We start from the raw sequence: 227,174 nt of genomic DNA, 5'->3' as shown, positions 1-227,174 counted from the left end.
CAGCCTGAAGTGCCAACACTAGGGCCTTGAATCGGATGCGTGTGGCAATAGGAAGCCAGTGGAGGCCAATGAGGGGTGGGGTGACATGAGCTGACCTGGGCTGACTGGTGATCAGCTGGGCTGCAGCATTCTGGACCAGCTGGAGGGGCCCGATGGCACAAGCTGGGAAACTGGCTAATTTTTATATAAGAATAAGTGTTTTGTGTTTTCTCAGGTTCCTTTGTCGAATATTATATTTTCTATAAAGATCTGACACCGTCCCGTCTGGAAAATGTACAATAATAGAGGAAATACTTTGTCACAGCACAATATATATATATATATATATATATATATATATATATATATATATATATATATACACATTGTATTGCACACTTGCATGCACACACTGTGAAAATGCCATGCTGAAATCAATGGGATCACAGTCAATTCTGGCAACAAATAAGATGTAGCCACTGCAATTTTGGTTGATATGCTGCAATAAATTTTTTCTTCCTATTTTTGTTTAGGTAGCATGGAAAGAGAAGTCCCAAGGGGGGTATTGCCAGCCTGCAATGATACAGGACTGTATCAGACCGGTTAGACTAATTTTGAAGTATTTTTATTTAAGTCTTAACAACTGAAATTCACCTTTGTTTTATATGCCACAACCATTAGATATCAAAACAAACCAGGACATCATTGTCTAAAATCCAGGAACAACATAGCTGCATGCATTTCCTAACAATGTTCTAATTAATAATGTAAATATCATCCTTGATTTAGGATTGATTAAACCATCTGCAGGAGCATCTTTGAGTACTCTGAATTTCCTTTCGGAACAATTTCTAGAAAACATAGGACCATTGACTCCAACTGACATTCATGACTGTGCAGTAGCCTAGTTCTGAATATTCACGATTCACGTGCCTAAGAAATAAATAGTTAATAAGTGTGTTCAAAAATGGGTCTCTGTTTTCACTTCCAGAGTCTTTTCTGCCCTCGAGGAGACTGTATCTGGCGAGCCTCATCTACACCTTGATGACACTGAAGAGCGTTGCGTACTTTGGTGTTGTGTCCCTCCTTATGTACAAGAGGTCCACCTAACAGCCCATCAGCAGAATATAATACTCCCTTTTCTTATCACCATCCATTCTTGTTGGTAAAATAATCACTCGTTTGTCGTCTCCTAGACATTCCAAAAATATATCTGCCTGTTTAACAGGCATACATAATGGTTGACTTCTTCGCATTGTTAATAGCTAATTAATCTTCTTGTTTAATATGAACCGTAAGAAAACCAGTCTGTATCTATTGCATATAGTATATTCAATGTTTTGGATGTATCCAGTTTTGTTTACATAGGTCATAGGCTATTCTACTGTGTCCAGATGCAGGGTAATTACTGCCTGTTGTCTTCATGTTTGTTTATATTGGCCTATATATGTTCATAAAAAATACATGTATCCTCAGAATTGTTCATGTTAATGATTTTAGTCACATTTTTCTTTTCACAACATTTCTTTACATTTTACATTTTTGATATTATATGAGAATAATGCCTGAGCATTTTGTGTATTTTACAAGAGGAGCTTCAATATGAAGGCAGTTGTTCTTTCTGTTAGAAATAGTTTGTTTCAATATGATTCAATTTCATTGTCTTTTCTAAAAATTAATAAAATTGCTTTGCTGCATCCATTTATGTCTGAGTGTTTTATTTTCATCGCGTTATAGATACATGCGATAGCACGGATGTTCTGACAAGATAAAGTTCAAAGTATTATAATATTTCAATACATGGTAGAAAAGAGAATTAGAAAATGAATGTATAAGAAAGGTCACTTTAGGTCAGGTGTCACAACTTCATTTCAAAACTATAGGTTTTGCATCGAGTTGCACATTAGATTAGATTAGATTAGGGTGATTATATTTTCATTAACAACCAGGTGTACAGGTGTACCACATAAAGTGGTCACTGAGTGTATAGGCATACATATAGTCTATATACATATAGTGGGCTCCAGAATGATTGAATCAACCAAACTCTTACATTTTTCAAATATATTTCCCCAGAAAGCAGGTTTATTGGCACCCCTGGTTGAAAATATTTGAAGGTTTTGAGGTGTTCTGTAACCCCTTCATAAAGGCTTCCACCAGGGTTAGGGGAAACATTTTGCTCCAACATATATAACTCATTGACTGTTTATGCTTGAGCTCTTAAATTTTCCCCATTATTTGTCGGCTACAAATGATTTGCTTAGACATAAAATTGGCTTAAATCAGACCCACACTATTGAATTTACACAAAACATTACATTACACTATTGGCATTTTGGCAGATGCTCTTATCCAGTCCGACTTACAGTTGATTAGACTAAGCAGGAGACAATCCTCCCCTTGCTCAAGGGCCCAACGGCTGTGCGGATCTTATTGTGGATACATGGGGATTCGAGCCACCAACCTTGCAGGTCCAAGTCATTTACCTTAACCACTACGCTACAGGACATCCCACTAAAGAACATGCTTTTCAATAAATCAAACGACTTTTATTGTTAAACAGGAAATAAGGGTAGGAGAGAGAGATATGAGTATATCAGCTAATACAGTGCTTTAATGTGTTTACTGGGACAAACCAACCTTTTTTTCTCTTCCATTGCCTATAGGCATGCTGATAAATAAATTTAAATAAATAAAAAGTGTCACACCCAAACCCTTATTTGTCAAATTGATTGTGGTACAACTAATCAAATGTTACTGTCCAACCATCCGCTGTCTCCCCTATCAACAATTGTTTCTTTTTTTGGAAATATGTTTTTTATTTGAAAAATGTAAGACTGTAAGTAATTACATTGAATCAATAATAAAGCACACTACTCTACTCAAGACAGAAAATAAAATGAATGCCAATAACTGTTATATTATTAAAAATTATAATTACATATTTATCTAGGGTGACAATAATTATGTAGCCTACGATTGTATTGATGTAATAATTATGTAAAATGTTCACTGTTGAATTAACTTTTACAGTGTAGCCAACATGTGGACCCTATCAGACTCATATACGCTTTGTTACAGTTGAATTAACACCGGACATTCTACTGCATGTTGGTGCAGCGCTTGCAAATGCAGAATCTGAATGCACAAGTTCTGTGGCCGGAAACATTGTGCATTTGTTCCAGTGGTTATTTGCGCTTGCTGATAAACGACGCGGAACACTTAACCGCAGTGTGACAGTGTTTTATTTTCAGGCGCTGAAATGTGCTTTTCATTCGTATTAGCGCTGTTATTTGCGGTGGAGTTGGTCTCAGCAAGTCATGAAGTGTTTCCAACTGCTTGCGCAATTCATTTCTCCTCCTTTTAAGCAAATGCAAATCCCCTCATTCTCATTTATTTATGTATTGTAAATATTTTGGAGGCTGTAAACGCAGGCTGTAGCAGCTTACTTGAAAATCTTTGAAGAAAAAGACATCCCTAAGTGTGTTCATTCGTATTTTTGCCTGTGTGTGCATGTGCGCCCTTTTGTGCATTTTATTTTACGAAATTCAAATGTAGCCCTGACATCCTCTTCATTTTGCACTAGCCATTTTTTGGAACACACACAAAACATTGAGGTGAGGAGATATTTTTATGAGTCAGAGTCATTTTTCATGTTGGTGTTGTTTTTCATATTAACTGCTTGTATGTTATTAGTCATTTGAAAATAAAACACTTTTTAAAAAGTCAAAGGTACGTAGCTTTTGATGAGTCATCTTTTAGCTAGCAAGCGAAAGCTATGTGGGAGCTAGCTTAACATGTTTGTTAAAAGGTCAGTTGGGGATGCTTGTCTCACAGCTCAAGTTGGAGAAATGATTTTTTCAGCTGAGGATATGCAGACAGTGATATTTTTTGTGTTTTTTGTTGGTAGAATGGTCAGGAACTTCAAGAGAAAGACAGACAGGGGAAGTACGCCAGCAGATGTTATGCTTTTGGCTGTGAGGCAGGTGAAGCTAGCAGACAAGAGCATACGTAGCACAGCTAAAGACTTCAATATTAACTACAGGACATTGACCCGTTACTGCCAGAAAATGTCCAGTGATGACATAGAGGGCAGGGCTACCACTCCATCAGTGCCAGTTGGCAACATAAAACATTGCCAGATTTTCAGCAATGACCAAGAGAAGCAGCTAAAAGATTATGTCTTAAGGGCCTCTGATATCTACTACGGTCTTGCACCCAAAGAAGTTTGTGGTCTGGCTTTCCAGTATGCGGTGTCACAGAACATCACTATTCCACAGTCCTGGAGTGACACTAGTCGAGCCAGTGCGGACTGGTTCCGTGGCTTTTTCAAGCGCCACCCTTCTCTCTCCATACACTCACCAGAGGCAACAAGCTTGGCACGCACAACAAGCTTGGCACTTGGAGAGAATGTTGGCTTGTTCTTTGACAACCAGTCATGCTTAAATATGGATTTCGGCCATATGGAATATGGATGAGACCAGTGTAACCACCGTTCATAAACCAAATAAAGTTGTTGCACGGAAGGGCCACAAACAAGTGGGTAGTCTCACCTCAGCTGAAAGGGGAACCCTCGCGACCATCGCCGCTGCTGTTTCTGCCACTGGAACCAGCATCCCCCCCCTACTTCATTTTCCCCAAGGTGAATTTCAGAGACTACTTCCTAAAGAATGGGCCTGTTGGAAGTAGAGGGGGAGCAAACAGCTCGGGCTGGATGAAGGAGGAACATTTTGTGTACTTCTTGAAGCATTTTGTCAACCACACAAAATGTTCCAAGGAGAAGCCCTCGCTGTTGCTTTTAGACAATCACGGGTCACATCTCTCTGTGGTGGTCCTTGACTACACCAAAGAAAATGGTGTGGTCATCCTTTCATTCCATCTACACTGCTCACACAAGCTTCAGCCCCTTGACAGGTCAGTGTATGGACCTTTCAAGAAACATGTCAGCTCTGCCTGTGACGCCTGGATGCTGCAAAATCTAGGGAAGACCATGTCAATTTATGACATCCCAGGTATTGTAGTCATTGCCTACCCACTGGCTGCAACCCCTACCAACATCCTGGCAGGCTTCAGGTTGTGTTATTGGTTATTACATTTCTTTACATTTTAAAATTCTTTTTCTTTTCTTTTTTTTTTTTAAAAGACACTGATTAACACAAAATAATCATTTTAACAGAGACTTAAACTAATCAGACAAGGACATTCAAAGAACAAAAACAAACTTAAAGAAAGAGTGATTACAAATTATTCCAAACAGACCTGACAAAACTTAACAAAATCCATTTCTACAATAAAGAAACTAAGGTGAATTAAAAGACAAAGAAATTGTAAAGAAGAAGGTCCATTTCGCTCAGGTTTAGTTGTCCCGAGAGGCTTCTGTGTCCCTTCTGTGTCCCTTGGGGGGGGGTGGACTATATGATAAGTTCTTTCCAGTGGTCCACCCCCCACTTCTCTCTCGCCAGGTTCTTGCTGCAGTGCATGTCCACCAGAATGCTGTCCTGGAGGAGGTTTTGGATCGTCCTCCAGAGAGTGACCAGGTCTACAGATGTTTTCTGGTAGACCTTGATGTTCCTCGTCTCCCACAGGACCGGCGGACCGTAGAGGATGCCCTCAGCCATCAGGGAGGACCTCGGCAGGAACCTGCTCAGGGAGACAGAGGAACAAACAAGGCCCCAGACCCGCCTGGCCACGGAGCACTCCCAGAACAGGTGGTGAATGTGTTCTGAGTCAGTGCATCTGTGGGGGCAGCGTTCAGTCAGGGCTAAGTGCCAGCGATACATAAAAGTTCTTGTGGGGAGACACCTATGGGCTGTCATCCAGGCAATGTCTTTTTGTTTGTTAGTTAGACACTTGTTAGACACCCAAGCCCATTGCTCTGAGGAAGGGGGTGGCATAGTACCTGGCAAAGGTACCAGAGGCCTTACCCACCTTCCCTACGTTCTGGACAAGGGTGGCCAGACCCTGCACCATAATAATGGTTACGATGTCTGGGACCCCCCGCCCCCCATTTCGCTCCTCCTTGAGGAGGGTGACACGTTTCAGTTTTTCCATAGTGCTCCCCCAGACAAAGCGGAAAGCCATCCGGGTGATTAACTTCCCAGTGGCTTTGTCTGGGGGAAACACCCTCCCCACATAGAGCAGAATGGGTAGGACAATTGCCTTCAGGACAAGGATCTTACCCGCCATGGTCAAGGGCCGTGCACTCCAGCTCCTGATTTTATTTTGGACGTGGCGGAGGGCTCCCTCCCAGCTGGTTCTCCCTCCTCCGTCAGCCTGGAGGGTCACCCCCAGGAGCTTGATGGTATTCCTACGCACAGGGAAGGAAACGGTCAGCTCCTCACTCCAATGTGGGGACAGAAACATTTCACTCTTGTCCCTGTTGACCAGGGCGCCAGTGGCCACACAGAAGTCATCCAACACCTTGATGGCACAAGCGATAGAACAACTATCTGTGGTGACGATGGCAATGTCGTCCATGTACGCCATCACCTTTAGCCGTTCCCCCCCAGCTCCAGGGAGTGTATAGCCCACCACCCCTGGATTGGCCCTGATGGCCTGGAGGAACGGTTCCAGGTAGATGACGTACAGGAGAGATGCTAGAGGGCACCCCTGCCTGACGCCAGACCTGACATCGAACGGGGCCTGCACAGTGGCTGTCGATTGACAACTACTCTGCCCGTCATGTCTGTCAGACAGATTTTTGTCCAGCGCAGGAGGGGGCCAGGAATGTTCATTTTCTCTAGCACTCTCTCCAAGCACACATGACTCACCCGGTCAAATGCCTTCTCTTGATCGAGACTGAGAAGGCACAAGGGGGACCTGCGCTCCCCGGAGTGGATGATTAGATCCCTCGCGAGGAGCAGGTTGTCATTTATGGACCTCCCCTGCACGCTGCAGGTCCGGTCCGGTCCGATCACCGATGTTATCAGGCCTTGGAACCTCCCCATCAGCGCCTTCGCCATGATCTTTTAATCGACTGAGAGGAGGTTGATCGGCCGCCAGTTGCGGAGGTCCTTCAGGTCCCCCTTCTTTGGGACAAGAGCTACTGAGCTCTGTCTCAGTGAGGCGCCTATCCACCCCTCCCTGTACGCAGCCCTGAACACTTCCGCCACGTCCTTCAGGAGATCCTAGTGAGCCTGGTAAAACTCAGCTGGGATTCCGTCGGGGCCCGGAGCTTTGTGTGTATTCAGGGAGTGCACGGCCCTGGTGAGCTCCTCAGTGCTCAACTCCGCTTCCATCTGCTCATCTCCCAGGCATCTGTCCAGGCAGCCCAGGAAGGTGTCCATGAGAGCCCCGTCTGAGGGCCTCTCGCTGTAAAGGCCCTCGTAGAACTCCCTGGCCACCTCCCGGACCTCCGCCTCTTCAGACACCACCACACCTCTGCTGTTAAAGAGAGACAAGATGTTATTCGTCTTGGTCCGTGCCCTGCGGAAGAAGAACCGTGTGCACTTCTCGTCCTCCTGGAGGCCCTGGAGTTTGGACCGGAAGGTCTGTTTCTTCCGCTCTTCCCGATAGAGGGTGGTGAGGCTCTGCCGAGCTTGCGCGATTTCACTGCTAACATCCAGGCCTCGGGACTGGAGGAGGCTTAGTCTTTGGAGGGCAGCATTGTGGCGTTCAAAAACTGCCCTCCCTTCCTTCGCCTTCCTCCGCCGACTGCCAGGAAGTAGCCCCGCACTCGCTCCTTCACCATCTCCCACCACTCCACCGGGGAGTCAAAGAGATGTTTCAGACTCACCCACTCCAGGTATCTTCTCGAGAAGCAGAGACGCACCTGGGGGTCTTGGAGATGGCTGATATTCATCCGCCAGAGCCCCTTACCCACGGTTATAGGTTTCTCCCAGACCAGGGACACGATTACCATGTGGTGGTCCGAGAAGTGCACCGCCTTGGTGGAATAGCTGTGCACCCTCAGGCCTGGGGAGAGCAGAAACATGTCAATTCTGGATGAGGAGGAGCCAGAGGAACTCACAAACGTGTGCTGGGGAGGAGAGGCACCCCCGGCGTCGCAGAGGGAGAAATCCTCGATGATGGACCGCAGCAGGGTGCCGGAGCGATTCGGTCTTGGTTTGCTATGGTCCTCATCTCTTAATGCACAGTTGAAATCTCCCCTTACGACGACAGGCATAGTGCAGTGTAACAGCGATGACAATTTAGTGAAAAGGGAGACTCTCTCGGCCACGCTGGTGGGGCCGTACACGTTGATGACCCTGAGTGGGGAACCCCTGACCTCGAGATCGGTGACGAGGATTCGCCCACTCTCCACAATGCTGTGTGCTGTTATTTTGGCATAGGGATTTTTCATCAACGTGCCGACCCCATCAGCTCTGGCGATGAGCCAGACCAGAGGGAGTCTCCCATTCTCCATTCCCCCCACGGAATTCCACATTCCTGGAGCAGGACGACGTCTGAGGGGATCTGTGATAGAATGGAAAAAACAGTGGTGCGTTTGTCGGAGTGTCTGATGCTGCGGGTGTTGAGTGTGGTAAGTGTGAAGTTGTAGACCATAATGTTTATTTTTTGTGTGTGTCTGGTGATCCGGTATGGGTGTTAGCCATATTCTGGCAGATTTGGTTTATTGTGTTGAAAATTGTGTCCGGGTTATTATGGCGCCTACTCACCCCCTGACCATGTTCGCCCATGGGTCTCCCCTCCTGACTGCCTGGGAGGTTTCGTCCTGGAGAGGTGGGGGTGGTTGTTCTTGCCCCAGGCCTCCCCCCAGTGCCTGGGAGGGCCTGGGAGGAGGGGGATGTTGTCGTCCCCTTTTGAGAGTCCGGACCGGGGGCTGGCTGGTCCCTGATGGAGTGGGGGTGAAGTGTGCTGATGTTCTGCAAGTTTTCCTTATGGTGTACAGATTTTGGTGGATGAGTAGCAGGTTTGGGAAGGGGATTGGGCCTGGCGAAAGATTTGGGACTTTGTACCGGTTTTTTTGTTTGATTGTACTGCTTGTCTTTTTGCGTTGATTGGTTGGCGTGCTATTGCTGGGTTTGGAGGCTGGCTGGGTGTATGTTGCGCTTTTGCTGTTGTGGGTGATCTAATTTTTTTTCCCTTCCATTTAGGTTTTTGCCACGGAGTAATGGAGTTTGTATCCGAGTCTGCTGATGAGGAGTCTGACCCCTCCACCACAATGGGGGTGTCGGAGTCAGGCTCCTCTTTAACTGTGGTGACAATGGGTTGGGTGACAGGGGGTGCTGTTGAGGTGGGGATTGCCGGTGTTGTGCTGCAGGGAAGGGTTAGTAGTGTTTGTGTTGTGGGGGTTAGGCTGTCAGGCTGGGACAAAGGGGGAGTGGGTGCTCTAATGCGTGGTGTGGGGATAGGGTGGGGTGGGGGAGTGGGGGCACTCATTGACGGTGGTGGGGGCGCGGTGCTCCGGGCCCTGTTTGCGTACTAGAGGGGGCAATCCCGGAAGAGATGCCCCCTCACCCCACAAAGATTACAGGGCCTCGGGTCACGGCACGCCCTGGTCTCGTGCTCGCCGCCACATGATTTGCACTTGACCACTGTGCAGGCTGCAGCCAAGTAGTGACCTAACTCGCCACAGTTCCTGCATAGCTTGGGCATGCCATAATAAAACACCACGCCCCGGTGTCTTCCCAGCGTGATGGTGCTGGGGATGTGACATACCCCCCCCCCCCTGCAGAGGGGTCAGGCTTGAGCTGGACCAGCTATTTCCTGGCCCCAGTCCAGACTCCTTCCTCATCTAGGACCCTCCTGGCTTCAGATTTTACCTGCCCGTACCTGCCCAACCACGTACTCACATCGTGGTCCTATACAGTTTCTTTACAAAACTGCACAGTGACCACTTTGCTTTCCGTGTCGGACAGGGGCTCAACTTGAAAGTTGTTGAGGGGAGACCTGTCCTTCCCCTCTCTATAGAGGTTCCAGAACCTCTCCAGGACATTAGCATTCTTAAAGCTAACTTCAAAAACTTCTAGCTGTAGGCAGAGAAAAAAACACGCCTGAGGTTGATGGCCTGTCCCAGGGGGACCGAACATGCAAGGGGAGCCGATGGTTCAGTTGCCCCTGCCGCTAGTGAACCTCCCTTCCGGTGGGGGGCGCCAAGCGTTGGTCCGGTACACAGCAGACAGGTCCGGATCCAAAGGGTGCCGTCGTCTTCTGGGGGGAGGTCCACGGATCCCCCTTTCAGCCTGCTCCGCACGCCTCGTCCTCCGGAGGGGTTCCGCTGGATCTGCTGCAGGGCCTGAAAAACCAGAGGCAGAGAGAACAACCGGCGAAGGCCCAGCAAAGCTGGTGCAGGCCCGGAGAGCAACCCTTCCGGGCGTTCTCTCCGGGCAGCTCTTGTACTCGCCTCTGGCTTTCGGCAGGAAAGTGTTCTGCAGCAGTGGAGCTCGTCCTCCGGATGGCGGGAGTCTTCTGGCAGGGTGGCCTCCAGGTGAGTCTCTGCCTCCGCTGGCTGGCTCTCGAGGATCCTCGTCGCCGCCTCAGTCCAGGAAAAGATGGTGGAAACCCGAGCTTCCTGGCTGGCTCTCTGGATCCTCGAGGCTCCTCCGGGTCCGGCTGCCTCTGGTGGCAGGCTCTGGCAACGGCAGCTCCCCTCCGCAGTTCCTGGATCAGCTCCCTCGCTCCTCTCTCTCCAGCCACCTGGTTGGTTCCTCCCAACAGGCCCTGGGGTACCTGGAGGTCAGAGAGGGCCGCGGTCAACCCACTGGTACTCTCTCCTCGCTCCAGGTACAGCTGTTCCGGGGGTGTTCCATGAACTGCAAGTCCGCACCAGCCGCGGACAAGCCACGTACTGGGAACGGAACTCGCAGTCCGTCAGGTTAGGAGGAAAAACCAGGTGGAAAAATAGGAGGTGCGAAGGAGCCAAGAAAGGGAGGGAAAAAGGAGAGAGAGAAGGGACACAAAGCTCTGAGAAGCCTCTCAAGCCAGTGGTAGGCAACAGGTTTATTCGTGCTGAAGAGAAACCCGAGCGAAATGAAATAAGCGAATAAAAAAAGACACATAAATGTAAACATTAAAATACATATTAATTTAAATGATTTGACAGCAATGTGACAAACCATCAAGTGTTGTCCCAGCCACCATATCTATTTACAGTTCATAGAAAGGCATACTTCTTCACAGAAACAGCTTTTACCTTATGTTTGAACAGAGAAATCGGATGGACAGAATAAGTTGCCTTTCTAAAAACATATGATTTATTAAAATAATAAGAAAACAGTTCGGACTGATTACAATGGGGGAAAGACCCTTGAAAACTATTGGTGACCAATGAATGTCATTATGTCACTATGTCATCCTAAATATATATATATATATAAAAAAACACACAATCCATTCAGAAGCCGTTGTGTATGTTTCACCTCTACTCAAGAGATCTTTAACTGGGAAAACAAACACATCACTGGCAAACAAACTCCCATGAATCTTCTTGCTTACAGGAATTAACTGATTTTTATTATATAGCAGGAGTACTGTAATCATACTGAATGGAATTGATTGACAGCCATTGATAACCCACAGTTTAGCACTACAGGGAAAATCCACCAGCAACTATTATAAGATACTGGATATAGTAACCATGATGTAAGTGTAAAATTAATTGTGTTTAATTAAACATTCTGCCCTAACATTAAATAATAAATGTTAGACATTTTTGCAAAAGTAAATTAATACATAATTTTACAGAAATTTTTTAGACATTTATTTTTATTTATTTTTTAGAACAAAATATTATGCAAGTATATACAATATATATACACAGTGAGCTCCATTGGGACAAATCTTTTTTCTTGATTTGGCTCTGTACCCCCCAATTTAGCTCTTTTAATTAAATAATTGTGGCCAAAGTGCAGATTGTCAGTGTTTATTAAATGGAATTTTTTTTTTGACAAAGTCCCCCCATTTCTTGGCACTGTAGTGTTTGGGACAAATGGATTCACATGTGTTTCTGAATAGTCAGGTGTGTTCAATCTCTTCCTAGAGAACTTTCCATCTACAGTAATCTTACAGTAATCTTTATTCTCATGGGAATATTTTCTCACAGTTTTTAGCACCTGGTCTCTGTACTGATAATAGACCCACCTCAAAAAGAAAATGTTGCACATGCTGGTGGTTTAACAGTTACTCCATGCAGTATGGTAACAAAAGAGCAATTTCAAGGAAAGTGAAAAACAGACCACAAACTGGTTTGGTCCCAATCCAAGTGAAGTAATATCAGTTGATAGGAACACATGTACTTCCTTTCCATATTGTCTTCAGTCAACAGCCATCTCTGAAATCCATGGGAACATGGACAGAAAGCACTAAACAATATACAATCCACAGCATAGAAAGAAATGACAGAGAAAATGAAATGTTTATTCACACTTTTATGATATAAACTTTAGGCTTATAGCCTCCCCTCTAAGATGCATGGGTTACTTCTGCAAGTTGACTGATGACTAATGAAATATACTGTATACAAAGCAGCTTAATCTACAATGCTCTCATTACCAGAACCACATTGAAAAGAACCTAGAGCTTGGATGCTTCACTTTGTATCAGCATGGTTTTAGTTTCATTTTTTTAAATCACTGCTTCTATTATGTATTTACAGTTTTCCTTTCCATTTCAGATTAATTTCAGTTTAGATTTGTGAGTTTCTGTCCATTTTTATTTTAGTTTTAGGACACCCATTTCCATTTAGTTTTAGTGGGCTATTATTATTAGTTTTAGTTTTGATTTAATTTAATTTAATTTGCTTGCCCTAACCCCTCCCTTGAAGCATGAGTACTAGTGATTTTCTGTGCCTGTTAAAAAAACTAATTTAGTCTCAACTCATTTAACATGAATGGATTTATTTGACACCAAATGATTTAAAATAGCTACATCCTGTTTAGCTGACAGCAGCTGCATTGACCATTCAGAGGTGCGTTGTGGCGAACAGCTGTAATGAAAATAGAAAAGAACATTTATGTTCACCTCACACTGAGAAGATCCTCTCATCAGCTTGATGTCACAAAGTTTGCTCACAGTAAAGACTACATCAGTGCTAGTGGTGTATTCGAAATGTTTCCGAATGCTACTTTCTCTTTTCGGCAGGCAGGCAGGCAGGCAAACAATTCCAATTCCAAACAATTTTGAGTAATTTATCTCTGCTTCAGTAAACTGTAAAATTAAATTATATTATGAGACGATATGTTCATGAATCCAAAGAAAACACAAAACACTTAAACCCTTTAGCTCTCTGTCAGCCCTTCATGTGTATTTTACTAGTTATGGATGCAATCTTTTAACTTGTGGAAGAACCTGTGCACTTGTAGGTCGCTTTGGATTAAAAGTGTCTGCTAAATGATTAAAATGTCAAATGTAAATAGTGTCTTAAACATTTTCAATGCATTTACTACAGAGGGAAATCACAACGCAACACATACAACATAGCTTTTTGAAAGTGTGTTGAAACAGACACATACATGAACACACAACACAAATTCTGTATGCACTATGTCTTTGTGTAGCTGTACAGCAGTAGGTTTATATGGTTTATCATTCTTTTGGGGGCTCCTTAGTAATACAAACTTCCGTGCCTTTCTTTTATATATTATTAATAGTGTATTTGGTTAGGACAGTACTTTTCAGGTCACAGGTAATGAATGATACATCTCGGGAGGGTACATGCTTGAATTATGAGGCACTGCGGCTGAATGAGAGACTAGAAAGGTTACTTCTGAATATTGATTTGAAGACCAAATCAGTTCTGTTCCAATAACGAAGCCTCGCCTCACTACGCTCATAGTTATCACTCCCTGGGTAAAAATACTGTGGATACAGTGATTCAGAAAATTCAGATCCTTTTTGCACACTTTATTGTGTTATAACTATAATTTTAAATGGATAAAATTGCCATTTTTGCCCATCATTATACACTCAAAAACCCATAATGACAAACTGAAAATTTGTGCAAATTTATTACAGATCAAAAACTGAAATCTCTCATTTACATAAGTATTCAGACCATTTGCTGTGGCAAAAAACTGTGGTAAGGTGAATCCTATTTGCTTACCTGAGATGTGTTTCTTGGAGTGAATCTCCAAGTGAATCCCTCGTCTCTGTAGAGTTCCACAGTTCCTAAAGACATTTCATAATATTTGCAATGACAAGCATCTTTCTATGTCTCCTTTATTTGAATTATTTGTATGTGTTTAAACGGCATGCTTTAACACAAAAATGTTCATCTTCATCTCCAATCAGTATGCAGTCTTTGTTATTAGAACTTTGGACTTGTCTGTTTATGTGGACTGGCATTGCCCTTTTCCCATTTACTCTCAGACATACAGTACATGCTATATAAGTTAAGCATTTAGTTTAACTTTATCTGCATTTCTATATTTTTTTATATATTTTTATTGTCAAAGCAATCTGGTCTGCTTTTATTGCATGAAAAGTGCTCTACATAAATAAAGTTTATTATTCAAAGCACTTGATATTTGAGAGTCTTATTCCCATCTACTCAGCGTTGGGAACAGTGACTGCAAGAGCAACAGCAGAGGGGTCTCAAGATAAAGGCAAGAGCAGAAATACAAGCAGGATGAAAACAACCAGGCCTAAGAAGAAAGCAGGAAAGGGTGGCCAACGCAGGAAGCTTTAAACTTCCTCTCCAGTGTGTCATATTCTCTCAGATACTACTGACTGATATAATTTAACGTCATATAATATATTACCTGCACAGCCTGTTTTCAGTCATCCAAAGTCCTTCATTTTTGCTAGCAGGTGCATGTGAACGATCAGCTCAGGCTGTAATTTATCACGTTTAGAATTTTTCTAAACAGTTTGGCAAGATATACAGTATACAGTATGTGGTAAAATGTATTGCTTGAATTAAAAATATCCTGCAATCATAACTGCATGCCAGCAAACTTTCAGCAAGGTTTATACTTATTTGAATACATATATGATATAATATCCTAAATGAACACAGAATAATTTGTTAAACATGACCAAGTTGTTTGTCATGGATTGAAGAAATACATCTCCAAGCAAGCTATTTTGAGTATAGAGAACAGTCTATAAAAAATGTCAGTGGATTATCAAGTTCCTCTTTCATTCACTGGTATTCCACTATACTGTACTTCGTTGGATTAAATAGTAATTTTAGCATCTATAGGATTTTAGGCAAAAGACAAATATTTAATTACTTGTAATGAACCTAAACTAAACTTTATAGCTTTCAAAATGTTTTACATGAGGAATACTGTACAATGGTTGTTTACGCAATATACACGCGCAACTATATTTCACAGAATAGAAAACAAGTGGAACAGACCATGTGGGGAGCCAGCTCTCAACCCATATACAAGCCCCTCAGTGCGTTTGTATTTACTGCCATGGCACTCACTGAAGCATGAGTCAGGCTCTTCCTGTAACCCCCTCTCTCGTCACCTCTGAGGCACAATGCTTTTGTAAGCCTTCAACCAGGCTTACTGATCAGTTTAAAGAAACTCAGTGTGTGTTTACATTTACATTTACATTTTAGTCATTTGGCAGACGCTTTTAATCCAAAGCGACTTACAGGTGCATAGGTTCTACCACAAGTCAAAGCATCACAGAACTAGAAAAATACACCTGGACTGCTGTTCTAAACATATAGTCGTCATCATAAGTGCAAATTTTTTTTTTTTTTTTTTTTTTTTTTTTTTTGGGGGGGGGGGGGGTTAGACAGGGATAGGGGTATCAGAAGGGGGGGGCGGGGTAAATCAGGAGGGGGGACTAAGGTAGAGTTTGAACAGGTGTGTTTTGAGTCTGCGTCGAAATAGGGGGAGGGATTCTACTGTCCTGACAGTGGTAGGCAAGTCATTCCACCACTGAGGAACCAGAACGGAAAACAGGCGTGACGGTGCAGCTCGACCGCCAGGTGCCCGTAGAGAGGGAATCGTAAGGCGACCAGAGCTGGCAGACCGGAGTGGTCTAGCTGGGGAGTAGGGAGTGATCAGGGATTGTATGTAATGTGGGGCAGTCCCCTTAGCAGCCTGAAATGCCAACACTAGGGCCTTGAATCGGATGCGTGCGGCAATAGGAAGCCAGTGGAGGCCAATGAGAAGCGGGGTGACATGAGCCGACCTGGGCTGACTGGTGATCAAGCGGGCTGCAGCATTCTGGACCAGCTGGAGGGGCTTGATGGCGCACGCTGGGAGACCGGCTAGGAGGGAGTTGCAGTAATCCAGGCGGGAAATGACGAGCGCCTGGACTAGGAGCTGGGTGGCTTTCTCCGTCAGGAGATGACGGATGCGGCGTATATTAAACAGAAAGAACCTGCAGGTTCTGGCAGTGGAGGATACTTGTGGAGCCAGGGAGAGGCAGTTATCAAGAGTCACCCCAAGATTCTTTGCCGTACGGGAGGAGGAAACTACAAAGTCCTCCACAGTCAGTGAGAGGTCGATTGACGGAGAGGACTTAGCAGGGATGTAGAGAAGCTCAGTTTTGGCAAGGTTGAGCTTCAGGTGATGGGAAGTCATCCATGCAGAGATATCAGCCAAGCAGGCAGAGATCTGTGTGGTGATTTGGGTGTCAGGGGGGAAGGAAATGAAGAGTTGGGTGTCATCAGCGTAGGAGTGATAAGAGAAGCCGTGGGAAGAGATAACAGAACCAAGAGACATGGTGTATAGCGAGAAGAGGAGAGGCCCAAGAACCGAGCCCTGCGGGACTCCAGTTCGTAGGGGTTGAGGGTCGGAGAGTGCGCCCCTCCAAGTCACCTGGTAGGAGCGACCAGAGAGGTAGGAGGAAAACCAAGCGAGAGCAGAACCTGTGACACCCATCCCAGCCAGCGATGAGAGCAGAATCTCATGGTTGACTGTATCGAAGGCGGCCGACAGGTCGAGGAAGATGAGGACAGAGGAGAGGGATTTTGCTTTAGCAGAGTGGAGTGCCTCAGTGACCGCGAGCAGGGCGGTTTCAGTGGAGTGGCCACTCTTGAAGCCAGACTGGTTGGGGTCATGGAGATTGTTGTGGAGAAGATAGGTGGACAGTTGGGAGCAGACCGCCCATTCCAGGGTTTTAGCGAGAAAGGGAAGAAGAGAGACAGGCCGGTAGTTGTTCAGGGCAGAGAGATCGAGAGTAGGTTTTTTGAGGAGGGGAGTGACTCTGGCCCTCTTCAGGGAAGAGGGCATGGTGCTGGAAGAGAGGGAGGTGTTGATTAGAGAGGAGAGAAAAGGGAGAATGTCCTCAGATATAGATTGTAGGAGGGGAGAGGGGATGGGGTCCAGAGGACAGGTGGTTGGGCGGTGGGAAGTAAGGAGTTTCAGCGTGTCGGCGTCAGAGAGGGGAGAAAAGGAGGTTAGGGAGTTGGGGAGGGTAGGAGGGTCAGCAGGGGTGGAGGGTTGGGAGAAGGAATTGCGAATAGCATCGACCTTCTTTTCAAAGAAGGAGACAAAGTCATCAGGTGTGAGTGATGAGGGGGGTGGGGGGGGAGGGGGGGCCAGAAGAGAGGAGAAAGTTGAAAACAGTTTGCGGGGATTAGAGGCGGCCGCGTTAATTTTCGAGTGAAAGAAGGAAGATTTAGCTAGAGAGACAGAGGAATGGAAAGATGATAAGATGGCATGGAAGGAAGCCATATCACTGGGGAGACAGGACCTTTTCCATTTTCTCTCCGCCGCCCGCAGTTCGGTTCGGACAGCTCGTAGAGCATCAGAAAGCCAGGGACTGGGGGGGGAGGCCCGAGCTAGTTTGGTGGTGAGGGGACACAGAGAGTCAAAGGAAGATGAGAGGGAGGACATGAGAGTTGTAGCCGCATCATCGGTAGACAGTCGAGAGAAAGACTCCGCAGATGGTAGGGAGGAGAGGATTGTAGATGAGAGGGTGGAGGAAGACAGGTGGCGTAGGTTCCGTCGACAGGTGACAGTGGATGGTGGGAGAGATGGATGGGTGTTAGAGGAGAGTGGAAGAGAGAAAGAGATGAAGGAGTGGTCAGATATATGGAGTGGTGTTACAGAGAGGTTGGTTGTTGTACAGCTCCTTGTGAAGATGAGGTCAAGAAGGTTGCCTGCTTTGTGGGTGGGAGGGGAAAGAGTGAGGGTAAGGTCAAAGACATGTGTTACAGAGGAAACACTTTTAGATGGTGTGAGGAATAACAGCCATTTGACAGACCCAGTAAAATAAACAGTGTGGCTGTTGACTCATTTGTTTTCATGAAATACGTTTTCTAGAGAATCTAGATAAATTATCTTTATGGACATCAGCAAGTTTCTGATGCAAGATAACAAGCAGATCATTTGATGGAGGAGAAAATGATCTTAAACGGCAAAAGATCTATGCGCATTGCAGTCAACTCATCAATCGAGACAGTTTCATGTCTGAACTATTTGCAGATAGAATTTCCAAACATTGTGAAGCTTGCTGAATGAATCAGGATTCAAAGCCTGCTGAATTCAAGTGGATAAATTGTGGTATAAATGACTGTCAACATTAGAAATGATTTATTTTATGGAATCACAGCAAGCAGATCTAAGTTGATGTGTATACTGGAAGCATCAAATTAAGATTTCCAGCTGTAGCTGTAGGGGTTATATCTACAATATATTTTTGTATATTTGTTATGAGTGTTGGTGTTATGACAACATTTACTTCAATCGTCAAATAAAATGAACATCCTTGCCATTAGAGGGAGCCATTCCTATTGTGGCCTTTGAAAACAACATCTGAGGTTAAAGTTCACGATGCCCTTCTCAGATTCAAAGATGGCGAAAATTCAGCGTGGGAATTCAGGCGCCCCAAATGGTAAACAAAAAAGTAAGAAAATGGCAGAAAATACACATTTAGGAATCGCTTCCAGTGAAGAGGATGACGATGAGGCTCCCGAAGAGGTGACATTCGAAGATTCTAAAGCGGCGGCATTACGGAGTATGAGAGAAGCCATTGATACAGCAAGAAGGTGGCTGCAGTAATAACTTGAGTTGGCTAGCATCTTATAAGTCACATTTGTTTTCCGATACGATAGTTGGCTAGGTGGCAACTATTATTAATCGATATTTTATTTGCAGAGAAAAAGAATTACTGAAGGAAAAGCGAAGAAAGAGGCAGGAACTGTTCCAGGAACAAAAGGTACGATTTATTAGCCGGTGTTAGTAGTTTCATTAATCTTGAATGATCAAAACATTTACCCATACACGTGCACGGACGAAATGCTGCAGTTGAGTATAACCTTTAGTCATTTTTATTTTATTTTTTAAATAAATGTTCGTAGTGCAAATGAGTGCTAATATAATTTGGAATGCGATTTCAGTCACAAGATCTTAGGACGTTGTAACCTGTAAGATTGCACTTTTGATCTATGATTGCCTCTGTCCTCCAGTATGAATGAAATCTAGAAGTATGCCAATAATATCCCATCTGACCAGCAAAAAAATATTGTCATTATTTTTGTCTAATTCTAACAGAAAAGAAAGCTTCTCCCTGATGACATCCTGGAGGAAATAGACTCTACTGTACCAAAGTACGTGTCCCGGAATGCTCATCTGGTAGAGGGACATACAAATGTAGTTTAATTAGTTTCACGATGATCTAAAATAATTGTTGATTTCTGTCCTGTTCTTTTCAGGAAGCCCAAGGTATCCAAACCTCAAGGTATGATATTTAACCACAACCCAGTTCACAAATACCCCACATGGACATACTACAACAAATATTTCCAAGTCTGTTGACAGCCCTTGTGATCAGTCTAAAAACCATCTGCTGAAACTGTGTCTCTGTTTTCTAGTTGAAAAAGCAGGTGATAGAGAGGAGGGGAGCTCCTCTGGAGTTGAGGAGAGCGAGGGATCAGATGCAGATGAGGTAGAACAAAAGGGGGAGGAGGAGAAGAAGGAGAAGAAGAAGAAGAAGAGGCGAAAGAGACGGAGGTAAGGTCATGGCTTGCTTTAGAGATTTGCCAGAACAGCAGGATTTGGTACAGGGCTCTCCTGTGTTTCAATCGTGTATCATCTGTGTCTGTCGAGCCTCTTTACAACAGTACTTAGGAATGCCTATCTTCCATGCTGTACTACAGGAGTGGGGGAGTAAAATGTATCAATTCTTTCTTGATGTATATTGTACTTGTATATGGAATTCTGTATCGAATTATATTCTATTATACTAGATGCACCCTTTCCAGTGGTGTCTCAGATACATAAACAGACTTTAGAACTCCCAGTTGTCTGTAATAGCTATGTGTTTTATAGCCCTCTAGTGTACATTAAAGAATACACCAGTATTTTGAGCATAAATATTGAACTTCTGTTTCCCACCCTTCAGTTTGAAGGGGAACTGTAGCGTTATGAGACTGAAGGACCAGTCTCTATCCAGCAAGCAGCAGCAGAGCGCCCTCGATTTCATCCAGTCCCGTCTGTACGGCCCGGGAGCCAACAGAACCACAGGTGAGAACCAGAGCCCTAGGAGAAACCCATACACCAATCACATACATTCCCTCCGATTGCTTAATTGCTGGGTGAACTGATGCAGGACCAAGGAGCCGGCTATCACCTCGCACCTCATGAAAGGCCTGGGAAGTTGTAGGTGTGCATTTAAGCTGCTAGTCCTTAGTGGCTGTAGTGACTGGGCAAGGTGCTCTAAGCAGGGGCAAGTTTGAAGATCTGTTCCTTTAGATGTTGCCTACTGTAAACATCTAGAAAAGTTAGTATGTAATTAATATTGTCTTCCCGTTGGATGAGAGCATCCTACATGATTCCAATTATGTTGTCTAGCCACATTTCATTCGTCTGGTTTATTGCATATTTATTTGTTGTCTTGCTCTCAGTAAATCAGCTCCTTTCACTGGAAAACAAGAGGGCCTTGAACAAAAGCGCAGCCGTGCAGTTTGTGGACAAGCAGTGGGGTGAGTGGATGAATCGTGGGTGAACGGGATGCCTGTAGAACATGGTCAGGTCCGCACGACAGCCATTTCTGATACTCTATGATGGTAATCATGCAAAACACATGTAGTGCCTAATAATAACAATTAAAGAGTCTGTTATAATTCAGGGGTTGCAGTTGGAACAAAAACTAGCAAACACAAGGACTGAGTTGCAGAACCCTTGATTAAATGAATGTCAGTACAGAGAATACTTTGCAGATCCACTTTTCAGATCCAGAGTTTTAAGGCATGTGGATCCACTGCTGTGGCACAGGCATCAATAAGAGAATGGAGTATCAAAGTCATTTAAAGATCACTGAGTACACATTGAAGTTTGAACAGCCCTAAAGCCCTGTTCCTCAAATCATGGGGGTTGAGAACTGCTAGTTTTCCACAGGGTTGGGAACCATTGCCCTAAAGCAGGGGTGTCAAACTGAATTCCCAGGGGGCCACAGTGTTTGGGGTGTCCTTTCAATCAGCTGTCAATTAAGGCCTCCAGAACAAGGAGTGTCGAGCCAATCAATGACTTAAATGCACCACAGGTTCTGAGAACAACCCGAAAACCAGCAGACACTGCGGCCCTCCAGGACTGGAGTTTGACACCTGTGCCCTAAAGAGATCCACGTTACCATTTCTCCAAGAGCACCTGGAAATATATTTGAGGGGTCTGTGTGGTTGATTAAATGAATGGAATAGAAACATCAATGTTTTACAAGGAAATGGCCATTAAATGAGATGTCGATAATAGAAAATTGATGTAGCGATGCAGATCATTGTGCACAGTTCTCCTGTGTTCTGATGCTGCTCTTGCCTGCTCCTCCAGGTGCAGAGAAGAAAGAGGAGGCAGAGAAGTTCAAAAAGAGGTGGAAGAACAAGCAGGGGGTGGGGCAGAGCTGAGGGCAGGGCCACGGCCACTGCAGGAATGACCAATCAGATCAAACTGCAGCTATGTTCCAAAATGGACCAATAAGACCATGCAGTTAAACTATTGGAGAGATTTTTCTGTTCCTTTTTTTGTTTTGTTTTGTTTTGTAAAGCATAAATTAAGTTTTCCTCAAACCATGTTTTGTACTATAACAGGGTTTTTGAAGAGGTGTCATTTAGTTTCGTACAGATTTCCTTTACATGCTGAATAAAATTTGTGCGCGCACTAATCATAATGACTAGAATCTGATCATTATCTGTTTACGTTGCTTTAGTCAAATGAACACTGGCTATTGCCCTCTGCCATAATGGTGACATTGGCCTATGATGTTTGGTGTTACTCTAGAATCTAAGCCCTTGATCCAGTGAGTGAAAAGATTTCCTTGAATAACTTGTTTGAGACCACCTCTGGTGTAATCTTGCTCAGCAGTTTTGCAGCAATGGAATATTTAACTGCACAGCCATAATTTGCAGCATCCAGTGAAACTCATGGTTCCGTTGATGCAATAGCTCAGAACTCCAGGCTGGCAACCAAGTTTCTGGCTGACTGAACTTGCATTATGTTTGTACTATGAACTTAAAGGGTAATGAAACTATATATTTTTTAAAACCTGTAAACATGTTTGTATGCCTTTATAGTGAAACGGTAATCAATGCCATTATTTCAACATTATGACACTACTACATGTAGATGTCAGTCATAATATCCAGTAAAACAAATCCATAATATCCAGTAAGCACACAGATTTTACATGAATTGCTCATTTTCAAAGTCAGACAGCTAGCTGTTACCGACCAATACAAGGAACACTGCCAGCTCCCGATTGGTTAGAGAATACTTCATGCAAATGAGACACACCTAGTACACCCACCCCAGAATGCATTTTTTCTAAATTGTGTAGAATCTATGAAATTGCACTCATAGAAACTATGAGTGCAATTACTCACAATATATATATTTTTTCATTAGAAGAGTACACTGCTCTGCTGGTCTGAGATTATAATCATAAATACAACTTAAAAAACGGTGTAGTAGTTTTGACCCATGGGAGTGGACCCCGAAGTAAGTATTACAGTAGATTAATGGTACAAAAGTGAATCAGTTTTCTTAAATTTGTCAGACAAGCTCAATCCATGAATCCCCAGGGCTGGTAGAGCTGAAGGAACAAGAGTTGTTCAAGAAAACTCATCGAAGGTAGATGAATCAAATTATTCAGGCTGGAACAGACAATGGAAGTAAACTTTAATTGGTGGTTAATGGGGATGATACACTTTTCCTCAGAGCAGGAGAGTAATCATTGCAGCATGTTGAGTGCACACGGTTCACAATGTCTTCCTAGGATTTTTTTTAATAGTAAATGTCATTACCACACAGTGTTGTTGGCAATACTTTTTTAAAATATTCCTTTGTTTTTCTCCTCTGATGGGGAGGTGCACAGAGGAATGTTCACAAGTTCCGAGCAGGCCCAAAAAAAACGAACAGAGCAAACACTGAAAGAGGGAGGAAAGTACTGGGTCTGTGTTGACTACTGACATTTACCGCAGAAATGAGGAAGGGCACTGTGCTCCTGAGTTGTTTGTGGTTTGAGGACAATCTTCGACGATGGGGCGAAGAACGACCAAAAAATAACGGTCAAATGAAAAGGTCAAAGCCACGTCACATCAAACCTGCTGCTCCAGTTTGTGCTGTCTGGGAGGCATGGCGAAATCAATTATTTGGGTGTTTGCTAAATCGAATTGAACGATTTGTCAGCGACCATGGCATAGGTTACACTAAGCGTTCGTACAAATATCCACCACAAAAAGATGCATCTCTATAATAAAAGTTTTTTCCTTTTTTTTTTTTTTGGTTTTCTTACTTTTGGTAGCTAAATATCTTTTGAACTTCTTGTGTTAATATAATTCCATTAAGTTTTAAATATATATTCATATATATATGTACACAGGGTGACACATATACTGCGTGTGACCGTATATGCGAGTGGTCCGATAAAACGTTCCGCCGAACGTCATGCAACTTCTACGGGTTTGTAGTATTGGAGCCTTGTTTTTCTTTTTCTAAATTGGGTGTTCACTCCGCTGGTTTCAAAACTAACAACAAATATAGTTATATATGCTCATTAGGCAAAACAAAAATAAAAACAGTCAGAATGATGATGGTTATTCGCACCATGCCTTGTAAACTAGGAAGGATGAACGACAAATCAGAGCCTGTCCCCTCTAAGTAACTAAAAAAAAAAAAAAAGTTTTTAAACGTAACGGTCATTTTTCTCCGTCTCCGCGTGCGTTGCTAGCGTCCGGCGGGCCGGCTTGCATAGCTAGTGCAGGTAATCCTCAAGGGCAGCGAACGCACAGGATCCGCTCCCTGAGCGAGCCATGATGGACAGGCACTGGGAGACCTGACCCACAGCCTGGGCCAGGGGGGGCTGCTTGGGCAGGTTGTGAGTCTCTGTTGGAGAGGGGAGAGGGGGGGACACACAGAACATTAAATAACTATTGTACATCAATACCTTTATACAGAGTCCCAGGCTACCGGCCTGAGCCCCAAGGCTGCTTGGAGATGCGATGCCATGATTCAGAACACAGTGGGTGCTGGAAGTCCACTTCCTTTCCTGGTTTTCATTTCTTCTGATTACCCTGACTCACTTAGCTCTACACACTAATGTCAGGTCACTTGTTGGCAACAGTGAAACATTTTATATAGAGATGCAAGGAGTATTCAGCTGTCCTTCATGAGCATAACAGTACAGATCATGTAAATGTACACGGCCAATTCAATGATTAAACGCCAAATGTGCTAAGAAACTTACACACAGCACCTTCGGGATGAGGCAGAATGGGAGGTTTGCAGCACGAATGTGTGGCCAAAGAATCTGCAGGAACTGTACGATACTATTGAGTCAACTTGGACCAAAATCTATGGAAGGTTTCCAGCACTTTGTTGAATCCATGCTGCAAAGAAGTCAGGCTGATCAGGTGGCAAAAAGGGGGGGCTACCCAGTCCTAGACCTAATAAAGTGGCCACTGAGTGCATGTTAACTACTTCATTTCTAAATTACTATGCATATTACAACAAATTGGCCTACAATGTACCTGTAGTATACGTCTGTACTTTTACAGCCATATAATCACTTATACTAATGCTGTTACCGTGAGACTGCCTAACAACAAATCAATAACAAGGGTTAACAAATACATGTATTACATATTGACAGCTGAACTTGCGCATCTGTGATGCATCTGGGGTACATCTTATTGATATTGATATTCCATCATTCAGTAAAAAATTAATAAACAAAAACAGGATCAATGATGGCTCCTATGCCAGTCTCTGACGTAGTACATGCTGTGGAATGGTTTTGGTTGGACATTGAAAATATTTACACATCTGCTTTGAAAAGACTGATTGTGCTTTGTGCATCCAACTAAATGCTTTCCCTGGGATTCGTTTTCAAATTCTAGTCTAGTCTAGAAACTTATGTCTGATTATGCCGATTCATGCTGAATGTTAAGGTCATATTTCTCTCCCAGGAAACAGGTGTCCTTTAAATGTAATCCTTCAAATTCCATCCAGCTGAAGCATTCAATTCCCTTTTGCCCTCAGGCAGTTACACGGAGCACATTTTCTTTGACAATGTTGAGACAATTTAATAACTATGAATGAAGAGCAAACATCAGCTTGGTCTTCTAAAAAATAAACCTTAGAGCTTGTTTTCCCACCAGTAACTCATAACCCCTCATTTGTACTATAGTAATTTCTGAAAAATTCCAGCAGTAGTTGCTGACAGTCAAGAGACATTTTTTGTCAAAAGATTTTGCCAACCGTCACATGATGGTTTGATTAAACATTTTTGTTTTTTCTCCCCTGTCTCTCCCCAATTTGGCATCAGTAACTACCGCTCTGCTGCTATGGAGTCAGAAACTGTGGAGCCAGTGTTCCGCTGATGCACTCACTGGTGAGCCAGTGACCGACGGTTCAGCATATACAAGCCAGCGCGCCCTAATCGGAGGAGAGGTGTAGGTCTCCCTAGTGACAACCGACAGTTCTGGAGCACCTATTGCATTGCTGGGAAGAGCCAAAACAACGGTAACCCAAGAATCTCACCCTATCACGGAACAAGGCCAATGGTGTTCCTCCACTGAAGACTCCTGGTCATTATCTTAGCGTCTGAGCTCAGATAATCAGTCACTGGGTCTACACTTGTGGCAGGCACCTTTATGGAGTAAGCACTATGGGAATTCTCCAGCAAGCAGCTTATCTGGACTGCAAATACACCTTTTCCTCTTTTTTTTTTTTTTTTTTTTTGCTGATTCCGATTCCAGGCTTTCCATCATTTTTTTACTCTTATACAGAAACTGCCTTACCTAATATTGCACTGTTGAGGGTGGAACAGACGGGCTCTCTCTGTATGGAGTCCAGCTGATAACCAACCGGGCTGCTCCAGGGGTCTGAATAGGCCAGTAAACTAAACGCATCCTGTGGAGTCAGGGGAGAAGGCACACTGAGGTGGCTGTGGCATTGGAAAACTAAATACACATTTCACAGGACTGGCATACCGGTAAAAAAAATATTACTGAATGTCAATTTATTTATCGGTGTAATACTGTACATTTTAAATATTGTGATGCAACTACCGTATTTAGGACATTTATATTTAATATAATTTATATGTCATATTTTTAGGCATTAATAGTTGAGTAACAAAAAACATTTAATTATGCAAGAATTGCCAAGAGCACATAAATAGCGAATACAAAGCTCATTAAAAAGATAATCTGGAATATATGTAAATCTGATCAAAGAACTGAGGCTGTGCTATGTAACTTGACCGTTTTCACTTAAGGTGATTTGTGGACATAATACAAAAGTATAACCTTTTTTTATACTCTTAGTGAATGCATTAGAAAAATCATATTTATGCAATCAATACTTAAACCTTGCATGTGAGGCCAAAATAACATGCAAAATTCACCACTTCCTCAAAACAATATTTAAAAAATGTATTCCCAGAGAATGAGGTGTTCATTAACAGGGCAACATCTGCTGGCCAATCACAGGTAATACCATTGGATCAAATAATGAAATGATGCTGGGTGGATGGCAGCAGCTTCATACAGCAGTCATGCTGGAAAGCATTTTTCTGCCATTTTAATGTTTTCTCAGCTCACATAATGCAACCATCTGTATATCCATCTGTACATCATTTAAATAAATCAACTTATCAGCAACAACTATTATTATACGAATAATACTACTACATTTGTATTACCCGATGCTAACCAGCAGGGGGCAATCCACTCAGAGGAGGCTTCATTCTACTGGGCTGCCTTCCGCTGGGCATGCATTAGGGTTCTGCGATCAGTCAGTTACAAAACCAAAAACCTGCTGGCTGCTAAGCTCAGAAAGGGTACAGTGTGCAGAACCGCAAAGCTGCCAACAGGGGGCGTGAGAGCTACTCGGCACCAGATCACACATGCTGTGTGAAGCGTATCGGCGGAAGTGTGGACTGTCTAGGGCAGAGGTGGGCAATGAGGGCCTTGTCTGTTTCTGGTTTTCATGCCAGAATTAATTACTTAAACGGGACATTTATGTCATCTGACAGTTTAGCTACATGTCTTGATGAATGAACGGCAGTCAAAGACTGTTCTTGTGTCCTGTATGATATGGTTTTACTGTGATCTAATCTGAGTGAAATTAGTGTTGGCGTATACGGCCAATTAGCTCACTTAGCCAGAGTAATTGGTGGAAACAAAAACCTGCATCCACACCGGCCCTCCAGGACTGGAATTGCCCACCGCTGGTCTCAGGTGACCTCCAGGCCTGACCCGGGGCGTGGCAGCGAGACGCTAGCCGCCAGGCAGTGGGGCTCACCTTCAGCATCTTCTTGTTGGCGGAGCTCTTGCCGCACTCCCGGCGCAGGTGCTCGCTCATGCCCTGCAGGTCGCGGCCGAAGTGGATCATGCGCTCCACGGCCGCCTGGCTCCCCCCGCACAGCTGCCGTCTCGGCTGGCTGGACTCCACCTCTGCGGGGTGTCAATCAACACTCAAGCCCTGCCCCCGCTCAAAGCCCAAAGGTGTAACAGAGGCTGGCTGTGGCCACGCTCAACGACGGAGGGGGGCGCCTGGAAAGGCAGGGGGGGTGCCCGTCATACGCGGCCGCCTGTCACACCTCTGGGGGAACCTCTGACTGCATAAGCTACAGCAGCAGAACACTTAAGTGCATCTGGGGTTTTTATTTTTAGCTAGGTATATAATTCAGGTGTCCATCACGGTCAATTGTAGTTTTTTAATAAAATGGTTTTGCTGAAAGGTGAGCTTCTTTACTTTCTCCTTATCAGTCACTTCATTAGCTACCAAACACGGTGACCAAATGAAGCAGGATTACAGACTCGCATAGCTACAAAAAATGTCAGCTGCAAAAATCTATTGTTTTACCTGGACTTTTGAAGCAGACATTTTTAGTGTAGCTATGCCAGTTTGCCAAAGAGTCATAGCTAGAAATGTTGATGCATGTTCACAACAAGGTCTGTGGGCAGGGCCAATGGGTGTTATCATTTTCAAGATGTTTTCACAACATTGTCACCGTTGAGCAAGCTACCTACTGCAGCTTCAACTAATAAGCCACCAGGACAAGAACCACCCCGGAGCTCCAAGCAAGCACTGGGCACGCCCAGACCTTACCCATTTCCACATCGCATTCCTCTAGTTCTGCGTCGTGCTTGGAGCCACCGTTCAGGAAGCCGTTTGATGAGCTTGACTCCGACACCCCGTTGCTATAGTGATCCACCTCCATGTCCATGTCATTACTAGCGAGTACACCACAAGAAAAAGGCGGTGTCACCTCCCTGACACACCAAGAAATAAAGGGATAAAAATAAAAAAATAAAAATAAAAAACATTGGTGCTCTCAGCCCCAATATTACTAATGGTAAGGACAGGACACCCATAATATGCTTAGTTGGTCAAATGACAAATGTACTAGTACTCCAGTCATGTTTGTTTTTGACATGTATTGATTGCATTCAGAAAACACAGTCAATTTATAATTCATGCCTTGTGTTAGAATTAGTACACAAGAAACAGTGAATGATAAGTGATGTTTGGCACCTTCAATGCACAGAGAAGTGTGCAGTAGCAGAAGTCTGCTGTGAGTTTAATACAGCATGCTAATGATCACGTCCCCAGCAGTTCTCTGTGTTTAATGGTCTGAGCAGGTTCACCTGGTGCAGTTGTTTGCTTGCTGGCTCCTGGCACTGTTGATGCTGTTGAGCTCTGCGTTGGAGAGGTTGGGGGGTGACTGCTTGTTACAGTGGGGCGAGGGGTGGGGCTTGCTGGGGGCCACACCATTACTGCAACTGCTATCAAAACCTACAGGCAGCAGGAAGCGGGGTGTCACTCGAGAGCTCCACAAGCAGACTGCTATAAGAGCCTCTGTGTACCTACTGCTGGAGTTCTTCACAAAGAACTCAATTTAGATCTAGAGGCATTAGAATACTAATACACATTTTGAGATACAAATGAAGGGGTCAGGTGAATCTAGAACCACACCTGATGTCAAAGCATGTAAGAACATAAGAGTTGTTTTTTTGTTCTTCACTGAAGACACACATTAACCGGCTCTGTATGGCGTATGTGCGACCTGACCCAGCCGTCTCCCAACAAGAACACTCGATGAACCAGACGTAAACAGTTCCCCAGTATGACCCCAGTATGACCTAGCCATGACGCAGCTACGACCTAAAGATGACCCAGTCGTGACCCAGTCGTGACCCAGTCGTGCAGTGTGGCGGGCCTACCTGGCAGGTAGGATTGAGAGCCGCTGGGCTTGGCGGGGGAGGCCAGGCTGTGTATGCTGGCGCCGTGGCTGGGGCTGAGGGTGGGGCTGCTGAAGAGCCGGGGGCTGCCGGGGTAACTGTCCTGAGACTTGGGGCTCCGTCCCCCCAGACACCGCACCTCACTGTCCGTGCCGTTCACCATCTCAATGAATTGCCGCACCCTGTGGGGGGAGCACACTCAACCTGTACTCACCCCTGCCTCTGTGATGGATTAGTACTGTCTGCCGACCCAAGATACCAGACTCTCTGCACCCAACACTGAGCTTTGGGGCAGCAATGTGGCACAGTGATTAATGAGGTGGCTTTAAACCAAACGGTTTCAGATTCACTTCTTCGGGGAGGGAGTGCTGTTGTGACCTAGCCCAAGGAGTCTACCCTGAAATACTTCTGCAGGTATCCAGCATTGTAAAAGGACAAATGTAGGCTATGCACGTTCGGATGATAAAGGTGAAATACATAATGTAATCGTGCCGCTTTCTTGACCTGACAGAACAGTTGAAACCACTAGCAGAACTCATTAAGCAGAGCAGGAACACAGAGAACAGTCTCTGCATACTGAGCAGAGACTCTGCCCATTAGGAAAATTTTTAGATCAAGATCATTTTCCTTATCAACAGAGAAATTAAGGGGGAGAATTGGCTGAATATATGAGCTATTGGGGAAACCATGTCATGAAACATTCCCTCCAGTGCACACGGCACATTAGAGAGCTGAGATCAATCCAAGCCAGACATGGGGCTAAGAGGGGTAGACTAGATGGTTAAATTATATAAATATATTGGTTAAATTAACAGATACTTGCCAACAGGCAGACTGCAATCATGCTGGCTTGGCTTCCTGAAAGTGTCTGATCAATGATCATCAAACTTACTTTAGCATGAATAAAAGATCACGGTTTCTTTCTAGTAGGCTTGGATAAAGTTGCTGCGTCGTCTCTATAGCCTCTCCCATTCTACCCGACAGCACCAGCTTCTGGATTTCTGAAGAGGGTAAACAAAGTGGTTTATATAATGTGCAAGCTATATCTTACACATCATGTTTTTGTATATCAGCATAACATAAAAATCCTGAAAGATTCACCATACTTCCATATTAGCACATGCAATGTTTTTCTACCAAGGCTGGGATGCCCAAATGTACTTACAGGCCGATTGGACCACTGCAGTCCCAACCCTCTGTAAATTTGGGAGTATGCAGACTAGTTCACTCTCACTTCAGTTCACTCTGCAGTCTACCCGCTGACCTCGTTGTGTCGAGGTCATAATCAGTTGTACAGGCAGCCTGCAGACGCCCAGTTGACTAGATCAAGGCTGTATCTGAGAAGGGCCGGCGTGGGTGCAAGTTTCTGTTTTCTCCCGGCACCAGATTCAACTACAACTAATCATGGGCTTCAATCAAGACCTTGATCAGTAGAACCAGGTGTCTTCGTGCCGGACGAAAACAAAAACCTGCAAACCCACACTGGCCCTTCTTGGATAGGACTGGGCACCCCTGGACTACAGGATCACAATAAATAAATGAAAAATAAACCCCAGCTTACTTTGTCTGTTTTTGATTGAGGCAAGCTCTTCATGCACAGCCTGGTCCGTGGATTTGGCGAAGGCTTCGGCTGTGGCACAGTACCCATGGTGCACCAGGTACGATGCCACCATTCTGCAGGTGGACAAGAAACACTGTAAAGGTGTACCGTAACGGCTACCATTTTAAGGGTTCCACTGTGCGGAGGGTGAGAATGGCAAGGTGCTTGACTGGGCTGTATGAGGCATCCATCAGTCATTGACGTAGCAATCTGCTGTACACAATGTACGTGTGGACACTTAAAGGACTTCAAATCTCTTTGAAGGTATCAATCTGACACTCATGACACGTTTTATTAAGCCATTTTGTAGGTGAGCCCAAACAATTAAATGTATTCAACAGTCGTAAAATGATGACTATGCGTGGTATTTGGAGAATGACTACATATACATCCTTGATATTGGTACAGTAAAACAGTGGCAAAAGTATTATTAGCCATTCAGTTAATGCAACAAAGAAAGCCAATCACATGTGAAAATACACCAGTGTCCCTGCTCCTCTTACATACCCGCCAGCCTCGTTAAGCGAGAAACCCAACACCGGGCGGAGGGACTGACCTCTGGATCATGGGCTGCCACTCGCCCTCGCGCTCTCCAGTGGGGAACCTGTCGATCTGGGCTTGGATCTTGGTCCTCCACTCCCGCATGTAGTCCTCGATGTCAAACACGAACGGGTGCTGGCCGAAGTTAGCGTCCACAACCTCCCCCGGCGTTTGGAGCCCCACCGTGGGGTAGAGGTTGGGCTAGGAAGAGGTTTGAACCACGGGGGGGATACAGATCACGAGGGGGCTCTTCCACAGGCACACTCTTTTACTCGCATGGCCGCCAAAGGACATTCTGCTTAACCACAGAGAACGGCTCCAGGGTGCAATGATGTCTCCTCTTTCATTATTTACTCAATTTGGAAAGGAAATTACAACTACATACAACATAGTAGGGCTGGGCGATAGACAAAATATCATATCACGACATTTTCATATTATTGATGGTATAACAGCATTTGATTTTCTGATTAGAAATGACACAAGAAGTAAACTACTAAAGAAATATACTAAATATGAGATCATTCGAACTGCAGTAATAAATCAATTTCTATACTGGAACATGAAAAGTGAATGGTTTGAAATGTTGACTAACATGGGATAGTAAACATTAAAAACCCAAAACGTAACCTGCAAATATGCAATAAGAGACTATACAAAATATTAAAAGAAAAAGAAAAATTGGAATTACATATGGTGACCTGACGTCCTAATGGTCCGGGACATTTTTTATTTTTGGGGCCAAAAATATCATTCAGGGATTTTTAAATTCCTAAAAATGTCAGTTTTGCTCATTCGACAGACACCCAGCCACCTCTGCCACCCTTTTGAAATCCAATATATGGGGAGTGCGTGGAATAAGAATTCGAAGAAAGTGAGACAGATTCTTTTCAAGATCGGCAAGAAAGGAGGAATTGTTTAAATTCTCAATCTAAATGGCTTAAAAGAGTAGATGATGATACAGATATCATCCTCAGACATGAACAGAATGGTGAACACATTAGGAGGCAGGAAGGCGATTATTATTATAATTATTAGTTAAAAATCAGCCAATGGAATCTCCATGCAAGACCTGGGAATTCAGTCCATTTAGTGTCTCTCACACATACTGCCTGAATGAGAAATAATGAGAACAGGACCAAACTGCTGTCACACTGGTCGCCAGGGCGGAGAATGCAGACAGTGAGGAACACTAACAGTGCAGCACTTGCCGCATCTCTGAAAGATTTCATAAGAATCACTTCAACCCAGAAATACAAATGAGACACTTACCGGTAAGTCTGTAAAAGCAATACCTAGAAGACAAAGAACAAGGGAAAAAATGTCATAAAAGAATTTAGCATTGACAGAGGACTCTTTGTGTCTGGTCGCTGTCTCTGCAGGCTAGTAGGCTGCAGAAGGAAACAGCCACCGCTTTGAAGAAAAGAAACTGTCCTTGGACACATCCCATTCAGTCTATTTAAAGATAATCCCACGCAAAAAAAACACACTCGCAAGCAACGGCACACTCTGGAAACATCATCAACGGGTGGAAAATATTTCCGAGACGACACTGAAAACAGAGACCGTCGAGTGACTACATCAGAATCAAAATGGAATGCACACATTTTACCACAATCTGCGCATCGCAATTTACAACCTGTGTGAAAAATGATTTTACACTATTTCAATGGAATTCCAGTTGAGCTCTTGTAAGTAGAAAACACAGCGAGGTGTCAGTCAATATTTTTCTTTGCACATAAAAGTATCCATTTTGCAGAAACAGTTTTTCAACATGCAGTTTCACAGAAGGTACTACATACAGTTATGTTAACTCTGTACAGCCTGTATAGCAGCATGTGCTGCTTTAGTTCTCGTAGTAGCGGGTATCGTGTGTTCGATTTGCACTTTATTGTACGTCGCTGTGGATAAGAGTGTCTGCTAAATGCCTGTAATGTAATGTGTATACAGTAAAGAAGCTGTCACCTAGACTATGGCCATTCTTTGTGTAGAAGCAGGTGTTGTTAATCAGGTTGACACAGCAGCCAATGACGTCGCCCGTGGTGAACGTTGGGCCGTACGGCTGCCCGGTCCCCGAGGAGCAGAACGAGTGCCCGTCGTCACCGTGGTAACCATACGAATGTTTGTCCCAACCTGAAGAAAAATGACAAAGGCAGGTAAGCCACATATAGAGTAGAAGGTCACACTACTCCAATATCACAGAAGAAATAGCATTGGCCTTACCTGTGTATGCTGTGCTAAAGCAAACCAGTGTGGCAGTTTGCAATTCAGCTTCTGAAATCTGAATTGAACCTTGACCACCGTTTACATGACTGACGCCTAAAATGCCAATCATCATTGGAAATGTCAACCATTTTCATTTTGGACTTATTTATAAGGCAGGATGTACAGGTAACTGCCAAAGTAAAGGAAACGCCCACAATAGTACACCTCCCGATAGGGCGTTTGTTTTTTTGTTTTTATTAAACTGCCTGCTCATACCCTAGATTGGCATTTGCAGTCAACCGGATGATAAGGTGATAGGGACTTCAAAGCCAGTATCACCTTAGCCACTGTTCCTGAAACATCACCAAAGTTCAACAACCAACCCAACAACTTCCCAAGTCACTGAGATCTCCTCTTCTAGCCATGGCAGCCAAAATAAAGGGCATTTTTATACACAACCGCAAAGAGCCACACCTGAGTGGAGGCACCTGCTTTGAATATTACATTACATTACTGCCATTTAGCAGATGCTCTTATACAGAGTTACATACAACACAAGTATACTTTGTATTGTTCAATTAGTATTGCCTTTTGTTTTGGAAGTTCTGTGTCCATGCATTTGGCAAAATAGATTGCAGTGAAATTTGTTGTACAACATTTGGTCAAGTCTATTAATTTGCAATTATTTGTCATCACTTCGTGTCTATTAGGTTATAGTATTCTATTATATATTTTTTATGTATGTTACATCTGTACTAACATATACTACACATTGTATCTTTTTTTCACTACATGTTGTTTAGTGTATGTACACATCCACCAGGTACACTCAGTGAGCACTTTATTAGACTCAAGTCTTCTGCTGCTGTAGCCTGTCCACTTAGAGGTTTGCCGTTGTATGCTCTTCTGCATACTACTTTTGCAACGGGGGTATATACATTAAGAGATGTCCCTTGAAGGGAGGGGGGACACACACAAATCCTTATGAAATCGTGAAACTTGATAAAAAGGTAGCTCCAAGATTGCACTACATCAAAATGAGAACTACGGCCATTCGAAAAGCATTTTGAAAACAATATCTGCTAACGAAATCTGATGAAACCTACGGAAAAGATGAAAGTACAAAATGAAGACAGAGACTTGTGTCTTTTTGATCAAGGCTGGCCAGGCATTACTAATCAAATGCAGAGCCAGCACATACCTCACGGCTTCATAAGTAGGTGGTCAGGTGCACGAAAGGTGAGATATGTGACACACGGGTCAGGGTACTAGAACCCGGGGTGGTGCATTCAAATCCTGTGGGAGGGAAATGCCACTGTCCAAGTAAATAGCTCCAACATATTTACAGAAGGTGTAATAAGTACAATTGTGAACATGACCCCTAGATGAGGCAGTTTGCCAAGTGTACATAGATGGGGCATCAGCTGAGAATGAGTCATGGCTGCACTGGTCATCGTCTCACACTGTGAAATGCACTGGAGTTTATCAATGAGAAGTGGAATTTCAGAGGCAGCTGCTCAAGAAAAGGTCTGCCCATAAACCGACCGGTGTGTCATAAAAAAGCTCTGCTCCTTCCTGCGTCCCCTGCGGGAAATGTCATAAACACATGACCTCAGACCCAATTTCACCCTTAAAGCATGACATCAGTCCTGAGGGAGAACATACATAACTATACACACAGACAATCCAAACAAGACAGCCATACATGGACAAATGCACAAGCAGGCCCATTCGTACGTACACGAGCACACGTGAACACATGTACATGCAAAAGAGTTCAGAATCCAATGCAAAGTTACCTGGGAGTCTGTTCATGTTAACACCTTGGGCAGAGAGACCGATTCCCATATATCTGGAAGAGAAAGAGCAAGTTGTTAATTTGAATGGCTTTTGAGAAATATGAGTATCATCGTTCTGCAACAGAGCCACTTACAGCGAATATCAAGAGGATTCTCTTTGTGAGATAGCTTTCCGTCAAAAAGCCATTCAATCATTAGGTAGGTCAGGCAAAAATAAAAAGGATAGCTAAGCTAACATGCATACAGAGCCGCAACTTTCTTCTGGCGAAGACAGGGACAATGACAGCTTTCAGTGAACAAAGCAATGCGGAACATCATCCACTGTCTTCATCAGTGTCATTTAGTGATAGTAAAGGCTGATACCTAGTTGTACATGCACTTACATGTTTACACACACACACACACACACACACACACACAAAGAGTTTGGTAGACAGTTAAAAGATTTATCAGATACTTCAGAAATACAAATACCATTGCAAAAGCCATACATGAGTGGTCTGCTGGGTGTATTAAACTACCATTCAACATTGTCCCTGGGAATCATCTCATTCTTTTCACAGAAATGTTCCAGGAATTAGCTTTACATATATGAACAGGGAACAACTGAGAACAAACCTCAGCAAACTCTTCGTGAAAAGAGTTCCACCCCCTTACTAAAGCCTGAAGAATCTAGAGGGTGGGGTTAGTTCCAGAAGATTCTCTGCAGTTTTATCTAAGCGACAGGGCATGTACAGTAGATGCTGAAGAGTTTACACTGGAAGATGTTGCCACTGTGTGTCACCCCGATGGGACATTTTTTTCTCTCGTAATACTGAAGCCCCTTAGCGGCTTCTCTTCCTGAGGTCCACTTTAGAGACAACACCCCCCATTTAACCGCCGCCCCCCCCGACCATAAGACCTTCATCATCCTGGACAAAGGGCTAGCATGCTTAGTGAGGCCTTCAAAAAACATGCAGCTGGGTCTCAGTTATAGTTTAGCTTCTCCACAGCAATGAAAGCACAGGGCGGACAAATCATACATTTGTGTGCCTGTCCTCCGAGCTACAAAATAGGCCTTGACATTTAGCTACGTTTTTGACTGGTACAGTATATACAGATCATCAGTCAGTAGTGGGATAATAGTTCACAAACCTTGTTTTCAAGGCCTAGATTAATTGAAAGGAAACCACAAAAACCTGTCACTGACACTACAACCCTCCAGGAGTAGAGTTAGAAGCCCTTGACCTAAACCTTTGATTCTGAAAATAACATTGCAAACTTTCAATCTTTTTGTTTTTAAGGAAGGAAATGTACAGCAGTTTCACAAACTCGCAACACAACCAGGCAATTCTTAAGCTTTCTACTTAAATTTTCGGAACATTGTATTAAAACCAAATAAAACATGTTATGAACTGAAATCCCCCAAACTGAATTAAATGGAAGTGGCTCAATGACGTAGATTGGACGGCACTTCACTGCCTGCTCTCCACAACTGTGGAACCTGCCAAATTAATTATGCTGCTTTATTTTTCAAAGTTTGAAAAGCCGTAAGCATGAGTTCACTGTGCTACTTTAGGGTACATGGACAGGCCCCCTACCCATCTCGTCCTTTGCTGATGATTTTGACTTCAAAGTAATAGACACCGCAGGCAGCAGGGATGGGGTGTGTCGCTCGAACAGAGGCTGCGTCTTTCGGAGTCTTTCCGTGACCTGCGAGAAAAGGAAGGCGATTAGACTTGGATTTGGGTACCAAAATTTGGTTGATAAAGTGTATGGACTAAATCTTAATGTAACCCAACTATCTAGAATTGCTAGCTACCAAAGCTAATGTTATATACTAGCTAGTCAAAACACTGAAGGGAGGCCTGCCACAACCTATTATTCACCTCCTTGAACCCAACAGAATATCAGGCAGGCAAAAGAAAAATAATAAGAATAAGAAGAATAAGAATAATTTTAAATAAATTAAAATAATAATAATAGCAAAAACCTTTAAAAATGTTTGGACCCAGTATTCAAATCATCAACCAGAAAGTGAGCCCTTGGTGTGTAACTCAAACTCACACTGTACACTGATGTTTTGACAACAAAGGTTCCGTTCATTATCTAGTTTTTCTTCAAAAACTTATCTATTATTTTTCATTTTATTTTTGCTGGGAACTACTGTCTAAAGTGCATTTCCCTGACATAAATGCACAAAGTTGTATGTCTGCTGAGCAGACTTTGAAAGGTGGGGCTACCTCCTTGTCCTTGTGCCTCACATGATAAGAGGAAAATCTACAGGGGCCCATCCTACAGAGGCAATAGACACCGCCAACAACATTATTCTTCCCTTTTGAAAGGTCAGCTATAAATACCCCTACTATAAAAGGAAAATCCCGTAATGCACATGGCAACATGAGCTAAGCAGACATACAGTCTACAGAGGAAATAAAATGAAGACAAAGACAATGGCAAGTAAAAAGTGAAGAACAACCAGAAATGCAGTTAACACTTGATCTCATTACAAATTCTGCAAATTAGCATATACATGCTAACACTTTGACAGAGTACTTTCAGTGGGTGACCCTACGTGACCTCTACAGAACGGTATGCACTATGGCAGACAAAAATATTATATTTACACCATCTATGACCATAAGCTGTTACTCTTGTAGATGCCTTATGTAAGCCGTGTCATTCCGATGATTGTTTCAAGTTGGACAAGTACAGACATGTCAATGCTTCAGACTCCTTGGACCGTACATTTCTGCCCCATACCACCATAGCTGTCCCTAATACACAAAAGCACTGAAAGTGTGTTATATAGACCAAAAGCACAGCCTGTCAGGTCTGTGAAGGATCCCCATAGCTGCTTTGACCTTGTTATTTGCCCAGGGAATTATAAATCACAGGTGAGGAGTTCGGAATACAGAGATAACAAAAAATATGTGTCCCTGTGAATCCAATCTGTGTTATGTCCATATGGTACCGAATAAAAAGTGTTGTTTGCACGTGTGACAGGTCAGTATGAGCCACTGAGGGGCAGGATGTTACAAAAAAATGAAAAGCAAATAGGAGAGGGGATTAGGAATTAAATCTGCATTCTTCTTGTTGTTTCGGGCTCAATTCAGCCAAGCGGCCAGTGCCTCTGGCTTTCTCACTACATGTTAAAACAAGGGACGATGATTACAAAAGAAAAGAGAATCAATTCTCAAGGATAAAACCTCTGCATAAAAAGCCAGTGACCTAGAAAGCAAGATGCAACTGCAATTACAAATACAATCAAAGAGAGGAGTGAAATCAAGCTGGTGAGCAGAACGGTCAAAATGCAAGCAATCAAGCTAAAGAAACATCCCTGATTGCCACCAGTCATTGTTAGGTGAGTTTGAGGAGTTTTCCATATTCAAAAAGCCTTGACTGAACACACACACACACACACACACACACACACACACACAAGGGAAATCACTGGAACTAAGCAAATCCTTGCAGAAGATGTACTCACCAACTAGACTTAGACATGTGTATATTCAAAAGGGACCATTCTGTACTACAAGTACAGATCATTCTGGGATATGTTGATTATGTACACCAAGAGGCCACGGCAGGACAGCACACATCATTCCACCCACTCCGCAACACACCAGCAGAACAACCGCCACTCCCTCTCCACCCGTAGTACTCCACACAAAAACCTGTCTTATATACTTGTGCATGGGGAAGGGGGGGAAACAAGCAACCAAGTAATTTTATTTTTGATGTGAATAACACACCACTCATCTGAAATTGTCTTATTTCCCCTCAATCCAAACAAACTAGTAGCTATACTGAATCTTATTTATTTCAATTATGATTTTTGATAAGCTTTCATTTTAAAGCCACTTGTCAATCATCAGAATTCAACAGACTTGAAAATAAGGTCATGTTTATACACTCACTGAGCACTTTATTTTTTTCACTTATTGGTCTTCTGATGTAGCCTATCCACTTAGAGGTGTAACGTGTTGTGAGATGCTCTTCTGCACACCAGTGTGGTAATGTGTGGTTATCTGCATTACTGTCCCCTTCCTGTCAGGTTTTACCAGTCTGGGCTTTCCCTTCACTGAATGTTTTTTTGTTTTTTTGCACCATTCTCTGCAAACTCTAGAGATCATCCCAGGAGCAGTTTCTGAGATACTCAAACCACCCTGTCTGGCACCAATAATCATTCCACAGTCAAAGTCACTTAATCACATTTCTTCTCCATTCTGATATTTGGTCTGAAAATCAGCTGAACCACTTGACCATTTTTGCAGGCTTTTATGCATTTAGTTCCTGCAACATGATTGGCTGATTAAATATTTGCAATAACAAGCTGGTGTATGGGTCTACCTAATAAAGAGTGTACGAACACCATACACATTTTTGTATCGGTCAAGAGCACCACTTGCAAAACCAGCCAGACTAGAATTGCTGAAGCATATCAAATGAAAAAAGTATGGACCAACTTTTAAATATTTTGTAAGGCTCAAAGGGTTGGACTGTGAAATAACCAGTACATGTAATTTCATGTTTAGTGTACTAATATAATGTGTTCCAATACGCATGGGACATCTCACCATTGTATCCTTTTCGCAGGCCTGTATTATGACTCAAATCACCCTGTTATTTTAAGGCCTAGCTCGCATGGCTGCACGAAACGAGACGACGGGTCTCACTGCAGATCCAGTGATAACAGTGGTGGTTCTATCAGACCATTTCATTCACGTTAGCACGATCAATTCCAAATCTGCTAGGTAACGTTATATTGTCCTTGTGTTATTCAAGGTATTTCCAGCTGATCTTCACGTAACATTAAACAAACCCTCTGTTTATTTTGTTATCCTGACATAGCAAGTGATGCGCTTTCAATAGAGCACCATTTATATCGCTCAATATTCACTTAGGTTATGTCTAACGTCAATTTGTGCTTCTCCAGTTAGAGAAACGAAAACGTATAAATCAACGTGTTGATGTAATGTGAATGATTTCGACAGTCGCAAAAGATTTATTCGTAGCTAGTTAATGCAACACATCAGTAGCTAAGTGTTAGCTAGTAAATAACGTTACTTTAGCCAAAAACAAATGACTTCACTAACTCTGTCGTTAGCTAACTATAAGCTGGAATCCAATAACAGATGTTTTCGTAGTTGTCATGTTGCCTGTTACACGTTTATGTAACCTGTAACTAAACCTGAAAAAATGGACTGAGCGAGCAGTGCCTCTTGCTAGCTGCTGCTAGCTAGCCAATTTAGTTAGCTGCAATATGTCGTCCACCTAGTCTAGATACCCAACTATAGCTAGGAACTCGAAGCATTTTCCTAGCTAGCTGGTTAGAATACTTGTATGTGGTTTCTTTGTTATTTTAACCAGTAACGTGGTTACCTTGCTATGGGAAGCTACGTTAAACGTTTCATTTTGCAGTGAGTTAGCTAGCTAGCTAATATAGCTAACAGTTACCAGTGTGCATACTAGCTAGCTATTTAACGCTGGCTACCTAACGTTATTTTGAACGGTCGCTAACGTTAATTTAGCTAGACTAGCCATAGTGTTAGCCAACAGCTAGCTAGCTAGAGCTAGAACATTTTGTACTACAAAGCGTAACAATCTTGCCAAGCAAAGGATGGGCCAGATGCCATATAACGTTAGCCAGTTAGTTCTCTACTGAAACACATGAGCTAATTCAGCCATACAAACCAATCAGAGAAATAACTAACTTAGATGGCAGGAGACGAGTTATTGCTCATGTTCGCAATTGTATCATGACGTTAGATTTCATTAGCTAGCTAGCTAACTAACTTAGCTAATGTTAGCCTACTTAACAGAGGCCACACTCCCTTTCCTGTTGCTTTTTAAACGCTTGTAACTTAAAAATAGCGAGGTAATGTCATTCTCGATGTTCCTGTTAGGCTTGTGTTTAGAAGTAACAGTGATGGGACAAATGTCATAGCCTATTCCCTAGCTAATCGTACCTTTATAATGCACCCGAAGATTGTTCTGGGAGAGCCCGATGTAACTGAACTTGTCCTTGGGGCTCCAAGATCGGGGAAGCGGGGTTTCTTGTTCATTTACAGCTGGATAAAGACGCCTGAGTCGTTGGTTGAGCTCTTTTTCCTGCTCGTTGAGAGCCGAATCCCCATGAACCACAACCGACATTAGAAACCCACAGCCCGAGGACTGCCCGGACATGGCGATCGAACTGTTTTTATCTATAAAAATATACAATGAAATAGCAACGTTATTAACAACAGCTAGGGCGGCAACAAATGGAATGTAGTTATCTAGCAAGCAGATTAATATTGTAAACAGACGGTATTTTAAAAAGGTAAATTATCAGTAAAATACGATTAAAAGCAGACATGGGCAGATTGCTAGCTAGCGCTAGCTAGATCTTTTGTTTGTTGTCAGTACATGATCCACAAATCTGATTGGAGAGGAGCGGCTCCAGTCAACTAAAAACACACTTCTCCTGGGCTGAATCCGTGCACAGACACAACCAATCAATGCCTGAACTGCACTGTGATCCCTCTCTTCTTCCTTCACACAGAGGGTTGATATGGGTTTGAGGGAATTGTACTATGCATTACAATAATGAAAAACCATACACAAGTTAGGTATGTCAATATCTCAGGGCTTTCACCCTGCCAACCCGCATCTGTTCTGTACCACTTGCCATTGGGTGACACATGTGCTTTGGCTACCTGGCTGTCACCATGCATGTTTCCCAGATGCTGAGGTCAACATTGCTGCTCTATAAGGAGGTAAAGAGGAAGTCCCGCTGAATGGCATTTCTGTACTGTGAAGTGCTATGCTAGCTGAATTCATCATAGACGGCAACAACAACAAGTTCATATAAGCAAATGAAGCATTAAATTGTTCTACAAGGCTCCAGATCACCCACAAAATATCGCTATGCAGCTTTTCATTGCTTTTTTGTACAATTCGTAGTTACTAGAGTACGGTCAGATTTGTGTACGATAGCTTCACTAGTTCGATAGCTAGATCGCTATTGAAATATCATATATCCATAAATTAAACCCGTACTTGATTACCAAGTTGCAAAACCAAAAAATTGTGAAATGGTGCTGTGTGCAGAAAATATGTTGTACCATTAGTGAGTGACTGTGCGATTACACCTGCTGAGTGGCTATAGGACTGTTAGCTAGTTACGTTTTATCTTATTTTGGTTGGGTCACCGCTTTTATGTTAGTAATGCATAAATCAAGAGTATTAGTAGGATTTAAAGTTATAACTAATGAGGCTACGTTTGAACTGAAGTACAGCTGGTGCAACCTAATTCTACAGAGGGCATTCAGAGGGTTGCAGCAGCAGTGAAGTTCCCCCCCACCCCTTAGATCTTAGTTATCTTCTCTTACAGGCCAACCTTTATATGAAAACTGATATTGACTAGGCACCATCATAATATTTTTGAATGGATGCCGTGTCATCTAGGCCTAGTTTAACCCCTGTGTTTTACCGCAAAATGAATGGGTTTGCCGTTTGTCCTCCAACACCTCATTGTCAAGGAAATTGTCACACGATTAAGAAGGATCCATATACCTGCTTTTGTCTCCTTCTGGTTAATTCTCCCACCAGAGGGAGACAAAAGCAAAACTTCATTTAGTTTTTTGGTGGCGCGGATTCTGTTCAAATAGCCTTTCTAAGTCAACTGAATTCTTAAATAATTTAAAATAATTACCATGAGTCCAGATATGAAATAGAATAGGATTCTATCTAAATGGTTTCATCTATAGTTGCTGTAAACAGGAACTCACAAAGCTGATTTAACTAATCAAGGGCATTTTTGGTGGATTGATTGGGTCAGTCATTGAATCAGGTATGTGAGCTCCTGGTTACAAAAAAAAACCCTTCTGGCAAATGGGTCTCAAGGACTGGAGTTGAGAAACACTGATTTAGATTATGTGATTTGTATGGGGAATAAATAAAAAGTTTGTCACAAAATATTGATACATACTTGACTTTTACTTCCGCCATAATCTTCTGTTTTTCTATGTGCTATATTGCTGGTCGCATCCAAATATACCATGCCTGTATTAATAGATGCAGTTGACGCCAAGTAGAGTGCTTTTATGTTAGTGCTTTTCATCTGGATGGATTCAGTTGACTTTGTATCTGGCCTATAGTAATGACAGCTTCCTAACATCAGAACCAAGAGACGATGGTCCCTCTCAAAGTTGGCCCAGAGCAACAATTGAGGTAAAACAGGTATAAAGAGCTGCAGGGTTCAATCAAAGGCTGGCTCTGTGGCCTGGGAAACAATGTTTAGAACAGAAGGCTCCACAAGGGGAGGGTTCTCACCTCATGTACAGTACTGTGAAAAAGTAAATAAAATAGAAATGTTAATAGGTTATTTTTTTATCAATTAACAAAATGCAAAGTGAGTGAAGAGAAGAGAAATCTAAATCAAATCAATATTTGGTGTGACCACGCTTTGCCTTCAAACCAGCATAAATTCTTCTAGGTACACTTGCAAGTCAGGGATTTTGTAGGCATATAGTCAGGTGTGCGATTAACCAATTATACCAAACAGGAGCTAATGATCATCAATTTATTATGTAGGTTGAAACACAATCATTAACTGAAACAGAAACAGCTGTGTAGGAGGGTTAAAACTGGGTGAAGAACAGCCAAACTCTGCTTCCAAGGTGAAGTTGCTGAAGAGAGTTTAATGTCAGAAGTCATACACCATGGCAAGACTGAGCACAGCAACAAGACGCAAGGCAGTTATACTGCATAAGCAAGGTCTCTCCCAGGCAGAAATTTCAAGGCAGACAGGGGTTTCCAGATGTGCTGTCGCGGCTAAAGAGCCATACCTCCGATGTGGAAACAAGGCCAAGCGACTCAACTATGCATGAAAATACAGGAACTGGGGTGCAGAAAAATGGTAGCAGGATCTCTGGACTGATGAGTCAAATATTTGGCTGTAGCAGAAGGCAGTTTGTTCACCGACGGGCTGAATGATGTGTGAGTGTCTGCTGTCAACAGTGAAGCATGACACGCTGCCAACACCTGGCTGCGGTTGCAGCAGCGGCCTGGGTCCTCTTCACTGACAGACAGCAGGCCCAGGGAGGCCCGGTCGCTGCTGAGTGGGTCAGTGTACTGTGGCCAGCTGGCCTTCACCGACCTTCTGCTCCATGTCCTTTATCATCTCGTCCACCTGGGCGATCTCCATTTCCTGGTGACACTGCTCCAGCCACTCCACAATTTTTTAATGGGTAATTAATTGTGGAGTCTACTATTTTCACAATGGTATTTGTCTGTTTTTATGTTTCAGGTCTTGAAGGAGGTCCTTGCCATCTGAAAGCTGAAGTTGTGAGAGGTCGACGTGTGTGTAGAGGTGTGTGAAAGTCCACAGCGCTTTCTGCACAGGCTAGGTAGTTCCTCTGGTCACTCCCTGCGCACTGATGAAACCCTCACAGTATAATCTGATTATCTGCTGCTCTTGCACACCTTCTCTTCCGTAACTTTACGAGTTTGCATACATATAATCTGTCTGTGTTTGTGTTCATATGTGTTTCTGAGAGCATCTATGCGTTTCTGTGTCTGTGACAGAGAGTGAAGTTAATTGAACTGAACTGACCTTTGGTCAAGGGGATGGCTGCAATCTCATCTGGCTTGGGTATTAGTGATTATATTTAAACTATTGTAACCACCATGAGAGTTTTATGCTACATGTGGATGTTTAGTGGTGCTCAGTTTTTTCATTTGTTTTCCTCCCTAGTAAAGCACAAATCAGTTCAGTTTGGTATGAATTCCTCAGTTATGGTTCCAAAATGATCTGTAAGTATAATAGAGCTTGACCAACAGAGGGCACTGTTAGGCACATAAATTAATCTTGTATCAGATAGCTTTTTAATACTTTTCATTGCACCTGTATAAAAGGTGAAGAGGTCAGCATTGCAGACCTCTTCTCATGCTCATTTAGTGAAATGTTATTCAGGCATCAGTGGGCCTGAATGCTGCCATTTTAGCTGGTGCAGTGCAATTTGGGTCTGTCCTAGTCACGCTCTGCTTCCCCATGCAGTAACATCCTGACCCAATGACCAGTACCTTCCCTGCTGCATATTCTACTGAACACAGAGCAGATTCTCAGGGAGAGAACATTAAACTGATTTACTCATGGATGCCTTGGCTGGTTGCTTCAGTACGTATGGATTGTGTAACCAGTGAAGAATCCGGTCTGACCCAAATATTTATACACAAAGCAGGCTGGGAGGGGCTTTCAAAGGTCGCTGTACAAAGATGGAGCTTTATTGTTTTATGAAAACCTTTGAAATGCCAGTAGCTCTGCATAACAACAGAGGGCTTGTTCACCCTAATTAATTTAAGTGAAACCTATAGGAAAATGAATCTTACATTGAATACCTGGTTGGATATGTCTCCACTGTTTATAAGCCAGCTTTAGAAGAAAAAAAAAAAAATGTATATATATTTTTTTAATCGAGTTCCAATTATACTTGAATGAAATTCAAGGGCAAAAACTTTAAGCAGCAAGTGCCCTGTAACTTGATGCCAAATATATGAAACTTAGTCCAAGGAGGGAGAAATAACTGCCACTTTCTCGTCTTAGGTACATGTACACTGGCAGGATTTTACAGCCTTTAAAAAAAAGGCTGTAAAAAAAGTGATGTGAACATTTATGTGTGTCAGTTTCAATGCAAACACCTGATACTGTATCTGACCAAAATGTTCAATTTGGTCTCATCTGAAGACAGCACCTTCATTCAATCATACTTTAAATGACAAAATGAGTCCAAATGAGACAAATATTGAATGTTTTGGTCAGATACAGCATCGGTATGTTTGGCATTGAAACAAAGATGCATAAAAGGATATGTGCACACAGTGAAATTTGGTGCTGGGTCAGTGATGTTTTGGGGCTGTTTTAATTCCAGTGGTCTTGGGGCACTGGTTAAAATAAATGGTATAATGGATTTCACAAAATATCAGGCAATTTTGGCTGACAATACGGTTGACCCTACCACAAGGCTGAGACTTGGCTGTAGGTGGACTTTCCAGCAAGACAGTGAGCCAAAACATACCTAAAAATCCACACAGAAATCGTTTTATGACAACCCAATCTATGTCCTGCAGTGTCTATCTCAGGTGCCAGACCTCAATCCAATCGAAAACCTGTTGGCTGAACTGAAGAGGCCAGAGGGCGCAAATCCACAAATGTGGAGTTGTAAGGACTTACATAGAGGAATGGTCCAAATTCCCTTACCCTTGTCAAGCATTACAGGAAAAGAGGTGGATGCACCAAGTAATAAACCAGGGGTGCCAATAAATATGGAACCTTGATTTTGGTTAAATACATTTTTTATTAAATGAATGTTCGATGTTGAAATTTTGAAATATTAATTAAGTACAGTATTTTTCACACGTTCAACATTTTGAATTTATCTCAGTACTCATATTGTTCATTTTCTGAAGTATTTTTAGTGCATTGCCAGTCAGGGGTGCCAATAATTTTGGAGTGCACTGTATATACAGTATAAGGTGTATATTGTCACATATATGCGTGTGATGTATATTGTGAATGTTTTAAAATCTGCTGCTGTATGCCAGCTTTGTTTTATAGCTTGCATGTTATGTTTTTCCTGCATAATCCATATTAAAGTCATGAAGAAATACACATTTTCTTTAGCTACAAAGATAAAAAGAAAGCTTAATGCATGTAGCAAAATCTACCATTTTTAAGATAGATAAGCAGTCATTTTCTTTACATTGTTCCAACTATGAGTAGAGCCTCACTTGTAAGTATCTGCTCATTTGAAGGTCACAAACAAAGTGACTTTAATCCACAAGGCAGAACAAGCTAGCTATCTGTCCTGGGTATTTTGTGCAGGAACACATTGTTGAGGCAACAACTTTCCCACAATCTCACCAGCCATGCACATAACATAAAAAAGTGCTTCCTTACTCAACTTTAATCTTCAGTTGAATTCTTAAACCAACCATTGCTGTTAGCCTCTGGACTCTTTTGTACACTAACATTTTCTGAATGGTTTCCTTTATATGAGGAATGTGCTGAATGTCGTTTAGAAAGTGAAAGCGATAGAGCATGAATTTGAACAGCTGTAAGAACACAACAGTTTAAAAACAGTTTTATCACTGAGAAAAGGAAAAGTATGCATGTTTTCTTTCAATATTCAGTTATTTCCTATCAATGAAACACAAAAAGAAAAACAAAATGACCCCCACATCAAGTTAACTGTAATCAATTTCCATTCTTCCTCTTTGACTAAGCTGAGATAGTTCAGAGAGGATTGGATGCCTTGGATTAAACCATATGTTGTGGTTTTGATCGATTTTTTAATTTAATCATCTCAACACTCTGTAAATTTCATCCTTTACATTTGCGTTACATAATCTTATTAACATTTCGGTGCAGAGTGACTGCTAGTTATGGAACATTGTCCTACTGCTCTGTCTGTTGCTGCTCGTTTCTGCAGTATTCCATGCTAATGCTCAATTCATGCATATCCTTGGGATTAGATAATGGCAGTTTGGTTCAAGCATTGTTTTCTTGTAACAATGCCCCTACTTCATGCTGTAGTCCTCCCTTCTGAGGAAATTGTCAACAAGATCTTATTCTGGAAATGAGAGAGACATTGTTCTTCACTTAGTTTCTGTGGATTTGTGTTCCAGGCAAATAACACCTCTCATCTTGTTTATAAAAATGGAGAATGCAATAAATTTGGTTCATACTTTGTTTTATCAGCTCCAGGTAAGTAACACTGACCAAAGGTCTGAGAGATGAGGTTAGAGATGAGGTCCTATTCCAGTGGACAAGGTTTTTAGAATGATATATAATTATATGCATTGCAAACTACATTAACAATAAGTATTGAATACAGAATATACAATATACAGAGTTGCTCTCAATCAGAATTTATTTTAAAAATGCTAACATTGTGTCTTTAATGGTTTTCTTGAGTCAATCACCTAGCATCCTTAATCAAGAAAAAGATTAAGATCCATTCTTTTCTGTTTATGAATTATGCATTTAAGTGATATTAGCCATCACTGTATTCCATGGTTTGTTTTTTAAATGCTACCTCCTGGAATCCATATGGGGAACCTCTCAGGATCCATTGAGGCGATCCCTGAAATCCTCCGGGACCTGTGAATGTCTGCATCCGGCTGTCCGTCAGGGCGCTACGTGGACATGCAGTCCAGGAGCTCACGGCAGAGGCACCGGCTGAGGCCGTACGCCATGACGAGCACCAGGCTGGACGGTACGAGGCTGACCAGGAGAACCCCCAGCGTGGTCTTCTGCACGATGAGCAGGTAGACCCCCAGAGGCAGGGAGCTGAAGTAGAGCAGGCCCAGCAGCCAGATCAGGGCCTGGGCGGAGGCCTGGCACAGCAGGGAGGTGCAGTTCCACACCGTCCAGCGCTGGGCCATGGACGTCATGGAGTCCAGGCTCGGGGAGCGGCGGGCCCGGCCGTGGGCGGGAGCGCGGGGGGATCCAGGGGGGGAATCCTGGGCCGACTCCACGATGGTGATGACCAGGCAGCTGGGGGCTCGGCGTGAGGAAGGGGACGAGGAGGAAGAGGAAGGGCCGACCAGAGCGCTGAGGCGGCGGGGGCTGAGCAGGAGCTCAGTGGAGCCCTCTAGCAGGTTCCTCCGGTTCTGCAGCCGGAGGGCCAGGGCCGCCACCAGGCCTCGGTCGTCAGGCAGGCCGCTTGCGTCTCCTGCCTCCTCCTCCTCCTCCTCCTCCTCGGGCAGGCTGGTGGCACAGCGGCAGAAGGGGCACACCACGGCGCGTGGCGGGGACTCGCCCAGGTCCAGGATCTTGTTCAGGCACTTAGCGCACAGGCGGTGGCCGCAGTCAAGCACCTTGGGCCGGCGGACGCTGAGGTTGTAGCGGTAGTAGCAGATCTTACACTCCAGCTCTTCGGCTCCCAGGACCTCCGGCGCATCCTGGGGGGCCTGCCCCATCATCTCGCTCTCCTCTCTCTCGGGCGTGCTGGGTTGGGAGGCGGGAGGGCTCGCGGGGTGCGAATGGGGGACGCGGGGGTGCCCGCCGGGACACTCCCGGGGGCAGGATGTTCTGGGATGCCGGTCGCTGTGGGAGTGACGCCCCGGGGGCACAGCACAGCTCTCTGGGCCTCTCTGTGGGAGGAGCCCACATGCCCTCTGAGGTGGGAGGGGAGCGGAGAGGCCACAGAAAAGATAACAGTGAACAACGTGGCCCAGAACAAACGGCACAACAAAGCGGCCCTGTCGCGCGGCGGCTGGAATTTTCTACCGCGTTCATTGTTGAACCGGTGAACCTCGGCCCAATTAGCAGCCGCCGTTTGTTTCTACCAGGGCCAGGCCTGGAGGTCTTTACCGTCCCTGGGTCTGCCCCCCAACAAAGAGCCATTCGCTCTGCTCAACCAGCCCATTTATTCACCAGACCACCATGAATGTATTTCTGAATAAAACAATGCCATTTTACATTCATGGTCTATACATATTAATGTTCTATAACAGAGGAAGTGTATGAACTAAAGATATCTGTGGTTGCAGCTGTCAGGGACCTGATTTGGCAAGGAAAGTATGCTTGATATCCAGCCAATTCAAATACTGGACAAATGACAATTACTGGAAAATGGGTCATAGTGCTGCTCGTCAGAAAAACCTTTTACCCTGGGAGACAGGGATTGTTCAAAATCTGCCATGTGTGATTGAGTTCAGGATGAGGGCGCATCTTGGCCTGTGAAATACCCCCTTAATTAACGTGCAAAATAAAATGTAAATTTAAAAAAATGTATAACTCAAAAACGTACTGTATTGGCTCATGGTGCCATCTCTTAGCAAGCTACACATCTTTCTCATGCTATAGTATTGCTACATTAGTCAAGAAAAAAGGCTTTATACTACCTAGCTTATGTTTCTGCAAAGACTGGAGAAGCTTCTATGTACTAGCATGGTTGACATAGAGCAGTGGTCCTCAACCTTAGTCCTGTGGGACCCCTCTGCATGTTGGGTTTGTTTCAACCACAGTTACAATCCCAGAATTAAAATAAACTATACATTTTCCAAATGAAGTGTTCTTCATTCTGAAGGGACCTATTTAGCCTTTTAAGCATCATTAGGTCATAAAAAGCTATGCCTACCATGAAGAATAAATCTCGTGTTATATTGCAAACAATTGCATAAAAAGAGATAATAATTATTTTAACAGATCAAATTAAACAGTGAAGTGTATCCTCAGGCTTGTTGAACATATGTGTTTAAGTTATTTCATATTTGTTCCTTAAACATGTAACACAATGCAGGTTTGGCTCTTATCACCTGCTTTTTAAATGATTTATTATCTACGAAATGTTTTGTTTCAGCGGCCATGTGTCCACACTTTGACCAGCTCTGTGTTTACTGATTCACCTTCATCTCTCATCTTTCATTTGATCAGTTCAAATATTTTTACCACTCTTTCTGTAAGTGTTTGCAATACAGCACAATGTGAATATTGGAGGTTTATTCTTTGTGTCTTGCATAGCTTTGGCACATAATGTGGTTTCAGAGGGTAAATAATCTATCTTAACATCCATCCATCCATCCATTATCTGAACCCGCTTATCCTGAACAGGGTCGCAGGGGGGCTGGAGCCTATCCCAGCATACATTGGGCGAAAGGCAGAGGAATACACCCTGGACAGGTCGCCAGTCCATCGCAGGGCACACACACCATTCACTCACACACTCATACCTATGGGCAATTTTAGACTCTCCAATCAGCCTAACCTGCATGTCTTTGGACTGTGGGAGGAAACCGGAGTACCCGGAGGAAACCCACGCAGACACGGGGAGAACATGCAAACTCCGCACAGAGAGGCCCCGGCCGACGGGGATTCGAACCCAGGACCTCCTTGCTGTGAGGCGGCAGTGCTACCCACTGCACCATCCGTGCCGCCCTTATCTTAACATGAAAAGAATAATTAAGAAAAAATTGCCGCTTGTTAAAATTCTGGTAACCAGCAAATCTGTCTCAGTCGAAATATATGTTATGGCTGCACAGTATGTCTATGAAATGCAGTCCTGTCAAAATGAAAAATGGCACAATAAAAAGTAGACCATTGGTTTCCTTTTCCAGTTTGCTCAGGTGTTACTCAATAATACATTATAATCCTCAAAATTGTGGCTCAATTTTATGTCTGCCTTCATTAGCCCTATCACATTCACCAAAGCTATCTTGTATGTCATAAAATGACAACCCCTTTGCACACAGCAAAGGCTGAAACAATCCATGATATAACCTATGATCATGGGTTATATCATGGATTGTTTCAGCCTTTGCGGTTATATCATGAAACCACAGCAAATATATATCACAGCAAAACCAATGCTGGCAAGCAACATTTTCAATATGTCAAGCGACATGTCAATGAGGCACCTATGTGCCACCTAGTGGTAGCTCTGGATGCTGTATGTCAGTGGTTCTCTACAGGGGGGCAGGGGCCACAAAGGGGACCAGGGGGCCTTGAGATTATTATTATTGAAAGCTTCAATCTAAAAACATTAAGATAATAAGTAAGCAGTTATTTGGCTGAATAAATAACACAAAGGTGGTAACAGTAGGCTATATGAAACATAATAACCGTTTCACTTTCTGTCTGACACTAACAGTTAAGGATGTTTGCTTTGTAAATATTTGAGGATTACTACAACTGCAAATGTTTTTAAATCACTTTTATGTTCTTTTTGGGCTCAGTGGAATAAGCTCAACAAACTGTGTTGGAGTGCATACAGATGGAGTCATGATGACAGGCAGACAGGTCATGTGGGGGAGCAAAAAGGTTGAGAACCATTGCTGTATGTTTTACTGGTTTAGCAAACAGTGGTATCATAGGTTACCATCCAGTTTGGCATGAAACCTATTTTATGAAGTTGCCGGTGGCATTAAAGTGGCAGTTACCGGTGACTGACTGACAGCCAGTCGATTTATTTATTATTATTTATTTATTTATTACTTTTGTTGCTGTTGCTATTATTTTTGTTTTTTGTTATTGTCTCAGGCTTAATGCCGGGTGAAAACGGACTTATAATTTATTTTAGTAGGCTACTACTTATAACTTGTAGCTCAGTGAAGAATGATTGTTTAGAGAATGGCTGGTGTATATTTTAATTCAGCCTAATCCATATAATTAAGAAATTGCATGTTTCGCGCTGTTCGGGCTCCTCCATTCGGGCCGCCTTCGAAGCACCTTGCTACTGGTCACATGCACTCCTTCAGGTCCCTCCCACCCAATGTCGTTTAAGCACGGCTCCAAGGCAACCGAAGCTGCCTCTTAATGACGTCAACTGGCCAACAACAACAACAACAAAATCAGTGCTGTCAAGGCCGTGAAGCGAGCTTCGTGCGTTTATTTCAAATGGCAAGTACGACAAGAATAGGAAGCGACCACACCGGGGAAGCGGAGCCGGACGGTGAACGCCCAACGGAGGCTTGCGCCCAAGCTGCGGGGACAACGGAGGCGATGATGAGGCAAAACGTCCAGCAGTCCGCTAGTGGCCGACAGTTCGGAGGCAGGGATCTGCTCAGCGGTATTGCAGAGGTGATTACCTGGAAGAGACCTCTGCGGAGCACAGCCGTCTTCTTAACTACCAATGTAATATTCTGGTAAGAATACATCATACTTTCGCAGCACATATTCAGCTGTTTTGTTTGCGTTGGCTTAAATACCCTACAATAAAGTGCACCATCACATGTTTTGCACATTTTATATAGCGAGGTTATAGCATACACTATTAGCCGTGGGTAGTATACTGGTAATAACAACGCCAGGTCTATGCATGCCTTTTGTGTCTTGTGTCATGTATCGAAGGTGGAATCACTTTCGATTTAATGTCATTTGTCTCATTGTATGATCACGTGACTCGCAATAATATGTTTATGTTGTTCTTCAAGTTCAGGAATAATCTAATACCGTTATGAAATGCTTGTAACATTATAGCTGCTGGGTGTGTCGAGCACAATGACGCATTAAATATTGACTAGTTCTGTGAAGACGCCCTTCTCTTGTAGTGAAGAGTAAGCAACATTATTGTTTGTGTTTCTTTACTGGCATCAGTATTATTGCCAGCCTTTCATAGTGTGATGGTCATGAGACAGATTATTGAATGAAAAGTTAAATGGTCTTTCAGGTATTTCCCTTAAATATTTTCTTACTTTGTAAGCAGTTATGTTAGCACTAATGTATTGTTTAGTGTTTTCTTCTGGAAGCATTTGTGGCCTGGATTTTAGAGGCAAGAGCTTATGCTTCATATCTGGCAGGAGCAGTGCAATTGTGTTCCATGGGAGAAAGTTTCTGTTGTGATTGCCAATTCTGAATTGAACTAAGCTTGAGATAATGTGGGGGGGGGGGGGGGGGGATGACGACAACAGATGTGGACTCTAACATACTCCTGCCAGAGCATTTTAAACAAAGAACCTGAGAGCTCTCATTTTGCCATTGTTCAAAGAGACGCAAGCAAATAATTGAAGATATATTCAGATATCCCAGACTATCTGTCATTGTATGATTCAAAGTACCTTGCAATAAGCACATTTTAGCATTTTGGAAATGCATGTTGGGGAAAATGTAATGAAATACAGCGCTAATTCTACTTCAAATTAACAAACCAGTGCTAGCAGTGCCCTCTAGAGGACAATGTAGTGACTGCTATTTGCAGTGTTCTCACGGGCCTTACTATGTTTGCACACACATAGGTTTTGCATATATTTTTGTTAGTCGACTACATTTTTAAACATGGAAAACAAGTTTGTTTGAAATGATGTGTGTATTTGAAGAATTAAACAGTTTAATGGGAATTTGCGATGTCAATGTGCAGTGTTGAACTTCACTGTGTGTCCATCCCTTAGTTCTTTGTCTTCTATTTGTTAGTGCTAATCTGTATGTTGTGAGCAATTAGCTGATTTGAATCCGTTAATCAGAATACCTAGCTTCCCCTGCAAAGGACTTTTTGTTTCAGCTTAAGCTCACTACACTGTGGAACACTGCATTAGCAGGATGTACCTCCCAACAGCCACAACCGTTCACATTCTTTAGTACACCTGTCAGGACCTTGTATTGCGGTGAGGATACTGATAGATGTGGACTGCCTGCAACATGCCGAATTGGTTAGGGAATTTGAGGCTATTGCTGCTTATTGAGTGGCTAAATTGCTTGACTGCGAACCAGAAGTTTGGCGGTTAAAGCTCCAGTGTAGGAAGGACCACAGAAATCAGATAGCGAGGCAATACATGCAAAATGCAAGCAGCTGACCTAAGAGGAAGTTCCCGAAGCACCTTTTCTTTTTACTGTGTTCAATTTGGGCCGGTCTCACCACTCCCTGCATGCCTGCACACGGTAAGGTGCATCCACACTGAGGAATGAGCCAGCCGCTCTCTGTACTGCAGGACTTTTTAACACTCAGTCTTAACACTCCCGTCTGTTCCTGCCTGTGAACTGGCAGCATGGGAGAATGGCCGATGGTGTCAGGCTGCTATGTTTGTTTGGTATTGGCATGGTACCCACCAGTCCAGTGTAGAATGCCGACCCTACTTTCCAATTAACTATTTGAGCCCAGGCTCTTCTGTGTTAATTGCAAAACAAGTAATTTGTCTCCGGTGGGAAATTGACTGCAGTGGTGCTTTGCTATTAACTCCACTCCAAATAACTAATACAGTAAACACTTTTAATTGTTATGTTAGGTGATAACAAAACTTAATGGTGTCAAAAAATGCTGGACAAAAATGCCAGGTCACTACTCAGCGAAGTGCAATGTGCAGTAGTGCTTATATTGGATTCCCCTTTCTTTGCTTGAACTGCTCCTTATCTGGTTTCTGTGTGTGTGTTCCTTGTGTGTGTGTGTGTGTGTGTTTGTATTCTTTATCCATTAGGTTTGTGGCCCTTGGATCCTGGAGACTGTACTACACACTGGCTTTGAGCTTGATAGCCTTAGTGATGGTTCACATGATGAGAGACATAATGCTGTCCAGACGAAGAGGTAAGTGCCCAAGCTCATTTATTAATTCACTCATTCATTCTGTGTTTGCTCCCACGGCAAATTAAATCACAACTTGACTTCATTCCTCTACTAAATGATTCCTGTACACTATATTGAAAATCATATTCTTGAACTCCTAAATCAGAGATTTTAATTAATTAATGTTAGTTAACTTTTTACTTATCTCTGGTTCCGGTGGCATGGACTCTTGCATGGTAAAATTGGAATTATTTCCAGTGAAAATACATACGAACAAAGAATAATTTGTGTTTCATAGTCCAGAATCCCACACTTTAAAATTAATTCCATGATTAGGGTCTAATGGCTATGGTCACTGAAAAGGCTCAGAAGTAATGCATATGCTTATACTTATACATGCTTATACATTAAAAGCAGTTTGATTTAATCTGGCTTATTCTTACAGTCCTGACTGGCTTTCACAGCATAAAGCCAGTGTTCCCAATATTATTGAAACTATGTTGAAATGTTGCTTTACATGGACTGCTCTCTCTTTATGTAACATTGAACTACTTTTAAAACATAAGCCCTTTATACAATACCTTTTCCTCTTGCTTTCTTGCTTACTGTTCAGGGAAGAACACAATTGCGGCCTCTGCTCACTCTCGTTGGAGAACAATAGGTTTCTAAACTGATTAATACTCATATTAATACTTTAATCTTCAGATATTGTTATTGACCTGCATGTGGACATAAAACTTGTGCATGGATGCTGAGATGCCATAAATAAAAATGGATGAAAAATGAACCAGTTTAATGTTTGGTGAATGAAAGATACTATGACATACATGTACTGTATGACTAATGCAAGTGCATTTCCTGTTCTTTACCATAGGAGCCTACATATGGAGAAGTATGAGTGAGAGGTAGGTAATTCATGCTTTTTGTCACTTCTGAGGCCATGGTAAGATATGAGTAATATCATTTCCTGGTAATGACTAGCTTGACTGGATTAAGGTGGGCCAGTTTATGTGACAGTATATGGGCCAGGCTGCGGTAAATGTGAAATATGAAGCATCCCCTCTTGTGGTAGAGATCTAGTGAGTTAGGTTTCAATGGTTCCCTTCCAAAAATACTGCACGCAGATGAATAGTCTGAATTGTCTGATTGTAATGTGGTTCTGGGGTTCAGTGCAGTGACCGTGCTGCCTCTGTTTCGCACAGTTTGTAGTTGACAGTGTTCTCCTTTTGGTTTGACATGGGAGATCCCTCTTCCCTCTTCCATACAAGCCTCCCTCTGTGGTCACAGACCTGCGTTTGACCATTGGACAGACGGTGTGGTTGGAATAGGTTACACAGGCATTTAATCCAGGCACCGCTGCATCTTGGTGCTCCAAGTTTCATTACAAAAACTGTACGCTGTTCAGAAATAAAGGTAACAAACCTCGTCATTTGTCTGTAGTTCATCAGTGAGGCGCTTTCAGTGAGAGGCAGTAAGATCATTTATGGCTTTGTGTGCTCCGGAGTGGGCCTGATATCAACCTTTCACCTGTCAGCCACTGAGTTGTGCTGGGGGCTTTTATAAGCACAGCTATCTCTGATCTCATGACTTTCCCCTTCAGATATCCTGGGGCTTATTCTGTCCACTCAGGCCAACCTTTTTAAAACATCCAGCAGCTTGTTATACAGCTAGCAATCCAAATATTTATTTAAGCAACCGTACACCTTCCATATTGTTCACTCTCATATCCTCCTGAGACCTGAAAGAAAAAAATGCTTTTTTATTTTATTGACATGATGTCTTGGATGACAAAAACTTGTTGCAGTGAATGCATTTAAAATAAATTAAATAATATATATATATATATATATATATATATATATATATATATATATATATACTATTCACAGTTTCAGCTTCATGATAGAATGTCAAGATTGAGATTAAGATCAGAGACTCTGATCTTAATCTCATGTCTCTGATCTACAGGGAACACAAATTAATTGGCAGGTCTTTGAAGGATACGCCTGGTGTTTTTAAACACTTGATCTCTTGCCTCAGAAAGTGATTATGTATTTTCCTCAGACCTACTTGACTATTATAATGAATCATAGATGGAAAAACTCTGACACTTGCAGGGGTTCCTGGTGTTTATTCGACCTCAAGTTAACTGCCCGATCGCTTAAAGTGATTATCTGGATTACGGATCTTGTCAGCTGTTCCTTTGTTGCCTGCAGGAGGTCAGACGATGTAATGAGGAAAGGAGTATGGCAGGGAAAGGCATCACGCATGCTGACAGGCCTTTCTGACACATGCTAAATGACACCTCAGTTTGTCCTTATTGTTTTGTGCTGACAACTGCATAGTCAGACACATAAGGCAATAGATATGAGAATCATTATCATTTACTGTTTTAGTAGACTACCTTCAAAAAGCGCTATATAAAATGTAATTATCTATCTACCTTGTCCCGGTGGTCTTATCCAGACATAGGGGCTTTGGTGGTCTTATCCGGATCATTTCCTGACATACTGAGTTTATATCTTCAGCAGTATTCATTTCATAGCTTACTGAAGGAGAAGACAGCAGCTCTCTGTTCTGTTCTATTCCCGTGGAGGACTAGACTATTGATCAGTCAGCTCTTAGACCTGCAGGTCCACTCTCCCAGCAGGAAGATAAGTGTGATGTCAACTTGGGGTGACCAGGGTTCATTATTGAATTAGTGTACACAATCATATATTTTATTCATTGATATATCTGTCAAAGAGTATAAATTGATATTAGCCTGGATTCAATTAATATCTGTCCTTAACTTTGACTTTCACATCAATGCATTTTCTAACTTGAGACCGTTTGGTGATTAGTGGACTCACCAAACACTATTCATCAAAAAAAAGGTAGAGCATAATTGTTAATGACACATATTGATTGAAACCAGCCAATTACCTGAAAAAGTAGTATAATAAAGTATTCGTTCCTCCCAGTCTGCCTGTTATTCATTTTTTCATGATGTTCCCTATAAAAGCCCCCTAAAGAGATATTTGGTGTATTATGTCTTGCTGTTCTGATCACAAACTTGCCATGAAATATCTTATATAGTCCAGGGCTGCATATCAAGAAACAAGGATGTTTGTTGTTGCTTCACTTCCAAATAACAAAAGTGTGATAACAGCAGGACTCTTGTACATCCGATTCTTTCTTCTTAAGTATGGTGTTTCCTTTGATTGTTAAGGGACTGCAGCATGGTCCAAAAATGTTTTCTTCATCACCCCCACCCTTTCAATAACTAATTAGACAATGACTTAAGTCTTATTGTATAATACTTAAATGGTATATAGATGCGATGGCATTGAATATGTTTATGGAACCTTCTTGACAAGAAAGATCTTTGGTCAAACACTACCAGTCTCGCTTCAAGTCTTTCATTACAAAAAATAGTTATTTTGTAGTCTCCTTTTATACATCAAGTTTATTTTTTAACTATATTTTAAGTAGATTTAAATGTTCTAGAACCTCTATTGGCCCATTTTACATAAAGTATTTCCTGGGATTACACTTTAAGCCTACCATTGGTGAACTACTTCTGAACTGTATTCTAAAGTGGAATACCTGACTGGCTCCAGGATTTTCATGGCAAGAATGTGTTGGGATCTCAGATCGAGGAATTGATCACCGCAGACACTTATATAACAATACTCTCCAATTAAAATGTCTCCCAGAAAAAACATGAATAAACCGTGGCCTTTGTTGGTGTATTTCAAACGTGTGATCCAAGTTTACTTCTGGAAAGTAAATGAAAGTGCACTTTAAGTACACTATCTGGGATTAAGTTCTGAAAAAGTGTACTTAAGAAATGCTTTTATACAGTTTTTGGGGTTGACAGTCATATTTTTTACACGTTTATGAGCTTCCTGGCAACCAGTAGCTTTCCCTTGGTTGTCGGACAATGCCGTGGAATACGCCAAGCTTCTGTGTCCAGACGCATCCATAAAGTGACGGCGCTCTATGCACTGTAAATACTAATTTAATTCCGTCTCCTGAGCCTCAAAACAGGTGTCAAGTGAAACTTTACGCAATGTGTGGTCTCCCAAAAGTCCTTAGTGCGACTAATGGGCCATTTTTTTATCAGGGATTGCGTGTTACAGATCTCAGCTTGCACGTCACAACTTTCATGAAACAAGCCCCAGTTTAGCAGTTAGGCCTAACATGACCTCTACCTTAAAAAAAGCACTGAATCATTGCTTTTCAGATGCACCCATTGTTCCCTGTGGAAATCTGGGCATTGAGTTGAACTGACATAGTTGGCAGCCACACAGTAAGTGCTTGTTGGGGTAAGCTACACGATTAAGGTTAACTGGGTTGTACTGGCCCGGTGAAATTCTCCCTACTCTGCCATCAGTTATGCCCTACCAGGGGTAGAAATGCTGCCTCTGTCTTGCCAGGAGATAAATGTTACAAGAAAAATTCTGAAGAGCAGAAATTTCTCTCCCACAAGATCAGCTTGCATATTGCGTCAGGTGTAAACCATAATATACTGTAGACAAAAGTATGGGCAAAGTGACAGTGAAGTCGCCCATTCACTTCCCATGTGCTTCTGAAACCATGGAAGTGTAGTTTTCATCTCACCATGTTGAAGTAATTGGAGCCAGAGACTGCGCAGTAGGCAGGGTCATGAAGTCTGGGTGGGGTTCAGATCTTCCATTAAAGGTAAGAGATGCAGTGACCTGGCAGTGTTGCAAACTGTCCCTTAATGGCACAATAACTTAGTTTTAACATAAGTTGGCATTTGGGGAGACATTTTACAAAGAAAACCTTTTTTTATTATGTTTAAAAAAAAAAAAAAAAAGATTGAGTTTTGAAAAATGTATTTTGGCTTTTTTTCAAATTTGTATTGCGCTTTTCACAGAAGAGTGTCACAAAGACGCTTTACAGAGTAACCAAAGGGAATTTAAAATATCAGCCCTAAGCCCCCAAATATCATGTGAGGTAAACAACTCCATTATGGGGAGAAAACCCCTCAAACAGTGGAAAGAAAAAACTCCCAGGTAGGAAGACAGTTGAGATGGTAACATTTGATGTATTAAACTAGTAGGTAAACTAGAAAGTCCATATGGAGGGATGTAGAGTCTGAGGTTCAGAGGGTAGGTGGATGAATCTGTAGCTCCAGGATGTGTCAAAGCGTGGGCTGGACCATTGGAGGAGCAGGGCTGCAACAGTCCATGACCTCAGAGGGGTCTGGTTGGAGTGGTCCATGAGCACAACAAGATCAGGAAGTGAGCCTCAAAAGAACAAAGCTGCTATTCGTTGGTGTAAACCAACTGCTAGATTGACAGTTAACTTAAGCCCACAGGGGAATCGGTTATCAGGCATGAAATTCCTGTATTCCTAAAATGCTTTTTAGACATTTCAGAAGCATCCCAGTCAAGCCTTGGTCTTAAGCGACTCAACCGTAAGAAATGAAATAGCAAAAACGGGCTCACCCCTCAGCAGGTCAGCTACTGTTGATAGTTTGGAAAGTTAGCAAGCAGATTCAAATCGAAGTGGAGGGTCGAAAGAATCCATGACCCAGAGGAGCGAGACACAGAAGCTCAGCCAATCTGACAAGCCTGCTCCGAAAACCATCTGATAAAATCCGCTCTGATATAGAAACCGTCACCGCCAGAATATTTCCCAGCATTTTTCACGGCTCCAAATCTCACATCCCTTTTGGCTCCAGCATTTCACTGCCTGAAATGTGCTATCATGTGTCCGCATCCGTCAAAGTGTCCCCAGGAGAACCGTGCAGAAGGTTCCCCGCCAAGCTGGCTTTGGAGATCAGCCAAAGCAGCGGTTTTGGTGACAGCTGTGCCCCAGTTAGTAAGAATGTGCTGTTGTTCTCTGTGCCGCCTCAAAATACCTCCATCCCACACAGCCACCTTAGCTGTGCCAGATTTTAATAGGATATTTTGGGACATTGATACAAGTTTTGGGGTAATTGAGTAAATCTTTCCATCGGTCTTTGTTACATTTTTCATCCATTTAATTTCTTAGTGAACAGTCTTTTTCATTGTGAATTGACAGAGCTTTCACAGATAATTTTTGAAATCATTGGCATTTACATTTATTGCCATGTTTAAATTTGTTGACTCTTATAATTAAAAGAAATATATTTGCAATATACTATTGTAAGTCCGTGTAGTACAGTGCCACATGTATATATGACTTTTATAGCCAGCGTGGTATTGTAAATACCTAGAATCTGCATAACACTGTCAGTCTTGTCCCAAGGTAGGTTCAAATCAGGACATTAAAGGAGAAAGCCTTTACTCAATTGTGCCAAGCCCTAGGCCTCTATTACAACACATTCAACAAGTTCTATTCAAGGAGGTCAAATTCAAGGGAAGTATCAGATTCATGAGATACCTATGAAATATTGATAGTCATATTATTGTAAACTGCTCCTGTTGTAGCAGCATTTTGTGTCTTGGTGTACAAGGTAACAGGTCTTCCTTTGGTTTGTTGGAGCGGTGATTTGGCATTTGTGCTGTCGATGTCAACAGGGAATTATTTCCCTGCTGGCCTCCCTCATGGCAGAAAGCAAACTGTGGCTAAGCCTTTTAGCTGCTTGGCAGGATCCCACAGCACGAGAACGAGCCTATTTCACCCTCTCCATTGGGGCACATTGGGGAACTTCCACGAGACCCCGCTCACACAACGGCTTGTTTACCTCGGCAGCAGGGTCGGCCTCAACGTCGAGTTTGAGGCCTCGCGGCGGGGTCGACGTCGATGGCAGAACGTGTTAGCCGCTTTCTCGATAAGCCGATGAAATTGCAGCAATCAAAACAAGGGTTGGGCAAGTGTTCCCAAAGGAGAGAGCAGGTGGCCCCTTACCAAACACACGCAGACAACACACACACCGTATACACACCCATGTCAAGACTGAGGCCCCATTGGTGGCCTGACCAGAGCTGAACCCAACACTCTGTGCTAAGAGTTCCAGGTAGTAGGGGCTTGATACCCTCCAGGGAGCCCCCGGGGGGAGCCTATTAAAAGAACAGCCACCCCCAAATATGACCAACGTACAGTAACAGTTCAGGGAAATGTGGAAAAATTATAATCGTACATGGGGGCACTCTTCCCAACAGACTTTAATGGCATGTTATTTAATGTGTTGATTGATTTATATGGTTTGGGGCATGTTGAATTAAACACAGCTGTATTACCAACTCTTCATTACAAACCCTTTTAGAGCTTTCCCAGTGATGAGAGCTGGTGGTTGTTAGTCACGGTTGTTGACATGGTTACCAATTATTTCTAGTTATAAATGAGACGTTGATAGATGGAAATGTGTGCTGGTCGGTGCAATTTATAAATTCATTGTAACCTTTCCGCAACTGTTCCATCGCCAGTGCTGTTTGTCCTCAAGTCATGGCTATATTCAGCACACGTTTGGAAATAGAAACATGCTCAACAGCGTTCTGTTGTCAGGATTGGAGCAGATGGCGGCGTACCGTGTCTTGTGACATTGTGTTGGTGTGTCATGTTAATCGAAGGGGTTGGTGCTGGCAGTTTGCTTGCTCAGGGACAGATGATCTCTCATAGTGCTCTGTCCACGATCAGGAAGCTGCACAGGCCAATCAGAGCTTCAGTTTTCCGACTAGCTGGGGGTGTGCCTAAATATGGATCCTGTGATTGGACGGGGGTGTCAGAAAGGAGGGATGAAATGCCAGAAGCTGACTCTTGGCAAGAATTGAATAAGCGATCCTGACCCTGCTTTGTCATGCTGCCGTGGTTGATGTGAGAATAAGAATGAGGTTTATGCCACGGCAGCTGCAGCTTCAAAGGGCACATACCCATGAGATCATCATGCTATTGAATTTCACTGTTTGGAAATAACCACCAAAATAACACATTTGACCCAGTTTATCAACAAATGTGGCAGTATATTATATAATATCAAGTGATGCCCATTTTCCCTCGGTCAGTTATTAACAGCTTCCTGGTTCATTTTTACAGTAGCCTAAAACAGTTTCAACACTCCACTGTTATTATGATGATAAACTTGTATGCATCTTGCTAAGGAGGAACACTTCCTTAAAATTGTCTTTAAAATATATCTCAGTGAATGTAGTCAATTTCCAGACTCCAAATCAGTGCAATTGTTTGAAATGTTTATTGCTACCTCAGATTGAAAGAGTTTTAAACACGCCAGACGTTTTTCAGACTTCTTGAGTGTGAAAACTTGGTAAATCATTATGTTTTCTTTCGTTTACGTAATTCTTTATGCTGTTGTCATCTAGCTATCATTTCCATGGAATGTCTCATAACTCAAAAAACAATACATGTGGCTTCAAACCCCAGAAACTCTTAATGTTTAGCTAATACAATAATATACTGTAATTATAGTTCCTGAAAGTTCCATTCATGCATAGAGGTTGTGTGGGCACTGATGATGTGATGTGCACGTCTGGTACCCCCCTTTGTGGAAGGATCCAACGCAAGCTGGACCCCCCCTCCACCCAAAGGAAAACCAGAAGACAAGCCTGAACCGGCTGGAGCTTTTTGAGGGTCCCATCCCCGCCCATCGCGTTGCTGCCTCTGGAATGCTGTGTGACTGATTTATTTATAGGGGAGTAGGTTGAAATAGCCAGGCACAAGCTCCATTCAAGATAAACAGGAGGTGTTCACTCTCCCGCGCACTAGAGACTAGCATAGGTCCAACTGGCCTCTGAGGCTTGGCCCGATTTGAGGTCTGATAAGGAAAGCCGTTGCTATTCTGACTGCTGGTTTCCGAGGGACTTCCTGAAAACCCAGCGCTTTCGAGATGGCTCCTGAAGAACAGCGGAGCAGAGCGGGGTTAAGGTAACCAAGCCTTTTTTTTGTATTTGGCGGGTTTTTGGTGAATGTGCACAGTCATCTGCTGAGGTGGGTAATCTTGGTAGTTTCAAAGCCATAGATTAGGACTGTTGGATTAGTCGATGGAGAAGGAGTACCATTTCTCAACATCCCTCTAATGTACAGCATTTCACTACCCGAATGTGGTGCTTTTGTGTGTGTGGAAGATACTTATCTTGATTCTTAGAAGGATTGTTTAGATTTTTGCCAGTTAAAGATGAGCTGAAATGGAAATTAGAGCAGCACTAGCTTCCATGATGTGACGTATGCACTATTGGACCGGATCTTTCGAGGGAATTTTTGAAAGGCGGGGAGTCGATTTTACTGACGTCAAATGCGTGCTGCTGTGTGAAGAGGATAGTGATTGGAGGGGAACATTTGACATTTGATCAACATACACGCCCACTGGTACACTTTCTCACTATCTTGTAAAATCTTGTTTTCCAGGAAAATATTATTAGTATTTCAATTATTTCATTTTTTTTGGAATATATACTTTCAGACGTGTTCATATGGTTATGAAGAATTGACTGAATTGAGGAAAATGATTTGATTTCAGCTTGTCTTTAACACGTACCATGGTGAGCTGTATCAGAATTTGGGATTCAATGTTACGCTGTTTAAGCCTTGCTCACCCTCACATGGTCTGTGTTGAAGGCTCAACTATTCTCTCTGACCTCTGGTCACATGGTCTTATCTATGTCTATGTTCTTTATCTATGTTTAATTGTTTAAGATAGGTGTATCATTAGAACAGCCTGTCTTGCATAACATTCCTGGCCAGCTGAATGGGCTTGGTCCAGCGGCATTAACAGCACTTGTGGTGAGGTGTGTGTTTGAGCCAAGCTTGTCAGTTCTCATTACCGGGCTTTTCCCCCAGCCGTTAGGCCCCTGTCCAGAAGAGGGCAGAGAGTGTCATGTGCTCTCTCTAAGTCCCCTGTTCAATGTTTACACAGGGCTCTGGCTGCAACCGTAGGACCGTAACCCAACCGCGGCACACCTGGTGCCTAAGCCCACGCACTCCCGAGCATAAACATGTTTGCCGTCTTGTTTCGAAATATGCGGACGCGTCAAACACTCGCGCCCATTTTTGACATTGTTTGCGGCTATTTTTAAAAAGCCCTGGCCGGTCAGGCTTGTTAGAGGATCAGACATGTCGCTCTCTGTCTCACTGAGGAGATTAGTAACAGTGGGGATGGGAACAGGGCAGCTTGCGTGTTTGCCAGCTGTTGGCTGCATTCTCTGTAAACCTGGACGTACATTATTATGGTAAAATGTGCTTGGTTGATTGCTTGAAGCTTGGCTTTGTAGAATAATAGGTTGGTCCTGCTTTTTTCAAGCCAAGGCTATCATGTGGGGTGACCTCTGTCTCAGTTTCAGTCTGGTATACATGCACATTGAAATAGACACCCTCACAGACCTCCAAATGCACAAGAACACACGCAAATGAGTACACACTGGCAAACAAACACACACACAGTCACAAACACAGACAAACTTACATACAGTAGTAAATGAGTGTATTCTAAAGCATCTACATTACAAGCCAGTTTAATGAATGGGCAAATGTGGGGCATCTACTAGAATCACCTGGAGAATGCCTGGAGAATAATTTGCCAATAATTCATGTACAGTAGGTAACAAATTTGAATGGAAGCGCTAAATGGTATACCAAGTACAAGCATTTATCCTCAATAATACTAGAAACTTTGTATACAGCCTCTACCAATCGACCAAATAATTATTATACTTGAAATATTAACTAAAGCATAATCTTAATTTTAAAAGACTAGTGTAAATCCACTGTATGCAGTAGATGGCGTGTTGTTGGGGGGGGGGGTGTACATGCGTGTGCTGGCCCTCGCTCACAGCACGTTGCGGGAGTTGTGGAGTCACGCTGTCCACGCACACGCTCTGTCCTGGGCCCTCGTCTCACACGGAGGCGCGTGCTTTGAAAGTGAGAAGCGATAGAGGGCTGGCATTTCCACGAATCACAAGGGTCATCACGGGAGGGTCACAACGTCGCTTGAGCACGTGGTGCTGGGGAGGGGAGGTTTAGGAATTGACTCAGGAGACACCCACCATGAGCTTCAGTATCGAATAGCTCTCAGGACTCATCAGTCATGTCTATGGGAGTGAGCTGACGAGACTGTGCATGGGACATGGGGGGGGGGGGGGGTCCATGGATGACAGGTCGCCAGATTTGGTGGGAGAACAGCTGAAGCTAGACAGCAGGGGCCAGGGGGACGGGGCGGAGGCAGAATGGGGGGGGCGAGTATCTGTGATGGGCAGGGCCTTGTAAAGACTTCCGTTTATAGATGGTCAATGCTTGCCAAGCTGGTCACGCTGGAAGATATTCCAGGACTTTTTGACCTCAAAGCCAACAATTCTTTTTGCTGGAGAGCTGAGGGGAGGGAGAAGCAAGAGGGGATATTAGGCTGTCTAGCAACCTGTTCCCTGTCAATTCCTTTTCTCATTAACAGAGGTCTTTCTGTCACATTTGTGTCTGATTCAAGAGCTATTGCCAGGTGTAGGATTGGCTCAGCTCTTTTCCTGCTATTTTAGAATGCTAGATATAATACTAAAGGTATTCTAAATAACTACTGTCTTCTCAAAAAGTATTGGAACAGCAAGGCTAATTCCTTTGTTTTTGCAATACACTGAATACATTTGGGGTTGAGATAAAAAGATGAACACGAGACAAGAGTTCAGAATTTCAGCTTTTATTTCCTGGTATTTACATCTAGATGTTTTAAACTACTTAGCACCTTTGGTATCAGACCACCCAATGTTTTGGTGAGCAAAAGTATTGGAACAATCATGACACTTCCTCCACCGTGCTTCACAGATGAGCTTGTATGTATGGATCATGAGCAGTTCCCTTCTTTCTCCACACCTTGGCCTCTCCATCACTTTGGTAGAGGTTAATCTTATCTCATCAGTCCATAAAACTTTGTTCCAGAACTTTTGTGGCTCATCTTTGGACTTTTTTGCAAATTGTAATCTCGCCTTCCGATTCTTACTACTGATGAGTGTTTTGCATCTTGTGGTATAGCCACTATATTGCTGCTAAGTCTTTTTCAAACGATTGATTGAGGTACCGTCTCTCCAGCCCTATGGAGATTGTTTGTGATGTCACTGACTGATGTTTTGAGACTGTTTCTTCACAGCTCTCACAGTGTTTCTGTCATCAACTGCTGTTGTTTTCAATGGCTCTGATCAATCTTTTCTAAGCTTCAAAATGGCTTGCTTTTCTCCCAAAGACAGCTCTCTGGTCTTCATGTTGTTTTATCTTTTCTAACACAAATGCAGTCTTCACAGGCAAAATCCAAGGCTAAAACCAACAGTAGACATTCAGAACTATTTATTGTTTATCTAACAGGACACATCTGGGCAACAAGAACAACATGTTCCAATTTGCTCACCCAAAATTTGGGTGGTCTGATGCAAAAGGTGTTTAAGTTGTTTAACAAATAAAGATAAAAATACTAGGAAATAAAAGCTGAAATTCAGATCTGTCATATCGTGTATATCTTTTGACCTGAAACTCAACTGTGTATTACAAAAACAAAGGAATTTTCCTTCATGTTCTAAAATCTTGGAGGGGACTGTATGTCTGTTTTATTAATAATATATGTGCTTTGAGGGCAAGCACTTATTGCTTGACCACAAAGCATGTATATGATTGTGGAAGACATCTGACACATTACATAAGCATGCATACTACATATATATAGTACTGGCGCACACTATGGAAACACTGTGCTTAAAGAATAAGTTTAGCACAGTACTTTTAAAACCCTGGGGCCTTTGTTCTGTTTTTGTTTCTCTGAACTATTTTCATTTGTGAAAGTTATATTCTTGCCCATGAGTGGAAATTATGTGTCCATCAGTAATTTTAAATAAAGTATATAAGCAATATTTGCGTTAATATTATCAATTTATGTACAGAAATAATGGACAAAGATACAAAAAATACATGTTCAAGCGATTATAAAATTTCCAACAGTAATGAATTAGACTGCTCAATTATGTACATACGTAACTAATACAGACATGATTATTTCTTGTTAGCGCAAATGCTAATACTTTTTTTTATTGACTATGTATTAAGATAACAGTAATTCAGACACAGATAACTTAATGGTAAATGGTAAATGGTAAATGGCAGGCATTTATATAGCGCCTTTATCCAAAGCGCTGTACAATTGATGCTTCTCCATTCACCCATTCATACACACACTCACACACCGACGGCGATTGGCTGCCATGCAAGGCCCCGACCAGCTCGTCAGGAGCATTTTGGGGTTAGGTGTCTTGCTCAGGGACACTTAGACACAGCCCGGGCGGGGGATCGAACCGGCAACCCTCCGACTGCCAGACGACTGCTCTTACTGCCTGAGCCATGTCGCCCCATATGTAATATTATAATATGGATATAATATTCATTGTTTTATTTCCATACAGTGTGCTAGATTACAGAGATAATACCCCTCAAAAAATTGTCACTGTCCCAATATTTTCAAGTCAGACCAAAGTACATTGTTCCAAAAGGCTTCAGGCTTCTCAATATTCCCTTTTGCATACTTCAGATAATTAATTTTCTGGCAACTCTGCCATGTAAGTCTTTGTTTTGTAAAGCACATTGTATTGTTGTCCTGTGAACAGCTAGACCTGTGTCTGCTACTCTTTTTTTCAATTCTTTTGCAGTGATGTGTGGGTTCTTCTGAGCATTTCTCACAAGGTCTCGGGCCATTTTATCTGAAATCTTTCTTGGTCTTCCAGACCTTGCCTTGACTTCAACTGTTCCATTTATCTTCCATTTTCTAATAATATGTCTGACGGTGGAAATAGGCAGTTTAAAAAAAAGAGTTTTTTTAGTCTTTGCTGGAAATTAACCGTCTTCATTCTGAAATCCTTGGACAGCTGTTTAGAGGAACCCAAGTTTGTTAACACCAGACAGAACAGCCACTGCAGTTGGATACTTTTGAAGGCGTGGAGTTACCATCCATCCATCCATCCATTATCTGAACCCGCTTATCCTGATCAGGGTCGCAGGGGGGCTGGAGCCTATCCCAGCATACATTGGGCGAAAGGCAGGAATACACCCTGGACAGGTCGCCAGTCTATCTCAGGGCACACACACCATTCACTCACACACTCATACCTACGGGCAATTTAGACTTTCCAATCAGCCTAACGTGCATGTCTTTGGACTGTGGGAGGAAACCGGAGTACCCGGAGGAAACCCACGCAGACACGGGAAGAACATGCAAACTCCACACAGAGAGGCCCCGGCCGACGGGGATTCGAACCCAGGACCTCCTTGCTGTGAGGCGGCAGTGCTACCCACTGCGCCATCCGTGCCGCCAGACGTGGAGTTACCTAAGAATAAAATTATACTCACCTGTCTTATTGAAGCCCTAACGAGTAAATCACCTGGGTCTGGGCCTTGGTAATAATATTTTCAAAAAGCAACAAATAATAATCCAGAATGGCTCCTAAACTTTTGCACAGGGCCCTTTTTATTTATTAAAATAATTTATAAACAGTAAAAAATGAAAATAAAAAGCAACCTGGCTTTAACATTTGCAGAAAGGTCTCATGTTTACCATTTAGAGTTCATGTTTGCGTTCGATCACTTACAGATGTAACAGACAGCAATACACCAACATTCTGGGTAATATACCTTCTTCTCCGACTTACCCAGACTTAGGTGACCCAGGCTTTTACTTGGACTGAAAGTACATAAAGTATTTATTATATTTGCGTACATTTATTTGTTAATGACCACCAAAATCCGAACTTCTAATGTGGTCACCTCCCCATGGAATATCTGTTGAATGTATTGTGGGTATCAGATGGTAACCAGCTACATCCTGGCCAGCAGGATTTCCGCTGAAATATGCCATTTTGGTGAACAACTTGAAACGTGTTAAAGTAAACAATTACAGCACCTTTCAGAGAGACGCAAAGGGGTTATCTCCTTTCTAATATTCAATGTTGCTCATCTTCTACTTCGTTACCCCCAGCGTTTTCAGATTCTCGGCTATGTTTATTGCCCTGCATGGCACGACTAGCCTGCTTTCAATTAACAAGAGAATTAGCACGGTGTTAAATGGCAGTGATCTTCTCATCGCTTGCCACAACCATATCTCTCAGGACATTGTGCGCTATTTCGCACCTGTCTACATACAGAACAGCTGCGCGGTCTGTCTGCGACCCGATCCTTCATAAACATAGCCAGTGTTATTCAATCTTCCCACCCTTTACTTTCCACCGCTTACCCAAGGGACAAAGAAGGACCTAGCATGTATACATGCAGTTTTGGACCCAATGACTTTCAAACTTATGACTTTATAGCAAGGATTTTCACTCTCAATTGAATACATCTGACTAATAAGAAGCAGCTGAGAAGCCAACAGTCTAATCACATTGCGTCCCCTAAAATGGGGGGGCTATAAATAAGAGGGCATGTAATTCCTACACGGATCACCCAATATGGATGGAATTGTACTGCTGTCCAAATACTTATGGACTTACTAATGTCTAGGCTGGCTTTGTAAAAAAAAAGTGTTCTCACAAAATAAGGAACCGTTGACACTAATTCCATGACCATCGTAAAATAGTGTATACAGATAGAACTGTGACCTTCACCGTTTTCAAACGGTATATCCTATGACCATGTTGATAGAAATTATCACTGTGAAAAAGGGGAATGCAAATAAACCCTCCAGTGCGACTTATGGGATAAAAGCATACATAGGTCATGCCAACCACTGATCTCTTTCACATCAGCCTTGGGAGGTTTTGAACTGATATTTTACTTGCTGACCCTGAAGACCATATAAATGTTTAACTTCTAAATGTTTTTTATTTTTGACTGACATGTAGGAAGTATCTGGGGTGGGCAGGGAGTGGTAAAACCCTCTTTACATGCATATTGAGAACATTGACTGTCTTGGTGTGCAGCCACCTAGAAATAGGTAGGTTTGGGACTTTTCACGGCAACCTGTGGTCTAGAGTTGTTGCTGTCATTGTTAGCATATGGTTTATCGGCTGTGTGCCATTACCCAAAACCTGACATTGATGTCTGGAAAAGTACAGAACTGACATCTTACCATATGTGGAAAAATGTGAGGAACCACATTCATTCCTGTACTGTGTTGTCCAATTTATGCAGCAGTACTGACAACAAAGGCTTGTGGCCAATTTACTTATTTACTCATACATTTTGGGAATTCTTTGTCTTACAGTTGATTGATTTAGCTACTGAGATGTTTTGTTGTGTTGTAACAAGCAAAATGACTATGCTTGAACATGTCACAATGCTTGAACCTGTCAACAAAATTTACACTGTTACACCGATGGATTTTTATTCAATAATAGCCTGCTCGATATTTACATGCAAGACTTAACACCATAAAGACAAGCATAATCACAACATTAAGCAACGATCATCTGACATCTGTTAATATTTTTGCATGTGAGAAACTTCTAGTTTATCCAGAATCATTATGTCTTATCTATAGTTATAGAAACATGTTGGAACTGTGTTCCTTTCAGTGGCACGTGCAGTTTGATGCTTTGATGATTTGATTAAGTGATTTGAAATATTCTTTTTGCAAGTCAACTGATTTTGGCCTTCTGTGCATGGATTTGTTTGACTGGACTTGTTGTGTTTGTGTTCAGCTGGGAAGTCATTGACTCTAGCCAGGAGAGCAGGGAAGAGGCTAGCCAGTTCACAGACTCCTGGATGAGCTGCAAGCTGCTACTCCAGGAAATGTCCTATTTCAAGCAGCAGAACCCTGGAAAGGTATGTCCAAAAACCCAAAGCTGAAATCAAAGATCAAAATTGCATTGTTGTTGCTCTCTCTCTCTCTCTCTCTCTCTCTCTCTCTCTGTCTCTCTCTCTCTCTTTCTCTCTCTCTTTCCCTCTCTCTCTCTCTCTCCCCCCCTAATGAAATGACCATGTGATACAGTTGTCACAGATGCCAAGGTCACAAGGCGGTTCCTTCCAAATAGCTCATTCCATTTGACCTCTCCAGCTGGCATTTGAAACGTACTGATAAAAACAGTGTATGGCTGTAGAGTTATGCCCTCACATATCAGCGGTGACCCAGGAACATTTATCTTTTTTACTTCAAGCCTGAGAAACATGGCAAATGGCAAATCTAAGAATGAAATTGTTATAATAAATCAGTTGTAGGAACAGAGCTTGACTCTTCTTTTGGCATAAATTCAGGCATGATCATTCCAAAACCAACTGTCATACTGGTCTACACCACTGGTGACAGCACTGTTTATTGCTGTGGAATGGTCTTGGTCCAGGGCCCAGTGACCCATGGTTAATGAGAGAGGGGAACCCTGGCTGAAGAATTATTCTGCAACTGACTGCTATTTGTGGGTTTCAGTTCTGCCTGCTGGCCTGCAGCTTGTGCTCCTTCTTTGCTGTCCTGGGACGATACATTCCGGGAATCGTCATTTCTTACATCGCGGGTAAGTTTATGAAAACATGGTGAGTCAGAGGGAGGTTGCCCTGCTGCCAGGTCGATTTCTAAGAAGGCACAGGTATTAGACACGATCAGTTAATAGGTGGTCAGCTTGAATTCAGTGATTAACAATGTTTTTAATGTAATAGAAATCAATTTGGGTGGCCATAAGCAATATTGAAGGTCCTAATCAGTATGCATTTTCTGTGGTGATACATTTGATGACCTCTCTGCCTCCCCACTCCAAAACTATGAACAGTTGCGAGTTAAGGACAAAGCAGGTTAGATTGAATATAGAAGCCCTCCATTGGTGAGTGGAGATTTTACAATACATAGGAACACAAGGAAGAGTTGACGTGGGGATCAGACTCGCAGATTATAGAGTTTCCTTTAAAACAACTCAGCGGTTTTCATGAATTAATGAAATGAAACAGTATTAGGTGGCACGGATGGTGCAGTGGGTAGCACTGCCACCTCACAGCAAGGATTCCTGCCTTTCGCCCAATGTATGCTGGGATAGGCTCTAGCCCCCCTGCGACCCTGTTCAGGATAAGCGGGTTAGGATAATGAATGAATGAATGAAACAGTATTATGACTGTCCTCCTCCCAGTGCTCGCAGTCTTCCTTTGGCCGCTGCTTTCATCCCATGAATTTGGGTTGTGGGTGGATTCAGTTCTGCAGAAACTGGATTTCGGAGTCGGGGACTTCCTTCAGAGAATCAGAAAGAATCATGGTAAGAAAGAGTCCTTTCCCAACAAAATTCAATTAAAAAAATTAGTATAATAATCATGCAAATAATACACATGTACGATATATTCAATGGAATAACACAAATATACTGTATGGGTAGGTATATTATGAATTAATATGTACTTCTTCATGTAAGAATCCTGAAAGGAAGTTCATATTAATCCATAATATATTTCATTAATGTAGACATACAGTACATACAGTGTGGTTCCATGTCAGGTTATGTAATTTCCAGGTCGTGTGGTTCTGTGTTGTCTCTTTCAGAAAAAAGAATTGCTCAGAGACAAGAGGAGAGCAGTGATACTGACCTGTCTGCACTTTTCCCCAAGGTTTGTTCTGACCTCATTGCTTCCATGCAAATGCATTTAATATTCACTTCATATAAGGTCTTCGGCATGTCTGGTCTGGAAGGTTGGTGCCATTCGGTCTCCACTGTCCTGACCTTTGGCCTGTCTTTACTCAGCTGGATTCATCCATTTGCAAAGAGCTGTCTGTATCTGACACCGAGGTGTCCCAGGCGACCTGGACGGAGAACACCTTTGATCTGTCGGAGGGACACACCCCTGTCACTGAGGACTCAGAAGGTGAGTTCCGCATTCACTGAAAGATAGCACACTGAAAGATAGGACATCCTATACTTCAGAGTTTCCGTGCTCATTGCCCATTATGGATTAGCCACTTGTTGTCCATTCCTAGCTGGAGACGTCAATAAATACAGGCAGCCTATTCTCCTCTGCCGGTGCAAGTAAGTGGAAACTGAGTTTTGTCAGATTGGATTGAGACTAAGCCACCCATTATAGTCCAGTGCTTTGAAAAGATGAATAAAGACACAGGCAGCTGGAGATGTTCCTGTCTGTCCCTCGGCTTTAGACCTGGATCCCCCCAACGGTCAGGACGAGGCCTTCACCAGTCGGCTGGCGGAGTTCCCGTCGGTGGAGAACGGGACGTGGACAAACAGTGACGAGGAGGACCTGAGCCTGGGCCCCGTGGGCAACGGCCGGCCCCAGCAGGGGGCCCCAGGGTCCCTGGCGATGGAGCTGATGGACCGGATGGCCGGGGATGTGATAGCGGCAGCGGTGACGGCGGCCATCCAGGAGCAGCTCCTCCCCTCCGGCCCCCGCCCCTCCGCCTCGCATCAGCCTCTGGACTTCACCGAGGACTCTGACAGTGAGGCGGAGGGCTTTGAGCTGCTGGACCAATCGGAGCTGGAGCAGCTGCAAGGTGAGTTGGGCCTGGAGAGAGTGGCCCAGGAAGCCCCTCCCAAACCCTCGAAACCCTCCTTCTTCTCAAGACTGCTGGGCCGCCAATGATTACGAGGCTGTGGGCGGAGCCCTGGGAGTAGGTGGGGCCCTGCACTAGGAAGACTGTGAGGGTCATCGGCTGGGGAGCCCAATACAAAATATGGTATTCCTTTCTTTCTTTCCAGTAGAACCCAATCATCCTGAATCAAACTATCAACAGAAGTGATAGTCCTCGGATGGATGTGCAGGAGGGGTTACTTTGGACGTTGATAACGTGAGCGTGTTTCTGGAAGAGTCTGTGACTTTAGCAAACTGCTACCCCCCCAACCTGTCTTGCTACAACACAACAGCACTGGAACAAGCAAGAGGGCTAACTAGTTAGCATCACAGGTGCAACTGTCAAAGGACTGAGCTGTGTGCTTCCTGACCCACTGCCAATCCTTCTGGTCTGTCACAACCTACGGCTATCAGCTAAACCTGGCTGGCCCACACTACTCCACCATGCCCTCAAACACAAAGACAAACAGCCAGACCTCATTAATGCCCCTTCGTGTTCGGATAGGTAACATGTAAAATAGTCTTCTTCTGGGAAGGTCTGTGTGCAGATTCAGACCGATTCATCACAATACATCACAACACATCCATGTTAGAAGCATGAAAGGACTTTCCCAGTGAGGCCGAGGCTATTGAAGAACCCTTCATGTCTACTTTTTAATTTTTTATTGTAGCATTACTTAATTTTTCACACTGTATTTTAAGGGCCTTTTCAGACAATTAATATATACATGGGTACTTACGAATAAGCTTTAAATGTATGATATCAAATTAGAAAATGCATAGAATCATCAACATTTTGGTTGTTTGTGCAGTCCTTTGGTGAAGGAAGTAAAATGGCAAAAGAATCAGAAAAATATTAAAAGTACATTTTTAACACCGCAATTATTTCTGGTTTTATTTGACCAATTTGTGATTTATTATATACCTGTTTATCAGTTCATTACACATTATAATTGCATCATGATGAAGTAATATTGGATACAAACCCTTTGTCTGCCAAACAAAAATCTCTTAACCGTTAACTCTTTCTTCAAGCACTTCTTGTTTTGCTTCACTGAGATGGTCTACTGTAGATTTTTAATGAAGTAATATCAATGGGTATTGCATGGATAATCCTGTTTTATGTGCCCACATTGTGTATTTTGTGCTTTTACCTCAACATACACATTTTTACATAACATATGCACTTCAAAGAAAACTGAAATTGAACTGACATCTTAATGTAAATTAAAAGACATTTGATCCTGATAGAATCTCAAAATGGCCCTAGCTATGGCAGTCATGGATATATTGTTGACTGTAATGACAAATTGACATTTTTAATGTTTTTTTTTTATTAAATCATACTTTCAGGGTGTCTGATTTATTTTCCCCGGGGTACAGACATTTTAAGTGCAGTACAGGTAAAACCTTTCTGTATTCATGTTTTAGACAGGATTGCAGGACATGAAAATGTTTTAGTTTTTTTAACATCAGAAATGTTTAAGATTGAAATCTATAGTTCAAATTGACATTAGTAATCACATTCTGCATTTACTGAACATGTCTTTAAATGCATCTTCTGTCTTTAAGAAAAGAAATTCATTTCTAAATACGTATATACAGTACTGTATATACCTGTACACCAAAGAATGCCTTGTAAGTAATCCTGCAATCATCTAGATGACCACTGGATGGAGTTAGATGCTTGATCCACCTCACAAGCAATCCTTCCCCCACTAAAGTAGCACTCTGTATTCTTTTCATACCAAAATCCAGAATAGTCACTTTTTCTGTTTGCAACATATGGCATAATGTAGTAATATCCTGGAATGTTTTCACTGATTGACTGTAGCTTTTCTGTTATCATGTATTCTGATTTGAAAGAATGTTCACATTTGCAACACACCAATAACAAGACCAAATTAAATCTAATGTTCATGTTTCAGGCAGGGAAAGCAGGGTACGATATTAAAATGCGACAAGAAACGTACATTTGAAGAGAACCACTGTTAATGAGCTCCCATTTCAAAATGTATTATGTCCGTTTTTGAAGGGATGTTGATTGTTCTAGATATCAAGGGGTGCGGATTTCATGGTTGTTCATTTGCATTGATTTACTCACATTTAAATACCGTAAATTCCACCAACATCACAAAAGCCATCACCTAAAGTCAGTTTAATATATGAGATATTCACATGATTTTATGTCTCAAGAATGCTGATAATTATGTAAGTCACAAAAGTTAAAAAAGGAACAGAGGAACATGAAATAAGGAAGTGGTTGTCATGGACAAAGTTGCATTTTGAATGTTTAGGATTTGAACATTAGCAATAAACATCAGTACAATTAGTACAAACATTGGTGTTGCTCAGCTTATGTGGTATACCATAAGATCTATGCTATCAAACTTATTCTAAGAGAAAAGGCAAGGAAATTGCTTTAAGGCCAATGGAGGATGGAAGTCATGACTATGTACTGGTAAATGATGAATCCAGTTAGTAATTAATTCAATCAAAACATATTTGTATTAGGAATTATTGTAATTCAGCAAACCAAATTTCCCACTTATATTTTCAGTCATGTACTAGCCATGCACACAACAAATTACGATTCTTTGCATACATTATCAAAATGCAAATTGCTTGAGCTAATCGATCACACATAAAACCAGTATAGTATATCATTTCATTTCATAAATATGTGTGCATGTGTACAATTGATAAACCCATGAAAATCAGCATGAGAATCACAGCGTGCTAATTTTAAAGAGCCCATTATGTTTCATAACCCACAGGGTTTATGACATTTAAAACTATTACATTGTGAAAATAATCTCTACATTTGTTATATTTTTGTATATCTTCTAGTTAATCTGTTAGCTTCTACCTCCTCTTAAATCTGCCTTATCATAAATGTTGGATGTCCTACTGTACTTCACTGCATACCATTCTTTTTAAAGCATTGTAATCAATTGATTGTTTTACTGTCAAATAAAAGGTCAATCTTATTAAACATTCTGCTGTATTATAAGTCATCATGCAAGCGTGTACTGTACAGTAATTAATATCTTCACATGTATGACTTCAGGTGTGTCGTCACATATCATACAATAGATAGGACAGTTAAGAAAATCATATAAAATCTGACGTCTGATGCAATATGGTTTTTATAACTATACATATTGCAATGCAATGAGTGAGGGTTTTCGGGGTATTTACATCCATCCGGTGAAGCATGTAGTTCACGATTACAGCCTTATACAGTGCAGTCCATAAGAAAGTTCTGAAGGTTTGTCCAGGTTTAGCCTGTGTGTTACTGTGAGGTAAAGGCTCGTGCTGAAGCGACAAGCCCAGGAAAATAGTTCTACATCCAGCCAAATTCTGCAGTTAAAGCAGCACTCTCCAAAGGAGGCCATGCCCAAGAGATTAGGACAATCCTAAACTTTAGTAATGTGTACACCATGCTCTCTCAAAAAAAAAAAAAAGTTAGGCGCCTGCCAAAAGTTAACTCTTTCATAAATGGATATGGATCACCAATTATTTATCATCAAATAACAAAAGTAACAGTAGGCAGATGAGAAGCATGGGTTTTAATTGTTTCTTACTTATCAGTTAAGGCAATATATGCACTTAAAACAAATGCTCATTGTATCTGTATATGGATGTGAGAATTAATACATTACTCTTCTGTAAAAATTTTTTTAAATGTTAGACATTCTTCTTCAACACTGTCTTCTGCTTTTTCCTTGATGGGAAACCAAAACTTGAAGAAGTGAAACTTGCACAAGATAAAAAGTTTTATTTAGAGCAAGTGCATACGTATATCTCTTCAGAACAGATACGCCTGTTGAAAGCAGCTTGGACTTAAAGGTAATTTTTTAAACATTCGGAATAGTGCTTTTGAAATGAGTGCTTATATCGCATACAGTAGCATCCTCTTTGTTCTGAAAGTGCGTTTCTCTTAAGATTCTACTCAATGTTGATAGTCTTCACATAGTATTGACAATATGGCCCTGTATATGAACAGCAATATATAGAATATATATATGTAGCTGTACTACACACTTGCCATATTTATATGGTATCCTGGTTTCATTTAGTGTTAATATTCTGAGACCAAAAAAAGCAATTTATTGTATTCTGTAGTCTTCAAAACCAGTCATGTTGGTGAAATGTTGATGTGTCTTTCATTATTTGTAGTGTATATACACAGTACTATATATAATTATGAAGGATAATTAAATCGCACTAAAGGGTCTGAATACTTATGTAAATGAGAGATTTCAGTTTTAGATTTTCAAGAAATTAGCTAAACTTGTCATTATGGGTTATTGAGTGTAGATTGATGGGCAGAAATGGCCTTAAATTTGTTTGATGATCTGAAACATTTAAGTGTGACAAACATGCAAAAAAATAAGAAATCAGGCAGGGGGCAAACACTTTTTCACACCACTGTATATATATATATATATATATATATATATATACCCCTTCCTGATTTCTAATTTTTTTGCATGTTTGTCACACTTAAATGTTTCAGATCATCAAACAAATTTAAACATTAGTCAAAGACAACACAAGTAAACACAAAATGCAGTTTTTAAATGAAGGTTTTTATTATTAAGGGAGAAAAAAAATCCCTGTGTGAAAAAGTGATTGCCCCCCCTGTTAAAACATAACTTAACTGTGGTTTATCAAACCTGAGTTCAATTTCTCTAGCCACACCCAGGCCTGATTACTGCCACACCTCAATCAAGAAATCACTTAAATAGGACCTGCCTGACAAAGTGAAGTAGACCAAATGATCCTCAAAAGCTAGACATCATGCCGAGATCTAAAGAAATTTAGGAACAAATGAGAAAGAAAGTAATTGAGATTGATCAGTCTGGAAAAGGTTATAAAGCCATTTCTAAAGCTTTGGGACTCCAGCGAACCACAGTGAGAGCCATTATCCACAAATGGCGAAAACATGGAACAGTGGTGAACCTTCCCAGGAGTGGCCGGCCGACCAAAATTACCCCAAGAGCGCAGCGACGACTCATCCAAGAGGTCACAAAAGACCCCACAACAACAGCCAAAGAACTGCAGGCCTCACTTGCCTCAGTTAAGGTCAGTGTTCATGACTCCACCATAAGAAAGAGACTGGGCAAAAATGGCCTGCATGGCAGAGTTCCAAGACGAAAACCACTGCTGAGCAAAAAGAACATTAAGGCTCGTCTCAATTTTGCCAGAAAACATCTTGATGTTCCCCAAGACTTTTGGAAAAATACTCTGTGGTCTGACGAGACAAAAGTTGAACTTTTTGGAAGGTGTGTGTCCCATTACATCTGGTGTAAAAGTAACACCGCCATCTGATCGTGACCTCAAGCTGAAACGAACTTGGGTTCTGCAGCAGGACAATGATCCAAAACACATCAGCAAGTCCACCTCTGAATGGCTGAAGAAAAACAAAACGAAGACTTTGGAATGGCCTAGTCAAAGTCCTGACCAGAATCCTATTGAGATGCTGTGGCATGACCTTAAAAAGGCGGTTCATGCTCGAAAACCCTCCAATGGCCCAACCAGTTATTAGATTTAGGGGGCAATCACTTTTTCACACAGGGCCATGTAGGTTTGGATTTTTTTTCTCCCTTAATAATAAAAACCTTCATTTAAAAACTGCATTTTGTGTTTACTTGTGTTGTCTTTGACTAATATTTAAATTTGTTTGATGATCTGAAACATTTAAGTGTGACAAACATGCAAAAAAATAAGAAATCAGGAAGGGGGCAAACACTTTTTCACACCACTGTATATATATACAGTATATGCATGAATAACTAACCAGTACATATACACTACGAATCTACAGCACTGTGTGTGCAAAAGTTTTAGGCACATGTAAAAACTTATTCTAAAATGATGCTTTCAAAAAGAACCTTTCTGCAAATTTTAAAGTAATATTTATTTATTTATTTATTTTCATTTTTATTGTTCATAAATGATAAAAAAGGAAGAAGGCCCAAAAGTTTGGGAACCTTTTGGGATTATTCTTTTTAAAAGATGATTACTAAGGCCAGGACCCAGGTGATTTACTCGATAGGGCTTCAATGAGTCAGGTGAATATAATTCCAGGGCTGAACTTTTGATTCTGAACTAACTTCATGACTTCTAAAGTATCTAACTGCAGTGGCTGTTCTACCATGGGTTCTTCTGAACAGTTATCCAAGGAACAAGAAAAAGAAGGCTACAAAAAAAACCTCTCTCAACATTTCAAACTACTCATTTCCACAGTCAGAAACATTAGGAAATGGAAGATAAATGGAACAGTTGAAGTCAAGGCAAGGTCTGAAAGACCAAGAATATTTTCCGATAGAATGGCCTAAGACCAAGTGAGAAATGCACAGAAGAAGGATTGTACAGTTAAAAATGATTTTATAATATCAGATAAAACTTGCGGAATGCAAAAACGTGCTTAATATATTTGTTGAAACAATTGAACAATGTTATTTCAAGTTGCTTTGTCGAACAGACTGCGTTCTTTGCCTTGTTTTAATTTATGAATTCTTCTGCACAGGTCTTCATATTGAGACTGCTTTGACCCTTCCTGTGGGAAAAAGGATGACATCTTTCCTGCTCTCTCTTGCTCTCCTGCTCTTCAGTACTGGTGTCTGCTGGGGTTATGGAATGGAAGGCTGTGCTACCAACTTCAGAAACGTTAATGAGATTTGGTGTGCCAAGAAAAACATACAAAACATATCCCGCATTGTGAAAATGATCCCATGTAATGCTACCAGAATCAACCTTTCCCATAACATAATAAGCACTGTTCCCACTAATATCTTTCAAAAGTTCTGGAGGCTGCGAGACCTGTCCTTGCAAAGGAACAATATCTCTTCCCTGAAAAGGTCCCCATTTGGAGGCCTTGGAGAACTGAATCTTCTGAACCTTTCAAGCAATTATCTATCGGCGATCCAACCGGATGCATTCCAAGGGCTGACACAGCTTAGGGATCTCCGTTTGTACAACAATCGTCTCACTGAGTTTCCCACTGGATTTTTTGAGTACCTCCCTCAGCTCGTAAATCTTGATCTTTCACTAAATATGCTGAAATATTTCAATAGCAGTCAATACAAGAGCAGCACGCTAAAAAACATGGACCTTTCATACAACAATATCTCTTGGCTGATACTTTCAGGATTCTCTGGGCTCATTAGTCTCACTCTCTCCTTCAACCCAATTCTGCATCCAGTGCCACATCCTCTTGTTCTGCCCCCTTTGCTTGCACAGCTGATGCTCCTGGGGATTGCACCTGAGGTCCTGGCTGGACTGTCGGAGAAATCCAAGAATGGTCTCGAGAAAGTGTTTTTTTCCATCTCTGTCAAGAAACCCGACATCTCTGTGTGTAGTCTCTTAGAGGGAATGTATAAAATAAAGCATGTGCGCATTGACCTGAGCGGTTCTGGATTTCCAAAAAATACTTCAGTCCTGATAGGGTGCAAAACACCTAAAATATTACTCCTCAGTAATGCATCCCTTGGGAAAATGGACAAATACCAATTAGTGCAGAATTCAAAATTCACATCTCAGCTCTGGTTGCTGCAATGCAGGCTTCAGAGCATTTCTGAGAAAACGTTTCACGGCCTTCCACAACTTTCAAGTTTGAATTTTCAAGACAATGATGACCTGGATATTCAACCAAATACATTTTCTCTCCTGAAGAATCTGAGGAAACTGACCCTCAACAATGTTGGAATCCGAGAACCGAACCCCGACTGGTTCAAAAATGCCCAGAATCTGATGTCGCTGTCAATGATGAATAATGATATGACCAAGCTTGCCGTTAATGCTTTCAGTGCACTACGCAGACTGAAGAGCCTTAACTTGCGCAACAACTTGCTCCATGCCATTAAGGATCAGCCTTTCTGCAACCTCAGCTTGCTTTGGTCATTGGATCTCAGCGTTAACATAATCTCCCACATTGAACATGGGTCTTTTACAGACCTAGTAAACCTTAAAAATCTGAGTCTGAGTTCAAATCGTATCACAACCTTGAACCCGGACATCCTATATAGTTTGGTGAAGCTGAATAGCCTGAATTTGTATGATAATCGCCTCCACTTCCGTGAGGGTGATTCTCCCTTTATTAAACTAAAATCCCTGACTGATTTAAATTTGGGTTACCAGGGTCCTATTACAGTAGGAATGGGGTATTTAGGATCAACTTTGTTCAAAGGATTAGAAAATCTAGAAACTCTAATCCTTTCATCTGCGACCTTAATTACCTTTCATCTAAACACATTTGCCCCTCTTAGGAATCTATATAGCTTATATATTAGTGATATTACAATGACAAATACTAACTTGACTGCTCTCTTTCATCCTCTTGTGTCACTTACGGAATTGGTTTTGGTAAAGACTGATCTTGATGTTCTTCCTGACAGACTGCTTCCACAAAACAATACTTTGAAATATTTGAAACTTCAGGGAAACCATTTGCATGTAATGGAAAAGTCCTTGATTAACAACCTACCTTTGCTCAAGGATTTTGATGTCGGAGATAACCCTCTGTCCTGTAGCTGCAAGAATGCCTGGTTCAAAAACTGGTCATTCAACAATTTGGAAGTCCAGGTGCCATACCTCTATGACCTCCACTGTGAGAATGCTCCCACCCTGCAATACCTTTGGGAGTTTGATGACAAAGAATGCAGCTATGACTATATCAATTTCAGCTGCTTCCTGTCTACTGCCCTGCTGAACATATTCATCCTTTTTTCAGGCCTCATCTGGCACAAACAAAGGTCATCGCTCCGCTATCTAATCCTCCTTCTTCAGTCACGTATCAGGGGTAGGAAGAAGGGCAAGAGGAATTTCACTTATGATGCTTTCATCTCCTATAGTTCTGTGGATGAACCCTGGGTAATGGAGGAGCTGATGCCCCACATGGAGGGACCAAAGGGGAAAGGATTCCGACTGTGCCTTCACCACCGTGACTTCCGCGTGGGGGCGGCCATCTTGGACAACATTGAGACAGCCATCTACAGTTCACGCCGCACTCTGTGCGTGGTGAGCAGGGACTTCCTGCGCAGCGAATGGTGTTCCATGGAGTTCCAGCTGGCCAGCCTGCGGCTCTTGTGTGATCGGAACGACGTGCTGCTGCTGGTCTTTCTGGAGCACATCCCCGACCACTGCCTGTCCTCATACACCCGGCTGCGCAAGATGGTGCGCAAAAACACCTATCTGCTGTGGCCTGAGGATCCTGCAGAACAGGAGCCATTTTGGATCCGACTCCAGGACGCTCTAAGAGAAGATGTAGAAGAGGAGGGAGAAACATTTGGAGGCCTCCTTGTTGAGGGCAATTAAAATGAAATTTTCTTTACAGTCCTATTTTTTCAAGTATGGACTTTTGTAAATTTATAAACCCAACCCTGTGTAACCTTTTTTCACTATCCAGTAAGATGTATTACATTTCCGAAAATTTATAAACAGAGTTTACATATAAAATTTTGTGAAGTGTAATTTTACACATGACAGCTGGAAGTCTGATACTGTTATTGTTTTCTATGTTGAGGTTGAGGTTAGGTTATTCTTCTCCGTGCTGTTTAATGGCGGTTGGCAAACCAAGATTTGTGCATTACCACCCCCGACTGTATGTTCTACATTCTCAAATTATATATATAGCATTTATGGGGAGGGTGTAAAGCGTTCAAGTGTGAATGTCAGTAATCTGATAAAAATCAATTGGTGTCTGTCTGACCGTTCGTGACAGCTTTTCTGAGCCTATAGGCGCTACGATCAAACTAGAGGCAGCTGTTTAGCAAGCCTAAATACACAATGTAAGGTGATAAACATCCGAATAGTTTCAAACGTTTAGAAGAAGAAATAAAAGGCCTACTGACGGCAGTTAGTAAATACCAGTAATTAGCCTATCAGAAGATTGACATTCTGCTTGCGTGTCTGTAAGTAGGAAGCGCCACCTGCAGGTCATTAAAGTTATATAATCTCCAAAAGCCATCAGCAATACCGATTCCAAGGGACACATTTTCTGACTAACTATTGAAATACCACAGACAACCATAAAGTCAAAACATGAATATAATTGCTTTTTTTCAACTGAAGACACTTAAGGTTTCGAGAATAAAATCTCGTTTGTCTGCTAAAACGGCCCCTTCTCTTGGCATATCCTCCCTCCTCCTCGTCGCTTGGTGGCAGTGCTGGCCACAGGATCGGCTCAACGATTCATAATATGACATAAAGTGAAAGGTCACCCGGAAGACACGGTGAAGATATATTCAACGCGTGTTTTCTGTGCTTGGTCTGTACTAGGAAGGTAAGTCTTGTAATGTTAACGAGATTTAATAACAAGCCCACCACGTACCCCAGGGCGAGATTGAGTTTTATAGTTAAATAGATTCCCTCGTCTAGCTGGCTAACTCTTATCTCCCTACCTGGCCGCCCTGCCTTGTTGTGGTAGTTAGTTAGCTAGCCTATCGCCAGTTAACTTACTGAGCTTGCTAGTTTAATTTAACTAGTTAGCTAGCTAAATTAGCTAATTAACTTCGAGTAACTTGATATTTTTCGGTGTTTTGGCTTTGGGTGGTGTTCGGCTTATGCTTAACGTTACACAATTTAAGCAGCTCGTCAGATAAAATGATCCAAGTCAAGTGCTGGCTAAACTCTGGCTAAAAGGCTGACGTTCGTATGAAATTCAACATCCGGGCTTCATTTGTCACTAGTTAGCATTTGCGGGTATGGTACTATGTTAGTCTAGCTGTTCGCCAAGTAAACTAGCCTATACAAGCAAAGTAAGTTAAATGAACGATTAGTGAAGTCCATGCCAGTGAACATGAGGCGTAAAAACGGTGAAAGAGCAGAACGGAAGGATGAAGAGCAGAAGTTGGTATCATGCAGCGTTGAGGTTTTGGCCAGCTAGCCGTTTGTTGTAACTTAGTTACCGTGCTGTATGGCAAACAGCGGCAACATTTCGTTCCAATAGCAAAAGCAGTGGTATTCATTCCTGGTCGGAGTAGTGACAATTGTGTAGCCAGATATTATTATCTGTATTGTAAATCTAAGTATTTCAGGGTATGTTGTAACTCACTGGTGGCCAAAGTTGATGATCCGCGTAAGCTGTTTTCCCTTCACCCAAAAATCGGCGACCAGTGATAGACCCTTGAAACCAGTGGGAACTGGGGATTTAGATATCTATTGTCGTGGTCCTGATAACAATACTTACAATGCTTACTTGTTGCTACCTTTGATTTTCAAAAGACAATTTGTTGTAGTTTTTGTTTTGCTTATGGTGCCAATGAGACATTACAAAGCTGCTCTTATGACAGCTCGCAGGCATGTCCTACACCTGCATCAGCTGCCGGGTGGCGTTCGCTGACGGCGAGGTGCAGCGCGCTCACTACAAGACCGACTGGCACCGCTACAACCTGAAGCGCAAGGTGGCGGACATGCCGCCTGTGACGGCGGAGAACTTCCAGGAGCGGGTGCTGGCTCAACGGGCGGCGGCCGAGCAGCACCTGCAGGGCGAGACGGCGTGGTGCGCCACCTGCAGCAAGAAGTTCTCCAGCGGCAACGCCTTCCACAACCACCTGCAGTCTCACAAGCACCAGGAGGCGGAAAAGCGAGCGCTGCTGGCGGCCCAGAGGAAGGTGGAAAGGATGAACGAGAAGAACTTGGAGAAGGGCCTGGATGAAGGCCCCATGGACAACAATACCAGGAATGAGGCGCTCCAGCAGGCCCTGCGGGAGCAGCAGAAGGCCCCAGCTGCGCATGTGGAGGGGCAGGATAGGGTACGCCCGGAGAAGCCCCCGAGACTGCAGTGGTTCGAGGAGCAGGCCCGGAAGATCAGAGAGGAGGCCGATGGGGCTGTTATGGCGGAAGGTTGGTTAACACGCATCACATAACGCTGCATTTGCTTACTGCTAATATTTTTCTTTTGGTGCCAATAAAAATGTTAGATTTTATTATTGGATGATGAAAATGGTATCAATCTTACCATCCAACTATGCAAATTTAAATGCAAATTTCCCAAAAAGTATTTAAATTGGTGGATATGCTTTAAGTACACAAATATACCTCTTATTCAGAGTGATATTCAATGAAGTGCAAATCAAACCCAGGGACAAGTGTGATGAGGACCCTAGAGGAAGGTACAGTTCCGCGTCCTAGCATGATCACATGGATACAACTTGAACCCTTGAAGAATACATCAACTTACCAACTGGCCTCCCATGGTTGACAGCTAGAGTACCCCGAGTACTACAATAACAGTGACCCAGTGCACAAATGTAAGGTCAAATCGAAATAAAATTCCCTCATCAGACCCAGAATTCACCAGCTTCTTTTCCTGGTGAAGTATGTGTTGGTTTTTGTCAGGTTATGATGTGATGCAACCAGTTAATGGGTGGGCTTTGTTGGGCCTTCACCCGTGGGCTCACGCACCGTAATAATGTCATCTTTTTAAAAGGTCCTGTGGCCTGTGTTTGTATCAAAATGACAAATTGGGTTCTTTCCAGTCAGTTTATACCAGTGAGCACTCTGTATTGACTTGGAGCAACCACTTGTGTTCTTGACCTTTCGTGGCGGTTTGCCCTTTATTGTTTATTTATGAAATATTTCTGCAGATTTAATATTCAAGGGGAGTGAATGAATCTCTCTGTGTATTAAACACTTGCTATTCACTTCACTCCCTTCTTACTTACTGTCATGTCTCAAGGCCCCACATGAGCAGCTGCTAACCCGAAGATGTGGGTGTAGAGTAATGATGGCAAATCTGCCTTAGCCAACAGGGTTAGCAGCAGATAGCAGGCCCCTTCATGCCGATGAGGCCACAAATCCCCTGGCCTAGACATGTAGTGAGCTCCACTGTCCATCCCACCAGAGCAGGAATAGAGCATTTATTTATATAAGCGTCCTTATACATTAGTGTCCGTAACCATGTTTTATAACGGTCAGTGTGCATTATTATTATTGTTTAAATGTTGCTTTATTTGTTTTTCTTGTACTGCTTCCTTCCCCTATTTTATTGACAAACCCCTCTGCTTCTGGGAATTATTAGTAGGTGTTGTATTCCTATATCTTTTAAATAAGAATTTGCCTAATATTTTTAAAATTATAAACTCCTTAATGTCTTAACCTCTACCATTTTATTTAATCAAACACTTTCTTGAATTTTGTTCTGCTTTGAAGGGGGGGACTGCCTGTCTGACAAAGGTTAATGCATTAGCGGTTTTATATTGCCATTTGCATTACTGTTCAATTGCTACTTCGCTTGAATGTTCCCTTTAATCAGTTGTCAGGCAATGCTGATTACATATGCTATGGATTTGATTTAAAATGCTGCAGTGTTGCTGTTTGCATCTAAAATTAAGTTTGATTCTGGAATTTTGAGTATGTCTTCAAGGCAAGTAGTTGTTCATCAGTTTGCTGTACTCCTTGCACTTTCTGCAAAGTATTACGTAAGAAAGAAGGCTTTGTGAAGCCGGTGTAGAAGACTGGCTATGAATAAGCTGACGTAGATGACTCATTTTTACTTTTACTTGTTTACTTGCTTTTTCTCCCTTCTAGCAGAGGAGTGGGAGGATGTGGACGATGATGATGATGAAGACATAATGGATGAGGATGAGGAAGAGGAAGAGGAGGATGTGATGGAGGGGGAGGGGGCGGAGGCGGCGGGCACAGCAGGTGAGGTGCCACCCCCAGGGTCCATCCCGGTCACAGACTGTCTCTTCTGCACCCATCACTCGCGCTCCCTCCTCAAAAACCTGTCTCACATGACCAAGGTGCACAGCTTCTTCCTGCCCGATGTGGAGTACCTGGTGGACCTGAAGGGCATCATCCGGTACCTGGGTGAGTGGCACACTTAGCCTTAGCCGCTAGTACATTACAATTGCTGATCCTGGATCAGGCCACAGCCCATCTCACATTGTGCTCACAGGCTTATGACTGCCTCCAGATCAATTGGGGGTTACTAGGTATTAGCCATCTCAGCAGGGTCCTTATTTATTTTTCCTGTGTGTGTACCAATATAACTAGGTTGTTGTAGCTAGCTTTACAGTGTTAGTGAGGTGTGATTTCTAGCTGCCTAGCTAGTTTGAGCCATAAATAAAATTTAGATTTCGCTTGCTATTTATTGCAAGAAATACTTACGTTATTGTGACAAAGTGTAGAAGTTTCATGATGATGGATGTGATGCCTTGTCATTTCTGTTTGTTAGTAGTTTGAAATGGTAATGTGCAGCAAACATTTACTTAAATTTAGCCTTATTATATCAAAACCAGAAAATGAAATGCATCTAACCTTAGGTCCTTGGACATTCTTATTTTTATTTATCCAAGAATGTACAATATCTGTCTTATCAACTACCTTCAATCGATCACATCGGAGGAGTGGCCACAATTGGAGTGCCTGATCACCTTCATTTAGATTTTGGAATCACAGAATGTCCTAAAAGCATTTGGCTTGCCGTTTCACTGAATAACTGAACTGAGAGTGAAGCAAATCATAGCTAATCGCCAGACCTGGCATCAGTCTGTGTAGTCATTTCTATTACTTTCTTTAATTGGATGCCTTCTGTCCTGCCGTAGGGGAGAAGGTGGGAGTGGGGAAGGTGTGTCTGTGGTGCAACGAGAAGGGCAAGTCCTTCTACTCCACGGAGGCGGTGCAGGCCCACATGACCGACAAGAGCCACTGCCGGCTCTTCACCGACGGAGACGCTGCTCTGGAGTTCGCAGACTTCTATGACTTCAGGTAAAGGTCCGCCGTCACCTTTCTCCAGGACCATATAACAGGAAATCGAAAATATTAAGTTTCAGAGTGTATCACACATTAATTATGCAGGGGTTCCATTATATAGGGTAAGTATGGTTATAGGCTAGGTATGGTTAGAGGCTCGTATGCAGTTTTCTCACCTGGCTGTCTGGAACGTGCAGGAGTAGCTACCCAGACCAAAAAGAGGGTGAAGATGATGGGCAGGACGGCGAGTTGCCGGAGAAGAATCTGGAGTACGATGACGAGACAATGGAGCTGACCCTGCCCTCAGGTGCCTTGTGTTCGACTGTACCACCCTGGCACTCCCACAATCTTATACTCCCTATGCTCGCTTGTTCTCATTCACTCACTGACCGTTGCACGTTCTTATATTCGCCCTGTCACATACTTACTCTTGTAATTACCCTGTTGTTCGCACATTCTCATAATCGCCATGTCACATCCATGGTTTTATACTTACCCAGTCATTTCCACATTCTTATTTACTTTCTCTTCCATAATTTTGTGCTCACCCGGTCATTCCCACATTAGTGTATTCTTGCACAGATGTCCTCAGACCTCCCCATCATGCCCACTCAATCTACTCTCTTATTCCCACATTTATACGCACCATGTCACATACTTACACTCTTACACCGTTATTCCCACATTCTTATACCCAATGTCACATCCTTACTCTCTTTCTGAGTTATTCCCACATTCTTATTTATTCATATCACATCCTTACTCGCTTACCCTGTTATTCCCCCATTGTTATACTCAGTCATATCCTTACGTTATTCCCACATTCTTATTTATTCACGATATCACATCCTTACTCTTCCCCTGTTACTCCCATTCTTATACTCACCATGTCATATCCTTACTGTTTTACTTACCCTATTACTCCCATTCTTCTGCTCACCATGTTGCATCTATACGCTTTTATGCTCCCTAATTTTCCCATTCTTATATACACCATGTCACATGCACAGTTGCAGATGTCATCACACCTTCCCGTCACACCCCAGTCAATCCCTCTTCTTGTATATATGTCTGTCACGCTATGCTCTTATGCCCGTATTGTTTCACACGCTGTCATACTGACGCGGTCATACTCACACTGGCTGGCTGCACGGGCCTCCATTTTAACTCGCTGACTCCCTCACAGGTGCCAAGATTGGCCACCGCTCTCTCATGCGCTACTACAAGCAGCGTTTCGGGGCCCCCAGGACGGTGGCAGTGGCCCACAACAGGAACGCAGTGGGCCGGGTGCTGAGGCAGTACCGGGCTCTGGGCTGGGCAGGGGACACAGGTGAGAGCTGACCCACCCCCGCCTCACAAAGGGAGGCAATACGATCCCACATTCCCATCCCCCATTTTTTTCTGAAGATTCAAATCCAACTTTCTTCTGCAAGTTCCTTTTTAGAGCTTTTTCATTAGAAACTCCAGTTGTATGGAGTGCTCTGTCTTCAGTGTTCATACTTTCACTTCAGTGGTTGTATTGTATGACCTCAAGTGAAATGCTGTACTTGACCCAATACATCAGTGCAATAATATTTGTATGTTGGATGACACAGCATGAATGCAGAATTCTGTGGTCGCATGTTCATTTGGCTGAAATGTTTTCTCACAATTCGAATGTATCATGTCTCCAATCACCGCTCCCCCAACCACACAGGCAGAGAAGCTGGATTTCGGATCCAGAAGGACATGCGCTACATCCAGAGGATGAAGTCCAAATGGATGCTGAGAATGGGAGTCCAACACAACGCCACCAAGCAGATGCATTTCAGGGCCCAAGTTATGTTCTGAGTCTGCCGTGTGTTCCCCCACATCACTGGGAAAACCCTTGTTTGAAACAAGCCTCGGTGCTGATGGAAGAGCCCCCAGACTCATGAACCCCAAGATGGGTGAAGCTGTCATGTGCTATAAGTGACTTGCTGGCTATGAGTAGAACCAATTGTAGTGGTTTACTTTGGAGACCAAATGTCCTTTTATTGGCTTGTAGAAGGCAGTGATTGATAGCACAGGATAGGTTCATCCATTATGGGGTCTGTGAATGCTTGCATTCCCATCTGTAGCCCACAGAGCATGCGTGTTGTGTCTGTGGCTATTGGTCGGTGGTGTAAGTGATGCATTTGGCTTGCCTATTCTAACTGGAGTTTTCTTTGAAGCATGGTCTGTTGGTCTGTAATTGCGCTTTTCACTTCTGAAAATGTTTCTGCATCACCCAAACAATTATTCTCTAAAAGCAAGACTAGCAACCAATCATACTTTCCTGCAAAATCATTTTAAAGACATTTTGATTGCTTTGTACAGTAAACGTTAATTTATCTGAAAAGATATTAACATGTATGGAGACCACATAAAGAAATGCTGTTATGAGTGCATTGTAATTATTTCAGCAACATTTTAATAAATTATCATGAAGTAAGAACTTGAAAGCGTTTTCGTTCTATTTTAACAAATTAAGTTTAGCGTACTTTATAGATGGCTAATACTCCTTGAAATTAGATGCCCCTTATAAGACTTGTATGTGCAACGCACACTGGTGGGCGAACCACTGTGTTAAGGCCACGCTTTCTTTCCCCCACATCGCTCCTGTCAGAAAAGGAAGAAAATCCTAATGGGATCAAGCTATTGGCGATTGGATGTGTTTTGTTGGCGCTCCCTAACAGAGAGATCCACTCTATCCCAGTGCTTATCGAATGGAAAGCGCACCTGTGAGGATCATTTACAGCGGCTTTAGCAGGATGTCTGGTCGGAGAGACTTTCAGGTCAGCTGTTTATCTTCGAGATGAAGTATATTCGAGCACCACAACCCCGCTCCCTAACCACACCCTGCCTCGAATGAGCAGTGAACCGTTGACACTGGCAACATGCATTAACATTTAAGTATTGTAGGATAAACGGTTAACTGTGGTGGGACCACAGCACATTTGTTGTAGAAAGAAGGCGGTTACTTCGTTTTTAGTATAATGGCCGAATAATGAAGTGGCATGACAAATTTAGTGTTCGTCAATGAAAGAATATTGCCTATTCTCTATTCGTCTGTCCTCATGAGTTTGAACGAATGTATCTGGTGTTGGAAAGGCTGTCCGTTTCGACCCGATAAATCTCCGAAGGGGCCGACTGATCGAAGGTGTAATGAGACGTGCGGCAGCGTCTGTGTCCAGCCGAACACCTGGAAAAATTAATTTCCCACCTGTCCCCCGACTACAGTGAAGAGTTATGGTGGGTGCGCAGAAACATGAACCTGTAGCTCGCAAACGACGAGTCGCCCGCGCCAACCGCTCGTGTATCCGTGTAGCCTGGGGCAGAGCGCGCGGCTCGACACCGTGGTTTTTGCGATGTCTGTGAAGACGGACGCTCTGCATGAAAGATGTCCCGCAGGATAATGAATGCGCCGCTGTATTCGGTTGTGGCCTCTTGGGTCGTTGGCAGCGCATCCGTTTATTTTGCAGATCAATGAGGCTGTGGGCATGGGCGAGGCACTCGGCCTACCATGCGCGCCACTGTGTTGGGGAACGTGGGCGGGACAAGTGAGGAATAGATGCTGGGGAAATGGAACTGATTTATTTTTACGGAGACTGAAAGCGGTGTGTCTTACTGTTTTGTCCGTCACGGGGGATCATAAAATCGCGGTCCTCGAGGTTCACAAACTGCTGGTTTGCCACCCGCCCTTTACCTGTGAAGACAGGCCGGCCAATCAGGAGCACTAATCAGCGAATTAATTACCTGGGAGAAAAGAACCAGGGTCCAGATTTGATGATGGCTGGCCGGGACAATATAAAAAAATCTTTCCGGACACGGAGATGCTTCCTCCCTCGATGCACTTTTATCTTGAGTTTGTTTATAGCTATATAGGTTAGTCTCGTTGACCATTTTAAATGGCTCTTTCTGGTTTGTCTAAATAGCCTTTTTAAACTGCTCTTGGACAGAAGGATGAGTATGGATGATTTTTCATGTTGTGAAAACATCTTTTTGGATTTCTCCTGCCGAACCATCCAGTCCTGTTTGTACCTAATGCACCCTGTCCCAAAAAGAAAAGCCAGTGAGGTGTGACAGGCCCGGTCTTGTATTCCTCGGTATTGATTCAGACTGTTTACCAAAAGCCCTGCTAATGCAACTGATTTTCATCTGTCAGTCACCAGAAACGGCTGGAATCTCTTGAAATATTCCAGTGCATGCAATCAATAGTTTCAACTCGGACTGTTGCACTGCCACACTACATTTGGTCAGGAGCCTAATGATAATACGGTACAGCCCGTGTAAAAGAATAGCTTATACTTCTTTATTATTACATGCTATGTGGTTTTATAAGCTGAGTGGATAGAGTTAATGGAACGGTGACATCACGTAAACAACTTTTGTCCATATATTACATTTTAACATGCATACAGTATGCTTTGCTTACCTGTATTATCACAACAAATACAATAGTTCTAGTATTGCACAGTAGCCTATGGCAGTTTTGTACAAATCAATGGCAATCTCTCACTCGTATGACACGGTGCTGCAACTGATAGGCTTAATGTGTCAGCCACAAGGCGGTGCAATCCACTCAAATAAAACATGACTTTAACCATTTTCGACCGCAAGTGTTTTTAAGAATGAAGATTGTTTTGCTGCACTGCCAACTTAAATTACAATTTGGTAATTTAGCAGAAGCTTTTAGCCAAAGAGACTTACATTTACCGTAAATGCGCCTTTGTATGGCAAAATATCAATGGTGCCGACCGGAATTTTGGAAGAAAGTAACATTTTAAGTCATTTTGTGATTTGCCGACACAGTAACATTACTAAGATTCCAAACTAAAACTCCTTTTGTTGGTTCATTTATAACACCAAATGTAAATAATTATGTGCCATTAATAGCCTGTGCATTCTATGAATATTTCATGTTTTGATTTAACCCAAATGGAGTGCTGTAATATTACATGGTACACTTTACTTAAAGTAAAAGTATTTACTTTGAAACAATTTGGTTCTATTGTTTTTTCATCACTACATCTAGGTTATATCTGCACATTTTGTATAGATACAATAATGATAATTAATAATAATAATAATAATAATAGTGATAATTGTTCATTATTGCCATTACCATGATAATTCTCTATTATATGTTGTATTTATCATTAACCATAACATAATTATATGACTGGGTCTTGTGGACTCTTCACTGTTAAGATAATACATATATACTTATGGTGTAAACGTATATGGACAGTACATGTACAATATACTTTAACAATACATCAACAATAAACAAATGTCAATCATAGCACTAAAGTGGCAATCATGTTTAATAGGTATGTACTTTAGGCTATCTAGGCTGGTTACATTACATACAAGACATTTTATCGCTTCAATTTTGTGGTATTGCTATGCTATTAAAATGAGCAATGGTGTAGGAATTCTAATAAACAAACAGTCTGTAAATATTTGGAGTTGTACAATTTCTGTTCGTTTGGCTCCACACTCCAGCACATTGGATTTGAAATGAAATGATGACTATGAGCAACTCACCTGTAGTTAGAAGGTATTTACATATTGGGACATCTGTGTAGGAATTGCATCCCATTCTATACATTGTCCCCCAATTTTAGGGGTCCAAATGTAATTGGACAACTGGTGCGTCTGATGTCTCTGATTGGACGGGGGGATTCAATCATTTCCTCAAGCCAGCTATCAAAGGTTTCAGTATCTAGTCTTGATTCTTTGCTTTTTATTGCCTTATTTCTGTTATTGGCATTTGTAAACATGAGGTCAAAGGTCACTCAAGGAAGCCATTGTGAGGCTGAAAAATCAGGGAAATATAATCAGAGATATAGATCAAATCTTAAGCAGCTTAAAAAAAACAGCTGCTTGGAACATCATGAAGAAGAGAGCACTCGTGAGCTCAGCAAAATTGCAAAGGGGCTGCAAGGCCAATGAGGATCTCGAACATTGCAGAATGTCATAATTAAAGAAAATCCCCAACCACCTATCCTGACTGATCAGAAGCACTCTACAGGAGGCAGCTCTAGTGTTAGTGACCACTCCCCACAGAAGACCGAAACCGAAGTCTACACTGCAAGATGCAAACCACTAGATCGCTGCAAAAACAATGGCCAAGTTACATTTTGCTCAGTACTAGTACTTATGAGTCTGCAGAGTTCTGGAAAAAGGTTGTAAGGGTTTTTCTCCAATCAAGGTCTTGTTGACAGATGAGACCCATAGATTTGTTTCAGCCCAAAAAACCAAAAACACCCCCCCTCATATGTAAAACATGTTGGTGGGGGTGTTATATTTTGGGCATGTATGGCTGCCACAGGCACTGGCTCACTTGACTTCATTGATAATGCCACTGGTGATAGCAGCAGAATGAATTCTGAAATGTTAATTTACATTTTAGTCATTTGGCAGACTCTTTTAATCCAAAGCAATTTACAAGTGCGTAGGTTCTTCCACAGGTTAAAAGCATCAAATTCATAACTAGTAAAATACGGATGAAGAGCTGTTCTGAACAAAAAGACAGTCATCATAAGTGCATTTCTTAAAACATTTATTATTAAAGGGCGGCCTGTAGCGTAGTGGTTAAGGTAAATGACTGGGACACGCAAGGTCAGTGGTTCTAATCCCGGTGTAGCCACAATAAGATCCACACAGCCGTTGGGCCCTTGAGCAAGGCCCTTAACCCTGCATTGCTCCAGGAGAGCCTGTAATGTAATGTAATGCAATTATTAAGGGTTAGGGTTACACAAGAGGGATATCGGAAGGGGGGTGGAGGAGGCTGGCCAATGAGGAGTGGAGTGACATGGGCCGACCTGGGCTGGCTGATGATCAGGCGGGCTGCAGCATTCTGGACCAGCTGGAGGGGCTTGATGGCACAAGCTGGGAGACCAGCCAGGTGGGAGCTGCAGTAATCCACACAGGAAATGACGAGTGCCTGGACTAGAAGCTTGGTGGCTTTCTCTGTTAGGAGATGAGGGATACGGCGTATAATGTGGAGGAAAAACCTGCATGTTCTGGCAGTGTACCCAAGGATCAGTGCTTAAGTTCAGTCAAATGCCTCCGGTGCTACATCCCACAGCAAGGTATAGTGATCCCAAAAGTACACCAGTGTTCTCTTTGTTTTGGTAAGCCCATTGTTTGGCACTTTTATTCTTATTTGTCAGCCTCATAATTGCTTCCTTGCCTTGAATTGACACAACTCTGGTCCTCATGTCAACAAACAGCAATCGAATCAAAACTATGCTTTCATATACCTGCACTAAAGAAGTGACTGAATACACCGGACTAATCAGAAATGGCTGAGAAGCCTACTGTCCAATCTTGATCCCCTAAAATGGATGGGACTATGTACAAAAAGGAATGCAGGGTGTATGGCGGCCTGTAGCGTAGCGTAGTGTTTAAGGTGCATGACTGGGACTCCCAAGGTCGGTGGTTCGAATTCCTGTATGGCCACAATAAGATCAGCACAGCTGTTGGGCCCTTGAGCAAGACACTTAACTCTGCATTGCTCCAGGGGGGATTGTCTCCTGCTTAGTCTAATCAACTGTATGTCGCTCCGGATAAGAGCGTCTGCCAAATGCCAATAATGTAATGTAATGTAATGTAATGAATGCAATTCCTACATGGATGACCTGATACAGATGTAAATACTCTCAAATTAGAGGTGAGAGTCATTGTTTCATTTGAAATCCAATGTGCTGGAGCAGACAAAAGAAATTGCTCCACTGTCCAAATACTTAGATCTCACTGTACTATTAGGTACTTATTGTACTTATTTAAGGTATTCAACTTATTAGTCTTCTGCTGCTGTAGCCCATCCACTTCAAGGTTCAACGTGTTGTGTGTTCAGAGATGGTCCTCTGCATACCAATGTTGTCATGCGTGATTATCTGAGTTAATGTCGCCTTCCTGTCCACTGTCTCCTGTCTTCTCTCTAACCTCTCTCATTAACAAGCCTTTTTCGCCTAGAGAACCGCCACTCACTGTCAGCTTTTTGCAGCATTTTCCGTAAACTCTACAGACTGTTGCACAAGAAAATCTCAGGAGATCAGTAGTTTCTGAGATACTCAAAACCCCCTATCTGGCACCAACGATCATTCCAAGCTCAAAGTCATTTGCACATTTATTCCCTATTCTGGTGTTTTGTCTGGATAACAACTGAACCTATTGGCCATGTCTGCATGCTTTTATGCATTGAGTTGCTGCCATGTGATTACATATTTGCATTATTAAGCTAATGTACGGGTCATCTAATAATGTGGTCAGTGCCTGAATTAACATGTTTTCCTTATATGTTGGAGTAATTTGTAAGGTCTGCAATCTATTTCTGTATTCAACGGGCTTTCACTGGCGAAGAGTCGCCACTGAAACCTGCTATCGGTGTGTCTGCCTTATTTACCTTAATTACAGTGCCTGATGAAGCCACCTAATTACACGCATTATTTGACACACTAGACAGGGAGACAGGAGGCTGAAATTCCAACTTTAACGCACTTTTATAACCACGCTGTTATAATGCAATAGACAAGCTTGGTATGGATCCTTTTTGTAGGTAGACTAATGGTTTGCCCTGAGTACTATTTTACCTTGTTGCATTAGCGTGCATTACTGTTTTTCTTCTGGAAGTAGTAGCCTACATCGTTGAAAGATGCCACTGTAGGCTTAAATATCTCCTTCAGCCAAAATAGCACGTTGTGGCTTTTCCACAGGAGCCCCAGCTAGAATAAATATATCGGACATGCCAAATGTGTAGATCCCCTTCCTCTAATGCAACGATAAACTGGCCTTTTAATAAGGCTATTAATGGCTATTTAATGCGAATATAGCGTGTGAACGTATTAGCCAAATACGCATTGTTCGGTGATATACAGATTCATAAAAATAGAAAACGTGTATGTTCAGTGATGATGTACGCGTATATGCCTATACTTCATTATAATAACCTAAATACCAATTAAATAGGACAAAATGTATCTGCGTGGTAGGCTACTGTCCAAAGCTTAATGGACATATTTTGCCTTTGGGTCCTACACTTAGAGCCGTTTAGAAAATAATAACACCCAGTCAACAGCAACTAAAGTGAATGAGGGAACGGCGTCAATGGAGAGCGGGGTCGGGCCAGAAATAATATGATGTCATCGGGCAATTCGAAGTGTTCCATCCTGATTATAGCAGGAAATGGCTGCTTTCCACTGAGGGTTTTAGAGCCCTGGTCGGTGCCATGTGCCAATTGTTTTTTCACTAACTTCTTGAAAGGGAGAGAATCTGAGGAGATCTGCGGATGTTTAATCAATTAAAGAACCGATCTGTCATTATCGAGGACGACGCTGAAATTTCTGTTTTTATTCTGTTGCCTGCAACTGCTTTAATTACCACCTAAATGACTAAATGTGGTAGCCGATATGCCAGGAGTTAAATGCAAGTCCAGTGGTGGCGCGTAGGTTTTTCGTAATTAACAACACAATTAGGTTTGAAAAATACTATGACGCTTAAAGGTACGCTATTTCAAAAGTAACTTAGCTATAGCGCAATGCAAGTTTGAAATATAAGCTTAGCTATCCTAGTCCTTCGTGCTCTATTCGAACTAGTTATTGGTGATTCCCTTGAACTTTACAAATTAGTGAATGACAACGGCCATCGATTATGGCTTTTTAGCAGATCATTTAAAAATGTATCGGTCAGCTACCTAAATGAGAACACGTACACACACCATGTCAACTCATTTCAAACAGGCTAACCCATCCCCCCTTCATGAGTTTATTTTTTGCTTTCTAAGTAAGGATGCATTGAGCCTGATGTATTTTTTTGTTTCTAAATACGATAGGCTATTGGAATTCACGATCGATAATTTAACGTAGGTTATGCTGCTGCTAAAGCTGCAACAAATGTAGCCTACATAGATTAGCTAGCTAATAAATGCTATACAATTATTAGACGAGCTTTATGGTGTTCATGGTGATCGAGGCCTTAAATTATTTTACATTGATAGAAAACCCTTTCTGGACAATATGAACGTGCACTGTCATAGCGTATGCTACTCACCGAGCAGCTCTCCTGTGTCACTGGGTCAGTGCGAGACCTTTGAAACCAGCAGGAAGCAAAAGGCGAGGAAAAGGAGCGTATCGGCAGCCACGCATTATCACATTCATTTTCTTCCACGACACGCATGGATAGCTTCTGCAGACTGTACCTATGGCAAGCCCAGTATGAGATCAAACCGGCTCAATCTGCTGTCATTCCCTTATCATTTAGCGAGCTCGCGTGTGGCAGCAGTGCAGACAAGGCTCTGCGCATTTTCGTGTGTGACAGACTCGCGTGCTTATGCCTCGAAAGTTTATCCTGCGTTTATTAAATTCTCTGTTTCCTTGGTAACGCGACCCAGGTGAAGAGACTCTCGTTCCAAATGGTGTCGGTTTTCTTGCAAGCCCGACATTGCTCACGGTCTGTTTGGATATGAACCTGACAGGAGAGCAGCCGTTAAACCACAAGACCGGCTACACATGGGAGAGTCGGTTTTCATCTAACTTTGCCAAACTGCTTTAACGTCATTTGTTGCCGTGGGGCGCATCGCGTAATTTGGATTTCAATATTGTGCCGTTCATTTCGAAATATTCCTTGGTTTTACTCGTTGTGGGTTGAATTTTTAAACTCTCACGTATTTATTTCGTGCTCATCGTTCGTTTATTTGAAATGAACGTAGAGGGAGAGGCGGGTCCGGTTTGCAGGGCTTCAGAGGGCGAGCCACGAGGAGGCGCTACAGCAATTCACACCAGCGTGGACCACCAACCAAGCGATTTGGAAGGACATCATCAGAGCGGGAGGACCCAAGGGGACGAAGGAAATGCAGAAAGAGAATCTTTGGATATTAACCCCAGAGAAGGACACAGTGGATACAATGCAGACACAAGTTGTGAAGCGTACTGTTCTTCTAATGCTAGTGCTGAGAAGCTTGGGGAGAGTTCGGGGAAAACGGAAACGTTACACTCAGACTGCAGTAGCGAGAACTCCAGCCCCACTCCGAGCTGTCGGATTTGTTTCCAGGGAGCCGAACAGGTATCGTGCTGTTTTCGAAGTCCTATTAAATCTGTGACTGCTTGTCCTGATTTCCGTGCTTATTCCACCTTGAATTTGATGTTCAGTGTATTTCAGCACCTCAGACAGCGCACGACAACTTCCTCCCAAGCTCGGGTGCAGTGCCGTAACGGGGCAATAGCAAGAAAAATATAGCTAGCTTGGGAACGTTAACCTGAAAACTAGCATTAAACAGTTAACGTTTCCTTGTTCAGATAAATTAACGTCACAGCACTTGTCGAATATTTAAATCTAAAATTAATGTAACATAGCTAACTTAGCTACTTGGCTCGATGACCGGCCTAAGTTTGGACGAAACCATACTTAATAATCGCTTAAATGTTAGCTAAAGTTATCTAACTATAAATATAACGTTAACTTGGAGCTGTCAGGCTTGGAGTTCTTTATCTAGCAAACGTTACATTTTTGTTTTAAAGACCCGTTAGTCATTTACACAGAAATTCCCCAGGAGTACCTCGATGGATCACGGTGGTCGTAGTATTTAACGTCTATCACCTGGGCAACAACTTTGCTGAGCCCACTGAACCAAACTCAGCCAAACTCAGGCTTTGCTACTGTTGCAGTTCGTATAAGGCTACTGTGGCAATGTCAAGTACATCCGAGGTAGTAGTTAGGCATGATTTATTTGGCAAAACGTGAGCGAACTAATTTAGATATCTTTAGATATCTTGCCTGACCACTGAGTGTTGAGTTTGTTTCCACAGTGATGAGCTAAGCAAGGACTCTAAAACGTCAAATAAACGTTAAATAAAACAATGAAGAAGGATGAAATGCGAAAGGCAGAATATGAACAAGGAAGTAGTGTTTTAAATACTTTTTTCCCGTTTCAAGTGACTTTTAAAAAGTATGAAACGGGCCTTAATGGAGGTTAACTCACTTTTGTTTGAGGAATATCAGTTGGCATATCAGTGCAGTGAGAAATGTTACAACCAGTCCCACACATTTTGACCATTTTTCAGAGCGTGGCAAGCTATCCACATTGGGTCCTCTTTATAAGATTGACAATGAGATATCCAATCAACACACCGGATTTCAGACAAGTTGCCTATAAAATGGTTTCAACTTTTCTCACGGATATATCAATTTAATAACGGCTTATAACTTATAACCCCCCCCAGCATGAGTGCCTTGAAATGCATTGAAGCAGTTTCACACTTTCAGCACCAATTGTTTTTTCAATTTTAATAAGTTTAATTAGTGATTTGAAACACTGCTCCCTGATCAGACAAAGCAACACATTTCATGGTGATAATGATTTCTTAGAGGCTATTTGAATCAGAAAGAGTGTGATTAAAAGTTAAAATGGTAACTAATGCTAACAGAGAGCTTATGCATTGAAGTTGGTGTTGTGCTGTGAGTTTGTGTTACATCTTTTATATAGAGGTCAAGTCACACACACACACACACACACACACACACACACACACACACACACAATACGGTTCTGGTCACAGAAGTAAAAAATACTTTGCAGTTTACTAATTGTACCCTTATGCCAAACAGCACCTCAGTTTCTAAAAGCAGTAGCCCACACTGCCACACAGCAAGGGAGTTTTTGCAGAGGCCCACAGTTTTGCATACATGAAGGGATTGCCCCCAAGACTGAGGCGATGCTCGTACTGTGGGGGAAGAGTGTTGCAGCGGCAGAGGAGAATGTCTCCAAGAGGTGCCACTGATGACGGAATGCGCTGGAGCCTCAGAGTGGTCTGGAGACAATAATGGATGTTAGGTCATTAGCAAGCCCGCCGTTCCATCAAGTCCTTTTGGGCTCTTCCGTTTCCTGCTGCTAATGCAGGTTTGCTAAATCTACGCCACTGGCCTCTCTGTTCCAAGGCATTTACTAAGGCCTGGTTGGAATCTGATACATTTCCTTTCTTCTGTTATATTATGCGGGAGAGCTGCCAGCATTTGGCCTGCGAACAGAGGAAAGGTTCGCTTTCCGAAGGGTCGGAAATCGCGTAGACAGACTCCCAAAGACCCAGGGTAGCAGGGGACAGGCACCCGGTCAGACGCTGATTTTGATTATGCGTTGGGCCGTACTGTTGTTCTATTGACCACGATGCTTAGTCTGATTTTCGACATGCAAGTGTGTACTGTTGAGTGGCCAGGCAGTAGACATGGAATAATCACAGCAGTAAGTTTTAGGGAATGGTCTCAACGCTTTCCCTGGCTTAGTAATGACTTGACAATGCTACCGTGCCAAACCTACAGCCTAATGATGGAACATGTGAGTTTGAAACAGGCCTGGGTGAAATACTTTATCAGAAATATGTTAAGATGTTCGAACATTGATGCAGATTACTGGCAATGGTAAAAAAACAAAACAAGAAACATCTATTTGGACCAATATTCATCACAGATTCTTTTTGTGTATTTTTCCTTTTTATTGGTATCTAAAGGGTCAAAGTTTTTCAGTTGTTTCCCCATAAGCTGTTTTTTCAGATACTGAGCTATGCATATCTAATACAAGGGCAATGTGACACAATGAAAAATGAGGTCACTGGCCAATATGTTTAATATGGTAATAACAAGACGCATAGAGTTGATCTCATGAAATAGTAGATCATTAATTGTTGTCAGTGACATAAGTGGGAAGAAATAACCTGCAAATAGATACGGAATCATGATGGATTATATTCTAGATTCCTTCATGTTTTATCATTAAAATGCTGAATAGTTAGCCTCAATGGAGCAGTACCAGGAAATAATCATATAATTTTCCAAAGAACATGTATCCTTGGGATTCATTACATTTCATCTCACATCTTACTCCCACTGTCTCTGGATGGCATACCAGCCACATTCTGGACTCTTAATTCTTCAAGCGGCCTGTGGCCTCTAGTTTGAACAGCTCTCATCCTTGTGATGAGAAATGTCTTATTTGTCTGTTTACCATTAATCAGAAATGGCAGATACATACTGTATTATTATTATTATTATTATTATGATGATGATTATTATTATTATTATTGATATTCATGTCTAAATACTATATTAGGGCTATATGAGACAATGAAGAATATGATATGATGGATGCCCTCTTCAATTACAATATTATTAAGGCTGCATTCTTTAAAAGAAGGCTGGCAACCTTTGTAATACTCATGATGTAGTTCAATTTAGCCTGCATTCACTTTATCCTATGACTTTTTATTTGCTTTATCTGTTTACAGTCCATGCTCATGTTCTCATGAAAGTCATATGTGTATTTACATCTTGAGTACCTGAACATGGTCTGAGATATGACTCTCTCTACTGGTATTTCTGTTCAAGCAAAGGAGACTTATAGCTGTATGTTATCTGGACTAAAGGCCAGAGGACGTATGATCATTGACACCAGCGATTATCACATTTGATGGTCGCAATGGCTTTTAGCTTATACTAGAGTGATGCACGATTTTATGTAGTCGATATCATCGTGGTGCCCATCGCTGAGGCTTAAATTGTATTGAACTTTGACCCCATCGACTCAGTTATCACGACAACCTTTTTATAGAACGCTCTCATCTTTAATTATCTTTAGTGAAGCGTCCTCGACTAGCTTCCTTGTCGTGAGCTCGCAAATGACTCGCGATGCATTCTTGTCTTCATGTTTATACTTTTAATGAGATCAAAGCATTCAAAAAGTCGAGCGCAAATGGAATATTGGTGACAATGTAGCGATATCCATTGGCCGATCATACATGGCCTAACTGTTCACATTAGACTGAGCTGCTTGAGTGAGGAATGGGGAAGGAGCTCTGACCAACTGTCTCCTGCCACCCTACCCCAGGGGGACCTGCTGAACCCCTGCCGGTGCGACGGCTCGGTGCGCTACACCCACCAGCAGTGCCTGCTGAAGTGGATCAGCGAGAGGGGCTCCTGGACCTGCGAGCTCTGCTGCTACCGCTTCCACGTCATCGCCATCAAGATGAAGAGGCCATGGCAGGTAATGAACACACATTACACTACACTACACTACACTACATTACATTACATTACATTACATTACACTACATTACATTACACTACATTACATTGCACTGCACTACACTACACTACACTACACTACGCTACCCTAGACTACACTACATTACACTACACTACATTACATTACATTACACTACACACTACATTACACTACATTAACACTCCATTTCACTACACTACATTACATTACACTACATTGTATGTAAGGTGGGGCAGTCCCCTTAGCAGCCTGAAATGCCAACACTAGGGCCTTGAATCGGATGCGGGCGGCAATAGGAAGCCAGTGGAGGCCAATGAGGAGTGGGGTGACATGAGCCGACCTGGGCTGACTGGTGATCAGGCGGGCTGCAGCATTCTGGACCAGCTGGAGGGGCTTGATGGCACAAGCTGGGAGACCGGCTAGGAGGGAGTTGCAGTAATCCAGGCGGGAAATGACGAGCGCCTGGACTAGGAGCTGGGTGGCTTTCTCCGTCAGGAGATGACGGATACGGCGTATATTGTAGAGGAAGAACCTGCAGGTTCTGGCAGTGGAGGATACTTGTGGAGCCAGGGTGAGGCTGTTATCAAGAGTCACCCCAAGATTCTTTGCTGTATGGGAGGAGGAAACTACAAAGTCTTCAACAGTCAGTGAGAGGTCAATTGTCGGAGAGGACTTAGCAAGGATGTAGAGAAGCTCAGTCTTGGCCAGGTTAAGCTTCAGGTGGTGGGAAGTCATCCATGCAGAGATATCAGCCAAGCAGGCAGAGATCTGTGTGGTGACCTGGGTATCGGGGGGAAGGAAAGAAAGAGTTGGTAAGAATGCCATGGGAAGAGATAACAGAACCAAGAGACATGGTGTATAGAGAGAAGAGAGGACCAAGAACTGAGCCCTGCGGGACTCAAGTTTGTAGGGGGTGAGGGTCAGAGACTGAGCCCCTCCAAGTCACCTGGTAGGAATGACCAGAGAGGTAGGAGGAAAACCATGCCAGGGCAGATCCTGTGACACCCATCCCAGTCAGCGAGGAGAGCAGAATCCCATGGTTGACTGTACAAAGGCAGCCGACAGGTCGAGGAAGATAAGGACAGAGGAGAGGGATTTGGCTTAAGCAGAGTGGAGTGCCTCAGTGACAGCGAGCAGGGCGGTCTCAGTGGAGTGGCCACTCTTGAAGCCGGACTGGTTGGGATCATGGAGATTGTTCTGGAGAAGATAAGTGGACAGTTGGGAGCAGACCGCCCGTTCCAGAGTTTTAGCGAGAAAGGGAATGAGAGAGACAGGCCGGTAGTTGTTCAGAGCAGAGGGGTCAGGGAGCAGGGGAGTGACTCTGGCCCTCTTCAGGGAAGAGGGCATGGTGCTGGAAGAGAGGGAAGTGTTGATTAGAGAGGAGAGAAAAGGGAGAATGTCATTATAGATAGATTGTAGAAGGAGAGAGGGGATGGGGTCAAGAGGACAGGTGGTTGGGCGGTGGGATGTAAGGAGTTTCAAAGTGTCGGAGTCAGAGAGGGGAGAAAAGGAGGATATGGAGTTGGGGAAGGTAGGAGGGTCAGCAGGGGGAGAGGGTGGGGAGAAGGAATTGCGAATGGCATCGACCTTCGTTTCAAAGAAGGAGACAAAGTCATCAGGTGTGAGTGATGAGGGAGGTGGGGGGGAGGGGGGGCCAGAATTACACTACATTACACTACACACTACACTACATTACACTACATTACACTACACACTGCACTACACTATATTTCACAACATTAAATTACACTACACTACATTACATTACATTACACACTACACTACACTACACTACATTACATTACATTGCATTACTCTACACTACACTACGCTACCCTAGACTACACTACATTACACTACACTACACTAGATTACATTACACTACACTACATTACATTACACTATATTACATACACACATCTCACTGCCTCACCCTGCTGTTATGGCCTTCTTACACATAATAGCTGTCCTTCCATCACACCTGTGTTACCAACAATGCCTGTCTTACCATCACACCTGTGTTACCCGTAATACCTGTCTAACATCATCTTACAAAAAATACCTATCTCACTCATCATGCCTGTGTGAGTGAGTGGGATTACCCATAATACCTGCCTTACCTGCAATACCTGTCATACCCACAATAGCTACCTGTCTAACACATATTGCATGTCTCAGGGCCTGTGTCCACGATGGTTATTTTCTGGCAGAACCGCACGCGTCGTTGGGGTGTTCTTAAGCCCCGTCTGAGCTGCGGTTGGTAGGATCCTGAGAAGTGACATTAACGAGCGCCGTGCCTTTCTGAAATGCTGAAGTATTTCGAACTTGAAGCGCCCAAAGCAGTTGCGCAAAAAAGCGCTCTGAAGAAAGACGCCAGCTCCGGCACTTTCTCTAGAGGCGGCTGCATGCGAGCGCATGCGCTCTCTCCCTGTGGAAAACATGAAAAAAGGTGCTCGTAAAACAGAGCGGAGTGGACACAGACCCTTACATCACACCTGTCTTACCAAAAATACCTGTGTGAGGATCACACCATCATACCTACCCACAATAGTAGTCCTCTCTCAGATGGCAAGGTCATCATGTCAGGTATATCTCTGTGAAATTAAGCAGGCCCTTATCCTGTTGTTTAGTCTGTATTGCATTTAATCTGATCATGTCTTTATAAAAGAACCTATTGTCTTCAGCATTCTTGTAATGAGCTAACTCGAATTAGGGAGTCAATTTAATTTTAGCTTACTGTTTGATTCATTGGATTAGACTTACAGTCACATAATAGCTTTAGCATGAGTCATACTGTAGGAAATTGTCCATGAGCTACTGTGCACATTGTACAGTATGTGCCCGAAATACTGCTTAAAACATACAAATGAATGTTTACAGCTGTGTTACGTTGCTTTATTTTAGCTCTAATGCAATATGTGATGCACTTCTTACCATTGACCAACATTTTTATCCATATTTACTTAAGTTCTCAGCCACACTGATTTCAGACACAACTTTGACTGACCATCTCATCCTTTGTAATTCCAAAATATGAAAATGGCTTGAATATTCTTCCTCTGTATAAAGGTGGTGATAAAAATAACTCAAGTCATTATCAACTCATCTGTAAATTATCTTGTCTGGCTAAGAGTCAGGAATCTCTGGCCATTGAGCATGTTAAGTCACTTTTGTCTTGATTGTCTGTGCTTGTCTCTTTTCAGTCTGACTTTAGGGCTGGTCATAGCACTATTATTGCTGCCTCTCTTTGTTTTGAAATAATGGCTGGCTGTGTTAGATTAAAGAAAGCATTGTCCTGCTCCTTTTTCTTTATCTATCCAAAGGCTTTGATGCTTGGATCATTCTTTGCTGTTAAATAAATGATCTTGCATTGGCTTAGGCACTGATGCTTGCATATGGTTCCAGATTTAAGTGTGAAAACTGGCAATAATCAATATTTACATATCATAATTTGTGAAAATCAATGATAATCAATATTTACATATCATATTTTATGATATGATCGTTGTGCCAAGGCGTACATCCAGGATTGGTCTTGGGGCCTGTCTAGTTGACTGTTTATGTCTTTGATATTGTGTCAACCCTGACTTCTTGTAAAACAAATTTACGTACAGTGGGGTCCAAAAGTCTGAGACCACCAGTGAAAATGCTTCTATTTTGCATTCTTTTGTCATTTATAACTTTTTCATTACAAATATTATGAGCATAACAATTTCAGTGAAATGTTGAATCTTTGCAATACTTGACAGTGTTCCAAAGAGATGTTACTGAATGCTTGGCTTTTGTCAATCTTCAAGTGCCCTCAGAAATGCTCAATGGGGTTGAGGTCAGGTGGTTGTGGATTGTGCAGCACTCCTTGCTCTTCTCTGGTGTTCAAGTAGCTCATGCACAACTTTAAAGTAACTTTAAATTAGTTTTACATTTTTCAAAATCCTAAAAATGTCTGTTTATTTTTGTCATTACAATTGGTCTCAGACTTTTGTACCCGACTATATATAGAGATGCAAAGCAGATGTTTCAGGAACGATATTTCTGGTATATTGTATCCTTGTTAAATAGAACGGCAAAACCTAAATATAAGCAAACCTCGTAACATTGAAGTCTGGTCAAAGTTTGTTTTTCATGGTTTAAATATACAGTTATTTACTGAATACATGGAATTTCAGTTTGTAAAAAGTAATGTTCTGCTTTTTTAGACCGCTAAAACTCAGGCTCCCATAATGCTGTCCCTTTCATAGTGACGAAATTTCCACAATTGAACCATCCTAATGTCACCAACAATGTGTCTGTATTCATTTATCTCCCGACTTGTGCCACTTATAAAATCTGACTTAACTGGCAAGATTATAACTTATAAACTTGAATATAAATAGGATACATTCATGTAATCCGTGGCCTATCGATTAAAACCTGCAACTGATGTCAAACACATGGAACCGATTGTGTTGGTACGTCCCATGAGACTGGCCATGCCAGGATACATAATGTCATCTTTGTTGTTGCATTTGGTACACAAATCTGACCATACGTAACTATATCATACGCAACGAAAAGCTGAATAGCGATAATTTGCAAATGATCTGGAGCTGCTGTTGCTGTTGCCGTTGCCGTCTATGATGAAATCCGCTAGCATAGCAATTAGCAGTATACCGGAAATGCCATTCAGTGGGACTTCTGCTTCCGCTATGACGATGATACTGTTCTATAGGCTATTGTTGTGCAGTATCCATGCACAATCCTGTTGCTAACAGGTTACAACATTCTCTCTTTTCTCTTAAAAAATGCCTTGGTAATCTTAAACTCATATTCTCTAGAGTGAAGAAAATGTATTATAGCACTTTCCAAATGTACTCTTTAGATTGTATTATTATTGATAGTCCACCATTATAAATATCAAGGCATTTGGATAGATGGCAAACTCAACTTCAAAATTCATGTTATCAATCTTGTTAAGAAGTTGAGGTCAACTGGGCTTTCTAGATAATAAAACATCCTTTCCTCTGTTTTACAGAATGAGATTAATTGAGGCAGTCTTTCTCCCTGTTTTATACTATTGAGACATCATTCAGAGGCATGCAACTGCCACTACCTTAAACCTCTAGATGTTATATACTACTCTGCTCTAAGATTCATTGGAGGTGATAAATATGGCACACATCGTCTTCTTTATGAAAAGGTTGGCTGGCCCTCTCTGTCTGTGAGACATGATCAGCATTGTTATGTTTTCATCTATAAAGCCCTTCTGGGCAGGCTACCATTTTATTTACCTCCACTTGTGAATTGGAACACAGGCAATTCTCACACAGGCTCAGAAGACTGGCTTGTAGTCCAGGTCCAAATCCTAGACCTAGGGCAGATTGCTTTTTGCTTTTATACTCCTCATACTTGGATTGACTTGCAAAAAAACATACTGCCTTTGAGACCAGTTTAGAACCTTATGTTAACCTTACCTAATCTCTTTCAAATAAAAATTTCTGTAATTGTTTTAGCTACTATGATTTAAAATTCAGTTTAAACTAATGTTTTGCTTATTTATTTATATTTTTTATTATTATTGCCGAATCTAGACTTGATGTTCTTCTCTTTCTTTTCTTTTTGTTGTAAGTCGTTGTGACAACAACAAGTGCAGAAACAAGCAGAGGCCTATTGAGCATAGTGAATTAAGTGCGTGTGTGTGTATGTGTGTGTGTATGTGTGTGACTGGGGGAGAGGGTGGTGTGTGTATGTGTTTATGGGGGGGCAGTGGGGGTGTGTGTGCGCGTGTGTGTGTGCGCGCGTGTGTGTTTGTGTGGTTGTGCATGTGAATTTGTGTCTGTGTGAGTATGTGCTTGGTTGGTGTGTTCATGTGTGAGTTTGGATGGGGGGGAGTATGAGGCAGATGGAGATCAGGGCTGACAGTCGTGGATATCTGATTTATATTCAGTTATTCTCAATGATGCGGAATAACAGTATGCATAGAGATGAACTGGTTTGATCACACTTTTTGATCACACACATTTGCGCTTAGCTCGGTGTAAATACATGTTCTCACCATTCTGTCTCTCACTGTGTGTGAATAATCTTTATTCCTACCCATCAGTATGAATATATATATATGATTGCAGTGCTCTTCTGTGTTCATGGGAATTTTTGAATTTGTCATTTCAGTCAGTTTTGGTGTGCAAGAGGACCTGACCTCAGAGGTATTTTATTACAGTCTCAGTCTTGATCTTGGACAGAAATGAACAGTGTCATTGTGTTCCTGGGCGGATGGAACTTTTTTCACAGTTGACTAACGTTGTACAGTGTTGTTAGGCGTGAGAGCAGGGTCAGTGCAGCTCCTGTACAGTGTTCCTGGGTGGATGGTGCTTATCTCATGGTTGACTCTGGTTGTACAGTGCTGTTAGGCTTGAGAGCAGGGTCAGTACAGCTCCTGTACAGTGTTCCTGGGTGGATGGTGCTTATCTCACGGTTGACTCTGGTTGTACAGTGCTGTTAGGCATGAGAGCGTGGTCAGTACAGCTCCTGTACAGTGTTCCTGGGTGGATGGTGCTTATCTCACGGTTGACTCTGGTTGTACAGTGCTGCTAGGCGTGAGAGCGTGGTCAGTACATCTCCACACTGACAGGGCGGCTCTCTCCATTCCCCTGCAGTGGCAGGCCATCACCATCACGCTGGTGGAGAAGGTGCAGATCATCGCTGTGTTCCTGGGCTCCCTCTTCCTGGTGGCCAGCGTGACGTGGCTGCTGTGGTCTGCCTTCAGCCCCAACGCTGTCTGGCAGCGCAGGGACACTCTCTTCCAGATCTGCTACGGCATGTACGGCTTCATGGACCTGGTGTGCATTGGTGAGATTCCAAGCGCAAGCTCGCTAAGCAGATGCTCCAGAGCTTAAAATAGGGCACAGCCTGTTTCATATCAACAAATGTGTTAATGAATGCGTCTGATTAAAATAAGCTCCGGCTGATCCTTTTTTTTTGTATTTCGTATACATCTAGCTGCCGCATTGTGTTTCACTTTAAATCGTTTGAATTATCATAGGAGAAATTAGGTTACATGGAAAATTTAGAGATTAGTCTTGTCATGTAATCTTTTAATTTTACATCTAGGGTCTCGTCTGTATTTGTTCATGTCTCATAATGGCAATTATAATGTATAACTGATATTTTGTGACGTGCACACATTACACGTCATTCCATCACCATAAGAGCAGTACAGAATCAGCTGCAGATGCACAAACCTTATTCACCCATTAACCAATGACAAACAGGTATAGTTTAAAGTACCTTTGTAGTCTCCACTGCTAACAGTATACTGATATTTTCTTAAAAACAACAGTAGAAGAAACACTTGAACATTACTGCAATAACTGTGTTGATATCACTGTGCCTGACATAGCTTGATCCACACTGAAGGAGATTCAGTCAAAGTTTAAAGTGGCTTTGCCTTGTGGAATGTGTCACTATTTCATTAATACCTTTTCTTGCATTTTAAATGTTTTAAACTGTACATTAATATTTTTTGTGAATCATGCTGAAAGTAGTGCATCTTGGGACACGATAACCTTGCTTCTTTGATTATCTACTTGTATCAGCCGCAAATGATGGAGGAATAGACAACTTTTTAGATGCGGCAGATTTGACTTTTTAGACGGACACCATGTTTTGGCCCCTCTTGTAGAGGAACTGAAGCCCCGTGTCGTTGCAGGTCTGATTGGCCACGAGGGAGCGGCGGTGCACAACGTCTTCAAGCGCTGGCGGGCGGTGAACCTGCACTGGGACGTGCAGAACTACGACAAGGCGGCCGACGTCGAGGAGAGCAGCAGCGGCGGGGAGTCGGCGGCCGGCCGGACGCTCTGGCTGCCCCTGGCCTCCCTGCGGCCCGGCTCCGCCCTCAGCCCCACCCCGCTGGGCGCCCGCGCCTCCTGCTGCCACCGCGGCTGCGCCTTCCTCTGCCTCTGCGCCCGGCTGGCCTCCCGACACGACCCCGGGGACGGCGGCCGCTCGGGGGAGGTGGTCATCCGCGTCACCTCCGTGTAGACCGCCCCGCCCGCTGTGGACGCTCCCGCCAGCCCTCACTGTGAAGCAGACGCCCGGGGACCCGGCCCAGGCCGACTCCGGCACCGCCGCCACGCAGCGGCTATGTAGCATTTCAGACGGACGGACCCATAGGAATATGGCTTTTTTACTGAAGTACGATGCTTTTTTTGTATTGCCGTTGAATGTAAGACTATTTGACCAACGAATATAATGAATGTTACTAGTGTTAGGACAACTGAGGTACAGTGTGTTTCCAGTTGATGTTTGATGGAGAAGGTAGGTGGTGTTATTATTGACAGAGAAGTGATTCTGCCTTACAGTGACTTGTAGCCCCTCTGTATTTCCCTTGGCATTTAAGAGAATAAGGAACTATAGCACACTGACTCCAGTACTTCATTAGGAGGAAAGAGCTAGTATTCCAGCAAGGTAAAGGAGTCCTGTTTCTGGCCTACACGGGCCGTGAATTAAACTGCAATTCAATCCGTTAATCTACTTCTCATCTTTTAGCCATTGAGTCACATTAAAAAGTCAGAAATAAATTTGACTGAAGTCATTTTTGTTGAAATGTACTTTTACTGGGGAGGTGATAGAGGGAATCAGCAGCCTGGGAGAATCCCATCTGCTTTTTGTTGTTTATTTTTAGTCGAATTTAAGTGGGAATGAATGTGGTAACACAACTTTAGTGGTCATAGACATGAATGAGAAATGTTTACGATGAAAAAGGTGTAACGCCTTCTTGAGCTATTGACCTTAGTGGTAGACTTATTTATCCCTAATTGTCACATGAACAATATTCACCTGCATGAATTCCAGCATTAGTGCCCTCCTCATTTAAAACTACTCACTTTGGAGAACTGCTCAGTGCCATTATTCCAGGTGCACTCACTATTACTTTATTACTTTATTGACTAAACATGACATACAACATAACAATGTAGGGTGTAAGTAAACAGGTCATAGGATTTCTGTGTTGAACAATATAACACTGGTTTGGAAACTACTGCATGATTTAAATTAAAGTAGGCTTTTTTAATACCTGACATAAATCTTTATCAAAACATTTAAAATGCAAAATAACATTAATACAATTCCAATTATTCTCACCTTTAAGCTGTGTGATTAGCACATGCCCACAACCTGCTTAATAATTACTAAGTCATACATTTTTGGTAAGCAAGCAATAGTTGTTTATGTAGTAACCTCCTAGACAACATGCTTATAAAACTCCTCCAGATTTCACATGATGTGTTTAATCATTCATACTTGCAAATTCCGTCTGACACCCTTTGTCGTAGTGAGTTTATCTGAGAGAATAATTTAATTCCACCCATCACCTTTCTTTTATCAGAAAAATGTGTTGCCGACAACTGCACTGCTGTACACTAATTACAATTTAGTATTTCACTGGTGAATTTAAAATGAGTCTCTGCATGTGTAAATAGCAATTTCACTGCAGTGTTAATTTAGATTAAATGACTCATCTGGAACTACAAACACAAAATGGTAAGATTTACGGACTTCTACTGCCAGATAGAGCTTTCCTAATTTCAGTAATTAAGTATGGCTGAAATGGGCCAGATCCACTCCTTCAAAGAATAGTGAGATAAAGACATAGGAAATTGGGTTTTCTGAGTCAACACAGTTCAAATGTACATCATTTGATGGTATCTTCTACAGGACTCTACGAATTTACGTTGAAATGCGGGGTCTTCCGCGCATGGCAACAGTTCGATACGTGTGCAAATGAAACCCTTTTCCACTTCTTCATCCAAGTATGGCAACTGAAAGAAAGCTGATCTCAGCCATATGAGCCATTCTACCTGTGTACAGAAAACAACCCAACCCTTGAGAGGACAGTTCGTGTAAATAAAGTCAAAAAAGCATTTCTACCATCTGTGTTAGAAAAAGAAAATAAGATGAAAAAAGATTACCGCCAAGGGACCGAGTGCGCTTGAAGAACGCTGAGGGGGGAAAAGAAAGATGAAGAAGAAGATTTATTCCTTCAGAGGACAACTTCAAAGAATGGCCAAGCTGGAAATACTGCTCGCTTCACCAGCTGATCTGAACACACCTGACAGCCCAGCGAGCTCTGAAACCGTGTGATGAAAACCGTCCACCATAAAAAAAAGTAAAATATGACTGTTCGCAGTATTTTTCACACAGACATTAACTCGCTTCTCTTTTAGGGGAGCTCAGGTTTGATTCATGTAGTCAGAGGTCCTATCAATAATGGAAGGACAGTTTGGCCATATTGCTGTGAGAGAGAGGATGTCCAGACTCGGTGATTCAGGGGGCAGAGAAGGCCTGAAAGAGTGGGAGCAGTCGTGTGGAGAGAACTGGAGAGAAAGATTTCCCTCAGTAATTTAACTGTCAGGAATTTTTCATTCAAAAACATCCTTCTCCCTGGCAGTACCCTGGCTATCATTCAGCTTTGAAAGAGGGGGAAGAAATCCAAGAAACACCTGCAACCAAAGCATCAATGAGGCATGGAAATCTCAGGGACAAAATAAGCATAGACAAACCCCCAAAAAACTCCCAATTTAAATAGGAATACCAAAGGTGAGAAGATCCTGCAGTTAAAACGGGGTTTTCCTGCTATTTAGTGGATGCTGAAGTGAATATGTTTTTCACCAGGTCAAATTCTGGTCAAGCAAAACAATGGCTGTCAGTAAGAAAAAATGTAGACCCTTCATGGGAGAAGTTTTTCAAAGTAAGGGCACATTAATGTGGGTAATATTGAGGCAGTAGTGAGAAAACTCTTCTAAAAAAACCCCTTTATTTTCCGCTAATGTGAAACAGTACTGCTGGTCCTGAGAATTGACCGCACCATCATCTCTAACACTGTTAACACATTTGTAAATATAAATATATTATTTAAGTTGTCACACAAGACTAGACCTCTATAACATATCCCACTGTACAGTATATGTTTAACATATTAATTGCAATAATGCATCTGACAGCCCTGATCGACTGTGCCAGTGCCAAACACTGAGTCCCGCAGGACAGCACGTAATTCATCATCGCCTCTTCCTCAGTAATTGATGCAGGAAGTTGCAGCAATCGGATGTAGCGCATGCATATTTAAAGTTGGCCATTCCATTTGAAAAGAATTGTGTGTGTGTGTGTGTGTTATTCACCTCAAGAATAATATAAAAATATGTATTTCGCAGGAGACCAACTTCAAGAAGGTACAGGAATTGTATGTAATGCATACATATTTAGATTTGGGCATGCCATTTTGGGACAAATAAATGACATGGTACGTTCCAGTCCGTAAGTATTTGCACAGTGGTACAATTTGTTTTTATGGCTCTGAATTTGAAGTGAAACAATGAATATTATGTTAAAGACGGTATTTACATCCATGGTAGGTGATTCCTGTAAGAATTAGATCCCTTTATATACATAGTCCCTCCATTTTAGGGGACCAAACTTAATTGGATTTAGTCAGGTGCATTCAATCACAACCTTGGTCCATGTATAGGAAAGCTTTCAGTATCTTGTCTTGATTGATTGCCTTTGGAGTGTGTTTTTGGCATTTGTCAACATGAGCACCAATGACAGTCAAGGACGCTGAGAAATAGGAACAAAACAGTCAGAGACATAGGCCAAACAATGGGCTTACCAAAACTGCTTCTGCAGAAGACTTCACAAACAGATCTACAGAGGCTACACTGCAGAATGCAAACTGCTAGTTAGTTGGGAAATTCCATGGATCTGATATTTGGAGACAAAATGACAAACAAAATCCCTTCATACATGATTAAAATGTTAATGCATATTATCATAGCACCCACTTAGCTTAGCTGAGGGTACTTACTGTACTGTATACTGTATATAACACAAAGATACACTCCCTGAGCACTTCATTAGGTAGATCTGTACAACAGCTTGTTAATGCAAATATGTGGCAGCAACTAAATGCATAAAAGGTTGTTTTTCAGTCGAAATAGGGAAGAAATGTGATCTCAGTGACTTTGACCGTGGAATGATTGTTGGTGCCAGAGAGACTGAAGAAACAGAAACATCTCCTGGGATTTTCACACACAACAGTCTCTAGTTTTGTGGAGGTCAGTGGAGAAGGGCCAGACTGGTCAAAGCTAACAAGTAGGTGCCAGTGACATAAATAACCACACATTACAACAGTGGTATGCAGAAGAGCATCTCTGAACACACAATACCTCAAACCTTAAGTGGATCGGCTACAGCAGAAGTAAAAAAAAATAAAAAAAAAGTCTAATACAAACCAAATAAAATGCTCACTGAGTGTATATAGTGCTTGGAAACTGACGCATAATAAAATCAAGGAAGACATTTAATTGGATTGTTCCAGTTGCAAGTGATCATTTTCAAACAATACAAGAGCTCAAACATCAAAATTGTAAGTGGGACTAGTACTTTTTATGCTTTGTCTCTGAACTCACCGAGGAAGCAATAATAGATGGTGATACAACATTATGTAAATTTGTTTGTTAATGTAATGCAAATGTGCTTTTTACAGCCAAAGGTTTGCCAAGTTTCTCACAGGCCAATTGGTGTGAAGAAAGCACTTGTCTTATGGGCTATTTAAAGTTTTTTTTAAACTGAAAAATATCACTGGGTCGTATATAAGTGCTGAAAGTAAAACAAATATTTGATATGTTCGTTCCATGCTAGCTATTACAATGATCCACATTTTCCTCAGAATGAAAATAGACTTTAGAGGGTTTTTAAAAGACAAAACATTTTTCATGGTCTCATTTTTGGGATTTTATTTGGTGGTAGGAAGATAAAGAGCATACCACATAATCCCATAATCTGTCCGGTCCTATTGTGGACTGTTTCTATGAAAGCACTAACAGTAAGAACACGAACGCAAACTTCAGATAAATATGTCTTTAATGGCTTAGTATGAACATGTTTCAATGTATAATGTTGATAATACAAATGATAAAAGAAACATCAAAATCATTTACAATATACTGTTGCTGTTGGTTCTTCTGTAGGTAATCAAAGGGAGAATAAACAGTAAGCCGCCTCACAATCCAGTAAAAGAGAAGGCTAGATTTCTGTGTAAAAAATGTACAGCCATTTGAAAATATAAAACATTGCACATTAATATATTTGACAACAAAAAAAGTATGAGCAAGTACAAGTGTACATATTATACAAACAATAAAGGCACAATATTGGCATCCTCTGGGACTTTGGGAGGAAGGCTGCCTGCAGCGTTCCAGAGAAACGGGACCCAAACAACACACTGCATTGTCATGTCATTCGTCTTAGTTGGGGAGGGGGAAACATTGAACACCCTTCTGAACAAATGAGCCTCACAACCAACAACGCAAACATGTTTTGAGCCAAAGGTAGAACTGCTGAGTCATCAGCATTTGGGTTGGGCTCTATCAAAATAAGGCACTTCAGTAATGGCTACCTCGTGGCCAGCAGTATTTGCCACACAGATGACAAAAATTTGTTTGTGAGAAGACGTTTGTTTTTAAAAGACAGATCCTGACATCAGACCGGACGTTATCTACAGAGCGGCATACGCTGCTTCTCTTCGGAGTTTGACACCCATAAGCATTTGTCAGTGAAGGAAACTGAGCCTATTAAAAAACACATTAAGAGCAGAGCTTCCCGAAAATAAATGCAAGTGGATCGCAGCAACAATGACATTTATAATTCATCTCCTAGGCCGTGATTACACTCCTTACAGCCTGAGCGAAATACTAAAGGCTTATGAAATGTGCTCCGCGAATGTTGCGGAGTTACAGGTTAGGTCCTGGCTTCAGCGACTGCTGCACTGGCTGCTGTGGCTACTGAGGGAGTGGGAGGTGCTGTAGCGCTTCTTCACGATCATGCTGATGTAGGCCTTCATCAGCTTGGCGATGTCCACCACCTACAAACACAGCGCAAGTATAAGTTCAGAACAGGAGGACGCTGGGTGAGAAATCACATCAGTTTTCATTTCAGGCTCAGCACTTTATTTAAACATTGTGTAGTCTTAACATTCTGCATACTCCCCTTGTCCTAAGGGTAAAAAAATGACCCGCCTTCACTAAACCCCAAAAATGAAGCAGCTTAATAGAATTTTAAACCCCAAATCTATTTTGCATGAAGAAACAACCTGTCACTCATCACAAACTTTGTCTTCAAATTTCAAGTTGTAAAAAATCATTTATGGGTTTTTTTGACCCTTAAGACAACACAGGGGTTAATTAGCCATTGCAGTCAGGTCACTGACAGGATGTGACTGTCAGAACAGACATCCGAGGATAACGGCTACGTACCAAGCTGGTCTCAAAGAGGAGCTCCCTGCCCTCCACGGCGATCTTGTAGGCGTTGGGGAGCGGCGCCCCGAAGGACAGGATGAGTTCGTACGGGAAGCTCTCCAGCGGGCGGGGCTCCCCGCGTTTATACAGTGACACGGCATCGGCGCTGACCCCTAACCACAGCTCCAGCGGGAAGGTCCCATCCTTACACTGCAGGACAGAAAAGACGCACGCCGGTGAAGGCTGAGCAGTCTGATAGAACCCACTGTGGGACTTCTGAGTGCTGCGTCTGTTAGCGAATTCCGTATCCGTTCAGTGAACTGCACCTATCGAATGTATGCTATGCTGATTGGAAAAAGTTATTATTTTCAAAATGTAGAACACTCGAGCAAAAAAGACGAAAAAAAACTGATGGGAACTGCATGGGAGGGAAACAGATATAACAGAGAGGAAGAGATACGGGGAGGTTAATAGAAGGAGACAGAAAGATACAAGTGGGAGAGGAAAAGACAGCGAAGTGCAGGGAGGGAAGTAAGAAGAGCCGGTGAATGAAAAGGGACGGCGAACACAGAGGGGGGCGGCAGGCTCGGACCCTCACCTCAACGCTGAAGAGTGTGGACCCATACCCGGGCCACTCCTTCACCAGGGACATGTACTTGACCATGGCCTGCTCCTGGGTCATGGACTGCAGCTTCTTCCACTTGTCCAGCAGGCTGGCGCGGGCGGAGGCGATCTCCTCCCTGGCCCATGCCTCCAGCAGGTTCTCCTCCTCCAGCCGCTGCCGGCTGACAGACCCGCTGCGGAAGCTACGCCGGAGCGTGCCCTCCAGGAAGCTGGAGCGCTTCCTCTCGCCCCGTTCGGCCCCCGCCGGGGAGAACGTCCTGGTGGACTGGCTGATGCGTGCCCGGAGCCGGGCCATGGGGTACACCTGGTCCATCTCGGGCACCGCCGCCTGGGCGCTGAAGTCCCCCAGCAAGTACTGGAGCCGCAGGGCGCCCAGGAACTGGAGGGTCTCCTCAGGGGCCGGGTACTGGCCCCGGATGACTGCCTCGTGGGCCTGGCAGGAGAAGGTAAAGAGGGCTCCTTATTAGTAGGTTTCCATGTTAACTAGTTAAGGTGATAAAAACACATTATTTCCTGTTGAATAAACTTCGATCTCCCCCCAAAGATTTTCCCATCTGCTCCATTGTTTATTTTAAGGATAAACAACAGAGGCTATACAATTTACAATATCTAATGCATGTATGCAAACTAGTACATACAGCAAACAGCATATTTCTGGCTTAATATACAGATTAAAAACTGAAATATGAAATATTTTGTACAATTTAGAAGGGTGTAGGGGTCAGAATATAAAGCAAAGAATTAAATCTTCTGGAAAAAGAATTTATAGAAATGGACCCCTGTAATTATTACCAGAGACTTCAGAAAAGCTACTAATCAAGATGTGTTAATGGATCCTGCAGAGTGCAAATATAATAGCATCACTGCATCAGGCTGTGGGCTCTTGTTAGAACCTTTATTTTTAAAGTGTGATACAACTAGCTTGTGACAACTGTTGTTTCCCCTGTGAATTTGCTACAGGAATATCTTGCATATCAAGATGAGCCCAGGAGCAGAAGCCATAGCTGTGGAATAAATAGCCCAGGTGATTTTTAGCAATGACTGTAAATGAGACACGTGACCACATTGTGCATGGTGAAACAAGATCAGAATAAAAAATATGTGGAGCTCCTTATCTCCACAGCCATTAATGTGATTCTAGAATGACTGCAACCCACTTTTCATGGGGATGGCTATTCCCCACGTCATAGTGTATTGAAGAGTGTGACGCATATGAAGTGAAGATCTGAAAGCAATTTGTGATTTCTATGTGTAGAGGCACCGGGCCGCGGTGGCTCTCACCTGCTCGAACATGAACGCGAACTCCACACTGTCCTTCGGAACATTATCGGTGTCCAGGAAGCAGTAGAGTTTGAAATAGAATTTCCATCCTGTGTTATGCTCATCCTGGCTCGCTGAAAGCCTGAAAAAGGAAGTAGGCAGTCAGTGAGAGACACAGACACACACACTTGTGTGGGAGAGCACCCACACATACGCACATTCACACGAACATATCACACGTAAGAAGCTATTGTCTGCCACAGCAACACGAAAACTGACCGATTTCCCTCTGCTCAATACAGAACGGTGGGATTTTGATTGCTTATTGTCTGAATGATATGTCATGTGTTGAATGAAATAAATTAGAGACACTTTAGCTATGAGAAAAGCATTTCCCTGTAACCAGCCAAGCTCTGATTATTTTTAATAATAATAATAATAATAACAATAATAATAATAATAATAATAATACATTATTCTTCAGAGCTTGTGTACACTTCACTCCTCATACCCACCCAGCTCATTTATTCTTACAGTTCTACCATAAGAATCACATTCAGGCATTGTATTATTCTATAAGAATCTACTGTATATGGGTTGCCATTGGTCAGGCAAACGGTGTCTGGTGAAACGGCCGTCTCGTGCACTCACTTCTCGAACTTGGCCAGGATGTCTGCCACCACAGCCCGGCTCTCGATGGCCTTGTCGGTGCTGTCGTTGTGCTCAAACAGGGCGAACATGTTGCGGCTGTCCTCCATGGCCAGGCCCCGGATCAGCTTCTCCACCACCTGCAGGGCGGGGCGAAACCGGGTCAGCGGATCCACACGTGCAACGAAACGGTAACGCAGCGATGCTCGAATTCTGGGCAGGTTCATAGTTCAAGTTCATAGATGTGGTGTCTGGATCGGCTAATATACTTCAGCCAAACCGTCCAACGAATGTGAAGATCAGGGAAATGGGATATGTGCAATGCCCAACAGTATGCAAATACAGTGAGCACAAACTATTACTAATTTGTCTACTCTCCTCCTATTTGGAATGCCCAATTGTAACCACAGGTTTGTTCCATCACTGCAGCTTCCTCTGCTAGACACAAGGGTATCCAGTAGCAACAGGTACTTGATCAAGCCCAGTTACTATTGTGAAAAAATATGTGAGTCAACATACCAACAAAAAAAAGCCTTCTTGCGTTGTGTCACGGGTCAGTCACACATGGATTTTAAGTACAGTTTTAAAGCTCCACCCGTGATGAGTTTTTGATGATAATTTCAAAATAACAATTCATTGCTCCTGAATACCAAAGCGCAATCGGTACAAGAAAAGCCCTCCGTCCTCCATATTCCTGTGTGGATAGGGTTGTGCCCTTGCGCTGGATTGTGTGGCGTGCACGAGGGCTCTTATCATTCCAGACAGACTCTCACAGAGGAGCGCCGTGGCAGGCGCGGAGAACTCAAATGAGATCAACACATTCATTAATCTGGAGAACAATAGCCACGCCGTTAATGTGAAAAGAAATCTATCGTTGAAGTGGGAGAGGACTCGAGCAATGATGATAGCATTATACGACGTCCCTCTCCCTGAAACCCCATGTCCCACACACGGGCTGTGGTCAGCAGGCTATCGGATATTTCCGTCTGGAGGACTGGAGATGGCAGAGACTTCCATGACTTAGCAAGAGGGGTGGGGTGGGGCGGGGCTGGGGGCAGTAGGGCGAGGATGAAACCCACCCCCCCAACAGAGCTGCATGGCGAGAACAAAGAGCGTCTATGCTCACAGCAAAGTCTATTTTATAAGATGAACGGGGAGGTTGCAACAAGAAAAAGCCTTATTTTGCTCACACAGCGCGCTGAGAGGAGGTAAGGTCTGTGGGACACTAGTAAAAATAGCGCTGATAAATGCCCTGTTTGCAGAATTGTGACAAACCCGCTTCCCAGCCCCCCCCGTGTCCCGCCCGCCTGCCGAACGGGGCCTCTGGGAGGGCTGGCCGCGGAGCCGGGCTCACCTCTCCCGCCGTGGTGTGCGAGTTGATGGTGATCTTGCAGGAGCCTCCGCCGTGGCAGTGCACCGTGGTGCTCATCTCCTGCCGGCCCATGATGGCCCGGATCTCCTCCTGAGACGGGACGAACTCCCGGGTCCTGGTCCTCTTCAGAGACTCGTGGGCGAAGGCGGCATACCTCTCCATCTCCGTACCGGGGAGGAGATCGCGTGTCCTGGCAGAAAGATTACAGTCAGTTTAAGGATGTCTCATCAAATCACATTTTTACCCATTATTTTATGCGTTTTCTTCCAAATTGTATTTTTTTTGGCTTTTCAAGACTTTTCTTGTTGCATACTAACATATGCCACAATCACTTTATTAGAAAGCAAACTGGTTCATAAACTGCTACATTTGGGTCTCACCATCTTGTTTACAATACTAATGATTACACTCAATTGTTCCTTCACTACCAATTTGAATTAGGAAACTTTATAATAAATAATGAACTTTTAAAAGTAAAGTGTTTCTTGAACTTTCTCAATTTATGCCCTTGAAACAATTCACTTATAGAGTTGGGAATTAAATTTAAGATTAATTAGCCGCGCCTTTCTCTCTTTACACATGCACAGGCAATAAAACAAAACAAATTTCAGCACTTCCTCAGAGTTAAACTCCAACCAAATGAGTAATCAGCTGAAAGCAGGAAGGAGACCCCTGAGGAGATGAGCACTACAGACCACTGATTTAAGTAGCTGGAGAGGATTTCTACAGAGGAGCAGCTCTGTTCTCTTACTAATGAGCTGCACTGTGGTCTTCCATTGAAATCACACTATGTCTTTCAGAGACTGAACTCAGACAAACCTTGTGGATGCAACATGAATATTGTCAAATGATACAATAACAATAATATATTCATCACCATGACCAGAATCTGATTCTGAATCTCAAACATATCTGATATATTTATGTAGCTGTTTAATGTCTAAATGGGAAAATAATAGAATAGGACTGTTTCAGTTTTTATTTACACTATATTTGTATGTGGTATGTATTCCTTTCAGCGCAGTGGCGCATTGCACATTGCACACCTGGTTCGGATTTTGAATGCCTAAATGCCTTTTTTAATGCCACGTTTCGCTGTGAAGAATATCATAGAACCAGTGAATGGAATCAGTAAACATGGAGGAAAATAACAACTGGAGTCATGCCAAAATAAAGGGCTTCATCGTGTGCTTTTGTTCAAACAGGAATGGAAGGCATTTGAGGAGATCTCATTTATTGTGATGATTCATTCGTGTCTTTATATCAGGAGCAAAAAAAACACCAAAAAAACCCCCTGAAGACCATTTTTGTAGTTTGCATGTTGTTGTATACAGTCTACCCTTTGATAAATAGCACAGGTGTATGTGACCTTATCCAGGGAATGTCTATAATTTCGGAATACAACAGCATTCTAAAAGGATATGAGTGTGGCAGGATTCTATGTGTTGTATTGCCATGACAGATATGCGACAAAAACAGTTTCACTTCAGTTCTTCCATGAAAATGATATAATCCCACAGAAAAAAGACCTGAATGTAACATATTGTTTAAATTAAAGTAACAGTGCCTTATATCAAGGCAAGGCTGGCCGTATCATTATCATAGCCTGGTAATTTACTGAGAGAGATTACTCTAACTCCTTAAAGCTATTACCACAGCAAACTTGAGGACCGTTAATCATAGCTTTTCAAATAATGCAACCAACACTAGTGTCAGGCACTTATTAATGAGATATTGAGGATCACACAGCTGGACAGCGATTGATCCAACAAACCAATTACAGCTCACACCATCATAATGTATTGATGCTTAACCAGCATTGAAATCAACTGACAAATTTCAAAATTGTACAAGAGCGCTCTTTATAGAAAGTAATTTTGCTTGGAGAAACACAAGCAGTAAGTTTATCGCCAAATATAAGCACACACACACACACACACACACACACACACCACCACACCACATTAAATACACTGGGTTTCCCACACATTCTCCTTAAACACCTCGGTTAACACCCCTTGCCCTCGTAGCCCCTCCTCACCTCTTCAGGTGGAACTTCAGGTACTTGAGGATGCCGCGTGACGGGGTGAAGGTGCAGCTCATGCAGGCCAGGATCTGCCAGGCGCGCAGGTTGCCAGGTCCGCCCGGCTGCGGAGCCCGGGTGGTCTGCTTGATCAGCTGACAGTAGAGCTCGTCCCGCAGCGGCCTCAGGTCCTGGCCCGTCTGCAGGACGCCCTGGATGATGGGCACCGGGTCGCTCACGCCCTCCAGGTGCTGCAGCGAGTTGAACACCTTAAGGGACTCATCCTGAAGCGTGGTGTAGCCCTTGTCCTTCAGCACTGTAGAGGAGGAGAAGATCGCTGATTCAACAACGGGGACGAAGCAGCAATATGAACATGCCTGGGGCTGGTTCTACAAAGCAGGATTACTGAGTGAACCCCGGACCCCGCCCAAAGCCCCTGTACTACTACATTATGGGAAAAGAACTGATGTCATTTGGTACAACTATATGTTGTATAGAAGGATCCACAGATGTGTTTTAATGTAAAAGCAATGTAAATAAAAATAATAGTAATCACCCTGGAAATGTATTCAGAAACTTCTAAATAAAATTGGGGAAATCAGAAGATGCAATTAATGTATTTTACTCAACATGAATCATAGAATCAGAATCAGAAATACTGTGATTATCATTTGTTAAACATATGATATGTTTCAAATGGATACGATATGATTCATACACATATAAACTCCTCCCACACACAGCCATGACTTACAGCTGAGGTGGATGTCCCCATAGGGCAGAGGGAGCAGGGGTGAATGCAGGGGGTGGTGGCTGTAGCGTAGGATGGGGTTCCTCTTGTAGATCTGCTCCACCACCTCACTGTTCAGGCAGTTCTCCTGTGGTGGGGGAAAGCAAAACCGGCAGTTACATCACCAGCAGGGGAAAGTGAGGGCCATGGTAGCTGTGTCATGTTTTGCTAGAAACATGTTGGAATTCTACCGATTCACTTTGCCCCCCCACAAAGTGCTATTTCCTGGATGTGAGGTGCATTGGTTGGGTAGCACTGATAGTTCTAACCCGATTTCTCTCACTGTGTAGAGACTGCCTCACAGTTCTTCCTGTCAATAAAAATGCTCTCCACAGAATATAAAGCTGGATGAAAACCTACACAAGGCCAACAAGACAGTAAACCAGAACAATTCCTCCTAAAACGACCGGCATTTTAACAATGTTGAAGGCCACAAAAACAGCCTACAGAATTTCACGAAATTCTCGAAAATCTCACAGCTGTGGTAGAGAGGCCATTTTGTGCAGTGAATGTAGCTTTGCTACGGCCCCGCCCTTGTGTGGGGAAAGTGAAGGCGGCCCCACCTTGATGTCCTGGATGAGCTGCTGGGTAGGAGTGTCGATAGGGGCCTTGGTGTCGATGACGTTCTGGATGGCGCTGGTCCAGCGCGTGGCTTCATTCAGGAGCTTGGTGTAGAGGCGGTAGCAGTGCTTCCTCCCGTAGACCGTTACATTCCAGTAGCCTGCGGGGAGGAGGAGGAGAGAAAGAAAGAGGGAGAGGGAGAGAGAGAGAGAGACAGAGAGAAAGACAGAGAGAGAGAGACAAAATTACTCTTTGCGTAATCTCAGCCGCTTGTATAATAAATGAACGATGTCACATGCCAGACTGTGACTTCCTCCTGTAGTGATGCAATACAGAATCCAATAAAAAATGCTCCTGGAAAAAAATCAATTTAATGAGAGTAAAGGGAAAGTGATTTATCACTGTATCTATCAAGCCAGAAGCGCAGTGAGCTTGCAGTCCTAAAGGCTGATATTGTTGAATGAGTTTCTCTGTGAGGCTGTGTGACAAACGTGCGGATTATGGTTCCTTTCAGGCATGGCTGAGCAAATATGAATGAGCAGCACAAGTTCGGTTCAAGCAGGGATCTTGCTGGTGCAAGATATATCACCTATCTGGCATAAGTTAATATAGACTCAGCTCCAAAGGAGCATCTATGCATATCAAAATATATAATTGGTGCTACCTCCCCGTGGTAGAATTCCACTACAATAACTGTAGTGCTGTCCATCTGATGAGAACCGGTAGCGCACACCAACTACCAGTCATCATCAGTAAGAGACACTCATTCTCACAGATAAGTGTTACATTGTATGTTAAAACCTTTATTGCCTCGCTAGTGAGTGCATTGGTGGAATACATTTCATGTGCAATTGAAGTATGGCTCCTCGCTGGTGCAGTGTTGATTGCAGAAGCTCAAGTGGCGATGTAAAAGTTGGGGATGATGAAGAACTCTAACCTGTTTCTTTGAAGACCTTCTCATCAGACGGCATCACGGAACAGAGGCTGTTGAGAACCAGAGTGCCCAGCTTCAAGGCGTTCTTCTCAGAGCTCTTGTAGTAGTCCAAGGAATTGTGGGTGAGGAGGAACCAGCGTTTCTTCAGCTTCAAGGAGGCCATGGAGCTGTTCTTCATCTCCTTGTGGAGCCATCCTGGAGGAGAAGCCGGAGGATGAATATGCATAACATGGGACAGAAACACAGATTGCAGTATATTGGGAAACAATACACACACACGGGACAGAAAACCACCCATGTACCATTTACCCTTTACAAATGACAAAGTAAATGAGCGGTAAATTCTTGGGCCATGTTTACCATTTTAAGTTTTCAGCATGTTCCAAAAGCCATAAAAACTGGCATGCTGACAAGAGGATACACTACATGAGCAATCCAACAGGTGAATATACGCTATATCATTTCCCACAGATGTTTGAAATTTATTGAGGACCAGCACAACATATACATAAGTGGGAGATCCATGGGAGGTTGCAGTGCTACATGTATTATTATTCAGTCTTGAGCTATGTCATTTTCTCCTTCCTTTTATGGCCGAAGCACTTGTAATTTCAAATTAAAAGCTTCAATGCGATACATTGATTGGCTGAATGAAAATGAACAGTGAATGATGATACCTACTTTAACCCTTGTGTAGTCTTAACATTCTGTTGACCTAAGGGTCAAAAATGACCCGCCTTCAATAAACCCCTAAAATAAAGCAGCTTAATTCAATTTCAAACCCCAAATCTATTTTGCATGAAGAAACAACCTCATCACAAACTTTGTCATCAAATTTCAAGTTGAAAAAAGATCATTTAGGGGGTTTTCTGTGCTGTTAAACATAGCGGCGGGTCATTTTTGCCACGATGTAAAATAACTTTAAATAATGGTTACCGGTTAAATACATGTTACCGGTTGAGATCTTGACCCTGGCTACATCACATCTACCGGTTGAGATCTTGACCCTGGCTACATCACATCTACAACATCGCTCACATACAGGGTGACGTTTGAGGGTGACTGATGAGAGAGGCTGGCAGCACGGCCTCACCTCTGACGATGAACTCCTGGCCCTCCACGCGCATGTCGCCCTTGGAGCGCTGCAGCAGGGTGATCCAGTGGTGCATCTCCTCGGGCGTGTCCGCGTTGCAGTGCAGCACGCGGTTCGCCGTGATGATCACAAACGAGTTTGGCCTGGAAAAAGGAAGACGGGAGAAGGACAGGAATGTCTTTAAGGAAGAGCAGAATTGAAAAAAAAACCACACACACAACCACGTACGCCCCAGTGTCTTCAATGCTCTACCACTGGTCTGAATTGGTGAATAAACCAATTGTTTATAACGCATATAGTAAGTGCAGTGAGTGTGCATCTATCACCTTGTTTCTTGGCTGTCTAAGTACTTATGTACTGTGGCTAAGAGCAGGGAGTAGCCATAGGAATAGAGTTGTCTAGGTAAGTGGGCTGTTTACTGTAGTAATAAAAGCCAAAAAAAGCTTAAACGTGTAGCTTAAACACCTTCAGTTCAGACTTCATCCCTGATTGTACTGGAAAGCTCAATTCATTGGAGGTTGCCCTTCAATATGGCTTCAATTATCAAGAATGTGAAGGACAGATCTATTTAACGTTTGGCAACATGTGAATATTAATATATTTATTAATATTTTTTTGTGTTTAATCCCCCATATGTATCATTCCCTCAACATATGCCTGGATCTTGGGTTTCTCATCAGATAAGGTGGACCTGACAGAATTAGAAGCTTAAGGAAACCGGGGATTAGCTGGAACTGCGTGCACGTAAGAAGAGATTTAGGTTTCAGCTGAATACATCAACCTCTGGATCAAAGTGTGCTCTAAGCTCCTTGGCAGTTCTTACCTCTCTGGGTTGTCTGAGGCGCACACTGAATCGATCATCCCCACGTCAAGGGTCCCCTGCACAGAAAACAGACGTGCGGCTCATTACAGCACAAGGCCCCCGACAGTGCACGCATTCCCGCAGCCAAAGTGGCTACGGAACAGATCAGCAGACTGCACAAGGTGACTGTCAAGAGCAGTTAAGAAAGGCAGCCATTGACTCAGAGGCTGGGGGATACAGAAGAGGGGGTCGGGTTTTCTCGCCGTGACCCGGAGCTGCAGAGACTCAGGCACTCACCACAGCGTTATGGGGGTTGGCCTGCTCGTCGTGCATCTCCCGGATCTCCTGCTCGGTGGAGCCGTGGACCTGGCTCAGCACGCTGAACCACTGGCTGCATGTGGAAGAGAGGGAAGAGGAGAGAGGACATTAGGTGTGAAAGGGTAGGGGGCTCGCGCAGGGGCAGTCTGACGTCTGCTGCCATATGGTGAGTGTTTGTTCCTCCTGCATACAGGCTTGTCCCTCCAGGGGGGAATGAACAAAACAGGTCTGGCGCCAAAGACAGACGACAGGACGGAAGAGATCAGGCTTAGGGAGTGAGAGAGAGCGAGAGAGAGAAAGGGAGAGAGAGACATTTATCCATGGTTTGTTACCTGTACAACCATAATTAGAGAAATGTCATACAGTATATACTGTTATTACATATGTATTATATTATACTGTGGTAATATGAACATTGGATTTGTCATGGCAATATTCAAGTGGAACTGAACCGAGAAAGACACAGAAAGGGAGTTGGATATAATGTAGAAAATTAACAAGCTGCTTTAATATTAGCATCTTGATTCTGATACACCACCGCCATGAAATGTTCTTATGTTAATATTACTTTCAAATTATATGCCATTGTACCACTGATCCATTGTTCCAAATGTTGTCGTGTCCCGGAATGAAACCTTACTATTATTGCCTCTGCTAACAGCCACCCAGCAGTACAGCTAGGATGTTTCATGAGACTGTTAAGTTTCGACACCATGATCATCTATCTGGTGATTTACTGGGAGAATATTAGAAAAACTGAGGGACCAAAGACACAACAACATCAATGAAAATGTCAAATACTGGGTTATGTTTCTTTTTCTACTCCTTACTTTTGCTAAATACTCCATAGATTCCATCCTGTAGCTGTTCATTATTGCTAGCAAGAATATATGAAATATACAACACCATGAATGGATCAATATCCATTCGGAAGAAGCTGTCAGAGAGAATCCCTGAACTATAATGTGTACAAACAGAGTGTATTGCTTCAGCATATATCTATCATAGTCAGTTATGCGATAATACATCTTGGAACATATTAAATATCCGCAAGTCAGATGTGATAAAGCTTATCAATTTATTGATGGAAAACATGCTGGTACACAATTTTTAGCGCCCTCAAACACATACAAGCACGCACGCACGCACACGCAGACATAGCGAGAAACCAGTAATCCCTTTCTGTCAAATATAGCACACTTCTTTTTACAGGCAGGAGATCAAAGGGGGTAGGAAAATAACACCCTAGAAGTGTCTGCTCTCCCTGTGGGACACAAACTGCCCGGCTCCCACATTTTATGTTTCTACTGTTAGCACTGTCCCTAAACTTGTTTTCATTAAAAACATTCTAAGCCTTCGACCTACGGGGAACTGTCTACGCTACATATGACCTGGGGAATAGAGTGGAACCAGAGGAGGTGCGCACAAGATCCGAACGGTAATTTACAAACTCGAAATGCTTGAAAGTGTAGAGGAACATAGCAACTCTTGATAAAGTACAAAGAGCAGAAACTAACTTGGTTATTTGTATGATATATATATATATATATATATACATATATATATATACACGTCATTAGGAAAATACAACACTTTATATCTATTCAGCCACAGCAAAAGGACACAGAGGAGGATTTGATTCATAAAATTGATTTTTTTCAGGTTGAGCTCTATCAGCAGAACAAGGTGACACAGATTGTCAATGCTGCATTAATAAGAGGAAGTATTTCTTTCCAGTTGTCATTGAAAGAAACACCTTGCCAGTGAATGAGGCAGAGGATAAACACCGTGCTGGATACTTTCTCTTTGGTCTGATGACAACAAGCAATGATGGACTGATTGACCGGTTGACATCACTATGCATTTGTATACTTTAATATTTTTTAAGTTCACTGAACAAAAGTTGTACTCATGCATATTTACTAGCTGAATAATTGAGAAGTAGAACAGATACCTATGGAATATGACGTATGAAGCAATTCTACAAAGCGCTGTCCAATCTCTTACCAAATTTGTGGCAGTTTTGCCTGCAAATGCAAATACCTTTTTTCTCCGAGGCACATTTTCACACACTGATAATAACTGGGATCAATGTATCAAACAGCCTCCATTCCTGGGGATTTTGATTTCCTGCTAAAAATCAGATGGTGTTTAATATATTCCGTTTTGCTATCTTGACAGGATGTCACCGGAAGCCCTGTAAATTACATTTCGGATGGAGGGGGGTGTAATTGAATCAGGCTGTGACAGTGTTAAACACACAGAGAGGTGATATTTGAGATGGAACTGTGGGTTATTCCATCTGGGGAACTGTGTGCTGGTAGGAGCCTGAATATTCATTCTCTGAGATAAAGGATGACAGGTTTGTCATAGCTAAGCATGACACACCCACATTCTCCCTTTACACACACGCACGCAACCGGATGCACACACGCACACACACACACGCACACACACACACACACACACACAAGTTGTCCTTCTCGTTCACTTTTTTTTAGTCGGGTGGGTGTACCAGTGCATATCTAAATGTTATTCAGGATACCGCGGGCAAATGCGAGGGACTTGCCTGGCGTCCTCGGCAGACTCTGCGATCAGGTGATAGGTGCGATCAGGCATCACGATGTCGATCCCGTTCTCCTTCCCCGTGTTGTCTATGATCTCTCTGAAGGGGTCAGCAAACAGAGTAGGGTCAGCCCTCTGAGATCACATACGGCCCAAAGGCTCTTGATGCCCCCCCCCGCTGGTACCCTGCCCCCCTCCCTTACCCCCTAACTTCCCCCCCTCTGGTACCCTGCCCCCCTCACTGCCTCCCTCACTTCCCCCCCTCTGGTACCCTGCCCCCCTCACTGCCTCCCTCACTTCCCCCCCTCTGGTACTCTGCCCCCCTCACTTCCCCCCCTCTGGTACCCTGCCCCCCTCACTTCCCCCCTCTGGTACCCTGCCCCCCTCACTTCCCCCCTCTGGTACCCTGCCCCCCTCACTTACCCCCTCGGCTGCTGTGTGTTTGATAGCTGGAGTGCCTGTGGCTTTCTGTGCATTGTGCAACGATGGTAATCTAGTCCTTGTTTCAGGCCTGCAGGCCATCTATGAGGCTTCTATGAATTGACGTGGGGACTGCTATGGTGTGCATTAATATCCCTAACTGTAAATACAGGCCTGTGGTTGGACCTTGTTCTGTTGCCCAGTCTGTCTGCTGAGAGCTATTTACCCATAGTGTGAAAGGTCTGCTGCTGAGGTTAACTTTGCACCAACTGCCCCCTGATTACAACTAATAACAAAGAGAATGCTCCTTATAAAAGATGGAATAACATAATTGGTTTTAAATCATGCCCTTAAGTAGAGTGAACTTTAAAAGCATTGTGTTTGATACATTTGCACTCTCATCTGTGGTATTACAAACAGTAAACACACACTGGAGAGGAACAGGGCTGCTTAGCCAATGCAATGCGTGGAATTTCAATCATGGCAATGAGCTAGGCTTTGTTGGGTCTTTCCAGAGAAAACACTCGAAACTAAGCAGATTAATGGAAAGATAGCATTCACATCAAGGCAGACATAGAGTACCTTTCATGATAAAAATATAAACTCTGAAACTCTGAGAACCTCCAGTGGGTGGGGCGAGAGGGCGCCCCCTCCTGGTGCCTTACTTGGCGGCGTGCATGTCCAGCGTGCCCTTGAGCTTGTCCTCGCCGTCGTTCTCAAAGTACATGAGCTTGCTCTGTCGCAGGACGAACCAGCGGCGCTTCCAGTTCCTGCGGGAGAGCGTGGATGAGCCGCCGCCCTTCTTGTGCAGCCAGCCCTGCTTCAGGGCCTCCTGCTTGGCGCGGAACCACAGGAAGGTCTCGTCCTTCAGCACACACCAACGGCGCCTCCACGCGGTTATCAGGCCCCCTGCGGACCCGGGGAGAGGGGGAGAGAGACGGGGAGGACCGCGGGGCGAGGGGGGGGGGGAAGGTGGCGGAAGGAGGAGAAGGAGAGATGAGAGTAGCGAGGGAAAGAAGAAGCAGAGGAGGAAGGGGGGGACGGAGTGGGGGGGATCAGACGGAAGAGAGTGAGAGGGACCGAAAGCACAGAGGAAGGAGAGAGAGAAGAGGTGGCATTCAAGAGGAGGGAGTGTGAGGGAGTGAGAGAGAGGGGGAATCGATGAGAATAACAGAGGAGAACAAAACAAAGAGATGAGAATGAGGTGAAGGCAATTTGGTTTGTTGAATGAGAATACGCAAGGACATGGGAGGAAGATAAGGAATGGAAAGAGAGAGGACGAAGAAATAAAGAAAAGGGAGGAAGAGGTTAAACGAGCAACAGGAAACATGATTCATTTCGAAATGAAATGAATGAATTAAAAGATAGACAGGGAAAAGAGGCAAACAGAGGTTGTAGAGTGGAGAAGGGCAAGGCAGCAGGAAAAGGGAGAGACAAAATGTAGGAAAGTAAGAATCTTCTTACAGCACAATCTCTAACACAGACTTTCAGGGGTGTGAGCAACACAATGAAAAATCAATACTGAGGACCCATAGGATTAATAGGGATTTTATAGGAGCAGCTAGCTACTGCACAATATGGAAGATACAAAATGTATTTTATATTGTAGATACTCCTACAGTGTGAAGTATACCATCACCGTGAGTGACACATTTACATGTGTACCCTGTAATACATCAATACAAATGCTGAAATTGCTGCATTGGCAGATTTTCAGTTTTTAGTCAAATATTATGCTTGATCACCACGTAAGACCAAATTCCAGGTCCAATTCCCAAACTGCTACTCCACATCCTGTACTAGCAGTACACAGGATAAAGCAGGAGAAAACAGCAGGTTTACCCTTAGTAGCATTCCTCTGAGCCCAAACAGCACGATACCAAAATTAAAATGGGCTTATTTGTCATATCATCGCACCCAAACCAGTTACCCAAATGTTATTTTTCTGTGACCTGCGTCATTACGTTCATTGTTTTTGCAGTGGCTACAGTGACACCTAGTGGCTGCAGGTTCGGATTCTAGGCGGCTCATTGTCGATGCCTTTACGTTTAAACAGACAGAAGCTCCGCTCACACGAGCTTGGTGTGAGAATGCTTCCGCGCTTCCTCTGCAGTTGAGTAAAAATAACCTGGCTTTGGGAGTGCTGTTTGGCAGGTGTAGCCTACTCTTGCCAAAGCCTCCCGCTGAAAGGAATGTGGTATGCACCCTCACAGTGCACTGGCAGATCTCTGATGTTCAGAGATGCACCCTGTTCTCTGTCAAAGCTTTATCCATCTGGGCATTATTTAAGGGCTGCAGAATGCAAATGTAAATTGATCATGTGAGATAAATTGTCCTTCAAATAAGAAGCTGACTGAACACAAAAGAGCTGGTAATACATTTAAATTAAAAATGTTTGTTTACACTGACAGACAAACATTAGTCACAAAATTAAGTACTTTGATCATATATCATATAATATCAGTCATATTTCAGTTTCTTCAATGCACAGAACAAGAATAATACTGTTAAATTACATTATACAACCACATTTCCAATGCCTGAAAACCAGCAAACCCGGATAATCTCAATAAAGGTGTTGATACATTTTCCTAAGCTGATTTTACAAAGCCACGCCACCAGAGAGTGTGCCGAGATTGGACTGGCCTTCCCTACCGCTGCCACGGTGACGTTACCTTTGATGTGCAGGAAACTGTGGAAGTAGGGGAGGGTGACGCAGCTGTAGACCGAGTCTCGCCGGTAAGAGAGTTCATCGTCAGTGTCGAACCTGTCGAAGTCATCCTCGCTGTCCTCGAACTGGAGGTCAGACGGGAAGAGAACAAAGGCCTGACTCACACTCGTTTGAGACAGAATGAGTCACGGCAGAGACCGAGGTTCATAATGAAGTCACTGCTAATTACACGAATGGAAAGAAAGATGAAGCTCAACTTTAATTCAGCTACAATAAAGCTAAAGTTAAAATGATTTCCAAGGGGTCGTAGCATGAAGCAGAATGATAACTGCACTGTGTAAACTGAAGTAAAAACAGTTTTTTTGGGTTTACTCTGAGTTATCTGGCTAACTCAAATAATCCTTCTTCGTGGAGTGCCCCACTGCACTGCCAGTCACTCTTCTGACACAATCAACACAGCGGACACACAACAAAGAGGACTGTTAAAAAGTATTTAGGCTATAAATTAGTCCACGTTTTAATGAGTCTTTAAATTATAACACAGTAATGGAACTGAAGTTCATTACACGTCCTGAAGTAAACAGACTCATTCAGAGCCACACTCACTGAGGACTGGGCCCCCTCGGAGCTGAAGCGGTAGGCCCCGGAGCTGTTGTAGGTCCCCACTGAGCAGCGGAAGTCCGGGGACCACTGGCCGCTGCGGGGGTTGGAGAGGGCCAGGCTGCCGGCCGACACGATGGCGCCCTCGTCGTAGTCATCCTGGTCGTAGTCCGAGTCTTCGTCTGGCGGGATGAGGTCCGCGGGGCTCTCGTCCTGGGCCTCCGAGCCCTGCAGCCGGCAGTAGGCCGAGTCGGCGCTGGAGGAGTTGCTGTGGCAGGCCAGGGGCCCGGAGAGGGGAGGCGGGGGGGCCGGGGGGGCCACCCTGTCGTTGACGTAGGGGTCCTCCTCCGAGGAGTCGTCGCTGGTGCGGATGCCGCTGGTGCGCTGGCCGTCCGAGTGGCCGTGCTCGCTGGGGTTGGGCGAGTCCTTGAAGGCCTCGTCGTCGGCGCCGAAGCCTTCGTCCACCTCCTCCTCCTCCTCCTTCTGGCCGCCCCCGCCGGCCGAGCCCAGCGAGCTCTCGATGTGGCGCACGCACTCGTCGATCTCGTCGAAGTTCAGCGACTGCAGGAACTCCTGGGCGGCGCGGCAGGCCTCGTCCTCCAGCCGGCGCAGCTCGTCGTCTCTCAGGCGCTGCAGGCGGAGCAGGGACGCCTCGGTGAGGGACAGCTCCTGCTGCTCCTTCTGCCGCTGCAGCTCCTCGATCTCCCGCTCCAGGCGCAGGATCTCCTCCACCTGCGTGGCGTCCTGAGGGCGCACCTCCGCCTCTGGCAGCTCCACCACCTCCTCCTCCATCGCCAAGGCCCGGGATGCCAGCTCCTCTGCAATCCGCGCCTCTTCCACCTGCACACCAGAACAGGGGTCGGGTCAAATTGCAATGCATCATGGGAAGGACCTTCAGTTCCCACTGTGTATACATTGTGTTAGTGAACATGACCTCCATTTTAGCTCTATTTTACACAAAATGGCTGAAGCTGGTATCAGGGGTGGGTAGGCTGAACCTGGATCAGTTATTGGGGCACAGTGTGTAACCATGGCTTACAGAGTTAAAAAAGGAGGGTGAGTGGGCACAGAGAAAAGAAAACAAACAAACACATTATAAATAGGTAAGCACACAGTCAGAAGATATTTACGATAGCAAGGGGCGCAAATATTTCCCAGTAGCACAACATCATTTCCCTACCACATATTTCTGCGCTCTAACTACTGCTTTCTCATTTTACCGGATGTTTAATTACGTATGAATGTGACTTTGCAGTCAAAAATGTAATTTCCCATTCTTCCGCACGATCACGCGGCTGGTGGATGGCTGTCTGCACGCAGACTCGCTGGCTTTGAAGTGATGCACAAGCACTCTCACCTCCCGAGCGAGTCGTTCCGCCTCCATCTTCTGCCTCTCCCTGAAAAAGGAGGAGAGCAGGCTGATTAGACCCCCCCAGGTTCAGGCAGTCTGAACGAGACCACTGAAGCGCCACGGTCTCAGCCTGCCGCAGGAAAAGCCCAGCTGGGCACAGCAGACTGCGGGGTCGGCTGCCAAGGCGCACTACAGCCCCTGCTGTACTTGGCCGTCTTTAGCAGACTGTGTCCACTGTACGCTTATTATCATCACCAAGAACTGAAAAACGTACAGCTTCATTATTTGAAACTTCAATTTGTTCCTGGAAAGAAATGCTAGCAGCTAATTCCCATAACTCTCCACGACCATAAAAAATTTACATAAGGGGATTTGATAAGGCATTTCATGAAAATTAATTTACGATGCGGGTACAAGGGGCGCATGTTAAGTGGTCCTTAATATAGATTAAGGCTTTTTTTATTCTCAGGGACAAATTAGGGTAAAATAAATACGGTTTTACTGGTTTCACAAGTCACAATGCAATTTGAGTTGATTTTACATTTAGGCACTACGTGCCTCTGTTTGCAACAAGTCTGCAGTAATGGGAAATCTATAATCAAGCTTTATTTCCTCCATTACCATGGTCTAATTGAAATAATGCTTTATTGAATCTGAGTCAGACGGAATATCCATCCCCAGCTTATCTTTCCATTAGGGCAGACTGATCTATCCAGTTGTCAAGAGATTGCTGGGCAGGTTTGTTTTTCAGATGCCAATCATTTTGGCAATCTGCTTTGCTTTTAGGTGCTGGGCTAAATGTTCAAACAACCTACACAACTCATGAAAAAGCTGGACATGACCTAGAAGGACCATAAGTGCACCTAAAACATGATGGGACCAAGCCCGTAACATTTTTCTGCCTGAAGGGAGCACTAACAGTAATTAAAGCAGGAAATCTGAGGTATTATCCAATGTTAGGGACACCTTTCCAATTTGGTTATATTGTAGCTGTGACACAGGTTGTGAATGAACAAAATCCAGATTAAACTATGTTTTTACATTCATTGTGACATATACAGTATGAAGTGATGTACAATTAACAAACATAAGCAAGGTTATAACTGTAACCAGACTGCATGTCACCAGTAAGATGTGTGACACCGCGACGAACAGCCCTTGGTGATTTGGGGCATGACTCTAGAGCATTTACAGGTCAAACAAGGAGACGATGATGAGTATGGACGAGCGATACTCCACCTCTCCTCCTCCTCTGCCCTCAAGCGCCGCTCTTCCTCCTCCCTCCTCCTCCTCTCCTCCAGGAGCTGGCGGTAGAGCCGTCGGGCGAGCCGCCCCCTGGTGCGTTTCTGGAAGGTGAGCGCAGCCCAGCGCAGCTGCACAAACCTCCTCCTCCAGTACAAGGCACGGAAATTCTTCTGGATGACCACAATGCAGTGTAGCAACTTCCTGTACTGTTTCCTGTGGGGCGCAGACCAGAGAAAGTCAGTAGTAAGCCCGGTGAAACATCTAAAGAGGTAAACTAGGTAACCAGTTTACCTCACAGGGACAAAGAACACTGCAGCATTTAAAGAGCTGAGTGACTCTAATTTCACATAATCCAAGTCATTCAGTCTGCATTCTTTACTCTCTATAGCTAATCCAGTCAGGACCTGAGACAATGAGGCCAGTTTATTTTTATACACATTTCTGGAATAACTTTGATTCCAGTCTATACCGTGCAAAAAAGTACCTTGTATTTTGTGTTGTGCTGTATGGTAATTTTGCTGTGTAACTTTCTATGAGGATCATTTAAGAAAACATAATGTAAATTCTGACAGGGACTATGGTAAAGTAAGGCAAGGTGAACGGTGATGTACTGGTCATTGGACCATTTGTGACAAACCCGCCAACCAGGAAATGCACTTAAATACAACCAAATGTATTTTTATCATTAATTCTCGGAGAGGACAGGAAAATGATGCTTTGTCTGCTGCTCACTTACAATTGCACTCTTTCTCTCTCTCCCTCTCCATCCCCTCTTAACTTCCTAACTGCTCAAGATTCAAAATCCACTTCACAGAATGAGTGGAACACTATTGCACTCATCCGCCTTAAACGTCCCTCTGCTCTTCACTCAGAACTATTATAACTACTTTATCATTTCAAACCATGTAATATAGTTTGTATTACCCTTTGTCTCTTCTCTAATATTAATTTGCTACCAAATCATCTTGCACTATGAATCACAGTCATTGTGACGTCAGTTGCCCAGCATCTAACACAAGTAAAGACATCCTGGGTCCAAGGCATCAACCCACAGCAAAAACTATGGATACTCTACTGGACAAAAAGTCTGTTTGGCTTAGGTGCAGTGAATGGGACTGGGTAATTTAGAAGACATTTTGCGTCAACATTGGGCATTTAGACGCAGCATATCAGGAGGGTCTAAATGAACTGGCAGACATCTTGCCATCTGAAGGCCAGAGGAGGCCAGTGACACTGCTGCCTAGATACAGGTCCAATACAAACGTGTTGTCCTGGATTCAGTAAACAGTTGTTTGCTGCTTTGACTCACAAATAAAAGCTTACTTTTTCCCTTCACAAGCACAGATAATTCACTGATGACAAATAAGAACTTGGCAAAGTGTTATTCTGAAGAAAACAAAGAACAGTTGCCTTTTTTGTCTTGCATCTTTAGTTATCACAAACATTGTTAATGTTGAGCTCACTAAGTCAACAATGCACAGGTTGCTATGGAAATAAAGTATTGAAGCCTGAATTGTCATTGAATTCAGGCCATAGTTCATGTGGACAAACCAGGCGGGGGGAAGAGATTGCCAATCTGGGCATGGGATGGAGCCTGGAGAAAACTGGGAGGCTGAGAGGATTGTGGCATTTGAGAGGTGGAGGAGTGGAACTTCTGCCAGAAAAGTCCACTACACTGGTGTACAATCCAGCTATGCCAGCTATTTCAAAACATAGCTTGAGCTGGTCAAACCATGTGAAGCTGGGAGCTGGTCTGAACTGCTACCAGCAAGATTCGGTGCTCTGGCGGGGTTGGTGTGTGTCTGGGTGAGACTTACCGTGCCATGTAGCCCATGACGTGCGCCTGGATCACCATGGCGGCCCGGTACACCTCCACCTCCCTCTGCCTCTCCAGCTTGTGCTCCAGAGACTCCCTCAAGAACACCTGACGGGAGATACAATGGCTCACACCACCTTCATGGCCTGAAGCTTCTCCACATCGCAGATAGGAAAAGAAATTGCTGTGTTTTTACTGGCAATTTATAAAGCAATGGGGCAGGCAGGCTCGGTGAAAAGGTCACGTTGAACATAAAATAAAAATGACCCATGCAACATTTCCCATGAAATGTAGACCTGCACTTAACTTAACCATGCTCAGAGAGACATGTTTTTATTTTCACCAACCAGGCTGCCTTACCTGTAATTGCTTAATGTTCTGTATTTATTTCACACTTGCCTACTTTTAACACAGTCATTTCACAGTTTAATTAAACTGACTTAAAATGATCTTTATTTTATTATTTTTTACATACTGTATCTTAAAACACTACTACTAAGAATAATAATAATAACAATGTGCAAACAGCATAAACTCAGAAGAGTATGCAGATATTCCAGTCAACTCAGGACCCTCATTATTAAATTCCACTGTATGTTTAAGGACAGTCCTTCTCACACTTTAGAGACACTGGAATCTCAGCATGTTGTACCACATATTCAGAGTAATCTGCATCACACAGATTCATTGAGCTGACAGAAATAGCTTCTTGCATGCTGCATCAGAACTTCCATTCTATTTCAATGCTAAACGAAATGAGAGAAACAGCTATCTTACCCGGATTAAAAACTGAAAGCTGTCAAAGGTGACTAGCAAATACACAGGCTGTTCCGAGGATTTATAGACTATGAAAGGACTTTTCCTGTCTTACAAAGAGTCTCCTCGGCCAGAAAACGGCTATGGAGAATCTAATGAGGTTCTCTTTCTTTATCTGTATTGAAAGACAAAACACAGAAATCTCTGGGGATTATTGTGAGGAGGTATTTAAAGGCTGTTTCTCCATTAGCACTGGCCCTTCTCTCCGCCCCTGGTTTTCAGGAGGCCAGCTGCTTGTCATTGATAGTGGAGCTGGGTCTCCATGCTGGACAGAGCTAATCCGATTTGGAGTGTGGCAGCACAAGACGGGAGATTATTTCTGATCCCGAGTAAATGATAAATGTTGTCATGTCTAGAGGGTGTTCAAAAGCCAATTATAGTCTCACCAATGCCTGGCAAAGGTTATTACACAAAGAAAATGCATTGCTCAATATTGTCCAAATCGCCAGAATAATCACACTATCCAGTTATAACCACAGTGCAAGTGCACAAAGTATAATTCATTTTCACAAAATGTCTGCTTTCAAAGGCTGAATTGGATTGGATTGATTTGTGGATGCTATTCTATAGTATCAGAAATGTAACAATCCATGTTTACTATAGAAGGCAACATATGTAACAGTCAAATATGAAATAAAAAAATGAAATAGAGAAGAAATAGATATAGCCAAGGTACATAACATAAATGATTGTCTGTCACTGTGTTTTAGTTACATAAGGATGCTTACTGTACGTTTATGGACAAAATAAGGGCTAACTGTCACTGATGGTGAGCTGTACCCATGAACTAAATTAAATTTATAGTCACTTTAACGTAGAGATGCAATGTGCTTTTGGTGTGATCGCATAAATATGCATGTGCTGTAAAAGCAAACACCTTTCAACTTGCCACACTCCGTATTATGGTTTCACTCCATATCATGCCATCTTGGAGACCTCATAACTTCCAGAGAATTACGCTTCCCTCATAAAAGCGTACAGACAGTGCGTGTGTCACGCATCCCATAAAAAGAAACAAAAAGAACGGATTTGAGCCGCGTGCACATAAATCTCATCCTGGTGGACTATGGACTGAGAGAAGTGTTCCCCCTCGGCGTTGTGAAAGGAACCTGACTGATTTAAACAGAGGGTCTCCCTCCCAAACTTCTGTCAACCTCCAGCTGGGCTACATGGTCACGCCGAGGAGTCAGGGCAACGACATCTGTCAATTCACTCTGGTAATTACTGAAACGTAAATCTATTCTGTGCTCCAGTTTTGTGTGAAGACCTTGTGAAGCTAAGTTTAAAAAAAAGGGCAAATGATTCCAACAGAAATCGCCCTGATACAATGATGTTCGACAGATGTCACCGTGTGTGGATGAAATGATTTAAAACTGAACCAGATTGCAGACATAGACAGCCTCAGGTAAAAGATAATAACTAGCTCTGGCACCAGGGGTAATTGCCCCCACCACAGCCCCCACATAAGCCATTACTCCATTTCAGTTCCCTAATCCACTTGCATTAAATTATTCAAGTGACATGCCAAATTACAGCTGGCAGCCAATAAAGAAGTCAAAAAGAATCCGCAGACAATGCAATATCACATACAAGTACAAAAGGTTCATATTTTAAAACTGGTTATTCACAGGCTGAAAAAGGCTAATTGATCAGCTTCAACCGTGAGTACATTTTGGTTTTGTCGAGATGCAGGTGAAAAAGTTGCGGCATATGTTGCTATAGTATTAGAAAGATAAAAATGTGAAGCTTTCCGTTCTCACCTTGCTCTTCCCCAGTTGCCACTCGGCACTGCTGTTGTCGTAGAGGCTGAGCAGCTCAGCGCACCTCCCTCTGGGGTCGTCTGGCAGGGACAGGTCCCTCATCAGGACTTTGTACCTGGAAGGAGATGGGGGCAGACTTGAGAGTGATACTTCCAACAAAATATAACTCCCAGCCCCCATGGTGAAGTCACATGCTGCAGCAAACGTTAACATCACAGTCTGTTCAATGAGCTAAAGTAGAGGCATTGATATAGAAACCCTAGACTGGGCATCCCATTGAAATCAGTGTTCAGATTTGTGCAGACAGGGTAGACATAAATGGCAGGAAAGGTCTTTAAAATGCTTAGAAATTGATAAAGTGTGGACAGACCAGAATTCCACCGACAATTGGTTTGCTGCACTATCTGTCAGGACATGTTGGTCAGGACACTTCATAAACCCAAAATGGAGTACTGAACCTATCTGGTTGCTCTGTTGCTATGTGCATCATTACCGCCGGCAGCCTGGCTCACCTGGCACAGAAGTCCTGGAAGGGTCTCCTCACAGGGAAGCCAGCCCGGCGAATCCGGACAGTCTCCAGCATCCCAGAATACCTGAGCTGATTCAGGACCACCGTCTGGTCAAACTGATCTGGCATCTAGAGGGAGGATGGGGAAACAGTGAGACAGCTGAGACCAAGTAGCCACCATACCCAGCAACGCTACCAGAGGACTCGACAAAACTTTTCACAGCACTGCCCCTATACTGCCCATTAGAGATACCACACAAAATGAGAGAGAACATTTCTGAACCTTTCACAGTCAAAACCTTTTATTACTATGCACATGGTGCGTTGTGTTAACATAAATCACACTGATGTATTGAAACTAGTTTCAGACAGGAAACACAATTATGTAACTGAAATGAAATGAGACTCCCTCCTTGGGAAAAGTCATTCTTCAAAACAAGGAGCTCTTCAATGACACTTTAGGGCACTGCATATGCGAGTGCTGTAATATTTCACGACCATCACACTCACAATGCTCAGAAAACAAATTGTAGAAAGCGAAGACAGTGAGATTTTTCCACTCGCTCACACAGAACCACAGGGACAGGACATTGTGAATATAACTTTAATAAACAACTTAATTTAGCTGTCTGAGCAGGATATGCCATTCAGTGTTCCGACAGAACAACAACATAAAGATTTAGAACTGGAGAAATGGTTAAAGACACCTTAAACATGAGGAATAATGTGACAATGGGAGATATCAACATACAAAGTAAGAGCTTGGAAAATGGAAATTGGGAGATGAAACATGTCACCAGAGTATGCCTTTTTTCAAACTGCCAGTCAGCGGGGTCAGGGCAAGGATTTCAAATATCTCAGAATATTTCTATTATTTAGGAATTCATTCCTTTCTCCAAAGGGGGGGGGTGGATTTTGAAGAACGGAGAGTACTAGGCTGGACAAAATTAGAGCACAGTACAAAACCAAAGACAAAAGCAGTCCGCTTGGTTACTGAAGTGGGCTTTTCAAACGGCCCGTTCTTTGCTCAGATTGTTGGGGTGACCCCCATTTCTGACCCCCGTGGGCGTCCAGAGGAGTAAGCCCCGGTTTCTCCACATTAATTTCTCCCCGTTTAAAGGTCATCTCCCGCCCCATCCATCCGCATGTCGCCCTGCGGAGATGACATTAACATACGCACGTATGACAGAGGCTCCTCTGAAAGGCCGCCTTCAAAGCAGGGCCGCGGAGATTAAATTAGCATAACGGTCATTTGCATTAAGGCCGAGACTGGCCCCCAAGCACAAAAGCAACATGTCAAAGGGGCAGCCCTCTGAAAGGGGTGTAATTCGCTTAGGCTCTTCATATTTTTGACTTTGCAGTTATCCTGTCATTCCGGGTCTGAAAATGAGGGGGGTTTCGGTGGGGGTGCGAGGCATGAATTGGGGGACCTTTGTCTGTGTGGAGAAAGAACATCAACCAAGAATGTCTACTGCAACCATCTTCCCTGGTCCCCAGTTCTCCAAGCTCAAAGCTAAAGTAAACAATCCATTTCAGCTTAGCCCCTCCAAGAAACACCTCACCAGAAAGTGAAATCAGATGATTGTTGCTATTTTCAAACCAGGTCCGCATCTACCCCCCCACCCGCATCCCAAGTCAGGGTGCTCCACAAGTAGGGACCGTTCCAGTTATTTGCCAAGCGGCTGCGTCAATTACAGCACTCTTGACGTTTTAACCCACTTGGCATGAATGGCTGCTATTCTCCTACAAATGGTTTTCTGAAACATGCGGCTAAAATCTGCAGGCGCACATATCCATTATTCATAATTCATTCTCAGTGTGAAGTACATTGTAGAAATAAGATTCATCTGAATTACTTTTAAAAGTTTGTGCTGAGAGAATTATCTGTGATCCAAACTTTAGCATTACGCACTACTATTGTGATTGTATTCCAGTGCAATCACAGATGAGTCTGGCAGTATAAATCAAAACAGACATCAACTTCAAGATAATTCCTAGGAAAAAAATGTATACATTTCATATAGTGCTATATGGCTGTAAGCTCTGCATAATTGCATTGGTATGATTGCAAATAATTAATTAACAAGAATGAGCAAGAATTAATGAAGTAATTTAAAGTCAAGTCTTATAAAAGTCACACCAAGACAAAACATAGAGTCTTGCATTAATACCCCTGGAAGACTTCTTGGATTAACCAAAAGGAACATCATAACTGCAGGTCGCTTGTTTCGAGATCCCACAAACTGAGACAGCTGCATTGAAAACCTGCCCATGTCCAATTTGAACTTCCACCAAGTGCAATAACTCAAATTCATAAAAATTCCAGCAAACCAAAACATGCTGCATTTCACTGATAAGGCAGTGGATCAAAGTTGCAGAAAGTACAGAAAGGCATGAATTTGAAAAGCTCTCTCTAACGTAGCCTGTGCAGACGTGTTTGCCTTACCATGCAGGGGTGGGCCGGTCCTCCTTCCCTCTCGCTAGGAGAGTGTGTGGGGGTCCATACACAGCCACTGGGAGAGGAAAGCTAAGTGCTGCAGACCAGCCAGAGCCACGCACTGACTGAACAATACCTCCGGCCTGCCCGCTTTATGTGAGAGCTGTTGCCATGGAGGCGCGTCCCATGCTGGGGCTAATTTGTGCGAGTCACTTGTAGGCCCAGCAGGGAGAGGGAGGGGGGCACAGGGAGCTGGGACTGGACCCTGTGTGCAGGGAGGGGGGGGGGGCGAAGCTTCAGTACGGACATCCAGCAGCTGTTTTTATTTAAAACTGGAGTTACGGAGGAGGGAGGCAGTAAGACAGGCCACACTCCCGCATTCATTTACCAGAGAACACAGACCTGCACTGTTTTATACTGTCACTCCCGTATGTGGTCAAAAGCACTTCTGATGCATTCTGACTGTATGGTGGCTTCATTTCATTTTAAATCGTGTATTTCTAAGATCTTAATAGTTGAATAGCTGTTTACTATATGTCAATAAGAGATCATTCATAACTGACAGATATTCTGGTCAGTTTCTATCAATTGATTTCTATGGTTGCAGCAGGTGAATGATTACCTTTGATGCCAGCTGGACTCACAAAACAGGGTGAAGTACATGCAGAACAATCATTCAGAATTAAACACCTGTCAGTATTTACAAAACAGGCAGACAAGCATTTCACGTCCATGAGTAATGTACAGTAATGGATTTTGCATCTTAGAATGCATGTTTTTATGAGTTTTATTATGAGCTATGAGCTATAAATGCAAATTAACACGCAGATGTGATTTATCAATGTCAGGCTCAATTAGAAAGATAATTATGAGTGCTGTTATACTACCTCGGAAAGGCAAGTCCTGAATGTGGAATTAAAACAGAAACATTGAATACAACAGCTGTAGTTGTTTCTGGGAGGATACATCATCTGAAACTGAGATAAGATTTCAGTGCAGGGCATATTTTCTACCTAAACCGAAAAAAAAGAAAAACCAGGGCTGATATTATCATATTCATTATCACAGTATTAAAATGGTAATTATATTGACCTACAGAAGCACACACATCATTCCTTCAACACAGAATCTTATCACCAGGACTGGAGTTTGAGATCCCTGAAGAACTATTTTGTGACTGTATTCATTTAATAAATACCCCACTAAATCAACAGCTTGTACAAACACAAACAATGGGTGGATGGCATCAGCATCATCAGTATTGGTTACAATGTGGGGCCACCAATGCCAGAGTGGATTCTGTGATGCAAAAACCTTGGTAGTCTTTTTAAAATTGGTTTGCTTTTTAAACATACTGCATACTGTACATTTCTCATAAACAAGTGGTTCTAATAGTTTCATTTTTAGGAAGTAATATGTTTGTGTCACTGACAACATTTTGGAAAGAAAATACTGAGGTGCAAGGAAGGGTTTCCAATTTTTGACTACTCTTTGGAGTGCCAAACAAGTACCACTGATTTATGAAACATATCAGAATGACTGGTTAGGTACTAGTTCAAATTCAACATGCCAAATGTACTTCATAACATCAAACAAAATAATTATCCGTATGAAATTGAAGCAATACTGCATCTCAATTCAAATGCATGCTGCCAGAGTGATATTTACTATTCATATTGACTCAGTTACACAAACAATGATCCCATTTGGTTGCATTGCAGGTGAAATTGTCTTTCAGTCGTATGAAAGCACCAAGGTCAGAACACTGTGTGCATGTCCTGAAGAATCCATGGGTTGTAATCATATGCTGCCACGATGCAACGCCACTGCTGTGCACAGGGTGTGCCTCCAGTCATGAGGGGCCTGGTCTGCAATGAGACACTGCTAATGGGAGTCACCAGGGGAGACTGTTCTTCAAAAGGTCCACTGTTTGGTCTGACCTTGGCACTTTACAGTATGTTCAATGCATTCTGTCAGATGTCCTTCACAGGCCATGTGCTCATTACACCCACAAGCTAGACTAATATGGGTGTGGGGGGGTTAAGGTTAAGGTTAGGGGGGTATGATGATGGTGGAGTCATATTAACAGTCAATCAAGAGAGTTGCCTCCAACATACAGTATTAAGAGACCACAAATTAACTTTAAAGGTACAATAGGTGAGATTTTTGTGTAAAAACATTGTTACAAGACCATTGTAAATCCCTTCCTATAATTGAAAAAGGCTCACTGACATGTTGATTCACCCTCTGCCTGTGCTTATAGTCCTTAAATTCGGGTTTCAAAATATGCAGTCGATGGGCCGGAAATCTGTACCAAAACATCATATAACAATACAATAATTCAAGCTCATTGGTTCTTATTGCCACAGCCAACGGCATGTCAACGTCAGCGTGTTCACAGAGAAGGGGCAGGGATGAACAGTGTTGTGGGTTAAGCGTGTTTGTTCCTGCAATTCCTCTCTTGACTGTTAGAAGTCTGAAATTACCTATTGTACCTTTAAGGATACAATAGAATGTGTATAAAACTATACTCTCCCTTTGCATTTTGCATTAACTAGTCAATAAAATACCGAATTCTGGAATTATGGGTGTGAAGAATAATGAGACACTGCACTGTTTCTGAACTCTCTTCCCCAACGCGTACTACTAACACATTCATCACAGCTTGTTTCAGTTTCACGTGATTCCAGTTGTGATTTGTGCTGCCCCATATATTCAACTGTGATGCATGCTTAAATGAATCACAGTGTGCCGAGAGCAATGTGTTACTAAAACAGCTACAGAATTGCTAACAAGTCTACACACTGTCGACGCTGGAGATAGGTCTTCTTGTAAATGCCTTTCAAGTTACTGTGGGATATGTCGAAAGTACTTTGCCCCATGCATATAAAAGCCAGACATTGGTTTTAATGAAACATACGAGGAGGAAATGCGATGGAGCAAACCTCAGTAAGAAGCTCGCTGCCAGCTTCATGGAAAAAGCAGGGGCAATGAGGGGGTGAAGCCAGCGCAGATGGTGACTAGGCAACACAGCAAATATCAATATATTGACAAGAAAAAGAGCAGGATCTCCCCGAGGCAAAAAGACACTGCCAAGGGATCAGGCCAGCATTTGGCCACAGGGGCATTGAGGTCATCCACATATTTCCCTGCGCTGAGCAGGAGATCATAAAGTTTTGCTTAGTTTTCCTTCCCTAGATCAGGGGATTCGCATTTAAGTGTCATCAACAGAGAATACAACAAAGACTCATACAAATACAATTTTGGCAGCGATAATTGTTATGCCCATTTCCAGGGAGATATTTTATAAAGCATGTTTCACAGCAAATCACTACAAACATGTTTTTTGTTATGGTTGCCGTTGTTAGAATGATTATGTTTATTCAGGCATATATTTTAATCCAGTTTTTTGGTATTGTCATATAATTTGTTTGAGTTCATTAAGATGCATCTGATGCAAACAGTGATCAGTTTTTATGCCGTTATAATTTTCTGTAGACTCTTGGTTCCTGGTGAATTACTAAGAGACAAAGGAATCAGAGCTTGCTGCTTTTAATGCCATTTCAAGCCCTGATGCTCTCACTCATACATACATGCAGCCTATCTCTGGGATGATACACATCCCCTCAAAAGTTCAAAAGAGTGCACCATCAGTCCTCCCCCCACACAATTTAGGGCCATTCAGAGCCAATGCCTCCCCTAATTAGGAATCAATCATGCTTCCAGGCGTTGTTACCGCCCTCCATAAAAATGGCTCTCGACAACACTTATGGCCCAGCTGTCATCCCTACAGATACCGCCTGTTACCCTCGATGCCGGTGTGAGTGTTGGGGGGGGTGGTTGAATTGAGTAGGCCTCTGAATCCAAGGCACGTGTCTGAAACAAGGCCTTGAACAAAGCAGGCCAGTTAAATAGCCACCACCTGCAGCACAAACGCCCCCAAGACCCGCACACACTGGACTAGCACTGGACAGGGACAAAGGAACAAAGTCCTACCTTGCATTGCAAGTATTGTCCTCTCATCCTTCCTTTGTCCATGAATGACAGTCTAACATTGTCCCCAACACAGCTAGACAAAACAAAGCTAGGACAAGACCAAACCTTTCTATAGTCTTCTCATCTCCATATCTGACTTTCCCTCAGAGAACAAAACCTAGACACGTCTTATTTCAAGGAAAACAACAGCAGTGCTTCAATCGCAAGACCCTTGAAAACATCTTTGATTTAGAGGTGCACTCAATTCACAGTTGAGTTTCCATTTATTTATCATTTCAGGAGAAATTCTGTTGTTGGCAGGCCAAGCTCTCTTCAAAGAGACATCAAATCCTTGTGAAGACAACAAAACAACAACACTCGTGTATGTCTCAAACTCTTGCTGTTTCATAGGGATTAATCGGATGGAACTGAAGCCTAGATAATGCACAAAAGTCATTAATGAAAACAATGCTTAAATTAAAGAAAGTAGGAATAGTGTGCACATGTGCAGTTCCCAATAAGTGCTTAGCAATTTTTATGTGATACAATTTACTCTGACCATATACATATGCATGGCATTACTTGTCCTCCGTTTACCTGTAATCAAAACATTACATAAAGTAATGACTTAAAGGGCAAATGTCTATTACAATACACAAAATTTCTGCACAGGTAAAGAATGTTGTTATACTAAATTAAACAAATCTATGAAACATGACCTCTACATGGACAGATTTGTCTAAAATGTAAAAACATTTTCAAGCCACAAAAAAGAACGGGTATACAGCATTTTAGACACACACACACACACACACACACACACACACACACACACACAACCTGCCACACAATGCTAAACAATGTAGGGAACAGAATAGAGACAATGAGGCAGGGAAAGCCGTGCTGGTGACACAATCTCTAATGCACACACACTATTGATTCAACTGTTTTTTTCCTGTGCTAGAGGGGTGTCTTTTTTGAAAGCCGTCATGGGAATCCAGACATGTATTCATCACAGCCAATATTTGATATGTATAAATTAGCCCAGCCCTGAATATTAGCCTCAGCAAAGCCTTGTTGCTAGGTAACCTGGGGTCAGACAGCATCTAAAGTCCAGACTATTCCCGTTCCTGGTTGAATCAGTTGAGTGTGCAGATGGAGAGTTCAGTGCCTAGGTTTGTAATATGCCTAATAAGAAAGATGGATTCAGCAGCCTCTTCACTTGACGGTGTTGGGAATTCACTGACTTGGGAATGTAGGTGCAGGAGTAAATAGGTTGACCTCACTACAACAGTCCATTCATTTAATTAATGATTATGTAAGTACTTGTGCTATTTAACATGCCTAAATATGTACAGTATGTAACATGTAGGTTTAAGTATCCAGATATATTTTAAACCAACTACATGAATATACACAAAATGAAATGGCCATTGCATACATTTTCATGTACATTGATTGATTTATCTTCAGAACAGCACTAATAACTGGCCATGACCATGTTTCAAAATGCTTTAAAAACAGAATCTAACTCTTTTGAACATGTATGCAGCAATTTATTCAACGATTTTACTTTCAAATCTGTACACAAGGTGAGAAGTGCAGTATATGAGCAGGAAACCAGGGAACCTGGAAGGTCATCCACCCTCTGTGGGCTGAAAATTCCTGCTGAATGCAAAACAGGGTGCGAAAGAGAAATCTGAGGATCTACCCTTCGAGAGCGAGATGCTGAACCCTCATTCCCAAACTTTTCTCTTCTATTCAAAGTAACCATGTCACGATTCACAAAACTAATTGCCATACCATTTTGAATGGCCAATTTCAAAATGTATTTTTTACTAACTTCACTCAGACATTTTTCTCAGCTGAAGGCTTTCTTATTTATTGGGAAAAACACGGTTATGCTTTATGAATAAAATATACGGAAAGGTGGCTGTGTCAGATTAACACAGGCGCTTAATATGATTTTTAAGCTGTGTTATAGTGACTTGGTACAGTAGTGACAGACAACTGAAACTGGAACCACAAGGTCAAAGCAACGTAATTTGCTTGGTAAGCTCTTCAAACTGAGCCCCAACAAATGGGGAGAGAAAAAAATAGGCACAATTAGCCTTTCATACATTTATTTTTCAGAGGAAACAACACATTAAAAAAGTTGCAAAGCAATTAATAAAGAGATTGAAGGAATTGAATCTCTTAGGCATTTCTTAATTCTATATAGCCTTACCGTCTCATGTTTAAATGTAAGAAATAGAAATGACTGGAAACTTTCTCTCTGTACTCCGGCCTCTCCCGTCATCCCACCTCCTGGCCAGTACAGGTCTGAACACATCAAGCCACTCAGGAGAGGTGTGGGTTTGACAGGAAGGGTGGGCGTCTCCCACACATAGGTACGGAGCTGCCCTCTGCCACACAGAAATCTCCAGTATTCACTCCTGCCAAGCTCAATTTGGAAGCCACTGCCAAGTCTTTAAAGGAACCATGTAGAGAGCCCATTCGCTTTATTACAGCCACACAGGATTTTTATAGACAGCTTTGCATATTTTTAAAAACGTAACCGAGTGAGCGTACACTATTCCTATGTTCACAAGATTGCTATTGATAGACAACTCATTTAATAGACAGGGCAGGTATCAACAGCTACCCTAGTAATAGAATGATGCTCCAATGCAGAAAGGCAATTGAAAAAGAATGGTCAATGCTACAATTGCAGCATATTTCCCATCTGTAACAACCTGCAGAAATGATTGATGAAGGATGGACAAAACCCACAGTCTCAACATCTGTAATATGGCAAGGGGTAATAACTCTTGCCTTAAATATCTTTCTTTAGAACCTCTCTTTGCTCAGTAAATAACATAAACAGCATTAACCTTGCATAGTTCAAACATTCACATAAATTTAACTGTGCACAAGTCCTACCTCTGCCTCCTCCTGAGCTGGCCCCATGTTTTCAGGCTGAGTTCTTGCAATGAGTTTCTGCTCTTCTCTCTGCCTACAATATCTCATGTTTCAAGTCATCCCAGTGATCTCACACTGGCTCCACCAGTCTAATTCATACCAGCTCCGACTCCAGAGAAGCCATGCCTAGCGAAGCTTGGCTTGTTCAAATCCAGGAGACAGAAAAAAGAGTGTGTGTGTGTGTGTGTGTGTAGAGGGGTGGGGGAAGGAAGACAGGGAAAAAAAGAAGACAAAGGAAAGACAGGAAAATCTCACTGTTGGAACCAAAGAATGCAAACACTGAAACTTTACTGAAAGCCCTGAAACTACACACCCTGCCAGGTACTGCTATTTGTTAATGACTTTGTCAATCCTTGCAGCTAAGAGAAAAGGGCACTGGGTCTAAAGATTGGGGTGGCACACAAGGCTTGATTTCATATGGTGGGTGGTGAGTTTGGGGGGTAAAGCCATTGCTATCAGGGGACGTTAGCTGACGAGAGGCCCACTTTCTGAAACTTTTCTGGAAGGGGCCCAGACTCTTGAACTGGCTTTCGTCCATCTGGTTTAACATGTGTATCTAATTTGTTTCTAGCACCGCAGTAAATATGTGCCAACACCCAATATATTTATATAGCACTGCCAGTGAATAGCAAATAATATCTTCAGTTAGATTGCAGTGACTGGTCAAAACTGAGGGTTCCCAGACAATAATTCCAGTGCTAAGTAGCAGCATTGTAAAGTTTATGAACACAATGCTTTTATGACACACTTTCAAGATATGAAAGATTGATTCAAGAACAGTGGATATGTATCATATGGGCAAATTGGTGTGATTTTCATGTTATTTATAATATCAATTGCAACTGAAAAAAACTGTACTTCTTAATATGCATATCCCTACAGAAATTCAAGCACCAGCAACCATTCAGTCCAAGTCAAAGCCCTTTCACAGCTGAGAACCCTGTTACTGAAATCACGGTCCTTGAGGGCAGAGAAATGCTAGTGTTCCAACCTCCCTTTAGTTGAGAGTCAGATGTTTAGACAGTTTGGCCAATAAGTATAATTACTTGCTCAGTTAATAACCTGGGAGAAAATTTAGATTTGAGTTTCCATGGCCTAGAATAATATTTAAGAATACAACCCAGTCCCTAAAGGAGATTATAATTTATTGGGAAAAACATAGCAATGACATCACAGTGATGGTGGCTGATGAATACTTTTTAAAAAGTCTCTCATCTAAAACTAACTATCCCACTGACACAAACGACAGGTTAGTGTCTACCAAGTTTCTGTTCCATGTATTGTACTGTATGGACCAATATCTTACAAATCCCTCCTGAAATTCAGTGTACATGCAGTGTACTGTACATACATGCAAACATAATTCCACTGAGCTTGGCCCTTATAGATCTCTCCTCCTCGCTACAGTGAAATTCCAACTCAAGCAATTAAGGGACAGTAAGAAGGAATGGTTGAGTCAAGTGGAGTGGAGCAGTAAAAGCGGTTATTATGGAAGAGTGTGAGCAGACAAGGAAAGGTACCGTTCAGACAGCTATCAATCTAAGCTCAGACTGTGTTGTCTGAGAGCCGTGCGAGAATTATCTCAAACAAATTACAGGGTCTCGTGCAGACTTCAGTGCGCCTTTGCTTTAGCTAAATCCTCCAGATAATGGACTAAGGCTCACACTGACAGCTCTCACACCTGCTACTGTACAGACTGTACAGAGGGGGGCCGTTGATGCCCTCAAGACCCTCAGAAGGACACTATACGTCTCTATTCCTGTAGGTATTATTCATGAGACTTTTTCAGCCTACCCGCCCATTTCTGAAAGCTCAGTGCCTAATGAGGCTAACCTGGACATCAAGCAAGAATGAGCAAACAGGATAGGTGACCTCTTTAAGTCTTTACAATAACACCGCACATTGTGGAAAATAAGGGAAGTGACATCAAATGAACCAATGTATGGAAAATCAAACACATATAGACACGTATGTGTACAGCAGCCTGACAAGTCAGTCAGATGCAACCCACCATGCTAATCACTTGGTGACAAATGTTAATTAGCTAGAACCTATGACTGCTTCCATCTTACTATTCTAGACTATCGACCTGAAATGCACTGGCATTCTGAAGTACGAAACAGAAACACATAACAAGTAAGAAATGTCATTCCCAATTGCTTTCATGAGCAACAATGGCTCTGCCTCACAGCTAAAGAAAGGTGCAGAAGAAAGACACGATTAAGGACCTCCATTTCTCCCCAAGTGTGGCTTAAATTTCAGTTTCCAGTCAGCCACGTTAACTGTGGGTCTCAATGGTCATGTCTAAGTATATAGTGTACCTACAGGCAGCATCATTTCAGACAAGCTGATTTCTCCGTTCATTGCAGTCGAACTGCACACGGCTCTTTTCTATGAAAGCTGACAATGACACCGACTGAAATATATATTCCGCTACAAGACTACATTCCCATGTGTTTTCACATTTGGGGAATACGTTTACAGAATATCAGGCCAAAAATGAGTTTTCAGTTATAAGAAATGCCTAAGGAGGAGAAGTTTTCAGTTTCTGCCAACGCTACGATTTACGCATTGAGGTATTTCAATGTACCGCAAATGCACTGATCCAATTCCCAGATACATCTCAAGGGGAGATGACATAAGCCTAGCTGCACGGCTAAGCCGCGCAGAGCACCGCGGACCACGTGATCTTACCTGTGGAAAAAGGCACGCAGTACAGGGCGCGACACAAAAGAAAAAGAAGTGCAGACTGTATCAGGTTTCTCTTCACGCAGACAGAGACTCGAATATGATGAGAAGTTGAGGTGTGGTCAGAGGGTTACTGATTTGAATCAGTATTGCCACATAGCTATAGTGCCTTGAGCTATGTATTTAACTGAAATTACTTCAGTAAAATAAAACTGTATAAACAGGTTATGTGTGAAATGTACTGGAGTGTGCTAAGCAAGCCAGAAATGCAATGCATTTATTTAGTAGTGCATTTATAGTTGTTCTGCACCAAGAGAGTAGTGCTTTGACACTGACCACACAATGAATCTTCAATTTCTCATACAGATATTGCACAGTTACTATTAAATGCTTATTTCACTATATAATCATACCAATAAAGTACCAGGCCAGAGTTTAAATAACTTTAATTTCCGTACCACGGTCAAGCTGTTCCTCTCCAGTTACCAAGCAATTTCAACGCCAATGGCGCCCAGCCAAATGCAATTTTCCTTTCCATATTCGCAGTGACTGAATGTGGTGTCAAATCAAACTGATTCAAAATCAGATGTCTTACCTCTGCATCAACATGATACCAACTTCAGGAAATCCTATTCATTTTCCCTGTGCTTTACCATAGGTCTTTCATCTTCAATCATTTAATAGGTCAAATACAAAAATATAACTGTGTATGTTAACAATTGAGCAAGGGTATTTTATTTGTCTTGACATGTTTGTAAGTCTGTCTGCAAATATCAGCACCAGGGTCTGTGATTTCAGGCCTAGTACAAAATAGTAAAAATACACCAATAATTTTGTTCATCATTGACATAATTTTCAAGAGGTTACACACACGCACAATCACACACACAAGCACACACACACACACACACACACACATACTCCCTAAATAAACCAGACAAGCAGAATGAAATAGAACCCTTGAAGTAAAGGAGGATGGCAATACATCATAACCCCTGCATAACTCAGCCAGATTGCACATACAAGAGATCACACTTATTCTCATCTACACTGTTCAGACCCGAGACACAGACACATCTCCCTCGCTCTGCCGTGCTCAGTTCATGCATGCGATGAAACATCAGAGGGAGATACCGATGGAAAAGGGTTTTTTGAGTACAATGTATTCCGTTTGTACTGCAAGGCACCCCCTGCCATTGGACTGGAGAGCAACAGGCCACAGGCCAAGGCCTTACCTTGTTTGTGTTTGGCTTGATACAGCGCACAAAGAATGGATTAGCTGTGCTGAGGGTGGCCATCAAGGAGTGCAAGGAATTCTGGAATGAAAGTATGAAACTTTGAATAGAGATCTAAAAGAAATAAACACAGAAATAAGTGTTCTGAACTACAGAATTTATTTTTTGGCAAAAATGTTTGTTTTGTTTGATGTTCTTGGAACAAGGCGCCCACAAGACAGATGAGAAAAGACTGAAGGAAATGAACATTATATGTGTTTTACTTTGCTTGTTTAATCTGAAAGTGTGTTTCTGTTCGATTTAATCTTTTATTAAATAAAGAAGCGGGAGACATTCCAGTATCTGTTATTAATTGGCTGCATTTCAACACCCCAAGACGTGAATATACTGTGAGCTGAATGAATGTGTGAGTGCATTAGCAAGATATTAGCAAGATAGTTACAACATTGATCGCTCCAATGAAATTCTAGCGGGTTAAACCTGTTATGTTGTGCTACAAGCAGTGCTTTCAAGTTTTTGTATGTGGAAATATCTCTATTGATGAGAAGATATGGAAGGCTACTGGAGATACTGCTACAATACACTCTGAGCCCCAATCGCACCTTAAACTGTGAGCTGACGGATGGCTTTCTGTGCTTAGAGCCGCACTTCAGGGTATCCTGGTTGTTGCAGCTGGAGACGTGCTCAAACAGGTCATAGACAAAGTCCAGCCTGACAAACACAGAAGGGGGAGACAGTCAGTTCAGGACACAAAACACACACACACACACACACACACACACACATAATACACACACAGATATCCATGTTCTCCTAATACAGAAATATTCTAATCCTAATCTCTTCTTGCTGATGTATAGTTGTTAGATCTAACAATGAATATCCCAACCAGAATAATTTATGCCCAGTTCAATCACACTTTTAGGTGAAAAACATTGAAATTTCAATAAACTTTTTATCAATACAGCCACTGCCCTCACCTGAATAGCAAACCTGGCATGAAAAATGAAATTACCTCAACCTGAAAAAATGAATCTGTCCCCTACAATGCCTACAAATTTCCAGCGAAGAATATGAAGAGTCTTTTTTCAGTTTCAATGCACAAACCTGCTCTCACGCAGTACGTTTAGGACGTCATCTCGAAAGGTGTCACGGTTCTTCTCCAAGATACCTCTCACATCATAGACGACCTACAGGGAGACGCCACAGGGAGCCAATGAACAAATCACGCCAAGCCTGCTGTTCTTCAAGAGTTGGGAAGGGATTGTGATTAGCTAAGAATGTTAAGAGTGGGGCCTAAAGAAATATCAGACCCAGCTGAATCAAGACAGCTATATACTATACATATATATAGTGAGCACCATAAGTCACAAATTTTTTTTGCTGTACACCACAATGTTATATATATTATCAAACAATTCACATGTGGTTAAAATGTATACAATTTGTATGCATTTTGGCTACACCATGTAGAAGTTGAAGCACTTATTATACATAGTTGCCCCCATGTCAGGAGGCCATACTATTTGGGACAACTTGATTCACAGGTGTTTCTGATTAGTCAGGTGTGTTCAGTCTCTTGCTAACTGCAGGTATAAGAAAAGTTTTAGTATTTTGTCTTTGATTGTAGCCTTTGATTGCCTTTGGAGTCTGTTACTGGCATTTGTCAACCAAGAGAACCATTTGTTAACTGGTGTTAGGACAATGAAACTCAAGAAAACCAATATGAGGCTGAGAAATAAGAAAAAAAGAAACAGTCAGAGACATAGACCAAACATTAGGCTTTCCAAAATCAACTGTTTGGAACAATATTATCATTAAATATTTCTCAGAGTTCTTCATGAGAACATTTCACTTGGTCTAAAATGCCAGCAACAACTTATCAACTATAATACTATAATTCTGAATAATATGTGCAATAATTCATTGCTCTGACTCATTCATCAGTGTTTCACACAGGTGTGGGAGCGTACTAACCTCTCCAGCATAGTGCTTCACCCCAAAAAAGTGGACAGCGACACGCGGTTTCACATAGAAGGAGTTTTTCTGCAGCCAAACAAACATGAAACAAAAGTTAACATAAGTGAAGGCTTCTTATTCAAGCTTCCATGATTTCAACAGTGCTTCACAGTTGCATCTGTAACCATTGTAATTACCATAAACCAAACGGAAACTGCTGGGCTAGCTGTACTTACAAGTTGTTACCTATTTGTCATTCCTGAAGTATGCAGTATGGTTTTTCGTCACAATTAATAGCAGCATTACCAATTACACTCTACTCCAGAGCAATTCATTCGTCTTATGGGTTCAATGAGCATAACATCCAGAATAAGTGAGTAGGAGGTAGATTGATGAGGTTAGGAGGTTTTATAACATCTAGGATAAGTGAGTAGGAGGTTGGGAGATTACGTTTTTATAGTAGGGGTTCAGTTAGTACTTTTTTCTGAAATATGCAAAAAGCATAATTTGCTTCAGATTCAAATTCTGAATTTTATTAATGCACAACTTTACTTGAAAGAATACATGCAACCCAGCTGTGTTAACATGACATTTTAGTCAAAATATGGTCTCTCAAGTTAAACATTCCAAATCCTGGTCCGACATTTCCTTGTAGATCATGCTGAAATATGCTCAGCATTTATGCAGCTCGCTAAACCACACTGCCTTTGAATAAAATGGCACGTGCATTAAAACGAGTATCCTTGGTATTTTCCGTGATTGACAGCACAGTATCTCTCCATGTGCATCAGGCAATTTTCATATTCTCATATTTCATAATCCTTCACTGCGGAGCTTGGCACGGGTAATAAACTGAACAATCTGAAAACAATTTTGCTTATAGCAATGCAATATTTATGAGCACTTCTGTGTATTTTTTACATATAAACACGGCTCAGCAATTCTTTAAATCCACCGATGACCTCACTGCAGCATGTTAATGGAACCAAGCTGCTGTACAATTTGCTCTTCAAGCCCAATGCTGGAGCACAGCCAAGGTTTTACTGGGGAGAGTTCCTGTTATTAACATATGCTACAACCATTAATAGAAGGGCATCCTTTAACCACACACATGCTATTAGACCCTTTTAAGATTCCTGAAAGTGAAAGGCTTCACAAAAGAGACATTAGTGAAGTTATACTGTCAATGGAAACACTAATAATAACATGCCATATCACTGTCACAAATGTAAAAAAAAATGTTTTTGGACCAGTTGCTTTTTTAAAATACAGCTGTTGTGGAGCAGGATATGATGTCACAGGGTAAGATATTGCGACGCGGCTTACCGAGTGCTGGCTGTGTAGCTTCTCCAACAGCGTGCCATCAGTGGCTTTGGGGAAGTGGCTTTCCTCGTTGATTAGTGCAAGGAGCCCCAGTTTCTGTTGACAGGGAAGAAGACAGCCGGTTAGGGACGCCATCTTGTGCTGTTTTGCGACACGTGGATCATTTCAGAGCCTGAAAGCCTTGCTGAGAAACAAGATAATTACCTTCTCAATCAGATCCAGGCATTCTCCATTGTCCATCCAATTGATGTCCTCCCAAACTAGGCCTTCCCTAAAATAGCCACAAAAAAAAATCAGCATTTGGTCAACAGCAGCAAAAAACCCAAAGTAACCAAAGTTTACACTGCAGACATGTGGCCTTAATGCTAAACTTCTGTTCTCTGTGGACAGGTCACACACATTTCCCTTCAATGGCCTCATGTACTTCAGTGAGTTAAAATTGACCAAACCCATAGATCACTTTTATGCACTACACACACACAAAACATTTTTCTTGAGTATAGTTTCACTGATCTGGTAAAGGGAAACAATGATCGCTTGTTCCCATTTTGAGGTAACACAGGAGGGTTCTTTTCTTCTGCTAAAAGCTTTACATTTCTACTTGTTCCAATTTAGTGTCAAATCTTTCCTCTTTTTCAGTTTTTACTGCACTATTGAGTATCTTTCATTTTTTCTCCACTGCCTGAAAATACAACAATACTGTAACAATAACCACCCATAGTTCACTCTTCTCCGCATAGGTTACTTGTTTGCTTTGATAGCACAACGTAGCATAATAACTCCAGGCGGGTCTTAAACAAGTCCCAGACGGGGACTCTGGGTAGAATAAATCACTAACTCTGCAGGGACCACACACTGCTAGGTAGTTACACTACCTTCCGTGGAATGGCTCCAAGATTTAATTACAATCCCCTTCAGAACGCGCAGCGGGTTACCTCTGCGTCCGTCATTAACAGGCCGGGCCCACGCCTCGCTGACATGCCTGTGTGAGCCTCGCCCACCACCCCCCGCCCCCGAAATGGCTTCACAAATCACTCCTCACGCTCGCTCGTCTACCTTTCTTTTCTTGTAATTAAAACCGACCTCTCGGAATTATAATGCAAACGCGATCGGGGATGGGGCAGCTCATTTGTACGTGGGGGGGTGGGGGCGTTGGGTAATCGCTCCGGCGGTAAGAAGGCGTCGTGCCCGCCCGTCGCCGACGCCTGATGGATTGCCGGTGCCGCCAGGAGGGCACCGTCGCGGTTAATGAAGAGCGATCTCCCGTTATGACAGCCGCCGACGCGCCAGCCTTCATTATCCGCGGTGAATAATTCTTACGTGAAACGGGCGCCCGCCCACCGCCACCCACTTTCTCACATTTCGAGAGCGAGTCATGCTCTGTATGCAACTCCAGGGTCTGATACCCGTAAGAAAAATGGCTGTGGAGGATAAGCAGAATGCGTTATTGAGCCAGGCCACATTGCACCGCGTCAGCATTACCCACTTGTTATATTCCAGCTGCTCCAGTGAGAAGATGTGCTTGTTGAAGTATTCCTGCAGTTTCTCGTTTGCATAGTTGATGTTGAACTGCTCGAAGCGGTTGACCTGCCAGACAAATTGATTATTACTCTCATTACTGTTCCCTGTCACCCATTCATCAGCTAACACCATTTACGACGGTCATTTCATATGCCCGTGGCCTTGAGAGGCTAGCTATTTCCCCACAGTACTGCCATTTATCATACCCTCACGCAGATGCAGACCTCATTATACTGAGATTGAAGCCAGCAATTGAAGGAGTTCACAACAATGTGCCTAACCTGGAAAATATTCTAATGATCTCCGATAGGCTAGCCGCCGTTTCATCTGATGATGAAAATGATCTGTTGCTCAGTCCTCTCAGTGAATTGACTATAGACTATATATTATAGTATATATGGTATATTGAATGGAAGGTCTCAGGATAGAATGACTGAACAGGATTTAAAAATGTGTGTCGAGGAACAAGAAGCGATTGTTGCAATGGCATTTTAATTTCTACACTTACACTGATGCTTCCCCACTATTTAAAATCCATCTTGGTCATTTATTTTGAGGACAATATTATACATTACAATGCAAGTGCGTGCCATATGCCAGAAACAACAAACTGGCTGCCTCACAATTACACCCTTTCAGTTGGCCCACCTCAAAGTTCTCAAAGCCGAATATGTCCAGGATGCCGATGGACTTGTAGTCCTCCTTCCCTCGTATCCTGCTGTTGAGCTTGCGGATGATCCAGGTGAAGCACTGAGAGTAAAGGGCCATGGCCATCGAGTCCCTGGAATCCACAGCCTGTTAGGAGAAAAGTTACTTTTATTCAACTAATTCTACACATTTTTCGAGTGCATTAACTGTTCTGATGTACATATTTTAAACACTGGTGGTGGTGGACCTCTTACTACTGTAAACTGGTGCCTTTGTTGTCCAGTGAATTTGGAAGAGCTAACACCCTAGCAACCTGAGGGATCCTGGAAAACCTAAATCCATCCTACAGTAAGACAAGTCCAACTGTGTCCCACAGTAGTGGGACAGGCCAGGCTTGGAACTGGCCATAAACAGGAAATGTTCCCTCCAGGAAATGAACCTGCAAGTCTGCAACCTCTGGCGGCTAGCCTATTGTGCTCCACACCAACAACTCCCATATGGTTCAGACCATTGTGTTTGGATTCTGGGCTCTTATAGGTTTGATCTGCCTTTCAAACTGTTGGCTGGGTAATGGGCATCCGGTGCAGTGAAAACCACGCACCATTGCTCTGACCCCGCCCCGAGGCAGGAGCAGACCGCTACGCCTCCCACACTATAAACAAGAACAACTGTACTGCATCCAGCAAACCTCCAGGGACGTCTAAAGTGGGACCACTTGTGGGTAGCTCTTACATGTGCACAAGATTACCAACTTTGAAGAGTCAGTTCAGGGACTTCAAAGCTTACATAAATGAGTACTTTGCGATATTAAATGAAGTACATGCTGCACGTTTATTGTATTGTTCAGTAATTTTCACAATGGCAATGATTATAAACAGCATGTGAAATGCAAGGTCACCTGGCTACACGTGCCATGCTAAAATCGTAAAAGTTTGTGACAATATTTGTGATTTATTTAGTGTGTATGTTATTATGCAGATACCTTTGTCTGAAGTGTTGTCTTGTGTAAACCAGAAGTGATATTGTATTTAGCACATCTTAAGCAGCACATATCTTTAGCTTGGGAGTTAAACAGTGTGTATTTATGTTACTGTGTTTAATGTCTGAAACCCTCTATTCAGTAGTCCATTGTATGTGAACACTGTCTCATGTGGTCTCTGCCAATGTCTCGCCCCCGTACCTGTTCGACAGTGAGTGGCGTGCTGATCTCCTCCCCCCTGAGAATCATGGACTTGTGGGTCAGTACCTCAGCCAGCTGTGCTGGGTCCAGCCCCAAGAGCTCCGAAACCCTGCACAGAGCTGCGGCACAGAGTGGTGACATCATCAGTGTGCGCCCAAATGCATCTCATAGCCACAGTCTGTCTGACTGTCTGTTTGCTGTATGACCAGAATAAAATGGAGTAGGAATCCTTCCTTTATAACTGAACTGTACTGTACCCACCATTTGCTATTTGAAAATACATTGTGGTACAACCTACAAACAAGCTTACAAGAAGTTAACACACTAAGCAGGTTTTGGAGGGAAATATACGTTGTGGTTATTCGTAAGAAAAAACATTTTACATATACCTTGCTTCTTCTAAAACTAAGAGACATTCAGGTAGCTATGCCAACAAAAACCCTACATATATATCTATATATATATATATATATATATATATATATATATATATATATATATATACTCACCAAGCACTTTATTTGGTATTTATTAGGCTTATTTTTTAGACTTCTACTGCTCCAGCCTATCCAGTTATGACGCGTTGTGTGTTCAGAGGTGCTCTTCTGCATACCACTGTTGTAATGTGTGCTTATTTGCGTTAATATCACCTTCCTGTCAGCTTTGACCAGTCTGGCCATTCTACTCTGACATCTCTCATTAACAAGGCGTTTCTGTCTGCAGAACTGCTGCTCACAGGATTTTTCTTTCGTTTTAGTACGCGTAAAAAAGGCAATAAATTAAAAATGTTCCAAATAAAGTACTCGGTAAGTGCATATATAATGTATATATACGCACACACAGGCAGGCACGCACACACGCACACTCTACTGTAGAGGCCTTCATCAGATAATCCGTTAATTAAAAACATCCTGCTCTGCCCATTCGGCCCACGGAAGCGGGCTAGCTGAGCGTCTGTTTCCCTTCCCGCCTGCGTTTCCCAGGGTGGGTGTGCTGCTGACCTGATTTGGAGGAGACCTGCGCCCCGCCGGCGGTCATGAACTCGATGTTTCCGGCGTGGAGGACCCCGGCCAGGAGGCGCAGTATCTCCCGGATGTTCTCCTCCGTGAACTGCATGATCCGCATGGCGCTCTGGGGGAGGCAGACAGAATGCAGGCCATCACTCACACAACCCCCCGCGGGACCGCAGGCTTCGCCGTGATCCGGAAGATTCCGGGGGAAGAGAGATTTGCCATGTGCCCTTGTCTGTCACAGGCCAAAATGCCTGCCGCTTATGTCACGATTTAGCAATGCTGTTTTCTAATTCGTACGAAATATGCATGGTTCACACGGCTTGAAAGACCACGGACCGACCGTGTTGCACCGTGAGCTCAGTAGCTTTGTGGTCATGCTCTTAGTCTGGCAACCTGCATGCAAAGTAATCAATTACTTCTAATCCCATTTAACATTCTCTCAGGTTCACACATTCCAGTATAACCGGAAGTGACATCCGGAAGCACGGAGAAGCACAGGAGCTACGCGGAGAGAAGACGAGCTTACCAGCACTTCCTGAAACGTGTCCTTGTCATTGATTGTCTGGTCTTCCACACATCCCGACTGCTTCAGATAATAGTAGCTGTCTGGCGAAGACAAACTGAAGGCCTCTGTGAAACGCATAAGGCAGACCAGTCAGATGGAGCACTGCCTAATCGTCTGTCAGGGGCAGAGCTCTCCCCAGGGGAAATTAAGACATCATTCCTGCATTGTGGAGCGCTTTGCTCACTTAGCTGCTGATCAAACCCAGTTCACTTTTAATGATGTGCGCCAAACGCATATGCTGGTACATCCTACAGTAAGGAAATACTCTGAGCCAAAGGCACAGAATCAAAATCTCCACCTTGGACCGGGGCCCACAGCCTGCTGGTCTGGCACGCAACCCCCACAGGCTGTGATCGGGTCCTGATCTCAGCGGGAACGCTGCCGTAATCCGACAGCGCTTTCCTCCAGACTTCAGGCTTTACTGTCATACCGTTTCCCCGAGTCGGGGCGATAGTGAGCCGGGCTCTACGCAGTGTCGTTGTGTACAGAGAGCCACGGGCCGCGTGTCAGCCTCGCAGTCACTCACCCCTCTGTTCCGGGTCACTGCCGGCTAGCAGAGCGTAGAATATGTGATAGTTTCTCTCTCCTGGGTTCTGCCTCACCACCCGGTTCTGTCCGGACAGAGGAGACACGTCTGAGCACCATCTCTCACAGCCCCGTAACGCCAAACAACCAACACCCTCCTGACCCAGAAGAATCTCTACAGAGGTTCAGTGGGTTTATCATAGCGCAAAGTGCAGTAAAATAATAAAGGCTACTCAATTAGCGTGTTTGCATGTGTCTACGAACGGTTCTAAATGTGTTTCTGTGACATTAAAAGGTCGGGAACTCACCTTCTCTAGTAAGTCTTCGGCGGAAAGTTGGCAGTTAAGGTAAATTACAGAAGCGGGGCTTCTCGTTTGGTAAACAAGCTGATAGAATAAGGAGGAGAGCTCTCTCCTCCGCGGGCTGGTGTTGTCAGTGTGTGTCTCATTACCACGCCTGTAGCTGGCGGCGTGAGAGAGAGATAGCAGGCAGGCCATGTGTCACCCCATCGCCTGATTTAGCATTCCCTGACAGGTTCATATATATCTCTATTATTAATCCCTGTGTTGCACAGAGCAAGTGGGAGAAAGGCCTCTTTGGCCTTCCCAGCAGACACGGTGGATTACTGAGAAAACAGAAGGGAGAACGAGACCGAACTCCTCCGCGAATTCATCGCCGCTGCACTCCAACATCAGTAAACAGTGCAACGGCAAGCGGAGAGCAGTGCAAATAAATGACTGGAAATTGACAGCTGCCTGAGTCCCATGTGTACGACTACTCATAACTGCCTGCTGTAAATCTCAGTCTGGTCAATTAGGAGCGATTGTGAAAGTGATTGCTTGGCAGTAGATGTCACTAGGGCCTCCCACTGAGAGGTCATGTGACACATTCATAGACATATGAATACAGTTAACAGCATTGTACCGTTTGAATAAAGTTGGAGCGTGGCAAAATGTATCTATTTTGAAATACAATTAATTTTTAAGTGTAAGCTGATTTTAAACTCTGCTGCTGTCTCCTGGGGAGGACAAAACAAAATGCATCTTTCATCCTTCAACTTTTGACTTTCATAAGGGAATGGCCAAAGAAAAAAGGATACAGTCAACGATTTTGCCCCCTTGGATGTTCCCCTTTTGGCAGAAGTTGAGTTGCACGAACTTCCCGAAGCGGCTGGAGTTGTTGTTGTAGACGGTTTTGGCATTTCCAAAGGCCTCCATGATCGGGCTGTTCGGAACAGAGGGAGTGTTGAGTTTCACTGTGAAAAGAAAGAGCTCCACATCTTGCAGAAGGCACACTGTAGTGACACTTCCTCTGCAGGGCAAACAGAGTTCCTGCCTCCAAAGGCAGAGACAGAGAAAACGAGCTCTTTGTTGACTCTTCACAGGGTGAGTAAGCTGCTGTGAGAGCTTGACGAGCCCGTTGCGCCGCGCGCTAATGCTAACGCTCGCTTTAAACGCGGCAGGTTAGCCGTGGCTGCAGGGTTCAATGGGACGGGGTCAGGGGATGCCACGGAGGCAGCGAAATGTTAAACGGGGCTCGGGGGCACCTCGGTGTCTGCCTCGGTTACCGTTGCCATGGCAGCTGCTAACCGCCGGACTGACCTGCTCTCCAGCAGAGCCTGCTCCACGTGTGACGTGCCTTCTTTGGACATGGCCTCCAGGGAGTGCTGGCTCATGGCAGACAGGAATCTGAGGATCAGCTTGGTGCTCTCTGTCTTTCCTGCTCCGCTCTCTCCGCTGGAAAACAGGACAGGGGGATTAAGCATCGTTTAAACTGCTTTCAGCCTTCTCAGCGATTCAGATGGGATTAAAGCTAGAGTAAGTTCCTCCAGCAAGAAGTATGAACAACACAATTACAATTTCCCAATAATAATAATAATAATAATAATAATACAAATCATTTTAAAATGGGAATTATAAGATTACATACAAATACACCAAATCCATACACTAACCAAGGAGAGGAACTATATGCCATATACATATGAGATATAAAATAAAATCTTAAATATATTCATAAAGTCTAATATAAATAGTCTTGCAGTTATAATTCTGTCTCTGTGTCTACATACATCCACTGTTTCCATCATCATTACAGTTTCATCACTGGCTGCTAACAAAAACCTTCTGACATGTCTGAAGCATTGTTATGCTAATCACTGATCGTTCTCTTTCAGGGCAGGGTAATCCATGCAGACTACTGCTTGAGTGGCAGCTCAAGAATGAGCAACATCCTGTTTGACTCAAAATGAACACAAGGGGGCAGACTCTCATCTGAAAAGCACGTCTGCTGGCTAAAGAATACTGTGGCTTGTAAGCTGAGAACCAGAGGAACACATGCCATCCAAATGCATGCTTATATATGAGTATATATCGGCACAGTTCCTCGTGTCCTTGTGCTTTCAGCATTTTGGCTGCACACATTTAGAGCTTTTCTGTCCTGTTTACTTCATTTTGCAGTACAAAGCAAGGCCTGCTCGAGTAAACAGAGCTCCCAACAAAATAAACGGAATAATAAACGCTTCACAAGGCCACCCTTTCAGTGTTAACAAAGCATTTAGTAGCATAACTGGAAGCGCCCTGCCTTTTCAAGACCAAAAGTATGACTTCCAAGGGAGAAGCAGAATTCACAGCACTCTAATTCTGTTACCAGGCAGAAAGATATCCAGTATCAGATGATCTTTGAGGGAGTCCACTTACTCCGGTGGAGAGAAATCCCAGTTGGATTCATAAGCAGTGGAATTAGCTCTGAATATTTTACTCTGCAGTTGCTGGACAGAGCGTGTGTTTACATAAAGACGGAAGGAGTCACACACGAGGGAGTGCGCTTTTCATTGCCCCGTGGACAGTACTTGGCAGTAGTTCCTGTACACGCCGCCCTTCCTCACAATGGAGTCCTGGAGGCAGAGCTAAACAGACCTGCTTCCTGCCTCAGAGCTGGATGTCAGTAATGCCCTGGGTGAGGCTTACTGGACCTCTTAATGGGGGGCACCACGAATAAAAAAATATCATACTCCACAGCGAAACAGTGTCGTTAACATAGATGTACTGTATGTTGGCCTCTCATGGAACAAGGTTAGGAAGACAGGCCTGGACTGGGTATTATAAATATAGCAGATACAGACCGCTGTCAGATGTGGCAACAATGTGAGACCCACAGTTACTGAACAAGCTGCCTGAAAGCAAAAAGCGTCACGGCGGTATTCCCCTGAATCTTCACATGGGATTGGGAGGACTGTTTGCCGAGTGCCACACAAGGCCGGGAAAGCAATCCGGCCTGACGTGATTCCCTCCTCCGTTTAAGCAGTGCCCTGGAGCGGAAAGGCTCCGGTTTCACATGTGGGGGCGAGCGGATCACACAAACCCGGCCCGCCTTGACCGAACGAAGGCCTGTTTGTGGAACAGATTCGACAGGCATCCATGAGCTCCTCTCCACACTCCGTTTTAGGATCACTGACTTACTCCACTGAACCACAAATAAAGCACCAAAAATAAACGGGCTTCTCCTTCCCTCCACATGAGAAGTGGGTCAAGAGCTGGCCTGATGCTCACCCCCCTGAAAAAACCTCCACACCAGATGGGCACAGCGAGACTTCAGAACACAGGAATGCGTCTATGAAAATATTTAGACTGAAGAAGGGGCGAGGGGGGTAGGGGGCACACAAAAATCAAATAAATGACCCACTGTCTCATATGGAAACACGCACACACACATACACACACACACACACATGCACAGACACACACACACACAGACACACACGCACATACACACAAATGCATTCACACATGCACACACACATGCACACACGCACAGACAAACACGCACACACACACGCACATGCACACACACACACAGACGCACACACACGCACGCAGACACACACACACACGCACACAGACACACGTACACACACACACTTAAACATACAAACACACACACGCACGCAAACACAAACGCATTCACACACACAGACACACACACACAAACATACGCACACACACACACAGACACACACGCACACACACACACACAAACGCATCCACACACACACGATGAAAACATAAGATACATACATAAAGAAAGATGAGGCCTCTCCTAGGAGAGGGGTTTGAATCAGCCTCAGGCCCAATAGCCCAACACACAGGTCCCACCATGAAAATGCCCATTAACACAGTTCTGTCTCACACTGACTCAGGTGATGCTTCTTACAGTGGGCTCACAGCAGGATGACATAACCCCTCTCCCGTTACACACTTTATGCTGTTGCTTTTATGACGTGGCTGTAAAAGTAACAGGAGTTTCACTTCAGACATCCAAACCTTTCAGGCCATATTATGTAGCCTCTGTTTAGAAATAAGCCCCCTAAAAGCACTTTTGGAACCTTATTCTCACAGACACGTATGAGAATGCTGCCTTTGTGGAAATATTCAGAATAATTAAATCCCGACAACTGTGAGCTATTAATATGCTTGGAACCCTTCGAACGAGCTAGCAGTTCTGTGGACGTCGGCTGGCAGCGTTCCCAAGAAGCATCCTGCCAAGACGCACCATAAAAAACACAGTCCGCTTTAAAAGGCCGCCATTTCCCTCTCGCGCTCCCCAAACATGAAAATCGAATCGCCACCAGTGAGGAGACAGCGGGAAGCTAACACGATTCTGGAGAAAGTCTCACAGACTATGCACATGGGACATGACACCTTGGGTTACTGGAAATTTGGAAGCATCAGCATTAAAAAAAATTCAACGTAAGCCTGCAACCACAAGCAAAGAAATGTGACTGAGTTTGTACAACATGCACAACATAATTAGCGCACTAACAGATGACATTATTTAACATTTAATGGCTCTGCAGTACCCTTGAGGGGCCATCCAGGGTGGCTTTCAATATTGCATTAAAATATTATCCACTTTTTACTGCTGGGCATTGACTGAAGTCACAAGGATGGGTGTATGGGGGTACCACAGGGCTTTAGCGCAGCAGTAATATACTCTGCACATTGAGTTCTGTGGTCATACTTTGGCAGTACTGCACTTCTCCCGGGCGAGACCGAGCTGGGAGCGTTCAGAGATCGCCGTTCCCTCGGCAGGACCAGTTGTCCCCAATGGCGACCCCTGCGAGACTGCAATTTGCACACTGGCTCTTAAGCGCTCGTAATCTGGCTCCCAGATCCGTGTGCCTGGAAGCTGTGGGAACAGATTTCTTAGTCACGGTGAGCAAAAGCGCAGGGCTGGGGGGCAGTGGGCGTCCTCTCTGGCTCTTGCCCTGGCTTCATGGCCAGTCTAAGTGCCCACGCCGGTCGGGAGCTCTTTTGTGCGAGCCGGCGGGCACGCTGGCGTTCTGCCACCTCTTTTGTTCCCCCTTGGAAACGCTACAGTGTCTGAGAGGTCCGGGCACTGACCGCGGAGGGTTTCGTACCGCAGGAAGGAAGACGACGAGGAGAGAAACCGGGCTTAATTGCACCGCCCCCCCCTTCCTCCTCCTCCTCCTCCTGGGATACGCTGGAAACGAGCGATGTCACTAAGGGAGGGAAGTCCCACGCTTCGGAGCTGATGCAGGATGGCAGCGCTGTCTGTCAGTACGGAGTGAGTAAGTGCTGTGACCTTCCCCCCGCGCCACCCTGTGTTTTGTGATATGACAAGCGCGCCAGCGGGACGTCTGACACGGGGCAGAAAAGCCTGCAGTTTCTCACCGGGCCCAGACGAGACGAGGTTATTGCGTTTGCGTTAAAGTACTGCTTAATCACACATGCCAGTCACAATAAAGGTTGTCAAGGAGAGGTGAGCCCTGCCTCTGTCCCAGCTCCAGACCCGGGTTGTCTCACTCTCCTGCTCCCATCGGCAGACCCCGTGGGCCACCCCCGCCCCTGAGCAAACAAACTATCACAGGCTAGGGGCATCTAAAGTTTTTACTTGAACTTGCACAGTACATAAAAAACTAAAGTATCCCTCAAATACGGGAATTTAAATTCAAGCACCAGGATGAAAATTGTACTGTACGTAAATAATGCTCTTATGTAGAAACGTATGGAAAGGAAATATTGCCACTTTGATGAACTCACCCCTACTTTGTTTTATGCCACTGTGTTGAAATTTTCATCCTGAAATGTGCAAAGGAGAAGTAGAGGTCTATAATGTCACGGTGAACTGCATCTAAAAAAGTAGTGAAATCTAGGCAATTTGTCACATCTCAGGGTAAATATCTAGACGGATAGATAGTACTCTGGGTAATTTCTGGGAATGAAACAATATATCAAAGGAGCAGCTGTGTATCGCTATCACATTCACGCAGGCAACAGGCTCAGGTGAATGGCATGCAACACTGATGGTGCCTTCTAACATATCCACACTGATAACACAGTGTAGCATGGATGTTGTGCGGTTCTGATATGGCCTGATAGCAGTGGGCCTTCCTCTCTGTCCTCCCCAGCACAAGTACCCACCAATACAAACTTGTTCTTATTTGTTCAGACCCCACAGGGATTCCACAAGTCCGCCGGAGAAGTTGGCCCACATTTAACTGGCCTGAGTGATCCACACTTGGCTTCCAGACAGAGGATGATAGAGATAGCCTTGCAAATGCCCAACCCAGATGGGGGGTAGGCACGGCAACGCAGGCAACCTCTGTTCAGGTCAGCTGGTGTGGGGGTATTTCCTGTATAGCAAATGGAAACGATCCCCTTGAAAATAAACTGATAATATAATCCCAATTAAATGGAAACAAAGGCCAAGGAGCCTTTGAGAAGAAGCTAATTGTTTCTTCTTTTGGTCTTAATGAGCATATCTGGTCTCAGTTACGGCTTTACTCCTGCAGGGGGTCATGATCCCAGCTTTGGGCAATGCCCTGCCCAGCTAATTTAACTGACAAAATCATAATGAGCACTGAATAAAATTCCTACTGGGCAGCAAGGAAAGAGCACGTTTTCACTTTCTGGCGGTAATGTGCAATAAGACTTCACTTAAATTAGATTATATATCCACAGTAATCTTAGATTCACTGTCTTAGTTGCTCAATAATTTTAGTAATGGATGCAATTAGTCTACCCCATCCTACAAAAACCAGAATCCTCAAATCTATTTCACAGAGGTGAAAGAACCAGGATAAGCAGCTGCTATTTGTAAAACGTTTTTTTTTTAAGGTGAATCCGTATAAATATTTAAATGGCACTCTGGTATTCTAAAACATGTAAAAAGAAATCGCCCCTTTAATGAAAGACGAACGCAGGTGTGTCCACAAACACTTAAAACTATCAAAAAGAGTCACTGGAGGGGAGCAAATGTGATACACTTATGTGTTCAGGGACATGCCTGAGCCTTGTGATCTTTCAAACTATTTCTCCTAATGCCTCTGATCATGCCCTCTGGGAGTAGCTATATTCCATTTAAACAGACACAACAGACGCTGCAAAACACAAAAGCCATTGTCTCCCCCACAGAATGGGCATACACAAGTCTGGTGCTTTAAGTCACGTGCGGGCAGAGCAGGCCACACAGAGCAGATGCACCTGGGCTCATTTCAACCAATCAAACAGGGCTGTTCCCTCTGAAAACCAACGAATATTCACCAGGGCAGGATCTTTGTGATGACATGTGGAGAAACTGGGAGGTAAACAAGGTTTCAGATTTCAATTCCAGCTCACATTTGAGGCCTTCAGACTGAGGTTAAGAGGGGCCACAGGCAGAATCCCAGCCTAGGAACAGTGACATGAATAATGACTAATCAAAGGGTTCCCATAATCCCCTGGGGTCTACCAAACAGTGATAATTACCTCTCTGGATTTCTTTAGGCTTATCAATTATTAAGAGTTACATGTCATCCGTGCGATCAAACCTATTGGAGATGCACCCACTGGCCAGGAAATATGTATATAACAGATGGGCTTCGAAATAGGAGCTTCTAAAGACATTAATCAAGTTCTCTTCTCTTCTGGAAAGTTGTCCAGAAGGTGTTATAAATGGAAAATTTTACCAGTGAGATAAATTTCATGCCCTTTATTTAATTCAGAAATTGATCCAGAACACCACTGGCTATTGGCCGCAGTAGAAAGTACTGAACAAGTGTGTGTGTGTGCATGTATGTATGTGTTGGTGAATGTGTTTGCATGTTTATATTCGTCATTAGTCAGACTAATGTATGTGTTATAGTGTGTATTTGTGTGTACAGTGTACACTCAGTGAGCAGTTTTTTCGGAATTATTTTTAGACTTTTTGGAGATCAGCAGTTTCAGAGATATTCAAACCACCCTGGCACCACAGATTACATTTCTTCCCCATTCTGATATTTGGTCTGGACAGCTGAACCTCTTGACCATGTCTGCATGCTTTTATGCATTTAGTTGCTGCTACATGATTGGCTGATTAAATACTTGCATTAACAACCTGGTGTACTGGTCTACCTAATAAAGCGCACACTGAGTGTATACAGTATGAAAATGCCTGTCTGTATACAGGTATGCTTACAGTGTAGACATGTGGAGAAACCAGTTGCTTGTAACTTCTGAAATAGGCCACTATGCTGTGTATATTTTAGAAACAACAATATGTCCAAGTACAAGTGTGAAAAACTTTATAGAAGATGAAATCACACCGAATATGAGTATTTGCTTTTCAGCCTCAGTCCTGTGGGAAAATGCGCTTCAGCTCAGAATGGGTTGAAAAACACAGAGCTACAGTAAATTCCTGCATAACCACCTCCCACATAATGGACCTGCTAGCTTATCCAATGGCCCTATTTAAATGTTAATGTCAATTTATAATCAAGATTGACAGCCTGGCCATGTGCCAACTTTTATGCAAATGCAATTCATCAACAGTACATCTACATTTGGCTAGGATTACTGGACCTCTCTTGCCATATGCGATTGACTGCCTATCTTCACTGTGCTGTGGAAAACAGTAACAAATAAACAATTTGTTAAATGCATTCAATTTTGCATATTCAAATTTTGAATTTGCTTCAGCTGCCATCCTTTTAATTTATTTTACCTGTTTATCCAACATTTAGTTGATCCACCTCCCACCTGATCCTATTGAGGTCGCTCAGGGCACAGTTTAACGTCTTGCATTTAAAAATGAGGACTGTGTATCCCCTGACTCCTCTTTTTACATTCGCTGGCTTTCATCCTTGTATCCACTTTCCTTAGCTATTAGTTGTGAAATTTCATAGAGTATATACTTGTCCCCCACAATGAAACACCTGCTGTTTTAACCTTAAGGGATTCAGAAGATTGAGTTCTCTCATGGTTCTTTCATGGGTCTTCAATGGACCATTCCGGTGCAACACCTCACGTACATCAGGTGAACTCTTCCGACCCTGCCGGGGCGGGGCAGGCCAGCCTCAGGACCTGGGAAGTGGGCTGTGATAGTTTACACATGTGCATGGCAGATGCTAGGCTGGCGTCTGAGGTCTTCAGAGAATGGCCCCATTGTTTTCTTTCTACTTTGTTGGCATCCATTTGTTTGTTTTCATTTCGCGTTTGCCATATTTCTGAACTGCTGGTATCCTATCCCACCTCCGAAACAATGGTGCCTTTTATCATTTAAGGAAAAGGAGAGAAAGACTGCATGTAACCACAATGTTTGATGTGATATATGGAAACCCAACATTTTGGTGAGTTTAATATGAAAGAAATATGAAAATGAATGAATGCTATTCAGGAAGTCATTGTGAGGTATTATGTCAGAAATTTTCAAATAGCCTGTTCACTGGTATTGAAGGCATTGACCCCATTCTTTTATATTATTGTATTTAACAAACAGAAAACACATTGCCTGTTTCTATTCTACTCTATTGAATTCAGCAGTCCAAGAACGTACATGTGTCTCCCATTACCCACAATCCACCACTGCAGGCCAGCATGTGATGAAGATTACTTCCTTAAGTGTCTCTCAAAGGAGTAAGAATCTTGCTGAATAATTGCTGATGAACTGCAACAATTATATCTAAAAGGACGTGGCCCTTTGCTCTGAGGTCCTCTTGTTTTGCAGGAAGATTTGGCGGGTCCTTGCAGGATTGTGAGAAATGGCAAATTTCCTTTATACGTTGTACAAGCAGGATAAAAACAAAATGCTTCAGCACTCGCCAAAGGAAGAGAACTGCGGCCAAGTATTCACGATCGGCCACTGGAAGGAAGGATGCTAGCATCCGCTCCCTCTGTTGAACGTGGATGTGAATATTATTGCAGAATGCAAAAATAACCTGAGAGTGTTTGATGTAAAAGAGGCAGCACCGGAAGAGCGCAGCATTTCACGTACGGTTGCGGAAGAAGGACACAAAGATAAACAGTGTGCGGAGGTACAGAGGACTACAGGATGTAGGCCAACAAAGGCAGAGAAAGTGCATTTCAGTATATTTAGACTGAGAGAGTGCCAAAGGTTCAGTCGGGTCATATAAACCTGACCATGAAGGAATGTAAAAAAAGGTCAAAAGCCAGAAATACGAACAGTCCCTCGTGGTGGAGACAGAGACACAGGTGCCCAGTATAAAGTGGAAGCACTACGTGCACTTTATCCCTTGACAAAACAACTCTTTGGGGTTTATCAGGTACATTTAGTTGTCTCTTCCATTTCTTTCAGCCCAGTTCCATCCCCCCTAAGTCAATAATTGTGGGTTATGCTGGCTCCTTAGAGGCATGACAACCACTGATTAAAAAGACAGTAGCACTGACTACAATTACTTTCAGTCAGAAGAACACCAGTAGCCAGAGCAGTGCTGTTTGTGCTTATTAACAGCTAAGAGTGTGTACCATTTGATTGTGGACTCTAAACCATGGTAAACTCCTGTTTAAAAGCTAGGCTCAGTTTATTATGGTTTATTAGACATTATTATACAAGGGGCATTGGTTACATTTCTGTTGGATAAAACATGGAATTAGCTTTTTTCAATTTTGCTTTAGGTTTATGTTTTGGTTTAGATTTTCCATGATAGTCCCTGAAGGGGTGATAAGATAGTTGGATTAAAGTCATCGTAAGTAACTTCATAGATCAGTCGATCAATGCAAATAAAGATATGTTCACACAAAATATCGATTAATTAGATTAATTGTGCCATCCAACTCAAAACAAAGGCTCAGTCTTTCTCATCTTCATCCCACCCTACTGCTAAATTCCCAGTACATAGTTTCACCACTGTTCCATTTCTAACAATTCCTTTTCACTGCAGTAGGTACACACATTTCAATAACAAGGCTTAATAGAACCTATTCAATTGGTAATTCACTCTGGGCCAATGGCTGATGTGACCAGCTGGGTGGCAGGCTGTCCTCTCACCTGATCAGCACACACTGGTTCTCCGTCCTCTTCCACAGCGAGCGGTAACACTCATTGGCCACAGCGAAGATGTGCGGGGCGATCTCACCCAGGTGGTGTCTGCTGTACAGCTCCACGTTGGGTCTGTCGTACAGGTGGGGGATGGGTTGGTAAGGGTTCACCGCCGCCAGGATAGAGCCAATATACGTCTGGAGGAGACAAACAGGAACCCTCTTAATGTCTACGTAGTGATATACAGTATTGCAAACATTGCTGTATCAAAGACACTGTATCGAATCAACTGCATTCTTCAATGTAGAGTACCGTAAGGTAGTTCTCACTTAATATGTCACAGAAAAGACATTACTCAAGGTGCATTGTGGCCTTAGCTTTTGGACACCTGGCATATAATGCTATTCACTTCCTTTTTCCTTTTCGTTTTTTGTGAGATCTGCTGCCGGCTCCTGCCGTGTTCTCTCTCAGACTTTGAAATTTTCAAACCATTACCTTTGGCAGGAGATGAAGCAAACTCCTGTGTGCTGTTGAATTTTTAGGGTTTTTTTTGGAGTACTTGTTTTTTTTCCTTTTTCTTTTAATAGCTGCTCAAATTCAAAGCACGAGCGAGATACATGCTAATGTAAAACGTACCATTCTGTCTGTCAAAATGGGTCACATCACACAGAACATTTACTGTAATAAAAAGCAAGAGCTTTCCACCAGAACCATTAAAGTTTTAACAAGACGGGCCTAGACTGATGCACAAGACACTGATACCATGTACCCTACTTTTATTTTTCACTAAAAATGTATGTCATGCTATATAGTAATATGACTATGCACAAAGCAGTCTAAAGTATAAACAGGCTAGCCAATTTAACAACAGCTTTTACCAAACAGTTTTTGGACAAATTTAATAGCTGCTTTTACAAAACTGTTTTGGGACAAACCATATACACAGCATCAGACCTTTAATGGCCTGCTGGAATAACATGAATCTTCTTACACATGAAAACAGAGAGATGTGCAGTAGCATGCAGAAATTTAAACAGGCATAACAAGGTTATTTAATGTGTCTCAGGCAACCTCTGGATCTCAGCCCATTCTAAGGAGAGTTAAAGAGGGAGAGCTAACCCTGAATGCTCCCCAACTGCTGATGGAGACCAGGAGCTACAGTAAGAGGACTGACTCTCCTCAAAATGCTAATATGTAAAGTATGGCCCAAGCCCTCCGTATCATAAACATTTGCGAATTCTAAAACAAGACAATTGATAATGGTAAATGTTTGATAATAGTGAAAAAAAAAGTTTGTTTAACTAAATCCAGAGAAAGTACCAAAAAGCATCTATTGTAATTTACTATTTTTTGCTTTTTGTTCAGCTCCCTTGAAAATTATGAACAAGGCACTATTCATATATTTTTTTTAATTTTCCAGGAAAAAAAAGAAATGGTGCATTATTGGCTTATTCTGTAGTAGAGGTGCAGTGACTACAAGATAATAAATGTCCTGGGAACCAGTTTGGATCTTTATTAGTTCTGAAAACAAACTACATCTACATGTACATCTATATTTCACTGAATCTTTGCCTTCCACCAGAAACAAACCCCAGTTGTCTCTAACCTCCTTGCTTCACAAATATGTTTGGTATTTGGTATTGAGTCATCTCACATCAACAACTTGAAGGCTTCTGTTAATTTTATCTATTTATGTTTACAGCGTCGAGTTAACTTTAATGTGTAAATAAGTGGAGGTCACTGTGGGATGTCGGCTAACCTTATATTTTACTGCCAAAAAGGAAACCAACCGGCTTTAATCTTTAACAAACAGCCTCAGGTATGGCCCACCAATTGAGCTCAGTGCTGTCATTAACTTTTGTGTGATGTAGAAGGTGAAAATGAGCAAGCTTTCTACTACACACTCAATAAATCAAAAACCAAATCACAAACTGCCGTTAGCTTCGACTCTGATCTCCTCAGTTAATTAGAAAAGATCTGTTCAGCTGAAGGCAAATGCAACCTTACAAATAAAGTCACTTATTCTGCCCAATTTGCTCAATTTTTGTTTCAGTATAATGTCATCCCAATGAAGAAGAGGTCTGGCTTGTTATCCCAGAGCTCAGAGATTAGCTTGCAGCATTAAAATAAGGGCTGGCTGAAACTTCCAGACATCATTGGTAGTGTCTACCTAAATGTACAGATATACAGATCCTGCAATTCTAAAAGCATATTCCAAATCTGGAATGAAATGTAAATGTTCATAGTTGATCATTGATTCATAAAACCTTTTTATTCTGGGCTTGAAACATAGGTGCAGTTCAGCTATAAACACATTTAGCGCTTAAGCTAAGTACTGCAAGTTGTGACAGAGGGACAATTGCTGTACACTCAGAGTCTGTATCATTAGGGTCTGCTGCAAGGTGTTTTTGTGTTTCTGGGGGAATTAACTTGCTCACTGCAAACAGAAGGGTACTGTTACCATGGCAGCCATCTGTTGCGCAGAGGAACCTCCCATCTGCTTAGATCGATCGGGAGCCTGTTGTGACGAGGTAGGATCTGATCGTTCATATTTATGATTAAGAGTCTGTGGTGGCCACTGGTAGTGATCTATAAAATATACCCAGTCATAAGTCATAGGTACCACAGTGATCATGTTTATGTTACTTCATTTCCTGCAAGGTGATATAGAGAAGCCTTCAACAATAATTTGCCCCCAACGTAATTAATTTTTTTTGCCTTTCTGCCACAAATCCAGTGAGGAAAATGGCTCCGTCAGACGTGTCGTATGGCTGAATATTTCGCAGAGGGCCCACAACCTCACAGCGACGTTGACTGGCGTTTGTAGGCTTTCAGTCTACAAAGATCCCTGGGAGTCAGACGTCAGACGTAAGGAATCAACATGTGGCTCATGTGACACAAAGAGCTAGCGCCGTACACCGTGAGGTGGGCTGCTATACTTTGTTTTGGCTTTCTTGCAGCTTTCGGCAAGGCCCGACTTCAGCCTGCACTGTGAACATGATGGAAAGCATTAGACTTAGCTTGGAAAACATTCCAGAATGTCCCCTGGAGCTACCCGCTCAAGTGGAGACTCAGGTTTCTCTCAGCCACTTCATCTCCCGGTCAGACCTGCAGCCGAGGGGGTCAGTCGATAACAATACCAAACTCCTCCAGCACCCAGTAAACTGCTTTACCCCTCCCCCTCCACCGCACAGATAAAAAGGAACGACTTTTATCTCGATGTAAAAGTATAGCGGTAATAAAGCACCCTGCCATTCCAAACCGTGCTCGCGATTCGTTATTACCCCAAAGCCTCCTTCCCTCTGTGATCACATCCAAAAGGTATTTTCCCCTCATTTCAAATCTAGCAGGGACTCTTATGGATTGTGTTCTTGATAAAACAAAGATGAATATTCCTTACAGTCTATTCAGGGCTTTCTTCTCTCACAGATGCGGTTAAACATTATTTCAACACAGAGGAAAATGAAGATCTGTTATATTATTATAGCTTGTAGTGTAATTATCTTTCATGCAGCCTTTATTGATGGCAATTCGTTTTGTGTTATGCTTGTGAAATATTTACCTCCAGGCTACTGAAGGCATTTTTCACTTGTTGATGAAATAGAGAAAACAAGAACTCCCCTTGATTCCCTAGATCCCCCACGACCGGTTATACGTTTGTCACAATAAACTCGGCATGCTTGATACGAGGGTAATTTGCACTCAATCGTAAAAAACAAAGGCAGTTGGTCAGTCTGTGGATGTATAATGTCAAGTTAGGAACAGATGTTAAGTCTGGATAACACCGTTGTGATGGTCAATTTGACTGACAACAGCCTGAAAACCCCCCCAGTCTAACCAAACCTCCCCCCAGTAAAACAGATGTGCCTGACCTTGGGTTAGCGTGACAAGGGTAAGCAGGAGACATTTTACGAACAGGGCAAATGCACACGCTCGCCTTTTATCCTCACTGAGGAAACAGTGAGGTCTGCATGCCAACGGGGGTCCCTACTCAAATTCAGTCTCTTTTTTTGTTTGGCCTACATTCCAGGGGGGCTTTGGATCTTCCCTCACCCATGTGCTTTTCGCTATTTTCTTTCCGAGTGTTGTTTTACTGTATTGTGTGCCGTGCAACAAAAGACCACATGTGCTGTCGCAGGAGAGCTTTTCTGCTGATTGAAAATAACCCACGCCGCTTAGCCGCGCCGCCGGCTTTTGTTGCCGGACAAACAGATGTGAGCCATTACCGCTACGCGGGGCCAATTACCGCTGAGCCATTACCGCGACGCGGGGCCCGACGGCCGCTGTTGGGGGGCTGTGGAATGCGACCTGGTGATTGATCTGCGCCGTACGTTCAAGAGGCCTCCTGAACCACCCCTCACCGCTGCCAACAGGGCCCTGCGACCGCGGTCTCCAGACTTCAGACAATACCGTCGGACGCACACCTGTCGCCTGTAGCACCACAGCTACAAGTCCCCCCTGTCCCTGCTGACGGACGGGTGACAAATGAATGCGGAGAGACAGCAGTGGTGCCTCTGTCGTCCCACAATTCTCTTCACAGCAAAACGCTACCCAGCATTCACTTTTCACGGCTGCCACCTCGGAGTCCTTACTAAAGAGTGGGCACAGGATACGACAACAATGGCACATTTCTAATCTCTATTACATATACTTGTGGTGCACGTATTTGAATGGCAGTTGAAGCCAAGCAGCATTTACATACTGTGCAGGTCAACTTGAGCGTAAACTGGAGCTGGCGGAGCGGAGTGGAGTACAGCCTTTTCACACACTGGAGAAAAATGCCATGAAAAAAGGGAATGGAACGGCTACAAAAGAGCAGGATAGTAAAAAACGTGTCCACAGAGCGTCAGCACTAGATCATAAACCGTGGCTCTGAAACATTCTTCGGGATGCTCATCAGACAAAGTGCTGTTGATGCTTCTCCTAAAAATCGCAGGCTTGCAAATGTGAAGACTGAAGACCTTTAAACAGCTGATCATGCTGAATCTGTTTTTAGCTGGTTTGGGTGAAAAAAAGCACAGCAATTCAAAAAAAATATTTAAATAAAAAGAAAAAAGATAAAAGATAAGCTCAATTGTATACTCTTAAGTACATAAAGGTTAATTATGTCAAAATGAGACTTATTGGGCACACTCTCCACAGAAGAACAAAAATAAGTTAAGGAAAACTAGTAGTTTGAATGCTAATTTACTTCAAGCTCACATGCCTCAATTCTGTTTGATGATGTGAAAGCAACTACTTCCTGTTTACCTTGGCTTCCAAGAAGTAGTATACTTCATTCTCTCCACAAACTATTGGTTAACATCAACGAGGGTAGTTGATTTAAGATTTCCAAACTCAGTAGCAGAAAGAAAAACAAACAGAAACATAACAGACCCGTTCCTATGCCCTCTCCAAGGTCTACTCTCTGCCCAGAACACTTTTACCGTGCTTGAACTCGACTTGATATTTCGGATATAAAGTGTGTCTGTTCCAGAAAAATGCTTTGTTGCTGCGTGGCTGATTTAGCACCTCAAAATCCCACATTCTCATTGGAACTGGAACGGGGACATTCTACACGAAGTCTATCAATTTTGGCTAGTGCCCTTCCTGACCTTGGTCAAGACCTTTGGTTAACTCAATATGTCCCTGTTGGAGTTACTATATGGAGCTAATTACAGCCCCCTCTCTCTGCTATTTGCCAATGCGAGTTAACATGGCTCCTCGCCACGTGAAGGCTAATTGGCCGCATCTCTCACAGACCGCAACCTGGCCGCTGTTTCCATGAATAGTGCTTTCCTGCTTCCAGAGGATACTGCCAATCCTGGACGCCCATGAACAACATCAGAACATCAGGGAGTGGGGACAGCAAGGGGGAGGGTGCTGGTTTAGACACCAAGGTTGCCCCCCCCTGCTTTCCCAGATGCCAAATGTAATAAATCAGCCAGACTGGAAATGGAATCCAGATGCCAGAAGACCCCCGCAGGTTATCCTTGGCTAGTTTCATATGCGGTGTTCAAAACCTCCAGGAATGACTGGAGGCATGTGAAACTGAGAGGAGACAAAGGAAACCTGTGCAGGAGGTCTTCCATCAAGGGACTGTCAGCCATTTTGGCTCAAACGGACTCGCATCTGACAGCCTTGCAGCCCACTCCACTGTGTGCGGATATATCTGTGGGCGGGATGATGGGCGGGAGCTTCAACAACCCGGCAGCCTCTCCCCCTTCACCAACTCCAATAAACATCTGGACTCCATCCAGCCCAGCAGCAAGGCAGCACATTCAAATATAGGTCACGGGCAACGCTTGTAGTTGTGATTCAGCACTCGATGAGAGCATGTGGTATTCCTTTACTTTAATAAGGACTGGTTAGAGGAGGGGGTGGTATCACGCTGAATTGGCCCAAGCATTCCCAAAGAAATCTCTTTTTTAAATAAGGGAAAGACAACCACTGAGGTCTCTCATTCCACCTCAACTTATAATAAAATAAAATATATGCTCTGCTTATCATTAAGCTCCTCAACATATTTGAGCACTATAGCGCTCACTCAGATGTTAAGCCTATTGTTTTTGAACAAGTCTGAAGTTCTCAACATGGCAAATACCTTTTTCCCCTAAAGAATCTGTAGAGTTATAATGCATGACATACGAGACTAAACATCCCGCTTGATTCCAGTTCTGTTAAATGAATTTCCATCTCAATGTTTGTAATCCTCAACATCTGGCAAAGAACAGATCATTCTGAAGTGCTTTCTCTGGCACCATAGCCTTAGCAGGTATTTACCAGATCTCCAGAAGGTTTATGTATTAATGAGAGGAAGTACTGCAATTTAGTCAATGGGTTCATCTGCCTTAGAATCTGCTCTAGACTTATGGACACTCCAGCTCAGCAATTAGTTAGTTCCCTTAACAGGTGTCCAGATGACTCATTTTACATATAGACATGTGGAGAGAATAATTTTGGTAGTTTGTTTACTTTGTGGAGGCAGAAGGGACAGCTAGCTGTAATGAGCTATGTGTTCTTGGGAATGGCAGCAACCCAGCAAGCAATACATCTAAAAATGTAAAGTTCTCATTTGGATTTCTGTACTTTTATATATCAGCAGTAAATCAGCAGTGAATATTATTTGAAGTCTCTCAGTTTTGGGCTCATAACTAAAGCTTGAGGCATTATTGGAAATGCTTGTTTCCTCAGGCTGAAGGGAGCAGTCAAGCCTGTTACAGTTTCATCACTCTGGGGAATGAGAGTCTGTCGAGAGGTACCCCAGAGGGGGCTAGGAAAGACAAACAACTGTACAGCTGCCTGATTATTTTCTGTGTCACGTGTAGCTGGCTAATGGACTCTTCCCCAAGACAAAAAATAAACATGGGAGGCACAGCAAAGTGGCAGAATCAGATGGAAAGATGGAAAGGCCACCACAATCATGATCCCTAATTCCATACACCCACAGCATGTTAGCAAGGGGCAGAAAACGTGGAACTGGTTTACATTCCAAAAATGCAAACAGCTGGAATGGGAAACGTGCACAGCCATTTCAAAGTGCCATGACTATTTCCTGTTATTCCTCATAAACAAAAGACAAAAACCCAACAAAAACAACAACTCATATAAAAATGAAAATAAATTAACATGAGGAAAACCAAGACAGGGAGAAATGCTATCGGTTCTTCGACTTGCAGAGGAGAGTGTCCGATGTAGAGGGAAATGTAGTATCAGTTTCTGGGGTAAGGACCCTACAGTACAGATGGCTCCAATTAAGAGTGGCTACATTCTCAATTTAGCTCTAGAGTAAGTAAAACAGTTTAATTCTTTATTTAGGTCCACATTTACAAAATACATTATATGGGCCAAAATGCGCACAGGCACAGACGCATGCTCATGCGTGGGGGCGCACACGCGCACACACACACACACACACACACTCTCTCTCTCTCTCTCTCTCTCTCTCTCTCTCTCTCTCTCACACACACACACACACACACACAATGTTAGCCATGTTAACTAGTTTCTGACGACCCTTGGCCCTGATAAGATCACTGTTACTGAGATTGGGCTATCTGGTGGAATGTGGAGACTAGTACTGTTGACAGACATAGAGTCTTAGGCACCACTGGACTTAACCCACAGGCTACAGAACATATGATGCCCAACTAGAAACAGAGATGAGATGTAAAGAATGGCTGAACAATCCATTTTTCCAGCATTGTTAAAGGAAAAAAAAATGTATCCAAAGATTTAGTTGTCTTAATTTTGTAATATTTTATGCAATAAGGATTTTATATCCCTGCCATACAATTATCATAATTGTATTGCAAATAATCATTCAAAAGGTCTAGTGATTATGGAAAAGACCAGTGGGGTACTGCTGTGATATATGATGAGGTGTTTAAGCTCAACTGTTTCAGAATATAACCACAGAAATGACATTATAGAATTATGTATAGACTCGTGTGTGCAAATAAATGAGGTAGCATAGCATTTGAGTCTTATATGTCATCATAAGGTCATGGCACACATTCTTACTGGCAAAATCAAGAACTACCAGAAAAAGATTCTCAGCACTTCATTACAACAAAATGTTTAATAAATTAACACTATGAATGGTCCAAACAAGCTGTTTTTTTTAGCATCTATCACAATTCAGTCAGTTTAAAAGGTGGTGTTAACATAAGGGTATCATTAAGGGATTCTTGGAATTGTGTGAAGTAAATATGACAAGCAGGCTTTTTTAGGGTTGCCATGTCAGGCGATGAAAGGTTCTTTCCTGCTGTTAGAAATGGTCCTGTTTTCACAGGAGAAAAAGGCATCGCATGGCCCATGTTTTCCATGCAAAAAAAAACTGCAAACAAAGAGGGAACTCTGCTGGTATTAAATGCAGGAACCTTTGACAAATACCATCTTGTTTTTGTAATTATGTTTGATAGCTCCAATATGCTCGCAGTTATCCAATCAATTTGTCAGGCTAGCTTCTGCTGCCCTGTCTCCTTATTCAGTCTTTATTCTGGTTTGAAACAGACAAAATTAAGGTAAAGGACAAAGTGAATACAGTACAAGATAAGAGATGTGAGATATGCATATAAAGGAGATACGGATGTGATCATATAAAATGTCAGCTAAACATTTTATTCTGAAGAGTCACAATGTCCTTCAAGTTTTGTATAAAATAATTTCTCAGTGCGCAAAAAATGTGTAATTCAATATGGTTCAATTAAATTAGGAAAATAGTTTTCCTCTGTTCGATGAAAACTACCTTGCTACTCATCATTTGGTACACATCACTTGCTATCATTTTTTAGTTTTATTTGCCTTTGCGTCCATTTTCTCATTCATACCTCATAACATGGATCTCTGATAAAATATCATACAATACCAAAAACAATTATATGCAACACATGATACTGTAATATAGGGTTGCATAGCATAGCAACAATCCAAGGGTACCACAAAAAGGGTGAAAATAAGCTTAAACCCCAAAGGGTTAACCATAAGAAACAAACCCTGTACCCTGGATAATAGTGTCAGAAAATGAAACAAAAATAAAAAGACAGCCTTTCTCTCAGGCAAGGAATGACAAAGCAAGAACAAACATATGGGAGCTTCTGTAATCCCTGTGGTGAATATGGCCACTGTAAAAACAGGAGAACTTGGCTGCCCTAGTTCTTCTCCTCCTGGACACACCCTTGGGCAGGGCCACCGCCATCTAAAATCAGCCGGCCAGTCGCCCGCTCTCTGCAACGAGAAGCCAACCAAGCAGGCGCGGTCTTGGATCCCATGTCCTCTGTAATCTACTGGTCTTGGCTTCTAAACAATGACCGCATTGAGAAGCAGGAGCAAATCATAGGCAGGATTAGCAGAAGAATTCCTAGGAAAACAACAAAGTCTGAACCCAAGCTTGTGCATCTGCCTTTCTGGGGTTTGGGGTGGGGGGGGGGGGGGGGGGGTAGTGGTGGTTCAGAAACCGCTGTTCTTCTCCCCCTTTCATTATTCTGCCAGCTCTCTGCATGTGGGAACAGTAGCGTCACCTCCCCCTGCCGAGCTCCCACAGTCTCGGTTGTTCGTGCAGTGAGGGCGAACAGGGAAGAGACGATGAAACCACACCCGCACGCGGGAGCAAGAGCGTCGGCAGAGAGGCTCGCGGTCACGGGCCAGCTGCTCATGCCTCCTGATGGAAGCTCCAGTGCCGCGCGGATACGAGCGCCCGCGAGCGCAGGAGAGTAAGCCCCAACTTCAAGGCACATCGTTCTTCCCTAGCCTCCGCCCGGTCATGTGGTTGAAGCAATGAAACAAACCGCAGAGCTTATCCCCATTCAAAATAACCCTTTTGTTCACAGGGTGGCTTTCTTCTGAAATAGTCAAATGTTCTTTTAGACAAAGATTAATGATAAAAGGACAGGGGTTTTACTTGTAGGGGCAACCCGTGTGACGTCTTTACTTGTGACCAAAGCCCTCTTAACTTAAGAAAAGCCTAAACAATTAACTTGTGAGATCTGTTGTAATCGTCTTTGGGGGGGAAGCTCACGGTATAGAGGGGATTAGAGCACTAAATTCTAGATTCACAAAGGGGCTAAAAATGTATTTTTATGAAACGTACTGAGATGAAACTGGTAGGCTAAGCCGGCAGTCCTAGGGAAAGGGACTAAACATTGAGGTAAACCTCCATGTTTCAGCTAGAGTTCTTGTCAAATCACAGCTCAGTTATCATTTGAAGTATTGCCCCTCTGTCATATTTAGCCTGACACATACCATAGATTAACTGGATTTAAGGTTCTTCTTTCATATTTTGGTTAATCTCGTCTACTGGATTAGTCATTCATGATACAATTTAATGCAAAGGATGCAATTTAACTAAATATACCTACAAATTTCTCATTCAACCCAGGATAATGTTTTTTTTTTTGCCTTGTACAACAGTCTCATTCTCGCACTTTAAAGTTTTATAATTCCAAAATGTTTTTCTCACCTAGCCAGAGCTTTTCATTTCACCCCTACAAAAATCTAAGTCCTTCTAAATATGTTTTCCTCCTTAATCTATATATAGACCGTAGCCAAGAGGATGTAAAGTTTATTTTCATGTTGGAAACTTAAAAGCATGAGTTTCCAGAGAAGATCCAGAGAGATCATAAAGCTCTTTGGCAGCGCATAAATAGCATATCGCGTGAGGAGGCAGTTAACCATGTGAATAACGGCAAAGGAATGTATTCCCTCTCTAAGGTTTTCCCAGTCCTATTTTCAGGTGAACATTGACATTGATTTGAAATAGCCTGGGTTTCCTCTTATTATCTCACTGACATAAACATGAAGACTTGCATAATGCGAAAATCCCAGCTTTGAATAATAATAAATAATCAGTATGTGCCTTTACTGTTCAGTCAAGAAGGTCTTTATACATTTATACCAGTCTATTATGAATGTTCTTTTGAAAGACACCTTGACTTATGACTGCATTCATTATTATGACAAAATACTGTCAAAAAACTGTCTCCAGTATAAAGTATATACGTTTAAAAAAAAAACCTGAGGAGAAGTATTTGGTTGAAGAAAAAACATTTTCCTCTTACAAAGGTTAGTGTTTTGACTGAATATTATCCCTGACTATTCCAGAATAGTATCTGGATATTGGTGACCATGGTTAAATGGCTATGGATTCCGCTAACCATTTGGTCATCAACATGATAAGACAATGTAGGGCTTGATGGGGCGGGGTGGGGAGTGTTGGCACGTTGTTGGCAAGGTGACGTGGATACAGCCTGAAAGGCACTACTCAAAGTACAGTAAATAGGTGGTTACACCACAATCCCATAATGTATCGTTTCATTTTCAGACTGGTCTCTCAACATGCTGAGGCCTAGGTCTTACGCACACACTCAGATGAAACGCTGGAGAACACCAGCAGCAGGTTGACAAACGAACGGGGTGAATCACGTGTGGCTCATTTCGCGGAAGCCATGTAATTGTTCTGTTCCCCTGCAGGGCACCCTAGTAGGAAGCCTGAGTTGCCGTGACGTGTCAGGGGGGAAACCCGGCAGTGACTCACGTAGATGTTCTTCTGCTGGTAGCGGAGGAACAGGTTGTGCATGATGGCTCCATCGTGAAGGTCTCCCAGAGTGGCCATGTCCTGCACCCCCACAGTGCTGCTGGGGTGCATGGCCTGCACCTTCTGCCTGGTCAAGGTGTTCTGCTTGTAGGTATACACCTAGCAGGGAAGAAAAATAAGTTATTAAACAGAACCTGGTTCATGTGCTCTGCAGCCATGTTGACCAAGCAATCGGTGGCTGAGAAGCCAGTCAAGTCCCACAACTTAAATGGAGAATGCTTTGACACACTGGTGCTTCATAAGGCCAGATCTATTTCAGCCTGTCCTGACCATCCTCTGCATGAGGAATTTCACACCCTCTACAGAAAGGACGTCAGATTCTTAAAGGTTCATGATGCCAAAGGTAAAGTATTACATACAAAAATGCAATCATATCTTGTGCAATAGCCTCGATAAATTTGCACAATGCTTAATTTTGCACTATACACCATGATTTACATAGCTTTGAATTGTGTCTTCATATTTTATATAGTGTCCTTTATTTTATTATATAATTTGGTGACTATTGCGTATGCAACATAATTGTTGTCTCATGATTTTTTGTTTCTAGTATTGGTGCAAGACAAGTTTCCCTAGTAGGGACAACAAAGTAACGAACTAAACTGAACGTGCTCAGTGCTCAGTACGTCTGAGACTGGTCATAGCTTACAAGTTCTGCAAGAATGGTGATATGGACTAAAAACTTTTCTGGACTGCATTATATTGTTGTTTTCAACAATAAAATACAATGATTGACTTTACAATAATCATCTATTGTTTTTTAAGAATTATATCTTTGCTTGTATGCCACAGCAGAAAGTAAGGTGTTTACATCCATTAAATTAAACAATTTAAATTCAGGAATTTCAACGAAAACTATTTTTTTGTGACTAGTATCTTAGGAGCATGAGCAAGCACTCACTTCAGCAAAACTGATCAGACAGAAGGAGTTTAGAGTGGGATAAAAGAAAAGTCTGTCACACTGTGACTCACACACTAATGCTAATGCAAATACACCCAGCATTTCAGATGCCTGACTTAGATTACGATGTGCACGATACGTGTAAAAACATACCGGTATACTGTATACACTGTGTCATCTAACCCTACTCATATGCATTCGACTGCGTGCTCTCTGACCATGTGAATCAAATGTGAACAAGCAATCAGTGGCTGACAAAGCACTCAAGACTCTTTATGGCAGAATACTTTGCGATAATAACACATAAGACATATTTTTAAAAGACTGGGCACATGATTCAGGGAAAAACATTTTTCTCTACAAAATGATAGTTCATTGCACAATGCTGAGACTGATAGTAGGTTGTTCTGCAACAATGTGGTACAACATGTCCCGACCAAAAGCAATTACACATGAATAATTCAACAATTCTTCTCTGTGTCCACAAAAGGGGGGCAGGTTACAAACCATTAAGAACACTGGGTTCATCTGAAATAAATCCTTTTTGAATTTGTTTCTCTAGATTTGGAAAAACCATAATTTTGCAATGCAACACAATCTTTGCATTGGCCAAGTGCTGTAGTAGGCCCTGGTAAATGCTAAAGTGTTCATTATTTTTATGAAGCAGACCTGAAACGATAGACATGGTCTGTTGCTTTTGAAATCAGAAACACTAGTTTGAGAAAAGATTCCTTGCATCAATGAAAATGGAAATTGACTTCTGCATTGTTCCTCTACAGTATGTGTAGTTTAATGCCAGCATGCATCATTACCTGTCCTATCCATGACATGTCAAAACCCACTGTGCCAGCAAATATCATAGTGGACATTTTTCTGAAACAGATAATAACTTCCGCTTCCTCATAATTCTGAACAAATTTGGGTGTAATATATTTATAACCATTTATTACTTTCCATTTCCATGATTTGACATTGTTTTTTACAATACAGAGATGGAATACATTTAATGCAAGCAATTATGGAAAAAGCATTGTTGTAAACTGCAACCCTTAAATCCCCGCTTTTATTGTATAACTTGGCACAATAAATTATTTGTCCAGTAATAAATAAATGCTTACGTGCCTGTACACAGTTCAACGCTGCTTAACTTATGCTTTACAATTGCTCATTGTGCTAATTCCTACAAGGTACATAGACCCTTGTACTCATTGTTCTTACAGTATACACTTTGCACATTAAGTTTTGATGGCCCATTAAATTGCTCTGGATAGGTTAATTTCATAAATAATAAACAAAATAAGCATCAAAATACATCTTATCTTTCCAAAATTATAGCATTTAAATCACTTTGAAATTGAATTCCCCTTGCACATTCCAGAAGACAGACACACCACTGCCAGCCCTTAAAGAATGTATATGTGGTCATAAACCTCAGCATCTTTAGGGTAATTTAAAACACAAATGACTCACAAATATGCACACCACACACCAGCAGATGGGCCACTATGTCCACAGGTGTGACATCAAAAGGCACCATAACACAGATGTGTGAATTATTATTACAATTATAATGAAAAATAAATCATTACTGGGAAGACACATTTAGTCTGTTCTTAGCTCATAAAATATTCAAATTAACAAAACTTTGTTGCAAAAGTGAAGTAATGTTGTTTCGCTAACATTGAGGAAAGGCTACACCAAACACACTGCAGCATCCTGTGCACTACACCGTCAGTGAAGCATAGCCAAGGATATACTGCAAAGCCAAAACAATTTCTCTCAGTTGCTGCTTTCAAAAGTGCATATAGGCACACATTTGCTGGACATACATATGATCCGATTTACGTTGCATCCATATATCACCGTAGGCGTATACCTTGTTCCCTCTTGCACGAGTGGAGGACTAGGCACATGAAATGAAAAAGCGGACACGAGACTGGTGCATGCACATGGCTGCTGGATTTGCAACTGAAGCCAACCTGGCAATTATGGTCAGAGCACGAGCTCAACATGGAAAGTTCCAGAATACCAGTGGCGGACGGATCGGGAACCAGAGATCATAATTCCTGCACACTCCCAGGGAAAGCCAGGAAGGCCGGAAACCATAACGACGATGTAAAGGGAAATCGGTAGAAGGGACGATCAGGAGGACTGCGTAATTTGAAGCTACCCATCAACTGACGCCACCGGACAAACGCCATCGTGTGCGCTGTCAGGCTGATCAACGGACACCAAAGTGTTCAACTATTTAAATACATGAAATGGCTTTGAAAAGGATAACATCGTTTTGGTAATAATCAATTATAATTATGATAATTATACATATTTCATTAACCTGATGTTAAGGGGCCCAGATCTATTGCCAGATATTTAACGGTAAATGCTTCAAAAAATGTAACCAATGCATTTTGCAGCATTTGAAGAGACAGGGTGAGAACAGGACAACTATTTTGGACATCAGCCTCTGGAAAGATTAACCCAACTAAAACAGTGAGAAAAATGGCCCCAGTAACACAGAAGCAAACGAGTGGTCAGCCCGTGTGGGAAAGGTGTGTAGAAACCTTATAGTATTATAGCATCGCTGCGGAATGGGAGGCCCTTTCTGAGAGACCCCTATGCTATCTCATCCCACTTTGCTACATCAAAGCACATCCAAAAGGACTCTGCTTTCTCTTGTTTGACATCTTCGTGATCAAGTGCACACATTCTTGATTAGCAAGGCTGTCCAGACAATACTGTCACTTTGATTTTTCTTGATTAAAAACTAATTTTGGAGAGGTGCATTGGCGAGACCACTTGAAAATAAACAAGTGTCTACTATTATTACAGTGAGAATGCTTTATAAAGCAGCCTGCACATCCTTCCTCTTAGGGTCCATTTTTTTGCAGTTTCATGTCACGTTCCAGTATTTCCTTGGAAACCTCAGCTAGCTTGTGCATTAGAATAACCCCAAGTCGGAGTCCAGTTACATTCTTTGGGCAAGATCAAGAAATATATATATTGTTAAAGCACAATCTTGGTGTTGACCTTTACTTTTGGAGTAGAGTAATTCAAGCGGAATGTCGCAGACACTTATTTTGTGAAAACAATCCCACAAAACCTTAGGAAAATGTTAGCAGTACTGAAAAATGCTTTTACTTTGTACTTTGAAAAGTGGCCTGTTGAAAATAAATGATGGTATTTCTCTGACTCATGATCATTTATTATTTATTATTTATGTGTATTTTTTACTTGCATGACTGGAAGAGAACACACAAGAATTCCAATGTACCTGTACTGTATTGTACCTAATAAAAACTCTATAAAACTCTATAAAACTCTATAAAACTCTATTCTATTCTATTCTATGACATCACGACAATACCACAAGAAAGCTCTGTTCACACATTGAGTAAAATGGAGAATCAGTCCGAGATACTGCATCTTTACCATGCTGTAGGTTTCTCCTGCCTAAATACTGCAGCTATGCAGGGCTTGGTAAGAGCTGCGTGTAAGGAGCCCTTTAACAGCGACTGAGAAGAACTAAATGATCCCTTATCAAGGAGAAATATCCCTGCTGTCACCTGAGTGCAGACTGTCCCTCCCCAGGTGGGCGGCCCCAACATGGCTGCTATACCGGCTCTCAGAGGAGACTCACACTTAAACCTGACCCAGGAGATTTATACAGCGGCTGTAAATTCTCAGGTCTTGCTGGGGAGACTGTGGCTGATAGCACTTTAAAAGCACATCCATCCCCCGCTGAGGAAGAAGGCTTTTTGGGGTCGGATGCCCAGGCAGAAGACCGGAACGCCCCGGCGGAAAAGATAGATATCACCCTTCCCATCTCCGTTCTCACCTGGCAATCTATTGCCCTGTACTTCCAAACAAAAAACAGCAAGAGAAGAGTTCTGTCTGGAGGTCATTCATCATTCGAGTGCTTTGTTCAGGGATGACAACAAACCACCTCCAGCATTAGGGAGGCTAAACACACACGCACGCACATACACACACACACACACACACACACACAGATAGAGAGAGAGAGAGGAAGATAGAGAGAGCGAGGAAGACAGAGAGATAGAAAGAGAGCACGAGAGAGAGCGAGAGAGAAAGAGAGGGAGAGAGAGAGAGACCAATCTGAAATTACCAATTCCAAACTAGAGAGAAAAAAATAAGAAAAAAACCACACAATTTCTCAAATTATTTCCTTTCCAGTTTACAAGTTGTTCTTCACTAACTGATGTGCCACCCGTGCACCACACTTACAATGTAAACGCTGCAGTTGAAGTGTGTACTCTTCCCATGAACTCACTTACATGCCAGTAACTATAAGCACAGAACTGGTGCACTCACACTAGTCAAACTTAAGGCTGAAGGAATTTAACTAGCTGCACAGTCGGAATGAAAGCAAGCACATGCTGCCAAATAAAACTGGCTCATCTGGCAAATGTGATCCCTATGTTGTTCCAGACTAGAGCTCTGTAGTCCACGACGTGTATATTCTTCAGACAACAGCAATGGAAACCTTTTATTCATGTCTTTGTGTTTGCGTGCATGTGTGCGTGTGATTCTTGTCTGTGCTGACATGTACGCAGACTTTATGTGGAAAAAATACTTGTATTCAAAGAGAACAAAAGACTGTCAGCCTTCTCCACAATACTTTGTTTTACATAACTAAGCCCTATTTAAATAGCATACAATACAGAATGTATGCTCATTAACCATTATTACATGCACTTTTACTCTTGATGTTGTTGCAGACAGAGCAGCGCATGATGGCTAATGCACTTTTACTCCTGATGTTATTGCAGCACACGATGGCTAATAGGAAAGAGCTGCACTCCTCAGGAAGAGGCAGCTTTACAGCTGCTGTCTTTAGTGGCGTTCATGTCCCACTGACATCCTTAAAGAGCGGATCCACCCTGTCCCACAAATCACAGCGGCCCTTGGCCTCTCACCAGGTGCACTCATCCTGAGGGCATCACTCTTCACGTGTTTGACATGGGATTTTTGGAAGCTGCGTTGCTATAAATATGCAGATGAGACCGCACTCACGGGGCACCCTGCTCAGCTGGACTGCCCTGACCAGGGGCAGAATTTAAGCTCACATCTGTGCTATAGCTTTCATTCCATATCAGCCTACAGGAAGTCCTTTGTTGAAAAGATCCCATGATGAACTCAAAGCGGGAGGGGGGGAAGGTCACGCAATACTGCGGATGGAGGGGAGGGATTCGGGCTGCGACCTCGGGGTGCTGTCAAACTTCCAGCCGGAGTCCAGTGAAAGCTAGTCACTGTTGGGAGTCGGTTACACATGACCCCCTTTCACAGGCCCTCTTTCTCAGTCCGGGATCATTCCTGGCATTCCTGCGCATGCTTCCCATGTCCCAGAGCGGACGGACGAGCCGCCCCGCGCCCACGCATCCGCAGAGCGCTGTCGTGGCACGAGATGTTTCAGCTCAGTGGAGCCCGGCACACCGTGTCGGTTTCTCAACATTTACAGACAACAAGACTGTTTGCGAGTCTGTCACTGGAAACAGTGGCAGATGCGTTTTACCGCCCGTTACGTGCTCACTCGAGGTCAAGACCAGAGCACTCATAAACATTCACGCAAACACGCACACACAAATCTTTCATTATTACCCCTCGTGTCTATACACAAATTCACCTAGGAACTAGGCTTTAAACACACCCTGCAGAGTATTGGCTTTTCTGTCATGACTACAAATACAACAATGATGGAAAGCAAAGCAAACTTTTGGATAGAAGTCAACTTCCACTCAGTGTCCTTTTGTCAGCAGAATGCATACTCTGAAGTACATGTTACAGATATCTAAAAGATAATACCAAAGACCAAGCATGTCTAGACTAAATACGCATGAGAGGATGGTGTATTTAAATCCTGGAGAAATCTGCAAACTTTGAGAACCTTCTCACCTTTGGCATAGTTGTTCTGTGCTGGCCCTTTTAAACTCTGCCTGCAATATTACTGCTGATTTTTTGTTTTCTTTACATCTTATATTTATGAGGCTACCAGTAAAAGGCCCCAGGGGGGATAATGACGTATTAACTAAAGCTTTACTAAAACCACATATTGTACATATAAAAATATATTTTAGTGGTTATTCCCAGCACGTGTACAGCTATTTAAGGCTCAATAAATGAAAACAAAACAATAACATAGAATGATGGTTTCAACAACACTTTATCTTAAACATATTGCGAAAGTAATAAAAATAATAATAATAATCATGACTTTGAAAAATTCCTCTTCCTGAAAGCCCAAGGTCCCATCTGACCGGCCTTCTTGACCTCCACTCCCTCATGTTTGTGGTTAGCGTGCAAGAGGCCCATCAGCACAGCGCATTCCCTTATCTGTTATCAGCTGCTGGAAGTCACAGTATCTCTGACAGATCCTGACCATCCGCCATCAGTATCACCAGACAGCGTTTGCGTCAGCCGAGTCAAACCAAATATACAGCCTAAGTTCCTCTCCATTTCCAATGAAAAAGTTGCTGGTTGAAAACTTCTAAGCAACCAACTCCCTTAGGAAACGCATTGGAGGACTGCGCATGCGGTGTATGAAACTGTTTTTCATTAAAAGAAGAAAAATATGAGAGTGTACTATAGAAAGTGTTGGATTTACACTGATAAATAAGTATGATGCATGAAAATGGTGAAATGCATGGGGGGTATTGCAGAATTCAAGATACAGTAGTGAGTGTGAGAAGCATGAAAAATATACTTGACCTTTAAGTTAAAATGTGCCAATTTAACAAAAACGTTAAATGTTAAATAAACCTCAAAGTAATGCAGTACAACCCAGCGGAATAAGATACCACCTGCAGTGTCCAATGAAAAAAGTGCAAAAACAGACTATTTTTAAACAGAGGCAAAGTCTCCCTGAAGGCTGTCTGCACCGACACGGACTTGTTACTGTGGGCTCACCACCGGCCTACAAGAACAGCACTCGTCTGCACTGTGGAACGAGAGAGAAATGAGAACCAGGCTGGCTGGAAGGCAGCCGATGCTGCAGTCCTCTCCCAACACACTGCCTCTTGATCACGGCGGCTGATATGAAGGCCATTTGGCTTACTGGAGTAATTGCTTCTCAGTGGTGCAGAGCCTTTGAACTGCAGTACGTATCCACAGGACTAAGGGGTTTTGTGGGTCTCAATTCACACCACCGTGACACAGGACTGCAATAGCACACACTCTAAGTGTCAGGCTTACTGGTATATGTCTGCAGTGTGTTTGTACTCTCACAGTGTATATATATAATCTCACCGAGGGCTATAAACCTTTCTGCTCTAAAAACACCAAGGTAAACCAATACTTTTCCCTAAATTTGCTTAAGGCAGAGGGAATATTTTCTACTTCTCATTAATTGGTAAAAGAAAAAACACAGTAACCATTTGATTAATTAAAGTAATTAACTACAACAGTCTGCCACCTATCACTCAAACCTCAATTAACATGACAAAACTGACCAGCACAAAATGGCGGAGATACTGTTGTGACTGCATATTATCATGTTATTTGGTGAAAGTGCCAAGACAGAGGAGGCAGAGATTTAATTACAGGCTACAGCCTAACAGGGCAGTTTACACTGGCAGATTTACCGACCGTCTCTAACTGACCTGGCCGCGTGTCTGCAGCACTAAAGAAACGGCACTTCTAAGAGAGCAACAGACAGGAATGCATTTCATCAGTTTTCCAATCAGCGAAAATCCCGTGAAATTTTATGTTGGCACGGACGGAGCGGCAAGCTCGAAACCCTTCATCAGCCCTTTTGAGCGATACGCCATCTAACCACCGACGATGTTGTGCTATGAGCGGAAAAATCCTCATAAATACTGATGCGGTTGTTAGTATGAGCAAAGAATAGCTTGAATCAGAGAGGATATTATTAGAAGAACAATTATGGATGTTGTTATAATAGGCCAGTCACTAGTGAAAATTCACAGATCAGCCTCTGTGTATGCAGTGGACATTCAGTAAACCTGTTTTCTTTACATCTTTACAACATGCAGCACACTGGATCTTAATTCTGATGAAACAGATCACTAGAAGTTATCAAATTGACGATCTTTCTCTTCTTTCCTCCAGTGTAGCATCAAAGCCCACAGACCACAGATGTGCGAGTCTTGGTGGTGATGTAAGCTGTCAGCGGACCACTCTAACCTGCGTGGTGAAGCCATAAGGGTGCTGATTTAGAAGATCAAAGGCTTTCTGGTATGACAGGTATAACTAATGGATCTTTTAAATTAATTAAGAGCACATTAAACATTTATGGGAAAAATACATTGTGCTTTTCAAAATACAGTTAATGGTCTTTAGTATGCTTTAGTATGGGGTACGTAATTAAAAATGTTTCGAGACATCCGGCGAAAAAAAACTAACTTTTTTTGCATTCCAACTGAAACTTATTCCAGAACAAAACATGTTTTACTTTATTTTTTGCATTAAATTGAAATTATATTTTAAAATGTTCGCTCCCAAGAGACCCCCCTCTTCCTCTAAATGAACTCACTGTTTGTTCTGACAGTACTAAAATGCAGAGGACGCACGACTGACTCCCTGAGGTTCTCTTTATCATTAAGAATGCCAGAAAGCATGAAAAAGGAAACCGAGGTTCTTGTTCTTAATATCATCTCAAAGAGAATGCAAGACAGAAACTTGGCAAAGCGGCGCTCAGCATTCCTTCCTTTCTGGACCAGAGTTCGTATTTACCACTTCCTCGTTTGTGTTTTCAGTCACTTTTCTTTCTTTCTTTTTTTTTTTCACTTTTCTTAACTTTGCCCTTCTTTCTCGAGTTACAAAACAGCACTGGAAGAAAGACTTCATATTTTCAGAGGACTCCTACACGTCCCATCAGGACTCTCAGGAATCCGCGTTTCTCTGGTCTTCGTGCTGCTTCCAGGCTTGAGAGGACAGCTTGTCAGGCTCCTCGTTTTTGCTGAGGTCAGGGCTTTGTCCTCCGGATCAGTCCCGGACAGGCTGGCCACCCGGCCAAGCTCAGCGGCCTCCAAAAGACGATTAGGCTCCGCTTGGCCCTAATTATTTTTCTAATTAGAAAAACGATATCCAGTGAGATGTGGTGGATGAAGCAGACTCTGAGCTGCTGAGACACAACAAAAGGCAGTGGGCTGAGGATTTAAGGCTGGGAACAGATGCCAGATGAGTTAACCTCTTTCTTCAAGGGACTGCTAAAAAAGGCTAGAAAACACAACGTGGGCCAAACCGAACAACACAAACACGGGTAAAGTAATTACACGTCCTCTGAAGCAAGGCAGCCCTGCTGCTGTAGGGTTATGGGTCATGGAGGGAAAGTAAGCTTATCATCACGTTCCCTGGCTGCATTGTCACATATCTGTCAAGTGGATACTGTTTCAATTGTGTCCAAACTGGAGTTGCTCATTAGGCTGCCTGGCAAGACTCTGCAGTGACACAAGTTATAATCAGGCCCCAGAAGGCACTCCATCAAACAGATAAACCATCCGTCAATGCCTTTCAACTCCAGAGGCACCTGTGTGTCACGTTACAGGTCTTCTATCCTGACATTGTTCAGAAATTCCTGCCTATTTAGCATCCATTCATATGAAGCAGGCCTCACCGTCAGTGGACTTGGAACCTGATCGGGGGGGGTGAGGGCACGGAGGGAGGAGGTCAAAGACCTGTCAACCTCCATTCCCTCTGATCCTGTTGCCCCCTGACACACGCCGGCTGTCCCCATGGTGACAACAACCCCCCACCCCAGCATCGAGCGCTCAGTGGGTGTGCTTGGCCAATGGGTGCCATACAATGGACAACATCTGGTACATACAGGATATCTTCCAGTGAACAGGTGCTGCTGGCATCGTCTTACATGCCCGTCGTGAACAGGCGGCTTGTGAGGTGTGAGGGGTGGGGGAGAGCCTCAATCCACTGTAAAGCCTTCCCCCCACTGTCTGGAAAGGAGAAACCCCTCACCACCCCCACCTCCGCCCCTCCCACCACTCCAATTAATACCCACCCACTCACTTATCTGATTACAGGGACTAAGCAGCCAATAAGGTGGATACAATTTCTACAGAGGGCTGAACTATGTCTGTCTGTGGTACTATGATATGTGTGAAAAATAGGCACGGTTACATAGGAAAGGCAGTTTGACAGGGCTGCTCTCAGTCCGTATGGAACTCTCTTCAGCTGGCATTGGAGTCCATTTTATATTGTGCACTGTTTGTACTCAGTATGGTCCCATTATCACTCTACCCACTCAGTAAACAACTGCTTACACTGAGAAATAAAGGTACGAAGAAGTGGCTAAAAAGGTACAAATCGCTGGGGCGATACCCTATAGATGCATAAAATTGTACCCCTAGAGAGCAATGTATAATTACTTTGTACCTTTTTCGCTGTGAAAACGTACTTGTTTGTACCCAATGCAAACATTACTGTACTTTCAGGGTACATTTGAGAAATTTGATCCTTGAAGAAAAAGAATGTCCGTCCCCTGTCACTTTATTTCTTAGAGTGTGCCACACCACTGACTGTAGCAAGACGTGGAAGGTGGTTAAAGAGATAATGAGATGGGAGTAATGATACGCTGTCTTTAAGGCCCACAGAAACCAGATGGGATTAAAGCCTACAACGCCCAATACATCCGATTTGTGTAACGTTGGTCTCGCGATGTCTCAAAATAGAAGCACGGTATGTGACCTCAGTCTGCATGGCCAGACCACAGTCTACACAACCCAAGTGCACCTGGTCAAATACTATGTTTGATGCCGTTTGAGGTTCATAGCAAATTTTGTTTATACTGTATATCCCAATAAAAATGAGAACTTTTTTCCCATTGTAATACCAGTTAAAATAACCCTGAACAAAAAAGTTTCCCAAACGTCACAGAATTAATTAATGAATGAACAAGCAAGCTGTCAGCTGTCCATGTCCAAGGTAGCTGACCATGAAGTACATTGGTTAGGGTGAAGATTGATTCAGATGTACTGTTTTTTTTTTTTTCTCTAAAATTGAAATGTGCACACTACAAACACAAAAAGGAAGTTCCTGTTTTAATCTGGCTATTCAATACAATTAACGAGTGTGTGGATATACGCTAAGTATTTGAAACCAAGAGCAGAGAATATTTTTTGGAGGGACATGCCAAGCATCCACTAAATTCAACACCCATTAAAGTCTTAAGAGTACCTGATACACCCAGGAAAGAGAGTGCATCCAGAGCCATCCAGCAGATCACAGCTAAACGAAGGTTTAGGCCTATTTGATTCAGCATTAGTAATAGTATTGATCCGATTGATATGATGTTCTCACAACCCACCCTGAATTGTTTGCGACTCATAGCATTCAACATCATTCACTTTACCTTACACCATGAGCACAAAACAAAGAAAGAATGTGAGTAGACTCCAAGATCCAGGACTTAAGTGATTCCGTTCATTTGTCTGTCGCACATTATACCAGCTCCCATATGGAGACAATATGCTCACCAGAAATAGCCTATGAGTCACCAATGTTACAATATTAGCATCTGACAAAGGAAGGTGGACTTGCACGAAAGCTAAACTGAAGCAAGCACTGAATAAAATTTCTAACCTTTCCCTGTTTACATTTCTGCGGTACCTCATCATTTACAAAATGTCATAAACATTTTAAATTTGTCATTTAAATATAAAACAAAACATAAACAGAAATGTCAAGAAGCAGCTTGGCTTATATGTTAAGAACTTCTTGAATGTCTTTTTTCTGTTCAAAATATGTAACAGTAATAAACACTAAACAGTTGTAAAAAGTTAAGTTTGAATTTCCATGCTGAGCCAGAGAAAGAACTAAAGTACTTTAGGAAGGCTTGCATCACAGGCTCTGGTGCACATCTCTCAACTACACCAGTCCTGTCACGGATTCCAGCTCCCAGCACATAACGCATTATAGTTACACATACAGTAGTGAGTGAACACAGCAGCCTAGCCTTAAGAACTAAAGGCCAATTATAGTCCCACAACAGAGTGTCACACGACTGTGGTCATTGACCTTAGGAAGAAGTATACACGCACTCCAGTCGCCCAGGTTATAAACCAAATGTCGCTGAAACCACCAGCATCCATTGCATATCGTCAGTCATGGTGATGCTTTGTCTCTGGACTATAATCTGGCCTCAATACAATGACCAATAACAGCTATACAAATATAACATCTAAAACATGTGAAGAGAACAGACCCTTGGATACTGGAATTTTGTGATTATATGTCAATAATGGCATGAGTGAGATTAGAAAATACATATCAGTATAGTACTACAAAGACACATCGAGAAAAAGTCTTACCACAGACACTACTTTTATCAAGACTCCATATCCACTTCCACCTGAAAACACTCCAATTTACAGAAGGGTTTTTGGTCTTACCTGCCCATAGTCCGTAGTGAAGACCACCACACCTCCAGAGCAGGAAGACACGGTGCTGGGGTAATACTGCTCATCCTCTCGCAACCAAACACGGTCCCCCTGTTGAACAAAACCAAGGTTAGACCATCGGAAACAATGATTTAAATTGACATAACTAAAGTGTACCTATTTTGCTTCTTTAAAATGATGCAATTTTGCTGCAGCCCTCAAATATGAACAATGGTCTTGAGTAGGCCTAGTCATGAAGGTGCATCCATAAACTTCACAAAAGAAAGCTGAAAAACATCTGTGCTAACGCAGCATCACAGCGCTATTTTTGAAGGTTTCTCCTTTGGGATTCCCAGATCATAATAAAAACAGCACAGGCTGGATTTACATTTCGGTCTGCGAAGTTCTCCTCCACACGGAGTATGCTTACGGATTGACGAAATATACAATACGTCTACAGAGACATCCATATACAGTACAGCGCAAGCCTCTACATATCACAGAAGTGAGTCAAGGCTGTCAGGAAAGGGGGGAACCTGCTGCTGTTTCACTTTTTCAGGAGCGTACCTGAGGGCCATCCCAGGTACGCTCCCAGAGAAGGGTAGCTTTTATGGAGCTATCATTTTCACACTCATGTCTAACAGCTGTGAGTAATCCCATCGGGTACGGGCAGGAGATTTACGCCTTGGTCTCCACAGAAGGGAGCGTGGCTCAACATGAGAGAGCAACCGGACGCTCCGCAGCGAACGGGTCTGGCGCGGACCTTTACGTCCCATCGCCTTGGCGACGGTTCTACTGCCTTATGTCTAGGAATGTACACGGCAGTCCCCCCCGATTGTCTCTTAAGAGACCTGCTTCTGGAGTGAGCGAAAATGCAGCTCTCTTCAAACAGAAATGGCAGTCCAAATAGTCAAGCCCTCCAGTGGAGACCCTTAAACACATAACCACATGTTCCCCCTGCACTCTGCCTCATTAGCGTGACAGAGCCTGTTAATGGAAGAAGCGTATGGAGAGGACAGGCTGTTGTTGTTTCTTGAAAATTGCCAAGGGCCTAGAGACCTCTGAACCCGGTAAAACGGTGACCTTCGACACAGAGACCCAGTCTCTACTGACACAGCCGATTCCGTCTGAAGGAACACCTGACTGACGAAAAGGGAGGCTTCAGAAAAGGGCCCCCGAATTGAGCCCTGCAACAACAGCTAACACATCAATGCAGAACATGGAAAAATGGTCTACTCAGAGTATCATGGGACTGTACTCAAACCTGTACAAACAAGACATTTCTAAAGCTGTCCAACTTTCAAACAGTGAGGTTTATTAATTCATCAAGCATACATTGACCCTTGTAACTCCAGTAGCACGAGGGTAAGGGGAGTAGATGGCACTTCAACAATGAAAATAGTGGCTACAGAGTGGTATAAATTCCCTCACCGTAACCTTGCCCAGGGAGGGAGGGTTTTAGTTGGCCAGGTTGTCCCTATGCCATTACAATGGCAACTTCTCTGTCTATCAGCCTATACCAGCTGTGCCTATAGAGCACTCTATGGAGGCACTGAGTATGTAGATAGAATTGAGCTAGCAGCACACTGTGAACAAGAGTTACAGTGATAAGACAAGCCTTTGAATACAATTTCAAATTGGGACAATCAGACGAAAAATAAACTTTTATTTATTATTATTATTATTATTATTATTGGGAAGGCAAATTAAAAGTCAGCAACAAAGCTCATATGACTGTCATTAACTGTTTCTACAAGCTCATGAGAGTGTTTACATGCTCATAAAATTTCCACAAGCTCATAAGACATATTGTTTATAGCAATTCTCTTTAGCTTATGCATTAATAACAGTGTGCAATGCACAGAACTGTTATAAAAATGCATGTGTCTCCCCCAGCAAACCACAGTTTTACCATTTCAGCATGTGCTGACAGACAGCCAAGTGTTCAGAGAAAAAACTTTTCCAGTTTCAGATGCTGTTTTAATTAAAGACCTGTCGCAATGTTAAAATTCCCACAGCACATTCACACGCTACAGCTAAGGTGTCCGAGTCTCAACACGCTGAATGAATCATGTCTCGTTGTGTTGTGCAAAGGACGCTGGAATTTTACCAGAGAGCTCTGTAAAATGCAACGTAGGGCATATACAGTGACAATGAAAATACGCTCATAAAGCGGTCAAGAAATATAGCAACATTTTAGTTATGGAATTAATATCCGTCAGATCCAAAAAGGATGATATAGAGTATATGCTGTTATATCAAACAAGTGCACAGGAGATTATGTTCATTGCTTAGCTCCTAAAGACTAAACTAAGCATAAAATATGAACATCCGAGAGACAAGCCTTCAGACTGGCCTTCAGCCAAGGCCTATAATTGTAACAGAACTCAATTAATCAGGATTATGAAATATTGGATTTCATAGTATCATCATATCAGAGTATATATAGTATATCATCAAATTGTCTCATATTAGATGAGATGTTTTAATACAAATTTTATTCATTTATTTAATTTATCTTAAATAATAAAGAAAATATAGGTGCTTAGCTATTACAGTATATAGCAAGAGGACATATTGTAAAAGACTTATTTTCAAGACTAAATTTCAACAAATACCTCAGAATTGTAAACTTTTGTTTTTTGTAATTCCATTTTTAATAAGGGATCATTCACAAATATAAGCATTTCTTGCAATCAGTCATTCTCTTTGTAAAAAGGGCCTCTACAATCTTCAACTCTTAACACTGCATGAACAGTTAGGCCTTGTAACAAATCTGAATCCTGTTTCAAATTAGCCAGTTACTGCATGAAGCTGAGCCAAGCCTGCTCTTTGTCCATCAACACCGTTCACAGGGCCCTTCCAGATGAATATTATCTAGTCAGTGTGAGTTACGGCCAGCCTCAGATCAGTCATGACAGGCCCCACTCGCACCTCCGGGTGTCTGTTTGTTCAGAGGCGAGCACCGTTAAATGACGGCCTTTGTGTCCTGACATTAAGCCGCATCAACAGGCCATTTTCTGCGGAACGGTCGTGTGTTGGGGCAACCCACCCCAGCACACTCATTGTTGCTGGTACTCCCTTAATCTCCCCTTCCCCCCCGTTACGCCACCCCCCCCCCCCCCCAAATCCACACTACTGCCGCTCACTGAAACTGTGCTTTTGGTGGACGGAGCCAGCGTGGGGAGACGGTTGGTCGGGGTAAACTCCTGCACCTGCGGTGGACAGAGGCAGCGTGGGGAGGCAGCGTGGGGGAAGCCCACCGCACCTGCGGGGTCCCCCTGGCCAGCGTGCTTATTAACGGCCAGCTGTTGCGACCCCGCGGCGCGCCGCGTCAGATAGGATTGGTGTCCGCGCTCATCAGGAGCGACTCTTTTCACCGCACCGGGACAGCCTCAATGGCCTTGGAGAGCTGAGAACTGACATCCTCACAGCTTTAACAAAGAGAGAGAGGCCAGGTGCAGCACTGAGCTCTCCAGACAGTAACCAACCCCTGCCCCCACCCCACCCTCCATGAAGGCCAGTAAACCGCCCCTGCCTGCCAGCTCTGATGTATGCTTACATAGACCTCACGAGTCACAGCTTTCACAGGCCGCTGCCCGCTGGACCTTCACGCTTGCTCTAATCACAAACGGAGGTGGGTTCTCTGCCACCGCCAGGCCTGGATGGAGGGGCATCGACAGGCCGATGCCGGCTCCACGCGTGCTGATGCCTGTGTGGTCTCCGCCGGCCCTGCGGGACGGCGGGCAGAGCCAAGCGGCATGAAGGGGTCTTTTATAGACATCATTAACTCTGAAACCATCAGCACAACAGTGGGAGGGCCCAGCAGCCCGAGGGCCACTGAAAAATAAAGGCCGGGGCCTCAAAACATGCTTACGCTCCCCGAAACAGAAGCACCATACGCCAAAACCGCATGCGTGGTTTGACAACCACTCATAAAAAATAGCTTGTTCTCTGTAATAAAAAAAGCACATCGCGACATTTTTGAAAAAACATTTTGGACTAACATTTTTAAGTCAATGTTAAAAGGCCAAACACTGTGCTCAGCATTTTTAATAAAACTCTGGATGTCATACTGTTTCATTCATCTGACGTGATGAGAGCAGAGTTGCTCCTCCTAAAACCCACAGAAATGAGTATCACAGATAGGGGATTAGTGCTAGGATATTTCCAGATGGGCATACCACGCATGACTTATCTCTGCTGTCCGCATCGTTCCCTGTGGCCAGTTGTGCTGAACGGATCCTCTCCTTCCTAACTATCCTTTCAGCCATAAATCAGGTTCTCCAATAACCCTGTGCTATAGGGCGGATGCTAACGGTATTTCCAGCAGAAACAAATAATTAAGGTTAATGTTCATTGTGTGCATTTCGGGTTCTGGTTATATCACACATCAACAGAATCAACATAAGTACTGTATGCCATATTCTTTTATGATGCAGGTGTATTGGGGTTTACCAAAATATATTCTGTAAGGAGAGGCACAGGTCACCCTGCTCTTCACTCAATGTGGTAGCGCCATTTAGAGCTTCCTGTCTTCAATCTGTGAAATAGTTTCTGTATGCAAATGCACCACATTTGACCACCACGTGTGAATGGGACAGCACCAGTACCATGTGTTGAGTGTGACAGTAAATGTGCAATGATGAATTAAATAATTTGTGGGATCCTTGATTCCATTTGCAAATGTATGTATTGTAAAACAGCCAAATTCAACATTCTTTCAGAGTAATTATGACTGAATGAATGTTTGTTCAGCTGTTCAGCTAATACTGGCTGCTTAGTATGCTGATAAGAGTCCATTTAGCATGTTAGCTCTGACAAAAAACTGATAGACTTGCTTTAAAAATGTACTACTTCTTTTTTAATGTTGGTCTCTGTTTTATGGGTAGTGCTGTGTATGGAAAAACAGACACATTTATTTTGCTAGGTCACAGGAACATATGAGTATTGGAAAAGAAAAGATGTTGCGATGTTAACCGTTTTCATGGCTAAATACAAAACCCTATTATTTGTTTTTTTGGAGCATGAAGAGAGTGTGGTGTGCAAGTCTTTTCTTTCCCATGCATTAGACAGTTCATTCACAAATGTCTTGTAGTTTTAATGCTTAAAGACAGAGAGCGCTTGGCTTGGTGCACTGCTTTAAGGTTTGAATACAGACAAAGGGTGACTGAAACTTGGATCAGATGACTAGCCTTGCAGGGTGAACACAGCCATCCCCCAGTACTCTGTAATTACAGCACGTAGCCCTTACTTCCTCGACTATAAGAACAGGTCAAGACTGCAGACGGCCACAGGCGGATTTAGACATTATTTCAAACAGATTGGTGGGTTTTGCTTACATTTTATGCCCCTGGATATTACCCTAGCAATTCCATATGGTTATATTTTACATTGCTTAACTGACAGCCTTATCAGGCATTATAAATAACCCATTTATACGATCGGACATTTACAATGGAAGAGCATAGTAGCAGCCTGGCTGTGTACTGGTCACCTCTTGAGTTAGAGTTCCACTAAAACAATCCCTGAGATCACAGAGCCCACGTCTAACTCCCAACTCACATAAAGAATAATGCATTTAAGCATCTGTGACAAAATGCAAACAGAAATGCATCTTCACTCAATATAGTAAGCCATTTTGTCAGTGTGAGGAGACCTCTGCAGTTTTCAGGTGGGTTCAATCATTAACCTCTGTGGGATAAGTTAGAAACAGCTTCCTTTTTTACCGAGGTAATCAGATCGCACACAATTAGGCCGCAGACCTGAAGGACATGGCTGAAAGGGGGTTGTTTAGTTTTCGTATCAGCCGCCCAGATAAGAACATCACATCTGTTTGAGTAGCTTTTACCTTTCAGCATGTTCTCATAGTGAAAAACAGAGGTAGAAATAAAAAAGGAAAAGCGTCAGTGGACAAGAGAAAGCTGGCTTATTCTTACTCACAGGACTGGAGTGGCAATTACTGCTGGAGATTCCTGCTCTCTCTGTCATATTCACTGCAAGGCTTGTAATCTGTCTAGCAGATCCTCTCTCTTTCAGCCGCAGCATAAGTCTCGCTTTCAGAAACAGCCATTTTTCACAAGCATAAATTCCTGGAGTCTGCTCCTGAGGAGGAAATTACAACTCCCGCCCCCATGGACCGAGTTCACACATGTCCGAAACCAGTCCCAGACCCAGATGTTTCCAGACATTTCATTCCAAAAAACCGTACATCTTGAACAAACAACCAAAGTTTTACCTCAGAGGGCAACTTCCACCTTGCAAAAACAGCACAGGGCCCAGCAGAGCTCTGGATTGTGCAGTTCTGTCCAGTGGAAACATCAGGGACAGTTGGTTGGAACAGGTGGTGGGACATGGTGCATAAAATCGGTGGAGCAAAACCGACAGCTGTGCATCGCGCCAGCCTGAGACGGAGTGCACCATCAACAAGCGCTCTCTGAAAGACGGCTTCCACATTAACCTCAAACGATGGTGTGACCTCCCTCCACACACGCACTGCAAGCCCCTGTATTCCCACACTCAACTGCACACAGGAGGGAATATGGCACCAGGTTTGCCAGTGATCTAATTCCTCAAACATACGCGTTTCACAAATGAACGGCCTTGACGTGCTTTTGCCTCGAGTCCAGAAACAAGACTAAGAGAGTTGTGAGTATACAGTTATCAAGACAGTTATCAACACAGGCCCAAACTGCACTTTTGACTCCCCTTTTGACTATTAATCTAAACCTACACTCAGTGAGCACTTTATTAGGTATTTATTAGATTTATTTTTTAGACTTATTGGTCTTCTTCTGCTGTAGCCTCTCCACTCACTTAGAGGTCTGATGTCTTGTTTGTTCAGAGATTCCCTTCTGCATATCACTGTTGTAATGGGTGGTTATTTCTGTTCTGGTCTCCTTCCTGTCAGCTTTGCCCAGTCTGGCCCTTTTCCTCTGACCTCTCTCATTAACAACATGTTTCTGCCTGCACAGGCCTACATAATAAAGTGATCGGAGTGTATAATCAGTGTACAACTTAAAGAATTCTGAACTCAAAACACACACCTTTAGTTTTAGTGTTTTGCTTTCAGAAATTTGTGATAAAAGACTACTTTATGTAGAGCTTGCAGTGTTTACATAAATAACAGGCTATGTTTTTGTATTATGTGTTTGGTCAATTTTGAACAGGTTTTTCTGTTTACCAACCCAGTGGACTGTATTTTATACACATATCTGCACAGGTGCACATGCACGCACACACACGCAATGAACACACACGCGTACACGTACACATACACAAACCATAAATAATTTACAAACTGTGAAACACCACCTTTACAACAAAACACAAAGCTTTAATATATTATTCAAAGTGAAACACAATGCTGTGTGCACTGTGTTTTAAGTGTGATTAGGGGCCTAATGCTTTTTGCGTGTGGCCATAGATAGCACTGGCTTCTGAGGTTCCATTTTCCAGTACTAATCCAATTCCTCTATTTCAAAATAGGCCCTGCAACGCATGTACTTCGCATGTATGTCACTTCATTGTACGTCACTCCGGATAAGAGCGTCTGCTAAATGCCTGTAATGTAATGTACTGTCATACAGGATTATACAGATTCTGTGATGGTGAATTTGAACTCCATTTCTGTTGCTTATATGAAGCTTCCTGTTAACCTTACACCCATTTTCGAATTCAGATACCAGCTTTGCATCTCATGCAGTGTCCCTTGGGCTGGACTATTATTCTAATCAGGAAAAAGGTCAAGCCTAATTTAATCATGACACTCACGCTACGCGGGTCTCTCAAAGGAACAGCTTTGCTTTGGCCACAGAATGTGCATGCTCTGAATTCTCCATTTATTTTGCGAGGAGTGCTCCATAAAACACACATCCATAAAAAGGGGACAGCATGTGTAACTTTGCCACACACCCATCATTGACAGTCTTTATTCTCTGTCTGGTGTCAAGGCTGGACTTGTTATCCATCATGGGCGATGACTTTGCTGGCCTATATAGTTGTTTGAACAGAAGCCGGTATGTGCAAGCATACATTTTATCGTTTCCTTAGATTTTTTTTTCAAGAGCAAATTTCTAAAACTGCTTTTAAGTCAGTGAAACTTCAGACATTTTAGAGGAAAGACCTGTGGCTACCCATTGAGATTACAGAATCTTTTGCCCAATTTAGTACACCACCAGCAATAACTATAAAAATATATTTTTTCCTAAGAGGGAAAAATCATTTCCAGATAAAATGCTCAATTATGGTTCACATTTTTACAATTCAACTTTTAAAAATGTTCATTCAGCCAATCACAGGTAATATGAAAAAGGCAAGCCGCTAATATTCCGTCATTTATTTAGATAGTTTTATGATCCCAAGGGCTTGGTGGATTGCAAAATGGATGTTAATGGAGTGTATTTTGAGTGCATCATAAACTTTAGAAAACAAAAACTCTTTTGGGAACCTTTCACGAGCAATTCACGATCTGAGAAAAACAATAGTGTTTCACGGTTCAACCGTATGCAGAACGTGGGTCATTTCAGCCCGGTTAGCATCCAGAGAGAAGGAGCCTCTGTTATATAGGCCAGAGCATGACACATAAAGTCTTCTGTGAGAACTGGCCCTGCAGTGACGACAACGCCCTGACATGCTGGCTTTACAAATCCGATGCCTCCTTCACAGCTTGGCCAGGCCGGCCCTATGCGTGTGGTCTCCCAACACGGCGGCTAAGAGGGAAGTTGCTGATGCTTGCTGGGAGCAGGATATTGCCTTGCAAACAGACCTGGGATTGTCTTGACAATAGCGATCTTGACAGCAGTGCTAAACAGACGAAGTGACAGACGTTATACAGCGCTGCTGCACGACCACTGTGTGGAGAAAAGCCCATGGAAACGTACACACACCAAGCAGGCAGGGGCGAGGGCAAAGGTCAGAGCCTACCTCTAAACGAACACCACCTGAAAATAAGGTCAGTGTTGTTTCAGAAGAGAAATTAGGAAAGTAGCTGGATCCACTTTTCTAAAACATTTTCGAAAAATACAAAGATGCGATCTTCTCCTGCCTGGATAGAGGCTAAAAATATATTTATTTATTCAGGATTTGGTTATCCCCTATTGTAATATACTTACTGGAAGAATTTGGCTATTTATATAAAAGCATTTTATAACATCCAGTTTTACTCCTACATCTGACATGTGCAGGAATCACAATCAACCACAGATGGCATCTGAGAATGTCCCCTCCTTTGAAAATCCCTTCTTCCCCCGCTTTAAAAATGTGCAATACATTCAGAACTGCTCCCATTGGCCTAGATATACTTTGAGGTTAAGCAGAACTGAATAAACCTGCCCAATCTGAAAGACCACCTGTTTATTTTGGGACTCGGCACTGAAAAAACACATCAGCCTACTGACCAAAGGCGGTTCTTTGAGGAACTGCCCAACGGGTTTAAATGAGGTAAAAGTAATTCACAGCCAAGCACTTTCGCACAGACCAATGTCCAAGCTGTTCAGCTGGCTTCCTGTCTCTCTAGGGTTGTACCTCTGTGGTATGCCCCCTGAAGTGAGGTTGAATCACGACCATCTCGAAAAGAGGTCTGTCATTTTAATGTTTTCTTTTCATTTTAATGGCTTGACCTATGACGTTATCGAGTTTATAATAATAATAATAATAAATGCCATACTCATTTCAGACTTTTAGTTTACAAATTGACCTACAAAATCACATCAGTGCACAGTAACCACTCTGTTGTGCAAGTTGACAAGAACGAAAGAGACCAAAGGCTTTTCGCACCCTCTTGGTGAAATGTCAGTGCGGCTATAGTGGTCAATGAGTGAGGGACACTGCGGCCTCTACAGATTCACTGCCCATGAGGACTGGAGCGGTCCACTTTAATCCACTAGTTCCATGGATGAACTCTTGGGAATAAAGATGAATTTCTGGACTACATCAAACAAAATAACAAAATAAGCCCTCTACAGGTTCAACACAACACAATGCCAATTCTGTTTGAATGCACTTGAACTCAGTGACCCAGTATGGAAGGCCTAGGTTAGCCATAGTGTTGTTGGGGTAGGGCCTACACGAGATGGGAGGTTGAAGAGGGCTCTTCCTCTTGCTCAGGGCCATGTTGACAGCCTCTATTGTGCCATGATAACAGCCAACTTCAAAAACCAAACAATGTGAGATGCAGCTCTTGATTAGCACATCCTTGCTTTTTCAGCAGAGAGTAATTTAGCTTAAGTGAGCGCCAGTCCCAATCTTTCCATTTAATGATTAAACGGCAGTGTCATCTATGCTATGGATCAAATTTCTGCACTAGAAAATATAATTGATATCGTTGAGTATTGGTGCTGCCTGCATATGAAAGTACCGCTGGTTAAACAGAAAAGCAATGTTGTGTTTCTTTTTCTGCTGGACTGCAGCTGTAGGGTGTATCAGGGTGAATTTATGGCTGAGGATGAGGACATCTGGAACACGGCATTGTGGGAACACACAAAAAGAGGTGGGAAAGCTCAGAGATATCGCAAAAGGGAAATGACAGCAGCTGTTTAAATTAGGCCATCCCTGAAAAAATGTTAACATTAAAAACAAATGGCGTAGTGCATTTATTTACCATTTCATTTTTTAAAGTGCCAGTTGAATTCAGTGACCCAGTATGCAATGTGCAGTGGCCAGGGAATGGGCTATAGATAATATTCTAAATGGAATATACCTGTACAATTAAAATATAATATTTACTAGACGACCTTTCATTACTTGCCAGATTACTGTCAATGTTCCTTGCAATCTCCGACCTAAATAATATTCTCCATGACACATCAGCAATCATCCCCAAAGAGAGAGCTGTCAAATCTACGCCCACATCTGGATGATGGCCTTAGCGGCATGCTGGGGCATGAACCGAGAAACCATTATCGCTTCGGCAAAAGATGCTTTCAGCAGCCTTCCCAGAGGTGAGATGTCGACACCTCCCTGCCAGCAGCGCCACAGATCCGCCAGCTCTCTCCTCACCGCGAGCACGCGTAATGAAAAGCGGACCCCTCCCTGCCAAAGCCCCGTTTTGCCCTTTCGGGGGCCTCGTCACACCTTTCCGCCCCCCCCCCCCTTCACCCTTGCGCGTGTCCCCAACCTGCACAGACAGGTGAAGAATCCCAAGCCACCAAAGGCAAGCTGCGTCACGACTAACAGCCAGCGCAACACAGCAGAACTCTTTCACCTTCTGGTTTTCCCAGTTTTCCTCCTCGAAACTGGTTCCCTGTGGGGCTGACAGCAGGTAATCCAAGCTCCCCCTTCACACCCAGAGGAAGCTTAAGATATCAAGAAGGCCTATCAAGGCCTGCTGGTGATGGTTGGAAGAATGCAAGGCTATATAAGGGCATCAAGGAAAGAAACCTATGCCCATTGAAATCGTACTACTTGAACAGATCGGTCAGTCAAACCCTGCCTGATGACTTCCAGCCCTGCAATGTGAGCATCCATTGCCAAAATCAGCACTAACCCCACTGGTGTGTTTCTCCTTCCCGGTGATGGTAGGTCAGTTCAGCCTGTGTGTCAGAGCGTTGTGTGCTAAGTGACGTGAGCGGTATGTATTCATCACACCATTCAACCCCATATGTATCTTTCACTGTTTGCTATGCCCAACAATACACCCAAAGAATGGCTTTTAACACGCAATCTTGGCAAACATTTGCTTTTTATTATGAGATTGTTTGAGGTATGAAGGGGCAGGCTCCTTTCTTTAGAGGAAAATTATCATCATCAAAAAGCAGATTTTGACTCTTTTTTGATTTCTTTTAATTATACATGAAAAATGTTCTGACTCTAAAGGTTTTGACGATACATTTGACAATGCCTGCTCTAAATCTGAATAACCTAGAAAGAGCACATACAAAAACACACTGGTTCATAAATACATGCTGCATTTGACTGTGGTTTACACGTGCACCTGTAATCAGGAAATAATTATCAATAAATCAATGTTTCAGGAAATGAATACATCCAATTCAAGGTCAAGGCTGTTAGAACGTTCAGCCTCTGTTAATTCCGAATTAAATCCAGGATGAGTCCTGGAATTAACATCAGTATGACCATAATTAGCATGCTAAAAATCATTGGCCAATAAACTATAAAGAAACACTATCTGAGCACAATAATGAAGCTCTGTCTCATTTCAGCACAGCCACTGAAATTTAAATACAGAGCCAGTGACTTATCGGCTTCCTTTTAACGATGAATAAAACATCAAAACACATTTCCTGTACTCAAGGTTGAAAGAGGTTTTTCAAATACCCCTTTGAAACAAATGTAGCTTTGAAGTAAAAAAAAAAACCTTGCTTTTGTACAGAAGCATATTCTGGTTTATTTATTTATTTATTTAGCCCCCAGTGTTTTATGTTACCATCAGAAAATATTCACAAAAATACATCTGCGACTAGCATTATTGATTATGCTTGTACCAATTACTCACTCACTCGAGTTACTTTGTAGGCTTTTTCTGGTTTGTCAACAAATAATTCCATTTGCCACAACAGTGGGCTGTAATGTTAGACCTGCTTACTGGGTGCATTTCCCTGAGTAACAGATACCCGAGGGGATGGAAGAGGGTTGTGTTTCCCTGAAAAGCAACAGCCCCTTTATGCATGGTCACATGCCACCTGTGGGCTCCTGCTGCTCTACAGGATACCAACAAAGCTGGGTGTTGTGCTCAGTGTGTTTAGCTGCAGCCCCGTCTCCGGGCTGTTGTGATCCGACTGAATGTTTTTGGCCTGCGACCAGAGGAAGCAACTCTGTGTACAGCTGTGTCCCTCCCTCAAGCTGTGACTCACTCCTGTAGTAACAATGCTTTACCACCAGACAGCAAGACTAGCAGGAAAGTAATGACAGGAGATTGGGGCTTGATGAACCTCAGAATGGGTGGCCCAAAGCTGCATTACATGGCTCTAGCCAATAGCTGTGGTGAGTAACTTATTTCGCAGGTTCGTGTGTCATTGATTGGCAGAAAATGGGAGCTCTACCCAATATGGAGTTCATGAGTTCAGCCCGACTCACATGACTGCAGGGAAGGAGCTACACCCACTGAAAAATGTCTGGTCAGGACATGTTCATAAAATATAATGAAAACGCAGCTGATTCAGATTTGGACAGGTTTACTGATCAGTAGTAGTCACTACACTGAAAAAGCCCCCAACCACCAGGTCACAAGAGTAATATTAACAATTGACAGTCTGATAAAATGCCATACTCCCATATCCTTTGATTCTACATCTAAGTTTGCTCAAAGGGAAGAAGAAGCAAAAGGAAAATAGTATTCCTGCGTGACATATCAATGTCCAAACTGACAGGATAAATCATACTCTCCGCTGTCACCTTTTTTTCAAATACACATTTTCTCAGTCTATTATTCTAAGCCCGTCAGTAAATGTTTAGTCACTCAGCTCTTGATTCTTGCATCCAGTGCTTTCTAAGACGTTAATCATGCGAACAGAACGAGGGTCTGATTCATGCACAGTGTGCACCACAGTCTGATGTGTTCACTCAGATAAAGGACACAGGACATGGGACACGGCCGCCATGAATGGGCCACTGTGCTTCCTTCTGTTCTGGGGCCCGGCTGGGCTGTGATGGAGAGGACCAGCCCGCACAAGGGCCTGATTCATGACCAGTGACATGTCACCAGAACAGAGGCCCCCCAACTCCTCAGAGGAAGCGTAGCCGTTTAGCCAGGGAGGAGCGGCACGCTTTCACAGACCGGGAGGCCGCCAATGGCGTATGTGACCCCAGGCAGACCCCAGACCCCAGACCCCAGACTGGTAATCGCCACAAGCCATGGCCGACGGCCCCTCTCCTCTTTATCTCATCTTCCAACTAATGCGTAGCTCCTTCCGTTCCTCCTCGCATCACTGTCCGTCTTTGTTTATACTTTTCCCAAAATGGTTGGCGACAAGGGAATTAAAGCATATCTCTGTGCATTCTCTGGTTTTTTTCAACACAGTATGCGTTTCAGTATGCGTCTCTGTTCGTCTGTCTCTCTGCAGGTGCTCTGTCTGTGTTTCTGCACATGAAGCTCCAGGCAACGGGAGAGGGGTGGCAACGGGAGTTGGGGATGGGGGACTAAACCACAAAGGACTATAGACCATGCCCAGGGCATTTTGAGAGGCGGGTCTCCTCCAGTAAATTCAACATTTCCTGTCATTTCTCCACTCATTTCGTCCTCTTCAGAACAGAATAATGTGTGCAGGAAAGGATGACATAATAAAGGTTGTCAGTACATTCACCAAAACAAACAAACAACAAAGGGAAATAATGCTCAAGGGGGCAGAATATTTAGTGTATTTAGTTAGTCTGATGTAAAAGAACAACAGCTTTGGCTTTGACCAAAGCCTCTTTATCGCATGTTTGACCCAGAAGTACAATGCTTTAAGGCAGGGTTGCACAAGGGCCCTGGAGGGCTTGTGAGTTACTGATCAAAACAATGCAACACTTTGCCCAAGCACTTCATCCAGAATACTGGTGAGGTTCGGGGAAACTTGCGTGTGCTTGCACGGACAGATAACTACTCCCCAGATCCTTCAACTTGGCTTCTTCAGCCTCCCAATACAGAAAGTGGTCTTCTATGTACAGTATGCTAGTCCCAAGAGTTGTATGATGGGATAGCGCAATATAATGGCAAGTAGTTTAGTCATTCACAGTTACTTCACATTCCCTTTGCATCGGTATGGTCAGACGTATCAACATAAAGGGCATGAGCTGGATTCACATAGCTCTCCCTATAGGAATATCAAATCTCACTTCTGGATTGGAAAAGTTGACTCAAAGGTCAACACAAAACCATCATTTTTTAAAGTTTAATCTGATATTTTCAACCTGGCCTCATGACCTTTGTGCTGACAGGCTGACGTCTATAATGAGTTAAAGTGATGAGACCAGGTAGTCCTTCAATTATTATCAAAAGTTCTTTATTCTATTTCAGAAAACAAAATATGCCTGTAGTGTTGGTTCACAGCTTTAGGCTAATGCATGTTCATAATCTGCATATGCTCTATGCTTTCGATTGCCAATATTTGTATAACCTCTAAAAGCCTAGCCTTTTCTAAAAACTCATAAGTGTACAAACTTAAAATAAATATCAAACAAGGTATTTGTTATTGATAAAATGTACATAAAAAGTACATTTCAACTGAATTTCTCAGATGTGTTGGCCAATAGTTTTCATCTTAAACAGATATACAGGCATGAGATGTTTGAATCTGTTTACAGGCCCTAAATGCCTTGTTTGAAGTGGTAAATTTAAGGTTTGAATTTGACTGGAGCCATAATTACTGGGTTACGTAGCATTGGAGAGCTAAAATAAACCTGCAAGTCAGAAGGACTGGACAGCCCCTTAAATCGAGCAATCAACTCCAAGCCCTTGTTGCTCCTCAGCAGAGACTGCTTGGGTACAACTGGCTAGTCCTTTGTTCATGTTGCCGTCTGGTCTGTTTTGGCCCATTGAGAAGTCAATTCCTGTGTCAAAGGATGACGAAACTCCCCACCGTCCAGGAACCCCCTCTCCATTCTCTGTCCATTCTCAATGGCTACCTGACCTACTTTCCTAATGTGTGTTTGTTTTACACTGGCTGCCCGGGAGATAGAAGCCATAGGTCCGGCCAGCTGTGGCAACACGGTGGTAAGGCAAAGGGGGTGAGGGAGTTGGTTTGGCGGGGGGAGGGGGGGCGGAGGGGAGTTAGGCTGAGAGTAGAGGCAGGGGCTGTAGGCTGTAACATAAACACTGCCTTTCCTCTCTGTTTCACCCCGTGGGGGAGAACAACAGGCGCCGTTGTTGTGCAGAGGCCACTGTGAGAAGTGCTGAATTGTGAGTGGCTGTCTGCAAGGAGCCAAGGTAGGCTCCTGGGCCAAGTTCCGGCTCTGTAGGCTTGTGTTTATTTGTTTGCTATTTGCCAGCTCCTGACTGGAAGTGAAAATTGAGATGCGTTCAATTTGATAAGCATCCATGATGATAAACAAACAGATTGCCAAAACATTGTTTTTGTGCTGACTGGCTCGACTGAATGACCTGCAGACTTAACATGCAGTTTCACACATTGACTGAAATAGAACAGAACCAGTTCGCTGCAATACAAACACCAGGTTTGGGCACACCTCAATTGGTGCTTCACCTAATTCAGCCCCACCCATGGCAACTGTCACTGTGGCAGAGGACTGTTACCAAAAGTAAAAGGTGTTTCAGGACAAAGAGATCAGTGCCGACAGCAAAAGCATTCTCTGTTCCCATAGGGAGAGAGAACAACAAGAGGAAGGCTGAATGGGAAAAACTACAAAACGCTCAATATAGTCCTAGCAGTTTAAATCAACAGTGACTGAATCAAATCTATAAGGATGTTATGGGAGGCAACAATGAAATGAAGCTTCAGGAGAAAAAAGACCATTGCAGCATTATTTCAGCAGCTATAGTTTCAAGCACTTGAGAAATGTAAAGGTCTTGAAAGTCAGATAGAGACGAGAGGTTTAAAATTGGTCAGTGACTTCAGCAATGGGTATACAGTAAGTTCAGTTCACAAACCTTAACCACAAACCTTAAACCTTAAACTAGTTCACCACTGCACGACCAAAACTGGATTAAACCAGAGTAGTCAAATGTTCCTTTTCATCAATTGGCCAATACTTGCTCCTCACATTGTTATTTTAGCTTTTGATTTACCTGCTCAACAGATATCCTGAAAAATATCAAGATTGCTACACCCAAGTATAGCGCAAGAACCAACAGAGACAGTCTAAGAAGCAAAAACTGAATGCGCTTATACTTCAGACATAATCATGCTTCGATTGCCATTACTGGGGTCAAGAAACATTTAACTCGAACACAACCCTCACAAAATGGACTGATTCCAGGCCTTTGTACAATGCAAACAGATATAATTTGTTGAAATATCTCTGCCTTCCTTAGAAAAGGTGTTCTTTAAACAGTCATAACAGTTGTTCTTAATTGTTGTATGGAGAGTTATTAGCAATTTGAACAACGCGGAAACATGGCAGAATATAGGCCTACCCCAATATTGCATTTTTGTTGATTTGATAAATAATCTGATGTCACACTATTACCTGTATACATTAAACTATTTAGCCTAAGAATTATCATGGTAGTTCTAGTAGACTGCTTGTTAACTGCTTATTGTGAAGAAGATATAATTCAGACCACTTCTCATGCAAAGCATGGTGTGATTTACATCGCAAATGGCCGACGTCTCAAAGTCTGACAGCATGACACAGACTCGCGTGATTCAAGCACGGGCCATCACCACATTAGCATTGAAAATTAGCATGCGAATCCAGGTCAAACCCTGATCATGTGGTGACTATACGTGTTCTCTCTGTCCAACACTGTGTTTACCAGCCCACTTATGTGAAGTTAGCGTTAGTGTGCTTCATTCACTTTACTTTAAAGAACTGGGTCACATTCTCATTTCACTCTACAACCTTGAGCACATAAATAATATGCGTTTCAGTATCCACATCAAAAATACCTGCTCACAACATTTTTACCAACGATCAAGCTGAAGATGAACAGGTTTTGCACATTTCCATTCTACATTTAAATTTGCATTATTTTGCACACTGTTATCTAGAACACCTTACAACTTGCTTTTAACTTCATTGTAAAAATAGCTTTGCATCCAAATATTAGCAAGTAAAAAAACTCACATAGAACATAGAAGACTGCATTTGTCTTACATATAGTACACTTGTCTTGAACGCATACATACAAATACATAATTGTACATATACCCAGCCACACACAAAGGGCTACATAGTAAAAATTTCAGTGTTAAATCAACTATTAAATACTAAATATGGTCCCATTTGGATTCATGTGTTAAAGTCAAATTAACCCTAGACATTTCACTGTGTATACATATGCACAAAGACAAATGCTGGTCCACAAAGACAAATACACTCATGTACATATACACACATAGACATACCGCCCTAATGAAGCGTATCCTTTTATATCAGGATTTGAATGGACTGGTTTGGGCAGTTCCGTTAAACAGTGTAGCCTTCTATAGGATTTGCACTCATCACCCCACTTGGCACACAGTCTAACACTGAGTTTCAAGGAAGGGACACTGTCCTTTCGGACTGAGATAATAGACTGGTTTCTATCTCGAGGTTCCACTTTGCAATAACCTAACCCTCTTTAAGTACAAGAACAGCCTTTACTAATGAAGAGATGTTGGCATAATAACTACCATGGTTTCACAGAGAACACAATGCAAGGCTTTGCCTGCCACAGATATCAGTATTGTCCAAATTGCACTAGGGCTTTAATGAATGTTCAACATCAAAAAGATTGTTAATGGCCACCTTTTAAATGGCCCCCCGTACAATAGCTGTTGAATCATTAAGCAGCCAAATGGCTTTTAGTGGAATATGCCTAATGCCTTTAAGAGTAATTGGACAGTAAGAAAAGGAACACATGAATCCAAATGGAGATTTGCGATCTCTCTGTCTCAGCAATAGACCTGGGCATCAACATTTGCATGTATGAGTGTGTGTGTGTGTGTGTGTGAGAGAGAGAGAGGGGTAGAGAGAAAGATAGAGAGCATGTGTGACTCTGACCATGAGTGACAAATAAGTGTGTTCTTTTCTTCTGTGGAGCTTAACCATCAGGCACTTATCCCTCACAGTAATGCTGACAATCATCCACTTGTCCATGAGTGTGTAGACAACAGTCATCCTCAGAAGGGACCCAGCTCACCACCTCCAGTACTCAGCAGATCTACCCAATGTCACCTCTCCCCATTGTATGGGGCTTGGATGCCATGTTTGTGCCCTTTGATCAAGTTCACAGACTCTTGCTTTCAAGTTGTTTGTTTTGCATTCAAGAAAAATACTCACCCACTCAGTGACATATTACTTTAAACTGCAGTGTTCTACTCATAATTGAACCTAGAATTTCGACACAATGAAAAATAACTAATTAATGTGACTGACACCCACTGAGGCAAAACAGGGAAAATACTGAACACTTGTTCAGAAACGATCCAGACTATTCTTCCACAATTGCAATTAATTAGCTATACTGTGTTTGATTTAAGCAGGATAAGAGGCTTTCATTCTCATGAGGAAAAGCATGTGGGATATTAAAAGCCTGCAGAAGGAATGTTAACAGTGAATGGGCAGGAAGTGGGACTTTTACATTTTGGAAGAAAAGAAAGTGCTAGAACCAGCTTTTTTAAAGGCTCTGTTACATAGGCCTGGCTCACTTACAGCAGCAGTTAAGTTTCTGAGGTTGAAGGCCATGTTCTCATAAAGGCCTGGATGAAGGACCTGCATTCTAAAGCAATTTGCACCTTACTGTGGCAATGGGCAACATACCATAGCCCTGCATGCATAATTGAGACAGCCTTTTAGACATTGTACTGTTCAGCCTGTAAAGGTCTTTGGTTCCCATATGGTGGATGATAGACACCAGCAAAAAGTCAAAACAATGGGCCAAAATATTCTGTAAAAACATTTCTGTAATTTCATTACCTTAAACTCAAACCTAGTAATGCCAGTATTAATTTAGTTTTGTGAACTTTGTTGGTGCATTTAGCTAAAGTATTAGAGTTTGGCATCTGGAATCGAACACCAGCCAGAATGAATGTGACCCTGGTTGGCAGTCCTCCTAACATTTTTTAAAGAGTTAAAAGAAGTGGCCACTGGTCATAGACATTTCAAAGAACACTAATGCTAGCAAGCCTCTCCTGGATGGATTAAGGAGGAGGAGCTTTTGCATTTATTGGATGAAAGTCAATGTTGTTTAGCACATGGAATAAGGATGTCTAAAAAAACACACTTTTTTTAATGTTCTCCCAGGTAATTAGCTGCACAGTGAGTGTTACTGATTGGCAAGACGGTCTTCCCACCTGACTTCCAGGTAACGGGAGGGTGGAAAACCAGCAATCTTGAGGACCGTGATTTGATACATGGTTCAGAGAAATGAATTAACACACCAGCGACGTGGACCATTTTTAATGGTAAAAAGGTAAAAAATCCTGACTATTTTAATTTTTCATTAATTATATGGTGCAACAGCCAGTTGGAGAAAAATCTTTATAAAAGTACTTTTGTTTCTTGTTGGGCATTTGCTGCATATTGAATAAAGCACACACAAATAAGATATCTGATTCCCATGACATTACTTTTGGAGCAGTCCAATTCTAATGCAATCTACGGAGCCTAGTGTGATTTCATTACACCCAGTATAAGACAAAATGTACATGCAATCATGCTCATCAACTTAGAATTATACATATTAGACAATATTTGGTTATCTGAGTGCAAACATTCTGGATGTCTGTTCTAAGAATCATCATTTTTTCACAGTTCTGTAGAACTTTCAGCAGGAAAACGTGACTTGTGTTCAGAATCTAGCTAATAGTAATATTATTTAATGTATTTACATTAAACTGAGAGTAATTCAAATAAATAGACCTCTCTTAAAACAGCGATGCTACTTTTTGACCGAACAACTCTCATCTAAATTGACTTTAAGCTCTGTGTTATGGGGATGCATGAAAAACATTAGGATACTATGTTTAGCTCCGCAAATGAGAAATGCAGCCATCGCATAGTCCTCTCCATGTAAATGTATCCCTTGTTTTCCCCATAAGGCTACAATTTCTCCTCAAATGTATGGTTTACCCCCAGTTGACAATTCTCAAGGTACGCCAGACTGATGAAAATGCTCTACTTAAACGGTGTCCTTCTGTAGCAGTAAGAATCCATCCACAAGTGTTTATTTCCTGGTCAATAAACCTAATATTTGCATTTTGAGAGGACAATCTTCAACTGTTCTTAAAGCAAGAACAGTTGAGGGCAACCTGCACTTGAAGAGGACTATTTTTCTACAGGTGAACCAGTGATTTTTTTTTTATTGTCATTAAGCTTTTTACCTGGTCGCTGCACAGCCATTTGTGCATAGACACACTGATCGTTAAATAACATCTGATCGGATTGGTCGTTCTATTCACTGAGCACAACAGCCGATCTGCGGACAAGCCAAGCGTGCAGGAGCTTTCCCAACCACAACAGCCAGGTACTTGCTTCCTGGTGGGCGGAGTTAAACGACGCCTTTGAAACGCCAATGGAAAACCATATTGCTTGCGATTTGAACAAATACAGTCCATTCAGCAAGGAGCGTTGGCAGGTGAGAACATAAGTGACCCTACATTGTTGACAAAAGGTGACGTAGTCATGCAGACGAAAGCGGAAAAACCATGTAAGCAACGGATTCTAAACAGCATTATCAACAGTAACAATTAACTAGCCTCTCTATGACTTAGATTGAACATAGTTCAATTATGTACAATGTTAAGTTCATACACAAAAAAAAATCACATTTGGAAAGAACAGTTCACTTCATTACATTACATCCTTGTCAAGTTCCCCTTCCTTTTTAAAAGGAAGAGAGAGAGAGAGAGAGAGAGAGAGAGAGAGAGAGAGAGAGAGAGAGAGAGAAGGCATGAGAGCGATATTTGAGACTATTGTATGAGTCTTGGCAGTTTTGGCAAATGGATGTGTCAGCTGTTCATTTTTATTGCTTCTGGATATCATGAGTGGCAATTCGAATTGCTCAAGACTCTGACAATTATCTGCAACCGGTTTATGAAATAGACTTCTAAATTGTGAAAAAGTTATTTAACCACAAGCGAAGGGCATGCGAATGTTTTTCAGCCACTCCCACGACAAAACGTGTACTTTACAAAGATGCATTTGGGACAGCCTACGCAACACTTTATGGGACAAAAACGCCTATTATGTTGCTAGTCCAGGTGTGACACATAACGCTCTCGCTTATCCATTACTCATATCGGAGTAGGAAGACTGACTTTCCCTGGAATTACAGACGTTTCGAAAGTCTATGCCACAGTCATAGTATCAGTCGACTAAAGGTACGCTCACTTTATCACGTGTACCAGTTCAAATATAAGTTCAAAACCCAAAACATTATTAACCAACTTTATTGTCTGCGAAACCCGCACATATAATTATCATTATTATTATTATTATTATTATTATTATTATTATTATTAGTAGTAGTAGTAGTAATAGTAGTAGTAGTAGTAGTAGTAGTAGTAGTTGCAACAGTTGTAATGCTAGTCATTTTTGGTAGTAATAGTAGTTGTAGTTGTCGTAATAGTAGTAGTAGCAGTAGGCTAGTAGTAGTTGCTAGTATGTTGTTGCTACAGGATAGACAACAAGTGGGAAATTATCGCTGTCCAGCAAATTACGCTACTTAAAACTTTTCACCGATGATGTTAACAGCTACTCTATACATTTAACTTCTATAAATACCTCATACAGGAAACGAGTAAAAAAGCATTTAGTATTAAATGAAATGCCAAATCCCACAGAGTTCCACTGGGCAGTCTTCCAGAAGATCTGTCCCGGTGTGTTTCACCGGTTTAATTCACTATAGCGTACAGATCTGGTCGTGCTTCAACGGCTTCCATCGTATTAATATACAATAGGCCTAGGTTATGAAGTATCAGGTATAAAAGTTGATTTCTCTTAACAAATTGTTTAAATGGGGCAAACTCCTAATGAGGGCTCTTTGGGTTTACCAATAGGAAACACCAATCCGATAACATTACAAATTACCTGCGTAAAGGATTCAGTGAGTATTTTTTATGCAACACAAATTAACAGGCTAAATGATATCGCACTCCATCTCCATATCAATTGAGTTTTAATTAAGTTCGGGTTAACTCACCTCTGTGAAGAAATTATCCATGGTCCTTGTGTAATTAATCCAAAAGGATTACAGAATGCAATAGTTCCATCCAAACCATGTGTTAATGATAAATATCAGCCAGGGTTTCCCGTTTTAGTCCGTTTCAGACATTCTCTTTTTCCAGTATTCTTTTGGGGCAACAGGAGAAAAAAAAACACTTTATCCACAGAACTGCCTTTGTTTCGGAGATTACTGAACTAAAAAAAAAAATACCATGTGCCTTTCATTCATTCAGAGATGCATGCGTCCTTGTATGCAAGTTAAAGATATACTGTAAGGCCACCGAAAAGCCGAAAAGCCACCAAACGTGGAGCGCAATGGCACTTTGTCTCTACATATAATATGCAGATGTAAATAGTCAGATATTGTCAAGTAAGCAAACTGTAGCCCTGAAGTTTCGTGTGACTTGCTGTGTGCTGTAGCTCCTCCCAGCACGCTTTGACTGTTAAAGTAATCCACTGCACAGTCTCGCTGACTCCGCCTGCTGTTTCAAGCGAAATCTTAACACGACAGAGAAACCCAGCCGACTACGGTTCGCAAAAAATGTGTATCTAAAGCTTTGCTTTAGTTTACACAATAATTCTAATTATTTTAGACCCAGAGAAAATACCGCCCTTTATGCAATATATTGATCAGTCTATTTCCTAGCTCACTTCTAACATAATCCACTGTACATTGTTTAATTGTTGGTGCCCAACCAAAAAGAAATGCTGTCTTTAACGATTATTGTGCTGCATACACATCCCCTTTGTTCAGATTCTTAAGGATCCTAAACAAAGTTGTATGGTGTCGACGTGGAGTCATCCTTTGTTTTTTATTTTATTTTGCACGTAGTCAACCTTATTTTTGGTTTCATTCTAAATGTCAAACAAAACAAAATGTGCCACGAGAACAGGATTAGGGTAAATCTCCTTTTCATGCCGCTAACCTATGTTTGTTTGGAATCCGTTTAAGACCAGAAGGACGCTTGTAGGCTACTCTGTCCGAAAACGAGGTGTCTGGCCCAGTAGGGTTTGTACTCTGGAGTATAATAACGGATTCGGCCGTAAACATGTGTTCGTCTAAGGTTTCTCTTTTTGCACATAGTTACATGCGTAGTTTTCCAGGTTAGTTTGGGTGTCTTAATTTGCATTTGGTCCATGATACCGCATTGGGGGATGTGATATGATCATAATTATCTGATCAGAAATGACACTATTATAACGTATATTGTTATGTGTACTTTATTATACAGTTATACGTTTAATTCTTGCATCCTTGTTGTTGTGTAAGTGTAACCCCACTTTGCAGGTGATGGTGCTGTTTGATTATTAATATCACCATGAAGAGTTTGTGTTCTGTTTCAAAGCTGTGCTTTGATCGTATAGGCTCCCTCAGAGAGATAAATAATGCAATGCGAGTGTGCCAATAATATTAAGAAAATAAGCACACAATAGCTTAAGGCACGCAAATATGTCAAAGTAATCACAAATAATAGAAATCTTAATTTCTCATGAATACGCAAGTAACAAAACGCTTTTTTTTCTTTTTTTTTTTTCTTTTTTTTACCGCATATCTGTCCTCAAACCCGTATTCTCTCAGACGGAGGAAATAATTGATTGGTGTTTCAAAAACAAGCGGTTTTTCATTCAACAAGTTGCAGCTGTTCATGCATTTCAAGACAAAAATTGTTGTAATTAAATATTTTATTTTAATGATGAATATGGAATATGGCCTGGTATGTGCTGCATAGTGACTTGTTACCACTGAAACCATGTAAAGATCTCTGTTTCGCCCAACTGTCCACTGGACATCGTCTTGCTGTAATTCCATATCAGGTGCTGGGGCTTTGAGGAAGTAATTCTGCTACCCATGGTACCAGCAGTGCCAGGTGCCATATGTCACTTCTTATTTACACATGAGGGAGCTAAGCACTGATAGGTTGCCTTGGTGATCTGTCTCCACACTGCAGAAATATCTCCAGGGGGCCCCGAGTAAGAGAACTGCCAATTGGGAATCAGGGATAGATAGCCAATTTGGATCCAGTCATGATTCTACTATGAGATATGGACTGCATTGATTGTCTTTCCATTCACATTTGAGAAAAGCAAGGGAACATACAAATCCTATTTGTATCCACAATCCTCACAATGTGTGTTGTGAACAGAAGTAGAAAATGTATTATGACATTGTTGCAAGCACAAGATGGTGAAAACACTCAAAATAGGGTGTTGGGCCACTGAGTTCCACCAGAACAGCTCATTTCTACCAGTGGCAAGGTCAACACTAGTCAGGATCCTGAAATCCAACTATAAGTAACTTGTTCAAGGAAAAAAAAACAATGTCTAGACTTTCATGCCTGTTGTAGGTTAATGAGCTTAGTCTCACCAGAAGAACGTGTTTCTGTTATTTGTAGTTCATATTGCATTGGTTCAGTCTACTCCCCTTTCAGTCAACTTCCCTCATTTGCTATAGTCCCACGTACAGCAGCATTATTCATGTGGTGCAATGGGTTAACTGCTGTGTCCCAGGGTACCAGAGTGAATGTATTCACT

The 227,174-nt window shown here is 42.8% G+C and overlaps 8 protein-coding genes across 17 annotated transcripts; 5 read left to right on the top strand and 3 right to left on the bottom strand.

Annotated features, from left to right (window-relative positions):
• The first annotated feature begins 18,599 nt into the window (after positions 1-18,599).
• On the top strand, positions 18,600-21,954 carry LOC133136724 (nucleolar protein 7-like). 2 transcript variants are annotated; one of them, XM_061254390.1, is made up of 8 exons: positions 18,600-18,841; positions 18,951-19,011; positions 19,347-19,402; positions 19,508-19,533; positions 19,667-19,805; positions 20,197-20,318; positions 20,699-20,776; positions 21,618-21,954. In XM_061254390.1, exons 1-8 carry the CDS (start codon positions 18,627-18,629, stop codon positions 21,689-21,691), a joined length of 771 nt encoding a protein of 256 aa, XP_061110374.1. In that variant the 5' UTR covers positions 18,600-18,626; the 3' UTR covers positions 21,692-21,954. The 2 variants fall into 2 exon arrangements, with proteins under 2 accessions (XP_061110374.1, XP_061110373.1); XM_061254389.1 differs by having other exon boundaries at positions 19,344-19,402.
• Positions 21,955-22,944: 990 nt separating this feature from the next.
• Positions 22,945-42,105, bottom strand: LOC133136723 (ran-binding protein 9-like). 2 transcript variants are annotated; one of them, XM_061254387.1, is made up of 14 exons: positions 41,632-42,105; positions 37,258-37,369; positions 35,678-35,730; positions 33,639-33,806; positions 32,946-32,968; positions 31,690-31,874; positions 31,095-31,207; positions 30,426-30,534; positions 29,516-29,715; positions 28,940-29,087; positions 28,401-28,564; positions 27,591-27,742; positions 26,084-26,195; positions 22,945-24,167 (listed from the first exon to the last, which is right to left on the bottom strand). In XM_061254387.1, the coding sequence occupies exons 1-14, from the start codon at positions 41,846-41,848 to the stop codon at positions 24,037-24,039; spliced, it is 1,887 nt and encodes a 628-aa protein (XP_061110371.1). In that variant the 5' UTR covers positions 41,849-42,105; the 3' UTR covers positions 22,945-24,036. The 2 variants fall into 2 exon arrangements, with proteins under 2 accessions (XP_061110371.1, XP_061110372.1); XM_061254388.1 differs by having other exon boundaries at positions 28,401-28,525.
• Positions 42,106-47,774: 5,669 nt separating this feature from the next.
• Positions 47,775-49,728, bottom strand: LOC133137818 (E3 ubiquitin-protein ligase RNF182-like). The gene has a single exon (XM_061256184.1). It carries the CDS (start codon positions 49,628-49,630, stop codon positions 48,842-48,844), a length of 789 nt encoding a protein of 262 aa, XP_061112168.1. The 5' UTR covers positions 49,631-49,728; the 3' UTR covers positions 47,775-48,841.
• Positions 49,729-52,949: 3,221 nt separating this feature from the next.
• retreg1 (reticulophagy regulator 1) lies at positions 52,950-78,028 on the top strand. 6 transcript variants are annotated; one of them, XM_061253365.1, is made up of 11 exons: positions 52,950-53,293; positions 55,556-55,662; positions 56,255-56,302; positions 56,516-56,546; positions 72,186-72,309; positions 72,908-72,992; positions 73,596-73,718; positions 74,000-74,064; positions 74,199-74,319; positions 74,606-74,956; positions 75,165-78,028. In XM_061253365.1, the coding sequence occupies exons 1-11, from the start codon at positions 52,965-52,967 to the stop codon at positions 75,200-75,202; spliced, it is 1,422 nt and encodes a 473-aa protein (XP_061109349.1). In that variant the 5' UTR covers positions 52,950-52,964; the 3' UTR covers positions 75,203-78,028. The 6 variants fall into 6 exon arrangements, with proteins under 6 accessions (XP_061109349.1, XP_061109348.1, XP_061109350.1 ...); XM_061253364.1 differs by having other exon boundaries at positions 75,162-78,028; XM_061253366.1 differs by lacking the exon at positions 75,165-78,028 and adding an exon at positions 74,432-74,480 and having other exon boundaries at positions 74,606-74,838.
• A 756-nt stretch (positions 78,029-78,784) lies between these two features.
• LOC133136574 (toll-like receptor 13) lies at positions 78,785-84,498 on the top strand. 2 transcript variants are annotated; one of them, XM_061254193.1, is made up of 2 exons: positions 78,785-78,885; positions 81,572-84,498. In XM_061254193.1, the coding sequence occupies exon 2, from the start codon at positions 81,616-81,618 to the stop codon at positions 84,355-84,357; it is 2,742 nt and encodes a 913-aa protein (XP_061110177.1). In that variant the 5' UTR covers positions 78,785-78,885; positions 81,572-81,615; the 3' UTR covers positions 84,358-84,498. The 2 variants fall into 2 exon arrangements, with proteins under 2 accessions (XP_061110177.1, XP_061110178.1); XM_061254194.1 differs by having other exon boundaries at positions 78,843-78,885; positions 83,895-84,498.
• A 153-nt stretch (positions 84,499-84,651) lies between these two features.
• Positions 84,652-92,194, top strand: znf622 (zinc finger protein 622). Of its 2 annotated transcripts, none has more exons than XM_061254196.1 (7): positions 84,652-85,324; positions 86,334-86,886; positions 88,576-88,854; positions 89,592-89,754; positions 89,937-90,046; positions 90,926-91,069; positions 91,436-92,194. In XM_061254196.1, the coding sequence occupies exons 2-7, from the start codon at positions 86,343-86,345 to the stop codon at positions 91,567-91,569; spliced, it is 1,374 nt and encodes a 457-aa protein (XP_061110180.1). In that variant the 5' UTR covers positions 84,652-85,324; positions 86,334-86,342; the 3' UTR covers positions 91,570-92,194. The 2 variants fall into 2 exon arrangements, with proteins under 2 accessions (XP_061110180.1, XP_061110179.1); XM_061254195.1 differs by having other exon boundaries at positions 84,839-85,324; positions 88,573-88,854.
• An 8,252-nt stretch (positions 92,195-100,446) lies between these two features.
• marchf11 (membrane-associated ring finger (C3HC4) 11) lies at positions 100,447-112,813 on the top strand. The gene is made up of 4 exons (XM_061255967.1): positions 100,447-100,809; positions 104,621-104,776; positions 111,430-111,622; positions 112,482-112,813. The coding sequence occupies exons 1-4, from the start codon at positions 100,447-100,449 to the stop codon at positions 112,811-112,813; spliced, it is 1,044 nt and encodes a 347-aa protein (XP_061111951.1).
• A 4,863-nt stretch (positions 112,814-117,676) lies between these two features.
• Positions 117,677-225,057, bottom strand: myo10 (myosin X). The gene is made up of 41 exons (XM_061255018.1): positions 224,620-225,057; positions 201,888-201,986; positions 188,547-188,705; positions 176,543-176,730; positions 166,876-167,010; positions 166,374-166,498; positions 165,583-165,596; positions 165,276-165,360; positions 164,711-164,814; positions 164,173-164,302; positions 163,172-163,290; positions 161,992-162,138; positions 161,309-161,409; positions 160,027-160,093; positions 159,826-159,918; positions 158,518-158,586; positions 157,648-157,730; positions 157,143-157,251; positions 156,541-156,621; positions 143,249-143,373; positions 142,737-142,851; positions 140,162-140,268; positions 138,339-138,557; positions 137,106-137,145; positions 135,755-136,588; positions 135,153-135,273; positions 133,143-133,386; positions 132,058-132,157; positions 129,472-129,561; positions 129,196-129,251; positions 128,373-128,515; positions 127,283-127,474; positions 126,348-126,505; positions 125,749-125,872; positions 125,013-125,310; positions 122,954-123,161; positions 121,603-121,739; positions 120,973-121,093; positions 119,666-120,124; positions 119,086-119,277; positions 117,677-118,694 (listed from the first exon to the last, which is right to left on the bottom strand). Exons 1-41 carry the CDS (start codon positions 224,638-224,640, stop codon positions 118,584-118,586), a joined length of 6,123 nt encoding a protein of 2,040 aa, XP_061111002.1. The 5' UTR covers positions 224,641-225,057; the 3' UTR covers positions 117,677-118,583.
• Between the last annotated feature and the right edge of the window lie 2,117 nt (positions 225,058-227,174).

The sequence above is a fragment of the Conger conger genome, chromosome 9, assembly GCF_963514075.1.
Source record: "Conger conger chromosome 9, fConCon1.1, whole genome shotgun sequence".
Taxonomy (NCBI): Eukaryota; Metazoa; Chordata; class Actinopteri; order Anguilliformes; family Congridae; genus Conger; species Conger conger.
This window is presented reverse-complemented; position numbering and strand designations above follow the sequence as displayed.

Bases quoted from the DNA above. Each gene is read 5' to 3' on its own strand.
- LOC133137818 (XM_061256184.1), bottom strand. From the start codon at position 49,630: ATGATGGGGCAGGCCCCCCAGGATGCGCCGGAGGTCCTGGGAGCCGAA.
- myo10 (XM_061255018.1), bottom strand. From the start codon at position 224,640: ATGGATAATTTCTTCACAGAG. The intron at 176,731-188,546 runs GTGAGTCACTGC...TGTCTCCTCCAG, and splicing joins ACCAGCAGAAGAACATCTAC to ACGTATATTGGCTCTATCCT. The intron at 157,252-157,647 runs GTTTGTGCATTG...TGTGTTTGTCAG, and splicing joins AACGTACTGCGTGAGAGCAG to GCTGGACTTTGTCTATGACC.
- LOC133136574 (XM_061254193.1), top strand. From the start codon at position 81,616: ATGACATCTTTCCTGCTCTCTCTTGCTCTCCTGCTCTTCAGTACTGGT.
- znf622 (XM_061254195.1), top strand. From the start codon at position 86,343: ATGTCCTACACCTGCATCAGCTGCCGGGTGGCGTTCGCTGACGGCGAG. The intron at 88,855-89,591 runs GTGAGTGGCACA...GTCCTGCCGTAG, and splicing joins GGGCATCATCCGGTACCTGG to GGGAGAAGGTGGGAGTGGGG. The intron at 91,070-91,435 runs GTGAGAGCTGAC...CCAACCACACAG, and splicing joins GGGCTGGGCAGGGGACACAG to GCAGAGAAGCTGGATTTCGG.
- retreg1 (XM_061253362.1), top strand. From the start codon at position 52,965: ATGACGTCAACTGGCCAACAACAACAACAACAAAATCAGTGCTGTCAA. The intron at 72,310-72,907 runs GTATGTCCAAAA...TGTGGGTTTCAG, and splicing joins AGCAGCAGAACCCTGGAAAG to TTCTGCCTGCTGGCCTGCAG. The intron at 74,320-74,605 runs GTGAGTTCCGCA...CCTCGGCTTTAG, and splicing joins TGTCACTGAGGACTCAGAAG to ACCTGGATCCCCCCAACGGT.
- LOC133136723 (XM_061254387.1), bottom strand. From the start codon at position 41,848: ATGTCCGGGCAGTCCTCGGGCTGTGGGTTTCTAATGTCGGTTGTGGTT. The intron at 31,208-31,689 runs GTCAGTCCCTCC...GTCCACCTGCAG, and splicing joins TGGCAGCCCATGATCCAGAG to AATGGTGGCATCGTACCTGG. The intron at 30,535-31,094 runs GTAAGCTGGGGT...TACCCTCTTCAG, and splicing joins CTCAATCAAAAACAGACAAA to AAATCCAGAAGCTGGTGCTG.
- LOC133136724 (XM_061254389.1), top strand. From the start codon at position 18,627: ATGCCCTTCTCAGATTCAAAGATGGCGAAAATTCAGCGTGGGAATTCA. The intron at 19,403-19,507 runs GTACGTGTCCCG...TGTTCTTTTCAG, and splicing joins ATAGACTCTACTGTACCAAA to GAAGCCCAAGGTATCCAAAC. The intron at 19,806-20,196 runs GTAAGGTCATGG...CCCACCCTTCAG, and splicing joins AAGAGGCGAAAGAGACGGAG to TTTGAAGGGGAACTGTAGCG.
- marchf11 (XM_061255967.1), top strand. From the start codon at position 100,447: ATGAACGTAGAGGGAGAGGCGGGTCCGGTTTGCAGGGCTTCAGAGGGC. The intron at 100,810-104,620 runs GTATCGTGCTGT...ACCCTACCCCAG, and splicing joins GTTTCCAGGGAGCCGAACAG to GGGGACCTGCTGAACCCCTG. The intron at 104,777-111,429 runs GTAATGAACACA...ATTCCCCTGCAG, and splicing joins AGATGAAGAGGCCATGGCAG to TGGCAGGCCATCACCATCAC.